At 39.1% G+C, this 280,017-nt stretch overlaps 3 protein-coding genes and 2 long non-coding RNA genes across 10 annotated transcripts; 2 read left to right on the forward strand and 3 right to left on the reverse strand.

Annotated features, from left to right (window-relative positions):
- Positions 1-22,747: 22,747 nt before the first annotated feature.
- POPDC1 (popeye domain cAMP effector 1) lies at positions 22,748-47,776 on the reverse strand. The gene is made up of 8 exons (XM_083356099.1): positions 47,672-47,776; positions 44,888-45,121; positions 44,315-44,439; positions 37,010-37,197; positions 34,868-34,976; positions 31,169-31,336; positions 29,154-29,295; positions 22,748-25,039 (listed from the first exon to the last, which is right to left on the reverse strand). Exons 2-8 carry the CDS (start codon positions 45,108-45,110, stop codon positions 24,927-24,929), a joined length of 1,068 nt encoding a protein of 355 aa, XP_083212225.1. The 5' UTR covers positions 45,111-45,121; positions 47,672-47,776; the 3' UTR covers positions 22,748-24,926.
- Positions 47,777-53,194: 5,418 nt separating this feature from the next.
- On the reverse strand, positions 53,195-71,866 carry POPDC3 (popeye domain cAMP effector 3). Of its 2 annotated transcripts, none has more exons than XM_083356111.1 (4): positions 69,829-69,896; positions 65,094-65,747; positions 62,552-62,660; positions 53,195-58,511 (listed from the first exon to the last, which is right to left on the reverse strand). In XM_083356111.1, exons 2-4 carry the CDS (start codon positions 65,582-65,584, stop codon positions 58,236-58,238), a joined length of 876 nt encoding a protein of 291 aa, XP_083212237.1. In that variant the 5' UTR covers positions 65,585-65,747; positions 69,829-69,896; the 3' UTR covers positions 53,195-58,235. The 2 variants fall into 2 exon arrangements, with proteins under 2 accessions (XP_083212237.1, XP_083212236.1); XM_083356110.1 differs by lacking the exon at positions 69,829-69,896 and adding an exon at positions 71,674-71,866 and having other exon boundaries at positions 53,397-58,511; positions 65,094-65,753.
- Positions 71,867-72,124: 258 nt separating this feature from the next.
- LOC310636396 lies at positions 72,125-79,537 on the forward strand. 4 transcript variants are annotated; one of them, XR_014491710.1, is made up of 4 exons: positions 72,125-72,289; positions 77,524-77,684; positions 78,291-78,566; positions 79,354-79,525. It is a non-coding gene; the product is annotated as an uncharacterized lncRNA (long non-coding RNA). The 4 variants fall into 4 exon arrangements; XR_014491711.1 differs by having other exon boundaries at positions 77,524-78,566; positions 79,354-79,523; XR_014491712.1 differs by lacking the exon at positions 77,524-77,684 and having other exon boundaries at positions 72,168-72,289; positions 79,354-79,514.
- Positions 79,538-87,208: 7,671 nt separating this feature from the next.
- Positions 87,209-98,435, forward strand: LOC310636388. 2 transcript variants are annotated; one of them, XR_014491709.1, is made up of 7 exons: positions 89,575-89,597; positions 91,213-91,263; positions 91,911-91,947; positions 92,332-92,526; positions 93,519-93,667; positions 98,047-98,204; positions 98,297-98,435. It is a non-coding gene; the product is annotated as an uncharacterized lncRNA (long non-coding RNA). The 2 variants fall into 2 exon arrangements; XR_014491708.1 differs by lacking the exons at positions 91,213-91,263; positions 91,911-91,947 and having other exon boundaries at positions 87,209-89,597; positions 92,269-92,526.
- PREP (prolyl endopeptidase) lies at positions 98,203-164,206 on the reverse strand. The gene is made up of 15 exons (XM_083356054.1): positions 164,023-164,206; positions 155,302-155,376; positions 152,179-152,312; positions 151,319-151,449; positions 150,775-150,984; positions 149,242-149,363; positions 142,735-142,840; positions 129,971-130,162; positions 127,394-127,591; positions 118,571-118,674; positions 107,690-107,826; positions 104,230-104,324; positions 100,817-100,948; positions 99,258-99,414; positions 98,203-98,573 (listed from the first exon to the last, which is right to left on the reverse strand). The coding sequence occupies exons 1-15, from the start codon at positions 164,065-164,067 to the stop codon at positions 98,279-98,281; spliced, it is 2,133 nt and encodes a 710-aa protein (XP_083212180.1). The 5' UTR covers positions 164,068-164,206; the 3' UTR covers positions 98,203-98,278.
- Positions 164,207-280,017: the final 115,811 nt, after the last annotated feature.

Consider the following 280,017-nt stretch of genomic DNA (forward strand, 5'->3'; position numbering starts at 1 on the left):
TTTGGGCATCAGGATCTCATATGATTTTTAAAATTTAGCCTAAATTATTCTTGGGCATGTGTTCTTTGCTTCTTCCCCCCTTTTCCAGAACAGCCCTATAGAGTTAAGGAAGACTATGCTTCCTTAGCTGCTTGAGTTCTCTCTGATTTATCTTAACCATGTCTTGTGTGGGAAAAAAAACCAGTTTCAAACCATGATTTATGATGGCTTTTTGAACAAACCACAGTTAAGACAATGCCCATGATAGTATTTGTTAATTCTAAACAGCAATTAATATGAAATGGAAGTCAGCATTTTTTTTTATTATTATTTCTTCACGGCCATCCAAGGGCTGGGAAGCAGCACATATCCCCACTCTGCACAGAAACTCATTCCTGTCACAATAAACCATCTGATATTTTGATGTACAGACTAGCCCATTGCCTGAATGTAAACATTAAATACTATGTTTCTTGAATTCATGGGAAAGTAACAGTTTTGAATGCTTTTTTTAACCCTTTTAACGTTGCTTTTTTTTAATTATAGGAGAGAAAGAAGGAGAGGGAGTGAATTGTAACCACACTTTCCCGATAATTCAAACAATGACCATGGTACTAAGTAGATCAATACATCCTTGTAGGATTCAGGGAAAGTACAATTCCTGTTGTGGAAAAAATGGAGGATGGAAGTTTTTAGTCCTTAGCTCGAAAGGGTAATGCCTTGGTTTAAAGATGCCTCAGAATTGCTCCAAACTTTTAAAGAAGTAAAGCTGCTTCCTCCTTTTTCTCTTCTCTCCCTATAGACAATGAATGTGTTATCTGAAATACTGTATCAACTCAGTATGACTTATATACAGGTTAGGTGATTGTATGGGATAATGTAGATGTCAAAATAATGGTTCAAAGTGATATTGAGATGCCATTTGGACTCCTTTTTTTGCAAAACTTGATTGGGCCCATCTTGTGCAAATCTTAAGGAAAGCGATGGTGGTGGTGGCAGCAGTAGCAACTTCCAATTCAGTGTCCATGTCACTGGATAGATTTCTATAGGTCCTTCCAAGACCTATAGAAGAACTTTTTAACTTCCCAAAGATCAGTATCTGTTTTACAGTGCAATCCTGTGTAAGATCTCCGTGGCCTCAAGCTCAAGCAAAATTAGTGTATAGGATTGCAGTCTTAAGCTTATTTAATTGCTATATTATGTATCCGTAATTTCAGTCTGTGTACATGCTGATTTTTTTTAAAGCCTACAGAGTTGACCAGGGGCTTGGAGTTTGAAATCTTAATTGAAGGGTTTGCCAGCCCCAAATAGTATTCCCCAGGATTCACCTCACACAGGATCCAGCACAAAAGTCAATGAGTCCAATTCTCAGTTGCTTGTCTGGTCGCTGCTCCAGCTTTCCTGGCTTCTCCTGCTCTTGTCCATCCCCTCCTGATTCAGAGTCCTCCTTCCAGATGTTCCTCAGAGTTCCACTCTGAAGTTCCTGAAACCAGCTCTTCCTCATCGTCTTCTGAGATATCCATTACACCAGGCATGTCAAACCTGCAATGTCATGTGACGTCGTGCGACGTCACGGAACTTTTCCCCATTGCCCAAAATGGGATGGGCGTGGTTTCTCTGTGACGCTCCGGCCCACGGGCCGGCAGTTTGACACCTCTGCATTACACTATTCCCCCCCTCACTCCTAGCATGGCCTGTCCTCCCCCCCCCATCCCCATTGACCAGTTTCCATGTGTACTGGAGTTGCAACTAGCAGATCAGACGGGGCATGCACAGCCTCACCATCTTCCCAGGACATGTCCTCAGGGCAATATCCTTTCCAGTTGATCAGGTACTGCAATCAGTTCTGATGCCATCTGGGGTCTACAATATGGGCCACCTCATACTCCAGCTGGCCCTTTCTGAAGTTCTTGAAACCGACTCTTGTTGTCCAAAGTGGCTTCTGGGGCATCCATTACAATATTATTTGATCAGGATCAAACTGTCACATTTTTTTCCACTCTCCCAAGAGCAAGCTAGAATCAATTTCTAACCCATTTCACCAATTTTGGGGAGGTAAGCATTATGCACAATTATTATGAGTCATCCTAATATATTGGAGTGGGATAAAACCTCTTGAGTTATGGTGCTTACAAACCCAGAATATTATTTAAGCATGGCTAAAACCACTATGTGCAGTTCCAGGACTATCAATCTCCTAAAGCAGACATGTCAAACACAAGGCCCGGGGGCCAGATCCGGCCCGCGAAGTGGTTTCATGTGGCCCGCAAAGCCATCCTGGAAACAGTGAGGGGACGGCCCCTGCTGCCTTGGCCCTGGCCCAGAGACCCTCCTCCTGCCAGAGACCCTCAGATCTGTCCCACTCCTGCCCAGGCCCCCATAGGCACCCTTGATGCGAACAATGTAGAGCTGGCCACGTCCACCCAGTAGGCCATACGCACTCTAGCCATGCCCACCCAGTAGGCCATGCCCACCCTGGCCATACCCGCCCGGCCCCCTGAGGGCAACTGCAATGCTGATGCGGCCCTCAATGAAATTGAGTTTGACACCCCTGTCCTAAATGAACAACAGCTGCTGTTGATAATCTTCAAAGACATATGAGCTGGATATTAATTAAGTCCTATGGACCATTGCTTCTTCCTTTTAAAATGACTCTTGAAGAAATACTTTTCCCCATTTACTTGGCAAACCAATATAAAAGCAAATATAAAGATGATCTGATTTTATAACATAGTTTGAACCAAATCTTCAGACTTTCTTTGATTAAGTCATGGGTGTCCAACATTTTGGCTTGCCTGGGCTGCACTGAGTGAAGAGAAATTGTTTTTGGCCCCATATAAATATATAGCTTAGTTAGTGTATATAAATCACATAATAATGTTAAAAGTTTACAATCTTATGGGGCCACATTATTAGCTGTCCAGGGCTGCTTGTGGCCTGTGGGCCATGAATTGTACACACCCAGGTTAAGTCATTGAGAACATCAAGCTTGTTTCTGGTAGACTCTGATCTATCTGAGAGGACTTTATTATCTGCAGAAAAAGCCCTCTCTGGATACTGTTGCTCGTACTGCTGTCACCGCTACCCCACCTTCCTTTAGGAAAATGCCTCAATAGCCTAAAGGTAGGCCCAACTCTGATGATGAAAATTTGCTTCAAATCCATGGCAGTGGTGGAGGGAAAGAAGAATCTTGGTGGTTTATACTGAAGTTTTTCAGTGAACTTTAATGCAAAGTGGGGTGTTTTGGTTTTTTGGGTTTTATTTTGTTTTTGTTTTGACGATACTGAATGTGATGTATGTATAGAGAACTACTTCCTTGCCTTATGCAAGGATTGTAAACTTATTTAAGTTATGTAGACAAATTGAAGTGGCGTGACCTAATCTTTCAGTTAGATACAATAACTGGGTTATAAAACAGCAACAATGTCAAGGGTAAGGTCACTTTGAAAATATAAAGCAAAATTTGTTGACCTTTATTTAGAGAGAAATATGGAAATGGTGGATTTGAAAACTGGCCATTCTCTGTTTAGCTACTTTAAAATTCCAGAATTACTTTTTTTTTTGAGTAAAATAAGTAATTCCAGCAACCACAGACTGAATTGCTAAGAGAGCCTAGCAGACCTATTAAAAGTTTACATTTTATTTTTGTATATTGGATGATGGTCACTATTGACAAAATATTCTTCTCAGGACAAAGAACCTTGCTCAGGGAAAATGGCATGCAATTATTATTTTTCTTTTCTTTTACAGATTGCTTGCTTGTTCAGAACAAACCAAAAATACTTTGATACTGCTGTGTACCGTGCTATTATATACATGTTATGTGCTAATGATTGTAACTACCTCTGTTTACTAATGAGTTTCTTATGACTCAAGATATCAACTTTTCGCATGATATTTCCCATGTATTGAAGTGAACACATATAACTTGACATCACAAGCATGGCTGATTTTCATGGTTGTGGGCAGGGCAATGTCTCCCCGTTCCTGAATTTCTATGCCACATTGTTAATATAGGGAAGAATATAGTTATTTCTGTTTACAGCAAACAACTACCTCATACTTACCACAGAAGCAATACCTGTGTGTTGCTCTGGCCTTAAATGTGGCTTTTGATTCTATGGTACATACCTCTACTTTTTTAAAAAAAATTGCTTGTGCAACATATTATTACAATGATATTTAGTGTTTTTTTTGTTTTTGTTTTTAAATCCCATTTATATCCCGCCCTTCTCCGAAGACTCAGGGTGGCTTACAATCTAAAGCACAAATCAATGTGCTTAGCAATAGCCTTCATTCTATGTATATGCCTGCTTATTAGGGCTTTCGCCCCCCCCCCCCCAAGCGGCATTATTACAAAGTCAGCTTATTGCCCCCAACAATCTGGGTCCTCATTTTACCTACCTCGGAAGGATGGAAGGCTGAGTCAACCTTGAGCCTGGTGGGACTCGAACCTGCACTAATTGCAGGCAGCTGGTGTTACTTAAGGAGGCATTAGCCCACTGCTCCACCAAGGCTGTTTTGAAAACAATGCAGCTGTTTGAAATGATGTGAGAGTCTTAAAATTTAACTTTGTCTACCTGGTTGACACAGAAAGAGGTGCTGTTGATATACCAGCAGGAATTTTCTTCCCCTCTAAGAAAGAACCAACATGTGGGAATTAACTAATTAACTCATTATTCCTGGATGGCACGAGAATTGTTAGTTTTTTTGTTGCTTTCTGCTGTAAGGTATAATTATCTGCCGAAAGTAAATAATAAGCAGTTATGTAATCAACTAGCAGACTCCTAGTGAGTCCTATTTATCCTATTGCAGTATGTTTGCCAGTTTTTAAGGGACATGGGAAAACTATATTGTTCCAAAATAATGCACTCATAGGTTTCATTGCTTTGATAATGGGCAGGCTCCAGCAAGAACTGGCTGCCCACCCCTAGGCTTTTGTCTGGCCTAAATAATCCCATGGCCCAAATCAAGCAACCTCAGAGCAGAAAGAGCTTTGGATTTCAGCATGCCTCCCTCACCTCTGTCTGCAGATCCAGATACAAGGAAAGATAAGTGTGATTGGTTAAATCATGCTTCCCATTGACATCTGAACCAGGTTTAAACATAGCTTGTAAAACAAGATCCCTTTCCAACGGGTGAACGGCAATTAGTCTGCTCTCTCATATGATGTCCAAGCAAGGAGACTGAGTTAATAAATCACCGTTGCCATTCCATTGACTGCAAGGGTGGACTGATGCCCCAACTGCAACCATTCGTGGCCTTCCCACCCTGTGAACAGGGAAGCATGATCTGCGCACAGAAGCCTCCCATCAAGGTAGAGATAGCTGGGCAATGAGAAATCTCCTCCCACCTCAGAGTCATGGTGACGGTTACAGCCAAACGCCAAAATCCCCAAGATGCTGGGAGTACAACCCTGCTTTCTCCCCTCAGGTGTAACTGCACACAGGGTATAACTTCAGTCAGTTTTACCAAGCTTTGGTTTAAGGACCTGCAAGCTTTTAAGGCATTTGTTTTGCTCTTTAACTTGTCCACCCTCAAAGCACACATGCAAAGCCTTAAGTATTTGGCTCCACCCACTGTGGGCATTACTAAACAAATGCTAATTGGATGTGTGCAAATCCAGTTGGCGCTTTTTTAGCCCCCAGTATAAAGACATAATAGCTGAGTAGACTAACACTTACCTCTGTAAAAGTTATAAGTGGCTAAGAAAAAAACAAAAAAACATGAGCACAATTCATGTTTGAATGATAGGTGCCAATACTTTTAAAGCTTTTTAAGATTTACAATTTTACTGCAAAAATAAAATATTTTATTTTAAATTGCCTTGTTTAGGAATCACTGCCGCTTTCAACAGCATCCTGAACTCTTGTTGACATTGAGTTTTCTGAAACCTTTTGAACTTTCTAATGTGACTAAGCCAAAACTTGAAACAGCAAGTTAGTCATATTAATTGCAATGGGACTCTCACTTGCACAAATGTTTTCTATGTCTCCTTGCCCTAGAATTGAGGCCCTTGTGCTTCACAACTGGTCTCATATAGTGAAATCAGTAGGAGCTGTGCACACTTGACTAGCAACTTTTAAAAAATGTCTCAGAGGGAAAAAGATAAGAGGACAATTACTTAGGTGCTATTTGATTGTACAATTAGCTCTATAAGGATGTGATTCTTTTGCTAAATGCAGGCTACTCAGTTAAAAAGATCTTAATTTGTTGTAGTACTACCCCAAAGTTACTTTCTTTATGTAATTTTGTGGATAGAGATCCATAAAAGTGTTATAGACCTGGTGACTTTTGTATGAAAAAGTATAAAGTGGAAAGATCTCATTAAGTCTTAAATTAATTTAAATTAATTTATCTGTGAGAAATGTTTATCAAAAAGAATATATGTGTGTTTTTCTTCCCCTTTAGTTATGTTGGAAATGAATGTCATTGGGGGAAATGTGTGCGGATGCGCAGGATTTAATTTTGCTAGATGTCTTTAATGAGATTTGATTACTTTGTCTTTGGTCACTTTTAAAGACTTGTTAAATGTATCTTGTTCTGTTTTAAATTACCAGCCTTTTGAAGATAGGCTAGTAGTGTTATTCTGCCATCATGACCAGTTGGCAACAAGATGCTGACAAAGGGAGCTTCAGCTATTTTTCATAATGCCCTGCATCAGACCAAAGATACTGAAAATAAGCAATGTGTGAATATAAATTCATTCCTCTGATGCAAATGGATCAAATTCCTGACTCTGCCACATCTAGACTGTGGTTGAACAAATTTGGGGCATGAGGGCCTGACAGACAGATGTTTTAAGGGTGTATTAATCTAAACTCCATTTTCAGCATCAATAGTTCCTGACTAAATATTTATATCTAGAGAAGTAAGTGTCAAGCTACTTTCCCTAGCACACAGCTTGCTCACATGAAGGTCAATATGACATCCAGCACAAGAAAATGAGAATGAAGTTGAATATTAGAAGAGTTAGGACATTTGCTCTAAACCAGACATGTCAAAATCGCGACGTCACATGATGTCGCGCAATGTATTGGAGCTTTTTCGCCATTGCCAGCAATGGGGTGGGCGTGGCTTCCCGATGATGTGTCCGGCCCCTGGGCTGGCAGTTTGACACCCCTGCTCTAAACTATTGCTAACCTACAGTGGCAAACTAAGAAGAACCATTACAATAGTGACTACCTCTCAGTTTCCTACTTCTTAACAATATGGCTGACAAGTATTATCAGATTGACTTGAATTTGTATATTACTGTAGTAAATGAATTAAATAACCAGAGACCAAAGTGAACACCGATACCTATGTGTTTTGAATATTGTCTTTTTATCTAGTGTTTTTAAACCTGTACCTCCATAGAATATAGATTACCTCATGGTCCATTTTTAATTCATGATGTTGTTTACATATAATAAAAACAAGTCACTTGAATTTTGGGGTCTTTTAAAAGAAAAGACAGTGACGAGGGGGTTGGGAAAGATCATGTTTACTCTCTCTGTCTTGTTGGGATGAAGCACTGATTGTCTTTCTATATATCCTGTATTTTATACCTTCATTTAATGCCTATTGCTGAATGTTTATTTCTATCATCCATTTGTGACTGAGGTTTAAAAGGATTATGTGATGAAAAATAAAACATAACATTGGCATTTACCAACAGTTTCTGAGAGTTTAAGTATATGCTGTGTGGGAAAAGATTGGGCACAGCCCTAAATCATTTCTGTCCCATTTATAAATCATCCATTGGCATGAATTCTTCATGTTGGAAATTGAGTATGATGCTCACCCTTTTTTCAATAAATTTACAACAGCCATAATTCTGTTTTATTCACCTTCTGTTGTAACATTTTTCTCGTCCTTGTACATTGCACAGGTAAATTTGTTAAACAAAAGGAGAAATCCAAGGAGATTATAGTCCCAATTGCCACCAAGGATTGGACCCAAGAAAAATTAGCTAGAGAGCCTTATTGCTTTGAAGATGCACATGTTGCTTAGATAAAACTTTTGTTGTTAGAATGCAACAAATTACAAGGTATATGGATTGTTTGTATTGTTTGTATCCAGTAAATCTGGACAGTTAATTATAAAAAGAGATTTATATAGAAACAATAGGAAAAAAGAGTAAACTATGCCATGTAAAATGTCTCACTCAACAAGGGTAAAAACACAAACTGGGCTCCATTAACATTTTTATTATAAACTGAGGGAAGAACCAGCTTTTTAAGAGTTCCAAAGGGCCAATAGGTTCAAGGCTATCCAACTTCATGTAGACTGTTCACCTTGAGAGAGAAAGCACGTCTTCTAAATCCCCCAAAAGGGACCTGGTTATAGGTGCAACCTGCCAAATGTTGTAAGATGGTTTGAAATCGTTGGAGAAGAGGCAGTCCCAAAAATACCCAGGCTCTGAGCATTTAGAGCTAATAATCTGAAAATCCAAAAATCTCCAGTATATAACCCATGACCAGTGACGTTATGTGTATGTTTCATGGTGTGCCTCAATCTGCCAGATGCCCAAGACCAAGTCCATATCGAAAGGACGGTGTTCTGCACTTTTCTCTAGAAAACAATTCTTGGGACCCTATTTCCTATTAAAATTAATTTTAACCTTTTTACAAGACCCCATTATCAAGATATTTTTCTTAATGTTCACTTGAAATCTTGATTTGAATATAAGATTTAACTCAGACATCCTAAAGCAGGAGAGAAACAGTGCCTTATCTCTGAGATGTATCCATTAGTTCATTAATTTTGTTAATAAAATAAGTAACTGTGAGTTTACTTGGCTTTTCTGTAAGAATATTGGTTTCTTAGGTAAAGGTAAGGGTTCGCCCGCACATGCGTGCTAGTCGTTTCCAACTCTAGGGGCTGGTGCTCATCTTCGTTTCAAAGCCGAAGAGCCAGCGCTTGTCCGAGGATGTCTCCGTGGTCATGTGGCTGGCATGACTAGATGCCAAAGGCACACGGAATGCTGTTACCTTTCCACCATAGTGGTCCCTATTTTTATACTTGCATTTTTACGTGCTTTCGAACTGCTAGGTTGGCAGAAGCTGGGACGAGTAACAGGCGCTCACTCTGTTACGCGGCACTCGGGATTCGGTCCGCCAAACTGCCAACCTTCTGATCGACAAGCTCAGTGTCCTAACCCACTGAGCCACCATGTCCCTGTTATTGGTTTCTTAGATGCAGTTAAAGTATTTATCAGCTTTTACTATTTACTATATTTTAGTACTGCTTTTCTGTCAAAGAAAGCCATAGAGCTAGAGTGCAGGTTTTTTTAAAACATTAGCACTGCTGTAAAATCACAAGAAAATAAAAGCAGCAAACATGCAAAAAAAAAAATTACAATCCACCAAAGGCTCAGTAAACAGCTCAGGTTTTATTTAACTTCTAGCAATCATATATACAGCTACCTTTATTTGCCATAAGACTGGGCAATTGCAATTGAAATCTGTTTCACTTGATCGTCAAAGTTTAAATATTTTTCATTTTATCTGCATCAAGATTTTCTGCCTTGTACTTTCTGGACATTATGGAAAGCAATTCCAAAAATTACTAGCCAGAATGTAGGAGTGTAACATCTAAAACTCAACGTAGTACTCCAGACAACATCCGCATATTGAGAATAAAATATAATTATTTTATTCATGCTTTCCAGATGCTTCCCCTGCTCCATGCTTACTCCCTAGCAGCAGGATTCATGGCACTTTACAATCACAAACTCATAAAATATAAGTGAAATATAGCAAATTGCATACATCACAGATACAGCATAAACTTCACATAAAAGAGCAGACACTTTGAAGAAATATGACTTCTTGAGACTTGGAAGCTGTTGGGTCTCATAATGCAGTTTATTTTTCCAATTTTACATTTTAAGTATTTAAAAAGCAACGTGGTGGCTGGGTTAATCAATAGTTCGATAACCTATAAAAATCTTTAGTACAAATCTCAAATTACAACATCAAAAATTTCCTCTCTTTTTCCCTTAACATCTACTGTCTCGTATTTAAGCTAATACAGTTCTTATTATATCAACTCAGTAAAAACATCATTATTACATTTATCAATAAAGTTTTAGCTTATACATATCTTACTTTTTACATTCAATCTTCATAAACAACCCATATCCTGTTATTAATTTTTTTCCAATTTTTAGTTTCCCAACAATATTCCAATTTAACCTTTGATATTTATAATTTTCAGGCTTTAGGTAACCAAAATTTCCCTTATATCAATTCATAATAGAATCTAATATTCAAAATACACACCCCCAATTTTCTTCAGCTTTATTCTGGCTTTCTTCCTTTGCCAACTAGCCTTCCATATCAGTGCTTTTAGATCATCAAATAGATCTCGCTCTATTATTATATATGTTATTTGAAATAAAGGAGCCCATTTAATTGCCATTTTTTTGGAAGGGCTAGTCCATTTATATTCATTAAGTTGTCTCCCTATTATTCCAATTCCCCATGATTGCCCTGATATGTTTATCTTCCATTCAATCTGTTCTTTCTCAATTTTTTTCTGATTTATATAGAAAGTCTTTTCCATTTTCAGTGTTGTCACTCCCTTTTCTGGATTTTCCATTAACTATATTTGTTGGTCAATTGAATCCTGTGTCTTAATATTTGATTGTTCCACTTCTGTTATCTTCTGCATTGTTAGTTCATTGATTGTAGTCAAAGCTTGGGTTTTGTATCTAAGCTGGCATCTTGTTCTTTTATGTTAGGTCTTATTTTATCACAAGCTGAAAGAATTGTTTCATATATTGCTTTCAGCATGGAAAGGATCTTTTCCTGGTCTTCATCCATATTTTTTTAATAATGTGTTAAGTTGAGAATTTTAAAATCAGACATTAAAATAATTTGATAACTAGGTATGGGACCTCTCTTTCACATGTTTATAGATAGTCTTTATAGTAGAAGTCGTTTATCAAGCAAGATTTTATAGTCCAAGGTATTTCATCATCTCATATAGTAACCAATGTTCCTCAAATAAAGAGATAGGAAGGCAATTCCCTACATATAACTCTGAAAGTCAGAAAAGGTTTGCATTCATAGTTCAAGTAGACCAGTTATGCCACCAAGCTGTTCTCTTTACAGCTGAGCTTCTCACAGGTGGTGCCAAGGTAAAAAAAAAGAGTCTTATCTAAATAAAGTCTGGGCTTCGAGCCAAGTCTCTTTTAAAGGTAAAGGTAAAGGTTCCCCCGCACATGCGTGCTAGTCGTTTCCGACTCTAGGGGCCGGTGCTCATCTCCGTTTCATAGCCGAAGAGCCAGCGCTTGTCCGAGGACGTCTCTGTGGTCATGTGGCCGGCATGACTAGACACCAAAGGCGCACGGAATGCTGTTACCTTCCCACCGTAGTGGTCCCTATTTTTCTACTTGCATTTTTCCGTGCTTTCGAACTGCTAGGTGGGCAGAAGCTGGGACGAGTAACAGGTGCTCACTCTGCTACGCGGCACTCGGGATTCGACCCGCCAAACTGCCGACCTTCCGATCGACAAGTTCAGCATCCTAACCCACTGAGCCACCGCGTCCCTAAGTCTCTTTTAGGAAATAAATTGTAATACCAAACTTTGCCACAAGATGTCACTGATGCCGTTTAAAGTTTTTTAAGTCCAAAATTTTTATAATCCTTTTTCCAATTTTATTTCTTTTTTGTAGATAAAAGCAAAAGTCTCCAATAAAAATAAGAAAAGTTTTGGTCCCCAAGTTTCAGGAACATATAATTCCAATTAGATTAAAGTTATTCTTTTAGTGCTTTGATTCCCATGGGTAATCAGTCGCTGCTATTTTTAGAAGGTGGGATAGAAATTCCCTACCCTCTCTCCTCACAGAGGGAAAGATACTTTGGGCAGTTTTTACAGGAAAAGAAAATACTTAGGATAAAGAGAAGATCAGATCTCACCAGTTTTATCCACGTTGCTTTCGAAGTGCTTGGTGGTGAGTTTGAATTCGGCTGTCTGCAGCCTAGTGACAAGCCATATTATTATGGCCGGTCTTTCCTCTGCCAGTTTGGAGGGCTGCCTTGGATTGAGTGGAAGGGCTGCCGGCCTCCTGTGATCAAGCGGGGATCCCCTCCTTGCTTGTCACCCCTACAGGGCTACTTTTGCCCCTTTCCTGGGTCCCCCAGCAGAGCGAAACCAAACATGGAAGATGGAGCTCGCCTTCCAGTGGCCATGGCGGCTGCGATGGCAAACCGGAAGTCAAAGTATATCTCTTAACTGATCTTACTAAGAAGGTAAAACACATGAAGTATGAGAAGGATTTTCAGAGTTTGAAGCAAGCTATATGCCTAGCATCAGTCCTCAAGAATTCACAGTGAATGTAGACATCTCAGAAGTAAACATAAGGCTGTGCTCAAGCGAGGCATGGGAGTAAAAGTGGCAGTGTATAGAAAGTTATTCTGCAGGCTTATTCTTTGTGAGAACAATTTTAAATGATGAATTATGCATTATCCCTATAATGTGACTTCTTAACTTCCAAGATGGACTTGATCATTCTCTGAGTCCAAACCCCCAATGGCAGGCTGCTGTGTTTGCCTAGCTTCTTGCAATTGATGAAGAGCTATAGACTGATTTATGGTTTATGAGCTGAATCTGAGTAAATGACTTGATTTGTGGCTGCTGAGTTCCACTCTCTGACAGAATCTCACTAGGCTGTGAAAAAATGCCAATGCAGTAACTTTAGCTTGGAACATTGACTGGCAACCTAATCTGTGGATTGTCAGATAGCACCTGTCTTTGATGACAGTCTTTTCTGGTGACAAAGGTAAAGGTTTCCCTGTCAATCGTGTCCAACTCTAGGGCAGGAGGCTCGTCTCCATTTCTTAGCCGAGAGTGCCAGCATTGTCCAAAGAAAATTTCAGTGGTCATGTGGCTAGCATGGCTATATGCTAAGGGCACATGGAATGCTGTTACTGAAGTGGTACCTATTAACTTACTTGCATTTGCATGCTTTTGAACGGCTAGGTGGCAGAAGGTAAAAATCATTAGATACCTAAAAAAAATTTGCCAAAACCCCACAAAAATGCATGCAAAGGCAAACAAACCCTTCTAATTATTGGCCTCGCTCATTCACAAGTGATTGGTTTTAACCATGCTTTTCCAACCAAGCCAAATTGGCAAAGTTGATTATTAACACTAAAAGATACCCACTTTTAATTATTGGGATCATGTATCTTGCTAAATCCAACCTGATCCAATCTAATCTTATTTGTTTTACGGTTAGGGCTAAGCAGCTGGTAGATTTTGTACACAAAAGATAATAGCAATATGAGCCAGACTGTGGTGCTGACCGTAGCTATGGAGTGCCACTTGAGGCAAAAGTATTAAAGGCAGAGGAAGACAAACAAAAAAAAGGAGGGGGGGAGCTTGTTTTTTTTAATTGTTCTCTTATTTGAAGCATTTGCATTTTTGGATCATAATGACAACCACCAAAAAAAGCAGCAAAAATGGAGGGGAGGATCACTACAGCAACACAGAGGGAAGAATTATGCCAGATTTGCATCAGAAAATGTTGGAGCCACTGGCCAGCAAGTGAGCTGTGTCACTTGATACTAAATGGTCACTTTTGAAAAAAGAATGGATGAAAGATGAAAGAGTAGATGAAAGAAGTTAAGAAGATGAAAAGTTCTGTAAAAGAAGTGTCTGGACATGTAAACCACATTCATGACGAAGTGGAACTTTTGAGAGTAAAGCAGAAGTTATAGATAGATAGTTGGAAAGAAAACTAGACAATCTGACTTTATTGAATTGAGAGAGAAGGATTTTTATTTTTATTTTTATTGAGATTTAAAGTAATCTCAAGATTCTGGTGAAGATATTAGAGGAAAAATTATTAAGGTTTTAGCCACTTTGCGGTTTAGAGTGAAATGGATACAGAGGCAAAATAATTAGTAATATATATAGAATAAATAATAGATTTGCAAGAATGAGAAATGTTTCAAAGGATGCTTTGGTGCAATGTAACAGAAAGAAGGCAAGGGATCAAGTTTTGCAGTAGCATTTTAATACAAGACTGAAGATTGATAATACAGATGTATAATTGTTCTTAAATTATTTTTTCACTGAGATATTTCAGTGAGGCAAATTGGAAGGTATGATTTTTACTTTTAAACAACACAGGTTTTGATTGAATTCTGTCTGGAAGGGGAAGAAATATCGAGAAAAATTTAAGGAAGAATTAGAAGGGATTCAAATGGAGGTGTCAGTGTAAACAAAAAATTACAACAGGAAATTGTGTTTTGCAGGTTGCTGTTTGGTTTGGATGCATGAGTGGGTGCTGTTGAGAACTAAAATGTTTTCAGTATTCATATCAGTTTTGAATGTCATGGATATTTGTGATATAGCAAAGTCAAAGTTAATATGACTACTAAAAATTATTATGTTAGGTGTTTTATATTGAGAATACGGAATAGATAAAATTGAGGTTGTATCTAAAAACACATTTGTGGTTTTCAGCACAAAAGGAATTTCATATCCGAGAAATAATAGGCAAGCACAGATAGTTAACTTTTTTTTTTTAATTTTAATTCCATTTATATCCCGCCCTTCTCCGAAGACTCAGGGCGGCTTACAAACTTAGCAGTAGCCTTCATTCTATGTATAAGCCTGCTTATTAGGGCTTTCACACACACACCCCCAAGTGGCATTATTACAAAGTCAGCTTAATTGCCCCCAACAATCTGGGTCCTCATTTTATCTACCTCGGAAGGATGGAAGGCTGAGTCAACCTTGAGCCTGGTGGGATGCTTATGCTTACTTATTGTAAGATGATAGAATTTTGTCAAGGAGAATGTAAAAATAAAAAAAAACTAGTGGATGCAGATGTCAGTGGTTCTCTTATATTATTTATTGAAGTTCTCTTCAAATTTATGTAAGAAATGTGAACAACAGGAAGGTACATTTTATCATGTTTAGTGGATGTGTAAAAAAAAAACTAAACAAATTTGGATTCAAATGCACATACCGATGAGGAGAATTTTAAAGCTGTTTTTCTTTTGGGATCGATGGACAAACAATTGAAAAAGCATTGTGGAATTCTGTTATTATATTTGGTAACTGCAGCAAGATTATTATATGCACGATAGAAAAATTCAGCATTATCCACAACGGAGGAATGGTTGGTGAAGATGATGGAGCTCACTGAGATGATCAAATTGACCTCTTTGATTAGAGAAAAGACAATATCTAAGTTTATTGTTGACTGGAAACCCTTTGTGGACATTTTGCACAACACAAAAAAATGAATTTATGATTTATGATTTAGATTATTATACAGGATAGATTATAGAAAGAAAAGAGGCATGATGTTACCATAGATTCAGAGGTAAATTTATAATAGTACTTATAACTGCTGTGAAGAAGATTGGAAACGACTTTCTTTTCTATTTTTCGTTCACCTTTTCCTCCCTTTCTTTCACTTCTAACTTTCTCTTTGATTTCTTTCTGTTTTTTTCTTTTTCTTACTTATATTAGTTTGTACTTTGAAAAAATTAAAAACAATTTTTTTCACGTTTGTGAACAATCCTGCAGGCCTGTAACACCTGAAGTAAGATCACAAACACAGTTGTAATGTCACTTAGTGACGGCTTCACTTAACAACTGAGTTGCCAGTCCCAATTGTGGCTACTAAATGAGAATTACCTTTTATTTTATTCAGACTTAAGGTTAACTGTACAACTGCATAGATCCATTTCTATATTATAGGCCAAAGGTTTTAGAAGGGCTTAAGAAAAAAAAAGGATATGGTTGTCCAATCTTTTCTTGAAAACCTGTGGAGATTTAGCTCTTCTGTTTTGGAGGTCTTCTGCTTCTGCTCTCAGTGGCCTGATTCACAAATAATTCTAAGCTGTACTGTGTTTTGGTTTGGGGTTAGTATGATGTGTGAACGTAGCCATTATGACTCAGATTTTTGCTTCATCAACAAACAGTGGTTAGAAAATCTTGATTTAGTCATATATGTAAATGAACTCAATATTTCTTAGATTATAAGGTTATGCTGAGGATAAAGTAGTAAGGTGAATACTTAATTCTGAATCGTGATTGAAACATGCAGCTCTATAAAACAGCCCATCTGGATAGCAATTAGATTTAGAAGATATTTTTTTGGATATATGTGTGCAGGGCTTTTTTTCTCATAGAACGCTCAGAATGGAGTTCCGGCACCTTTTTTGGATAGAACCTTGTAGGATAGGCAAGGCGGGTTGTATGACATGTGTGAGTTCCGGCACCTTTTTCTTTTACAAAAAAAGCACTGTATCTCTGTGTTATAAATATGCGCATTCTGTTCATGATCTTACAAACATAATGAAGATGCTGTGGCCCAGAACTATTTTGTCTGCTCCAAAGGGTCATTCAGTGGGCATTTCTGCAGCTCTAAAAGAAGCAAATGCACGTATTTCTTGTACATTTTTGTTGAATGGTTTGAAAGGGAAAGCTGGATGGACAGCCAACCCTGACACAGCTCTTTTGTGCCATAGGTGACTGGATTAATCTTAGTTTCTCTTAAGTCAATACATAGCTGAAATGCCCATTCAGCATCCGCTTTTATGAAAGAGGATGAAGGGGAATTCATATCACAAGAGTGCTTTGAACAGGAAACCAAGATGTAGCCTAAGTATATGATTAATCTCTAAGGGGGAAATGGAGGAGTAGTATTAGGAACTGAAGTGCAGTTAATTACTAGAACCGGATGACATTCAACTCAACATGATCACAAGCCCGGTGGGCTAGAAGGGCCTCTTAGACATCTGTGAAATCCTCCTGTCTCAAGTTGCGGACACAACTTGAGTTCTAGGACTATATGTGCCACTTTCAGTTCTTAGGGCATCTTCCAAAGCTTTAGTTATAAAAGCTAATGAAACAAAAAAAGAGTATGTTTTTAAAAAATGCCTATTAATTTAATTCATTTTTAACTGAAATGCTTTCTATCAAATGTTCTCTTTTTTTCAGAAGAAATCAAAGAAGCAAAACATCATACAAGATATACACTGTGTAAAAGTAGAGAAATAAACCCCACACTTAGGACCCTAAAAGGAGAGCTTGGAGGTCTAGCAAAACCTCATGTATAAGGACATTAAATAATGTAGCATCTATGGCTCTCTGCTGTGAGAGCTTAAGGAAACCTAGATGGTACCTACACCATTCTGTTAGCGTTTAGATATCCTTCCTGCAATTTGCAGGACCTGGATAGCTAATGCATTCTATATAATCATCTAAAGTGCAAAGGCCCACAAGTTCAATTCTTGATAGAAGGTTTGAACCCTATAAAACAATACTGAGCTATGTCTGACACATCACAAACAAGATAAAACTGTTCATCTAGTGCCTGCTTCCTGGTGGTCAGTGTAACTGAGTTCCCCATCAGCCTGACAGAAAAACAATATGGGTAGTCCTTGATTTTCAACCAAGGTTGAGCCCAAAATTTCCATTGCTAAGACAGTTAAGTGAGACATGCCCCATTTTATGACTTTTTCCACCATGGTTGTTAAGTGAATCACTATAGTTCTTAATGAATCATTAAGTCATTAAGCAAATCTGGCTCCCCCACACTGACTTTTCTTGTCAGAAGCTCCACAAGAAGGTTGGAAAGGGCAATCCCAGGATCCTGGGATGCTGCAACTATCATAAATGCATGCTGGTTGCCAAGCTATCTGTAATCTGGTAATTTTCACTTTGTCTGCTCATAGACGCAGGACAGGGTGGAGCTCAGATGCTGACCTTACATTACAGACTTCAGTAAAGAAAATAAAAGGATGGCCTTGGATGATCTGAGAACATGATCATGGATGATGATGATGATGATGACCATCCAATCAAAAAGATACAAAATTGTTAAAAATGAAAGATTTAATAAAGATGTATCTGAAGATACCCAGAGAGGTGAGGAAATGCACTAACTATATGTGCTCCAAAGGTAATTAATATTAATAAATTATGTATTTCAGGGCTTTGTGATAATCCAGAAAAAGGTTGTGGGGATTAAATTACCTAACATACCTTACAGCAGTTCATTTAGTGACCGAATGTCAGGACCCACCTCAATCCACATCTTAGGAAATAAGAACTCTTGGATGCAAGTTTAGTCCAAAAGGAAAATGTTTACTAGGATGGAATCGATTGTGGCAATACAAGACGGAATCTAACAAAGTTACATTTCAATCCTATATAAAGCATTCCCATTTCAGCCCCTCCCCTCATCCATTTGGTCAGGCTCTCATCATTTGCTTAGGTGTCAGGCCCTTCCATGGGAAAGGGAACTCTCCTTGGTTTTATGGTTATTGCTTTCCTTTTTCAGTTATAAATGAAGATGCAATCCAGATCTGTCTCTCCCCCTCCCTCCCCTAGTTCAAATGTTCCCTGTTGTTTGAAGATCACCTTAAGTCTATCCTCTCCCCCCCTTCGGAGAGATGGCAGAATCCCCAGAATAAGCACATTGTTCTACCTATACATTTATGAAATGTGATATAAATGGATTCTGACATTTGGCTCTCCTTTCAGAAAAAAGATGAGTCCATCTGTGGGGAAAGAAAACATATAAATGTTAGCCTGGTTTGTTCGGATATTCTGTATGAAACCTCTTAAGCAACTTAGGTGCTTTAACATGGAGTTTGTTAACCCACTCATTTTCTGAGGAGGGGAGGTGTTTCCATGCCACTAAATATTGTATCGTTCCATGGTGTTTTCTGGAATCTAAGATTTCTTTCACTTCAAAATGTTCTCCTTCCACCATGATGGGGGATGGTGGTGGTGGGATTTTTGCTCGTAGTGGTGATTGTTGTTCTCTCTTTAATAGACTGCAGTGGAAGGTTGGGTGTATTCATCTAAGATTTTTGGGTAGTTCTAATTCAACTGTTACTGGGTTTATGATTATTTTAATTGGAAAGGGTCCAATATATTTTGGTCCTAGCTTTTTACAGGGTTGGAGTGATTTCAGGTATTTTGTGGATAAATATACCATCTCTCCTACCCTAAATGGTGTGAGATCGGTTCTTTTTTTGTCTGCCTGTGTCTTGTATGCTTTTCTGGCATCTTCCAATGCTTTCCTAACAATTGGCCATGTATTTTGTAATTGAGCAATCCATTCCTTCAGATCAGGGATAACCGGTTCTTTTGGGGTTAGTTCTGGTATTGGGTTGAAACTCTGGCCTGTAGCTACTTGAAAAGGAGTGTAACCTGTGCTTGAGTGGACTGCATTATTATATGCTACTTCTGCAAAAGGCAGTAGGTCCGTCCAGTCGGACTGCTGAAAATTAATAAAGCATCTCAGATATTGTTCAAGTATATTATTAAGTCTTTCAGAAGCTCCGTCTGTCTGAGGGATGGTGACTAGATGACAGTCCTTGGGTGGTTCCTAAGAGGGATAAAAATTCTTTCCAAAATGCCGACGTAAATTGCACCCCTCTGTCAGATATGATGCGTTGTGGTACCCCGTGCAATCTGTAAATATGCTGTACAAAAAGTTTTGCTAATGCTTTTGCGGTCGGGATTTTTTGGCAAGGTATGAAATGTACTTGCTTAGAGAACAGATCTGTGACAGTCCAGACTACGGTGTTTCCATTACTTTCTGGCAGTTCTACGATAAAATCCATGGCTATTTCTTTCCATGGGGCTGAGGGGTTTGCCACTGGTTGTAACAGACCTGGCGGTTTCCCTTGCAGTCTTTTGGCCATCGTGCAAATTTGACAGCTACCCACATAGCTTTCTATGTCCTTTTTCATAGATGGCCGCCAAAATTGCCTTTTAGTTAAGTGTAAGGTTTTTACAAAGCCAAAGTGTCCTGCTGATTTTGTATCATGGCACAGTTGCATGAAATTGATTCTCTGTGTGGCAGGTATATTCCGTCTACTGTCAGGACCCACCTCAATCCACATCTTAGGAAATAAGAACTCTTGGATGCAAGTTTAGTCCAAAAGGAAAATGTTTACTAGGATGGAATCGATTGTGGCAATACAAGACGGAATCTAACAAAGTTACATTTCAATCCTATATAAAGCATTCCCATTTCAGCCCCTCCCCTCATCCATTTGGTCAGGCTCTCATCATTTACTTAGGTGTCAGGCCCTTCCATGGGAAAGGGAACTCTCCTTGGTTTTATGGTTATTGCTTTCCTTTTTCAGTTGTAAATGAAGATGCAATCCAGATCTGTCTCTCCCCCTCCCTCCCCCAGTTCAAATGTTCCCTGTTGTTTGAAGATCACCTTAAGTCTATCCTCTCCCCCCCCCTTCGGAGAGATGGCAGAATCCCCAGAATAAGCACATTGTTCTACCTATACATTTATGAAATGTGATATAAATGGATTCTGACACCGAAGTTATGACACTGAAAAAGGTGATTTATGATTGTTTTTCACATGACTGTACCTCTTAAAATCAGCCGATTTGCAGCTGGCACAGGCATTCAGTGTTCTTTTTTTAAAAGAAGCCAAAAATATACACAGCTCAAATGAAATTGTTGTCACCAAGAAATGCAGATACTTCAATTCCTTTTGGAATCTGTAACTGAACTAACGTTAAACTAGAAGACTGGTTTTACTATTTATGCTAAAGGGAAATGATTTGTGATTCTGTGGTTGTGTGACTCCAACCCAAGTGATTGGGCATCCTATGTGGATTAAGAAAACTTAAAATAACCATGGTTAAGTTACCCATGGTTATCTTCATTCATTCATTGGCTTCCTTCAGTCTCGAGGGACCATGGTATCGTGCTCTGGAAAGAGGTCCTAAAGCAGCATCTGGTGTGGCTAAAAAGGCCAATTCGAGAGTGGCAGTCCCTTCCACACTGAGAGCAGATACAATGGTTATATGTGTTGTTCAAAACTACACAGCCGTTGCTTACGAAAGAGAAACTTCATAGACTGTAAAGAGTATAAAGCTGGGAGAAGTTTCCTTGATTTATATAGGTATAGGGCAGATAACAAAATTCACTTTGGAAAAGAGCCTTGGTGGAGCAGTGGGCTAATGCCTCCTTAAGTAACACCAGCTGCCTGCAATTAGTGCAGGTTTGAGTCCCACCAGGCTCAAGGTTGACTCAGCCTTCCATCCTTCCGAGGTAGGTAAAATGAGGACCCAGATTGTTGGGGGCAATAAGCTGACTTTGTAAAAATGCCACTTGCCCCCCCCCCCGAAAGCCCTAATAAGCAGGCATATACATAGAATGAAGGCTATTGCTAAGCACATTGATTTGTGCTTTAGATTGTAAGCCGCCCTGAATCTTCGGAGAAGAGCGGGATATAAATGGGATTAAAAAAAACAATTGTTTGAAAACCCAGTTACCATTAGAAAGGACTTTCTAAGGGGCTGGCACAGGTTGTACCAGGAGAGAAACAACAATAATGCCAGCATGTATGGAGGAAAGATCTGAAAACATAGGAATTCAGTCTGAAGGAAACTTGAGGCATAGGGAAGCTGTTAGCAATGTTTCTTCTATGAGTGATTGGTTAGGACACAAGTGTCAAACTCAATTGTGTCACGTGACGTATCATGACTTTTTTTTTTTTGCCTTTGCAGAGCCGGGGTGGGCGTGGCTTGTGTGTGACACATCTGGCCTGCGGGCTGCCAGTTTGACACCCCTGGGTTAGGATGAAGCCTGAGAAAATGTGGTCTGAGAGAAAGCCATTTGGAATGCCTCTTATGGATTGTAACTAAGCCGGTACGATTAACAGATAACTGAAAGACAGAGGTTGCATTTGTGTTGTGTGATTAAACCCAAATTTAATGTATAAACCAGCTTTTATGGTTTAATATCTTCTATAAGCCCAAACCTTGGTTAAGCAAACAATGATTTCATATACTGTAAAAATATAACCATAGTTAAAACACAGACATTACTAAAAAGTAATGCCAGCCATCAACTTTAGAAAAGAGTTTACATTAATTTGGAAAGGGTAGCATCAGCAGTAACTACTAGAACTATTGCAAATTTATGTTTATAGACTTCTACTGATTGAACCTGATTGGAATAGAATCAGGGATAGACAAGCTTTTGACTTGCACTAAAAGGGCTCTTCCTAAATTCTAAACTTACCCTTAAACAAGTTTGGCCCATCTTTTGAAAAATGTCACTGCACTGAAAGGGCTCTTCCTAAATTCTAAACTTACCCTTAAACAAGTTTGGCCCATCTTTTGAAAAATGTCACCTTATGTCACAGAAATATTTCCCTGAAGGATGACCACAATTTTCATCATCTTATTCATTTGTATCTAACAGCAGTATCATTTCCATGACTATGTACTAGAATCCAGTTACAGTAAGACTGATTTTAAGATTCATGTTGATTGTGCTGTTACATCAGCCATAAAATATTATGCAGTGCATACTGTGCTGCCACCATGTGGTTGTTTTGGAAACTACAACATTTATGTTAATTTGTTCAGCCAACCCCTCCCATTTGTGATGTACTTCCTCCTTCTTCTTAACCCTGAATGTTCTATCACTTCCTGCCACCATCTCACATGCGGTGGTCTCTACATGCAATCTCTCATGGTAGGACCATTACTGTCTTTTGACCTTGAAATACCGTCCATTTCATCATCTACCACACCTTGTCTGCTGTAATCTTCTCTGCATGCCAATAAAAGTCCTTCTGGATGATTAAAAGGTAATTTCATGAGTTCTGCTATCTGGCAAAGGCTGTTAACAGTGATAGTATCCGCTTATACAGGCCAGGCACAGGGGTCTCAGCAAGGGTATAAATCATTAAACAACAGTCAGAGTCAGAATATTGATGGCAACATGAAAGTTTTACAATAATGAAGTACCAATATGAGGCTTAATGAAAAACTTTATTACTTTATTGTTGCAGGGAAATCCATAAATTTAGCCAGCAAAATTTAAAAAGGAAAGAGACAAAAGAGTTATGTTGGTACTTTATGACTAATAAATTATCTGTGGAGTTATTAAGATATAATTTGGTAATGTTAATGGCAAACCTGTCAATAACTGAATGTAACTTTTAATGTTGGAATGAATTAATTGGAAAAATCCATTACAGCCACAAAAGTTTATTTCGCTGAATGGTTAAAAATATAGCCATGGTACCATAAGAATCACACATACAGGCCATGAAAACTGTTGCTTGGCTGTTAAAAGAGAAGCTTATATAGAAAAATGCTTTCTTTTGAAACCACATGCTTTTCTTTTAACTGTTTTCTTGTACCAGAAAGTTAAATATTTTTTTCTCCTATGTCTAAGTTTGAAACAGTCAGTCCAGTTCAAGCTGATTAGAAATGAGGCAACATAACAATGACTTATAATGGCACCATAGTAAATTCAGTTTTTAAAAATTGCTTTGGTTTATACAGTCTAGTACTTACTAAATCTGAATTGTATAACTCTAAAGTTTTTCCATAATAATAATAATAATAATTCTATCAGCGATACAACTATGGCAGTCTCTTATCAAAAGAATTAAATACATAGAAAAATAAACTTGCTCCATGTCACAAACTCACCATTGAATTTTTAATATTAAACTTCAGTTTTCAAAAACTGTGCAATATACAAAGATCTTCAAAGATAGCTATCACATAAATAATTGCTGATTTTAGAGCCATCTGTCATGACAAATGTATTTTCTTTTACCTTAGAGCTTTTTCCTTAAGATACTTGTGTACAACATGACTGTTTCTATTATTTTCTGAATCAGCTATAATTACAATAAAATTAAACACTATTCTGTCACCAACTTCAGTGAAATAAATTAGGCATGACATTGTAAATTTTAAGAAAATGGGAATAGAAGTGTTTATCATTGATGACAGCACTTCTTTATTTATTTTATTTATTTGTATTTCATGCTTCTAGACGGCCCATTTCCTTCAAGGAGGGAGATTATTTTCCCAATATGTTTTAGATGAATTAAGATGGAGAGACCATCTCAATCTCTCTATTATTTTTATGCTACATAATTCAGTTTATCTTTGGTGCCAATAGTCCTACATTAATCTAAACTTCAAAATAACAGTAGGCCTGGATGGCTTCTGTTTTTAGGAAGCATGCTTACTTATTTATATATAAAATAGGTTTAGTTTATAATTCAGTGATGTTAGTGTCAAATTTTCACTAAATAAATATAATAAAAACAATCCCCAATAAATTCAATAAATAAATGACATTGAAAGGTGTCGACGGTTTTAAAGTTACTAATAACTTAAGTTTCTGCCTGGAATCAACCCTACTGACACCGTAAGAAAGTGAGGAAAGATGAGAACTGTTTACTTATACACATGCCAGAATGTGAATGGCACACTACACAATATCTAATTAGAACTTTTGTCTTTGACAGTAGTAATCATTTTCCAATTCAAGACAAGAAAAGATGCTAGAAACCACCTTCTCCCTTGCCAATTTAACAAGTTATTGCTGCCAGAATTTTGATATTCAGGAGATACATGTAAAATACTGTAGTAAACCTACATTTTCCATATTGTGCAAATGGGATACTGTACACTGATAAGTTTTTTAATGAATCATGTCCTACTGATTGTCTAAAAAGCTAAAATAAACATATCTTTTACTGGGACTACTTTCCATATAATCCATGTGGTTCATTACAATGTAACTGAATGTTAATGTCCTTATGTGCCTAGGCTAATACACATGTGGCACTCCAGATGCTGTGAAGGCTGTCATTTACTTTAGAACGGGGCAGATGTGTGCACAAATGCCCTATGTATATATAGTTCCTCCATTCCTCATATAGTTCCTCATATTCCATTCATTCAAGCATAAAGAGGGCCCAAACAGGTCTTATAGATGTATTGAAACAAACAAGATCTTTGGGGTGGAGGTTAGTACAGTTTGAGTGATTAGTAAAAGTTTGCTCATAGATACTGTAAAGTCAAAGGCGGATAAAATTAAAACACAAATAATAATGCCATCATTTTGAAAATCTCATCTACAGTTGCAAGTCTTCTGAACAAATGCATGAATGTCCTGTGAAGTCACTCATGACCTTTAAATGGTGTGGCAGATGGACCTTCAAAGACATCGTCTTCCACACTTTCTTCAATTGGTTTCATTTTGGGTGATGTTCTTAAATAAGGAGATGGTTGGCCTGCCAACATTTTCAAAAGGCAATCATTTAAAAACAATACAATACTTAAAACAGTGTAACAGTAATGAGATATTCCAAATATTCCAAATATTTTTAAAAATATCCTGCAGTAATTGAATGATTTGGGTCAGATGGTCTATCAAATGCCAGAAATAAAAAATTAAAGCATAAAATTTCACCTACAATTCATTCTGAACAGCTCTTCTTGAGTTCCAGAATAGACCACACTTCCACAATCTAATGTCAATCCAAAAGTAATGGAATTATAGCTCTTAACATTCCAACCCAACATGACATCAAGTTGAGAAAGGTTGAAAAACCAATGTTCTGAATTATTTTTATATTATAATATAAAATGTATATTATATTTAAAATATATGAAGTAAAAGATTTAATTTAAACAATGGAATTCTGCTCTGTGACACGGCTAGCTTGGAAACATTATGTGTTTACATTCATTTTTTATTTTATAAAATAAAAAAATAGCATAAAAAGGCAAATCTGCAACAAGTTTTCCATCTTGGTATTTCCCTTGGTATTTAAAAGAAAAATACTGTTTTCAACATTTTCTGCACAGATCAGCATCTGGTAATTATTACAAATACATATCAAGACTCAGTGAAATAGCATAAGAACTTGTCCTGAGTTAGTAAACAGAATGGTATACTGTACTTTCTGATCATTTTTTTCAGAAGCAAAGATTCAAGCAAAACAGATAGGAAATGTAGTAGTTAACTTTTATTTACATTTCAACTACTTGCACAATACATGCTCAGAATCAGTTAATCGTTATTAACTTTTTTTAAAAAAAAATGTTCATTACTGGAAACATTCAATATTAGTAGAAATGCAGGTTATAAAATCAAATGAATGAATGAATGAACGAACGAATGGCTATTTAATAAAATACTATCCCATCATAATCCTATGCCTATTTATTCAAAAGTAAATTCAACTGAGTTCAGCTCAGGTACTCTCAGGTAAATGCATATAGGATTGCAGTGTTAGACTTAGTGCATACAAATGCTTTCCACAGTGCTTGCAAAGAGCATGCAATGTCAGGGCATTTTTGACCCTGGAGCCATACAGGGTTGAGAAAGAACACATCTTCACAGTAATTACATAAAGTGCATCTGTTTGATGGAAGGAAAAGTTCAACCGTTCCCCTGTGGGGATAACTTCACATGCCGATAACTGCATAGCTGTGCATGAAGAAGGTCCGTACATGATACACTTCCTCTCTTCCTGCAAAAACTGGAGTCAGCCTCATTAAGATGTTTCCTGCTTTGCTAGTCAGATATAATAATCCTTTGCTAATACTTTCCTGAAGCACCAAGTCTGGAAAAGATTTTTCACCTTCCCCTCCTATGAGAAGGTCGTGAAGCGCACAATGAATACAGTACAATAAATAAACATTCCTATCTCCATATGCCTTATGGCATGGATACACTAAGTAACAAGAATGGTTTGGCAGATATGTCTATAAAGGCAGGAGTCTATGCCTCCATAAGACTCAAAATAAAATGCAGTATTCTATTTCTTTCTGGCATCAACTAGAGCAGAGCTGCCCAGCTTTAGGAGGACTGATCCAAGCTTTGCATGCTATGCAAACACTTCATTCAAAAAATCAGCTGGGCCAATTTTTCTTGTAATTTTTTAAAAAAGTTTTCTATTTTAAGATTTTTAAGCTTCATTTTCAAGAATTTGCATTAGCCTGACAACCTTCAGCATTGCAAGTCCTTCTATTAACATGTGCCCTGCATACCTCTGTATTCTTTTTAACAGAAGATGGAAGATTACAGAATAGTTTAAGTCAAGTATCAAAAAAGCAAAGAAAATTGGCTCAATTTTTTGAGAAGCTAGGTTGCCCTCCCCAAGGAATGTAATGTTAAGATGTGCTGCGGTTCAGGGTTATGCTGAAAGGTTGTTTTGGAGTGGGCGTGCACATCACACCTATGAGTGCTTCCTTAAAGAATCTGCCTATTTTTTTGGCCTAACATAAAGTATTTATCTGATCCCAGAAAAATATACATGCTTTTTGTTCAGGAAGCACCATAAAGATGTGGCAAGCTGCAGGAGGCACCAATCGTTGCAATGGGTATGCCCATAACCCGACTGAAGCATACTTTCAGCTTCTAAACTTCAGCATGTTTGTAGTGCAATAGGTGGGTCCCTGAAGCTTCATTCCTTCCCCCCCCCTTTGAAATCCTTCAAAATTCCAAAGCAGGAAAAAAGTTTCAAAAGCTTAAGAATCAATCACTCTGTGGCACACCAGATACCACCAAAGGGGTGCTAATGGGCTACATGCCAAACATGGGTTACAGTTCTGGACCTCTGCAGTACAACTTAAGCACCAGCAGCAGAAATAAACACCATCTATTTTAGGAGGTCTGATAAGGCATGGACAACATATTCTAGGATACTTCTCCAATATTTTCCTGTCTGTAAATTTTAGGAATTGCAGTCCCCAAGATGGGGAAAAGCTAGTGTTGGTTTTTTTTCAAGGAGTGTAATGTAGTTACAGTTAATATAAGTAGTTACATCATTCCTACAAATCTAAAATTAACATTGCAAAGAAGCATGATCTTGTGACCCTAAAACTATGTATGGGATCAGCATAAATTGTTCTATGAATTTCTACAGTTGAATACAAGTTTACATAGTACTTAGCAACAGCACTTATTTATATACCCCTTCACAGTGCTTTACAGCCCTCTCTAAGCGGTTTATAGAGTCAGTATATTGCCAACAACAATCTGGGTCCTTCTTTTACCAACCTCGGAAGGATGGATACAGCTTTTGTATGCTGATACAGTCTTTAATTCTGCAGAACCCAAACTATTATTTCACTCAAGTATTTCACTCACATTCAGTCCATTTCATACCATTTTTGAAAATGTTGATCAATTCCTCATGCTGTTGACCAAAAACATACTTTAAATTCAGTCCATAAGGATTCATTCCATAACTGAATCCTTGTTGGTTTATTTTTAAAAACACAAGAGTCAGATTTACATCAATAAATATTAAATACACACGTGCTTTTATTAATAGTAGTTTTAGTCCTATGTATTCTTAGTATGGTATTAGTTCCTTAGTGAAGAAAATAAAGAGATCAACTTCTGTTAGAATGCATAAGATCATATCGTACATAATAGCTCTTTATTTATTTTTTTATTTATTTATTTATTTTTGCAGTTTAAGACATCATGAAACACTGATTGGAAAGGGAAAGGGGGCCTAATTTCTATAAGGGAGGGGCCCAACTTTTTTCTGCTCACAGGCCATCCTAGCTTTTCAGGGATTTGCTGGGCACTGCACTCCGAAAAACCCCAGGTGGGTTCTCATTTTAATTCATCGGCTTTTATATTTAATTAAAATTGAATAGAGTTCCCCAATTACATCTTTACTCTCCCCTCTTCTCTCACATTAAAAATTAAAATTTGGTAACAAATTTGGAGCTTTCTATGAGCTACCTCCAAGGCTTTGCCAGAGAGTGGTAGTTAAAGGTGTTTCAATCTCACACTATCCCAAGGCCTAAGATTATGCGCCACTGATTTACAATGAGAATATTAGATGAGGTTTAATTTCCATAAGTCATACTTTCAAAGATGAATGCAGAGGGCAAATTCTTGCTTTGTAAGGAGGTCACAGTGTTTAACAGATATCCAAACTCTTAGACCTATAATAGTGCAAAATACACCTGCTGTAGTTTTTTTTTAATAAAAATGTCCAAATAACCTGATAGTATGTTCATGCTCTCTTACCATGAACAGGATGGTTTCCCTGAACTTTTCAGCAGAAAGGGGACACAACTACCCCACATTAAGAAATATCTATGAAGAAACATTCAAATGAAAAATTGGTCTGTCATGTTTGGTTTATGATAATTAGTCACACATGGAAAAGGAACTCTTTAATTGTCCCCACTGAGTGATAGGAATGCATATACTGGCCCTAATATAAGCAGAGCTGTGATGCATTCAGATGCACCTTGTTTCATGATTCCCTTTTCCCCTTCCCAACTCTTCTCGCCAAAAGCAACATGATTTTGGCCACTGACTACAATGTTTAGTGATGCCCGGAAATGTTGACTGACTAGTTAATGACTCACGAAGGGTGGATGCAGTAGAAGTTCCACGGAGAAAATTTTGTAATCCATCTTCACCATCACTTGAACTTGCCATGCTATTCCTCATTTGCATCACAGACAGCTGGGAACACAGACTGGGCTGGTGATCTATTTTTTGGGATGTCTGCACAGGAAAAAAAACAACACAATTCTCCATCAGTCCTAGATGCTAATAAATATTTATTTCTTATGTTTATATCCTGCTGTCATTTCTTCTAAGTTACACAGAGCGTGTTTTCTCAGCTACCATCACAACAACCCCACGAGAAGTAGAATAGGATGAAAGAATGTCTAATTATAACTTGGACACCTTAATTATGAGAAAAGAATAAGAACTATGTGGCAATTTACATATAACAGGGTAGAAACCTGGTGTGTGTGTGTGTGTCTCCCACTGAACTGGCAGCTTCCCTCACTATTGGTCATGCTGAGCAAAAACTAGAAAGATGTTGATGCTATATAATTCCCCAGAGCTAAGATATTACATTATTGGAAAAAGACTCAGTAGGACAGAAGATCCTCAATAGAAGAATTCTAGTTTTACTAATTTGGGGTGCAGGCAGTGGGAGCTAAATTACACTAATTTTTAACTATTAATACTAGGATTAAAAAAATCTCAAAAAGCAATCAGGCCATTTCTAGTCAAATAATTCCAGTTTTGCCACAGATTCATAGACGAGAGCAAGGGCATTTAGAGAGGGGAAGACCTGTAAGCTGGATGTGACAGAATAAGGACTCGTCCACATATCTCTTGATGTGCAGCACAGAAATAACCACTTTGTCATTCCCAGACCCCTAGATTGTTTACACACATAAGCAAGTGTTTGACCACGTCACTATTGGGAAGGAAAAAAAAGAGAGAAAAGAAACAGCTACTTAAATAATGTTCAAGGATAAATCAAGGGGCAGGATCATTCTGATGGATAGTATTTAAAAACAATAATATAGGAGGGAGGAGACTTTAAAATGCACATTTTAGGTTTAGCCAGTCTGTTTTTATGCTTTAGGTAATCTGCTGCTCTCTATTTCATGTTCTTCTTTTCACATATAAATCAGGAGTAGAAGATTAAAAACAGCAAGTAGACACTTACGCTAACAGTGTATGTTTAGAAAGAGACAAATTGCATGTGGAGAGCCATAGAGTTTGATTAACTGTGGCATTGTGTTACTTTGTATGGCCCAATCAAGTATAACAAATCTGTCCCAATGGAGCTATAAAAGTAAAGAACATATGACTTCATGGATGTGTCCATGTAGCTTTCTTCACAGCTATGCAGAAGTGGTTTCTTTATAACTTTCCTTTGAAGCATTGCTTAAAAATCCAGTTGACAAATTCTCTGATAGTGAAGAAAGCCTTTATTTTCAAAAGAGCATTCCTGCATTAGGATATCGAATCTGATATCCAAGTGGAAGCATGGTAAAACTTATTCCATTCAATTTATGCAAGGGAGTTCCAATGTCATGCAGAAATATGTTTTCCGTGTCTCTAAATATCCTATGATGGAAAGGGCCATATAGGTATTAATGAACACAGAACAAAGGTGAAATGTCAAAACAGTTTAAAATCCTCCAGAGCTTTGATGAGTTCTTGATAAAATCCCCAAAAATCAAATGGGGATTTGATTTCAAAAATATAACTGTTAAGTGTTGTTCTGTATCATGGGTCCCCAACCCCGTGTCCACAGACCTGCACCAGTTTGTGGCATGCCAGAAGCCGGTCTACCCAATCAAGTGAAATTCAGCATTCCAACTATTAGTAGTTGTTATTTAGTTCCCTCAGAAAACTTTTAATTGCCATCATCCAGTAGCCATATTTATCTTCTCTTGGATTTAAGATAAACTAATTGACAGAAACCACATTGAATAGAAAGTGATAAATCAATTGTGTTTTAAGAAGCTGTGTGGGAAAGGATGTTGTGCGTTTTAGAAGGCAGCACAACTTAACTCATTTATAAAACAGTTATATAATGCATAGAAGTCAAAAGGGAAACGCTTACCTTATCACTTAGGGTTGGATCATTTAATGAGTATAACTTGTTTGTAATATCCTTTCCAATAAGATATTTAAATATTTCAAAAAGAAATGGCTCTGATTCTAGAAAATACACAAGTCTCTCTCTCGACCAACATAAGAACTTGCAGTTATCATCAGCAGTAATTGACACCTATAAAGAAAGGGTAGTCAATAATTAATACAGCATTTTAATTGTCCCAATGACTACAGCATATTTAATTCAGATCTCAGCAAATGGTTAATAGCAATAGCACTTAGACATATATACCATTTTACAGTGCTTTAGAGCACTTTCTAAGTGGCTTACAAAGTCAGCATATTAAAAATACTTTATTCTATTTCAGCAAGGATGAAAACGGTATTCTGACTATACTGAGAGACTTGCTTTCTCTTCCACTTCATTTGGATTTTTAAAATCCTGTAAACAAAGATATTGGAAAGGACAAATTTAAAGAAACATGAGAGTCAGTGTCAAGAATTCAAGCTTTAATAACAGAATGTAATATTGCACAGCTGGTCCAACACTTCAGTGCTGAAAATCATATTTGCAGGTAAAGTTTACCTGACTGTAGTCAAAGTCAAAGAAAATGGAAAAATTGAATCAGAAGCAGAATAATAACCGTAACTGTCCTCTAATTATTCTAAGAATAATATAAGGCAAGGATGTTAAACAATTCCATTATGCCTTACTTTGGGGGGTATTACAAAATGTCCTATATCATTTCATAGTTCTGAAATATAGCTGTCAGATCTGCAGTGCCAAAATCCATATCACTACCAGCTGTCAGCAGAGTGTTAAGATGTGTGTATCTCTTTACTGCCCTTGTCTGGATTAATGCAGCCCATCTCTGATGGACCCGTTCTGAAATGGCCATATAACGATAGTCCTCAACTTACAATTTCTTTAGTGACCATACAAATTACAAAGGTACTAAAAAAAGGTGACTTATGACCATTTTTTACAGTTAGGGCCTTTGTAGCATTCCCAGCATTCCCATGATCAAAATTCAGATGCTTGGCAACTGGTTCATATACATGACCCTGGCTGTGTCCCCAAGGTCATGTGATCACCTTTTGTGACCTTCTGACAAGCAAAGTCAATGGGGAAGCCAGATTCACTTAACAACCAGGTTACTAACTTACCAACTGCAGTGATTCACTTACCAACTGTGGAAAGAAAGGTCGTAAAAATGGGGCAAAACTCACTTAACAAATGTCTCACTGAACAACAGAAATGTTGGGCTAAATTGTGGTTGTAAGCCGAGAACTAACTGTACTCTGATAGTATGCAACTCAGATCTTTTCTTCAAGAGGAATATTGCTCTTCCTCTGTCTCATCCAACATAAGCTCTAATTATCTAACTAGAAGAAACAATATCATGTGATCAGCAGACTACCTTCAGGTAAATGCTTCAAGGATTACAGCCTCGGAATAAAATTCAATCTAAGCACTGCTTATATATGCGAGCTGGCCATCAGTGATTGAGTTCAGGGCATCATCATAAATCCAAATCCACCAGATGGCACCAATGTATTAACAAGAACAAAAGGGAGCCAAATACTCTCACACAATGATCCGTAAACAAAAGAACAAAATTAAAGCAATATCTAAACATGTGGGGATGCCCATACACTATTGTTATGTAAATATTGCCCACATATCATTAAACGCATATTTACTTTTTTTAGAAATGTTTTAGAAATGTGAATTAAAAAATAACATTTTCCATTCATTAAAAAAAGCACACGTGGACTGAATAAATATTAAATAATTAGAATTCTAGTCAACTTGTGGATTTCAGCCCCTGTGGCAAATAAATTCAGTACTCAGTACTCTTTGTTTTGACTGAATTTAAACTAAATTGCAGAATAGGAAGGCTGAGATGTTTTCTTTCAGTGTCTGATAGAAATGGTATTTTCTCCAAGTCTGAATAAATCAGCATGCAAAACCCAAAGAAGATAATGTGATAGAAAGAGCACAAGTATCTAGTACTTGCCTTCCGATTACTATATTATGACAAGCTTTCTATGGCATTAAGCCCAGGTCTTGAGTGGAACATATTACGCTAAGTCACTGATTTTAGATTCCGTACCAGGATCAGTTTCACTTTTACTATCAAGTTAGCTAACAACTGCATAGTCATTCCTGGTCAGACATAGGAACCAAGCTTCCAGATAGAGATTGCCCTTTACCTTTACTGAAAGACACTGCAATGATTCCATCTTTTTCTCCCTCACATATTTTGAAAAAAACAAGAAAAGAAAAGAAAAATAAGCAGCTCTGGGCAACTGCATAAGAAAGACTTGGCTAATTGGTTCCAACTAATATCTGAAATATGTTTGCTGGAGCATCACTTTTGGAATCTAGGATGTCTCACCATTGTAGCCTGTTTTCTCTTTATTTCCTTGCTGGGTGATGTAGTAGAACTTATTTTTCCAAGTCTCTTTAAGCCATACTATGGACAAGCAATCATTTTCAACCATTTTTTTTGTTCTTTTTAAAAAGGACTTAAGAAATTTGGCTAATTGCAAATAGAGAGACCTGGAAGTCATCATTTCCTTTTGAATATACATATACCCATATTTCCTTGATTGCTTTTATCAATTGCCAAAAAGATCTGCCAGATTTTTGAAAGGACACTAAAACTGCCATCTGTCACCATCTTAGATTCTGGTATTTTCTGAACTCTTTCCCACAGCTCATTCCATCCCTTAGTCTATCTGCAGCACAGGAAGGCTGTATTATAACTAATGTATTCCTCTCATAATTATTCTTTAACCTGTAGTGAAAAAAGGGCTTCTTTCTCTTAGATTCCCTTGCATTGAACAAAAATATCTTTGAACAAAGTATCTATCAGCTTTTTCTGAACTGTTCACATTGTCCTGTTTTCAGGTTTGTTACAGAATAGCTTGAATTACTACAGGTAGTCCTTGACTTACAACAGTTCATTTAATGACTGTTCCAATTACAATGCCACTAAAAATGTGACTTATGACCATTTTTCACAGTTAATGACCTTTGTAGCATCCCCTCGGTCATGTGATTTACATTCGGATGCTTGATAACTGGTTCATATTTACAACAGTTGCAGTGTCGTGGGGTCATGTGATCATCTTTTGCAACCTTCTGACATGCAAAGTCAATAGGGAATGCCAAATTCACTTAACAACCATGTTACTAATTTAATAACTGCAGTGATTCGCTTAACAAATGTGGCAAGCAAAGTCGTGAAATGGGGCAAAACTCACTTAACAAATTTCTCACTTAGCAACATAAATTTTGGGCTCAATTGTGGTCATAAGTCAAGGACTACCTGTAATGGATCTTCTCCCAACAAGCAAACAAGACTAGTTGATCAGGTGAAAGTGATTGTTTTCAAATTATAGTTCCAATAGTACAATAATTATTGGATAAATGCAAATACAATTTGATTTTTCTCAATAAAGTATAAGAAAATGATTATTAATCTTCAACCACTTATCTGGTGAATGAAAAAAAATCATTTTAAATCTCCCCAATAACATAACCTCGGGAATTATTTTATGTTCCAACAACAGCAGTTTTAAAAGCTATATAATGCATCAGACCAAAGATTGTAAATTCATAGCTGCTCAATTTTTTTTCACTGGGGAATCTCCATGATAATTATACTTATTCCTAAAGAAACTGTTGATTCCATACCTGGAATTTCTCACCTCGATTCATCTGAGTTGATCGATATTCAGGAGAATCTATAAAGGCACATGGGTAAATATTATGCAGAAGATGTCCTCGGTAGGAGACCTTCATTCTGATGATGAAAATAAGTATCACAACGACTGATAATACAGGCAATATAGCAGCTTAATTTCTAATAGAGTACAATTATTTGCAAACAGATCAATTCACACAACTTCTGTTATCCTAGAAAAAAATGTAATTGACTTTTACTAGTTAAAATTCTGGAACCCCTGCAGTGAAGCCATTCTCCAAGAGGCAGGATACAAATGCAATCTGTGGTTGAATCATATCCTACACTTAGATCTCCTCCCATGTCCTTCCCTCTTACTTGCATTAACTCCCTCTTGGTGCATGGTACGTTTATATGTATAATGTTCACTATAATTCATTATGAATCAACACTAGCCAATATTAAGCTAAGCATGGTGAAAATATAATTTGCAACTCCCTGTTACAATTAATGACGCATTAACATCAATGCAGATGTAATGTAGCATTATGGATAGCTATATCGGAAGAAAGTGCAAATGAGGGAGAAAGTTATAAATTGGCAGATCAAGAGCAGAAGAAAGAAGGAATCTGTATTTTTTCTGCTTTGTTAACTTCAGTTTGGACTTTAAGGTCCTTGCCAAGCTTCTACTCAGTTTTTAATTTGAGGCAGGGTTTATTCCTTACTCCTGCTGAAAGAAAAGACTGTGGTGTTGGGGTTGGGAGAAGTAGTGATGTTCCCAACATTAGTTTCTCAGTCTTGATGTTACCAACAGTGATGAGATTAATTGAAACTGTTCTGTTATCTAATAACTAAGGCAATTTCTCTACATGAAGTAAGTGAATAAATAAGCTACCAAGAATTTAGGAAAGCATAAGATAGCCCTCTGGCTCACTGTAATAAGAGAAAATGAGTCATGAACCAAGTGACTTGAGCATTGTCACAAACATTTTTGAGGTTTAAAGAAATACATTTCTTAAACACACAATTCCTCAAAGCTTGGACATTTAGCTGAGCATTTATTAACAATCAACTCTTCTTAGAACCACACTGTTTGAAATAAGTAACAAATGTATAACTAAAAGATAAAAATAAAACTTTAAACAGAAGCTACAGAAGGTAGCAACTTGTAAGGGCTGATCTTCCAAAACACTAAGGAGGTTCAAATCTGTTAGTACTGCAGATTACCAGAAAATTCCAAGGACAAACTTGATAAAGTAAAAAAAAAAGTACAGGACTGGATCTAACTTTGCTTTGTTTCCCTAAAAAGGTAATGTCAAGGCAATGATTTAGAAGCTAACCAGCTGATGTAATGTATGATGTAATGATGGGAATGACTCAGCAGGGTCTATGTCCCTTTAAGAGCCAGCTGGATCTGTGTCTCTTTAATAGCCTTTGTATAAAAGGAAGGCTCTGCTGCTGTGTTCTTCCATTTCCTACTGTAACTGTGGTGTGTTGGAGCCTGCTGTATTAACATGTGTATGTATATTGTTCCTGGTGTATGATATTGTAGATAGTGTAAGATAAACTGCCATATAATATGGACCACTGTTTACTGTGTTTATTCCTGGGTTATCTCAGCACAATAAAACTGTGCATGCTCTGACAAAATAAACAATCCTTAGGCATGCCCTAAGCAGACTACTGTTCTATAAATATTTGCCAGAATAAATGAGAAAGGAAAGAATCATCACTAATTCTATTTATCTCCTTTAGCATCTAGTGCCAGGTTCATTATTCAGAGGATTCATCAAATTTTTGGATTAGATTTTGGATGAACCTAAATGAAAAGAGATTTAATGAGGCAACTTTTACAGCAGAATTCTTCTATTGGCTAGAAAGAGCTCTCCTGTACATGGGAGGCAGATTTTTTTTTTAAAAAAATCAGCTTATCTTTAGGTCTATCAGACCTGAGCTGCAAAATTCCAGATGAGCATAAATTGGCAGCAAAGCAATATTGAAAATTATTTGCTGCCATCTAGTGGTGGTCTGGATTTGTGCAGACCACATCTGGTAGCCTCACCTATGGTGTCTCTTTCAGATTGAGTGTGCATTTTTCATACAGTCCAAGTACATAAAGGGGAGATCCAGATCCAATTATTTCAGGTACATACTTTCCTTTTAGTAGAATACTTAATCGATCATCCACTGATGTTTTATTTTCCACAGCATATGCTTGTCCTGTTTTTAGAGTCTGAATATTGCAGAACTGTCCTGTCAATCTTTGGAATAGCTCTGGAGGAACATGGAGTGGTTCAAACATTCTCTTGTATAAGCTACTGAGCTCTTTATTTATTTTTATCTGGAAGACAATAGTGAAGAAATATTACAAAGATTAAAAACGCAGAAGTGATTTTAAGACATGATCATTTCAGTTAAAAAGACTCTCCAAAAATATCATTGCTGGCAAAAACAACAACAGTAAAAGTTTACAGTTGATTTGTTTATTTAATACTGCTTTTAATGTTATCAAAAGTTAAAACTTGTTTATGAGCAAAAATCAAAACTGCATGGTAAAATACAATATAAAAATAAACAATACTAGCTAATCATGACATTTTCATTCAGAGAAATCCCAGGGGAAGAATTAAGTCTTCAACAGGCAACTAAAGGACACATTAACAGGTGTCACAGATTGGAGGGGGGGGGAGAAAGAAAAGGAGCTTTCTAGAGCAAAGCTGCCAGTTGTTTCTGTAACTCCAAGATGACATTGTCAGTCACAATATATAGACTTTCTGGTGATCGTAGTGATTGTTCAGATTTGTAACAGGATATTAAATATCCTGGTGCTGATCTGTTTCGTGTCGGAAGCATGAACTTGGCTTGATAAATTGACACTCATTGTGTGTATGATGAGATATCCCACTCAGAATGTTGAAAGGATTCTACTTTACATTCTGCATTTTCTAGGCAAGCACAAAGACGCCCCACATAGAATGTTATCTAATCTAATGAAGCTATCAGTGTGTGTTCAATAATAGAGCATCTGTTATTATATCTAAGAGACTATGTAATTAGCATTCCAACTAATTTTGTTAATGAATGCTCCTGTGCACAAGATTACTTGGACCTCTGAAATCTATAATAACTAGAGGCTTCCCTAAAGTACTTTCCTGTTCTTTCTGAAGCATCATGATTCCATTCTGAACACAAAATTCATTCTGGAGTTGTTGTGATTCAGGGTCAGCTTGTGGGTTCGGCAGTTGGGTCGGACGATTCAGAGGAGAAGGAGGGGGGTGTTGGAGACCCTTCAGAGGACAGCCCTGAGGCTTTGCAGAGCCCTCAGCCAGGCCCCTCTCATCTGGTCACTATGCAGACCCAGCTGTGTGAGCCTGACAGCATGGATGAAGATGACCCACAGCTGGCCCTGTTCAAGGACGCCCGACACAGGAGGCAGTCAATCAGGAGTAAACAGAGGAAGGCAATGGGGCACCTCGGAAGGAGGCAGAAGCCACGCCCTGAACTGTATAAAAGGGGAATGCGTGGGAGGGCTGGTTTGCTGAAGGCAACCGTTTGAATAGCTCCTGTTTCATGGTTCGTGTTTTGGGTTTGCTCTGTTTTGTGTCAATAAATTTGGCAGGCTTAGTTCCAGCCTCTTGCCTTTTTGTAAAGGGGTTGTCCCTGCCTTTTCTGCAGGGCCGGTAGTAGGCTGGTACAGAACAGGAGTCCTTGCTGCTGTTTGAACTTGCTTGCTTGCTTGCAGATGTTTTGTTACCTGTCTAGGTGTTGATGATGTTACCTAGTTTGGTAATGAAGTATCTGCAAGTAAGCAACTGAAATTAGAGACACCAAAGGTCCCACAGTTGAACTCTGAATACATATATTCTCTTCTATTGAAATAAAGATCCTCAAATTCCTGTACTTAGGAATCACAGTTAGACTGCTGTCATTTCAGGATTCAGCACTGAATTATTAACTTTCATCTAACCCATAACAGCTTCCGTGTTGATTCAGAATATGAATAAGCTCTCCTGAGTAAAATATTATGGGCAAAAAAATTTATCCCAATACTCCCTTATGTTCATCCCTAGGGACTTCATATAGCTTTAAAGAACATTGGGACAAAAAAGTGCATTTTTAGAAGACACAACCAACTTCCAAGGTACATAATCCTGCTTCAGTTTGATTGGAACTATTGTAATGCAATGCCTCCAATTTTCAACTCACAGGAGCAGTCTAAGGGAAATATCATGGCCAATACTATCAAGAGTAGCTAAGAGTCAAAAAGTTGTCCTCCTTAATTTTCCCCTCACAAAATTTGTTATACCATCACTGCTACATGTCAGTGGCTCCCAAAGAACAATACAATTGCCACAAATCTTTCCTATTTTCATGGTAACATGTAACTCAGTTCTATAGAGGCTGCCCATTCTATATAGCCACCTAGCGTTGCCCTGTGGTAAGATGGGCAGTCAATAATTTAAATAAATAAATAAATAAATATTTTTTTAAAAACCCCAGAATATGGCAGTTGCACACTTTAATCTGACCATGTTAAGTTCAGGATTCATTCAAAGATCATTCTGATCTGTTCAGTTGTCTATAATTACCAACTGATAGCCTAGTTTTCATAAATTATTATATTTGCAAACAGCTTTGGGATGAAAATCCTTTTTTCACAATGGAGGATTATGTCATGCCTCATCCAACCAATATTATCCTTCTTTAACCTGCCCTTTAGCACATTAAGTTTTCATGATAAAAAAACAAAACCTATAGAAAAATAAGGAAATTTTAAAAAGACAAGAGACTACATTAGAAAATCGAATCTTGTTTAAAAATAATTTCTTTTTCCATATGTGTAGACTCTAAGCTGCATGGACTTTAATGACAAAGGGGAGAAATGCTAGTTCCCTTTTGTCAACCAATGTTGCTGCTGAAATTTGCAGTTCTGTTTTGGTTAATTGTGTGAAGTTATAGGTCAAAGATTACTCAAAACAATTATATTTTCAAAAATAAGTGTCCCAGTCTGATACTGCAGCCACAGCTGTAAGCATAAAATATTGATATAGTTAAGCAAATACAAATTTACATAAATTTCTTTTCTAATCGTATAGATTATCAATCTTCCTGGAAGTATGGATGACAAAGGACAGTATCAAAAAAAGTCTGAGCTATAAATCAGGAAATATTCAGTTCAAATCTTGCCTTTGCTATGAATTCAAACATGGCCTTAAACATTCTACATTACCTTATTAGCATCAGCACCTTCCCATCTGGGAATAAATCTCTGCCTCTCAAGTTGTTGTAAGACAATAGTGTGCATGAACACAAGTTAGTTCTATGTAGTATTGTATATTATTACTCCTTCTTTTTGTCCTTTATTTAAAGTAATTAAAATCCCTGAAAACAATTAAAGACCATACTGTTGTTTGGTCCAACATTTGGCTTTTACAATGATCAACCAAATGCTTCTGAGAGGTCTATGAGTAGGATCTGAGTATATTAGCATCTTCCCACTCATGTTCTCTAGTAATCGTGCTAAAACACACATTACCCTTGAAACACAATGCAACATATCACCACTATTACCAGCCACTGATAGCTCCATCATTCTTGAGTTTTGCATAGCAATACTATTTGTTTTTAATTCTCAATATATTGTTGATCTCTGCATCTTACATTCATTACATTCATTATTCACTTTCTGAAGTAGCGTTTCATGAATCATCCAGCCCCAAACTTTGCATGATCCCAATTTATAATTATCTGCTTTCTTGATCCAGGCATGATTTTTATACCTCTCTGTCATACATTTCCCTTTTACTCAGATTTCTTTTTTAAACCAATGAAAACATGGCCCTTGCAGACTGGATTCAGATAATATGCTTGATCTGGTTACTGGATGAATCCAATTCATTATTTCACCCAATGCATTAAAGTGTAAAATAACCCAATGGCTGGGCTTAAATTCCTGAAAGCCAAAACCAAGGCATGATTAAGATAAAAGAAGCTGCAGAGATTGTACAAATGCAGCTACTTGGGACGGGTGGGGTGAACATCTTTTCCAACTGCACATCCTTTGGGAAAGTCACTATACAACGTACCAGCACAGAAAAATTATTGCACTAATCGATTAGAAATGGGGATATCCATGGCAAACTCATTCTCAACCACTGAAGCTGTACTGTTGTTGGGGACAGTTATTCTCACTCAGTCTAACCTACCTCACAATGTTCTTGCTGTGGGAAAAAGTTGTGTGGAAAAGCTGGAGATGCAAGTGTCATGTATGTCATCCTAAGCTCCTAAAGGAAAGTGGGATAGAAATCTAAGGAAAAAAATTCCAAGTGGGATGTAGAGATTGGGGCTTATATTTTTATTGTGTTATTCCCTCATATATGCACTTCAGCAACCTGGGATATATCTGCATTGAATTACTTGGTTTTCTTTAATGCTGATAAATTTGTAGAAATCCTTTTCAGGCCCTGGTGCTCTGTCTTGGCCCATGCCAGCTTAAATCTACATAATTAAAATAATGTGCTTAAAAAGTCAGGTGGGTTAGCTAGACTGGTGAGCACCAAGGAGATCCCTGTGGGCACACTGAAGCTTCTCAGATTGCCTGCCCTACTTGGAGGCCCCGTTTGCCTCACTCAGCTGCACAACAACCTGTATCACAAAATGTTGTTGTGATGGAATGGAAAGGGTGTCCGATTTCACATAGTACATCAAAACAGTGAAGTGTGTGAGAGGAAAGCCAAACTGACAACACAGTCTTCTAATTCAACAGAGTCAATAGCCAGAACACTATGCCTTGTCTTATCTGAAAATATACCGTAGGTGGGCAGAGCGGAGATCAATTAATTTTTATGAGAGGCAGAAAATGGGCAGAAAAGAAAGCAAAGATAATATAGCATTGAGCCAGATAAATAATGATGGAAGCTCAAATGGAGGCACACGGAACCTCAAGTGGAGCAGGCAATCTTGGGCCTATTCTTAATTAATTTACTTCTATATCAACAAGAAATAATCTGAATTTAAGTAAGGAAACTGGGTAAAATAGAGACGTGTACTCCATAGGGGAAAATAGAGCTTTGTCCTTCGGATTAAAGAGTAATGTAAAGCTGGTTTTTTACCAATATAAGATCTTTCAAGCAGCCCATCCCTCCCCCGACAATAGGATTTGTCTGGGAGATTGAAATAAACCCTGTGGCAGATAACTGTGGTTTCTATTGTGAACTGGCATGGAGCCTCAGAGCAGCTGCGTTTATAAAGAAGTGATGTAAAAGGACAGCTCTGCTGACCGCAGAGGAAATCTTTTCAGTGATGAATGGGGCAAATATCAATGCATCTGTGGATATGATAAACCAGGCCTATGCCTCAATCAGCTGCAAAGGCATCTGCACCTTTTCCGATAGCAGCATTTCCTCTGCAGTACCTGATAAGCCAAGCTCTGGAGTTGACGAGGACAGGATTATTTCTTTAAACCATTGACCAGCCAGTCAAACCTCTCCCCCCTCCTCTCCATTTCTAAGATTATAATGATGCAGCTCGCAATATATGTCTAGGCAAATGGACAACTTCCCTTTCAACCCACTTTATTGCTCTTTTGAATAGCAGATTCACCTATGAGGAAGAGAAAAACTTAAGAGGATGTTGTAGGACAGCCCATTTAATTTTATTTCAATCAAGCTGTACTGAATTAAAACATAACATTGTAAAATTTCTAGTTGGATGTTTGGTACTGATAACAAAAAAACAAAAACCACACCTTACTGCAAAGGATGCTGGAATGCAGATGAACCATTAAGTCATACAAACACTTCTTGCACATATGGGTTCTTATAGGTAGAAAAAGGCTGAGAGCCAGAGAGGTTTGCAATAAGGTTCAAATGTCAAATGTCTAGTCAGGAGACAGACAATCCCACTCATTTTTACCTTTAGGATTTACCTGGCTATTTCAAGAAAAAGGGTAATTGGATTGCATAGTGGAAAACAGCCCTGACAAATTGTGAATGATCAGTGTCTTTCTGTTGATAGAATTATTTTTAAAGCAGTAAAAACTTTTGTCAGAGAACAGGGGTAGAAATAATGTTGGCATATATTTCCTCCTCACTTAACAATCTAATAGAGAGTGGTCAAAGAACCTAAATATCAATTTTGTAAAACTCCATGTTTCTTTCTATTTCACCAAGAGAAGCTTCCAATGACTCAATGAGCCTCCTTTTACTCACTGGATATGACCCAGTGTCTTCTGAAATTATATATCTAAATATTTTTATAATTATATCTCATCATTCTTATTTTATATACATATATACAATTTATCTATATACATGTTTGTCAAATAAAAGACAATTACGTATTTTAAAAATGTACTACTTCAGCACTATACACAATGAAAGATTTTAATATAAAAATAAAATAAAGATAAGTAAAGAATATCTTCCACATATAAATCAAGGTATATAAATCATTCTGGTAGACAGTGATGACTTTTTGTTGGCCAAATGTGAAGTATACTAGAGAAACTTGAAAAGATATTTCTCCTGAAAATAATTTATTTCTTATTTTTATTAAACTTTAATAGCATGACCTTCAATGGTCGTGAGCTTCACCCCTCCCACCTCAGTGGGAGGAAGAGGTACAAGTGTTATAAATAAATGCAAAGGAAACCTTCATTGCATTGGAGACACGATGAGGAAGAAGAAGACGAAGAAGAGAAGGGAGAAAAACAAATTGTACCCTACTGAGAATTATGAATAGTGCTGAAAATAGAACCAATGTATCACAATGCTCTTATTAAAATATTATTATTGGATATATGATAATAGTATTATTACTATTAGTAGTAGTATTTACTAAGAATGTTTATTGATGCACAGTTAAGACCAACACTATAATTACAAATTACATAAAATATTTACATAATTACCAAAAGAATAAGTTCAAAATATAACCACCAAGTTATGGACTTAGATCAAATAACATATAATAACTATAAAATGATATAGTATATCATACTATAGTATTATAATATAGTATTCCGCTGAAATCCTGATTGTTTATTCTTACTTACTTATTAGGATTTATATGCTGCTGAATTCCCAAAGAATTGTAAGTGGCTTAGGAGCCCTCAAGAAGATTAAAAGCAAACAAAACATGATATAATTAAATTACAAATGTAAAACTCTTGGCATTCAATATTTGCACACTTTATATTCATCTTACACTAGGACTACAGGCTATGTAAATAAAAACTTGAAGGGATAAGCACTAAATGTGCAGTTATTAATAAAGATTAATAACCTCTTACGCTCTTTTTTCGGCAGTGACAAAAAACAGAAAACAAAAATACCATGTGAGTATAGTAAGTATATACATCAATACATTAGCCAAACAAGCCCATTTAGAAGCAAGATCCAATTCTTTTAAATAATTTCTTTATGTATCTATCATTGACTAAGTGGCGATGAACGTACCGGCCTCCTCTTGTAAAGCAAGTACATAAAATGCAGAAGATTGACAACAAGGAATACCGCATTCCAGATTACCATATCCACAGCACAACGAAAAAGGGCTGCCCAGATGATAAAAAGTACACATCCTGTCAAAAGTAAAAGTGCAAAACTATTAGGCATACAACTCTGCCACTCATAGTCCAGAAAACTAAGTACAGCAGAATGTTGTGATCAAACGTATTTATCTTCCATAGAACAATCTACCAAGAAAAGACTAATGGTAGTAAGAACAATGAAGGCTATGCCAGGAAAAGAATACAAGTTATAGCATGACAGAAGAATACCACCCATATTTGTCATGAAGCACAGTCAGAAAATGAAGCTGTTCATTTGTTTTTTAAAAGTATTTATGGATTAATTTTCCATACATATTCCAAAGCGCGCGCGCACACACACACACACACACACACCCCAAATCAAACAAAATAAAGCAGCAGGAATAGAGAAATAAGTTTTACAACTATATTATAGTGGGTTATCATTACAATAGATTCTCAAGGGTGCGATGTTCGAGTCTAATAAAGCCTTTCTTACCCATTGCCAGCATAGCTCGTAGGACAATCATATGGAGATTAAAAGTAGTTGGAATAACCAACCCAACTGCAAAACAAATATTGGCCATGTGAAAAACCAAGTGATGGATCTCTCTCCAATTTTCACATACAGTTTCATTTAAAGGCACAGAAGTGGCATTTCTGAAGTCCAGGCTGAAGTTCAGTGGGGCTATGGTAATTAAGCTAGCTTCTTCGGCGTTCATCTTGAAGTAGCCTGTTAAAAAGAAACATATGGTAGATTGCACTTGCAGTGTGACTGAATAGATGTCTTTTTGCAAGAGGGTTGAATATCCTGAGAGCTTGAAAAGTTATACATGGAACATATTGAATGTTCACTTAATAATTTTTAAAAACAAAACCAGTCCTTGTACTTATCAAAATTAACTCAATCACCATGAACTGCATGCCCTGATCCATGTCATTCTGTGTACATAAAGTGTGTTCAACAAAGTAAAGGGTATACTGTAGCTTTGGCAGTCAAGTAACTGTTAGCAAAGAATACTTAAAATAAAGTTAGAGCTCTGCTTATCTCTCCCACACCTATCCAACTGCCATGTAGCTATGACATTAGGCAGCACTACTAAATATAGTACCTAATGCAATGCTGAATAGAAGATAAGAAGCAAAAGAGTACACAATATTTTAACAGCCAAGTTTTAAGGGCAACAAAAAAAATATTTAATTTTCAAACATAACATTACAGGCCATTCATTTGACTCTTCAAAAAACTGTCCACTTATGGATATCAGGAAAGGGATTCAATATCCACCTAGCCTTTGATATTTTTTCTATATGCAATAAATTTGATAGTGACTCTCTCAATAGTTCTTTAGTTTATGCATCCACACACATGTGTCTGTGACTTGTACTCAACATAAGCTGGATACTCTAGCAGAATGCAAAATACGTGTTGTCTGAATTTCATTTCATCCATGTTAATTTTTGATATAGCTAGCCTTTCTCTACATGTGCAGGGTGCTAATTCCAAACAGAAACGAGAGAGAGAGAGAGAGAGAGAGAGAGAGAGAGAGAGAGGGAGGGAGGGAGGGAGGGAGGGAGGGAGGGAGGGAGGGAGGGAGAGAGAGAGAGAGAGAGAGAGAGAGAGAGAGAGAGAGAAACAGTGAACTTCCATGCATCATGAAATATTGATCCCCAACTTCACAGATATACAGGCGGTTAGAAAAATCTCCACTGGACATCATAGCCTGGTTTATATCAATGTGGTCTTGGTTGTTTAAAGCAAATGTCCCTATGAAGAACTGAAGAATTCTATAATGAAAAGGTAGTCTGCATTTTACCCTTTTTTGTGGTATGATACATATGATACAACATTGTCCAAGATTTTCCTAAAATTATATATGTGGGCATTTGTATGTGGGCATTTAATGTGCATTTTAATGTATAGCTGGTTAAAAAAAGCGTATACAATATGTGTGTGTTGTGCATTTTCAAGTCAGTATGCAATTTTCTTGAGAACATTTTCAGTACATTTCCTTGTGGCCCAGGGTCACCCTCTTACTGTACATGCCTAAAGCAGGACTACAGGCTCACAGTCTCAGCCTGGTGCCCTAACCAGTATGCCAAACCAGCTCTCTCAAATATATTATTTTATATTATAATATTCATTCTAGACCCTAGGCGAAGGAATTACTTGAAATCTATACACTATTAAACATAGCATATTTACTTGCTATTAAATCTGGTATTTCAAACATATTTGTTTGAATATTTCATATTGTCCACATGAGCAAGGAAACAGGATAACAGGAAAAGATCAGGAATCTTGGAGGGGGGGTATAACTGGATGGGTTAGGGTCATATCTGACCATATCAGGACTGCCAATTTATTGCAAGTTTTCATCATACTGTACACACACAAACATACACTATATTCCAGCCTCTCCCAACATGGATGGAGATTGTATAAGGCTGTACTTTTTCTTCCTTTCAGAAAATTACTTCAGCTTCAAAGTACGGTAATAATGAGGGTGGTATGGCCTGTGCTGAACAATGAGGGCTAATTATTTACACATACTGACCCAGGTGTGGGCAAGGCTTTGATTAGCCTTGCCTTCTGTTTCAGGTACAAAGACTCATGCAAAGATGGTGGCACAGGGATGATCGAATACCTGGCCCATGCTCCCACCCCCCTTTAAGGTACGGAAGAGGACAGTATTATTACATTGCATTTTGCAATTAGACTTCAGCCCTCTGGATGACTACAAGGTAGGGCATTTCTAGTTTCAAAGCAGAGGAGAACCTAAGAAACCTCTGTAACGTGCTTTGGGGGGTCTTTTGAGTGAAGGAGCGGGTTTTCAGCTCCTGCAAACTGCAAACTGCACTTCACAACTCCAGGTATCCCGCGGCTTATTAGCGTTGAGTCCCTGCAGCTCTTTCTCAAGTCCCGACGTGAGAATCCAACCAAGACGGTCCAGAGGGCATGTACCAAGGGTAGGTAGGCTAAGGCGGGAGATAGGCAGGACCGAAGGCACCGGCGGGCGAGGCTGACAAAGTATCAGCTCTGGGAGGCAGCGCGCCCGCGTTAAAGGCTGTAACTGGCCCAAACTCATTCACACTGAGTAGATTTGCACGGGAACCTTCCTCTCCTCCTCCTCCTCCTCCCGCCCCCGCCTAAGGACGGTTCGTGAATAGACCGGGTTGCGGAAAATGTCGCCGAGCCCTGCGCGTCCTCCCTGCTGCATATTACAACTGATCAGCCGGAATCCTCTCCTACCTGCTTCGCTCCTCCTAGTCCCAGCCTTACCTGACGGCGTCGCCTCTGCCAGGCGCCTTCTCCAGAGTTTCTGTAGCCAAAGGTGGCTGCCAGCACCCGGCGGGCTCCTTACGGGAGCGCCCTGTGGCTCCGCTGCGCCTGCTAGAGGACCCTGCGGGAAGCGCTCGCCGTCGGCGGAGCGGAGCTTTTGACTAAAATAGGCAGCGAGCAGCCGCCACCGGGAACTTGCGGGCGGCGCTAGCTCCCTCCCCACGCTTGCAGCCCTCGGGACGGAATAGCGTGGGGGAGCGCGCAGGCGCTCTTTTTTTGGGGTGTGTGTGTGGGGGGGTGTACGCTTTGCTCTTCCAATCCCACCCGCGTAAAAGTTCGGCTGCCGGACGGTGGGACTTGACTGGCCGACGGGATGGGGGTGGGGGTGGGTGGGAGCGTGGTGATCGCCAGCCGCCCCTAAAACCAGTGCTTTTTTTTGTAAAAGAAAAAGGTGCCAGAACTCAGACATGTCATACAACCCGCCTTGCCTACCCTACAAGGTTCCATCCAGAAAAGGTGCCGGAACTCAGACATGTCATACAACCCGCCTTGCCTACCCTACGAGGTTCCATACAAAAAAGGTGCCGGAAGCGTTCTATGAGAAAAAAAGCCCTGCCTAAAACTATTCGGAATGTCTAGCGACGGTAGGATTAAGTGCCTAAGGAGGGGCTCTGGGAACTTTCTTCCAAATTATAGTACTTGGGGGGGGGGAAACAACATTTCTGGCTCATTGAAGTAGCTGCCTAGAATTTAAGGGCTTACAGTTTAGGGACTCACAGTCTGAAGGAGCTTCTCCAACTTTCAAGGTTTTTTTTTTTTTAAAAAAATTAGTATTTGTTACAGGTTGATTTGGATTTCAAACATGAGAGTCTCTTTAAGTTTGTCTGAAATGGTATACAGCAGTGCTTTTTTTGTAAAAGAAAAAGGTGCTGGAACTCACACATATCGTACAACCCGCCTTGCCTACCCTACAAGGTTCCATCCAAAAAAGGTGCCGGAACTCCGTTCTGAGCGTTCTATGAGAAAAAAAGCCCTATACAGTGAAGGGGAAAAAATATTTGATCCCCTGCTGATTGCGTACGTTTGCCCATTGACAAACGATCAGTTTATAATTTTAATGGTAGGTTTATTTTAACAGAGAGAGAGAGAGAGAGAGACAGTGAGAGGTGACACCAGTTGGTGTGATTATTCGCAAATGGAAGAAACACAAAATAACTGTCAATCTCCCTCGGTCTGGGGCTCCATCAAGATCTTGCCTCGTGGAGTTGCAGTGATCATGAGAATGGTGAGGACTCAGCCCAGAACTACATGGGAGGATCTTGTCAATGATCTCAAGGCAGCTGGGACCATAGTCACCAAGAAAACAATTGGTAACTCGCTACGCCATGAAGGACTGAAATCCTGCAGTACCCGCAAGGTCCCCCTGCTCAAGAAAGCACATGTACAGGCCTGTCTGAAGTACACCAATGAACATCTGAATGATTCAGAGGAGAACTGGGTGAAAGTGTTGTGGTCAGGTGAGACCAAAATTGAGCTCTTTGGCATCAACTCAATTCACCGTGTTTGAAGGAGAAGGAATGCTGCCTATGACCCCAAGAACACCATCCCCACCATCAAACATGGAGGTGGAAACATTATGCTTTGAGGATGTTTTTCTGCTAAGAGGACAAATTCACCACATCAAAGGGACAATGGATGGGGCCATGTAGCGTCAAATCATGGGTGAGAACCTCCTTCCCTCAGCCAGGGCATTGAAAATGGGGTCGTGGATGGGTATTCCAGCATGGCAATGACCCAAAACACATGGTCAAGGCAACAAAGAAGTGTCTCAGGAAGAAGCACATTAAGGTCCTGGAGTGGCCTAGCCAGTCTCCAGACCTTAATCCCATAGAAAATCTGTGGAGGGAGCTGAAGGTTCGACCTGCCAAATGTCAGCCTTGAAACCTTAATGACTTGGAGAGGATCTGCAAGGAGGAGTGGGACAAAATCCCTTCTGAGATGTGTGCAAACCTGGTACCCTGACCTCTGTTATTGCCAATAAAGGTTTTGCCGCCAAGTACTAAGATGTTTTGCCAAGGGGTCAAATATTTACTTCACTCATTAAAATGCAAATCAATTTATAACTTTTTTGAAATGCATTTTCTGGACATTTTTGTTATTCTGTCTCTCACTCTTAAAATAAATCTACCATTAAAATTATAGACTGGTCATTTCTTTGTCAGTGGGCAAATGTACAAAATCAGCAGGGGATCAAATATTTTTCCCCTTACTGTAGGGTTTCCTGCCTGAGCAGGGGGTTGGACTAGAAGACCTCCAAGGTCCCTTCTAACTTATTATTATAAAACTTTTATTCATAAAACATGAAACTCAGTCAACTGAACACTCAAATTAACTGGCACTAATGGTTGACACGGGTTGCTGCCAGCATCCTAGGTATCAACCAGGTATCTCCTTAAAATGTAAGATGTTCCGACTAGCGTAGTTTTTTGTAGCTTTGCTGGAGTTCTTGCAGGAAGCTGCAATTTCTTGATGTATTTTGCAAAGTTTTTGGACATACTGTAGTTCCCAGTTCCCCCATGACAATGGGTATCACTGTTACATGTTTCATCCATAATCATGCAGTTTCGATGGCCAGGTTGTGGTATTTCGTAATTTTTTCCAGTTCTTTTTCTTCGACTCTGGCATCTCCTGGTACAGCGATATCAATCAACTGTACGCTTCGGTTCTCTATGACTGTGATATCTGGTGTGTTGTGTTCCAAATGGCGAACTGTCTGTATTTGGAAGTCCCACAAGTTCTTCACCCTCTCATTCTCAACAACTTTTTCCACCCTATGTTCCCACGACTTTTCGGACACAGGCCGTTATTATTATTATTATTATTATTATTATTATTATTATTATTATTATTATCCCTCATATGACCTTCACTAATTTTACATGTAGGTTGTTTTTGTTTGCATTCACATCTTTTGTTCAAAAAGGTTTTTCTTAATCCGGTCATAGGTTTGTCATGCATCTCAGTGGCATTCTAATAGTCTGATGGTTTATGAACATTTTCCAAATAGAGCCTCCACAGATTCCCATGCCTTCCCATGTCTAAATCCAGCCCCGAAAGAGAAAAAATAAATAAATCTTGTAACTACTTTAAAGTGTCATTCATTTAAATGAATGGGACTTGGAAATCAGCTGCATCTTTAGGACAGGTTGGCTGAAAAAAGTTTAACAAAAGGGTGGCTGCTGCTTTTATGAGTAATAGTGTCTTCCTGTGCTCCTGCAGTTCTGAAACACTTCTTCTCAATTAAGTGCACAGTCCCAATACTGAGATCTTTCTTCTTACTATGCACAAGCATACACAGACAGACACATGCCTGGAATTGGACACCAGAGGGAATCCATTCCAGGCCTAAGGTACTCCACTTCAGATGAGTGAATAAAATTAACATGTGCACCAAGAACCAGGATACTGTATTGATCAAAAGATTAAAGATGCAGGAGGTAGACTTGATTAAGAAAAGGACTGATACTGTAGTAAAAGATAAAGAAGCAAATCTGACTCAAAATGGAACAAAAATACTATCCTTGAATTCATGTGTAGGAGTGCAAAGATCAGATGATTGCTAGTTTTCTGACTCTTTGCTGCCACCTAGCCATTATCCAAATATTTGCAGCCCAGATCTGGTAGCCCTCTCATACCCAAAGAGATTTAAAAAAAAACAGATTAAAATTATTGTTTTTTAATGACTCCAGAGCTGCTGGCTGAGAAAGCTGTTTACTCAATATTACTAATGCAACAAGAGTTGAAGTTCTCCTTAATTAATGGTCTCTAGAAGGTCCTTTTCACTGACTGGGTTCCTGCAGTATATCTCACTTAGCCATGGTTTGTTTAATGTAGTTCAGCTGTTTTGATGTGAATATGTGCCACATGTTACGTCATGCCAAAATATAATAGTTTGGTACAGACCACTACTAAGCCAGAAATCCAATCAATCAGACTTAACACAATTGATGGCCAAATTTCACATCTATTATAAATAGGGGATACATCTTCTAACCCTTTTTGTCCAGTTACCCGATATATAAAAATACAGGTATTGTAAAGCAAGGGGAAACATGAAGAAGTAACTGCATCATCTCTTGCATTTATCTTTTTAAAGCACAATATTTCATATAATTTCCTGCAGCCTCAGCCTCCAGAACTTTGAGAGTGTAGGCTTTTGTTCAATTTAGCCTACTTCAAAGAACTGTTGTTAAGTGAAAGTGGTAGAACCTATAGCCGTACATTTAAAAGAATGTGGAATGTTTAGAATCAAGTTCCAAAACTCGTTTATATGCATGTAGGCTTCCCAAAACAAATTTAAACTTGTTCATGTTTCAGTTTGGCCATATGGAGGGGACTGTCATGAAGATTTATGTGACAGAACCTGAAGGCCCCATGCTTTTAATGTACAAAATTCATTATTTCCCAAAAGCATAAGAATTTTTAACACGTCCCCCAAGCAATAAATATTAATTTGGTCTGTTGATTTACCTCTAACTTAAAGTCCTCTTTATCCACTTCACAGTTTAAACAAGAATGGTTACCACTTGTCACAGTCCTAGGAACAATGGGCACAATCCATGGGCTGTCATCACTGATGATGTGAGAAATGAGTTATTTTATTAAAATGGGATATTTTCTGCTCCAGACAAGCCACTGGTAAGGTTATTTATTAAATTCATTTATCATTTTCAATTCTTCCCCTTTAGTGAGAAAGCTAGCAAGGCTGTTTCATAATTATTCTGGAGGAATTACAAACCTTTCTTCAGATTCCTATTTTAAATTCATTTGCAGAAAGCACGTGCTCCCTTTCCAAATTCTCTTCCAACTTAAATGAACTATCCTGCTTTTTTCCATTGTATGGAACAAAAGTATGTGCACCATAGAGCACAAATCACACGTATATAGATTAGATTTTCCCAAAAGAAGGAAAGTTATACACCTAATTGACCATGTTTTATGAGGAGAGATGAATTCTCACCAATGTAAACCCAATGTAAACACACACACACACACACAAACACACACACACACACAAAATAAACCGCATCCAAACTATGTGGGCCATAAGAAAAAAACCTTTAAAAATTCCTTTAAAAATAGAGGAAATTTCTTTGTGGCGCCAACTAAATTTTTGTAATAATGCAGGTGTCTGAGTTTTCATTAGAACTTCAAATCAGAGAAGACTGCTCTAAGTTAGGAAAAAAGGAAGGTAAAATGTGGTTGATCTCTGAACTACAGTATGTCCACATCCTATTACAATATTGGAGCCTGCACAGTTTCCAGAAATGCAAGTTGAGTGTTATTGATATTGGGGGACCTTGATTTACACTTGGGGCTTTCTCAAAACTTATTGAGAAGAAACAAAAGATTCAAAGTCCTTCATTTTGGAAAATACAAGTTCAGGTTAATAGAATAAAATAATTTCCATATTTGGAAATACATAGATTTAATGTCAGTTGGACATGATTTAAGTCTTAAGTCTGATTAAAGGCTTAAGCAACTTTCTAGTCTAAGATACATTGGGATTCCCAGAGTATGTCGCAGGTACACTGTTTAAATTATATATAATCTTTTGCCACTTCTCTGAAGTCTTCAGTGACATACAAATATAAGTGTCTACAGATATCTTTTCTATGGCTGTACAAAGTTTTGATGAGAAGACAGAACTGAAAGGCGATTCAATCAATTTATTTATTTGCATAGATTTGATGTCTGTATCTAATCGAGCACATTTGAATCGGTTCAGTTATTTGAAGGTGACTTAGAGATTTGATAGATTTTTTGCAGTCTTAAGCACGATTGCAGCTTTTCTATATTTACATAGCTGAATGAAGATGTTGAATGGTGTGATCAGGTCTTATTGGCATTTGGTGAAATGATTTTCATCACTTCTGCAAACACTACTACAGCATTAAGAGAAAAAGGTTGTCTGCTGTTTGCACATCTCCTTTTAGCTAGGGTCAGATTACTTGCTTATTGCCTGAACAATTTTGCTGTAGTGTGCTTGCTCCTGAGTATTAGGCACACAACAGCAGTGATCCACTTCTTAAATTTTTGAAAAAACATTCTTCATTCCTTCTATCTCTGCCTTGAAAGATTACAGAATACTTCAAAAAAATTAGCGCATAGAAATTCCAGAATCTATCTAGTTGAAGCCAGTGGTGGGATTCAACTGGTTTGCACCACTTCAGCAGAACCGGTAGCTAATTTTTTGTTGCCCAAGCCCAGAATGGACTTCCCAAAGTGGCATCCACACAGAGAACCAGTTGTTCACATATTTGAATCCAATCACTGGTTGAAGCGTTATTTTTCTTTAAACTGGTCATCACTTTGCTGCTACATTAATCCTATCTGGCCTCAGAATGATCCAGCTGTAGACTTTCAGTGTTACCCTTTATAGATTATCTTTATTGAACTGAAACTCTAATAGATTCAAATCTGCTCCTTAGAAGTTGCAGGGCAAACTGCCGTATATAAACATGGTGCAAAACCCCACACTCATTTACATTGATGTTGTTATCTAGTTGGGTAATGAAACGTCTGCAAGCAAACAACAAAAGCTCAGAGAGCAGCAAAGACTCACAGTTCAATTCTGAATTACATATATTCTCTTCTAATAGATTCGAATCAAACTGAATCATGCTTTTCATATTTTGAATTCAGACCAGATATTAGCTGATGGACTCATTCCTGGTTATTATACATTTTTCCCATATCTCTCCATTTTGGTTATATAACAAAATCTAGATTTTCCATATTCTTCCTGTAGATGCCTATTACCATAGCTGCTGGTTTGTATTTTCCATCATGCCTTTTGCATTAAAATAACAAAGTTTAAAGATTTTATAAAAAATGTAGGATCTATCTATCTATCTATCTATCTATCTATCTATCTATCTATCTATTAGAATAAACATTAATAGTAATCTGTTATTTAGAGACATTTAGTAATTATTACTATTTTCCATTAATTATCAAAGCTTATAAAGATAATAGTAGGGAATTAACCTATTAAAATGGTAATCTACATCAGAGGGAATACAATATTCATTGCATATCACAAATAACAATTTGTCTACAGGAATGATCACTGTATTTCATTAATGCAAAGCCATGTAGCCATTAAATTGAAATGTTTACAGGGTGTTTTCTTTTGAGCATGCTATCTTTTTTGTGTTGTCCTTTAGTAAAACATGAAAATGTTAATTTACTTTATACAAAATACCAAATTTGTAATAACACTTAACTCCTTTGCCTCACTAATGTGTCTGAATGTCTCTCTCTCCCATCTGCCCTGTGTATTTACAGGCACAATTGCTACACTTGGGGGAAAACTAAACAAGCAACAGTCCCTTGTCTACATGGCTCCATATCTACATGCATGATAGATTTATAGACAGATGTATATACATGTGCTAGATGTCAGTACATTAGACGTTCTTCACAAATGATTAGTTTTATCTTGAAATTAAAACGCATACATTTTTGAATCTCATATACATATGTATTTATGCCTGGGCAACAGAGTGGATGCAGAATAGGTATTTATAGGGTTGCTGAACATATAAATGCTTTTATGTATAAATTTACTACTAAATATGCCTGCTGGTAGCAACATATTTAATGCATTTTCAAATTGCTAAAAACTATTTCTAAAACCCTCTGCCATTCCATAAAGTAAAACTATTCTAAAATGCTAAGAAAATACATATTTCTACTAAAATTTAAATATTTGTAAAGTACACATCTGTATAATATTGGACAAGTGCGTTTAGCATAGAAAATATAATTTGTTTCAATTCTTTTAATTTTTTTATATATAAATCATTATCATTTGCTAAGCTTCCCCTGAGTATAAGCAACAAAAATATAAGACAACAGTCTACTAATATTTCACTCCAAATACATTGTTTTGTTTATTATCAATATTGCAACTACTCCTAACTGAATCTAATATATTTAGTTTGGTTTGAATTAATTGTCCTAGAATTTCTGTTTCTAAAAAGAAACAATGTAGTGACAGACCAGAATAAATCCAAAATGGAATAGTACAGCTTTATTACTAATCTACTAAATAAAATGAATGGAAAACACAATGTGTGGTTAGCCAAGAATCAGATCGATCAAAATCTATTGCTCAAATATTTCTGACTTTTGAACATGATTTTAAAAATAATGGCATTTGTCCTAGTTGTTTCTTCCACAGAAACATTATAATATACTATAACCATTATAATATAGGTTATACTTTGAGGAGCAAAGAAGTATACATTTTCCTTACACTATTTCTAAAAATACAGAAGCTTTATATCACTTAGTGAATAGGAAAGAATGTATACTTTTCTTCCTTTAAAGAGATGTTAACCCCACTAGATTGTACAGTATATAGCTGATATTAAGAAAGGAGAATATTTGTAGCTCAGAGTTGAAATGAGGGGTCCTTGGTACTCTCTAAGCTTGGGTGTTTCGTTGCAGACATTTCATTACCCAAACTAGGTAACATCATCAGTACTAGAACTGATGATGTTACCTAGTTTGGGTAATGAAACATCTGCAAGAAAAAAAAAACAGGCTCAGAGACATTATTCACTCCTGAAAAATGGGTAAGATTAGGTCATCTTCTATATAATGGCGGTACGTTTGCAATTGTTACAGTATTATTTTTCTTATTGATTTTGCATGTAAAATGGCATAATAAACTAGTTTATCTAAAAAAAATAATCACCATTGGCCAAGTTATGAAGAATGACTTTTTAATTCTCTCCAAGCTTGGAATGAATCTAAAATCTCAGCTGGTATTTTTGGTCCCAGCTGAGGCAACATGATTGAGGTATACACAATTATGCATGGTGCAGATAAAATAGACAAGGAGAAGCTATTTTCCCTTCCCCCAAATTCTAGTCAGTCAATGAAACTGAGTCCCAGAAGAATCAGGACAGACCAAAATTTTTTTAAAAAAAATATAAAGCATAATTTGAAATTTGCTATGTGTTGGAAGTTCATGGGATTAATGGCTACTAGCTTTGGTAGCAGGATAGCTACTCAGACTATCTACAAGAAGACTATTGGACTTTCTTGTGCAGTGGGCTGACCACCATGAAAATAGACCGTTGGACTAGATGGGCCAATAGTTTAATCAAGCAGGGCAGTGCTTATGTTCTTATGTACACTTCAAGTTCTTATCTCTTACGCTTTTTCTTGTTGTACCAGTAGGTTTCAATAAATACAGAATTTTAAGTTATGAGGAGGAATATTTTAAAAGAGTTACTATAATCTTTCCATTCCAGTGCTTATCTGTCAATACCTGAGATTAGCAGCACCAGACCTTTCTAAAATAACAGGAATTTATTGTTATGTGATAACCTGTTGAAAAATACAGCTGTGTTGCCTAGATTCAAAATCTGAGATGAAAAATATGTTTATGATTCCCGCTATAAATCTCAGACTCTTCCTCAAAGTAGTTGCTGATACAAGTAATATTGTGATTTATGGGATTCCATGTTTTCCATGTTCCTGAGGTTAGTCTGATATATTGAAGCAAAGGAAAGGAGACTGATCGATTTGTTTGTATAAATGTGAGTTTTAGAGTTTTTATATACAGTATTTGGTGCATTTATTGTCCTTGTTTCAGTTCACTGGAGTGGCATTAGTTTAAGAGTGCTTGGAAACTCTTCATTTCTTTTTGACTAGGGGAAACAATCCCCGCCCTGCCCCAATATTCACCCTTTAAGAAATAATTCCTTTCCCATAACATTTCCACCGTTCGTAAAATATATAGTGTCCCATTCATCAAGGTACTGTAGCTGCCTTCTGTGCTATTTAAATAATGGAACCTTTTTGTGCTACATAAATAACAACATTTACAGTGATTGATGCACTTTCTGAATTCTAAATAGTAATATTTATGTCTTTTGTTGTACATCCCAAAGCATCATTTTATGATAAAAATGAAGAAAGTGCCAAGTCTTTTCAGCTTTACAGGTTGTTCAGTTCTTTGTCACATGGGTCATCTTCTGTAAATCTGTAGGCCAAGTTTATGCATTATAATTATGCACAAGTGAACCAAGGTTCTTTTGAAAAGATGGCGTGCTTGTTGTTGTTCTCTATGATAAAATAGCTTGCATAATTCATGATGACAAGGAGATCTTAATAAGCAGGAAAAAAGCTCTATGCAAATGATCCTTTTTAAAACACAATAAAGCAAGTACAATTACAAGATGTTGTATCAAACAATGATTCATATCTGCCCCTATTCTCCCAAAGTAATAAGATGAGCAGAACAAGTCAACAGAAGTGAATCATAATGCACAATCTATGTGTACAGTCTGCTGGTTCTAAACAGTGTGTGAAGAGTCCCACTACCGTAGGTTGTCTGCCAGGAAAGAAAATGATTTTTATTTTAAAAGTTGCCTTTTAAAGTCTTCACATGATACCACCATAGCACATTTCATCATTTAATGGTGGTAAGAAGGCAAAATTACATTATTTTGTAGTAGGAAGTACCGGTATATTGTCTTTCATTTTATTGTTGTCTTGAATTGTTCTGAAAATGGTCTGCTGATTTTTTTTGGGGTGTGTTAGGTGCTGACACATGATAGAAATTTGGTAACCGAATATCATATCGAAATCCTTTCCCTTGGCTCACTCTGTCGTTCAATGCATAGAGTTTATCAGCAATATCATTTCCAATCAGGATTGAAAACAGACGTGAGATGAATCGGTATTTTGCAAAGAGTAAATATAATTTTTTTCTCCTCCATGCCACATAATGACAATCTGTTTCAGCAGTAAGAGTTACCTGAAAGACATATTCCCGAGAATGGGAAGGGGAAAAAAGAGAAATTGGTATTTTATCATTATGCTTAAAAAAACCAAAACCAAAATTAAAAACAAAACAAAAGCAAGACTCTTTCTTTTCTTTTATTGTACTCTTAAGAATCAAAATTGCAAAATGGTTTTATTCCTGACTTTCATTCTAACTCCTCTCCATTTACTAGCATTCTCTGCTACAAATATATTTCTCTTCCTGGATAAGTTATCCAAGTGCAAAAGCTCTCTATCTTCATTGTATTTCTTTTGAAAGACAAGTTTATCCAGCGGAGGTATATCCTTAATTTGGGCATTCTATTAAAAGAACAGTGGTTTTGGTAAACACAGAATTCATGCTGCATTTTACAGAGCCCTTTTCCCCTCAAATGAGCCATTCAAATGAAGGCTTATTCTGTTTGTTCTACTTACAATGCTACCAGAGGACAAGCCTCTGACATAAAGAGCTAAAAATTCAAAAGGTAAAGGTAAAGGTAAAGGTTCTTCCGCACATGCGTGCTAGTCGTTTCCGACTCTAGGGGCCGGTGCTCATCTCCGTTTCAAAGCCGAAGAGCCAGCGCTTGTCCGAGGACGTCTCCGTGGTCATGTGGCCAGCATGACTAGACGCCAAAGGCGCACAGAACGCTGTTACCTTCCCACCGGAGTGGTCCCTATTTTTCTACTTGCATTTTTACGTGCTTTCGAACTGCTAGGTTGGCAGAAGCTGGGACGAGTAACTGGCGCCCACTCTGCTACGCAGCACTCGGGATTCGACCCGCCAAACTGCCGAATTCAATTTTTCCAGTTTCATGTACAGTACATCGTTTTAGTTACTTAATCAATCATTATAGAAATTCCATATGATCATATACAGAAAGTAATTGGCAAAATACTCTCTAGATTCTGAAAAAAAATGTTCATTGTTTAGATTTTTATTACTCTCTTTGTTTTTTCCATTGGTAAATTGTTTTAATTTTTCCTTGCCTCCCTTACTTTTCCCTCATGCCCAATAACAACTGCTGTCAGTGGACATTGCCCACCCTCAGCAAAATGGCATATAGAACTTAGGCCAGGTGCCAAAGTCTTCACAGTCCAAGTTGTTTTTGAGTCTGAATCTAAAGGAACATTCTCAGGAAGCTTTTCATTAAAGCATATGGTGCAACAATGGGCAGCTGGAGCCGTACTTAAGCAGCAAAAAGGAGTACTGGGTTCTCTCATGTGAAAGACTAATTTTTACATACCGGTATATATCTTTTTAGTTATATACTACTTTCTTTACTATGACAAGAAAAAATATACACAAAATGAAAATTAAACATTAAAAAAATCAGCAATTAATCTTATAAAAACATTCATTTTAATTCCCCTGAAGGACGTCTGTGTATATGTACTGTACGGTTATCTGTTTATGAAAGAATATATTCAAACTCACCCAGACAAAACCTAGGTGAATGGACTGAAGTTGAAAACATTATCACAGTTAGCATTTGAAGAAGAAAACTCTGAAGAGTAGGTGCCACCCAAGAAATTCCTGTATGACCATCAATAGGTCTGATACACCTGATAAGGTTTCCTCTTGTAGTCTTATCCTATTCCCAAATCAGTATTAGGAATGCCAGTTAACTTAATGGCCAACTTAGATGGCTTCATTATACCTGTTGACTGGTGCTGGAACAAAATGCTACTGTTGCATGACAGCACAACATAGGTGTTAGGGAAGAGAGGTATGATCACCAATTTTAAATTTCTGTAAACATTCCTACAAATAGGAAAGAAGTCATGACAAAACAATGACCCGATGCTCTAAACTCTTGGAAGCTGATTCACCATTTCATTTTTGAATTAGACACTGCTATTCAAATCAGAGACTGATAAAGTAGTCAATTCACCCAGCTGGACACTGTGAATTATATTCCTGTCTTAGGCCTGAAGCCAGCTGAGTGACCATAACCCAGTCACTCTCCCTCAGGCAAACTACTAAGGAAAATTATGGCACAAAAACTTGAGTACAGGGAGTTGACAGGAGTCAACAGTGACTTGCACAGTGACGCACACATGCACACACAAACAGAGAGAGAGAAAAAAAAAAACAAGAGAGAAAAAGACAGAAATTCAAATGAGGAACTATCAGACATGCATACATTTCACATCTTCTCCTGCAGTCCTATAAACTGAAATGTGACAGTCATCCCCATAATCTAAAGCACGCTGTGTATGGGCTAGTGATGAGGAGAATGTTATAGAGAGGCTGCAAATTATAGACCTGTTTCCATTTATATCAGATTAGGAAATAACATCAAAAGAATAAATAAGAAAAGTTTTGGAATCCAATATATTTACATGTAGGTATTTACGACCACAATTGGGACTGGAATTTCCACTGCTGAATACTGTGACAGCAAAGAACATCATAACATGACCATATCATTTAGCAACAGCAATCCCAGTGCCTTCAGTAAGCAAAATTGACTGGTTGTTATTCAAGGGCCTACCCCAATCCAAGGCATTTTAGGTTTGACCCCTACCAGCCTCAGTTCTTACAGGTAAGGGACTGCCTCCCTTTCAACTCTTCCCAACTACTTCCTCACCCTCATTTCTATCCTTTTGGCCACCCTGCACCTGTCTTTGGAGCAGCCAGAAGTCGCAAATCATGTGGCTTTGGGGCCAGTGGCCACAAGATAGCCAACAGGCTGCATGGTCAGGGCTACAAGAAGTTCCTGACCCACAGCATAAAACTTCAGCCACCCAGCTTGGTCCAGTAGCATTGCACAAAGCTACTGTGCCCTAAGAAGCTGCAACAGTATGGCTCAAAGCCTGGGTAGCAATTGTAGTTGCCCTCATCACCCTGACTCAAGCCCCCTGCTCCCTTAGCTGTTCCAGCTGACCTTCACCATCTTCATGCTCCTTCTGCTGCTGAGGTGTGCCCACCCTGGCCTTTTACAAGGAAACCATGTGAACTCATCTTCCTCAGGTCTTGTGAGGGCTCTAGGACAACTCACCGCAGCCAACTCACCATGGCCATCTTGCAGCAGCCAACTACCACGGCCATCTCACCACAGCCAACACAGTGCAGCAGCCATCTCTCTGCAACCATCTTGCCATGGGACAAGTCGCCATCAGACAATCCTTCAGGATAACTCAGTGCAATCAACGTTATCCACCAGTTTCTTTGACATTATTTCCACTGACAAAAATGGAAATAATGTAGAAGAAACAGTGGCGGATAACATTTATCATGTTGAGTTACCCTGTGTGGAATTGTGCCGTGGCAAGTTGGTCACAGCAAGTTGGCCCATTTTGCTTGTGAGGAAGCTGTCATAGGTAACATTGGGAAGAAAACCTTTGTGGCCAGCAGATGCCTGACAAAGGGTCAAACCAGGAATGCTTGGTCAGCAACAGAAGAAACAAGATGGCAAGCATCAGCTGGTGTGTAGTGCAGGGGCCAAAAGGGCATAGATGGTTGGGGGAGTAAATAAGTGGGGAGTTGAAGTATGGGTGGGCCAACAAGCACCAAATTTTGATCATGTGAATGCAGGGACATTCCAATAGCATAACTTTGGGCACTAGTCATAAGTCCATTCAGTGCTGTGGTAACTTCAAAAGGTTTCTAAATGAATGATCTAACTCGAAGCAGCCCTAATGCCAGAAAACTAGTTTTGCTGTTGTTGAAACCACTCTAGACTCTGGATATTCCATTAATTACAAAGCCATGAGTTCGATTGTCAGAATTAGCTATTAATTCAGGTAGCAAGTAGAAAAGAAAATGTGTGGTGCATGGAAAAGCCTATAGAAAGAATTTCTTTTTCAAAATCACTGAACTTTACTTAAACTTTCAAATACTTTACTCCAGCAGCATTGTCATTAATTATCCTAGTATTTGGATCCGTTTTCTTCAACAACAACAAAAAGTGCTGTCAATACAAATTCTTAGAGAGATAGCTCTTAATCCTAAATTGGATATTTCCTGGAGTATCTGTGGTACAGTTCTGGAAAAGGACTATTTTATCTGATAGATTCACAGAAGTTCCCTACCTGAAAAATGCCATCTTCTGTGGGTCTTAGTGAATCCCATTCAGGTGAATCCAGAAATTGAAGAGGGAAAATATAATGCAGAAATTCCCCATCCACCGTCACTCTAACTCTTAACAAAACAGATCAATTTGTGTTAATAACTGCCAGTGTAGGAAAAGGAAAAAAAATGCCTAGGTTTATGACCAGGGTGAAGAATGTTTAAATTTTAAGTAATTTATGCCATGTCAGTGGCATTAAATAATGTCTTAGGTTTCAGGATTATCATTTTAGGTCTAATATCTATATGCATTACTAATAAACTACATATATTTATTTACAGATTTTTTCAGCCCATATGAGCAAAAACAGTCAAATGGAGAAAAAAAATCCAAGTCTTAATATTCTTGAATCTCCTTGGCAATAGTCCAGTAAGTATTCAAGAAACGCATAAACTCAGAATGAAACAACAATAACAAAGGTATAAAACAGAGATCCTGCACACACAAAAAGAAAAGAAAAATAAGTAGGCAGTTTTCAAAGACATTCATTCTGCAAGATAAGCCTGGCTTGTAGCTGCAGTGCCAGAAAGACAAAAATACCATAGAGGAACAATGAAAATGGCTGGAAGCTGTCAAGGATTTTTTTTTATCTAAATGTGCTACATGGATTATAATGTATCCATTATCCGGAATTTGCAGAATTTCTGAGAATAGGAAACAGGAGATTACAATAATTCAAATTCACATAATCTTATTAAGGGTTTTAGATATTATCCTAAATAAAATTATTAATGTTTGGCAACCAAATACCTGTACATTGGAAATAAGTCAAGTTCCTTTTGTTATACTTGTGGAATTGCTAAACGTTTCTATCTGACCACTATGGAAACGGATGGCTGGACTATGGATCTTTCAGGAGTGCACCCTGGTCCTGTTTGTTCATGCATACAGGTCACTCTGTAAAATGAAACTGATAAGCTGTACATAGGATTGAGTTGTGCCCCATCAAACTTGAATCTATTTTAAAAATTAAGAACTTTAGCTTCTTCAGTCTTACATAAATCACTTCAGTTATAGGTTTCAAAGTTCCTTTAGCCTAGGCACGGGCAGAGTAAGCCTTCAGGATTTATGACATATAAACTGACCTGTGCTTAATATTACCAGGTTCACCAGTTGGATACAAAAAAATGTGAAGTTAGGAATATCAATTGCACTGAATATGTGAACTAATTAATACCTTTTGCCATCTCACTTTTTTCTTTTAATGATGTAATTTGGAAAGGTGAGGTTTTTTTAAAAAAAAATAACTGCCGTGATTCAGAAATTCAGAATAAAAAAAAACCTTGCAGATGTATTTCAGATCAACCAGCAGTCTATTGGTCTATCTTCTATACCAGGGGTTCCCAACTTGTGGGCCACAGCCCATTACCAGGCCGTAGCCTCCTGGCCACCGGTCTGCGGAACAGGCTGGCCATTAACGCTAACACTGCTGCCACTACAGAAATGGGGCACCGCTATGCAAACGGGGTGCCGCTGTGCAAATGGGGTGCTGCACGGCAAAAACAGGGCACTGGGTGGTGAAAATGGGGTGGTGCTAGTCACATGGGCACTAGCATCGCCGTTTGCATCATGTATGCTTGCGGACCCGTTTGTGTGTGTGCGTGGTTGCGCATGTCCGCTAACCTAGAAGGGTTGGAGACCTCTGTTCTATACTATTTTGTCTCTTTTATGAACAAATTAAAAACAAAAAAATACTAATCAATTATTTGAAAAGACTTCCATACTCAGTCCAAAGATGATCTGCACTCTGAGTTTGGTACAAAACAAGGGGGCATGGATATAGCTTTTATGTTCAACTGTAGTTTCTCCAATGTTCCAGAACACAGACAGAAGAAAGAAGGGAAACTGGGATAAATGAAATGTTGTAATAACTGATTTGACAATGTAGCACTATTTAATGAAAATTAGGACATTAAAATGAATATAGCCCTCACATGAAACATATTGAATATGTTCCAAGGATAAGTGCAGGTCTCAAAGTCCCAGGTATACTTTGAGAAGGCATTCTTTTTTTTTGTTTTTTGTTTTCAGAATTATGCAAATTAAACAAAAGTTGTAACACAACACAAAACATAGCAGAACTAGGGGCTGGGGGGCAGATACAGCACAACAATTTTTAAAGGGATTAGCCACAGAAAAATGAAAAATACTGAAAATACAATATTCTAAGTCCTAGGAAACCTATCCCAACTTTTTTCTTTCAGTTTTCTGTTTTTAGTATCCTTAAGCTTTTCCAATGCTAAAGGAAAATGTAGTTTTTCTCAAGAAGATAAATCTTGCCACAATTAATGCTTCCTCATACCTCCATGGCCTGATTTGTTTTAAACCACTACAGTAGCTTGTTGATCTAGGAATATTGTTTACGCTTAGCAATAAACTGTCAAAACATTAAACCCAGTCTGTTCATTTTAAACAGGTCCAAACAATGCCAAGGAAGCCAAAGATCTGGTATTCTTGGACCTTTTGTTTCTAAAGAAAGGAGGAGAGATAAGCATAATACAAACCTTCCTGACAAAAGCAAGGAGAGCTTGTCAATTGGAGTTTTGCCTTGCACTGCATAACAATGTTCCTTCTCTAATGTAATAACTTCTCCACCACAGCAGAGGACAATTTTTCTAAAAACAGGCAAGGAGATCCCCAAAGGCTGGAACAAAGCATTGTAAAGCTCCTGAAATTCTTTGTCAAAAACAACACTCCGTACTTGGTAGGTTACATAAATAAACTGTACGAAGCAGATCACAAACAGGATAAAATTCCATGAGAAAATGTCAGCTGCACAGACATCCAGCCATGACCACACAGATGAGCAGAGAAAGCCCAGCCCTAGCAGAAAGAAAATGTAGAGCAAGCCAAAGAAGCCACTTCCGCCCATAAAGCCAACCACAAACAAAATGCTAGCTAAATGATAGATCGATCCTTCGGCTTCCGACTTCCAGTTCATGCAGATTGGGTGTGAAAATATCAAGCTGTCCCAAAAGCTTGAGTTGTCTTCCATGGCTGCAATATCAGATTAATCGCTGTGTCTGTAGTTAGGGTATTGCATGTTCTGTCTTGAAGAGCTGCTATAGCAAACATTCAGGCACTAGGGTAGTTTGTCTCTTTAGAAATCCATACTCTTCCACATTGATTCTTGTTACTTTAACACCTTCTTTGTCTGCCTAGGCCTAGGGGAAAGAAAGAGGAGGGTGAGAGAAGTACAAGGCCATTAAGATGGGGGAGAGGAGGAGTTAATACCAACCATATATTTGCTTACTTAAAGGCATTTTCCTAGTATTTTCCCACAAGTGCAGGATCCACTTTTCAGACCAAATGAATGGGGATTCATTGGTGGTGACCGAAGTTGACCAACCAGTTTGTCACCTGGGCCTGAGATCATGGGCTGAGAGAGAGTGACTGGCTCAAAGCCACCTGGGTGGCTTTCATGCCTAAGGTAGAACTAGAACTCTCAGTCTCCTGGTTTGTGTCCTGATGCCTTAACCACTCTAGACCAAACTAGTTGTCAAATGCTTGCTTAAAGTGAAAGGCTTAAATCCAGGTTTTTAGTATTCACAGGAATTCTTCTGTGGAGTTTTCTACTCAAACAATGCTGATAATGGAAAAAGGGGTGAATACTATTTTTTCCCTAATCTTCACCTCCTCCTAGAGCTACACACCCTACACACCCACTGTCCCAACTATCTAAAAAATATTTTGAAGAGCATAAAATATTGCAAGGAAAAGAGGAACTGATAAGTACTGTGGCATCTGGCTTGAAAGAATCCTCCATTAGATCAGGACCTTGTATATACCAAAATATCATCTCTGTTCTAGGTAACAATTTGTAGATCTAACCTCCTATTTTCAAGGACTAAGCAAATTAGAGTTTTAATAGCAGTTTAATTTATATTTATATTATGGTTCATGCTTCTAATATTTTCACAGTTCTGCCCTAAATATGATTACCCATAAGTAAAGTATGTCAAGCTGAATCACTCTTTCAAATAAACATGGACGTGGATATAAATGCAAAATAGTACTATAGCTAAATGAATTATTCAGATTGCTGTTCTGTAGAACTGTATAGTTTTGGGCTTACATTCCTCTAATTGAATAGCAAAACATTTTTTGAAACTGAGTAGAATCTCAAGTACAATTTGTGATATTGCAGTTTAGCATTCAAAATAAGTACAACTGCTCAAATTATAAATAATCTACTGTGTATGTTATTTTTAAAAATAATCCTAAACTAGCTTCCCTGAATGTCAGCTTTATGTTATATCTGGTGATCCCTATATGTATTTTTTTAAAAAAAGATTAAATTTAGAATGAGCTATTCAAATTTGCCACTACATGTTATGTGGATCTCGATTAGGGGCAAGTTCAATATTAGATATCTTGAGTTCCTTCAAATTATTACAATAAGAAAATAGAATCTTGAACTATAGTGAAAACAGAGACCAGAAATGACAAAAGGGCAGAGCATTAGACCAGCCACTGAGGTCTTTCTGAATGTTACTTTTATTTCTAACCCATCAAAATCAATATTTTATACAAACAAGTGATCAGTTTCTAACTTGCAATGACAAGGACAATTAGAAAAATCTGCAGGATATGCAGCTAAAAGCTGGTGTGAGATAATTTGGCAAAGTGCCTCCTAAGACACTGAATCAATCAGTAACCATTCTGTTAGTAAACATTCTAGAATAATTTAAGTAGGGAGAATATGCAGAGTATGGCTTCTGGAATAGTCTGCACCTCCACAATAGGAGCACCACTCTGAGTCATGTGAACAGAAGGAAGTGTGTTTAGAATGGAGTGGGGAGCAACAATCTATATCTAAGCCATTCATAGCCCACTCTGTCTCCATCTGGGATAAATTGTTTTTTTTTTTAAATTTTAAAACTCATTTTTCATTTATTGGCTTCTCCTGTACCAAATTTGGTCTTGTTCTCCCAGGTTTTGGGGAAATTATCCTGCTGATAGATTCTTCCAAGTTATTTACATAATGTAAATAAAAAGAAGCTTTATGTTTTCCATCTTTCTGGATAGATGATTTATCTAGCCAAAGGCAGAATTATGCATTTGTCGAAACTCTGACAATCAGGTCCTCAATCAGATTGATGGCAGAGTAGAGAAACTTGGCTTGATTTTCACTGAGTGCTAATCATTCTTGCATTCTTATTATATATAACAGAACATTGTTATGTGATAATAAAATATAAAATAATAAAATACATCATACTGAAAAGGTTACAGTAATAAGATAAATTAACAGAAGCTTTTAAAACTTCTCTGTTATATAAATGAAATTAAATCAGCTGGGACAAATCTATCCAAGATCACTTTCAAGTCAAAACAATACTTGAGTATTATAGAGCTCTCCAAATGTACAATTCCCCTCCCCCACGTGAAATGTTTATCTAGGTCTTTCGGACTGTATTCCCAGAAATAATTGCTGAATGTCAGGTTTTATCCTTATGCAATGAAAAATGCAACAACCCACTAGCTTATCATTGTATCTCAATTCTGACAGTAAAAAAGGTGTATGCAAAATGACATAAGGCACACCAGGGAAGAAAATTTCCAATTTGCTCTTAGAACAATTACCATTTTAAATCCCTCAGAAAGAGAGCAGATCTGGATGTCTCTTATTTTTTTTGCATTTTTTTTAAAAAAACATCTAGCTAATGCATGTCATTGGTATCCCATGAGGCTTATTTTCTCACAGCCACTCATGCCAATATTGTTATCCAAATGCTGAGAGGTTTTAGCACTTCAGAGGTCTTATCGCCAGAGTTGATAGGAACAGAAATTCAAAGAACATGGAAAATGTCAAATTCACATTTCTCAGGTGATAGGTTCAAATTCTATTATTGGTTTCTCAAAGCAATAGTTAAAAGTGGGATTTGAGGAAGTGTTAGCATCCCAGTGCAGTATAAACCCCTATACAATAAAGAAGTTTAGTCCCGTCCAATTGTGCATATCAGTACAATTGACAAAATGTATTATCAGTATAGGTTTCTTTTTACTTTTATTCATATTATTCCTTGACAAAAGATCCTCATTATCAATAAAACCTTCCTCTTGGACATATTAAGAGCTGTTTTGTTTTTCTTTTAGTAATCAACGACACAGAAACAGGTAGAAATGCTGTACCAAATTAAAAAATAAGGTATTTAATAAAAAAACCCACACAAAATGAAATAATTTTAAAGGGAGAATATAAAAAGAAAATCTATTAACATTGTTTCAGTTACCCAATAGAATGTTATAAAATATACATAGCAAAAATGTGCCCAATCATCCCTTAGAAGAACAGACAGACAATCTGTAGCCCTCAAGTCCCTCTTTCGTAGTACTCAGAACTCTCTTGGAGCATAATTACTGAAAAATGAGGCCATGTTGTCCTGCCATTTTGAGGTAGACAATAAATATAAATAAAAACCCTAAAACAGACAGATCAGATTTAAAAACAAAGATGAATGAACCTCAATTTCCCCCCAAACTCCCAACCTAAGCCATATATGTCATATGGCCAACTCACAGTAAGGACCATAACTTCCCAAAAGTTATACTTACTTTGTTAAGTATATAGCCCTTGACTATGAAGAGGTTGCTACCTCTGCTTTAGAATAAGAATTACAACTGGAGTTACTACTGTAGCACCATTAAGAATGCCTCTTTCAGGGAGATGGGTAGTTCAGAAATGTGAAATATAAATAAATGAAAATATACAGAAAGACATAAACCAGAGCATTACACCACCATGTCACAGCCTTGTCATTTCATGGTCAAATGAGGAACCGTCATGGAGTGGATATCTATCTATCTATCTATCTATCTATCTATCTATCTATCTATCTATCTATCTATCCTAACCTATCCTATCCTATCCTATCCTATCCTATCCTATCCTATCCTAACCTAACCTAACCTAACCAAACCAAACCAAACCTAACCTACAGATAGCACCCAACACAACAGAAAAGGGAGATTATTTTGATGGAACAATATCCTACAAAACCCATGCAAAATCCTTCACATTTTAACCGGGAGGAAGGCATGGTTAAAATAGAGACTCTTAGAATTTCTGGAAGAAGGCTGTTCCAGAGGGCAGACACCAGAACCTGGGTATTATATAAGGGACTTGGACTCTATACTGCAGCATAGGCATAAATATCAGGAGAAAGATCACCCTCCGAAGAACGAGGCCCATGCTACCGATGTATCCTACACAGCAGAGGTGCTACATTGGCCTACCATGGTACACCCATGGTAGGAGTAACTGCTTATGATACTATATTCTGGATCAGGTGACACTTCCAAGGTGTCTTCAAAAGACTGTTCTTTGTAAAGCACATTGCTGTGGTCCAGATATGAAGTGCCCAAGCTATACATGAGAACTGTCCTGCTTGAGTCATTCCAGGACATCTGGTCAGCTACTGTAGGAAAGATTCAAGGGACCTGACTGGACTCTGGCCTGATGCGGTATAGCTTTTCTTTTGTACTTAAATTCATATTCTCAAATTCTTAATGTTCTTTTGCTTCATTCTTTCTTTAAACTGGGGTTTTTTCACACCGATACCTCTGAAATTTGTAAAGAGAAAAGTAAATAAAGTAGTAAAATACAGATTTTAGATCAAAAGATTACTAAATAGAAACTTTAAAGAAATTTTAAAGAGACGACGCAAAGTCCAAGCTGGATGCGATTTTTCCCCCAAACTTTTCATTTGAAAAGAAAAAGATTCTGTGTTAACTCAAACATTAATAACATGTTTAACATGAATTTGAATTGCTTTTCTTCTATAAGGTAATGATGTCTTCAGGTGAAGCTCCTCCACTGGTGACTGGTTTTCTTGAATACCTAAGAAGCTTGGCATTGCCTTTTTCTGGGATGGTGTTACAGTTTCTGGAAATTCTTGATGGTCTCCCATCCAAATACAAAAACAACACACACACACACACACACACACACACACACACATGTATGTGATAGATAGATAGATAGATAGATAGATAGATAGATAGATAGATAGATAGATAGATAGATAGACCACACATACATACATCCCACTCACCTCTCACTGAGTGACTTTTCAAGATTAGTCAAGGCCAGCTAACCCTATGTATATATAAACGCATCATTTAATAAACATATTAAAATTATGTTTATTAGCTACCACGTGGATTAAAAAAAATAGCCACTAAGATTCATTTGCTTTTTCTTTCATGCCACAGTTCCCCTTCTTTCCTTGTACTACCGGCCTCTTTTTTATCTCTCTCAACAGACGGGGGAAAAAAACGCGAGCCATTTCCTACTGCCCCACTTTCATTCCTGCGCCGTGGCAGAAGACCGGGGTAATTCGGGGCACAAGCTCTACGCCGAGCGGTCTCCCCAACTGGCGCGAAGAAAAAAAACAAAACAAAAACGAAGCGGCGGAACAGAAAAGATGCGGGCCACGTCGTCACCGGGAAGGCTCCAGAGCCCATCGACCCCCGCCTCGGACCAAGCCTGACACCCCGGGTTTCTCTCTCTCTCTCTCTCTCTCTCTCCCTCTCTCTCTCCCTCCCTCCCTCCCTCCCTCTCTCTCTCTCCCTCTCTCTCTCTCTCTCCCTCCCTATCTCTCTCTCTCTCTCTCCCTCCCTCCCTCCCTCTCTCTCTCCCTCCCTCCCCCCCTCTCCCTCCCTCTCTCTCTCTCTCCCTCCCTCCCTCCCTCCCTCTCTCTCTCTCCCTCCCTCCCTCCCTCTCTCTCTCTCTCCCTCCTTATCTCTCTCTCTCCCTCCCTCCCTCCCTCCCTCCCTCCCTCTCTCTCTCTCTCTCTCTGTCTCTCTCTCTCTCTTTCTCTCTTTCTCTCTCTCTCCTTTTTTCCCTCGCCGTGAAAGACATCGCGTCGAGCCGTCGGGCTTCTCTCACTGCAAAGTTTGGAAGGAGGGGGGGCTTCTGCAGAGTCTGGCGCCTCGCGAGCCCTGGGAAGCCCGAAGCTGAGCAGGGTCCCCAGAGAGAGAAAAGGGGACAACTCGGCAGCCACCGAAGTTCATTCTGCACCGCGGCCCCGAAAAGGAAAGAAGCGCCGTCCCCCCTTCGGCTTTTGCCGCTCCCCTTACCTTCGCCAGCTTTCCTTTGCGCGAAGTTTGCCGGCCGAATGCCCGGGGAGGCGCTCTAGTTTCCCCACCGCCGCTCGGCCGGAGACGCCGAAGCTTTTCCTAAAAATAGGGAGCGGGCGAACTGCGGGCGGCGTCAGCTGCGGGGTCAACGGCGCCGGCAGAGACCGGGTGGGAAAAGGGCGATTTCCCCCCAGCGCGCAGGCGCCCCCTAGCGACTCCGGCCGCCGCTGCCCTCAAGGTTGTTCGGTTGGGCGGCCCCGAGCCGGGTTCGAGCCCCGGCAAAGCGGCGGATGAGGAGCGGGTCCCGGGGGAAGAGCGAGCCCGCCGCTGAAACATTTGCCGCTTCCGTGCCCCAAAGCTTTTAAGCTCGGAATATTCGCGTTGGTGGCAAGGTGTGCGTCGAAAGCCGCGCGGCCCCCCTTTGGTGCCTGTGTCTTGCGCCTCACGAATTACATTTTTTTTCTTTCGCAGCTGCTCCTGCTCATTATTGTGGAAACGAAATGGCTGCAAACTCAAAGAGGGAGGAGGAGGAGGTTGCGGCCGCTGGGGTTATCTGAGCTTGGAAGGAAGGATCCGGGCTTCCCTGCGAGTCTTGCAACTCGAAGGCTATTTTCAGGTCCGGGTTCTGCTTTGGGATATCTGTGGGAAAATGTGGAGCGAGAACAACTTTAGGCATGTGCAGAATGCTGTTGTCTTTGCTGTTGCTGTGTTTTTAGTTCTTAACCTTCTTGCTGTGCGCATAGTCAGGCGTACGGTACTCGGAGCAGCATTTGAACTTAGCTTGAATTAAATAAATATGTTTATAGGAGTAGGCATAACCTTGACAAACACTTGGGAGTCACCGTTCTTTTTTCCCCGGAACTTAAAGAAAGCCAAATTCTTCTCTTTTCCTCTCTTTTCCCCTCAAGTTCCCACGCACTTAAGACACATCGTTCTCTTCCAGTAGGCATTTTTGTGTTTTGCTTTTGAAAAGCGTTTCTACTTTACAAATAAAGGAAAATCTCTCTGCTGTTTGAACACCACCCCCCACCACCCCCAATGGTTTGGGAAATGCGATTTTGGAGACAGAAAGCTGAATGTCAGCTTTCAGGTAGAATGAAAATATTTCATTAAGGCAACTGTGTTGAAGGTTGGCAGTTGCTTATTGGCGTCTACATCATCCTTTGTAATGTTACTTTTTATCCTTGGAAAATATATACAGAATAGCTCCCACCCCCCAGTTGGCGGGGGGATGCTTGGCTGTTAGGTTTCTGCAGATCTTTAACAAAAGACATTTTGGAAAGCTTTCAGTTTCTACTTTCAGCACTAAGGAAAGAAATTTTAAACCAGTTTGAAGTAATCACAAAAGGGGATTTCAGAGACAGAAGCATGTTAGCAACCTTTAAACAGAAGAAAAGGCTCTTCTGGATAAGATCAAAGAGAATATCTTGCCCAGCATCTTATTTCCCTTAAGCTGGGTTTTTGTTATATACCAATCCATAACTGGCCAAACACGCCTTCTGCACTGTAAGAACCCAACACATTCCTTAATTCACACTAACAAGCACATTCAGACAATTGAATTGAATAAAGCATTGTTCGTAAGCCTGTTGTGTGAATGAAGCACCCTGGCCAATCAGATGCCTTTGGAAAACCTGCAGGCAGCACATGAAGGCAATAGTCTTTTCTTTCCATTATTCACCAGCATCTGACACTCAGAGGGAAATTCATGTTATAGGAAAAGGAACATTTTTTTTTGTCTACCTAGATTTCTTTCAATTGGTTTCAAGGACAATACAGAATTCCAAAGTTCTAAGAGAGAAAGAGAAAAGATTCCCCCATCTATCGTTCCCAAAGTCAGTGCAATAATCTAAACTTTTCCCATGGATCATTTAAAAATGTTCCAGAAACTGGAAACCTCCTTCATCAACGATTTGGACAAAGGGATAAATGGGGAACTCATCAAATTTGCAGATGACACCAAGCTGGCAGGAATAGCCAGTACTCCAGAAGATAGGCTTAAGATACAGGAGGATCTGGACAGACTTGAACACTGGGCGCTATCTAACAAAATGAAATTCAATGATGAAAAAAGTAAGGTTCTACATTTAGGCAAGAAAAACCAAATGTACAGGTATAATGTAGGGGGTACCTTGCTCAATAGTAGTAACTGTGAGAGGGATCTCGGAGTCCTAGTGAACAATCACTTAAATATGAGCCAGCAGTGTGCTGCAGCTGCCAAAAAAGCCAACACAGTGCTAGGCTGCATTAACAGAGGAATAAAATCAAGATCATGTGAAGTATTAATACTTTACAATGCCTTGGTAAGGCCACATTTGGAATACTGCATCCAGTTTTGGTCACCACGATGTAAAAAAAGATGTTGAGATTCTAGAAAGACTACAGAGAAGAGCAACAAAGATGATTAGGGGACTGGAGACTAAAACATATAAAGAACGGCTGCTGGAATTGGGTATGTCTAGTTTAATGAAGAGAAGGATGAGGGGGGACATGATAGCAGTGTTCCAATATCTCAGGGGCTGCCACAAAGAGGAGGGACTCAAGCTGTTCTCCAAAGCACCCAAAGGCAGGACAAGAAGCAATGGGTGGAAACTAGTCAAGAAGAGAAGCAACCTAGAACTAAGGAGAAACTTCCTGACAGTTAGAACAATTAATCAGTGGAACAACCTGCCTCCAGAAGCTGTGAATGCTCCAATACTGGAAGTTTTTTTTCCTTTTTTTTCCAGTCTCTTCTTAAAAACAGCCATTTGTCCGAAATGGTATAGGGTTTCCTGCTTGAGCAGGGGGTTGGACTAGCTGGCAACTAGATCAGCTCTTCATAATTCCTTTCTGGATAAAGAGAGGGATTGAGCTTGCCCATAAGTGCTCCACAGAGTTGTTCCTTGCAAGGATGTTGCAAGAAAGCAGTCTAAGGAATGAAGGAATAATCAAATCATTTTCAAATAATAGAAAATACTTGTAGCTCAGGTTTTAGATTTTGGCTGTGGTTTGTTCTCCAAGGTTATTTTAATATAATTGTACCACCAACTGACCACACTGGCACTCAAGGCATTTATGAGCTAAGGAGAATAGGATAAAAAAAATCCTGCTGATGATGTTACCTAGTTTTGTAATGAAACGTTCAGAAATTATATTAAAACAAGCTTGGAGAACAAGCCACAGCCAGAAACCATCTTTTTGCTCCACCTGTCGTGAATACCTTCCAAAGGACACTGAGTTTGCATACAGTTAGTCCTTGAGTTAAAACTATAATTGGCCCTGTTAATTTATTTTTATTTATTTATTTTAATTCCATTTATATCCCGCCCTTCTCCGAAGACTCAGGGCGGCTTACAAGCTTAGCAGTAGCCTTCATTCTATGTATATGCCTGCTTATTAGAGCTTTCACACACACCCCCAAGCGGCATTATTACAAAGTCAGCTTAATTGCCCAGAACAATCTGGGTCCTCATTTTACCTACCTCGGAAGGATGGAAGGCTGAGTCAACCTTGAGCCTGGTGGGATGCGAACCTGCACTAATTGCAGGCAGCTGGTGTTACTTAAGGATGTCCTATATAAAGCGGGTCACCATGTGAACAGACTTGATTTGATGACCTTTTTATGGAGGATATTTAGTGAATGCAGTGGTCATTAAGCAAAGTCATTGTTCCCTATGGGCAGTTTTTTACGTAAACTAGAAATAAACATGGGTTTTGGGCAAAACCATCATAAATCACAGTTATGTGAACCATTGAGCATTGCCGGATTCAACTATTAGTTTATCAAAATATAAATACAGAAATACAAAGAAAAATGATAATGGGAAAATAAGGGAGGAAAAGGGGAAGAGAGAAAAGTGTAGGGTAAAGGAGAAAAATAAAAACATTGACTTTTGACTCCTTTAAGTGCAGAAGAATTAGGTAGTACCATAAAACCTCAACTTCTTATCTCTATATGACAATATATACTAGCTATTTCTATAACAAAGACCTATGTAATCAGCAAAACCCAAAATGAATGTTTCATTTTTTTCCACCTCACGCTCAACGTCCAAAAGCCGTTTCCAAGTAGAAACAAAACTAATTGTGTTCTTTTCTCTAATCAAAGCAGTCAATTTAGCCACCTCTGCAAACTCCATCAACTTTTACAGCCATTCGTCCTTTGTGGGAATCAAAGTATCTTTCCCTTTTTGTGCATAATCTTGCTGCTCTCAACATATATAACATCAAAACTCCATTCTCCCCCAAATTCTTTATCTATTAAACCTAGAAGAAAATTCTTTGGTTTTATCTTTATAATTACTTTAAGCATTTTTTTTATTAATATATAAATCCTACTCCAGTATTCCTTTGCTTTGTCACGTGTCCACCATAAATGATGAAAAGTTTCTTCTTTACGTTTACATTTCCAACATTCATCTGAAATGCATTTATACGTTCTTGACAATTTGTCCGGTGTTAGATACCAATGGTATATCATCTTATAAAAGTTTTCTTTTAAATTATAATTTAATGTGAATTTTAGACCTCTTGTCCACATATTCACCCAGTGTTCAAGAATTACATTATATCCAAAGTCCTTTGCTGACCATGGGGCATTGCCAACAGCTGTAAATGAGGACTAGTTGCTGACAGCCCAAAATGTGGCCATGTGATCGTAGTGGGAGGGAGGGCAACATCAGAATTGTGAAATTGGGTTATAAGTAAGTTTTGCGGGGGAGGGGTGTCTGTCGTAACTTCAATTGGTCACTAAGTAACTAGTGATAAATCAAGAACTGTATGTACTTCCTTTTCTAATCACTTTTGTAAATTGTTAAGTGCTTTTCAGCTATTAGAAGCATTTAGATTGACGGGTTTTACAGCACTGGGAGTAAAAATTTTAAATACAAGCTTAAGAACTTAAAAAATTATTTTGGAATAAAGAGCAAAAGGGTGGTTAGAGCTTTGATTCCCGGAAAGTTACAAATGGATTAAGTGTCCAATTAGATTTGAACTAAGGTTTTGGAATCAATTATAAGAATCTTTCCCATGGAAAATGCTTTTGTTTTGAATTCTTTAAAGAAAAACAGGATGAGACTTTGAAGGTCAGACACTAGAGTCACAAGGAATGAAAGATTACAATTAAAGAAGAACAACTTGCTAATACAGAATGAAGAAATATATTTTATCTTTAGTCATTTCCGAGGTAGGTAAAATGAGGACCCAGATTGTTGGGGGCAATAAGCTGACTTTGTAATAATGCCGCTTGGGGGGGGCGAAAGCCCTAATAAGCAGGCATATACATAGAATGAAGGCTACTGCTAAGCTTGTAAGCCGCCCTGAGTCTTCAGAGAAGGGCGGGATATAAATGGAATTAAAATAAAATAAATAAAATAAAACATAGAGCCAGTTTGGTATAGTGGATAAACTGCTGGCCTAGAAATCAGGCATATATGATTTCTAGGCCCAGCTTAAATGTGAAAGCTGACAGGGTGACTTTGGGCCAGTCACTCAGCTCAATTCACCTCACAGCGTTGTTGTGTGGAAAACAGGAGGAGGAAGAAGTTTATTCACCACCATGAGTTATTTTAGTTATCCCACCAGGCTCAAGGTTGACTCAGCCTTCCATCCTTCCGAGGTAGGTAAAATGAGGCCCCAGATTGTTGGGGGCAATTAAGCTGACTTTGTAATAATGCCGCTTGGGGTGTGTGTGTGTGTGAAAGCCCTAATAAGCAGGCATATACATAGAATGAAGGCTACTGCTAAGCTTGTAAGCCGCCCTGAGTCTTCGGAGAAGGGCAGGATATAAATGGAATTAAAAAAATTTTTTTAGAAAATTAATAAGGGCAGGATAAAAAAATAAGTTAATTTTAAGAGTGCCTTCCTCTGTAGATAAACTGTACCTAAAATAAGTTATGGAGAAGGAACACGTTCTGTTGGACAAGACAGACTGATCTGAAAGTGGATAAAAAGACAGGCTACATGAAAAAGATGTTATATTGGACATACAGATGAAACCAGCTCATGTCTTAATAATTAAAAGAAATATACAGGTAAATGAAAAGAGTGACCTGAATAACATTCCTATATTGGATATACAAAAGAGACTTGTTAAAGTTTGGAAGAATTTTGTGAGAAAAGACAAAAATGAAAAGAAATCAAGCTCTAGCATTTGATCAAGGTTAAAATAGATACGTTATTACCTCTAGCAACCCTTAATGGACTTTTGCTGAACCGAACCAAACAACGAGGCCTTATTTATAGCCAAAACTATATTTCTTTTCCTTTTCTTTACTATTTTATTATTTTTTTCTTTCTAATTTTCTTTTTAGTTTTTCTTTTCTATACTTTCTATTTTTTTATTTTTTTTAGTTTGCATTAGTGTTTTTTTAATTGTAATACTTGGTACAATTGCTATAAAATGAGCATTTCACTAAAATAATAGTTTTTTTAAAAAATGTTTCAGTTCCAATCTGCTTGATAATAGGACTTTAGAAGTTGTCTTTCAGTATTGATGTTAAATGCAGTTAATACGTAAGCACCCTCATTGGTGCCTTCTAGATGCCTTTGAGGGGCTGTGTTGATTGGTGATTCTAGAAAGCTGCTGTATTCTGTGTTATTTTTTATTCATGTGGAAGTTTTCGTCTTGTTGTTGTTAGTTGCAAAGTCGTGTCCGACCCATCGCGACCCTATGGACAACGTTCCTCCAGGCCTTCCTGTCCTCTACCATCTTCTGGAGTCCATCTAAGCTCACGCCTACTGCTTCAGTGACTCCATCCAGCCACCTCATTCTCTGTCGTCCTCTTCTTCTATTGCCCTCAATCTTTCCCGGCATGTTACTTTTTATTCATGTGGAAGTTTTCGTCTACATATCCTCAATTTCAGGCAATGGAATTATTAAAAGCCTTTCATCTGCATCCAGTTGCACAAAAGCAGTAAGTAGGCGAGTCAAAGATTCATTATTGACAACTGAAATTGTAGCATCTATTTATGTGCTTTCTTTTCAGTTTTCTATACCTGGCTGGAATGTAATGAATATGGCACCATTGCTGCAAATGTTGATGACATCCTCTGTTATTTCAATGTATTTGAAATACGTTTTCAACTGATGTCCCAAATTTGTTTGGAAACAAAACCATAGGTAGCATAGGCATTGCTACATTTAATTTAATGATGTGAAAATAGGAACACAACCCATTTAAAAGCTGACTAGGATTGTTATGTTGCTAATGAAAGATACAATTGATTAACGTCAAACAATGAATGGCTTTGAAGTTGCTTTCTAATGAATTGCTTTTAGACAAAGAGCCATTATGTTTCAGATTAATTTTCTGCTTTGCTTTCTTTCTGAGAGACAACAGGCAACCTCATTGAGTTAAGTTATAATGAAGTAGCCCAAGCTATACTGTTGGAAAATGTTGACAATATCTATGATTCACACATTCTGACTCTCTGAGATAAATACAAAGGTTGCCTTATAGTACAGTGGCCTAATAGCATTTGTCATAATATAACATTAATTTGATGCATAGCCCAAAATTGGGCAGAGGGGTGTATTCCAAGAGCTGAGCTATGTACAAATAGCATTTTTGATATCTTATATGCAGTATACTCCATTCTGCAAATTTAAGGGTTATTGTGCCAGTGGGTCCTATTATTCAATTGCATTCTAGGTAGAAGATATAAATAACAGTTGAAAAACAATTAATTTTATCTCAACAGAGTCTACAAAATCTTTACATATCGGGAATGATAAGAAAAAGAAAAGGCCATATGTTACTAGAGGACCACATTTTCTGAACGCAGAAATTCTCAGACGGAGTTTAAATGATTAGATGATATTCAGGTGCTAATAAAATTCTACAGAATCAAGAAAGCAAATTCACTTGTTCCATCCTATGCTAGGAAAAGAGATGAGATATTTGAGGAAAAATAAGTCTTTGCATTTAGATTATAAAAGCTTCCTAAGAATATGAGGAGTTGAATTGTATTAGATTTTGCTCTGTGGAAGAGATTCATTGCAACAGCATGAACTAGATAGCCAGATGTTGCTTCATTCATTGGTGTACACACACATTTAGAGCCCTTAAAACACAAATCAGGTTGGGAGTTTTCTAATAGTAATAATAATCTGAGTTTACTGCAAGATGTCTTATTATCATGTTTATTTAAACTCATATGCACAGTGATAGATGCAGGAACTCTTGTTAAAAATGTATACATGCACACAATCAATATATATCCACAGCACAGCCAATATATATTACAACAAAATCGGATTAGCCATTTTAAATCCAGAGAATAATGGGTTAAAATACATTGATGCTTATAGCTTGATATGGATTGCACAGGTGAAAACAGCTCAGTTGATATAGACCAGCTTCAACTCCCAGAATTATGGGAATTCCACACATTTTAAAGTTGCCAGGGTTGAAAAACATTGATGTTTCTAATTGACTTTGTATAAAATTTGAGAAATAGCATAATTAGGGCCAAATATTGCCAAATAAGAATAAGAAAAAAAAGTATTAGGAAGATGAGAGAAATAGAGATGATAATTATGATTACCTTGTTTCAGGGAAAAATGAAAATGGTGGCCCTCACACCCTGAATGGATTGTACATACTTAAAATAGTGTATAGTAACACCAAGACTTTCACTATGAATTTTATCTTTTTAATAAATATTTTATTAATTTTCTAATTTTACAATCATAAGTACTGAATAAACAATGTGTTGTCTGGGTCCACTGGTAATAATTCAGTGGTACATATTAACTTTCTCAATCTAGTTCCAATACTACACCATCTAGTGCTTCCTTGATCCTCTCTTCTTCTAGTGGTATGCATTTTTCCACACCGGGCAAATACAATTCTTGTTACATCTACAATTAAATATAGACATCTTCATCACATTTTTCTGGTATTATACATAATATCGATAGTGTGAGTTTATAATATCTTTTTTAGCCAGAACATATTTCAATTTCATTTGCACTTAAAATCCATTTGTTCAATCAACATACTGTTTTCCCCGCTTTTGTAATATTTTAATTTCCTATAAATGTTCAAAATATCTCTATCCCTTATAATTTTCTCATAATAAATTATATTTGGGTAACCAAAAGCTTTCCTTTTGGTTATATTTGGGTAACCAAAAGCTTTCCTTCAAACCCTTTTATAATTTTCATATTTCCCATCTCATAACAAAGTATAATATTCTAGTTACAAATCCTATCCTCCTAATTATAACACTTTTATTTCTAAAAGTTATCTATTTTCTTAACCATATTCAAACAACTGTTTAATAGTATAATATCCCATCTAATATGTCAAAACCTCTATTTTCCTCAGTCTTACTCTTTCTTCCTTTGCCAAATAATTTTCCAAGTCAGTGCATTTGAATCATCAAGTAATTCTTCCTCTTTTTTGTGTATATTGTTTGGAATGAGGAAGAGAATTTGATTGAAGTATTTTTGAAAGAATGCTCAACCCATTTATATTCATTAAACAGCCTACATCCTTCTCCTTCAGTTTTTCTTTTCATTTCTTGTTTGTCAATATTCAGTATTTCTCCTAACAGCTTTGTCATCTGTTCGATCAGCTCTTCTTCCTTATCCTCAAATGTGTTCTGAGATCTTGACAAGACATCTTTTCCATTTCTGGTGTTACCATTTCATCTTCTAATTTTTCATTTGTCTGTATCTGTCTGTTAATTCCTTCCTTTAGGTCCTCCATCTTTGGACCCGTCTCTTCTAATTTCCTTCTGCTTTCTGGGTTACTAGTTCCTTTTTGTAGTCATTGTCTGAATTTGTAAGTTTAGGTTAGAAAATTGTTTTTATCTCATTTGCGTTATTTTTAGTCTCATCACGAAATAAAACAATTGTCTCTTGGATTGATTTCAACATAGAAAGAATTTCTTTCTGAAATTCATTAATATTTTCTTGTTGGTATATCAGGCTGGGGGCTTTGGTTTTTTGTTTTTTGTTTTAACCATTTGAGGCTAAGTATGAAACACTCATTTTGTTTTTGTATGCAGACTTTATAGTCCAATAGGGTCCCCAATACAGATAAGCAGCCCAAGAGGTTTTTTTCCCCCTTTTCCCAGCTGCAGTCTGCAAAAGTGAGTTTCCTGGAACAACAAAGACTCTTATCTAAGTCCGGGTTCAAGCCAAGTTTCCTTTAAGTATAATAAATTGTAGTGCCGTGATTCACCATTCGATGTCATTGATACTGTCTTCCAGTTTTCCAAATCCAAGGCTATTTTACAGACTTTCAAATATCTTTTCTAAAAAAAAAGTCTCAAAGGTACTTTTACTCCCCAAATTTTAAAGCTATATATCTGTATTAATTCCAAATTAATCTTGTAGTTTTGTCTATTTTCCCCAAAGCAATTAATTTGCCGCTTTTCTTTTCCTGAGGGAGAGAGGCAAAAACTTCCCTTCCTTCTTTCATTGGGGAGGAATCTTTGCTTTAGGCATTCTTTTTTTTCCAGGAAAGTAGTATTAAGGTCATAAAACAGGATAAAATCTCATCCAGTTCCATCCACGTTGCTCAAAAATTGCTAGTTAGTGCTTATCTTTGGTGGTCAGCAGCTTTTGACTGGCCACACGAATGTAGTCAGTCTACATTCGTAGACTGACAGTTTGGAGGTCTTCCTCAGATCCAGCGGAAGGGCCACCGCCCCTCCACGATTGACGAGGGTCCCCTCCATCACCTCTCTGGGGCAACTTTTGTTCCTTTTTAGGGTCCCCAGAGGGGCGAAATCAAACGTGGAACACAGAGCCCTATCTTCCTATGCCTGTCATGCCGCAATGCCTAACCGGAAGTCCTCAAGCACCAAATTTTAAAAGAATAAAAATATCTTATATGAATCACATAAAGTGTCCAAGATAAATGATTTCAAAGTTCTTGTACTTAAACTAAAATCTAATAAAATCTTAGTCATAACTTGTGACCAAACCCTACTTAGTTTTGTTCTAAAACAATTTACTCAATTCTACTATGCCATTATATTATATACATAGTTTAATGCCAATCAGCACCACGGTACATTTTGTCAACTTTCACACTTCCTTTAATACATTTCTTTTACTTAATTCTCTAAAAATGAAATAGTTGTCAAAATTGCCAATCATAAGCAAAGCCAGACAGAAAAAATATTTCCACATCTACATATCCACATATCTACATCTCATAGAATGTTTTTTTTCTCAGAAGTATTGCCTGACATATCTGCTTAAGATAAACATTTAGATTATTAGAATATGGTCAAAGGGAAAGAACTCAAGGTGTAGGCCAACATGATAACAAGGATTTCTAATACGGCAACATAATACAACTTAAATTTGATCATTGCCACCAGCGGAGTGAAGAGGGTTATTTTTTATTGTTTTTATCTTGGGTTTTTATTGTTAAATGCAGTCTAGAGTCATTGAGAATGAGTTGGGTGGCCATATAAATTTTCTTAAACAAACAAACAAACAAACAAACAAACAAACAAACAAACAAACAAACAAACGGGTGGTGTTGCATTCTATGGGAAGATTCTACTGGAACATGAGAAGCAGAATATTTTCCATCTTGGAAAAGTTGGAGAGAAGAAATAAATTATGACCTGTTGTCCTTGCTTTTTTATCCACTGTTATTAATGATCCAAACTACATTTTCAAGGGACAAAGAGAACTGAAGAGGAAAAAAAAGTTTAACATCAGGAATGTAATCACAGCATCACAGTCGGAATACTGAAAAATTAGGACAATGTTCATACCCTAAATACTGCAACATCTTTACAAATTCAATTTGATAGAAAAATTACCCAGAGATAGTGAATGGAGAGTAATCCTAATAATTGTCAGGGATACGGTATATCCATTTACATCCTCCAACAATGTGAAATTCTTTGAATAAAGTCCAGATTTCAGAGTCCTTGTACTTAAAGATCATTATAGGTTTATAGTCGCTTTTTAATAATTGCTGGTTGATTTTTCCTTCTCCCAAATATGTAAGTGGATTGGGAAATGCAGGGCTTTAAGCAGACAGCAGAGGCTGAATCTGATTTCCAGAGAACATCCTGATGGGTTGTAGGTATTTGAAATAACAAGGTGCCTCCCCACTCTTCTGCCCAATATGCCCAAATGAGTTCACTGTCTAGCTTGCTAGGACCCTAATATCTCACAGTCAAATTAAATTTAATGTTGGAGATTCTGATGAGTTTGCTGTTTTGCTAAAAGTAATCAAGAGTGAGAGGAAAATGGCCCCCTCCCCCACAATTGCCCATGGCAAATGCCTGCAGTATTTAGTTTTGTTAGCTGTAGAGGCGTAAACCATTTGTTTCCTTTGACACACACACACAAGATTAAATAATATTTCCCCATATGATTGCAGTCCGACATGTCCTCTGGAATTGTTTAAAGGGAAGAAACAAAGTAATGTATGTTAATATAACATCCATTGTTGTAGTTAGTGTAGTTTGTTTCTATCCAGACTGCACAGGGTTGTTTTTTTTTAAACTATAGTGAATTACAAATTTGGGAATTATGTATTAACATTTTGGGGATTAAATCTGAAAGTATAATCAAGCATCATTTTAAGCAAAACTGGTAACAGACCCATTCATAAAAATCACAAGCAAGCTTGCACTATTATTGTTCAAAGTGATTTCCTATTCTCTATAAACTCCATTATTTGAGATTTAAAATGTCTATATATCTACCTATATCTATAATTACCATCTGCTCATCATCACACTGTTTTGCTAGATCTTTGCCAAGTCATTTTTTTATTTAAAAAAAATATATCAATGTAATTATGTTTTGCCAGAGAGTGTATCAAGCTGCATGATCATTATCTATGTGTGAGCATCTGGAGGTATAAGGATGTAGTTGAACAACAAACATTTAAATTTATATTCATGATAAGTCGGTGCTGTAAAATGTATAGAGCATAAATATATTGGCATGTTAATACTTGTAGGACAATGGTTATTAAAAAAAGGAATATAGGGAAATAGCTCTCAATGCCAACTATATATAGCCAATAAGGGATTTTGCTTGGAAATAACAAATTATCTTTATTTAATCTGTTCAAGACGTCAGTAAAAGCAACATGGAAAAACCTTAAAAGAACAACAATTTTTCATAGCTACCAACTCACCCATCAAGAAGTTGTCTTTTATTCTTTGAATTACCTAAAATTGCAAATGTATATGAATTTGCTAATAGGTTTCAAACAAAATACCTTGTAGGGATTTATATAAATGAGAGAATTTGTTTCAAAAAAAAATTATTTCGTTTCCAGCTGCTTCTAACGTTGTGGTAGTTTAAAAAAGGCTGTTATAAGTCATTATTTCTTCTTCCCCCCCAAAAAAAAAATAAAATAAAAATATCCCAGGTTCACTGGAAAAAAAAGTTAAAGGATCATGATGCTAAACACATACCAGACAGGAACTGGAACAGGAATGGCTTCTTTTTACCATTTGTGAGAAACTATGTAGTTAAGAACAGCTTCCTTCCCATCCATGCATTTTTCTCTCAATATTATGTGGGCAAATCTTTGTATATGAAAGCGAGACATGGTTTATTGAGGAGATTAGTCTGGCATCTTTAAGTCAGATCAGCATATAATACTGTAGAATGTGTGGGCTTTTAAAGAAACCTGCATTGGGAACATACTGCAAGTAATAGAGGACTACTGCAGAACAGAAACACACTTACAGGAGAAATTCCACAATACTTTCTTACAAAAGATTTTAGAGCAGTACATTTCGGACCGTACAAGTATATTTTACAGGCTCATCAGTCTGTCCCTATTCTGCACTAATACAGTATGTGACAATTCCCTGTGACAGAGAATGACAGTTTATAAATCAGGTAGAAACAGTTGAGCTGAGTTTTTCAACCGAACACAGGAGGGAATTTAAACTTCATTTTCCATGGACTTCTGCCTTTTCTAGGCTGACTTTTCAGTTCTCAGATCCCACCCCCACCCTTGTAAACAAGAAAATTGCTTTTACCTAGTAAGGATGAATCTTCTCTCGTCCATGATGTTTTCTTTTAATTCCTGGAGTATCAGGAAAGTCTAAGGCTCTTGAAGGGGTTTCCTTCATCATTTTTACTATCCAGGCAGTGTTAAGCAGGAAATTATTGCTAGATCATGATGAGCAGGCAGAAATGAAAATTAATTCAAAATAGAAGGAAATGTGTTTAATTTTGCTGGTTCTTGCTCTTGCAATCCCTGTTTCATTTTCTTATACAATTCCAGAGAGCCTTTCAAAGTTGCAGTATGTGGAAGTGATTTTTGAATGGGGGAAGGGGGGCAGAGAAAAAAAGAAAATGGCAAAAATGACCTTTTGCTAATTGCAGAATTACCTAGTTCCTGTTAGATTGTATCAGTTCTAGGATAATTCAAAACAGTCTCAGTTGCAACTTGGCAGCAAGTCACAAAGAAGCTGAGATTATAAGATTTTCAGGACACTAATTTGCTTAGCAATAAAAACCCCACATGGAAAACTGTTGAAGTATACACAATGTCATGACTGCAATCAGTTATTTGAAACCAACTATGTGATGACATTTTAAAATTAATTTTCAATATAACACGGTAGCAAGTTCTTAGAGAAACACATTGTTATAACTAAAAGTTGTTGATCTTTGCTTGATAGAATGTCAAGGATGTACATTTGGCCTCTATACCTGGATATAATTCACTTCCTCCTTCAATACCTGATGACAAGTACTCACAATGAGGAATGTTTCTGAGGTAATGTGTCATTTAATTGTGATGGTTCACCCACGTATGCAAGTTACCATGTGATGCATTTTTAAGAAAGTAAGAAAAAAGTAAATGAGGTAAGTGAGATGTATGCATGTGAACAGCCCATTTCTGGAAATCAGAAATTACATCTTCTGTTGTGCAAAATATAAATATTATAATATTTGTTTTCCTTGTTTAATGTTATTTGCACTCTTGCTCATGCATATTTATGCACATGTATTACATACAAAATGTGTTTCAAAATAGGAGCCTTGGTGGAGCAGTAGGCTAATGCCTCAAAATAGGAGTAGTAGTAGGCTAATGCCTCAAAATAGGAGCCTTGGTGGAGCAGTGGGCTAATGCCTCCTTAAGTAACACCAGCTGCCTGCAATTAGTGCAGGTTCGCATCCCACCAGGCTCAAGGTTGACTCAGCCTTCCATCCTTCCGAGGTAGGTAAAATGAGGACCCAGATTGTTGGGGGCAATAAGCTGACTTTGTAATAATGCCACTTGGGGGAGGGGGGCGAAAGCCCTAATAAGCAGGCATATACATAGAATGAAGGCTATTGCTAAGCACATTGGTTTGTGCTTAAATTGTAAGCCGCCCTGAGTCTTCGGAGAAGGGCGGGATATAAATGGGATTAAAATAAAAAAATAATAAAAAAATAATAATAGTCCTTGTAGGAAAACATTAGAGTTTTGTATGATTTTTGAATGAGCTGTAGAACAGCACGAAAGAGAATAACGTTAGTTAAGTTGTTGAAACTACATGATATAACTTGCTTTATGTTTTTATTTCATCGATACCCTGATCTATTTCCTGCTTTGGATGTTGTGTGGATATTAATTGCCCCATTTTCATCAGTGTCTACCATTGATATGAGACAAGGCTGGGATACAAAGAATGGTTCTTGCTAACACCATGCTCAGATAAATTGCCATCCCTGGAAGAGGAAGTCCTGATTCATCAAGAAATCTAGACTCAAGAAATTGGCCTAAACCAGTTAGCTTATTTGGGTCAATGTGGGGGTCACATGACTATTTCATTCTGGGAAGCCCAAGGTACAGGTAATTCAAGAATAACCCACCCCCAGAAAGAAAGGTAGGTACTATTATTTGTGCTAACTATCTGGAATACCTTTCTATATTGTAGATGGGGAATTCTGACGGGAGACAAATCAATGAAACCAAGAAGATTGCTTTAGGTTATGAGCTAAAGTCTTATCCATTGGAGAAGGATGTGGAATTTTTGCTATAATGGGGTTATTAAACTACCATATAAGAAATCTCAAGGAACATTGGCTCATAAAGTTTATAGCTTTTGTTTTCTATATACGTATTCTCAGAATATGGGTTATATGGCAACTCTTAATACAGAAAGCAATTATGGTAAAAAAAAAATAGTGTAACAGAGAGCTGGTGGGGTGATTCCTTTGATAGGAATATAACAGTGGAATGATACTTTTTTTAAAGCAACTTCTAGAAGCAATACAACTGGAAAAGGAAATACAGTGCATACTAAAAATATTTATTCTTGCTCAGAAATCCAATAATTTGGCAATATCATAGAGACCATCAGGATTAATCTTTTCACTATCTTCATTTCTCTCCCCCCCGCCCCCAAACAATCACAGAATGTACTGATCAGTCTGACAACAATACCTGGAAAGGCAATATATCATAAAGAAATTATTTGTAAATACCTTGACAATAGTTTGGTCTAGTGGTTAATGTGCCTGGCTAGAAGGTGGGAGACCTGAGTTCTAGTCCCTCCTTAGCCATGAAAGCTGGCTGGATGACCTTGGGTCAGTCATTCTCCTCAGCCCAATTCACCTCACAAGGTTGTTGTGGGAAAAGAGGAAGGTATGCTGGATATGTTTACTGCCTTGAGTTATTTGTAAAAAGAATAAAGGCAGGAAATAAGTAAGTAAGTGGTAACATAAGGCTTTGCCAGGCTAACCATTAGAAAAATGAGCTGAACCTGAAAAAAAGCAAAATTCTTCATTTTGGAAACAGAAGTCAAATGCACAGGTATAGGATAGTGAATATATGGTTTAAGTAACTATGAAATTGCTGCAAAAGAAAAAGAAAAAAGAAAAAAGGATAAGGTAATTTTAGACCATGTCAACAAAGTTCAAAATCATGAACTTCTATTGCATTCTGTTCTGGTGAGATTCACCAATGGCTCCTTCTTTTAGGCTTCATACTTTTCAGACTGACAGAAATTGGCCAGATAAGAGCAGAGAGGATACTCATGATTAGAAACAAAGTCCTACTAAGAGAGATTGGAAGAATTAGAAATGTTTATTTTTGAGAAGGCTGAGGTGGATAGGACTGCACTCTTAATAACTCTAAGAGGATATCAGAGAGAAGCAGCCCAAGACCAAATTCCGTTATTCAGAACTGCAGGACCCAAATTAATGCAACTAATTGCAAGAAGGCAGATTCTGGTTGAACGTTAGAAAAAAACAAACTCCTAAATTAAGATATCTGGTATCATTTAATTACTCAAAGGTGAACTCCCTTTTGCTACATGGATTAAGGGAAGATGAGACAGCCATCAGTTATAGGTGCTTTAATTTATATTCCTGCCAACTCAGGGGTACATGTACATCTTACATTTGAAAGCTTACAATGAACAAGGTGTTTGTGATGGGTGCTCTGAGCACTGTAAGGAACTTTTTTATAATTATTGGTGTTAGCATTGTTTTGCGAGCATAAATAGAAATATATATTTGCAGCAGTGACATAGTTTCGTTACCCTGTTATTCGTGATTCTGTTTCGAACTCCATACTTTGAATTTCTATTCTTCTCCTATGTCAGTAAAAGCCTACATCTAAATACACATCCTGATCCATGGAGAGTCAGGTATTCAGGGAGCAACAGCTAGAAGTCTCTCAGTAGTAGTACAGTATGGAGTATGGATCACACAATTAAGAAAGAAATTTGAGCATCAACCATTTTGAACGGATGCAAGCAGAATTAGCTGATACATTTACTCAGAGTTTATGATTTCATAAAGTTGAAGGTCCTGAATTTTTCAATTGTCCTTTGTTTCGAGGATTCATAAAAGTGATAGTTGAATTCAAGATAGCTGGATGGGAAAGTCTCCTATCTCCAAATCTGTCATCTTACTCTCCTTGTTAATGGACTTTCATTTATTATGGATGAAGTTTAGGAGAATGCCTTCCATCTTCAGTGAAAAAGTTCTGGTAAGAATCTTTTAAGTGGCATTGATTAAATATGTGGAACAATCATTCAGAACGTAAGATTAAATCACTTATCCTTACAAAACATTGTATGTACTGAGATCTCACACACACTCAAAAGTCCAAAATGCTCAAATTCTAAAGCTCATTGCAAAACATCTAGGTTAAAATGCTGTGTATCTATAGTTATCACAGCAGGAAAACTCTCTTCAGACATCATGAGGACATTGGCACCCACGACAAGCAAAGCTGGGCTAGATGGATGAAGTATGTATTATTGGTGAATCTTCTTATACATCTATTGTATTATTGCTGCAATTAATATTTCTTATGGTATAGGCAATCAGCGGCTCAGAGGCTGCCTGCCATCCCCACAGCAGTGTATTTACAACTCCCCAGCATTCCAAGTTGTATCACCAAAATTCAGTGGCAATGTGGCCAAATTTGGTGGTGGTGGGGAGAGTTGTTTTTTTTTTAAAGATGGGAAGTGAAGTAGCTTTCCTCCTATTCCCATTTTGACTGCCCCTCCCCAACACATTCATTATGGTGAGATCATAGCATTACTAGATAGTTTCAAGGTGCTCTCCTGAAAGTCAAGAATCAAAACTTCAGTGCAAACCCCATCCTCCAAAGTTGCCCACTCCTGGCATGGAACAATAGTTGGGAGGGGGGATGTGTGCTTTTAAGGTTAGACAAAACAATAAATTGTCCTGTGGGAACCAAGGTCACTGCTTCTTGGGTTTTGGTGGGCTGAGCCTTCCATTAGAAAGCCCGCCAAAGTAGTTTATTGGGGAATGTGATTAATGACATATTACTGGGGTGGGAAGTTCAACTTTGTAACTTTTGGGAGGGAACTTCAATCTTGGTTTCACTTTTGATCCTACCGATACTTTGTAGCCAATAAATATGTTCTTTAAGGAAACCTCTTACCTTGGAGTTCTGTATTTATTGGACTCATCTATTGGAACCATGACATTAGACTGATAGTAAGGCCTAATCCTGTAAATTTCAACAGTCTAAAATGGCTTCCTGTCAGTCAAGCCTTAAGCTGATTGGGGATTTAAAAGTTAATACCAGTCTAGAAATACAGTCTGAAAACGAGTGCTGATTTCACCACAGGAGGCTTATTATACTTGTCTTACACTGATCAGCAGGCTCGAAGCCGTATTTTGCAGCAGATGTAACATCTAGATCAGGGGTGTCAAACTGCCGGCCCACGGGCCGGACGTGTCACACAAAAGCCACGCCTACCCCATTGCCAGCAATGGCAAAACCGTCCCGATACATTGCGTGATGTCACATGACGTCGTGAGTTTGACATGTCTGAACTAGATGCTCTTCAAAGATAATGCCACATACAGTGCTTTGTAATAGTCAAGATGGTACATGATCGTAATATCGATAACCATCACCAACCTTGACTGGCTTAGGAATATGAACCAACTTAGGATCAAGAAGCACTTCTGAGGTTTTACATACGGCTCTTTCTCCTAAAGAATTTTTAACTGCATCTCTTTTGTACCCAAAATGCATGTCCAATACAGTATCTTTAGAGCAATACTGTATAGATTTGTATGAAATCTTTCTGATCCACTGCATCTTCCATAATTCCCATTAGAGGTTCCTCCCTCCAATGGCTTTGAAAAGAGATTCTGCCAATGATTCCAAGGTACTTTGCAACAAATAATGACCTCATTTACTCAAACAGCACGTAGTGTAGCTAGTTAGCCAATAAGCTTTTCAGTATCTCTCCCAACTGCATAGAATAAAAATAATACAAAGTATTATTGGCCTACCCGAGTGGGCTTTGTATTATCAAGCATCTGTATTAACATGGGTGAAAGAATGCATAATGCTTAGGAATAAAAGGTTGTTATATTTGGAGGGACATGACTTACAATTGGGGTGGCACGCTTTTTTGTGGTACGGGAAAAACAGAATTCATAAGTATTTTCAAAATCACTGTATTAGAAATGCTTTGATAACAGTATAGGAAAAAATTAAAACTAAAATATATGTAAAAATTCCAGGATGGTTATCAACAACAGAAGCTTTCTCACACCCAAATTTGTTAGATTTTGAAAAAACTTGGGCATATAGAGAAATTTTGAATACTGATGGGACATTAAAATTGAAACAAGAGCTGGAAAATCAGAGCATCAACATGTCATGGTGGGCATTGTTACAAATACAAAATAGATATGAAAAAGACGTGAAACTACGGATTTTATAAAGAACAAACTGTATTTGATAAGATATTGTTAACTTCTGATGAGAAATTAATTAAGAAAATGTATAATTTTTTGTTAATTTTAGAGATGGAAAGTGAACAAACTAAAGAGACAATGACAAGGTGGGCGAAAAACTTTGGTTATAATATAGAATTAGAAAAATGGCAAAAATTATGGGAGAGAAATTATAAATTGACAATGTCAACTGCGTATAAAGAAAATTTATATAAAATGTTTTATAGATGGCACTTGCCACCAGCAAGATTAGCAAAAATGTTTAAAAATGTGTCAGATAAATGTTGGAAATGTAAACATAATTCAGGTACGTACTATCATATCTGGTGGTCATGTGACAAAGTAAAAGCCTATTGGAAAAAAATACATGCTTGGTTAGAAAAAATATTAGGAGAACATGTAGTATTTAATCCTGAATTTTTTATTAGGTATAATACCAGAAGAGATTAATAAGCAAAATTTATATTTGGTTCTACATATTATAACGGCAGCAACAATAATCTATGCGCAATGTTGGAAGAATGAATGAATACCATCAGAGGAAGAAGTAATTAAAAAAATACTGGAATGCGCTGAGATGGACAGACTAACTATGAGGTTGAAAGGCAAAGAAGAAACAGAATATTACCAAAGCTGGAATTTATTCTACAAATGGTTAGAGGAGAGAACCAAAGAGTAGGACTTGAGTATGTATTAGCGTTTTATGAACCCAGCTCACACGCTGATTGAAAAATTAACATATGTAGAGAAAAAAACAACAAAAAGCTTACTGTAAAAAAATAATAATAATACAAAGTAAGGTAAATAATTTGCCTTACCACTTGTTGATAATCAAGATCATTGATGAGGGACCAGGTTATCTGAGGGACCATCACATCCACCCAACCCACTAGAGCGGGGAGGCAAGGAATGTTGTGGGTCACGTCCCCTAAGGTGGTATATCTGACGGGACCTAGAAGAAAGGCCTTCTCCATGGTGGTGGCTCCCTCTCTTTGGAATATCATCCTTCAGAAATCTAACTGGACCCCACTTTGATACTCTTTTGCAAGATTTGGTTTTGCCAGCAGGCATGAGGAACCCAGAGTAGGATGGAGCCGATCAAATGGCGTTTTTGACTTGGTATTGTTGCCGGGGGGGGAATGGTGATTGTTTTTTTACTTTTATTTTTTACTATACTGTGTTTTTATTGTTTGTAATCTACCTAAAGTTGCTGTGAGCAAATAGGTAGCTATATAAGTTCTCTAAATAAATAAATGAATAAATCTAGTTTCAGTAGCTACTTCTCTGCCTACTGATAGGGCAACCTCTGCATTAGTCCAGGATTGTGTTGCAACTGCTGTATTTGATCTTCCCACCTGTTCCCATCAGTTTGTAATCTAGCAGGGATCAAGACTGCTTTCAAAAGTACTGCCAGTTTTAGGGCCACTGATTCAGTAACCCTGTCATGTTGAAATGTTCATTTGGATGTGCTAAGTAGTCTTTAACAGCAGCTGTTGGCTAGCATTTGTTTCCTTTATGGTAAGTGTATATGTAACCATTTTTTCCTAGCAGTTACCTGGCAATACAGTATGACTTTTGGTTTAACTGACAAAACTTTATATAATGATCAAAACATTCACTTTTGGGGGATGGAGGAAAAGAACATGGACAAATCAGACCAATTGATTGTATTTCGCAGCTGCAAAGGAAGTGCTAATGAAGTCTAGAGAGAAAGATGTGCATAGCGGAGAAACGTGCAAGACTATAGAAGCTGCATACTTCTGAAAGAAAATCAAGATAAATTGGTTGTTATGAAGAAAAAAACCCAAAGCTCAAGTCATGGCACAGGTATTTTATCATTTTACTGTTTTCTTTGCTTTATGATTGTTCTTTTTTATTTATAGGTTTTATTGTTGTTTTCTGAGCTGCCCAGAGTTGATTGAAATGGGTGGCCATATAAATTTTTAAACAAACAAACAAACAAATCCTGATAGTTCAGTGGTGGTGTTAATAAAGTAGACCAAAATAATTACAGTGGCAAATTGAAAAAGTTAAAACAGTATCCAAACTAAATGAGCAAAAGAATAAAACAAGCCAGGAGGGGTTCAGTGAACTCATAAATATTAGATGATTGTATAGTCCAGCAAATTTTAATTAAGCATATCCAGAAAACATTTCTGAATCTTATGAAAAATATTAGCCAACAGTCATTTTCTTTAATCCATAGTTAATGAAATACCTGTTTATTTACTCTATATATTGGTCAGACTCTGTTCGAGATAAGGCTTTCCAAATTAAGTATTTTTACTGTAATGATGCTTTCAGACTCTTTTTTCCACATTGGGCTGAATCCAGAAGTGCTCTTAAAAAAAGTTCTGACAATGACATCATTTGCTGTGACCCCATACAAGAGATCATGTGTAAATTGTGCAAGTTTAATTTCTACAAGAGACTCTACAACACGTAAGACATGTGGAAGCCATATTTCCATTTTACTTTTTTTTGTCACACAAAAATCTTGCACTAACAAAATGGCCTTAGTGATAGTTAAGGGTCTTCTACTCACATAAAGGCACTTCTGAACATGGTCAGTCAGCATAATCTGTACTTAAAGTTATAGGAGAGACAAAAAGAACAAAATGGTTACCTGATAAATTGTGCCAAATCAAGTATGAGGCCTAAATCCTATGAACCCACCAGAGGAATATTACAGGTAAATACTGGATATGATCTTCCTCTTATAAAACTGTCATAAAAATGCACGGTTTATGATTAGATAGAAGAAAGGCTGATAAATAGATTATAAATTTGTGAAGGCAGCTAGTTTATCTCTGTAGGTATTAGGTATTCTAAAATTCTGAGTGCTAATGATCCAAATAATTTATGGTATGGACAAAATGAAAACAGCAAAAGAACTACTATAATGGGCAGAAAATTGGAATAGGTGATACGGTTAAAATGAATGAGAAAAAGAGGGCAATTTGTCAAGCTCAAAAATAGCATACAACAATGCACTTGTCAGTTGTTTTCCTACAGGTCACCGTGAGCAATCAGGAAAGGTTAATGAGAGAATGTGAGACACAACATTAAATAAAAACTGAGGTGCTGAAACAGTTAGAAAATATGCGAGACTATAATGTGGTTTTGAGTAGTCTCAGGAACATCAACTTAAAATCTGCTCTCCTGGGTCATTCATCAGGAAACAGATAAAGGATATGACAGTCTTAACAATTCTTTGCCATTTGCATTCTATACAGTAGTTAGGTTTTCTTTGAACAAAACCATCAGGCAGCTGGGTTGAAAAACATAATAGCAAATAATGCAATCAACAACAAATTAGTAAAACAATTTGATGTGTGGTGGGGAGAAAGTGATGATGAATCATCCATAGTTCTAAAACCATAGGTACACTCAGTGTCAGAGTATCTTTGTGTTCAGAGAAAAAAGAGTAACTCTATCCTATCTTAATCTCTGTAGCCCATAGATTCAGAGGTAAGGACTGCATTGCCGTTGCTTATATCAGATTTTTAAATTATATACACAGGTCAGAGTAATCTCCCATCATTCTGTTTACGAAATTGGCCATTAAGATACTTAGATGCAGAAAGCAAAAGCATCAATCTTCTCCTGTTTTCTACTTTTTAAGGAAGTAGTTTTTTTAAAAATGGGAAATTTGAATTAAAAGTTGGATAATACAAGGTAGTTCTTGCTTAAAGACCTGTTTAGCAACCTGTTAGGTTTTTTTCTTAATACATATGAATCAAATTTATAGAGCCATCATCTGGTACAGCATATGTATATAAAAGACCCTGTAGTTCCCCCCACAGCTGTTTTATTGTACACAATTTATATACCATCTATCTATATCTATTTGACTATTCCTCTTCTTATTGAATCCTATTTAATTTTTTTAACTACATAACAATAATTTAAAAGAAAGGAAATTTTATAGCATTGTTCTTAAGAGGTGTTATTTGTACTATTTGTATAATTAATCGTATGTCCGAATTCAGATGCCGCAGCCTTCCAGTCTCAGAACCCATCTGCAAGTAGATTTCACGACTGGACTTAGTAGCTGAATCTGTTTTGATTTTGTCAGGAGATTCCAAGCAGGTAGCAGAGGCCAACTATTAGAAAGCTTCTAAGATCTTGGGGAAGAACAATTTATTAGAAGGAGAACTTCCGTAGGAGGAATTGCATACAATAAAGGAAGATAATTATATCAAATTTGTTCCTGATTCAAAACTGCAACCCCAGCTCATTATGAAGTCATAAGGTAGCAGATTTCCTTAGGAACTACACAATTTAAGCAATTTAAGTTATTCGCATTGACTACAATTTCTGAAACAGAAGGCTACCACCCTTATCCTGCCAAAATAGCCATGATATTCATAAATACAATCCTATTGGGCTATTTCCTTTCAAAGTATGCAGCATTATGCATAATGTAAAAAAAATAGTAAGCAAAAGAAAGTTGTTACATTAAATAAAATATTGATAAAAATAAATGAATGGAATTTGAAGCTGAGGGAGATTGCTGACATGCAAGGGAAATCATCAGACTCAACTCTGTAGTCTGCACTTACTGATCCTATCGTATCTAGTGACCAAAAGGATATAGTATAAAAGCATGTGTGTGTGTAAGAAACAATATTCAGAACCATCGCAGTTTCTCAACTGAAAAATATAACCTTTGGACAAGATAGATAAGGAAGGGACATAATAAAGTATAAACACAGATTGTTTATACTCTATCAATGCTTCATCAATGCCCATACTATTTTTATGAGAAACATAATCCAAAACATCTGGTGACTATCAGTTTAATGAAAGATTCAGCTACTTCTGAATCTTCTTAATTGTTATTTTAACAACATTATTGTATATATAGTCCGTAAAGGAAAAGAAAATAAAGACAAGAGCTAGTCCTTTTTCTTTATGCTTAGTGTAAAATGTACATTAAAAGTAGACGTATCTTCAGCTTAAGTGTATTTTAACAAAGTCATACAGATCATAAATTTCAGCTGCTTCAAAGGCTCTGGAGTTGCTCACTTGTGGAATCAATGACAGAATTAAAACCTATAGCATCTCTATCAAAAGCTGAAGAATATTTTTAATATGGTAATTTCTGGAATATTTCAAACTTGGATTAAAGAACTGATATCTTTGATAGAGTCCTATCAATGTATGCAATATTGTTTAAAATGTTAAAACGGTAACAACAGAACTGAGATTAAAGTTGATTCATCAAAGGGTGAAATTTAGGGTATATTGGACATCCCAAAGAATACATTTAAAAGAATAAATATTGGATTTTATATGGTGGAGGTGTAAAGAATTTGAGGGTTCATGGACCCATATGATATGGTCATGTCATCACTGGTAACTTTTGGGGATGGTCTATTAATGTACGTAAGCAGATTTATGGTAGAATCTTTAATACTGAATATGTTAATATAAAATTAAATGATACAAAAATGTGGAATTTGACTTTCCACCAGGAATTATAATTGTGTAAAAAAATACAGGGTGGCTAAAAGAAGCAAACTGAGAAATTTAAAACTGGTATTATTCCAGTTGTCAAAGAGTAGTTGTCATACATTTGTGATCCCTTTGTTTTGGAAAAGACAACGTTGTCTCCTAATCAAAGGAAACAGCAATATATGTCACATGGCAAAAAAATGTGATATTTTACAATAATATTTTATTTATATGATCATTATTATACTAATTCATAAGTAAACCAGTAACTATTGGTAAGTATAAAATAAATGGTAGTTTTTTTTCATTTCTCTTTCAGTTTGTATTTTTAGTCTTTGGGGTCAGTTTCTATTTTTTTAAAAAAAGTTAACATTCATGATTTTGTGAATTAGGCATGCATAACATAAGTAAATAATTTGTAGTTAAAGAGTCAAGGAGTGTGTATGTGCATATATGGATGAGATAATATCTACAATATTTCTTTACTCTGTACTAATGAAAAGAGTACCCGCACAAAACCTAAAATTATTCAGTGTTTGTAGTACAGCTGTTTTAATAGAGGAACACTGGCAACAATCTCAACGTTTGGGAACTACTGGGGTTGCAAAGAAAATACAACTTGACAGCTTATACTGGAACAGTACTTACATTTAATTACAAAGTGAGCCAGATAGGTTGACAAGGAGAAAAATTACATTAAAACTGTTGTGTATGAATAATTATCACCAACATTTTGACTCTTTAAGAATCCACATAACAGCATCATCTGCAATCTGTCTATTTATCATAACATGCTATTTAAAATGTACGACTGAACCTAAAAGTGAGGCGGCAAAGTAAACACCCAACAGAAGCAGAATGGATATCAAGGTTCACGGGAAGCCAGGAGTGGCAGTCCTTAAATGTAAGTACTACACCGAGTGTAGTGTTTTAAAATGTTGTTAAAAGCCCTTGATTTCTAACTGGAACAGTAACAATCTATTCTATCCATTCAAGATTTAGGCACCTTGCTATAAAGGCATACATGTCGGATGCTTCCTCTATAACTTTGGCTGTTGGCTTGCCTGCACCGTGACCAGCCTTGGTGTCAACATGAATTAGTAACGGATTGATTTGTTTGGGGCTTCGACCTACAGTATACTGCAGAGAAGCAATAAACTTCAAGGAATGAAGAGGCACCACTCGGTCATCATGATCAGCTGTAAGAAGTAACACTGCAGGATACTGGACTCCATCACCTTCTGGTACTTTGATATTGTGAAGAGGAGAATATCTGCAGAAGAGATACATGGCATTTGTGCTTTATGGCCATCAATAGCCAGATAAATGGACAAACAATACTGCCTTCTACTTCAAAAGATCTAGGGAATGGGGGAGGAGCAGGATAATTGCAGCTGGAAAAACAACTGGATACAGCCATCCATAATATGCAATATACCCCAATCCATATCATGCAAAGAAGGCATCTGCTCCTGAAAAATTATTCCCACTGATCCCATCCTTTCTATACCCTGCATTATTTCAAATCTTCCAGCATGGATCTGAAGCCTGAACAGAGCTAGAAAACTTATTCATTGGCAGATAGCTTGGTATGATCAACAAAGGTTAAAAAATAGAAAATTCAGTGCTAGAGGTTATTAGGCTATGGATCAAAAATAAAGCCAGCTGCAGGCACTTTAACTGCTTTATACAGTTCTCTATAAGATTTTCTTTTTGTTGTGGAATACTACCTTGTTCTGGTCACCAAATCTTAAAAAGAAGAAAAAAATGTGGAATATAAAATATAAAAATGTGGAATATATCCACATTTAATTTATACTACTAAATCACATTAAAGTACTTTATATTACTCAGCTTTTGTGCAACAAAATAGAAAAATAAGCAGCATCTTTATTATTGTTATTCAGCAGTCTAGTGGAGTATACTGTATGTAAACAGAGAGATATTCTTTACTTACTTGATCAGCCAGTCAAACTGTTCTTTATAATCCGAGCAGCCAAAATCTGTAGTCCACGCATGACCAATGGTGAATTTATGGAACTTTAGCATGTCCATCACTCCTACCTGAGCAATCACACAGGCAAATAGATCTGGGCGCTGGTTGGCACAGGCAGCTGAAAAAGTTGGAAAGATGCTCACCTATTAGCATTGCTGAATACCTACTAGAGGATGGTTTCAAATACAGTGCATAAGAAGAGATAGTGTTTGAAAACTTGAGGTACCAAATGTTACTTCAGCATCAAAGCAGAGGAGAGAAGCAACCTAGAACTAAGAAGAAATTTCCTGACAGAACAATTAATCAGTGTAATGACTTGCCTGCAGAAGTCTTGGGTGCTCCAACACTGGAGGCTTTTAAGATTTTTGCCATTTGTCTGAAATGGTATAGGGTCTCCTGTTTGAGCAGGGGATTGGACTAGAAGAACTCCAAGGCCCTTCCAACTCTAGCTATTCTGTTAAGCAATAATTATCTTTAAAAATTAACAGCAGGTGATACTGGAACACTTCCACCGTGAGATTAAAACATTTTGTGTCTAATGTTTAATATAACTATAAAAAACAAAGCTCCATGTTTTGAACACAGGTAGGCAACTTGTACTCCCAAAGCCCTTTCTGATGAAATGCCTATCATTTTCTCCCTCTTTCGAGGCCTAGGCAAGACCAACTAGCTTCTCAAATTTTGAAAAAAGCACTCCACCCACTCAAAAGGAAAAGGGGGAACTCCCCCAAAATCCCGCTTTATGCATTATGCACCTACAATCCAATTTATGCCATTATCCCGCCTATTACAGATGCTTATTTTTCTAGAACACTGTAAGTGCAATTCCCAGCCTCCCAAAAATGTTGTTCTGGATGATCAATTAGCAGGTACACAAGAAGGGAACATGGAGCAAAAATAGTAACTGGCAATTAAAAATGGACATAAGTCAATGTTTACTAATCACTTTAGTTGGATACAAATTTGAATTGTGTCTTCCCAGTAGAATATTTTTTCAGCTCAGCTCAGATGTCCTGGGCTATAGATCTCATTATCCTTTAGGCCAGGGGTGTCAAACTCGCAACGTCACGTGACGTGTCATGACATATCACGACTTTTTTGCCATTGCCGGCAATGGGGTGGGCGCAGTTTCACTATGATGCATCCAGCCTGCAGGCCCCAGTTTGACACCCCTGCTTTAGGCACTTTCTGTCTAGAAATTGAAGATCTTATAGTTTAACATAGTTGGAGAAAACCAGGTTTGAAAACCATCTTTTTATGTACTGAATTCTTTGTGTAGCTAGTCCTAGCCAACACATTATGTATATAGGTTATATAGAAACAGATGTGCAAAAGGGTACTTTGCATCTCTATATGATGTCTAGATGTGGAGCAAATTTTGTGATTCTATTAAGTAGTACATTGGTGAATGTTAAAAAAAATGGCCTTTTAAGATCTCTCCTTTGCATACTCCCAAGTTGCTTTGCATTAAATCCTTCCAAGGTAATCCAATAACAGAGAAATATAGAGCCTGATCTTACCAACTAAGAGGCCTCCATTTGAACCTCCATTAATAGTCAGCTTTTTATGAGATGTATATCCCTCTTGGGCAAGATACTCAGCTGCATGTTGGAAGTCATCAAAGCAGTTTTGTTTATTGGCCAAGATTCCACCTAAGCACAGAGAAAAACAAACCGATTAACTCCTTCAGAACTCGTACCGACTTTGGATTCCAGCATAATGGTCTCAAGACAGGGAGGTGCACAAAGCACATTTTGGGATGACTTTTCAGTTCCATGAGTATTTTAAATAATTTATGCAGTTGGGAATACACAAGACAATAGAGATCTCTTTCAGCAAAAGAATCAGAAGATGGTTCTGCCAATAACTTTTAATGCTTTCAAAAGCTTTGAATAATGCATAAATATGCTGAAGACTGGAAAGTACAAAATAAAGCTCCACTACTATTTTAGGTAATGTTCCTAATAACGCATCCCATCTAAAAGGCTTACAATGGAGAAAAATGACTATGAGTAGCCCTGAAAAAAGTTTACCTAGACTTTTAATGGAAACAATAATCTTCCTTTTTTCATAGCATTTTAAAATGCATAAATGTATGAAAAACAGATGAGAATGTTTTTTAAACAAGCATGAAACTTGGTATCGAACACATGGATCTTCATTATGAGACCAGGTATTTTTATTTTTTTTATTTTTATCCTGCCTTTATTAACTAGTAAAGGAGAGAAGCTAAACTAATCAAGGAGAGAAGCAAGCTGGAAGTAAGGAGAAACTTCCTAATAGTGAGGACAATCAACCAGTGGAACAGCTTGCCTTCAGATGTTGTGGCTGCTTCATCACTGGAGGTTTTTAAGAAGAAACTGGACTTGTCTGAAATGGTATAGGTTCTCCTGCTTGAGCACGAGGTTGGACTAGAAGACCTCCAAGGTCCCTTCCAGCTCTATTGCGATTCTGATTCATTATTTTTACAAGGGGGCGAACATATCTAACATATCTTCCTCCTCCTATTTTCCCCACAACAACAACCCTGTGAGATTGGTTGGGCTGAGTGACTGGCTCCAAAGTTACCCGGCTGGCTTTCGTGGCTAAAGTGGGACTTGAATTCATGGTCTCCTGCTTTCTAGCATGGTGCCTTAACCACTAAGCCACCAGACTTTTATCTCAGTAATCAACTCAAAAGAATGAAATTGAAGAAAATACAATGGATTCAAGTACCAAGTAATTAAGTTGTGCAGTAAGGGGGCCAACGTTAACTTGTCTCTTAAGCCTCACCTTACAAATAGCGGCCCACATTTATTTATCTGTAATACTGTGATGAGCCGTGATGGCACAGTGATTAAAATGCAGTATTGCAGGCTAATTCTGCCGACTGCTGGGAGTTTGACTCTCACTGATTCTCAAGGTTGACTCAGCCTTCTGAGGTCGGTAAAATGAGGAGCCAGATTCTTGGGGGCAATAGGCTGACTCTGTAAACCACTTAGAAAGGGCTGTAAAGCACGGTGAAGCGGTATATAAGCCTAAGTGCAATTGCTGTTTATTTATTTATTTATTTATTAATGGGATTTATATCCCGCCCTATCTCCCGAGGGACTCAGGGCGGCTAACAACATCAAAACTTAAAGGTCTCTGTACAGTAAATTAAAAAATAAAATTTGAAATAAATTAAAATAAATTAAAGAATAAAGTTAGAATTGTAAATATAATTAAAATCCCTGTCAGTCTAGGTCAGCCAGGTGGAAAAGGAGTGTTTTGAGGCCGCGGCGAAAGGACTGGAGATCTTGGGCCATCCGAAGCTCAGGGGGGAGCTGGTTCCACAGGGCTGGCGCTCCCACAGAGAAGGCTCTTCCCCTGGGGGTCGCAAGCCGACATTTTCTAGCCGACGGTACCCTGAGGAGGCCTTCTCTATGTGAGTGTACTGGGCGATGGGAATTCGTTCCCGGCAGCAGATGGTCCTGCAAGTATCCTGGGCCTAAGCCATGTAGGGCTTTAAAGGTAAGAACCAGCACCTTAAATTGCTGTTGCTATTGCTACTTTGCTTCTGGTCACTTGCAGACTCCTGGATGACAATCTTCATTACGCCTCCCTTACTTTGGCATTGTGACTGCTGTGACACTTCAAACCCAGATGGGTACATTTCCAAGAGGGAAACTCTCTGCCATTTTCCCATTCGGATCAAAATGACATGCACTAGGTTTGCTCTCTCAACCAAGATTAAATCAGGGGTGAGGATAAATTTATTACTGGCAGACTGATTGAATATAAAGTGGAGGGGGGGATCAGATCCTTTTGTGAACGACAGGCATTCTGTTTGCACAAGAGTATTTGGGTTCAAGACCTTGGGCATAACATTTAGTGTTAAGTTGCATCACGTTTCTTTTTAAGGTGCTACTATTTTTGGTTTGCACAAAACTTACTGATCATATGAAATCTCAGTGGCCGTAGAAAAAGTGACCATTTCAAATTCTTTTAAAAATTCACTGTATCCTTTATACAATTTCAAAACTTTGGCGAATAAAAAAAATAACTCTAGAAGTGCCTGGTGATTCTCTTGCCATCATATAGTAATATATGAAACATTCAAAATAAAATAAAAACCAAGGTTGAAACAAACATATAATGCATATGGCTGTGAAAAAGCTATAGCAGAAATGATCTTAAGTGATCTAAAAAAAAAAAAAGTAAACCAACAGGATTGGACCTGGCTAATATTTGAATGGAAGTTCATCTAGGAATTCCACATTTGTATAGCCACCCATCTTATACCAAATGCCGGACACCTCTCAAGAATTAAAATATTGTAAAAATCATATAAAAACTATAAAACAAAAACAAACGTCACCTATCTTTCCATGCGATCTAAGACCCCTGCGTTAAAATTAACAAAAAGATCTCTAGTTACTACCAATATGCAGTCTGCAATGCCTATTATGGCAGGAAATGTGGAAATAAAGACCATTCAGGACAGTGTAACCATTATTAAAAACACACATTAAAGTTCTTCAGTTGATTTCCAGTTATTGAAAAATACTTTTGCCTGAATGAATGATTTATAGTTCCTGAAACCATTGTGTTCCTTTTCCAAATTATTGGTAAACTCATTAAATTAGGAAAACAGTAAATACTAAGTCATAAAATGCTAACGTGAAAAGCAAGAGGGAAACATGGATATTTTTTCAAGCATTCTTTGAAAGAGCTTTTGAAAAAAATGCAACTGAAAATAAGATTTTTTTTTGAAAGAATTAAGAAGTATGAGAGATTTTAATAAATTTGTGACTGTGATGCTTATAATGTAATGAATAGTAAGGCAAACAAATTAAAGCTGAAATCAAAAAGATAGCAGCAATCACTCAGCAGTCAGACCCATCATTTCATATTTATAATAAAATCAGCTTGTGCCACTGAACAACATGTATTTTGCAATATGAAATCTTACCTTTGTGCCAGGTCTCGCCATATTCACCACCTCCCCTGATATTAGCCACAGCTAGAATACCGCCTAGGTGCCTTATAAAAATAAGTCTTGATACACTGCAAAATAATAAAAGCAGTTTCAATTAAATATCTGTAAGTTATGGCCTTTTGAATCAGCTGGAGCTAAAATATAGCAGTAGCAAGAGTATGGATTTTCCTGAAGCATTACTATGAAGGAGAAAATGTTTTACTGATACCATACATATTGTAATGAAAAAAATCTTTCCATGGTTCATTCATTTGGAAACGACTAGCACGCAAGTGTGGGGTAACCTTTACCTTTACCTTTAAGGAATATTTAGACATGCTGACTTGGAATATATTTAGATATTCCAGCCTAGCAATTTGAATTCCATTTTTATATCTGTATAACCATTTTGAAGGCACACTTCCTGAGCACATGTGGACAAAAGCTGCCTAGGACAGTTTATTTTACAGCTTGGAATGCCACAAATTTTTTAAAAAGAAGCTCTGTCAGATTATAAAAATAAATTGGACATATCAAGTATTAAAGGAATACAGCTTTTAGGAAATGTGCAAAAAAGCATCTTGAAGTAAAAGTTAATGCCATCTTTCTATGAGAGAATTAATTAATCAGAATTTAAAATTCCTTTTCTTCTCCTTACCTCTTTGTCATCCTGCATGTTTATATTAGCTAGTTTTGACAGTAGCATGTTTTATTGGTTTTAATCTGTGAATGAAATCTATTAATGATTTTGAGAGCAATCTTAAATGGATTGAATAGAGAGCTGACTTGAACTGTGGATGACCTGCCACTTCCAAAGCTTTGCTGACTTGGCATAAGTGGTTATTTATTTTCAGATTATTCTCCATTTCAAAGAAAGGACTGCGTTTGCAGGTTTATAATTTGAAGCTTTCTAATGGGGTCTTGAGATATCTGCATAAGAAACCCCTGCAGCAAAACTGCTACCTCTGAAAGTGGAGGGAAAGCTCAACACTCTTTTAATGTTAGCGCATAAAACAAGAGTACTGCAACTAATTACAAAGATGTCAGAGTCATTAATCAAGCCTAAACACTATTAACCATGTTACAATTAGTGATCACAAAAGGAAAAAGGATAGGAAAAAAGCCTGCTGTCAAATGCTATTGAAAATTAATGGAATTTCAAATTGAAAGTAAAAATAACATACTAGAAAAATATGAATCATCCTGGAAAACATTCCATATTTTCCCCAAATAATGTTATCTACATATTACTTTATACAGAAAGCCAGCTGCCATAGATGGTTTTTGTTAAATTATGATACAGTACCTACTGTATCTACTTCCACCATGCCTACCTTAGACGTTTTATATGTGTGATGTATTTTCCTTGAGTATTCTTTTATTCTAATTAGTTCTCTGTTCAAGGCTCTCCTACAGAGCCAATACTCCTTTTATGCATGCCTGAAGTAGAACAGAGTGCTTAGAGAAAGAACCTCCAGACATCATAAGAGATATGTACACTGATGTGACATATTCTATATGCTTTATATAATAAATAATAAACTGACACAAAATATATTCTTATCCCCCTGCTGAGCTCAGAGTTTGAAGGCTTGAAAGATCTGGAGCTTGAAGATTATGAAAGTGTTTTGAAGTCCACCTAGAACAAAAAACTTGTTCCTTACTTCTGGGTGTATGACTCATTTATTTAGTGTTTACTGTCAGGCTCTATCTATATATTTCTGGTTGAGTGGTTGGTACTGTATAATAGACATAGAACAACAAGAAAAAAAATGAGGACAAACATCATGTAGAAAGAAAACACATGGAATGCTGGTGGAGTATAAGTATTTTCCAGGTCAACTGTTTTGGAATTGTGTGTATGGGGAACTTCCTTCCTTCCTTCCTTCCTTCCTTCCTTCCTTCCTTCCTTCCTTCCTTCCTTCCTTCCTTCCTTCCTTCCTTCCTTCCTTCCTCCCTCCCTCCCTCCCGGAGATACAAGAGCAACCATTGCAGCCTCATAGTAGTAGTGTTAAAAAGGTAAAGGTTCTCCCACACATGCGTGCTAGTTGTTTCCAACTCTAGGGGCCAGTGCTCATCTCTGTTTCAAAGCCGAAGAGCCAGCGCTTGTCCAAGGACGTCTCCGTGGTCATGTGGCCGGTATGACTAGATGCCAAAGGCGCACGGAACGCTGTTACCTTCCCACCGTAGTGGTCCCTATTTTTCTACTTGCATTTTTACGTGCTTTCGAACTGCTAGGTTGGCAGAAGTTGGGACGAGTAACAGGCGCTCACTCTGTTACGTGGCACTCGGGATTCGACCCGCCAAACTGTCGACCATCTGATCGACAAGCTCAGTGTCCTAACCCACTGAGCCACCGTGTCCCTGTAGTAGTGTTATATGTGCATAAATGAGATGGGTAGCTATACAAATTGAATAAATAAACAAACACCCTTTATAATCTGTGCCGCTGCATTACCTGCGCAACTGCATTTTGCACCAGCTGAAGCTTCTAAATACTCTTTCTGGGTAGCCCCATGTGTTGTAGCAATCTAAACTGGAGGTCACAAGGCCATAAGTGACAGTAAACAGAGCTTCCTTGTCCAGGAGTGGATGTATAATGTAAAAGTGTGCAAAGGTCTCTTTAGCCATGGTTACCAACTGCTTTTTCAGCAGGAGCCATGAGTCCAAGAAGATCCTCAGATTGCATACTGAGTACATCTCAGGCAATGCCATCTAAGATCACAGGTGGAAAAACCTTGACATTAGAAGGCCCAAGCCCAAGCATACAAAGTCACTCAGTCTTGCTTAGGTTGAACCAAAGCCCACTGCGCTCCATCAAGAGCCCTACAGCCTCCAGACTGAGGCCGCCCGCTGAGGGAAAATATCACTGTGGAGGGGGGGGGCAGGAGATATAGAGCGAGGTATAAACCCTAACCCTGACTCCAAACTTTTGGACTACCTCACAGAAAGGCCTTATGTAGTTGTTAAATAAGGGGTGAAAGGAGCTCTCTCTCCCCCCCCCCACATCAACACTGACTGGAACTGACCCTGGAAGAAAGAGGAAAGCCAGCTTAATACAGTGCTAACTCCCATAGCTGGTCCAGAACGATGCCATGATTAATGGCATCGAAAGCTGCTCAGAGATCAAAAAGATCAAGAATGAATGCACTACCTCCATTCACCTTCAGGCAGACATCATCCAAGAGTGTGATCAATGCCACCTAAAACTAAATTGTAGCAAGATATAATGATTGTTCATGTATCAGTGATGTTCTATATTCCCATGTTTTGTCTTGGGAGAAGACTGCACAGCCTCTGATTTGGGGTCATCCTAAACTCATGGCTCCTACTGGATCAGCAGGTGAAAGCCAGGGCTAAAGGACCTTTGCTCAGCTTCAGCTGGTGCAACAGTTGCATCCCTATTTTCAAGTTTCAATAGTTTTTTCACAAAAACTCCCGACTTCCCACTTACCTATAGCTTGGTGTGATAGATATGTTGAAGCCACCATAACCATAAAGGAAGGCAGGATGAGACCCGTCCAATTTGATTCCTTTTTTGTGGATAATAAACATTGGTATCTTGATGCCATCTTTGCTTGGATAAAAGACCTGAGACAAGAAGGAAAGGAAGAGTAGAACTATGAATGATGAGAATGCTTAGGAGTATTCTTGTAGTAGTATCGGTCCCAGATACTCTTTTACCTGAACAAAACAGAAGGGGGAATGAAGAAAATTTGGATTGCTAATTTAACTTAATAGTAAGAATTTCCTTCCTAGACCAGTCTATAGAACACACTTTTAAATGCCTATGGAAATTCTAGATCAGCACTGAAGAGAAGTTGCCAATTATCCTTACTTGAGATGAGCATCCCAGAAAAATGTTTTACATGCTGCTGATACATAATCCTAGAAGAGAAGTGGAGAACCAGTGGATTAAAAATACCAGTATATTTTAGTAATGGCCATGCATCCTAAGACCGCAGGGAATGGTAATTCAACAACATCTGAAAAGCCACAGCTATTCAGGCCTGGTCTACAATGAATTGTGTACACTACCCAGGCAATGACTTGTTCTTTATAATCACATATGGTGATTATAAATATGAAATGTGTTGCCATAAAATGTAACAGTGGACAAAGAATTGATAGCATCTTAACATGGAAATGAACAAATTCATGAAGAATCAGTTTATAAAGAGCTTGCTGACTTTATACTACCTCCTGACTCATTTAAATACTATTTGCTGGGAAGTGCAATGGAAAAAGTGATTTGGGGCCTTCTTGAAAATATCTGATTGGCATTTTACTAGTATTGAGTACTGAACTTGTCATCTCTTAGCTGATGCAGCAAGGCTTTTATAATATTTATAGATAATTTGGAAACAAAACAATGTTTACATCAAATGCATTCATGGAAGTGAAAAGGAAGATGCCCCAAGAAGATAGAAATCAATCACTATAGAGAGATTGTTACTGTTAAGATGTCTAGAACCTCTATGATGGAACTGCTGACTCACATAATATATGTTGAAAAACAGCACAAGGTTTTGATACTGATATTCATACAGACTTAATTAACAATGGATTTATAGAAAACGAATAAAACAGAACACAAAGGAAATTTATAACTGCAAGCATGAAGACAGTCAAAATGTTAAATGAGTTTATGTTTGATAATAATCACACTTTGGCTCTTTTTAAATCTTTTTGTAATCTTGCCAGCTGTTAAACCTCTACAGAGAACAGATTTATTTGCCATTTCTGATTTTGCTGCCATTTTGAATATTGGAACAGTCTAGTTTCAGATGGAATTTGTCTTTTCTTTCCAACCTTTTCATAGTCCCCTTTAAAAATAATTTTACATTGTAAGGCTTTTAGTGGAATTCCTGAATCTGGTCAATATAGTCAAAAAGATGTCTATAAAATTCAATAGAAGGAATGAATGAGTAGCATTTATTTCCAGTGTTAAGATTAGATTTCTTCCCCAAATGAGGTAATTTCCAGATGTGAGCTTCCAACTCCTAGAATTGTCATATGAATTCTGGTAATTGAAATTCATATATCATGAGTTTCAGATTGAGAAAAGCTGTCCTATATAGATCTTGGGCAAAAATTCTTGACTGCATTCTGAAATTAATCACTGTTTTTCACAAATAGCTCTCCCTAGGTACAATGTTCCTCTTTACCCAGTGAAGAACGTGCTCCGCATTTCTGAGGCATTACTTTATGAAGATTTAGTATCTAGGACCTAACCAGGAGATATCTAATGACATACAGATCCTACATATGGAGAACTTTCCCCAACTAGACAAGTCCCAGAAGTGTTGTGATTACCTCTTCTAGAATTCCCAGCCAGCATAATCAATGGCTAACCTGAGTGGGAATTCAAGGAGTTGTAGCCACTACAAGGAGTTGTAGTGAAAGATGATTTAAAGCTTTAAAAATCAGTAGAATGTTTTCCCTGGTTTTTTTAGTATGAAAAAAATATTTTTTAAAGCGGCGGGCCCCAATCTTTTGGGCACCAGGGATCTACTCCATGGAGAAAGGTTTTTCTGCGGACCGGATGGGGCATGTTTTTGTGTGGATGGGGCTTCGCTGGTTTGCAGGGACCGGTTCCTGGCATGCTGTAGACTGGTGCTGGCTCACAGTGGGGGTGGGGGTGGGGACCCGTACTTTATTCCTTATTTCCTGGAATAAAGCAATGAAATAAAGCAAGCTATTTTTTGAAACTAAATGTTAATTCCACTCATTCTGGCTAGGGCAGGGGTAGGCAACCTCGGCTCTTTTATGACTCATGGACTTCAACTCCCAGAATTCCTGAGTCAGCATAGTGACTCAGGAATTCTGGGAGTTGAAGTTCATGTGTCATAAAAGAGCCAAGGTTGCCTACCCCTGAGCTATAGAATTCTGTGAGTTGAAGTCTACAATGTCTTAAAGTTACCATGATTGAGAAACACTGCCATAGGACCTCATGTGTCTTGACTGTAGCCCAACAATTTTAAAATTATAACTTTTAGTGTTACAAAATGGGAGAATAAATTGTTTAAAGATTAAATAATGTTTTATATTGCTATATATATATACCCTTACTTCGTAATTACCTTTAAACACATATTAACTCTTTTAGCATTGGTCTTGAGCAGGGATAGGGAACCTTGGCTCTTTTATGACTTGTGGACTTCAATACCCAGAATTCCTGAATCAGCCATGCTGACTCAGGAATTCTGGGAATTGAAGTCCACAAGTCATAAAAGAACCAAGGTTCCCTACCCTTGGTCTTGACTGTAAACGCTACTTTCTGAAGCGTGGCCCCAGCATAGAAGCCAAAGGTTCTCAGCTGGGGAAAAGTTACCCCTGGATAATGGGATCCTATTTTTTAAGCAACCTGCTAATTAATCTTAAATATAATGGCACCGAACATTTTAGAAAGTCACAAATATCTAAGAGCAAATGAACATATCTCAAATTGTAAGAAGAGAATACTAACAAATCAAAATAACGAATTCTTCAAACAACATATACTGATTAATTTGACTGGATGAAGGGAATTTTTCTGAGGGAAAAATGGAGGTTCAGCATAAACCAATGCCTTTACATTACTCTGTGAGACTCAAGATTAGATTGGGGGCCAACTAATTGTTTTTCCTGAATCGCCATGGTGGTCCTAGGGCTGATTTGTTCAGTAAAAGACAGGCTATGCTAATGATGTCAGGCTTGTTGAACTTTCAGAGTAATATAATGATGGGTCCTATCATAGCTATGCCAAAAAAGGCTGTTATGAAAAATAGAAGACTCAGGATAAATAATCAAGGAAGCCCTTCAGAAAAGTTTATTTTTCTATTTCCCATTCATGAGATAAGAAGCAGTGTCATGCTGACTGAGGCCAAGTGCCAGAAGCCAGTCATTTAGAAAAATCCCTTGTTAGTGAATTTGGCAGCCTGGTAGCAAATAAGCTCACCAGGTGGCAGGAAGGGTGGGGGCGGGGGAGAGAGAAATGGAAGAGCAAAGACAATTTTCAAAAAAGTTCAAACAGAAATCCAGCAGTGAAGGCAAAGGATTAGTGAGCTTTTATTCTTATTCTTATTCTCCTTACTTGATCAGGTTGAACAAATAGTTTTATTCAACCTGAAAAAAAATACTAAATGTAAAAAAAAGTTTGATATAAAATAGATCACTCAAACAATTATGAAGTCATTTAATTCTACTTATATATGATAGGAAGTTGAAGGAGCATTTAATATAAAATAAAGCAGTATTCTCTCTCATTTAAGATATTGCTAAAGCAAAATTCTTTCATTAAGGTAGTTATTAAAGCCTGATTATTGCACCTAACAATTATTGAAATGACAGTTAATGGAGACTAGAGTTAGAAGGAAGAAATAAAACCAACATATGAGTCTTTGCAATATTAAAATAATGATAGAATTGGAACTGAAGCATGTGGTCCCAAGCCTTTTCTTCTACTTCAATGTTTGGTCTACTTCAACATTTTCTCATATTTGACATACAGAATAAGTCTTACAGAATAAGCCTCTTTTGCCATTGAATAGCAACAACTTGTTTATACTACAACCAAAGAAAGTTCATTTGTCCCAAGACTATCACAGTGACAGAAGTTTTTTTTCTGTGAACCATGCTTAGATTTTTTTATATACTTATGCACCACTCATGAGTTCCCATTGTCCACTCTAAATACAGACAGTTCTTAAACTTATGAGTTGATTCTTATACAGCTTCAAATCCTAGTTTGATTGCCAATCATATGAAATGGCAATAATGGACTGACTTCTGAACAGATGGAATTATTAACAATCTTGCATGGGGACTTCCGGGGGAGGCATGGTGAACTGAAGATGTCCCTGTAAAAGCAGAACCAAAGACTATAGGAAAGGTCAAATAACTGGTGAATAGGCTGGTTCTTTAAAACTCTTTGGATAAGGAGAGGACAGGAGATTGCCCATATGTGTTCCACAGGACAGATATCTTCTGTGGGTTAGAGGTCAGGAGGTGGAGGGATTAGCTATTTTGTTCACAATTGTTGTGGAGCCTTCTGAAGGCTACTAATTTTGCAAGTCACATTTTTGGAAATTGTGAATTATCTAACACATTTGAAAAGTTGCCAGGTTAGTTCAGCTTCAACTCTGAACAACAGAAAAATTCATTACAAGCTTAAGAACTTAAAGAGATTTGAAATAAACAGCAAAAAACTAAATAAGATTTTGATCTGAGAAAGTTAGAAATAGATTAAGGGTCCAGTTAAATTGGGAATATTGATTTTTTTCTGTAAGATTTTTGAATTAACTGTAAAAAATAGTTTTTCATAGGAACCAGAATTATTTTGGCTATCTTCATTTATAACAAAGATAACTGATTTTAGAAACTGGACACTAGAGGGGATTAAAGATTCTAAGAAATGGGATAAAATACAAACCAGATGTCAACGCTGCTAGCATTGGATGTTCCCACTTTGACAACTGATGAAAATGCAGCCAATTTCTCTATTCCTTTAACATGCTTTTTCTTACTTTAGAAATTAGGTGCAGCAGAGGGGGGGGGGGGCGGGGATTGGAATGTAAGGTCAGCTAGCCATAACATAACGCTGTGGTGGGAACCCAAGGACAAGCTGATAACATTTTGGCAGGCTGTGGAGCTAAGGGGAAAGCCCGTGCTTTAAGCTAATTAGTGAATGTGATTTATGAGAGTTTAATGGAGGTGGGAATTGCACTTTGTTACCTTCTATCGGGAAGGGAATTTAGTTTTTGGGTTTGGCAATACTTTGTTTCCCGAATAAAAAGATTCTTTAAGGTAAACAACGCCTAGAAGTTCTTTTGAAGGGTTTCATCTATCGGAACCATGACACCAGCTTTTGGTGGTCTGTTCATGGTTTCTCTCTATATTTTGAACCTAATTGTTCCAATGAAAAATTAAAACTGCGGTTAGGATTTGATTAATTTCTCTTTTCCCCTCATCTTAAAGATAGCAAAATAAATAAATAAATAAATAAATAAATAGAGGGAAGAGTTATATGCCAATATAAAATTAGCTAAACAAAATCAATTGGTCTGATTTGTATGAATGCCTGCTTAAAGCCGGGATGATCTATGCACGGTCACTCATGCGCTCGTGACCTCTCGACTAGACTACTGCAACGCTCTCTACATGGGGCTGCCCTTGAGGACCACCCGGAAGCTCCAACTGGCACAGAATGCAGCCGCGAGAGTTGTGTTGGGAGTTTCCCGATACTCCCATGTCACACCTCTGCTCCGTGAGCTGCATTGGTTGCCAGTTGTCTTCCGGGTGAGATTCAAGGTACTAGTAATGGTGTTTAAAGCCCTACATGGCAGGGGTCCGGAGTACCTTAGGGAACACCTTAGGGAATGCCGGCTGGTGGCCCCCAGGGGGAGGGCCTTCTCTGTGGGCGCCCCGGCCTTATGGAATCAACTGCCGGTGGAGCTCCGGATGGCACCGGATCTCCGCTCCTTCCGGCGCGGGTTAAAGACACACCTGTTTGAACAAGCTGGCCTGGCCTGATGGGGAGTTAATTTGGGTTTTTAAATATTTGTATATTTTACTGTTTTATCTTGGGCATTAATTTAATTCTATTTTAACTTTTGTAGTTTTGTACTTTTATCATTTGCCCTGTTCACCGCCCTGAGTCCCTAGGGAGAAGGGCGGTATAAAAATTTAATAAAACTAAACTAAAACTAACACCTGCTGCTGGCGTCAACTTCCCTCCGCCCTGTGCGTTCCCACAGAGAGGGACTCCTCAGGGTGCCACCGGTCAGAGAATGTAGATTGGTGGCCCCCAGGGGGAGATCTTTCTCTGTGGGCGCCCCGGAGCTATGGAACCAGTTACCGGTTGAGCTCCGGATGGCGCCCGATCTTCGCTCCTTTCGCCGCGATCTGAAAACATACCTGTTCGAACAAGCCGGCCTGGCCTGAGGGGGGATTGGTGGGGTTTTTTATTATTATTTTATTGGGGGTTTTTATTAATGTACCAACTGTTTTTCTGGGCATGTATTTAATTACTTTTTAATTTTTGTAACTCTGTGTTTTATTCTTGCCCTGTACACCGCCCTGAGTCCTTCGGGAGAAGGGCGGTATAGAAATGTTAATAAATTAAATTAAAATTAAATTAAATTAAAGTTTTTAGCAGGTTGCACTAGAAACAACCATTATCATTTGCCCACTGAGCTAGTTTTAAACGCATGAAACTCAAGTCAGAAATATTAGGTATCTGCAGATTTTTTTAAAAAAAACCCACAACAACCTAAATTTAAATATTTTGTTTTTGTTGAACCTCTGATTTTGTTGGATAATTGAAAAAAAATATTCGTGATATTTCCCAACACTTTCATAAATATACAAGCAATAAATATGTCAAGAACAGTTCACTTCTAATATGTTTACTTAAAAATGGAATCTAAACACATTTAAAGTATGGTCGATTCTTTCAATCAAATGAGGGGATTTGCTTTTTCTCCCCCCCCCCCCCCCATCCTCCCCTTTCCCTCATGAACTAATGTTTTTCTGGAAGGTCTTTAAATCATCTTGCCACTGGAGGTGAGATCTTCCCCCTGTCTTCTGGCCTTTATGAAAAGCCTTAAAACTTGGCTATGCTGGTTGCAAGGCGCCCTGAAGGAGAAGCTGTTGACTGGAGGTGGTTGGTGCTATAACATAGAAGGGACTACCAATTCTCAGCTCCAAATTCATGCTTTTTGGGGTTTGCTTTTATCTTTTGTAATTTCAATCTGTTTTTTTTATATTTATAACTGTTTTTATAAGTGTATACTTTATTATGCTGTAAGCCGCTCAGAGTCTCCTTGAACTGTGAGATGAGAGGCATATAAATTTAATAAATTAAAATCAATCTATTGCAACTTTGGTATGTGCACAGAATGTGGGTTTAAGAGAAAGAATGTATTGTATTCATAGATGCTGTTCCATCCATAAAATGATCCCACTGATTCATACTTTCTATTTAGAAGTCTCAACATACCGAAATAGAGTAAAATTCTATTGAAATGCATGCTCAGATTCCTAAAATCAACTTCTGAAAATATATTTGCAGCCCTTGGGTCACAACTGGTCCTCACTTTAATTTTAAAACTATATGTGAAATCAGATCAGACCTTGGGTAAGAGCTAACTGTCCCTTCCCTGAAGGTTGAGAAAGAATAAAGAATAAAGAATAAAGAATCTCAGGAAAAGCCCCCCCCAGCCCCCCCAACTTTTCTTTGTGCTTAGTGCAAGGCTTCCATAGCAATGCTTAACAGTTTCAGATCAGTGGTTAGATTTGTCACGCAATTTTAGAAACATTCTCTGATATGCACGTTGAAGCAATTAAGCTTTCCATAAATTTCTTTAAACCTGTCTTTCCTACTTTCAAAAACTAATGCGTGTTTGGTTGCTCTTCCCTGAGAAGTGGTTTCTTGTCAGTCTATTTAGCAGATTTTGAAGTATTTGCTGCCAACGAGAACAATGGAATACTGTTTTAGACAATGGAGACCATCCATGACTGGTGATCGTTCATTCTAGCAATGGAAAAATGTTACGTTGAGAACATTAAAGATTTATTACTTTTTTATGAACTTAAAAAGCAGTGAGTTTGAGAAATGTGATTTGTTCTGAATATTCACATCTCTCCCTCAAAGAACCCACCACATATGTGACTTTTACCACATCTGCAATAGTAGCACCCTAGTCCCTTAGGAATGCAAATAGCTCCTGTTTTTTGTCCCCCCCCCGAATCACTCTCTTGCTATACCAAAATCAGTGATGTGGTTGCTGAAAAAGTGCATTAAGCATTATAATTTCCTGCTTAAGAAACTTCCTCTCAACCCCAGTCCATGTGGAAATGGTATCTCCCAACATAAACCTTGACATAGGCGGCAGTTGTGTCGCTGCAGTAGTGACTGTAACAGGAAAGGAATCATCCCATTTCTAGAGTGCTTCTTTCAGCTGTGGAAGGTACATCCTCATCTCTCTGATCAATCTCTTTTTCCTCTATGGCCATTTTAGTTTGTCTTGAGGGAATGACATGATACCAGCCACATCAACGTTACTGGAGAAAGCAATAGAACAGGACCTCACTAAACACAGAGATCCTCATCTAACGTTCTCTGAAGCTAAGCCAGGATTACTACAGAAACATTTTGAGTCACTTTGGTCTACTGGTTAAGGCACCAAGCTAGAAAGCTGAAGACTTTCTGATATGTTGTGTGACTTCACGTGACGTCGTGAGTTTGACATGCCTGTTCTAAGATAAACCAGATCATTTGACTGAAAGACAATGCAGAATGTGTTTTTAAGAAGTAAACTAAACAATGTTTGCTTATTCTTAAGCATTTCTTATTCTTAAGCATTTTTTTTAATTTTCTCCAAAAATGAGCAAGAAGTAACCCTTTGAATGACATTAAGGAAGGTACAGTGAATGACAAAGCCAGCAATATTAAGCCCACTGAATTACGCTTGAGAAAATATGAGAAACAATAATATGACAAACAATACCATATTTTCCGGCATACAAGACGACTGGGCGTATAAGATGACCATCGACGTTTGAGAAGATTTTCAAGATTTTTCGTCTTATACGCCGGAAAATACTTACATGCCAGTTGCCAAGTGTCCAACACAAGCCCGATTCAGACCCGTCTGATGCAGATGGTGCAAAGCCCTGCCGGTTCCTGCCCGATGGCTCTGCCGGTGCCGCCTCGAGAGGGAAGGGCGTGAGGCACCTGCCACGGCTCCCCGAGCACTCCTTAGCAGCTGGGGAGCGCGTGTGTGCGCAGAACTGCCCTGCTGGCTCCTGCCCGACGCTGGATGGCTCCGCCGGTGCCGCCTCGACAGGGAAGGGCATGAGGTGCCTGCCACGGCTCCCCGAGCACTCCTTAGCAGCTGGGGAGCGCGTGTGTGCGCAGGACTGCCCTGCCGGCTCCCGCCTGACGCCGCATGGCTCCGCCGGTGCCGCCTCAACAGGGAAGGGCGTGAGGTGCCTGCTACGGCTCCTCGAGCACTCCTTAGCAGCCGGGGAGCGCGCGCGTGCGCAGGACTGCCCTGCCGGCTCCCGCCCGACGTTAGCCTGCCCTGCTTCCTCCACAGTGAGAGGGGAGGGTGTGCCTTCCCGGGCTCGTCAACTTGCAGCCACGCCGGAGCCGAAAGAGGCTTTTCCTTCCACCCACCCTTTGGAATAAACGCAAGAGCTCCCGGGGTCTGGCATTTGCAAGGGGGAGGGGAAGGGGTTTAGAGGCTCTTGGGGGTGGGAAGGGAGAGTCACGTTGGAGGGGGGACTGGACTAAGAAGGCTTGAAGTTGCTTTGCAAGAACGGGGGCACTCGATTGATTTATGTACTATTTTCCGGTGTATAAGACGACTGGGCGTATAAGACGACCCCCCAACTTTTGAGAAGATTTTCATGGGTTAAAAAGTCGTCTTATATGCTGGAAAATACGGTAATCTGTATTGGTCTCCCTTTTAACAATATCATCTGAATCACCTGCTTATTTCAGGTGATTAATACACCTGATCACTTTTTTTTACTTAAAAAAAATCCTTTGGTGTATTTGTTGCTCACAAAGAGTAACAATAGCAACATCAGTAATAGCATGGGAAGAGATTTTAAAATGATTTATTCTCTAAGTCTGTCAATTATATTAATTTCTGAGTCATTCTAACTTTAATTTACCAGCAGTTGTGCTAATACTTAATAATGGCTTTGAGTTTTCTTTCACTTCTGAAATGTACAGACATTCTGCTCTATTACAAACATGATAAGAAAGAATAAGATTGTGAAACAAAGCACATGACAATCTAAAATAAACAAGTGAAAATTAATAAGAGAATGTTGAAAGCAAATATTGGAATACTGTATTGGACACTGTTTCCATTCACATGATATTTATAGATTTTTCCTAACATGGCATCTAGATATTTTATATGTGTGTGTGTTTGTGTGTGTCTGTAGGTATGTATGTGTCTGTAGGTGTGTTTGTATGCATGTGTGTGGGTGTATATGTATATGTATATGCACATGTATATGATTACCTCTCTTTGATATTAGTTCAGTTGAGACATCTGAAAGTAGGATCTGACCATTATAGGACATGACGGATAGCAAAGGCCAGCTAGTAATTGTATATGCTTCTTTTCAAAAGATCTTAACATTTATAGGAATTGTTACTAAAGTTTAGAGCTAATCTATTTTTTTTAATAAATTACATTTAAAAATTGTAGTTTTTATGTTATTCAATTAAACAAGATACCAAAGTGAAATGATTTGAAATAGTATCATTTTGTTAACCTTTATACAAGAACATAAACATGTACTAAGCACAATTTCTTTTTCCTTTACTTACCTGCACAGTTTGATAAGCTGAAGGATCAAATCCTTTTACAGTAATTTCTCGGAAAACTCTTGGCTCTAATTCTTCTTTGGTCAGATCACAATGGTAAATAATCCCTAAACATATGATTCAAAGATGTTGATTAATTTAATATGTTTTATTGACAAAATCACACAAGTAAATATCTTTTATCCCAAAGAAACAGATTTTTTTAAAAAAAACCTCTTAACAAAAACTGCATATTCTCAAACCCTCATTCAATAGTGCTTATTAAGTTAAATATGTAGAAAGCTTAGAAAATACGAAATAACAAAATAGTAATTTATCAAGAATTTTAGTCAATGTAAAACCTCTTCACCATGATATACTTGAATTTTCAAGCTTGTTATAATTAATATGTTAAAGTAGTACACCGTCTTATTTTTTTTTCATTAAAACAAGACATAGACAATATTTATAGCCAGTTTTCCTTTAATAACAAGTAGAATCACAGCTGGACTTCATATATCTATTGTCTTATTTATATGCAATGTTTCATATGGAATGCCCTGCGCAAAAATGGAACCAAACATCCCAAATGAAATTACATGCCTTGACATGTTTACCATTAATGTATACTCCTTCCCCTTATGGATGACTTGTTTTTGCACTGTAGCAATACTTCCCTTAAAGACATAACGAGAAAACAATCCCTATTTCCATGTAATTCTCTTTTAGACCAGTTTATAGCTTCTTTCTCATTATTTATATCTGAATGTCTCCTTAGTCCCTCCAAATTATGGAGCTAATCTCCACTTCCTTTTGGATAGAACAAATAAAAAACCTAAATTTAATTATTATTATTGCACTGTTATTGCTGCATTTAAATCGAACAACTCAAGCCAATAACCCAAGGAAGCATTTGTACTGGAGGGCGGGGGAGAGGCATAGAGGGGATACAATGAATTTCAGAATGGATCTGCACTCATAAACTCACATTTTCTTAAAGAAATCCTATTGACTCAATGAAGTTAGATGGCACAATATTTTTCTCTTTATACTGTACAGAAATATTTGTTAATGTTATTTCATATTACAAGCAAAGCAGTTCCAACAGTATGTCGACAAACAAAAATATTACATAATTCATGTACAAATTAGCTTTGTTCCCTATGTTACCCGTCTGGTAAATTCGCAAGGTTTGTTTTTCTCGCCATGCACATATATACATAATCTCAACTAGACTGTGTTGTTTCTCTGTGTCATATAATATTTGTGGGTATATTAACAAGACTTTATTTATTTATTTGTGTCACATATATGTATATTGGAGGTGGTGACCCTTTGAGAGCTGTATGCAACGAAATTTCATTTTAATGTATGCCGATTAGTGTACATTCAAAGTGACAATAAAGTTACTTCTATTGTAGTATAAAACACACCAGCAATGGATTTTTTTTAAAAAAATGCACTAGTTATCAGTCAGAGGAAGCAAAGCAAACTGAAATAAGATGACCATTGAGCAGATAAGAAAAACAAGATATGGTATTGTTTATCCAAGGTCTTATTGATCAATCTGAGCAAGTGGTAAGTCAGTGAAAGAGAAGAAAGGTGCAGGCAGAACACAGATGTAAACTTCTATAGAAGTTGAACCTGCTAAATCTTATGGAATTCTTAAGTAGTGAATTACTGCTTCAAGGTTAAGTGTTTGGGAGAGTTTATTTTCGGTTACCAGTACTATTTTAAGTATGCATAACCCATGCCATCTTCAAATAGGTGTTTAATTTAATGTCAATGTGAAAAAATGAGCTCACATCCTGAGCTCAATGGTGATTTAACAGCACTAACATTTTATAAATTTTAATACATTTTTGCATTTTGCTTTAAGAAAAAACCAAAAAAACCCCCTACCAAATGATATGACTGTTTAGGAAATAAATGTCAGATTTTTGTTCTCTGTTGCTCCTATCATACTTAGATGAGTGATTCTATCATAAGAAGTTACATTTTCTTTAATTTTGCATTAAGAAAAACAGCAACAAAAAATATTTTCATTAATGTTAAATATCACTACATATGTAGCTAAATACAGCAGAAAGTATCCTCACCTCTCTTAGGACACATTTTGGGAGCAGTAGAATTCTTGTATGTGAACTCTGTCTACACAGTGGAAACAAATCCAGCTACCTTTCTTCTGAGTATAAATTTTTGGATGTAATTTTTTGCTAACTGCCTTTCTGCCATCTGCTCTATTTGCCTATTTTAAAACTACCCTTGGAATAAGATTGGAGATTGGTAGAAGACAGAATGGGACAACTTGCCACGGCCAACTTGCTATAGCCAACTTACCAAGGTGGCCGCGGCCGCCTTGCCATGTGAGACAAATTGCCTCGGGACAATTCAACAAATCAATTTAATTATTTCAAATAATTAAATTATTTTATTTTTGTTATCTGTATTTCATTTCCCCCCTCCATTTTCATCCTTTAATGATTTTATTCCACCATCTCTTCAATAATAGTGCAACTCTTGTCCCATGTTGAGTTGTCTGGCAGGAAGTTGGCTGTGGCGAATTGCTCTAGATCTGTGGGAGAAACATCTCTAGACTGGGAAAAATATTGATTATCTTGCCCTCTTAACTTAATTTCATCTTCTTTGCTGCTATGAGCTTGAAAAAACAAAAGGGGAAAATTTGATAATTATGTTTTATGGTTTCTCCTGTTCTGAAATTTTATTTCAGGCTTGCAGTTGGATACCTACCTAGCTGAGGACAGAAGGGAGGGTGCAAAATATAAGAAGATAGTGACTTGTTACATTGCTATAGTACAATAAAAAAAATCTACCTTAGGTTTCTTCTAGGGAGAAAGAAGAAACAGCATTATTCTAAGAGCACTTCCTTCCAGTTATTACTGAAATGCTGACATCAATTATATATAGTTTTATACAGTCCAAACAAAAGCAATTTTAATTCCAATTCAGAAATGTAGATATATGTTAATTTCTCCTCTGATAATCACAGAGACATAATAAGGCCTCAGATTGGTTAGCTTAATTGCCACAATTAATAAAAATTGGTATGTTGTTTTTCAGGATATAATACAAGTCAGACTAAAGAACAGCATGAAGCTTTTCAGGGTTCAGGGAAGCTTATTTTCTTTCTGTAGAAAGATAATTCAGTATAAAATAATTGACTCAGGATGAAGCACATTCATAATATATATATTTTCCCCCAAGAAGACATAAATTACTCTTTTTTCTAGTAATTTATAAAATAGTAGTTCTTTTATACATTGTTACAGAAAACAAAAAGATCCCCTCCAATCAATAATGTTACATGATGAAGGCCACAAAATGCAGAATTTTTAAAAAGGGCCTATGACATTTTAGAAGAATCTAAGGCTATAACTTAAGGAAAGTAGCTTTTGTTAATTATTGCCTCACATACATTTTTAACCATGAGGGCAAACAGCAGTGTAACAGAATAAACAAGAAGTAATGAGCAAGGAAAAAGGGGGACTGTGAATTATAAAAACAAGAACAATAACCATACCAGGTATTCTAAGAGGGGAGCCATGTTAGTTTACGGTAGCTCAGGAGCTAACCTCAGGAGGAGGCTAGTAACACCTTTTCCAACAGCTGTATAGAGTGTCTAGGCCTAGTCTAAGGTAGGATTTAAACTGGGAGGGAAGACAGATTAGTTGTGTGGCTTTTGATGAATATGGAGATTTCTATGAATGTGAGGAAACAATTTGCAGCTAACAAAAGCTTAGAGTCTTAATGAAATTGTTAATCTGCTAAGCTTGTAAGCCGCCCTGAGTCTTCGGAGAAGGGCGGGATATAAATGGAATTAAAATAAAAAAATAAAAATAAATAAATCAGAAAAGGTGCTACCAGCTTCTTTCTGATTTTTAACCTTACTGTAGGAGAATCCATTCTTATTGAGGATGTGTTCCTCATTACTGGACCATACAATGCAGATCACAACTTCATGCTTTGTTCCTTTGTTCGAGAGCCAGTCTGGTCTAATGGTTAAGGCACCAAGCTTAAAGGCAGGAAACTATGAGTTTAAGTCCCACCTTAGCCACGAAAGCCAGCTGGGTGATTGTCTGTCAGCTCAGTCCACCACACAAGATATAGGAGGAGGACGATGCGTTTGATATGTTCATTGCCTTGAGTTAATTGTAAAGCTGATATAGGCAGTAAATAGAGAGAGAAAAAATAAAGGGAGAGAGAGAGAGAGAGAGAGAGAGAGAGAGAGAGAGAGAGAGAGAGAGAGCACTTCATTTCTGAGCTTCAGGCTATTCCGAAGGAACACAATTATCTTGACCTGTTTCCAGATCTGTTTCTGGATCCATTATAAACGATTGGGTTGAGACTCTCTTGGTTAGCTTAATGGATTTTTTTTGTATGGGAATTAATAGAAAGAGTATGAGGTGATTAATTTTTCTTGGTCTCTCAGCAGTTTTAATACCATTGAGAAAAAAAAGATTAGGAATTACTTTATATTTACTTAGTATTGCTTAATAACTTGTAGCATTTGTATATTCATCCAACTCAAACAATGTAACTCTGGTTTTGTTTTTACTTCTGGTGACTACTATGGACTAATCCCTGCAGTTTTTCTTGGCTGACAGAATGGGACATGCCCATGGTCGTCCATCTGGCATTGTGTAGCAGCTTCCGCAGAACCTCAGTCATTTCCCTGGAAAATAATTACTGTTATCTTGTGATAAAAAGATCAGAATCATGGAAGCCACTGACACTACGGAAGAAAAAGTTGAACTTTAAAGAAGCTGGATTGGAAGAACATTGATGCTTTCAATCTTTGGTGTTGAAGAAAGCTGCTGAGAATATTGTAGACAGCCAAGAAAACAAACCATTGGATCACTGAACCAGTCAACCTAAAGTTCTCATTCAAGGCAGAAATGAACAGGCTCAAATTAACACGCTTTGGACACATTATGCAAAGATCCAGTTCTCTGGAAGAGACTAATGCTGGGAAAAGTAGAAGGAAAGAGAAGAAGAGGATGACCAGAAGTAAGGTAAATAAACTCAGTTACAGAAGAAATGGAGAACAGGTTAAGCACAGAGAATATCTGTGCCATTGCTAGGAGTCGAAAATGACTTGATGGCACATAATCAAGCAATCAATGAAATTAATAATCCTCCCTTTCCATCAAGAAAACCAGACTGTAAAAAAGGATCTCTCAGGTAAAACCCTTCATAAATATAATTCAGTTTTTAAAAATGCAGGAGTAGAAGCATAAACCTTAATTCTCTAACACAAAACATTCAGTAATAAGTTCTTCAAATGCTGAAATGAAACAGTGCAACACTTAGCTTTAGAGAAGGAGGAAAATTCTACATTAAAAATATTGCCTCCCCACCATATTCAGTTTTTTTGCCACCCCTTTCTGTCATTTATTTATTTATTTATTTATTTATTTAGTTACATTTATATACCGCCCTATTCCCTGAGGACTCAGGGCGGTTTACAGGGAATTAAAAAATCCACCATACAAAAGTTAAAAAACCAAATTAAAAAATATTAAATTGACCCTGTATACTTAAAACCCCAATTAAAAATTTCTCCTCAGCCTGGGCCTGAGAGCTCAAAGAGCCAGGTCTTCAGGCCCCGGCGGAATGATCGGAGGTCGGGGGCAGTCCTCAGCTCCACCGGCAGCTGGTTCCAGAGGGCAAGCGCTCCCACTGAGAAGGCCCTATCCCTGGGTGTCACCCGCCGGCAATCTCTCACCGGCGGCACCCTGAGCAGACCCTCCCTGTGGGAGCGCACTGGGCGAAGGGCGTTTGATGCCGGCAGCAGGTGTTCCCTCAAATAGCCCGGACCCAGGCCATGTAGGGCTTTATAGGTAATAACCAGCACCTTGAATTTCACTCGGAGGGCAACCGGAAGCCAATGCAGCTCACGGAGTAGAGGTGTTACATGGGAGTATCGGGAGACCCCCATTACAACTCGCGCGGCCGCATTCTGCACCAGTTGAAGCCTCCGAGTGGTCTTCAAGGGCAGTCCCATGTAGAGAGCGTTACAGTAGTCCAACGGGAGGTAACATGTGCATGAGTAACTGTGCGTAGGGCGTCTCGGTCCAGATAGGGACGCAACTGGCGCACCAGGCGAACCTGTGCAAAAGCCCCCCTGGTCACGGCTCCTATGTGGTCTTCAAAATTGAGCCGTGAGTCCAGGAGGACGCCCAGGTTGCGAGCCCTATCAACGGGGGGTAACACCTCACCCCCCATCGTTAGAGGTGGAATAACTTGCTTAACCCGAGATGCCGATATGCACAGCCACTCAGTCTTGGCGGGATTGAGACGAAGCCTGTTTCTCCCCATCCAGACCTGAACCGCCTCCAGGCACCGGGACATCACGGAGAGGGCATCGCTGGGTTGGTTCGGGGTGGAAAGAAAAAGTTGGGTATCATCAGCGTACTGGTGATACCCCACCCCGAAACCACGAATGATCTCGCCCAGCGGCTTCATATAGATGTTGAACAGGAGAGGCGAGAGGACCGACCCCTGAGGAACTCCACAAATGAGAGACCTCGGGGCGGATCTCTGCCCTCCTGTCAACACCGACTGCGAGCGGCCCTGGAGGTAGGAGGAGAACCACCGTAGAACGGTGCCTCCCACTCCCAACCCCCTGAGACGCCGCAGCAGGATACCATGGTCGATGGTATCGAAAGCCGCTGAGAGATCTAATAGGACCAGGACAGAGGAGCAACCCCTGTCCCTAGCCCTCCAGAGATCATTCACCAGCGCGACCAATGCCGTCTCCGTGCTGTGTCCGGGCCTGAAGCCCGATTGGTACGGGTCCAGATAATCAGTTTCCTCCAGGAACAGAGGGAGCTGATGCGCCACCACACTCTCAACAACCTTCGCCAGAAAGCGAAGGTTGGAGACTGGACGATAGTTGTTTAAAACAGCCGGGTCCAAAGCAGGCTTCTTGAGAAGGGGCCTCACCACCGCCTCCTTCAAGGCGGCAGGGAAGACACCCTCCTTCAAAGAAGCAGTTATTACTGCATGGAACCAGCCTCGTGTTCCCTCCCGAGCCGCATAAGCTAGCCAGGAGGGGCACGGATCCAACAAACAGGTGGTGGTGCTCAGTCTCCCCATGATCCTGTCCACATCATCAGGGGAAACAGGGTCGAACTCAGTCCAGATAATGTGCTCAAGACCGCCTGATTCCTCCACGTCAGACTCTGCCCAGTCAGAGTCCAGACCGGTCCGGATCCGAGCGATTTTGTCCGCCAGATGATGACTATACTCCTCGGCTCGTCCCTGCAAGGGATCCTCTCTCACCTCCTGGTTAAGGAGGGAGCGAGTCACCCTAAACAGGGCGGCCGGGCGATTATCTGCGGACGCGATAAGGGCGGCAAAGTAGTTAGACTTCGCCGTCCTTATCGCCGCAAGATAAGACCTTATAAAGGTTCTTAACTGCAATCGGTCGGATTCGGATCGGCTGGATCTCCAACCGCTCTCTAGACCTCGTCTCCGACGCTTCATCTCCCGGAGCTCCACAGAGAACCATGGGGCCCAGCGGGATCTGCGCCGGGTCAGAGGTCGCATGGGTACAACGCAGTCAAGTGCCCTGGTGGCAGCCGTTTCCCAGGCCTCCACCAGAGCATCGACTGGGCTGTGGGTAAGGGTGATAGGTATAGGCCCAAGCGCCCTCTGGAACCGATCCGGGTCCATTAGGTGCCTGGGGCGGAACCACCTGGATGGTTCCGCCGCCCAGCGGCGGGGGGTGGCATGACGGAAAACCAGCCTCAGGAGGTGGTGATCTGACCATGACAGAGGGGTGATGGACGGGGAACCCCCTCCCAGATCGTCCAACCACTGTCCAGACAGGAACACCAGGTCGAGAGTATGATCCCCCTCATGAGTCGGGCCCTCAATAACCTGGGTCAGGCCCATGGCTGTCATGGAAGCCATGAACTCCCGAGCTAACTCTGACGACCCTCCCAGTGACGGCAGGTTGAAGTCACCCAGGACTATAAGCCTGGGGAACTCCACTGCCAACCCTGAGAGGGCGTCGAGCAGCTCAGGCAGGGCTGTTGCCACACAGCTGGGCGCCAGGTATGTAAGCAACAAGCCCAACTGAACCCGAGGACCACATCTCAAGAGGAGGGATTCAGACAAGAAGGAAGGTAGAGTGGAAGACTATCAACAGGAAACAAATTTATTGTCCAACTGCTACACAAAAACAGGCAGGCATGTAATTTTCATGCTGTGAGGTTCATCATAACTCCTTCAACATAATAATTAATTTGCAAATTATAGTAAAAAGGAATAAAGTAAACTCACTAATCCTGCTGTAGATGTAGTTATTGGTAACTACTGGGCTTTGAAAGCCAAGACATAGTTTTGGTAATGACTAAGCACGTTGATTTGTGCTTCTTGGATTGTAAGCCGCCCTGAGTCTTTGGAGAAGGGCGGGATATAAGTGGGATTAAAAACAAAAAAAAACACACTATGTTATAAAAGCTAGATCCATAAAGTCACATCTTTCTGCTTATTACGTAGCTAAGAGTATGGTAATTGCTAGCCAATGCAAATTTACACTTGCTCCTCATGTAGAAGACAGTGGGGAAAGACTAATTCATTTATTTTTACAGCACATTTTGTGTAGCAGATCTGGGAAAGTGCTTCTCCATGACATGCTACTTATATATATGCAGAAAGACGTATTTTTTTAATTCTTTCCAAACAATGTACCGTTGCAAAATATGAAAACACTAATCACAATAGTTGATAGGTGTGCTAATACTTTATATTTTATATTACTTTATATTTATACCTGTGCAAAGAAAACATGCAATATGCAAAAGAAGCCACACATACCTGGTGATAAGAAGGAAGTAAACTGATAAAATATTTCACTATCCTTCTTTTGTCCACTATATCCAACAATGCTGCCAACATCTAATGGAAATGTCTTGAGATGGGCACCAGTTGCCAGGTCATGAAGTTGCAGGACATTCTTCACATCATGCAGGTAACACAAGACTAGGAAGTTGGATCTAACACATGCCACCCATTCTATAAATACGAAGGAAAAACAGCGACAGTATTTTCAGGATGTGATTGCAAGAAAATATATTATTTTCTAGAGAAACCTGTGCTTTAGAAAGAACTTAAAACTCCTCTGTGTGTCATTAGGGTCCTGAAAGATGATCAGATTTCGAAATATATTTTAGCTTTATGCCAGCAAGCACATTTAAGAATTTGCTTAGTGTTTGCTTTCAAACCAAAATATGAAACATTGGCCCTTTGCGTTGTTCTTAACAAAACTGTCCAATCAAGGCCTTCCGGCCCCAAAGCATCCTGGGCCTCCAACCTGCTTCCCGATGCTAACCACAGATGAATTCTTCCTAGCTCTTTCAATGGACGGAACTAAACAAAATAGCTGGGAAGGGAAATCAAAGAAGGAAATGCTGCTCTTCCTGCATTCTTATACTTCTTGCAACAAGTGAGCAGGTTAGTAGATACACCCTTCTTTCCCTCGGTATCAAAATCATCTCAAAATGACAGCTGCCAGGAGGGAAGCTCCATCCCTTGATTAAATCAGAGAAGGCATGGGAGTGATAATGTTCTGGTGACAACTGGAATTGGTAGTTGGGAATTCAAGTGAGAAGGAAAGTCTTATGTCAATTTTTCATATATATATATATATAGAATGGAATGGAATAAGAAATAACATAGGGAAGCAATAAAATTGCAAAGAACGGTTCCATCAGATATACCTTGACTTTTTTTTAAAAAAAAGTAAAAATCAACAACTTACAAGCAATCTTTAAAAGAAATGACATTCGGCTCTTGCTAACTGTTATTGTCTTGGAATTTTTGCCCTTCAGGTCTTTGGTTTACTGCTACTGAAACTCACAGAACTGAGTCCCAAACATATCTCAGCACTAAGTCTTTCTTGATTGCTGATATGATGCCTGTTGAGCAGCCAATAGTATACAAAGAAGGGAGGTGGACTTAACAGCAAATTAACTTTTATACAGGACTGATTCACAGAAGACATTTGGAAGGCACTTCCAAAACATCCCTACGTACCCAAGGATAGAGAATGAGATAGGGACTGTATCTCATAAAATCCAGGAAATCACAGATGCCAATAATAGAGAATGTATGTAACTCAGGGTTGAATTGTTGTCTATTTTTCTGTGTTCTAGGCTTGGTTGTCTTCCTGCAGACATTTTGTTGCCAGGCTAGGCAGCACCATTATTGTGTATAGCCTGGCAGCAACAATTTTGCAGGAATAAGAAAAACCCCGAACAAAACAAGTCCAGTAAACACCAAGAACACAATCACAGATATACCAATACCTGCAATGGAAAAGTGGCCACATGACCATAGCAAAATACAACTTCTATCAGTCTCAGACCCCTTTTTTTAAGGAAGAAAGTCCCATATTTAATACTTTGGACTTACAGTGAAGACCTCTTACCTATCCTGTTTTGGAATATTTTGGAGCAAGGTAGGATGTAATATAGGGGGTTTAGTACAATCCTTTATGGGCTAACCACTTCCAGAGTTTATGCTGGATTAAGAACAGTAATTGTGAATTTTAATATTATCAGGAATTTGAGCGTAAACCCATTTTTGTTACCAGAGCAATGAGTCACTTATGCTAAGTGATCATTTAACCTTTCTGTCTTATATCTTGATTTTGTATAAAGCATTTCATTACTATGTCATTGTTATATCAGGCAGAATCAAAAATTCACTTGACTGCAATACATTATTAACTGCTTTCAGCTATAATTATACCTTCTCAAATCAAATTTTGGAAATGACTAAATGGATTAAAGTATCGTGACACAATAGCAGGTTGGCCTTTTAATATCAAGATAATTTCTCAAATACGATCAAATGTTTATTATTATAATGATTAATTTTGAAGTTATATCATTTTGTTAATGATGCTAGTACATGCCGACAGTATATGTTTAATATATAATGTTTAAAAATATCTGAATGGACAATGTCCCATTGTATTTAGAAGAGTTAACTTCTAAGTTAAAAAAGATCAATATGTATCATGATAAACACCTATCACCATGTTTAGAATATATTTCTTCAGATAGATCTTCCTGAACATTGCAAGGATAAATTTTAAAACCATTACATCCCTCAGACTGCCTCAGATATTCTTGATAAAAACAATCAGGAGGGAGAATACTATCATTGTGTATTACTCATTTGTGAGTCATATAGCAATCACAGCTTCATAAAAATGTAAATGCACAATTATGATATTTGCCTCTCAAAAGTTTCTTAAGTTCAGAGGCTTTGCTTTAATTAATATGAATAATGTATAGCTCTCCACAGTTATCATAATAGTGCTATCTTCTTTTATCACAGATTATATTCTATTGTTGTTGCTGAAATATATAATTTAAATAATCTTACCTAGAACATCTTTTCCATGCTCAGGGATAAGCACTTTCCATTTGGATTCCTCAGGTTCAGTAAAATCAATGTTAATTAATCGATAGTTTGGAGCATGTCGGTTTGTCTTGAAGGTGAATATTGTTCCCTCATTGGTGACATACTCATATTCTGCATCAAAGTTGTCTATCAGCTTCACCCATTGCAAAAGACCTACATTAAGATAATAAAGAAATTTACTCTAAGAGAAATATGCAATGCTGGTAAATTATAAAATGTCTTTTACACTCTATATGAAGTTATTTACAAGTGCCATAACTACAAGTTACTCCTGAGAAAAGATAAAATTGAATTATGAAAATTTTACTGATTACAAAATCAGGATTCCATATGGCCATATTTTTTTATCAGAGTAGTTTAATATATTAATAACATGAGAGCATTTTAGAAGTTTTATTTCCATTATGGTCAAGAGAAGAACCTCTCATTGTTTCAAAAGACATGCCACTCTGGATAGGCAGGTTTTCTTTCAATTTTTTAAGAAGGTTACAGCAAATCTTCAAGTCATACACCTATATACAGATTTATATAGGGTAAGCCCCATTATGATCAATACTTCTTACTCCCAAAATGAATATCAAATCACAGTTTATAGAACTGTTTTGGGGTCTATCAGAGGCTTTAAATATTATTGAGAAATTTTATTTCTTCAATCCCACTTAAAACGTCTCTGATTCCTTGAACTGTAAAGTTGGGCAGTTAATCTGCCCTCTGGAACCAGCTGCCGGTGGAGCTGAGGACTGCCCCCGACCTCCGATCATTCCGCCGGGGCCTGAAGACCTGGCTCTTTCAGCTCTCGGGCCCAGACTGAGGAGGAATTTTTAATTTGGGGTTCTTTTTAACTGACTACAGGGTTAATTTAATACTTTTTAATTTGTTCTTAATTTTTGTATTTTGGATTTTTAATTCCCTGTAAACCGCCCTGAGTCCTCAGGGAATAGGGCGGTATATAAATATAACTAAATAAATAAATAAATAAATAATTAGCAGTTTAGCTAATATTTTGATATCTGTTGATATCCTGGACATCCTTAATAGCTAGTAGGATGAATAACTACAATTCTTTTCAGTTAATTATTTGAGCAGGACTCCCACGAGTACAAGTTAGCTTGCATTTCTGGAAAATAATTTTGTTGTGCCAGGAAAATCTTCTGCTCTTCTAACTTAGGTTGTTTAGGAAATCCCAGTTCATAATGGATATGCCTATTTCACTGTTCTTGAAGCACAACTATGTTTCTCTTTTCTCTACCAGCTAAAAATCAATGATATGCAATTCAATTATACCTCAAAATCTGCAGCAAAATTTAATATAATAAAAATTAATTTGGTGCACCATAGTATTATTGAACAGAATTTAATAGAATAACAGACAGAGATCTTTTAGACCAACTCCCTGCTCAAGCTGGAGGCCCTAAACCATTTCAGATAAGCGGCTGTCCAGTCTCTTCTTAAAAGTCTGCAATGACAGAGCACACACAACTTTTGAAGGCAAGCCATTCCACTAATTGTTCTCACTGTTAGGAAGTTTCTCTTTAGTTCTAGGTTGCTTCTCTCCTTGATTAATTTCCATCCATTGTTTTTTGTCTTGCCTTCTGTTGCTTTGGAAAACAGTTTGACCCCCTCGTCTTGTGGCAGCCCCTCAAATATTGGAACACTGCTGTCATGTCACTCCTAGTCCTTCTTTTCCCTAGACTAGACATTATGTTTATTTACCAGGTGCAGTATTATCTGTTTCTTATAAATGGGTTTAGGATCTCAACCTACACCACAACTTAAGATTTAATGATCAAAATTATACCAGCCGGAACCAGTGTTTGTTATGAATTTTAAAATGTTTTATCACTACAATGCAGAGTTTGTTCGTTTGGACAGTAAATATAAAAAGAGATATAGTTTGCATTGTGATAAAATATACATTTGTTTCTGAATTAAAAACTGGTTTTGTAAGAGATATGAATGTTTCTAAGAAAGGGTTTTCTTTCAGACTCACATTTTTCTATAATTAACTATAAATTTTATTGTAATGCTAACAAAAATATTACCTATCAGCATTTTAATCCTAAGAAACTACTGTCAAGATATATACATATTCTCCTATACAAGAGATAAGAATAAAGGTAAAGGTAAAGGTTCCCCCGCACATGCATGCTAGTCGTTTCCGACTCTAGGGGCCGGTGCTGATCTCCATTTCAAAGCCAAAGAGCCAGCGTTTGTCCGAGGACATCTCCATGGTCATGTGGCCGGCATGACTAGACGCCAAAGGTGCACGGAACGCTGTTACCTTCCCACCATAGTGGTCCCTATTTTTCTACTTGCATTTTTACGTGCTTTCGAACTGCTAGGTTGGCAGAAGCTGGGACGAGTAACAGGCGCTTACTCTGTTACGCGGCACTCGGGATTCAACCCGCCAAACTGCTGACCTTCAGATCGACAAGCTCAGTGTCCTAACCCACTGAGCCACCGCATCCCTCAAATATATGCAAGATTCAACATATATAATTTTATGACTGATATTAAGAGATTTCCTAATAAAATAGAAATTAAACAGCTCAAGCTAATTTTTTTAAAGGACTAAGGTTCTGCATTTCAATTTAAAATTCCTCATATTTGCCTAAAAAACTAGCTTCATATAACAGAATAAAATAGAATGTCAAAATATAATCATCAGTTAAAAAAGAAGCTAAATCAAGTAGCTAAAATAAAGCTAAAGTTAATCTTGGGAACCACAGGAGAACAATTGACTTGTGGTGTTTTTTTTGAGAGAGAGAGACAGGTATCAGAGGATTGATTTTAAAAAAATTCTAAAATATGCCCAACTGGCTCTAGTACTACTGATAAAAAACACTAAGTTGATGGAGAAACATAATAAATCAATTAAAATATCTGTTAAATGAATCAGTAAATGTAGCAAGGCAGTAATAAAAAAATGAGAACTCAAGAGAAAAATATAAAGAACTTTTCTTGGCATTAACATGGTAGAGATGTCCAGAGATACCCATGCAAATTTCTCCAAGGAAAGATTGCCCTCCAGCTGCCTTGTATTTACAGTAATCTGAAAAGGTACACATTTCAACCTCAAATTCTATTTTGCCCATTCCTTGCAATTCACAAAATGTATTTTTAATTCTCAAAGTTCTAGAAGCACAACTATAAACTATTCAGGGAATAAGACTGAGAGCATATAATACAGGTAACCTTCCAGTTATAGCCATTTGTTTAGTGATTGTTTGCAGTTACAATGGCATTGAAAAAAGTTACCGTATACTTATGACTGTTGCAGCATTAAAAATGGAAAAAGGTCCTGGGAACACAAGGTTCAAAAAACACTGATGTAGACATTTTTTTCTTCTGTACCCAAAACTATTGAAATCTATGAACGTTCTAGTTAACACAAATGCTCATACTGTAAAATACATTTACATTTGCTCAAATATCTACAAAATTACACTACATCATTCACTTGTGTGGCAAATATTACAATCAGCCAGATATACAGAAGCCTAAACAAGTATGAAAGATAGAAAAACTCAACCATCCATCACTTTCTAATACTCCACTGCAAATTAATAAATATGGCACATGTAAATCAGTACAAATACATGCAAATATGTCATAGTAACAATCCATTTAAAACTGTCAATCTGCCTTTTACAAAACTCATCAAGACATGCATGACAGCAAATTTCTTAACTGTTTCAAACTGCTTGGACGAGAAAGCCACTGTTTAAACTGCAGAATTATGATCGCACTCAGATAATCATCCAAATAATGATGTTGTGAAGCAGAAATGACTATATGCTTGTTTATTATTTCCTTCATTCTTCTACACTCAAGAATTATTATTTATGTACATTAGCAAACTCTTCCAGTGCAGCCCATAATACAATTCCAATTTACACCAAGGGAATATGCAGTAATTTGGCTGCAGATAGATTTCCAACATGTCTTATATCAGTACGTTTTATTTGCTTCTTTAGAATCGTACTAAAGTTTGCTAACTGAAATAATTCATTGTCTCAAGCAATGGCTTCGTATGTCACCATTTCTGTTGTCTCTTCCAATGTTAATTCCAACATAATTTAAAGTAGCTGAACAACGTAAGATTCAGAACATTTAAAGGTATTCCCTCACATAGCATACTGCTAAACTAGGGAAGTCAGTCGCACTAGATGCCATGACTATGACAATCTTGGACAGGCTTTACAGAGGACAAGTTCATGAAGAATACAGCAATATCACTGCAGGCCAATTGTTAAGGAAATTTTTTTATAGGATATCATCCCTCTCCTGTCCATATTTTCCACATCCTTTCTTTACGGAAAAGATTAACCTCTGTGTAAGTAAAATACTGGACTAGATGGGACAATCATCTGATCCAATGATCTTCCTTTTATATTGGCTTTTGACTAACTAGCCTCTTTAGAAACAAAATCCTAGCCTAGATAAATTACTAGACTGATGAAGTAGAATGTCCTTATGTAGACAGCCTGAAATATTTGAAGTGAAATACAGTACATTGTAATGATCAGGCCATTCAATTAAAGCAACAGCAATGTGAAAATAATGGATTGCACTATAATGGTAGAGCTATTTCAAAAGCATTCATACAGTGAAAATTCTTCGAAAAACTCCTAGAGGCCTAGTCCAATCCCAGTTTTGTTAAAATCTTGTGTTTCAATTTGAAAGTTATAATATGCCCTAAAACTGTTTGTACTTGGGAAGATTAAGAAATCTTCATATTCTTCTCCCTGTTTATCATACTGAACTCAGAAAGTTCTAACTTTGAACTGGTATGCTAAAAGATGCCAAGAGTGTTAGTGACCGATCAAGGAAGGAAGGAATATACTGAAACACTGTATAGTAGAGATGTCAACATCTAACATCTTAGAGCCTTACTTAGAAGAAGTTCGTACTTAGTTCTAGAACAGGGCTTTTCAACCAGTGGTACGTGTACCACCGGTGGTACACTGGCACCTGGCAGGTGGTACGTGGCTGTCCTAGAGAAGTGGTAGCGGGGGAGGGGAATGAGCTGAAGTGGCGGCAGCACCGTACAAGCCTGAGTGAGAGATGGCTGGAACTGCAGGGCTGACAGGGTTCAGCAGAAGCGCCAGGATCAGCGCCGGGCTCCAGCTGATCCTGGCAGTTCTGCTGATCCCCACAGAATCGCTGATCAGCTGGAGCCTGGCGCTGATCCTGGTGCTTACAACAGTCACTAAGCGAACTGTTGTAAGTTGTACCACTTTTAGGATATGGCAATATCCTAAAATATACGAGTACCAGCATTCGCCTAGCAAGGTGTCAAAAACTTGATGACTTCATACTTTATCACTTTTTTCCTTTTTTTTTCGTCATCAAGTTTTTGACACCTTGTTAGGTGACTGGTGGTACTCGGATATTGCCATATCCTAAAAGTGGTACAATGGGTGAAAAGGTTGCAAAGCCCTGTTCTAGAAGATGAAATTAGATGGAAAACCTACAGAAGTACTGGAAGCTATCAAAAAAAATCTTTAGTAAAAAGTCTAACTAAGCTATGCCAGCAAATCTGGAAAATAACACAGTAGCAAACAGATTGGAAGAGGTCAATCTACATTCCAATACAAAAAAAGGAGATTTAAGACAGAGTTATTGTACAATAATCTTAATTTCACATGCCAACAAAATAATGCTTAAGATCATCCAACACAGATGGGAGCCCTACATAGAAAAAAATATGCAAGATGTTCAAGTTGGCTTTAGAAAAACTGAGGAACAGGAGACGTTATTTCTGATGCACACTGCTAATTCAGAAAATCACAGAATATGAAAAAAGCTTCTCTGATTATGGAAAGGCTTGTGATTGTCATCACAATAAATTGTGGCATGTGCTTAAAAAAAGGGAAAACCCAGAACATCTAACTGTGCTCATGAGAAGCCTATATGCAAGCCAGGAAGCTATAGTATGGGCAGAAAATGGCGAAAGAGCCTGGTTCCAGGCTGGCAAAGCAGTAAGATAAAGTTGTAAAGGCTTCCCTTATTTATTCAACCTATATATTGAATATATATTGAGCAACTTGACGGCCTAGTGGTGAAACTTCCGCAAGTTAAAGGTAAAGGTAAAGGTTCCCCCGCACATGCGTGCTAGTCGTTTCCAACTCTAGGGGCCAGTGCTTATCTCAATTTCAAAGCCTAAGAGCCAGCGCTTGTCCGAGGACGTCTCTGTGGTCATGTGGCCGGCATGACTGGACGCCAAAGGCGCATAGAACGCTGTTACCTTCCCACCGTAGTGGTCCCTATTTTTCTACTTGCATTTTTATGTGCTTTCGAACTGCTAGGTTGGCAGAAGCTGGGACGAGTAACAGGCGCTCACTCTGTTATGCGGCACTCGGGATTCGACCCGCCAAACTGCCGACCTTCTGATCGACAAGCTCAGCGTCCTAACCCACTGAGCCACCGCGTCCCTTCCGCAAACTGGCCAGCAAATGAGATCCATAGGATTCCCATCTTTTCAACATTGCTTAATGAAATGGTACCTTTTCCATTGCTATCCTGCTAGCCATAGAATATAGAACACAGAATAACAAGTTAGAAGGGACCTCGGAAGTCTTCTAGTTCAACCCCCTAGCCATGGCAGGAGATCCTATACCATTTTGGACTTTCATTAGGCTTGATGGAATGGATACAGATGATCACAGAAAGAATAAAACAATTACAGAACAGAACAATAGAGTTGGAAGGAATCCAGAGGTCCTTCAATCCAACCTGCCACCCAGGCCAAGAGACCCAATAGCATTTCAGATGATTAGCTGACCAGTCTCTTCTTTAAAACTCCCACAATTTCTGGTGGCAAACTGTTCTGGTTAATTGTTCTCAGTGACAAGAAATTTCTCCTTAGTTCTAGGTTGCTTCTCTATTTGAGTTAAGTAGGTGGTCAAAAATGCTGGAACTTGTGTACTAGAATATATAGGCCTTACATAGTTTTGCTTCTGCTAAGCAAAAAGGAACACAATAGGGAATCTTGGAGAAAGAGAAGGACAATCTTTCACAGAATTAAGCATTATTAGACAGCAGAAATTGTTTCCCAGCTATCATTGAAATTTGCCAAAATACTTCTGTTTCAATGTAATGATAAAGAAACCCAAGACACTATCAGTGTGTCAGTAGAGACTGAACAGAAATCCAAGACACTGTCAGCAATCAAATGGAACGAGCATTCACTGGAAGGATAACAAGAGGGGAAACAGCTTGTATTGTATTACCCAACATACAACATGAACACAAAGGTGTAGAAATTGCCAATCTAGGAAGGCAAGTATTATTAAAAATATATCATAAAAAACAGTAATGATACAGCAATCAGATTTGTTCAGAGGAAGTAGAAAAGGGGCATTTACAGAATGCCTACAACAGTAACTGTGAGAGGATCTTGAAGTCCTAGTGGATGATCACTTGACAGCTAATACAATCCTGGCATAGAATCAAGATCACACAAAGTACTAGTACCACTTTGTAAAGCCCTAGTAAGACCACACCTGGAATACTGCAGCCAATTTTGGTTACCATATCACAAAAAAAGAGGTTGAGAGTTTGGAAAAAATTCAGAGAAAAGCAACTAAGATGATCAAAGGCCGGGAGGCTAAAACATAGGAAGAATGGCTGCAGGACTTGGGTTTGTCTAGTCCAGGGGTCGGCAACCTAAAAAAGAAAAAGAGCCACTGGGAACCGGTTCCATCACAAATTAAAAAAAGAGGGAGCCGCGTGCGTGTGTCCATGCACGCGCATGCGCAAAAAGGTTTTTTGCGCATGCGCGGACGCACGCGGCTGCCATTTTTAAAAAAATGAGATGGAACCGGTTCCCGGTTGCCCGATGGCGACGGCCCGTCTGCAAAGCTGCCGCTTTCGGCAGCTTTGCAGACGGGCCGTGGCAGCTTCCGCAAAGAGCGGCGCCCCTGCCCATTCCGAGAGGTGCGCGCGCACCTCTCCGAACGACCGGAGGTGCGCGCGTACCTCCGCGCGAATGGGCAGCGGTGCCGCTCTTTCAGGAAGCCCGCCGCGGCCCGTCTGTGAAGCTGCCGAAAGCGGCAGCTTAGCAAACGGGCCGCGGCAGCTTCCGCAAAGAGCGGCGCCCCTGCCCATTCCGAGAGGTGCGCGCGCACCTCTCCGAACGACCGGAGGTGCGCGCGTACCTCCGTGCGAAGGGGCAGCAGCGCCGCTCTTTCAGGAAGCTGCCGAAAGCGAAGGGGCAGCGGCGCCGCTCTTTCAGGAAGCTACCTCCGTGCGAAGGGGCAGCAGCGCCGCTCTTTCAGGAAGCTGCCGAAAGCGGCAGCTTCCTGAAAGAGCGGCACCGCTGCCCGTTCTCCGAACGACCGGAGTTGCGCGCGCACCTCCCCAAACCTTTGGGGAGGTGCGCGCGTACCTCCGTGCGAAGGGGCAGCAGCGCCGCTCTTTCAGGAAGCTGCCGAAAGCGAAGGGGCAGCGGCGCCGCTCTTTCAGGAAGCTGCCGAAAGCGGCAGCTTCCTGAAAGAGCGGCACCGCTGCCCGTTCGCGCGGAGGTACGCGCGCACCTCCCCAAAGGTTTGGGGAGGTGCGCGCGCACCTCCGGTCGTTCGGAGAGGTGCGCGCGCACCTCTCGGAATGGGCAGGGGCGCCGCTCTTTGCGGAAGCTGCCGCGGCCCGTCTGCTAAGCTGCCGCTTTCGGCAGCTTCACAGACGGGCCGAGGCGGGCTTCCTGAAAGAGCGGCACCGCTGCCCATTCGCGCGGAGGTACGCGCGCACCTCTCCAAAGGTTTGGGGAGGTGCGCGCGCACCTCCGCCCATTCGGGGAGGTGCGCGTGCACCTCTCCAAACGGGCGGTGCCACTCTCCATTTGGAGAGGTGCGCGCGCACCACTGCCCGTTGGAAGAGGTGCGCGCGCACCGGGCGGCTGGGAGCCGCAAGAGACGGCTCAAAGAGCCGCATGCGGCTCCGGAGCCGCAGGTTGCCGACCTGTGGTCTAGTCTAAAAGAAAAAAAAAAGAAACAGGGGAGACATGATAGCAGTGTTTCAGTATCTGAGGGGCTGCCACAAGGCAGAGGGGGCCAGGTTGTTCACCAGAGCACCAGAGGGAAGGACGAGAAACAATGGTTGGAAACTGATCAAGGAGGAAGCAACCTGAAATTAAGGAGAAACTTCCTGACAGTTAGGACAATCAACGAGTGGAACAGCTTACCCCCAGAAATTGTGGGTGCTCCATCACTGGAAATTTTTAAGAAGAGACTAGACCAGGGGTCAGCAACCTGAAACAGTGAAAGAGCCACTCGGAACCGGTTCCCTCACAAAAGGAAAAACTGGGAGCCACAAAAAAATGTGTGCGCATGCGCATACATGCGTGCATGCGCAGAACAGGGTTTGACTGAAGAGTGGAGCCAAGGCTAGATATGCACCTACCTTGCATATTTGAATTGATTGGTTGAACTTTTTTAGTCCCACTTTTTTCTTTTTTGGACTACACATAGCAGCGGACTGGGAGCCACAGGAGACGGCTGAAAGAGCCGCATGCGGCTCCGGAGCCACGGGTTGCAGACCTGTGGACTAGACAATCACCTGTCTGAGATGGTATAGGTTCTCCTGCTTCAGCAGGGGACTGGACTAGAAGACCTCCAAGGTCCCTTCCAGTTCTCTTCTCTTTTATTTGCGCAGCTATGTTATTCCACGCTCCCGCTGATACAGCCAACCCCTTCTCCTTGATATCCACTTTTTAAAAACTTGAGCAGATGCTGTTTGATATACTTTACAGGCAGCAATATGGGCACCAATATGCCCCCAAACACTCCCTGTATCACCTGTCAGGCTTTTTACTTCAACTGATATAATTTTTTTGAAATAATGTCCTAAGAAAATCTTCTTTAGTCCAAATGATAGGTTTTGAAAGACATTTATTGCCATGGAAGACTAAGATTAGTAACGTGCAATTACTTTGTAAAATATAAGTTATTAAGTTATATAAATATAAGTCATAAATTATATACTGTAAGATTAATTTTGCTTTAAGAGCTCTTCTGACAATTAATAGCTATCCTGGCCGTTCCGACAGCATTTATCTTCAGTGGCTGCTTAGAGATGAACAGATCATAGTCTTAGTGCACGTAACTAGATTCTGCACAGCAGCACTAAAGATTCGTTGGAACCTGATGAATAAACCATTATAGCTATTTTACTTCATTAATGCACCAAATATTTTGATATTATCCTTTGTTGCATTTTAGTATCTAATGATACTATAAACCTCCACAATTTAAGGACTAACATTATAATACAGCTTATTCTATGATTTTTTTTATTCAAATATTACAAAAAGATGACTAAGCTGTTCTACTCCTTCGCCACAGTCCACCAAGCCACATGACTTCCTATTAAGATTATACTATTTTTTTTATTGAAAAGTTTTAACATACAATTTATCTTTAACAATCCCCCCTCCCCCTCCCTTCTCCCTCCCCCCCTACCTCTCCCCCCTCCCCCCTCCCCCCCGACTTCCCAGAGCTAAATACAAGGTATATATAAAAAAAACAATCATAAACAACCATATACTAACAACCATAGACTCTAGAGTCCATCACTCTCTAGCTTATATAGGATAAGACAAACCTTAGTAATATTAAATATATATAGAAAAACTAAAATAGAAAAAGAAAAAAAGAAAGAAGACTTATTCAAATGCTACATGAAACTTCTTAACCCTATACTTGTTCTGGATAAACTCAATCCATTTTCTCCATTCCATAATATAACGTTCTTGCGAGTGATCTTTCAAATAAGCCGAAATCTTCGCCATCTCTGCCAGGTCGGAGACCTTTAAAGTCCACTCTTCTATGGTCGGCAGTTCCTCTTTCTTCCAATACTGACCTATCAAAAGTCTTGCTGCCGTAATTAAATTTAACATCAACTTAGTGTCCACAACCGTAGCATCCGTAATTATTCCCAACAAGAAGAGTTGCGGACAAAACTTTATCCTTTGCTTAAAAATCTTCTGCATATTCCACCAAATTTTTATCCAAAAAACCTTGTAAGATTATATTCTTTTAATTTGAAAAAAAAACCAGAAGAAAAAAAAGAGATACCCTACAAAGTTTGCATGCACAACAGGCAAGACTAAGATTTTCAGACTCTTGAGAATACAGCTTCACACCAGACGGAAAAGACTGTAAAGAGGACAAATAAATTAAAACTTGAGAGCCCATTTTCCTAGCAAGCAATCAAATGCATGACACGTAGAAATGAACCTTATGTTTAGCCTGAGTTTTAAAGCCCTATTTCAAAAACAGACAGCTTGAGAAGTGACAAGAATATTATGCTACATCCTCTTCCCACTTGTTTCCCTTGTGAAGTTTATTTGTTAAGGTTGGTACTATACTCGGAATGAAAGCAAATTAATCTTCCCAAACTGCTAGTATGTAATTAAGGCTCGATGGTCATATATCATACATTATACACCAACGGACTGTGTCTATCTTTTCAATATTAGTCTGCAAATTGCACTTTTCGCCATGTGGTTTTATCAGTTCGATAAAGAATGTAACTAAGTTCACAAGATGAAATGGCAGAGTACAGTGCAATAATAATTACGAAGCAATTCTTCCATTATCTCCAGCCAACATGCTGCCTGAAAAAGGAAGCTGCATTCCAACAGATATTTGAAGGTCATCGGGGAAAAGGCTTTTTCTATATGCTACCACCATGAATAGACAACAGGTAATTTCTATGATGAGAAAGTAAATATAGTATTTTTATCTTTTAAATCCAGATTAAAATTCAATTTTGGAATCACAACTCATTTGAAAGCATTATGATTGTAGATGTGTGGATTTTCCTACACAGTTGTAGTCAACTAAGAACATTTTTTTTCTTTCACAGTGCCGGGCATCACATCAGTCTTGATTTGGTGGGACATGTACAACAAAAGAAATTTCCCACTGCTATCCCATTTTCAAGAACATAGCTTATTACTGGTTAAAAAAGGAAAAGAAATGAGAGATAAACTGTTTCTTAAATTTTGACCATAGTCCTCAATTTACAACAATGCATTTAGTGACTGCTCAAAATTACAACGGCAGTGAAAAAAGTGACTTGTGGCCCATTTTCACACTTACGACCGTTGCAGCATCCCCATGGTCATGTGATTTACATCTGGATACTTGACAACTGACTCACATTTATGACAGTTGCAGTGCCCAGGAGGGGGTCACATGATCCCCGTTTGCAACTTTCTGATGAGCAAAGTCAGTGGGGAAGCCAGATTCACTTAACAACCATGTTGCTAATTTAAGAACTGCAGTGATTCACTTAACAAATGTGGCAAGAAAAGTCGTAAAATGGGGCAAAACTCACTTAACAAATTTCTCACTTAGCAACATAAATTTTGGGCTCAGTTGTGGTGCTAAGTTCAGGCCTACCTGTACAGGAAACCCAAATTAATAGCCTGATTGGAGGAAGAGGTTATATCTGATTGTCCATTCAATGCGAAAGGGATCTTTTGCATACAGTACATAACATTGGCATTATGGATGAGTGAAACAGCAAATGGACTTTGTCTATTACTTCTAATTCCTACTACATAAAGGACGAAGATATAATTATGTTATTAAGATGTTATTAATATGTCTTGAATGCTGATTTGCAATATAATAATTGGTTGCTATAGGTCAGTTACATTTATACCGATTCAAGCAATCAAGCAAAGGTTTGACGAATGTAAAAAGGAGTGATCTTACCTGTTATATTACTTGATTCCTTCAGTAGTTTACAGTACCACAATCGGTTCACTGGATCACATCCCTCCCGTATAGAAAGCAAAGCATATTGCCCGTCATCAGATACCTAAGCATCACCAAAATTAAAGCAATGTCAATAATAGAAAAAAATACCAGCAGCAAATAATAATAATAATAAACAAAAAGGTCTTGGAAGCACTAGCTAGTTTCAGACATAAGAACAAGTCAAAACACGATACCTGTCTTTGATAATGTTCTGTGTCAGAAGGTTGCAACATTTACTGGAGCCCTGGGACAAATACTTGACAACAAATGTCACTTGCAGAGGGAATGGATATTAGAACTGGCAACATCCAATTTAATTTGCAGAAGTCAATGCCACATGAGACTCTATCTCTCTGAATAAAATATGCCTCGAAGTAGCAAATAGACTCTAGTGAGAGCTAGAAGAAATACACTAAAACCATTATTTCAGCTAATCTAGCAAAATCGACTGGCTGAGTTCACATGACATTAAGCCAAAATGTGGTTTATCTGAATTTGTGTTGGTGTGCTGTGTGAACTCAGTTGCTATCTCTTCAATAAATTAATCATGTGTAATATGATTGGGAGTCAAGCTATTCTCCAAAGGACCTGAAAGCAGGACAAGAAGCAACGGATGGAAACTAGTCAAGGAGAGAAGCAACCTAGAACTAAGGAGAAACTTCCTGACAGTTAGAACAATTAACCAGTGGAACAACCTGCCTCCAGAAGATGTGAATGCTCCAACACTAGAAGTTTTTAAGAAGAGACTGGACAGCCATTTGTCTGATATGGTATAGGGTTTCCTGCCTGAGTAGTGGGTTGGACTAGATAACCTCCAAGGTCCCTTCCAACTTTATTATTATTATTAATAATATGCAGTATGTCATTCCTGTCCCTGTGTGGCCTTGGGCTCTCCAGAATTTCTAATCTGAACTTGGATCCTTCCGCAAGTATTTTTAAAAGCACCGAAAGCATCTAATATCCCCAATGTAAAGTTCATACTGAATATTTATTCTAAGCTCACAGTGCCTTCAGTTTATCAAAGCAAAATTGGTCTTTGAAACATTTCACTTTTGTTCAAGGGTCCCTGTAGCATATTCCTCATTGTTCCCTGCTAGACTGGGGAAGAGTTGATAACAGTTTGCTTAATGTGATTCCCAAAACCACCTCTTAATATAATTCTGCAATGTATAATACAGGTGGAGTGACAATTAAGTCTTTTTTTATCGCTACGACAACTTTTCATCAATTCATTTGAGAGTACTAAGGAATTTAAGAGCATCAAGAGAAAACGTTGTTGATTCTATGTGGAAAAACCCATCTGGAGATATTTTTCATGTGAGATAAAGAAAGAATGAGCATTATTGGCCCACATGCACACATGCTTTAGCACAGAGGTCCCCAACCTTTTGGTCACCAGGGACCAGTTACGTGGAGAGAGGCTTTTCTATGGACCAGAGGAGGTGTGGTTTTGTGTGTTGCCTGCATCCTGTGGATGGGGCTTTGCTCGTTTGTGTGGCCCGGTTGCTGGCATGCCATGGCCCGGTACTGGTCCATGGATCGGGGGTTGGGGACCCCTGCTTTAGCAGATACCCTCCTCCACTTCACTTATTTGAATAAGTGAAAAGCAACGGTATTTGTCCCACATTCTTGCATTTCCCCCCTCCCCCCTATGGGGTTTGGAAAACTTTCATTTATGGGATGCATTTTTGCAGTCCTCCCAAGAATGCATTGCCAAAAGTTTCCTGCACATTACAGGTAGTCCTTGACTTACCACCTTTCATTTAGTGACCGTTCGAAGTTACAATGGCACTGAAAAAAGTGGCTTACAACCATTTTTTACATATATGACCATTGCAGCGTGCCCTTGGTCACATGGGCCATTTGGACGCTTGGCAACTGGGGTCATATTTATGACGACCGCAGCATCCCGGGGTCATGTGATCACCACTTGTGACCTTCTGACAAGCAAGGTCAATGAGGAAGCCAGATTCACATTACAACCATGTTTCTAATTTTACTTAAGGATTGTGGCAAGACAGACTGTAAAATGGGGCAAAATTCATTCAACAACTATCCTGCTTAGCAATAGAAATTTGGGGCTCAGGTAGTCGAGGACTACCTGTATTAATTTCCAACTGCACAGGGTTTGTTTTTTATTATTATTTTTTAAAAAAGAGTTAAAACAAAAGTAGGCTGAAATATTCAGTCTTTCCCCACCAGTAATACCAGGGCATTATTTAACATCCTTCAGTCTTCAGAGCCAAATTTTAAATGGAAATAAAAGGTTCCCTATTTCTAACTTGCTACATATATTCTGCCAAAGTTATAAAATTCGTAACCCAGATACATTTTTAATGAAGTTCCTTTCTATTGTCATCAACACACGTCTAAGTGTTGCTTAAAAGTTTGTGAGCCCCTTTGTTTTAAACCATTTCCCCCAGCAAATAAATGAATATATGTAACATTTATGACTCATTTGTTTAATGGGTTTTATTTATTTATTATGTAATATTTGTAACTCATTTGGTTCTATTTATTTATTTAACATATCATATTTAGTAGTGGCCCATCTCCCTCACAGAATGACTCTGGTCAGTTTATCTAGTTTTAGATAAACTTCTCTTAGAGAAGAGATTGTGCTTTACATCATTTTTATACAGAATTATTTAAAATTAAAAAAGGGCTTACAAACTTTTAAGCACCACTGAATGCCAAGAGGAAGCAAAGAAACAGGGAATTAGCAAATAGGGTCCTTTTGCAAAATCTGTGATGATAAGGTATAGGCTCAAAAACGAACCTCAAGATATTCCATCATCCTGAATCAAGAGGGAGACAAATCAAGATTTAGGGATCAGAGATCTATGAACTCATCACAACATCAATGCCTTCTAAGTACAGCTCTCTATATATTCTGAAATGCAGGTAGAGAGGATAGCAGCTGAGTCAGTGGTGGGATTCAGATATGTGAACAACCGGTTCTCTGTGTGGATGCTGCTTCCGGAAGTCCATTCTGGGCCTGGGCAACAAAAAATTAGCTACCAGTTCTGCCGAAGTGGTGCGAACTGGTTGAATCCCACCACTGAGCTGAGTGTTCTGTACATAACAGGCACCAGGTTAGACAAAATTATTCTATTGATTTGCAGGGTTCTTTTCATTAAAATGCTCTTCCCCTTCTTCCAAGACAGATTCAAATTTCCAAACTAGGCCTATTCTAGAAAATAAGATTTTTTTAAAATTAAAAACACTGAGGGAAAATAGGACACTGGGATTTTTCTATTGATTTTCCATCAAAATACTAACTACAGCTAATCCTGCTTAGCATTGTTTTGAGATCAAACAAAGGAAGCTTAGTACTGTCCCATTTTCTTTGTTTAAGCCTATACCACAATTAAGGTGCCAAACAAACAGCCCTGTGTGCAGAGTCCTACTAAATATGATAGGGTTTATCCAATCATCTAAAGAGGGCTTGCTAAAAATTCCAGCCCTAAGTGTAGATCAGAAGTCAGGACTTTTTTGTCACAGCCATTGTTCTGTGAAACATCTTCCACGTAGAAATATACTTGGCACCTGGTCTTCTGGCATTTTGAAAGGGGCTTAAGACCATTGTTCTTTAGTGGAACGTAAGACCAGAACGAGGATTTTGATCTGCTATTTAGTTTTTTAAAAAAATGTAATATTAAGTTGGTTTTAATTATTCTCTACCCAGAGAGTGAAATAGAGTTAGCCTATAAATATTAATAATACATATTTCATATCTTGTTTTCCTCAAGTCTTAATTTTCCCAATACTTGGTTTCCTTCCAAGCATTTTGGTCCACTGATCCTGACTACCTCCTTTATCTGCTGCTATCCTGTCTAGTTTCCATGCCTTCTTTAGGGTGATTTCTCATTCATCCTGTTATCTTGACAGTGCTACAATTCAACTGGTCCAAGAACGCATGTGTGAGGTTTTACGTTCCAGCACAACTGTTCTATTTCCTCTTCTGGAAGACTGCCTGAGGAGATAACCAGTCTGTCTGTTTTTACTCTTCAGAATTCAAAACATTCATGAAAATCTAACGTATCGTTACTGTACAATGCCATCCTCGAGATTTCAACCACCACTGTTTGTAAGTGTTTTATAATTTCATTACATTAGCTCTGTCTTGGGCTACTGTATTTAAAAGAAAGATCCACCCAAGCTATTCCTTTGCGCTTTACAATAAGTGCTTCTAGATAAAGAAATAAGGGTTTTACAATAAAAACGTCTAAGAAAAACACACTCATTGAAAGTTGGATGCTTTTCTTGAGTTACTTGAAAAAGGACCAGGGTAGAGGAAGAAATATTTATAGACTAATCTAATTATTCCAATTTTATATATTATATTTGCCCAATAAGTTGATTTTCTCTATAACAATAGCATATATAAGACAAGTCCATTTAAAATCACCTTCACTTGATTCATATCATTTTCTAGCGCTACCTTCTGGGAAGTATCTCAAACTCATTCCTATTTCCAATCAAATACATTTGCTTCTAGCTAGAACTGCTATAAATGAGGAAAAGGTTGGTTAAAAATGTAAGTCAAGATCAGCTGGGCTGATCTTCATGAACACCTAATCATAGTTTTGTTGACTGCAGCATAAATAGTTTGACAAAGTCTTGTTCCAGGATGTTCTTTTCTATTTTCCAATCTAGTCAGATCGTTTGGAATTCCAATACTGTAGTCCTCCATTCAACTTCTGACTGCTTAACTTCTGAAGTTAAACATGATTGTTCTGGTGCTCCCAGCTGCTAAGCCAATAGCTGTTCAGGAATCTTTGCCCTTTTTTGTAAACTTTTTTAAAACAGAAAGGCATTACAAAAGGTAAGTGTTGGGTATTTTATTCTTTCCTATAAGGAAATCAAGACAATGAATGTGGCTCTTCCTAAACATAATCTCTTTCTATCCTATAAGAATCCTGGAAGTTAGGCTAACTAAGCTAAGGAATGATGGTTAGCATCATGGAGCATGTTAAGCCAAAATATGGCCTGGCTGATACATAAAGCAGTGACAGTCACAGGGTCATTCAATGAGGTTCACAACTAACTATGGCTTTAAAGCTTTCATTTTACATAAAAAAACATTACGTTTCATGGGAATCTAAAAGGCACAGACTGGAAAGAAGGAGAGATTACTGAAATGCAATGTTATTTTTCCCCCCTCTTCTTTTCAAATGAGCCTGATTCCAAGACTGCTTGGGCAAGTCCCTACATTTTTCTTGGCAGGGTTTTCCAGAAGTGGTTTGCCACTGCCCACTCACTAGGGCTAAGACAAAATGACTAGATCAAGATGGGACTAAAATGTATGGTTTCCAGGTTTCTAGCCTGATGCTTATTAAATTCATAATATTTATCCATAGTTCTGTTGGTTTTCCCTTTTACATCTAGTGTGTTATTTATTTATTTCAATTAATATGGGCATCCATTTCAATGTTTATTCTCATCTTATACACAATATGCAAAGGTTTTCAAACGTCTTAAGGGTGTGTTTAACATCACACATCTTATGTGGAATTAGCAATCATTTTTCCAATATTGGTAGTCAAAATTTGTCAGGAATAGAACAAATAATCAGGTCTGACAGAAGGCAAAGCAAGTGCCTTTAATTAACAGTTAAGGCTGCAAGCATAGGAACCACCTGCTGCAGATATACATAATCAAAAGTTATTAATTCATTCACATAAATATATACCTTGCTGGGCAAGCTCCTGTTATTACATCACATTTAATATATTTAGCAAAATAAGACATGGTGGAACTTGCGGTCCAACAATATCAAGGATTTATGAGGTTGTCTTCTCCTGGAAAGTCATTACAATCCAGTTGCTGCAATAAGATGCTTTTGTACAGCTTCATTAGAAAACACAATTTCGCTTTTTTAAAAAATGGACCTCTAGATTCTATAATTATACTAAAAGAATTATGCTAACTTGATAAAATAAAGTTTGTGATTATTCTCAATACTGAATGTGATTTTTGAAGGAATTGATGCAGACCTCTTAACCAAGTCATAAAGTCAGCTTCTTAAAGAGTTTTTTTGGCCAAGCCTTCACGTTAGTCTTCTGAAACTAACAGTTCATTTTACCTATAGTATTGCACTAAACATCTGAGGAGTCGGTTAAGGCCACCAGGAATTCTTGCATCAATAGGATGTAGCAAGAATAAAATGTTAACATGTACAATTTTGGGAGGGTTGACTATAGATAGTGCATTGCTGTTAAGAACTATCCAGATCCTGGTGCTTGGCAGTTGCAGGAAAAATATATAGAATCTATCAAAATGGTGTATATACTAATGACCTCCCATCCAGCTCTTATAACAAAGAATTATTCATATCATATTTGACTAATACAAGAGAAAGATGAAACAGACCCTCAATAGCTGGGTCTCTAAACACAGTTTATTTTACTTTATCATCTACCAATATTCTAAATAAATTGTTAAAAGACTACGTCATACCTCAACTCCACCCATCCATTTTGGTTCATGAGGAAATTCGGCACATAAAACATCTTTCGACTGGTCAGTTCCCAGGACGTGATAGTATAGTTTCTGGTGCAGATTGGTTGATGTTTCAGTCCCTGGGGGAAACAGCATATTTGATTACATGTATGCAGATTATCCTTCAAAAGCATCAGTGATAAGAATTTGCAACTCCTACAGAGTAAAAGCTGTTTAACCTGAAAGGTAACAAATGTATGTAATTCATAATAATTACCAGAAATACCAGCCCTACGTGCCAAAAGCTTTTCTGTGGTCTACAAGAATAATTACATCATTATATAATTATATCACTACCTAAGTATAATATCTTCACATTATTTGCTTGACTTAAAGGTGAGTTGCCATATTTCTTATACTTATGTATTTACTTGTTAGGGAAGTGAAACATCATTTTGGTTGTAACTTAAAACCTCAGTGGTTTCAGGAATGTGTTAGCAAATATTCAGTCAGAATGAAAAACCACAGGAGCCAAGGAATCTAAGGTGATTTATAGGTGATTACCTATAAAGCCCTAAATGGCATGGGTCCGGATTACTTACGGGAGCACCTGCTGCCGGCATCAACTTCCCTTCGTCCTGTGCGCTCCCACAGAGAGGGCCTCCTCAGGGTGCCGCCGGTCAGAGAGTGCCGGCTGGCGGCCCCCAGGGGGAGAGCATTCTCTGTGGGTGAGCCAGCCCTTTGGAATCAATTACCGGTTGAGCTCTGGATGGCTCCCGACCTTCGCTCTTTCCACCGTGATCTGAAAACCTATTTATTTGAACAGGCCGGCCTGGTCTAATGGGTTTGGGGTATTTTAATTAGTAATTTTTAATTATTTATTGTAATAGGCTAGTTTTATTTAATCTGATTTTTTAACTTTTGTATATTGTATTTTTATTGTATTTTTATTGCCCTGTACACCACCCTGAGTCCTTCGGGAGAAGGGCGGTATAGAAAATAAAGAAAGAAAGAAAGAAAGAAAGAAAGAAAGAAAGAAAGAAAGAAAGAAAGAAAGAAAGAAAGAAAGAAAGCAAGCACTGGAAGAGAAGACAGACCAGGGAAGAAGGGAGGCAGCAGGCTCTGCAGGTTACCCCTAAAGTTCAGAAACTTGTCTTGAACTAGATACAACAGAGGTCCCCAAAGGTTTTGGCACCAGGGACTGGTTTCATGGAAGACAATTTTTCCACAGACTGTGTGTACGTGTGTGTGTGTGTGTGTGCAACCTAGATCCCTTACATGTGCAATTTACAGAAGGATTCATGCTCCTATGAGAGTCTAATGTCTGATGATCTGAGATGGAGCTAAGGCTAGCACTGGGGAGTGGCTGCAAATACCTATGAAGCTTTGCTCACTCACCCGCCCCCCACCTCTAGCTGCACGGACCGGTTCCTACCAAGCCACGGACCGGTACCAGTCTGTGGCCCGGGGTTTGGGAACCCCTGAGATACAGGACACAGATGCTGAAGGTGAAGCTCAAATCCAATAAAAATTTTAATGCCTGCCACTCACCATCACTTTTGCCATCGCTTTTGGGGTAGGAATTGTAGAACATGCCTCTGCCATCGTGCGTCCAAGCCATACAACTGAATTTTACCATTTCCAAGATGTCTGGAAGTTCTTCAGCACTGTCCACCTTCATAAATTTAATCGTCACCCAGTCTGATCCACTGGAACTCAAGCCATATGCAAAATATTCACCATCTTCACTGAATGCAAAACCTGCAAGTTATTTACACATTGTATGAGTGATATTTTCTTTTAGATCATTGTTCTGTTTAAATTTTTCGAAGTTGGTGTCTCTCCAGATGTGTTGGTAATACAAGTCTCAGAATTCTTAACAATCATAGTTAAAACCTACACTATTTCATTAATACATAAGCAACAGATAAAAGTTCTCAAAGCTGGATGTTCTTCAGATGCACAGAAGTTACATTTTTGAGATTGTCCACAGACGTATGTGTTGTGATTTGTGACAACTTTATTCGTAACTCAAAGGAGATGAACTTTCACAAATGTCCCAACTGAAGCATTCCAGAAAACCTGTTATACCAACCTCGTAAAGCCACAGTGCCATCATCTGAAAGCTTATTAGGATCAAGAAACACTCTGCCATCAGTATCCAAAGAATCTTGCACATATAATACTCGTTGGTTCTGAAGTCCAGAATTATAAAAGTGAAAATACCTAGAAGACACATGTGATGCTGTTCTTAATTTTAAATACAGCCAAATCTAGATGACAACATTATCCCAGTAAATAATTTCAAAAGCAAGCACACCATAGATATAACTACTGTGTTTTCCCGTAAGTAAGACCTATCCCGAAAATAAGCTCTAGCTTGATTTTTGGGGGTGGGCCTAATATAAGCCCTACCTCCAAAACAACCTCTAGTTTTGGGGCAAGGCGCATGGCTAAAAATCAAGCTAGAGCGGGATTGGAGGGGTGGGGCTGCCCCACCCACCCCGCATCCACTTACCATTGCAGCCTGCCTCTGTTTGCCAGCCCAATTCTTCTGTGGCCTCCCCCAGCCTGCATTTCACAGTCAGAGGCCTTTTCGGAAGGCCTCTGCAGCCAACAACAGAGCTATGAATTGAATCCATAGCTCAGTTCTTAGCTGCAGAGGCCTTCTGAAAAGGCCTCTGACTGCGATATGCTGGCCGGGGAACGCCGCAGAAGAAGTGGGTCGGCTGAGCGGGGCTGTCGGTGAGTAGAAAAGACATCCCCCCCGAAACTAAGACTTGGCGCCACTTTTGGAGGAAAAAAAAAAGACCAGGTCTTATTTTTGGGGAACACGGTATTACTATATTGAGACTCAGTGAACATATGTCACTTCAACCACAATCCTCAGCATTACAGCAACAATTCTGACTATGAATCAAATCAATTGCTTGCTGACCTATAGTCTTGACATACCTTTTCCCTTTCTTGAAGTGACAACTATACTTGGGATAGTCATATAGTTCAGTCATTCGCTCTTTAAATAACCCTCGGACACTGCATTGTTCAAGGAAGGGCACCGTTATTTTATTTTGGGCTTCTACAAATGCCTAAGGAAAAAGTAACACAATATATCCAATTAGACAAGCATATACGTCAATTTGAATAGCGAAAGAAATTTTATGTGCCGATTGTGTATAATTTCACTTCAAAACTAGAATAGAATGCAACTCATCCATTATTTGAGGAAGACAGTATTTCAGGTTATCAAAAAGCAAACATTCTCCACTAGTCATAATAGTATCCTAATAGTATCCAAACTAAATACCCAAACTAAATTGGTCACCTAGTTTTTTGTACACAGGAACAACTTACCCAGTTTTCTCATTATCTATCATGCTTTTTTTCCAGCATAAAAATAAGGTGGCACTGTTTTTTGCTGTAAGATGAATAGACCATTGCAAAAACTATCCCATTATTTTTCACTGACAATTCTACATTTTGTTCCTTTTTCAAGTGCCACACCATACAACACCAAGGGGCTCAATGAAAGGACTCCAAGCATATTTTTATTTGAAAGAGGTTGTATTTTTACATTTATATATTTACTTTTATATTTTCTGGGTGTGCTGATCAACACACCCAGAGTGAGCAAATTAGTGTTAAGTGGTATTATTAACTTAATAGGTTGAAGCCAGCCCTGACTCAGAAAATGCTGACACCAAAGAGCCTGCTTTGGCAGTGCCAGACAGGTTTAGCCCAAGGAAGTTGTGAGCATGCAAGCACCTGAGTATGATATGACTAGCAGCCATCAGTAGCAGCTGCACCTGCACTCAGAGGATTGAGAACAGGAGCTGGGTATCCACCCAGGTGTGAACGTGCCATGTGCTGCAATGAGCAGAACAATGATGCAAGAGCATTCCTAGTCTTCAGTGGGTTGACTCCAGGGGTGGTCCTCGCTTAACAATCACTCATTCAGCAACCTTTCGAACTGACAAGGGTGCTGAACAAGTGATAGCTACTTGTACTCCTCATACTTACATCCGTTGCAATGTTCGCATGAGCGTCCGTGCTACAATTATAGCAATGCAGCATCCCACAGTCACATAATCACCAACTGTGGTCTTTGCAGGGTTCCAACAAACTAACTTTATGGGAAACCAGAAGGAGGTCACAAATGGTGTCTATGTGATATCTTCAACTAAGAATTTGTGATGATTCACTTAAGAAAAGCAACTGAAAGTCTGGAATTTCTGTTGCTGAGTAGGGTGGTCATGTGATGTCACACTTTATTTATTTATTAAATCTATATGCTGCCTTTCTCACTGTTGGAGATATACTGAATGCATCACTTAGCAGTAAAAAATTCCAGTCCCAATTACAATCATTAAGTGAGGACTATGTGTACGTAAGAGCCACCACAAGCCTCACCTACCTCTTGACTCTATACCAGGGGTAGGCAACCTTGGCTCTTTTATGAGTCATGGACTTCAACTCCCAAAATTCCTGAGCTGTGCTGGCTCAGGAATTCTGGGAGTTGAAGTCCACGACTCATAAAAGAGCCAAGGTTGCCTACCCCTGCTCTACACTTGAACCTAGAATTCTTTGATATCCTGAAACTCTGCAGTTCTGATCATGGGTCATCTGCCAATTTTCCTATGGCACTTAGACCTTAGGACTACAACCTGATTATACCTCCACCTGCTGCATTTGATTCTGGCCACTTGAAAGGAATTGCATGCAAACTCTCCATGTATTGGGGGCTTTTTCTGTATCATGTGTGCACTTGTACACACCCACTGCCTACCACTGCTTGTATTTGTTTAATCTTATGTAAAGCTTCTTGCAAACTACTTTTCTCTCTGCATACATTATGTCTAACCTGGAACAGGACATAATACAAATATGAGTTCAAATAGCTTTATTATACCTTTTTTATTGAACTTTAACAGCTGCAACATACTTGACCTATGTTAAGCATATTTGTGTAAGAAGAGAAATTTAATTCACTTTAATTGCAACGTAGAGTGCTTTTAATACAAAAATTAATTACTGGTTTTGTGAAGAGAGGTATACATATAAAGCTTCGTGCATCATCTCACCCAGGTGTTCTTTATAGAGGAAAAAATATAGAAGATGAAGACAGCAAAACCATGTACGGTATTAATTTTTGGACAGCCTAATTCATTTCAAAGTAAGTTTTGTTGCATCCAATGGAGTTTCCAAGCGGAGTCCTATGAATATTTACTGAGAAGACTCACTGAGTTTAAAAGGGTCTAGTAACAAATGAAGTTGTGCTGGATGCTAGTTTAAAGGTGAAACTAGACATGTATATGGGAAAAGAAACACTGCTTGGTGCTTCTTTAATGAAAAGCAGCCAACTGGGAAAGAAAAGGCAAGTGTAAAATTGAAATCTTCCTTCTTTTGTTATTTCAGCAAATACTAGAAAGGAAAAGAAAAGGAACCACATCCAGCAACTAGGCAATTTAGTGACTTCCGCATATTTTGGATTCTATTTCTGCCATTCTTTCCACTGATCATATTGACTGGGCTTTGTAAGAAACTCAAACAGTGTATTATTTAGCTTGTTCTTCCCATTTCTTTTATCAGTCTTCAAGTAGTGTGTACCTTCAATTCCTGACAGGGGAGGTCCTTCATACAATAAATTGGAGATTTAATCAAGGAGAGAAGCAACCTGGAATTAAGGAGAAACTTCCTGACTGTGAGAAAAATTAACCAGTGGAACAGCTTGCCTCCAGAAGTTGTGGGTGCTTTATCACTGGAGGTTTTTAAGAAGAGACTGGACAGCCATTTGTCTGAAATGGTATAGGACTAGAGTAGGCAACCTTGGCTCTTTTATGACTCGTGGACTTCAACTCCCAGAATTCCTGAGCCAGCCATGCTGACTCAGGAATTCTGGGAGTTAGAAGTCCACGAGTCATAAAAGGGCCAAGGCTGCCTACCCCTGGTATAGGGGTCTCCTGCTTGAGAAGGTGATTGGACTAGAATACCTTTTGAAATGGCTTTTGATATAGAAAACACACATTGCTTTGGTTTACGTAGAACTTCCAGATGTCCAAAGTTATTGTTCATGCTTACTTTTGTTTGTTCACTGTCAGGATCTTCAAGCCAATTATAAGGATCATGTATCTTGCAGCCATGATAGTCATCTACCTTTAAAAAAACAAACAGAGATAGGTTAAAAAAACACAGTTCTCTAATATTAGAATTTCTTATACAGAATTAAAAAAAAATATTTTTCTGGAAAGCAATTAATGCAGGTGGAGAAGGTAAATAATTTTATCTGATTGCAAAGCAATAGCTTCTTCCAAAGAATTGATTAAACAATTAATTATAACTTGAGGTCCAATATTAAGGATCACATATAGCCATTTGTAACCCTATCACAGAAATGTGTGGATATAATGCCATCTGTCTCAACTGCACAGTGATAGGAAGAAATGACATACAGGATGGATGTCCACCAAAAATATAGGTCATTATGTTTTATTACCAAAGATATAACTTTTGCAATTCCTGCATTCAATAAGATGGCTGGCTACATGCAGGGACTTCTTTCTCCACCTGCCTAACAGCGACTATGTTCTCCATATGAAATACTGACTTCGGATGTGCTGACATGCCTATTATCAAAAGATAGAATTATTTATTACTTTAATTGCATGATTCTATAGTTTAAGATTCTTAATCCTACTGATTTCAGTGGCCAGGAATATAACCAATTTTTCATAGGATCAACATCAGTTCACACACATAGAAACCAAAAGGCTAGCAATGTTCTAATAGTAAGTTGCCTAAATTGTAATAGGAATTCCATTTATATAACTTGTTCTGTGTAAAATTTCAATAAAGACTTTTCAATAAAAAGCTACAACATCATTGCAAGAAAGTACCTTGCAGACTCTGATACTAGTGTACAGTGGATATAATTTATTTTAGTAATTTATTACTACTAATAAATAACGCATAGATATGTACGGTATTTATTATAATGGATCAGTAGCATCACAAAATTGCACATTTCTAAAGAAATGGAGAGGAAATACATGTTTCTTATTCACACTCCCTTTTTAACCAAGGTAGGTAAGTGGGTTAGGACGCTGAGCTTGTCGATCAGAAGGTCGGCACTTTGGCAGGTCGAATCCCGAGTGCCGTGTAACAGAGTGAGCGCCTGTTACTCATCCCAACTTCTGCCAACCTAGCAGTTCGAGAGCACATAAAAATGCAAGTAGAAAAATTGGGACCACTACGGTGGGAAGGTAACAGCGCTCCGTGCGCCTTTGGCATCTAGTCATGCCGGCCACATGACCATGGAGACGTCCTCGGACAAGCGCTGGCTCTTCGGCTTTGAAACGGAGATGAGCACCGGCCCCTAGAGTTGGAAACAACTAGCACGCATGTGCGGGGGAACCTTTACCTTTACCTTTAGGTAAGAATGCTGAAGCTGGCAAGTCACTGAGACTAGATAGACCTCACGCATTCTATAACCAAGTTCAGAATTTAAATAAAATCCATCACCAAATAAGGAAGAAGTAAAGGTAGGATTTAAACCCATGCTTGGATATAAATACAACTTAATTCCTAGACCCTGCAATAGCTGATCTCTGTTGTTGTCTGCAATAAAAGCAGCTTATCTAAACCTTATTTTCACTGTTTGATGCTAGTTCCTGAGTGCAAGATCTGAATGCCTAGAGAAAAAATTATATCCATGCCTTGGGAACGGTATTTCAACAGCATGTTCACAAGTCTATTCAGAGATAGCACTGGTTCCATGTTTAATTGTACATACAGTATATGACATTTAGATTGTAGTCCTATCTATTCAACTAATCTAATTAAAACTGCATTGTATTTTGAGGTGGATATATCGTACTGAAAATGTATATTATTTTCAATAGTGTAAAAACAGGCAGGAAATTACAATTTCTCAAATGAAATGAGAAAACATGAATTGAAAAAAAAAAGCTTGGTGCAGGAAGTGAAAGAAGCTGTAGATGAGAATTTTTCCTCCAACACTGATTAAACGTATCATGTAAGATATATATATAGACAGAAATAACAAAAATGTAATCAAAGAGAGCAAGGAAAGGTTGACATTAAAATAGGAAAAGAAAATGAGGAACAATTTCTATAGAAATTAGGAGCTGTCTCGGAAGTGGATAAAGAGGGCTGGCTATGCAGGGAGACTCTAGCAGACAGAATTGAATTAACAATAAAACTGATGAAATGGTTTAGGATGAAACTTAAATGTGGGAAAACTGGGGGGGGGAGTATTTTAAAGATCTGTGTGAAAATAGTGGTGATATGTTGTGGAATTGAAATTACATTGAATTGAAACTGTTCTCAATGTAAGCATCCCAGAAAAAAATGAAAAGGAAGTCATAAATGCTATGAAAATGTTGAAATACGGCAGTTTTGCTCAACTATGGATATATTAAAATATAGATGGGGTTCATCTAGGAAATGATGGTGAGACTTGTTCAAAATATGTCTGAAGACTTCAACTGTGCCTTACTGTACAGGGAAATGATGACCGCATTCTTTCAAATGGAAAAGTAGCAAGAGAGAGTGCAAAAGCTACAAGGTGTTAGATATGTCTGAAAGATTATTGACAGAATTTTAACCAGAAGTGAATGAAAAATGACAATAAACAAAATTTGTGAAGTGCTGCTGCAGCTTTATGCCAGTCGGTGTGTATGGACCAGATTTTTGCTCTTCAGCTAGTCACTAAGACCCACACAAATGTAAAAAAAGTAATTTATTATACATTTGTTGATTTAGAAAAAGTGTATAATAAATTCAGTCATTTTGAACTATATATTTTATGCAAATCCCGAGTTGGTTGCTGAAAGTGGCAAGAACATTATATAATGAAAGCAAAGCATGCATGAGAAAAAAATAGATTCCTTCACTAATCATTCAATATTGAGCAGGGAGAAAATAAAGGATGTGTGATTTTTCCCCTTATTGTTGGTCTATTTATGGATAAATGAATAAGGAATGCTTCCAATGATGTTGGATGTATGTTGCTTGGAGATATGAATTTACTTTTATTTTATAGTATTGTGTTGGATGAAAACCCAAATCATTTGCACCAAGAGATAGATAGGCAGTATGATGCAACAAGGATTATGGACTGGGAACTAATACACTGAGGCAGATAGTTGTATTCCATAGGAAAAATGGCAAAAGACTAAAGCAAGATTTACCTGTATATTGGCTGGAGAATGGTCAGAGAAGTTTTAAATGGTGCCAATGCTAATATTGAGTTGCATGTAGTTTGCTACAAGGAATGTTTGTCAAAAAAAGTAAATCTGGGTGTGGAAAAATGCATGCTTGTTTCTTATATGGAAGTGAGAAGTGTTTGGCTGGGGAAAACAAAAATAAGTAAAATCTCTTGGAGTGGGCAGCCATAATAAAAATAAATGAATAAATAAAGACAAGCAGGTGACCAAGAACCTGATGGTCACTGTGACCGAGCTCCAGAGATCCTAGGTGGACATCGGGAAGAGTTCTAGAAGGACAACCATCACTGCAGCTTTCCACCGATCTGGGCTTTATGGCAGAGTGGCTAAACGGAAGCCTCTCCTCACAGCCAAACACATGAAAGCCCGCTTGGAATTTGCAAAAAAGCACCCGAAGGACACTCAGACTATGAGGAACAAGATTCTGTGGTTTGATGAAACCAAGATTGAACGGTTTGACCTCAATTCTAAACATTATGCCTGGAGGAAACTAGGCACCACTCATCACCTGGTGGTGGCAGCATCATGCTTTGGGGGTGTTTTTCAGCAGTAGGGACTGGGAGACTGGTCAGGGTTGATGGAAAGCTGAATGGAGCAAAGTACAGGAATATCCTCAATGAAAACCTGTTCTACAGCGCTCAGGATCTCAGACTGGGCCAAAGGTTCACTTTCTAACATGCCAACGATCCTAAGCAAAACAGCCAAGACAATACAGGAGTGGCTTAGGGACAACTCTGTGAATGTCCTAGAGTGGCCCAGCCAGAACCCTGACTTGAACTCTATTGAACATCTCTGGAGGGATTTGAAAATGGCTGTCCACCAACAGTCGCCATCCAACCTGACTGAGCTTGAGAGGATTTGCAAGGAAGAACGGCAGAAAATCTCCCGATCCAGGTGTGCAAAGCTTGTCGCACCATGCCCCAAAAGACTCAGGGCTGTAACTGCTGCCAAAGGTGCTTCAACAAAGTATTGAGTTGAAGGGTCTGAATATTTATGCCAATGTGATATTTCAGTTTTTTTCTTTTTAATAAATTTACACACATTTCTAAAATTCTGTTTTCACTTTCTCATTATGGGGTACTGAGTGTAGATTAATGAGAAAAAAATGAATTTCAACAACTGTAGAATCAGGCTGCAGCATAACAAAATTGACAAAAGTGAAAGAGGTCTGAATACTTTCCGAATGCACTGTATATTGAGGTCATATTCAGCGAATAAATACAAAATTGAGAAACAAATATATGAAGAAAGAGTGAATGGATGAAGAAGAAATTGGAGAAAATCATGCTTGATGAGATTCTGAAAAAGAGATTGGTGAGAAAGAATAATGTATGAAGCAGTGCATGAGCACATAGTAGGCAAGGATTGCTTGCAACCATCGAAATACCTCAAGTGATATCACGAAAGGAGATGATGTAGTTTTAGCTAGGCCTCTTTGTTTTTCTCTCTCCCCCTCCCCCCCGACTTTATTTTATATCTTTACTTTTTTGGGGAGAGATTACAGTTTTAACTCTTTTTCTGTTTCCCCATAACATTGTTTCCTTAAAAAAAAATGGTACAATGAATACATATGCACTCAATCAATAGATACTCTGAAATCCAGTTTATTATGGCAGAGAGCTGGCTGGCAGGTTCGCTGGCTTGCATTTAAAGTTAGACTACATAAGTCATTTACATCCTTCTGAAGGACTGAATATGCCATCCTTCACAGTAATCCCAAAAGAAGAAAAACAGGATTAGCACATATTCAGCAATGGAATTCAGGTCTCTTTATCAAGATGATCTCTCAGTGAAAGTAATTGTTTGACCAGAGAATAAACCTAATTACAAAGACTTGGAATTCATTTCCATGACATCAGTGGTTCTATCCTTTCTCTGCTTATCATCTCTTTATTGAAGATAACCTGCTGGTCTCCTGACAATGGGTACACCAGATTGCAGTCTTTCCTACTCAATTGAGAGCAATTTTATTCAGAAAGGAAGCCTATGTAGTTCAATGGAAAACACATTTACATTAGTCAGCACTGAATCGCAGACACTTAGTATATCTGCACACAGACACAAACTCACATATACATTCAGCAACTTATTTATTTATTTATTTATTTATTTTTGGGACTTATATGCCGCCCTATCTCCCGAAGGACTCAGGGCGGCTTACAACAATAAAAACAACAATACAAAAATTAAAAAAGAATTAAATAACAGCCCCAAAATAAATTAACTACAGTTAAAAATTAAAACATATTTAAAAACCCATCATCAATCCAGGTCAGCCTGATGGAAGAGAAAAGTTTTGAGGTCGCGGCGAAAGGACCGGAGGTCCGGGGCCATCCGAAGCTCAAGGGGAAGTTGGTTCCAAAGGGCTGGTGCTCCCACAGAGAAGGCCCTCCCCCTGGGGGTCGCCAGCCGACGGCACCCTGAGGAGGCCCTCTCTGTGTGAGCGCACTGGGCGATGGGAAGTCGTCCCTGGTAGCAGACGGTCCTGCAAGTATCCCGGGCCTAAGCCATGTAGGGCTTTAAAGGTAAGTACCAGCACCTTAAATCTCGCCTGGAAGACAACTGGTAACCAATGCAGCTCACGCAGGAGGGGTGTAATATGGGAGTATCAGGATGCTCCCATCACTACCCGCACGGCCGCATTCTGCACCAGCTGAAGCCTCCGGGTGGTCTTCAAGGGCAGCCCCATGTAGAGAGCATTGCAGTAATCTATCCGAGAGGTAACGAGTGTATGGGTGACCGTACGTAGGGCATCTCGGTCCAGATAGGGGCGCAACTGGCGCACCAGGCGAACCTGGGCGAATGCCCCCCTGGCCACGACTCCAATATGATCTTCCAAACTGAGTCGTGAGTCCAGGAGGACGCCTAAATTGCGTGCCCTATCAACGGGAGGCAACACCTCTCCTCCCATAACCAAAGATGGAACCTCTTGGACAAGTCGAGATGCCGGTACGTAAAGCCACTCAGTCTTGGCCGGGTTGAGCTGGAGCCTGTTCTTCCCCATCCAAATCCGTACCGCTTCCAGGCAACGGGACATCACGTCGAGGGCATCACTGGCTTGGTTCGGGGTGGAGATAAAGAGCTGGGTACCAGAGATCCAATGTTGTTTATTAATTGATTTGTGAGGTTAATACTAGCGTATTAACAAAAAAAGACAACCAAGATTTCTGTTCTCACCTTGAGAACCTATGATCACTATAGGTAGTCCTTGACTTATGATTGCAATTAAGCCCAGCATTACGGCTGTAAGTCATGCTGGTCATTAAGCAGATCATCACGTGACCAACCTCTTTTTACAACATTTTTTGCAGCAAACATTAAGTGAATCACCATGGTCACTAAGCATATCCGCAGTCATTAAACAAACCCATTGCCACAATGGGTGGGGAGGAGGGGTTGCCAGAAACTAGAAGTAAAGGCTAGGCCAACTTCTTGTTTAAACAGGCTTCTTCAAATTGTCATCCCATCCCATATTTAGCACAATCATCCCCCTCTTTAAAAATGCAACTGGCACCAAAGAAGCTATTAGAACTTTATCCCAGAAAATAAGCAAAGCAAATTAGATAACTTGGAAAAGGGAGGTCCTGATGAGGATAGATTCAAGAAACCAATGACTTTCCTTGTGGTGTCAAACTTGCATATCTCTAAAATTATTGGGGTATCAACAGCTATTTCAAATCATTTGTAAAGGCCTGGTTATAGGCCTGATATTACATAGATATGAATATTGTATGGCTTTGAATGAATGAATGAATGAATGAATGAATGAATGAATGAATGAATGGGTCAACACAGAATGAATGAATGAGAGGGTCAACTAAGACCAATAGCTGAAGTTTTGCCAATCATTAGTTAATAAAATGAAGATATAAAATTTATTTTTAAAGCATGAATAGATTTACTTCCATGTCAGATGGTATAAAAAGCATAAGAAGAAAAAAAGATAGTTTCACAACATACCAGAAAGAGGAAGCTCCAAAGCTATTTCAACCACTTTATCAGAATAGAGTTTATTTAATGCTTGGGATATGTTACTCATGCAGAATTTCTTTTGTCACATTACAAACGTTAGAGATCCGCTCAGGAACACAGAGGTTAATACATTAGTATTAACCTCACCTGCTCAGGTGCAAAAAGCTGTCCATTTCCCCCATTCTCAAATTTAATTTTTCAGCTTTCAATTAAGAATTCACCCATGAAACTTACACAGAGGTGCCAATAGGGATCAACCTTGAATACATCTGTTGTGAGGAGGAAACAAAAGATAGTGTAGATTTGTCTCTCTGCTGGAAAACAATGTCTGCCATCTTCACTTACACTTAGTATGTCATGATGTAGAGAGAACTAACACATTGCAGAAAAAGTACCTGAGGAACAGCCTCAAGCAAATCAACCCACTTGTTAGTAACAACCCCAAGGTTATAGTTGCCATCTAATTTGGCACACACGTTTCTCTACTTGAATAACAGGTTTTGTGTTAATTTTAAGCTTGGGTTTGGCGAAAATACACCAACACTAAACTTCCAAGTTCATGCACAGAATTCACCTCCCCCCCATATAAGCAGTCTCCAAATTACAATAAACAAGTAACCAGATCAAAGTAAGCACTAGTTGCTTTCAGTAATCAGTGTGGCCAGAGAATATAGAGACCCTACTATCTAAATATCCCTGTCCCCCAAAACTCAGAAACCTTTATAGGATTGCACAACTGGTCTAGGTGTTTGTTCAAGTGTACAATTGATCTAGGTGTCTATTGAAGTGCACAACTGGCCTGGGTGTTGGTCAAATGTAAATTGTTCTTTTAAGATCTCAAGTATCCAAATGCGGAGGGGGCAGACGGTTTTGAACTACAGATAGTCCCCAACTTACAACAGTTCACTTAGTGACCACTTGAAGTCACAACGGCACTGAAAATAGTGACTGATGAACCATTTTTCACACTCATGACCACTGCATTATCCCCTATGGCAGGGGTCTTCAAACTTGGCCCTTTTATGACTTGTGGACTTCAACTCCCAGAATTCCTCAGCCAGCGCCTCGGCGGTGGGGATGCCTGGCTGAGGAATTCTGGGACTTGAAGTCCACAAGTCATAAAAGGGCCAAGTTTGAAGACCCCTGCCCTATGGTCACGTGATTTACATTCGGATGCTTGACAACCGACTCACATTTGTGACACTTGCAGGGTCCCAGGACCATGTGATTCTGGGACAAGCAACCTTCTGACAAGCAGGGTCAATGGGGGGAAAAACAAGATTCATTTGACAACTGTGTTAGTAATTCAACAACTGCGCTGGTGGTTCACCTAACAAATATGAAGCAATTCACTGAATCGAAGTCGTAAAATGGGGCAAAGCTCTCTTCATAAATTTCTCACTTAGCAACATAAATTTGGGGCTCAATTGTGGTCTTAAATTGAGGAAGAGAGAGAGAGAGAGAGAGAGAGAGAGCGAGAGAGAGAGAGAGAGAGAGAGAGCCGAAGAGCAGGAAGCGGGGAGCGGGAGAGAGGCTCAGATGAGAGAAAACCGGGCAAAAGAAAGGAAGTGCCGGTACTCACGGAGGTCTCGTCGCGAAACACCTCGGGATACTGGAAAACCTGCATGCTGTTGAGGGAAAGCAGGAGAAGCCGACAAGCGCCTCGGCGGTGGGGATTGCAAAGGGGCGGGAAGAAGGAAGAGGTGGACCCAGGCGGATCAGGGCAGAGGAAAGCGCCGCGCTTCTTCAGCCGGAGACAAGGCGTGCAAGCTCTCCACAGCCGCTAGATCCCTCCCATCCCCAACGAGGAGTTTCCACCTCCGGCAAATGGCAAGAGAAGCGAGGCGAGGAGACTCAAGCCGCCGCATGGCTCCCCCTACAGCAAGCCACCAGCCAGGCTTAGCTCTCTCTCTCTCTCTCTCTCTCTTTCTCTCTGCCTCGGCCGGGGAAGGAATTTGCCCAGCCAAGGGCGAAGGAGAGCCCCGCAAACGGCCCAAAGGCGAAAGAAGCTGTTTGGACAGGTTGCACCGGGTTATGCTTTGCCGTGTGCGTGGGTTTGCATCGAGGCTGGGCTCGCGCCGTCCCTGATCCACCCAGTACTTTACTACATGTTAGCTGCGGGTGTTACTTACACAAACCAGCCCCTGTGGTTTAAGCTTTGGTGTGACTAGTGAAGCCGGAAAATTGGGTTAGCAAAATAAACTGTCATTAACTATGAAGTCGGGCTCGGTTTGCCCCCTTTCTACGCTTGCAGTGGAATGCTGCAGCAATCCCAGGTTTTTTTTGTTGTTGTTGTTTTTTGTGGTGGTGTTTTTCCACCACTTCGGCCACAAAGGCAGGCAAGGGCGCTCAATTTTCGGATGAGTGTTTGGATCAAGAATTGACCGACTGAGCTTCATGGACTAACATGAAGGACTGGGCCAAAGTTACCCAACTGGCTTTCATGCCCAAGGCAGAACTGAAATTCATAATCTCCTGGTTTCTAGTCAGGTGCCAAGAATAGACTAAAAGGCAGTTGTGCTCTGTCATCTGCAATATTCCTTTTTAAACAGGAGGTTGGCCTGGTTCAGGATTTCATAATTGTATAAAGTTTTTTTTTTTTTTTACTATGTAGTATGCCGTGGTGGGATTCAGTCAGTTCGCACCACTTCAGCAGAACCAGTAGCTAATTTTTTTGTTGCCCAGGCTCAGATTGGCTTCCAGAAATGGCATCCACACAGAGAACCGCTTGGTTCACATATTTGAATCCCACCACTGGTAGTATGATATACAATAGTGTATATTGATTTTATAGCTTTGGGGCAATTTTAACTCTGTTTTGTTTTTTATTGTTAAATTGTGGTCAGGTGGCATTTAGAGGGCACATTGTAAATAATTTTGGGGGGGGGGGTTGTTTGACTTTACTTTTCATAGGGGGAACATAGATGTTCCAGCACAATTCAGCATTCAGCTATGCTGCATAAAGTCTACTGTGATGCAAGGGCCTTTGGCCAGCAGCAATTAAATTATTGGTAGATTCCCACTTCAGTGATTTCCCTGCTTTCTGAATAGGTGATTCCTGTCAGAGAGAGAAGTGTCTAGGTAAACTTCCACTGTGAGGTGTCACAAGTTTCACTTCTTTTTTCCTTCCCATTTAACATCAAAGTAAAGATACAGCATTCTAGCTTTAATTCTGGACAGTTTCCTCAGGCAGAATCAGTTCATCAGCTAGGGGTTCTTCTAGAGCAGTGTTTCTCAACTTTAGCAGATTTAAGATTTCAACTCCCAGAATTGCCTAGCCAGCATAAAAGTTGAAGTCCACAAATCTTAAAAGTTGAGAAACACTGTTTTACCCCCTCCTTGCCGAGCCTTTGCAGGTATGGCTAAGGAGATCCCCTGCCCAGGTCTATCTTGTGTCAGAAACTACCTTTCCTGGATTTGGGAGGCCCTGCCCAATGCCACTCACACCTGGATTAGTGTGATGCTATCTCTCATTTGAATTAGGACTATGCCCTCTGCTCATGAAGAGCACTCATAAACATTGCCTAGCCCAGAACGCTGGGGTTTGGGCAGGTATGGCTACCAGTCAGCTTACGGTACCATGCAATACCACTGCTGAAAGAGTTGTGCTTGTTGACAGCTGGGTTCCAAGTTTAATTCTAGAGACTGGTTGTCTCTCAAAGTCTCTCGTGGCTTAGGAGGTAGGCATCTTTTGGTCTATCAGTTAAGATCAAGAAGAGAAGACTTGCAGTGTCCTTTCTTTTACGGTTCTGCAGGGCCCACTCCCCTCCCCTCTTCTCTGAAAATAGATTGCCCTTTACAAGTATGAAATTTTTTGTAACTTTATGGAAGAGCTGACTGACGCCTGGAGTATTTTGCATAGGGTGGTATATCTAATATGACTGCTGTTATCAATCCATGTGTGGTGTGCTGTGTACAGAATGATTGCAGCAGCCTATAAGCCCTACTAATAAATTAATTAAACCTCCAAAGGTTTACAACAGGGAATGTTGACATGGTGCCATCAGGATTTTTTTCCCCCCATCATCTTGAACAAATCACAGCATGGCAGTGGAAAATATGGAAGTAAAATCCAGAACATTATCAGATTACCTCCCTCTGCTCTATCTGGGCAAAGTGATGCGAATTTTTTCTTTGTAGAATTCTGGGTGTAACTGAGTCTACCAACAACTGCTTATGTAATTTATTTTTCTTTCGCCAACCTATTAATTTGATGATGCCCAAGAGAGCTTATGCCATAAATAAACTTACATTCATTATGCTACAGAAATATGTATAAGGGCTGTTTCTGCATGTATGAATCCATTTTATTTTGGCCTGCTGTAACATATTTTTCCTTTATAAATAAAGCTGACAATAAATATAACAATAGTGAAATGGCATTTTTGGTAGGGAAGTGGGGTGGATGGGTATACTTAATGGAAAACTTTGTGTACGCACAAAGCAGGGTCTGTTTTGTTATGTCTGTAACATATGAAAGAAGTGGTTTCATTTCCTTCAGTTATTATAGTTTTTTTTTACCTTTCCTAGGTGTACAATAGACCAAAATTAATCCGAGTTAAATGCAGATGTAAACAGCATGTGGAATAATACCCATATTGGATTTCTTCATAGCAGAAAAACAATAGTATTACTTGTGTTGGTAATAAAAGTAATTATAATGACAGTAGTTTCCTGGGAGGCATTGTTGAGCCTTGGGTCAAATTAAGCAAATTGTTATTTACTTCCTTTTCTGTACCCAGCAAAAGATTATACCAATCTTAAATTTAGAAGGAGGGGAAAGGAAACAACCACTTTTATCTTTTAACCACAGTTTAGTTATTTCAATTGGATCAGGGCCAGCCAGCTCAAGGTATTTGCTGCCTCAGATGAAGGATAAGATTGTCCTTTCCTGAAATCCCACCCACAAAAGCCAACCGAGATTGGCAGTTGAATCTAATTTTAACATTGGTCATGGGCTGCTATCTTCAACCTCATTGGAGAATTGTGGGTGAGCTGCCTAAGTTGATTGTTTCACCGTGCCTAATGGTAGGACCGGCTCTGGATTAGATAGCGTATGGTTGGTGTATAGTCAACTTCCGCCTAAGGCTGGTGCATTAGCATTGCTTTTCTTAATCTATCAGGCTTTCCCCTATCAAACTGGACTGGAACGTCTAAACAGGCACCCACTGGAATACAAATATTTTCTTTGTTGTAAAAAAAGTTGGGAAGCCATTACAAAAGAATGGGCTTCTTTTTCTTGCCCAGTCTATTTAGAAGTTTAGAAGTAACGCTCACTTTTTCTCTGTTACTTGTTTAGTAATGGCCAGATCTAGTAGTAGGCTGCTTTGTTTTTAACCATACTAGCCATTACAAAAGAATGGGCTTCTTTTTCTTGCCCAGTCTATTTAGAAGTTTAGAAGTAACGCTCACTTTTTCTCTGTTACTTGTTTAGTAATGGCCAGATCTAGTAGTAGGCTGCTTTGTTTTTAACCATACTAGCTCATATGTCATACTCTATTTTTTAAAAAGTAAACCTTGCAAAGATATTTTGCAGCAATATGGTTGTGCAGCCATCCAACTTTAAAGAAAAATGGTAATTTGAAGCATATAGATGTGCTCACACAAGGCTTTTTATTTAAAAAGTTATATCTTTTTCTAGGGCTTATACAGTTGCTGCTACAAGATACCAGGAAGAAGAAAGTTGGGTTGCATCTTAGAAGATGCCAAAAGGCATGATGTGCACATGCAATTCAAATGACTTTTTCCTCTTCATATTGAGGCACAATGCATAGTGATAGTAATTCTACTATTATACTTCTTGTAACTTTTTAAATTAAATATATATGGGGACTAGGAGGAAAAGGAGGAAAAATGTTTGTATCCTGTAAAAATATAATCACGGAATTAATGATACATGTTTCATTACAGTAGTTCTAAAAAAGAGCTGTCATTGTCATAGTAACCCAAAGTGGCAATCCATAATATTGTTTTGATTTTTAGCTTAGCATCTTGTGTAAATCTCAGAATTGTAAATGGTAACCATTACTTATGACTTATGCATGATCTCAGTCAACACAATTAATTGAACCAAGATAAAAGAAACCATGACTTAGCATGATGTATGAAGGTAATATTTCTTTAATCTGATTTTTGGGGAGGGGGGGATATGGCACCAGATAGAAATGTACTTTTAACCATTTTCTCATTTCTTCATTTTATGTTGCTTTATTAAGATTGAAACCTGTGCTTCTCAAATATATCACTAGGTGGCAGCAAAATCACATTCATGTTTCATTTCACCAAAGGCAAACAAAGCATTTTTATTGCATGGAGTTTTCTCATCTATTTTATTATTATTATTATTGTTTGTATTCTGACTTTAGGATCATATAGAACTGTCTGCATTACCTACTATAATTTAATTTTTATTAGAATTTAAAATGATCAGAGCACTTTTAATAAAGCACAATATTGCCTGTTTTTGGTACCCACTGTGCAAAGAGTTATCTTTTTGCTTTTTATAATCACAGGGTTATGAGCTCTACACTCAAAAGGGAAAGAAGAGTAGAACATCTACAGTTGCAAGAAAAAGTATGTGAACCCTTTGGGATTATGTGGAGTTTTGCATGAATTGGCCATAAAATGCACTCTAAATGTCATGTAAGTCACAACAATAGAAAAACACAGTCTGCTTAAAATAATACTACACAAACATTAGCTGTTGTCATGTTTTAATTGAACATAACATGTAAACATTCACAGTGCAGGGTGGAAGAAGTATGTGAACCCCTAGCCTAATGACTTCTCCAAGAGCTAATTGGAGCCAGGAGTGAGCCAACCTTGACTCCAATCAGTGTGATGATATTGGATGTGTTGCTGACAGCTGTCTTGCCCTTTGAAAACACACACCTGCTTTGGGTTTACTGGTCTCAAGAAGCACTGTCTGATGTGAACCATGCCTCGCAGAAAAGAGCTCTCAGAAGACCTACGATCAAGAATTGTTGACTTGCATGAAGCTGGAAAGGGTTACAAAAGTATCTCCAAAAGCCTTGATGTTCATGTGTCCACGGTAAGACAGACTGTCTACAAATGGAGAAAGTTTAGCACTGTTGCTACTCTCCCTAGGTGTGGTCGTCCTGTAAAAATGACTGCAAGAGCACAGCGCATAATGCTTAATGAGGTAAAGAAGAATCCTAGAGTGTCAGCTAAATACCTACAGAAATCTCTGGCACATGCTAACATTTTTGTTGACACATCTACAATAAGGAAAACATTAAACAAGAATGGAGTACATGGGAGGACACCACGGAGGAAGCCATTGCTGTCCAAAAAAAATATTGCAGCATGTTTGAAGTTTGCAAAAGAGCACCTGGATGTTCCACAGCACTACTGGCAAAATATCCTGTGGACAGATGAAACCAAAATTGAGTTGTTTGGGAAAAACACACAACACGTGTGGAGAAAAAAAGGCACAGCACACCAACATCAAAACCTCATCCCCACTGTAAAACATGGCGGAGGGAGCATCATGGTTTGGGGCTGCTTTGCTGCCTCGGCCTGGCCGGATTGTTGTCATTGATGGGAAAATGAATTCCAGAGTTTATCAGGACATTTTGCAGGAAAACGTACGACCATCTGTCCGCCAACTGAAGCTCCGCAGAGGATGGGTGATGCAACAGGACAATGACCCAAAGCATACAAGTAATTCAACAAAACAATGGCTTCAACAGAACAGAATACGCCTTCTGGAGTGGCCCAGTCAGAGTCCTGACCTCAACCCGATTGAAATGCTGTGGCATGACCTTAAGAGAGCGATTCACACCAGACATCTCAAGAACATTGCTACACTTTGTGAAGAGGAGTGGTCCAAAATTACTCCAGATCGTTGTGCAGGTCTGATCTGCAACTACAGGAAACGTTTGGTTGAGGTTATTGCTGCCAAAGGAGGGTCAACCAGTTATTAAGTCCAAAGGTTCACATACTTTTTCCACCCTGCACTGTGAATGTTTCCATCTTATGTTTAATTAAAACATGACAACAGCTAATGTTTGTGTAGTATTATTTTAAGCAGACTGTGTTTTTCTATTGTTGTGACTTACATGACGTTTAGAGCGCATTTTATGGCCAATTCATGCAAAACTCCACGTAATCCCAAAGGGTTCACAAACTTTTTCTTGCAACTGTATTTCCAGGAGTGAAGTCCTATTCAGGGAAACTCAAGGTTAGCCACAGACATCTTCTGACAGCAACTTGATCCAGTGGATAATTTATTGCTATTTCTGTCAGATGCATGTAATATAACTTCCACCAGCTTAACAGTGCTTCCATTGATTCCTATTATTTCTTAACTGATGAATGTGTTTATTTTTACATTGCATTTATATCCTGTCTTTTTCCTTTGGGAATTCAAAATGACATACCTGGGGTCCCTTACCTTCTTTTATTGCCCCACAAACATTCTTCTAAATATAGGGTGGCTTGTAAGGATTAGGTGGCCCAATGTCACCCAGTGAGTTCTGTAATTGCATAAGGACCTACTTACTTACTTGTTTTTTTTTAATTTATATCCTGCCTATCCCACTCTGTAAAGGAACTCTGGGCCGCTTACAATTAAAACCATAAACGTAAAAATATTAAAGACATTAAGTACAGAGATAGTGTAACATTTGGTTAGTGTATTATTATTAATAATAAATAATAAGTTGGAAGGGACCTTGGAGGTCATCTAGTCCAACCCCCTGCTCAGGTAAGAAACCCCATACCATTTCAGACAAATGGCTGTCCAGTCTCTTAAAAACTTCCAGTGTTGGAGCATTCACCGATTCTGGAGGCAGGTTGTTCCACTGATTAATTGTTCTAACAGTCAGGAAGCTTCTCCTTTTTTCCAGGTCGCTTCTCTCCTTGATTGTTACACTGGCTCTCTGATGTGTTTGTACTGGGGTGCAAGTAAGCCAATATATCTGACTGACGTCAGACTGAAAATGGGTGGATTAGGCTTTAAAGAATTCCTTTTCCCCCATTATTTCTTTGGTACTTTTAAAAAAAACAACAGAAAACTGAAATTGCCAAAAAGATCAGCAGTATAATGCATCCTGTTTCTCCATTCCTCTTTTCATTTCCTTATTTTGGCAATAAATATTAAGTATTCATACAAAGCTTGCTTTTTGATTGTGACTGTGATTCTCTCAAAAGTCAAGGGAACTTTAGTGCTTGTGTAAATGCTGGATTACAGGATTTTAGATCAAGATCAGAACATCTTGATTGCTTTGTTTATTAGTCTTATTTTGACCTGTTTTGTCTCTTGAAAAGTTTTCAAAACTTGATTTAAGCAGGCTAACAGTGAACTGTCAAAAACTCAAGTTTAGCTAATGATAAATTGCAATCTGATCTTGTCAGACCTAAGCTACATAAAGAAAGGAAATTTTGTATAAGCATGCAGCTTTGGGTGGTATTGTAGTAGATGCAAATACTATACTAGAGGACAAACAAGCACAAACATGTTTTCAACTACAGCCTAGTTTTCTGGTTATTACTCATTCTTAATATCACTGTTAACAATGAATTACACTGAGAAGTTCTATATAAATGGAAGCTATTCAAAAGTGATAATCCTTGCCCCCAACTCTGGTTGCAATATGTGTCATTAGCCAGTTTTAATTTGAATCACTTTACATTTTTGTGGACTGTGTGACATGACCGTTGTAGAGGCCATTTTGTTCATTTTAACTGATAAAGCTTTGCCACTTCAAAAAAAAAGTGTGGGATGCAAAGTCTGGACAACCACTAGACTGCAGCAAAGACTTGCAGGTGACTTCTATTTCTTTGTTGCCAGTCATTTATATTTGTGCAGCCCTAGCAAGAATACCTAGTGAGAGTATGTATCTTGAACTCATTTTAATTTAAAGTGGCCCTGGCTATTGCCATGAGATTTACTTCAAAGTAAACAAGAGTATTTTTATCTTTTACATTTGATAAACATCTCTTTAGTGTTTTTCCATTTCAGAAAAAAAAATCCCTTATGGACAATCTTCCTCTCCCTTAATTTTAGCAATCTGACATCCTGACAGGATTTTTTTTTACCACATTCAGGCTCCTTTTCTGCTTTCATAGAGCTATCTGGTTTATTCTTCTATGATAAACATGGCTAAAGTTACACATAATGCCAGTATGCATATTGTTTTTATCCTTAGATAGTTTAATAAGTCCTAATGTGTTGGTTCATATATTGATAAAACACAGCAAGCTAAGTCAAGGGAAGAGAATGGTCAGGTTGATTGAGCAGTGCTCTAACAAAGCAATAAGCAGAGGAATTTGGCATGGTGACTGAGTTATGACTGTAATGAACCTAATAGTTATGTCGGTCACCTTGTGGGAGGAGTGACTAAACGGAAGCCACAGAAGCTTCCTCCATTTTGATTGGTGGCTTCAGTTTTCTTTTGGTTCTGGTCCCAGCATGCATTGCTTCCTAATGAGGTGTCACTTGTATCTATCTCTGCCACCAGAGTTGATGTGTGATCAACAACCACCCTGAAAATGCAGCCAGGGATCAAGAAAAGTATATGTTGAATTCCTTTTTCCTTGATACCAGGAACCAAAAACAAAAACAAGTAATTTTTACTGTGTGCAGAGGTGAGCTGCTAGAAATCTGGCAGCTCTGGAAACAGGCAAGGAAAACTTAATTCTTTGGATCAGGCATTTGAAAAACCTTGAAACTCTCAAAGCAGCTGTGCAAGCCTGCAAAATGTGTAATGGTTTCCACTGCTCAGCACAGGCCTAATATTAGCAGCAGTGAGATCCACATGAGAAAAGGTCTGGCAGAAATCCAGAGATAAATGAAGAAGCAATTAGATTTTGAAATTTCTTCCTGCTGCTTCAGTCTTGAGTGCTTCATCTAGATCATTTTATACCTCCTTGCATGCCTTGAAAGATTTGGGAGAAAATGGGATATTTCTTTCCCCATCAAGAGTTCACAACCTGATATTACAAAAACTAAGGGAAAAAAATCTGTTGAAATCAAGAGCCTTTGACTCTGACCACAGACTCCTTATCTTTTAGCAAACAGTGGAAACATTCTAATTGACACTGCTTGTTCTCTTCTACCTTTAACCCACTAATTTACAAATCTTCTGCCACATAGTAACCATGCAGACATAATAGCAGACCATGTCCTATGTGGCTCTCCCCAGTTTTTTTGACATTTGTTCTATTATAGGTAGTCTTCGACTTAATTGACCACAACTGAGCCCAGAATTTTTGTTGCTAAGAGAAATTTGGTAAATGAGGTTTGCCCCATTTTACAACTTTTCTTGCCACATTGGTTAAGCAAATCACTGCAGTTGTTAAATTAGTAACTTGGTTGTTAAGTGAATCTCGTTTCCCCATTGACTTTGCTTGTAAGAAAATCACAAAAGGTGATCACATGACCCCGGGACACTGCAGTCATCATAAATATGAACCCAGTTGCCAAGCATCCGAATGGACTATGTGACCATGGGGATGCTGCAATCATCATATGTGTGAAAAATGGTCACAAGTCACTTTTTTCACTGCCGTTGTAATTTTCAATAGTCACTAAATGAAAGGTTGTAAGTTAAGGTCTACCTGTATTTATTGCTCATTGTTAATTCTGAGTCTGTTGAAGTCTCCACCACATTCAGTTTTTGCTTAAGAGATATTCACCTTAGTGATTAGTATACTTTTCTTCACGTTATCCAAGAAAGTTATCCAAGGAAATCTTCCATATCTTCAGCAGGGCTGGAGGAGAAATTTATTTTATCATAGATACTCATAAACCAGAGTGATGCCTTGTTTTTTGAAAAGGGGACGCAGTTATAAGTTATAAGTACTCAGAAATGTTCTTCTTAAAACAAAATGGCTGCCCACAGATCACAAGAAAGACTAAACAATTCACTTCATGTTCTTTCCTTTTGCATAGTAGATTGCTCTGTACTGCTCTGGTTCATCAGCCTCTTATTCTGGGCAAATAAACTAATAAAGCACTAGGCTGCAGTCACCCACTCTTTTCATTTTCTAATAAGGTCACCAAGTTGCATGTGGGCTCAGAAGCTTTCCAGTAAATAAAGAGGTCGCAGCTGAAGATGTCTCAGCTTCCCATTTGTATCTATTTCATCTTTAAAATAAATTAAAAAGTCAGGTGAGGCAGGCAGCCTGAAAGGCACCTGATCATCTATCTCTTAAACCTTCGTCCTTTATGATTGCAGAGGCTAAAAAAAGACACAACCCTTGATTTATATGACACAAATATCCACTAGGGAGCATGGTAGCAGCCAAACACGTGTGAAGTGCTGTTTCATAATGCTTGCAACAGATGGTAAGTTACAAGTCTATCTCCCAAGGATGTCAAAAATGCCAGCATGCAGCAGTGTGCCCACAGTCATAACAGAACAGAGTACCAAATAGGGTAAGATGCAACCTATGAGAGTTTTTAAAAAATTAAAGTTTAAAGGAATAAGATGTTTTTCCTTTTCCAGACTTCAGGAAACTTTTAAAGATGGATTGCTCATCACACTCACCCTGATTCCCATTAGATACTTGAATTATATTGCTGCTTCCAGCATCAGTCACAATCCTTATTTTTGACAATCAAAGCAGAATACACTGCAGCTATGGGGGTATTTTCCTTCTGGTTCAAAATGGGGCTGAAGGGAAAGTTACTACCATAGTTTATACCTCTTTCATCACATATTCACTAATTGCTTGAATTTAAATCTGGACCGTCTCCACCCAGCTCATGGCACTTGGGGGCCTTCCAATAATAACATCAAATTAAGATAGTATTAACATTCCAAACATTAAACCGGAAACCTCTACATGTTATTAAAATATAAAAATTCTATTTAAATAAAAATGTCATGTATTCTGCTAAAGAAGAGCATACATAATATAAAGCTGAAAGGAATGTTTTGTTTTGAAAATGCTTTAAAATGGCCTGATGAAGACATTTCATGAAGCAATCTACTTTCACCCTAAGTTTCCGATTGCTATAGTTCACATTGCATCTGAAGTTTTTTTGTCCCAGTATGTACATTAAATAGAAGAGATTTCTGCATCTGCTCAGAACTAGAAGAAGCCAGAGAAGCTTCAGAGAGACAAATCATGTCATCATTGTGTCTCCCTAGAGCAAAACGCCTCATCAAAGTGAAGCTGAAAAGCTTTGCACATGCTTACATAATAAAATAGAGATGAATACATCAGTTATGATTTTCTGCTCTTTATTTTCCAATATCCTCTATTAAATATTCAGTATGCATCAGTTTCATCACTTTTAAAAGTTCACCCAAACCCCTTCATACTGACATGAATGTTTTCCCCCAAAATATGTATTTTGTATACTGCCTTGACTAAGGGTGGTATACAATGTTTTTAATGTTTTTTTTTCCAGGCAGGTTTCACCTAATGTGATATCTTTGTGCGTGTTATGAGTGTGTGTGTGCCTGTGTGTATTTTTGCTCATATAAAGTAAAGGTTTCCTCCGTCCAGTTGTGTCCGACTCTAAGGGGCGATGCTCATCTCCGTTTCTCAGCCAAGGGAATCAGTGTTGTCTGAAGAGACTACTGTGGCCAGCATGAATATATGCCAAAGGTGCATGGACTGCTTTTAACTTCCCACCAAAGTGGTACCTATTTATCTATTTGCATTTGCATGTTTTCGAACTGCTAGGTGGGCAGGAGCTGGGCCAAGTAAATGGGAGCTCATTCTGTCACACAGCTCTCAGTTCTTGAACCCAGGCTGCCAGCTTTCCATTTGACAACCTTCAGCTGCCATGTTTTTATTGCATTTTTTGTTTGTTTGTGGAAGTTCAATAAACATCCAGAGAAGTACAGGTTTTGAAAGACAACTGTCATTTCAGTTTACATATTGGTTTAAAAGTACAGAATTAGGCCTTCAAACAATTCTCTCTCTCATTCAAAAAACATTTACAGTATACCAATAGTCCTAGACTTACACCCACATCTAAGTCCAAAATTTCCATTGCTAAGCAAGGCATTTGTTAAGTGAGTTGTCCCCCAATTTACAACCTTTTTTATCATGGTTGTTAAGTGAATTGCTACAGTTATTAAGTGAATCGTGCAGTCATTAAGCAATTCTGGCTTCTCCCGTTGACTTAGCTTGTCAGAAGCTCCCAGGACGCCAGGAATCTCCAGCCATTGTAAATACATGCTGATTGCCAAGCATTAAAAGTTTGATCATGGGGCTGTGGGATGCCGCAATGTTTATAAATGTAAGAACTGGTCATAACTCATAACTTTTTTCAGTGCTGTTGTAACTTTGAATGATCTTTAATAGACAGTTCTAAGTTAAGGGCTATCTGGATATACTTTATAATTCTTCAGCAGGAAATAATATGTTTTTAAAAATGCCGAGAATTTGAGGGGTGGAACAGATAGGGGGAGAATTACGACAACCAAATCCACCACTAATTGTGGCTTCCAACCACAAATGTATTAAGTAAAAAGACAATGCACATTTATCATATTACGATATATGTGTGGGTTTTTTGCCCATAAGTGATATTCATGGAGGAAAATTACCTTGTGTGATAGGGAACTGGAGACAACATTGGGTATAATTTGTTGACCAGAACATAACAAATTTGCCTTTCTTGTTAAATATGTGGTTAGGTTTCTCATAAATCAGTTTGCTGTAACTTATACATCAATTTAACTGTCTAAAACTTTTTTTATTGAATGGGATCACTGGATGGGCTGTGCAACAGCTTTTCTTCTAGAGCACGCAAAATATTTTCTCGTGTGTTTTTTTTCCTGGTTCTATTTTCACAATCTATGCATGTGTTTCAAAATACTCATGAGCACATTGGAAGGCACTTATCCTCCTTGCTTTCAAGAAGGCCGTGAAGAAGCAATGGATGGAAACTAATCAAGGAGAGAAGCAACCTAGAACTAAGGAGAAACTTCCTGACAGTTAGAACAATTAACCAGTGGAACAACTTGCCTCCAGAAGTGGTGAATGCTCCAACGCTGGAAGTTTTTAAGAAGAGACTGGACAGCCATTTGTTTGAAATGGTATAGGGCAAGGGTAGGCAAACTCGGCTGTTTTATGACTCATGGACTTCAACTCCCAGAATTCCTGAGTCAGCATAGCTGACTCAGGAATTCTGGGAGTTGAAGTCCATGAGTCATAAAAGAGCCGAGGTTGCCTACCCCTGGTATAGGGTTTCCTGCCTGAGCAGGGGGTTGAACTAGATGACCTCCAAGGTCCCTTCCAACATCATCATCATCATCATCATCATCATCATCATCATCACCATCATCATCATCATCATTATTATTATTATTATTATTATTATTATTATTATTATTATTATTATTATTATTATTATTATTATACCTGTCTTTTCCCCAAAGCACTGGGTCAGGCAAGAAAGTGAGCCCTGCAGTTGTAGTTTTGGGATTGGACTGTTATGACATTTGGTGGAATGGCAGAGTTTTTCATTTTTTTTTTGTATTTTGGTTTGTTTATATGTTGATACAGTAGCTGCCCAGAGTTGCTTTATGTTAATACAAGCAGCCATACTAATCTTACAAATAAAAAAGTAAGAAAATATTTATCACATAAAGCAACAGGATTGGGCAAACTGATAACCCCTAGATCAGGGGTCCCCAACCCCCCCCCCCGGGCTGTGGCCCATTTGGAACTGGGCTGCATGAGTGGCTGGCTGGCACATGCACAAGTGGAGAGCCAGCATGTGCATACAGTTTTCCTCTCTCTCTCTCTCTCCCCCCACCCCAGTTGAGCCACCAAGTTGTAAAGGTTGGGGACCGCTGCCCTAGATGTTTTGGTGCTCAGTTCTGATGAGTGCTCAAATAGCATAATACACACAAAGAGATGGTGAGAGTTGTTTTCTAAAATATCTGGAAGGTTTCCGATTACCTAATGGTGTAACAGGGAAGCCATTCAACAATCAAGAATTAGCCAGGGGGAGATTGCTCATGCAGCATATTTGCATTACAGATTCGCATTGTGTTTGCTCTGTTGAAATGATATTGGCAATTTTAGTTTGAAAGTATTGATAGCTCCTACTTGTCTTCTATACTTAGACAAGAGTATTTCTTGGGACTTATACTGTATAAGAAAAAAATGCAATGGAATGACAGGCATATCCTAAATAGTTTTAGTTACCTTTTTTCATATTTGGGATTAACTGAAGAAAAATCTTAATGTAATAGTAATATAGCACATCCATTCCAGTTTGGACTCCTTGACTAAATAAATCCTGTGAGGCAACAGAAAGGAACTTTTGCCTTTTTTTTCTTTTTCTTTTTCCCCCAAGAAGATCCTCTTGCCAAGAAATAGACTCCGAAGTTCTCTATTTTTTTAATTTATTTTTTTTAAAAAAAACCACTTCCTATTGTGCATCAGTGGAACAGTTTCATCCTATTGTGGAGCAAGGTGCCGATTCCCAATCTTTCATCCAAATGATCAGTTAGGAGAGAAGGAAGCTGTCTTTTCATTCCATGTAAACTATTTGTAAGGCTGCTCTGTCCTCTAAGTGCAGATGGTTTCTTATTGTGTCCTTTGTTGGATACCTTTGGGAACACTTAAAACAAACAATTCCCTTTCTTTTCCCATAGGACTGCACAAGGAATATTAATGGTTAGCTACCTGTGATAAGCCCTACAGTCTCATTTTACCTGACTTGAAAGGGTCATCAGTATCATCAGGCCCAATTAACCTGTCTTACTCTCACAAAAAGAGAGTTACTGGGAGTCTATACCTTATCACATAGCTCAGAAGACAGTTCCGACACAGGAGATTGATCAAAGTGGCCCCCAAAACAAACAGAAGGCACATCTGTATTTAACATATTGCGACTCCCTTCGTACGAAGGTCTATGCAAAAAATCAATTCATGGCAACAAGAAAATGGGGGGAGGGGGGAGAAATGATATTAAAGTTATAACTTCTTTTTTAAAAGGAAATTTGTCTGAATTATCTATTTCAATGCAGATAAATTAATATAAACAGTGACTCTGACTTTGCAATGTAATGAAATAGCTAATATTTTTAATGAATCAATGTGCTCCTTTTTCAGCAAGATAAGATTAACATGCAAGGGCCTTATGTTTATATTCACCATAAATACAGAGTTGCTGTATTCAACTCAGATTAAATTAACAACTTCCTGATCCAATGTATACAATTTTGTTTTCTTGCTTAAATCTTCATACATTACCTGAAGCAGGCTCTGCATGCAGGTTTAACAATACACTGAAACACTTTAAGATTCTTTAAAAAAAATCTTTCTGCAATACTTGCTTAACTGTACTTTCCTATACTTGCTGTGTCATAAAATGATTCGCATAAGTTGTCAAAGCGTAACTACTGGTGCCCAAAGCATAACTATCGTTGCTGATAGTTTTCCCACAAGCCACAGAAAGTCATGCTAAACTCCAACTATTTTTGAAATACGGGACCACAAAGCAGAGTTTTTATCTTTTCTGCTTAAGATCCAGGCAACAACTCTGCTGAAACTAGTAATTGCAGGTTAGGTAACTAGCAAAGCAACTCACCACAACAGACAATTCCAAGAGCCATCCATTTTTTAATGCCTTGTGACTGCATGTTCATATATAGCGGCTATTTTTGCAAAATAGTATCGTGCACAAGGGCAAAATACTGTTGTCAGAATGCTAACAATAAAATTGGTCAGATATATATTAGTGAAAACTATGCAGTCATGCCTGAAGAAATGAAGTGGAAACTGCATATATTTCTGCCTTGATGGGGCAGGGGGAACCCATAGCAAGCATAATAGAGGAACTGCAGTCAATGAGATCAAATATTTTAAAAGGCTTCTGAAAAGTTTACATTACCATAGTTCAGTTCCATGCAGAGAATTTTTAGCTTTACTGCCTAGAAAAGTTTCGCTGCCTTTTGAAAATGTTATCTAATGTACATAAAGTATGTTAATAAATCATTATCTTCCTACTTCATCATGTACTTTTTCTCATCCAGTGACAATTATATAGCTACCCACTTTCTCTCATTGGCTTTAATCCAGAAATTAGTTGAATTATAGTGCTTGGAATGAGGCCAGTGAAAATGAATCCAGCTCAGATCGTTCAGTAGCAGTCCTTAGTATTTTACACACACAGGGAGAGGGGGGTGGGGTTGAAGCAGACCACAGCTACAATCGTGTAAGGTAGTTTAATCTTAATATTTCCTTAATGCATCATCTTCCAGATAGCTTCAGAATAACATAACCAGTTATGTTAATTGGATACTGGAAGAAATTGTCTACCAGAATGTTACAGACCTCATAGGGCTTTAACCATAATTAACATCCAATTCTACTAAAGAATAGGTTAGAAATCATACTGGAAAAATGTCCCTATGTCAGGAATAACCAATGGTGCACTTCTAAATTTGCATCCCCAGCTAAGAGGAGTTACAGGAAAAACAAACTGCAAGAAAAAAATCTTGTTTTTGTAGGCTGCAGTTTAGGCCAATTCTTTAATGTATCTGAAGGAATGCAGGGCTCCTAGTTTGATGCAGCTCTCTGTAATTGACTGGCTGGGCAGTTGATTGACGGCAGGATTGATGTAAAGAGAAATCTGTCTTGGCATTAGGGGAAAGAATTTTCAGGAAAACTCTCCTAACTTGTTTTTCACTGTTGGGGCTTATCCAGCCTCATAGCAAGCAGAAATCTAGCACACAATGCTTTTTCAGGGATTATTCCTTGCTGGATTTCTTCTTACGATCAAAGTATTAAAGGCATAGAAGCACCCTTACTCCCCAAATTTCTACTTCTGCTAAAAGCAAAGCCCAACTTTTTAAACTGGTATCTTTCATAGTCCCCTCCCCCCGCACGTCCCCATCCAAAAAAATAATTCTGATAGTACATCTCCGGCTTGTGCCTACCAACGAGATACACCCCTTCACACTCCTGCATCTAGATCTTAATACGGATGAATTTCCACTTAGAAATATAACAACTTATTTTTATAATTTTAACAGTTGATAAATAGACAGTATATTGACCAGATATTCCCAGAATGTGATGTTGCCATTTAGGTTATTTTTTTCGTTCTTCTGAATTGCTGCATTTTATCTGACCTTACCAAGGCTCGGTGACCTCATGCTAGACATAGGAGGAGTTTTTGTAGGGTAGCGGTGATGGATGTGGCTGCAGGACAAATTTTCCATTTTCCTCCTAAAATGAAAAAAAAAGGAAAATACTTTACTTTTGTCCAACCAAGCTGGACAAAGTGAGAAAAATATAGGGGGCGATAATTCTTTGGCGGTTTCCACATATCTCTCTATTTTAGACTGGGGCTCCTGTAAGAAATTCTTTCCTCCATTTGACACTATTGGTGTCAGATATTGTCTTTGAAATGCAGAGAGCCACAAGACACCAATAAGGACAGAATGGTGTAAGCCTGTGGCATGGGAAACATTTTTCAATTCATTCTTCAGCTCCAAGTTTGATTGGTAATAACATGTCAAAGATGCATTTTGCAAATCTGTGTCTTGGTGGAGGAAGTTGTTTTGGATCGACAGTTCATGTAATATGAGTAAGGCTAAAGGTCAACCTTCTGGCCTTTTCTATGCCTATCAGACCCATCTCTTAAAATAACAGTCATTTCCAGGTTCCTTCATCTCTTTAGGCTGGTCTCCCCATTTTGTCTTGTGTTCCATTCTGTCTCTGGTGCATATCCTTCATCAACTTTCTTTCTCCTATTCTTTGCTTTTCCTGCCATCACCAGAAAGACTCCAGTATCTCTTTCCCCATCCGCTCTGGGGATATGGATAAAACGAATCACACTCAAAAGGCCAGCCCTATTTTCAGAGGAAATCTGTCAATGAAATGATTTTTGAAAAATCATGTTTCAGTAATTACCAGAGTAACCCCATCTATGTTTACCTGGAAGTACCTAGAGAAGTGTGTTCAGCTATGCTGGTACTAGTAATGATTTGATTTTATTTGATTTGAGTATGTTCAGGATAGAGAAGATGCTTATGTCACAGATCAATACAAAGCAACATCAATACAAAGCAATACAATAAAAACTTATCTTTTGAGTTTTACACCCCTCCAAATTATGTTCAACAATTACCCATCAAAAATATATATATAGAAAAATGCACACATTAGGGAAAATCAAAGGAAATTATTTGTAGAATGTATCTTCATTAGAGAAACTTGAATAGAACATGTGCATTAAGAGAAATGTATATAAAGCAAAACAAAACAGAAAGCCTGCAGACCAATTTAAAAATGAGGCAGAATGTGTTTGTGCTTACAAAAATTGAGAATAGTAGAAAACAAACAAGGAGATTGACTATTCATCCATCACAGAGACTGAATATTTCACAAAATCACAAATATCTGTCATAATCTGCTTTTAGTAAAGGTAAAGGTAAAGGTTCCCCCACACATGCGTGCTAGTCGTTTCCAACTCTAGGGGCCGGTGCTCATCTCCATTTCAAAGCCGAAGAGCCAGCGCTTGTCCGAGGACGTCTCCGTGGTCAAGTGGCCGGCATGACTAGACGCCAAAGGCGCACCGAACGCTGTTACCTTCCCACCGTAGTGGTCCCTATTTTTCTACTTGCATTTTTACGTGCTTTCGAACTGCTAGGTTAGTCTTCTACAAAATAATAAACATCATTATCCTATAAACCAACTGATTCCAATTCTCATACTCATTCCTCACTTCGTGAACTTCCTGAATAATCTATTTATGACCTACTTCCTTCTAATTTGGAAGCATATTGTGTAAGAAAGACTATTATACTTGCCTGCCAAGACAGATATTAAAATAGAATATTACTATGTTCAGTTTTGGTGCACTTCTGACCTTTCAAATATTTATGTTTCCAACTGCACGAACTGATTTTTTCATTATAATGTAAAAGCTTCTTCTTTGGCTGGATAAGATTTTTTTAATGAAATTGATGTGACATATAATTACTTTACCATTCTGATATAGTCCTCCATTGTGGCATCAAAATGCAATGAACACTTGATAATAGGGATAGGAAAGAAATTCATAAAAAGGCCACAGGAAAATTTACATATAAAAATATATTTTGACCTTCAAAAAGTTCAAGGCAATGAACAATATTCATCTTTTTCTCCCCCCCCCTTTCTCTTATCCTCACCATTATCCTATGTAATAACAGAATAACAGAGTTGGAAGGGACCTTGGAGGTCTTCTAGTCCAAGCCCCTGCTGAGGCAGGAAACCCTATACCATTTCAGACAAATGGGTGTCCAATCTCTTCTTAAAAACTTCCAGTGTTGGAGCATTCACAACTTTTGGAGGCAAGCTGTTCCACTGATTAATTGTTCTAACAGAAAATTTCTCCTTAGTTCTAGGTTGCTTCTCTCCTTGGTCAGTTTCCATCCATTGCTTCTTGTCCTGCCTTCAGGTGATTTGGAGAATAGCTTGACTCCCTCTTCTTTGTGGCAACTCATGAGATATTGAAACACTTCTTTTCATTAAATTAGTCATATTCCATTCCAGCATTCTTTCTATGTTTCAGCCTCCAGTCCCCTAATCAACTTTGTTGCTCTTCTCTGCACTCTTTCTAGAGTCTCAACATCTTTTTTATATTGTGGTGACCATAACTGGATGTTCTTACCAAGGCATTATAAAGTGGTATTAACACTTCACATGATCTTGATTCTAACCCTCTGTTAATGCAGCCTAGAACTGTGTTGGCTTTTTTGGCAACTGCAGCACACTGCTGGCTCATATTTAAGTGATTGTTCACTAGGACTCCAAGATCCCTCTCACAGTTACTACTATTGTGCAAGGTACTACCTATACTATACCTGTGCATTTGGTTGTTCTTGCCTAGATTTAGTAAGACAGAATCTCAAGGCCAAAGTCAGCCAGTGAGTTCATGGACAAATGAGGCACTGAAGTCTTTTCAAAAATACTGTTTATCCAATCATGATTTGTAATATCTCATGTAAGCCCATATTCTTCTAATCCTTCCAGTAAGAAAGCAATAATAGGATAGATGAGGATACTCAATTATATTGATCTGACACATCTTACAGAATCAGGAGAGAGAATATGAGAAATGTAGCCCTAAGTAACCAGGCCCTGAGCTATGCATGGCTTTTCAGCTGTCAACCAGCACCTTCAATTGCACATGCAAGCGGGAACAATGCAGTTTTTGAAGCAGAGACATCAAAATGGGAGTCTATATCTCTTTATGGTACTGCATCCTGGACCAGCTGGAGCAAGTGGTTTTCAAGGAGGTAATGGTAAAAGAGTCCCAGTGGATTTTACTCCACTGGATGTTGCTGACCATAGGAGAGTTTCAAGGAGAGCCCCATATAAAACTAGTCACCACAAGTCTGACATAATCTAACATAATCCAGACTAAAGGTGACTAGGGCATGAGTGATTAAGAGAAGACCCTCCTGATCCATGAAGGAGCATCATTGGTATGCCAGATGAATCTGTGCATGGACCTTTCTGCCCATTGCTGCCATTTGCTCCTTCAGCAAGAGCTATGAATCTAGAACTTCCAAATTACTCACTAGTCCTGCCTAGGAAGTACAGCCCAATTGAGAACTAAAGATGGTAAATCCAAGGAAACAGAATATCTTTGAATCTGCAGCCATTTAGTCCTACTAGGATTAAACCTAACCCAGGGGTAGGCAACCTTGGCTCTTTTATGATTCGTGGACTTCAACTCCCAGAATTCCTGAGCCAGCCACGAGTCATAAAAGAGCCAAGGTGGCCGACCCCTGACCTAACTCTATTCTTTCCCTATACATACTGTAATATCCTACAGGAACTGGGATGGAACCTCAACATCATCATGTGATTGACTGGGGGTCAAGATGTATCACTGGGGAATATCTGCATTTTAATGATATGCACCAACAAATATCTCGTCCTGCAGTTTCAAAGAGACATTAGGAGTGAGTGAAGAAAGTGTTGTACCTTAAGAAACCTTGTATAGCAGGAGCTTTGGACTCAATCTCTCCCTCACTACCAACACTAACTGGAATCTATCCCCCCCCCAAAAAAGAGGAGAATGATTGTAACACAGTGACCCAATTCTAATCCTTAAAACAGTCCAACAGGACATTATGATCTGTGGCACTGAATACTGCTGAGAGATCAAATTGGATTAGGAAAATCGCACTTTCCCATCCCAGTCTTACCAGATATGTGACCCAGGCTATCTCAGTACTCAGTTTACTAGAACAAAATTCCTTTCCCGCAAAACTTCTGTATTATTCTTGGTTTCTCTCACCTTCTCAAGCATAATTTTTCAGCTTTGTAATTTACAGGAGAACTTTAGTTGCTGGCATTGTTAGAATTAAAACTGTAACCCTTGACAAAACACCCAGATATCTACTAGCAGATCCAGATCTACGTTTTGATTTCTTCTACTTAGACTACTATAGATACATAAACCACTTTCACTGACTTCAGTGTGGCTTATGATGAAGAAAGGAAGTCTGGATAACACGCCTAGCAGATGCTTGCAAGATTTCTATCAAGCAAGGAGCATAAGAGGTCTGGCTTAGATGTTATATGCCTGATGTTGAGCGAAAACAGCTCCCTTCTGCATCTAAAGGCTGCATTGGAGAAAGGCTAGCTGACTCCACAGCCTAACCTTGCCAAACCAAATTTATGATTCTGTTTAAAGACACTCAGATTAATTCCAAATACTGCAGACAATTTGCACCAAGAAATTCCTAAACGTACATAGGATGGGTTGAGGTATGTGTGTTTTTAAGAAACAAGTACTGGAAAAGTCCTGTTTGGCTATTTTTAACAAAACATATGGTCAGGTCCAGCATTGAGTCCAGCATTGTTCTGGATCCAACACATTGGACTGCCTTGTAAATGATGGCAAGTCTAAATTAAAATGAAATGAAATGAAAATAGCTCAGTGTTTCTTTTTAACTATGAAAGATACAGATATGCAGTCTTCACACAGCAAGACTTGAATGAGAAAGTGCTTTCATTTCCAGTGATATGTGTAGTGATGACAGTCTTAGAGAAGGCCATAAGTGCATTTGAAGTGCATGCACTTTGTTTTCCCTAGTAATGCTGTCAGATACTTAACTTAATTCCTACAGAGTTGTTGCCAGTCTGACTTGCCCCAATTCAGCTTCCCATCTTTCTAATCAAATGTTAAACATCTTTCTGTCTTTAATGTCACAGGAATGCCATCTATAGTTAAACATATCTTTGGAAGCTATATGTAACAGACTGCTCTGGATTGTGCCTGGGAAGGATTTAGCACCACTACTATAATGAAAAACTTTGCTGTAATTATAACTTGCCATACTTGGACTATCAGGGTTGTTTATCCACCAGGACATTGTAAGCAATGGATTCAATATAAACATTTTAAGCTTTTCACAGCTCCATTAAGCCCCCAGTATCCCTGCGAACAATGGGAGTGATAGATTACTTATAGCTCAGCACCAGAGTTTGCTCACATTTGTATCTGTACAAGAGAAGAGATGGTCAGGAGAGCAACTGTTAGGCACCATTTACTGTTAAATTGCAGAGTTCTCCATGCCATTGTTTAGATTTCCTTCTGCTTTTAAGAAAGGGAGGACATAACTTATCAAGCTGTCCACTGTACTAAGTGCTACTGGGCCCAAAAGCAAATATGTGACAAGCCCTGTTAGACAATTATTTGCAGAGGTGAAGGGGGAAAAAAACTTGTTTGTTATTTTGATGATGCCAAAGTCAAGCAGTCGCATGTTTCACAAGTTGCATTGCTGCCATGTAATCTGATTAAGGTTCTTTATGCACCAGGCCCCAAGGAAGTGAAGCAGAAAGAATGCTGTGACATTTCTCAACAGGAAGCATTTATCTTTGCTTCATCTACACTTAATTGATTGCAAACTACTCAGGACACTATCAGTGCTAGATGAACAGCTCTTTAGCAAAGCATTACATTTGACGCAAAGTGTCTCTAAGGTACATTTCATTTTTGCTCGCTGCAGATGCTCTCAAAATAGCTCTTAGATCAGCACATACAGAATCCAGGAGATATAAACCCTTTAAGACTGATACTTCCGAAATGAGTAAGAATCAGTGCTTGGAACTCTCATTATTACATAGACAGGGACATAGAATTAAGCTTACCTTCATATATATCTGCTGCATATTCTATTATTTTAAACAGTCTTTCCTGAGAACAGAGTCCATATGCCTTTTTCTTCACCATGAAATTTGCATCACTACCACGGAAAATGGTAGCACGGTCAACATTTGCCTTAGACCATTTCTTTGTAAATAGGTATGATACAGTGGTTAAGGCACCAGGCTAGAAACCAGGACACTGTGAGTTCTAGTTCTGCCTTAGGCACGTAGCCAGCTGGGTGACCTTGAACCAGTCACTCTCCCTCAGTCCTGGGAAGGGGGAAAGGGCAAATTACTTCTGAAGATATTGCCAAGAAAGCTGCAGGGACTATTCCAGGCAGTTGCCAGGAGCCAATGCTGACTTGAAGGCACAATAAAATAAAATTAAAAAATTGTTGAAAGTATTTGATTAACATATCTGCCTATTTTTCCCCATTCTTTTTTTTCCCTCAGTGCCTCATTTTTTTTGGTATTTTTTTTGTTACAATTTACATTTTATAACTATACTTCCTGGTGTTAATTTATACAGGATAACAGTTGCTCAGCCATGGCACTTTGGGGTTTTTCAACTCTTTTCTCAGCATAATAAGAATAACATTATGACCACTCATTCAACAACCATTCAAACTCGTGGAGATGCTGAACGAGGGGGGTTTATGGTCAGTCCTTGAAATTCCAGCTATCACAAAGTTCCCATGGTCATTTGGTGCCCAACTCAAAATTATGATGTTGCAGTGAGCTGTGGTCATGTAATCACAATCTTTGACATTCGTTGCTGGTTTTTCACAAGCAAAGTCAATGGGGAAGCTGGCCGGAAGTCAGAAGTCCCAATCATGTTGGTCCTCGCTTAATAACTTGCACAATTCTTGCTTAATGACAGCAACCAGGACTGCCAGAATTGCCATTGATAAGCAATATAGTCACATGAATCACACTTTGTGACTGCATTGATTAGCGATGGCAATTTTGGTCCCAATTGCCATTGTAACTCAAGGACTACCTGTATCAAAATCATTGCTTACTTAGAGCTTTTTGGTCAGAGAAGCACAGATTGCGTATTATCTTTGAACTGCAAACTACTGGTTTTCAGTTACAAATTCAATAGGTGTTTCATAAAAGAGGCATACCATCACCCAGTGCTCCTAGTAAATTTTCTCTCCTGCTTATATGTCGTAAGATGTCAGGATTTGCAGTCATGTACAGCAGGGTTACATACAGAGAAAATTGTTGAAAATCACTGGCTTCCCTCAAGCAAGAACTTTGGTCTAGTGGTTAAAGCCACAGGCTGGAAACTGGGAGCCTGTGAGTTCTAGTCCCTTGAAAGGGATTGAAAGCTGGCTGAGTAACTATGGACTAGTTACTCTCTTTTAGCCCACCCAACTCACAGAGTTATTGTGGAGTAAATAGGAGGAGGAAGTAGTATTAGGTATGCTTACTTCCTTGATTTTTTTATATATATAAAAAATAAAGGCAGGAAATAAATAAAATGTCCATATGCAATACTTTTGTGTATGTGTGAGGGGTTATTGACAACAGAACAAGGTTTATCGGGCATGCTCACCTATTGTGAATATTCTTGATTTTTGAACTCTTGCCATCAGGATAATGATTACTGACTAGTAGGAAAGTAGTAACATAACATTTGAACTAATTATGAACACAATTTCTGTTTCCCTGCCTTGGGATAGTTATGACAAATGAATGATACTGTACAAAATATAAATAACAGAACATTAAAATGCTACTGATACCTTGCATAAATTTTTGATTAAATTACAAGATGACTTAACGTATCCTGCACAGAGTATCAGACCTAAGTCCAGAGATGAGACAGTGAGTGCCAGCCAAGTCCAATTCTTTATTTGCTTACACCTAATAGCAGTGGTGGAATTCAAATATGTGAACAGCCGGTTCTCTGTGTGGATGCCGCTTCCGGAAGTCCATTCTGGGCCTAGGCAGCAAAAAATTAGCTATCGGTCCTGCCGAAGTAGTGCGAACTGGCTGAATCCCACTATTGCCTAATAGACACAATCTTGCTAAAGCTTTCCAAGCTATGAGATATATCCTGAGAGATTCTTGGGTGTGACTACACTGAACCTCTTCCCCTCTCCCTTACCCAGCTTGGGATTGGGCAGTCTCTTGATCTGGGTTTCTTTCTGGGAAAACTCTGAGTTGGCCTAATCCTCTCCCTCTGCTGCTGCAGATGCACATGGCCTCACACAGAATAAACTAATCTTCCCAAAGTTGAAGGAGCCTGGAAGCCAGGATAATATCCAGGATGTTACAGAGTGGAGCTTTGGCTGAAAGGTGTGGCTTGCTTACTTTAAATACTTCCTTGTAATGTTGTTCTGCCCACTTGGGTAGATGAGAATTCAAGAATCAGATCCAGTTCCACGCCTTGCTTTATGGTATTGTAAAATAGTACAGTACAAATGAATTATTCAGCTAAGAATATATTCCCATAATATTGAAATTTGGTAATTCCCCCCCCATAAAATAAAGCCAAATGAAGAACGTATTTTCAGAGATCTACTGGAAAAAAAAGTGAATAAACTGCAGTACAGAGAAAGTTGAGGAGGTCAACTATACCATCAGATATTTTTAAATCTCTCTAAGGTTGTTGTTGTTCTTTTAATTATCACTGACAGAGTCAACAAAACTGCCTCACCAACAGGTATTTTTAAAAAAGTGGAATAGAAAGTGCCTTGCCTACCAGCATAAGGAAATGCTTAAACACTCGCTTAATTAAAACTCATCTTGATTTAGTTTAACTAGACACTGGTTTAATGAAAAGAAAGTCTTTCCAAAGCAACTGTTGTGCTCAGGTGTCAATACAGTATTCTCTGTGTAGTTATTAACATTCCATTGAAATGAATGTGAGGAACTTCCTACAATAGAATCTAAAGACAGAATTATGCCCATAGGTCAGTTCCATGTGTGAAAATGTTTTGTCCAAAATAATTAAAGCACATAGCTTGTTTGTTTATATTGTATAATGTTTATGTGCAAAAGTTCAAACCTCCATGCCATAAACAATATCCTTCTCATTAGTCAGAGCCTGAGGCAAATAAAGGTAGTCACAATTTGTGAATGTTCTGCATGCCACCTTCCCAAATGCACATATATGGCGACCAATGTTGGTGACTGTGTGATAGTACAGACAGCATTTATATTTGGTCCAGAAATGCAATCCACTGTAGAACTTTGTAGAGAAATGTTTTTGTGTCCCATATATGTGGCCTTCAAATGTTTTCAGACCGTTTTGTCCTTTCCCTAGCAGTGTTTAGTTTGAGGGATAGGTAAGAGAGAAAATGGATGCCAGACCAGTAAATGAAAGAGAAAAAGAAAAAGGGAGTACCGAAAGTGTTATGTATGCAGGCACCTGCATAGCAACAGCCACCAGGGGGCGTTGGCCGGAACGGTTTTTGGCGGGAAACCCAGTTTCGGCGGGAAACCTAGGGCCAACCCCATTGGCTGTCCGCTTACCTGGCTAGGTATTTAAGGAGGCCAGGTAACCCTCATTCCCCAGTGGGCCATCCCCTCCAATAAAGAGCTGAACTCACACTCTGGCTGGCATCTCTTCCTTGCGTCGGACCCACTACACAATAGAAAGTATCTCGTTGGGCCTGTGGTCTTATACTCCACTTGTACCTTTCAACAGATTACTATAAAGACTAAAAGCAGGGGGGGAAAGAAAGAAAAAGTTATAGTTTTGTCTTCTCTCTTAGATTGCTCTTTCCAAAGAAAAGTTATCCAATAGAAGCTACAAAATAAAATATAATAAATGGTTTATTGATTATGTGCCATCAAATATTTTTGCTCCATGTGACCACATATTTTTCATAAATAATAATATTTATTAGACTACTACTACTACTAATAATAATAATAATCCCCAGATGATACTGGAGAGGGAAGAGGGCAAGGCTGGTTTGTGGTTCCTCCAGAACTCTGAATTATTATGGTTGGTTGCAAAGTCATCCAGATTTTTAGACTGTATTTGTCATTTTTATTCCCCTATCAAGTCCTTTCCAAGGACTTGGGATAGGGAGATAGTGTTTGATGGCATTAAAGGTATTGTCATAAGATGTAAGCTATTCCAGATAAAGCTGCCTTTTACAATTGTCAAATATTTTTGTCAAGGCCGATGGTGTTCAAGTGGTGGTCCACTTGTTTTGGGATTGCACTCAAGGACACTATTACTATTGGTAATTTTTGCTTTTTTTAATTTTGCCACAGTCACTCTATTTCTCTTTGCAGGTATTTCTATTTTGTGATTTTCTCTTGTTCTTTCTGTTCTCTTCTGCTATCTCTAGGAATGGCAACATCCACTATCCAGACTACTTACTTTCTTTCTTTCTTTCTTTCTTTCTTTCTTTCTTTCTTTCTTTCTTTCTTTCTTTCTTTCTTTCTTTCTTCTCTCTCTCTCTCTCTCTCTCTCTCTCTCTCTCTCTCTCTCTCTCTCTCTCTCTCCTTCTCTTCCTCCGCTCCTCCTCCTCCTCCTCCTCCTCCTCATCATCATCATAATTTAGACTTCAATTCAATTCACATTCTGGGACTGGTAAAAGCTTTAACAGTTCAAGTCCTAACCAAGGACCTATGAGCTGTTAAGGTAACGTCTGAGCATATAGGCAGTAAGATTTTTTTTTTTAAAAGTCAGAAATTCTAAATTTCCCTGTATCTAGGCAGCCCTTTGGGTATTACTCCAAGGGCTTCTATTACTATTGGTACAACCATTGATTTCTTCCTCCAGAATTGCTCAACTTCAATTTACAGATCGTGGTATTTTGTTATTTTTTTCTAGTTGTTTCTCTTCAATTCGTGCATCACCTGGTATTGCAATATCAATGAACCAAACTTTTTTTCTTTTCCACAGTAGTAATGTCAGGCATATTGTGGGCCAGATGTCTGTCTGTTTGGATTCGAAACTCCCACAAGATCTTGACCTGTTCATTTTCAAGAACTTTGTTAATTTGGTGCTGCCAGTAGTTTTTGCTGCATTTGAATCCAAACTTCTGGCAAAGCTTCCAATGTATTACTTTGTTAGCTTGATCATTATATTCTATATAATCAGTTTGTGATATTGTTGTTTTGTTGTTATTGTTATTATTATTATTCACAGTCACCCAGATGTTCAGACTGGGTTTTGGATTTTGGTCTACCTATCGAGTCCTTACCAAGCACCTGGGATAGGCAGATGTGGATGTTTGATGGTATTACAGATATCATCGCAGAATGGAAACTCCCCTAACTTGTAAGGAAGAGGTCTCTAACCTTTCTCGGTTGGCGGACTGGAGGGAAAGGGAGGGGGAAGCATTTTATGCATGCGCACGCACACACACAAACAGGGCCACGAGCACACATGGCGCAAACAGGGCAGTGCTAGTGCCCACGTGACACTCGCTAGCACTGCTCCTCCATTTTTGCTGCCCCCGTTTTTGCTGCGCAGCGGCCTGTTTTTGCCACGCGGCGCCCCATTTTTGTAGCAGTGGTGTGAGTGGGGGTGCACTGGCCAGCCTATCCTGTGGCCCGGTGGCCAGGAGGCCACAGCCCTGTAGGTTGGGGGCCCCTGCTGTAAGATAAATCAGTTTCCCCCCCCTCCTCCTCTTCCTAGAATCAATTTACCTTTTCCACCACTTCGTCAGCACCCAAAACCATTCTGGAAACCTTGAAAGGGAATATGAAGTAACTGAGCAAGGGTGGAAAGAAGAGGCACTGAAGATCTGAAGAGTTCTCAGAGTCTTAGCTTTCCTTGATACTTTCATATACTAAAGGGAAATAAGGTAGTTTCGGAAAAGAATAGAAAGGTCCAAATGTGTCTCCATCCTCATGTAAATTTTGCTAGGCTGCGATCAGTGGTGGGATTCAAATATGTGAACAGCCGGTTCTCTGTGTGGATGCCGCTTCCAGAAGTCCATTCTGGGCCTGGGCAACAAAAAATTAGCTACCGAAGTGGCTGAATCCCACCACTGGCTGCAATGGGCAGGACAAGAAAAAATATGTCAGAGTATTCAGGTGTTGGAATTGTTTAGTCTGAACAAAGGATATTTTTTTCATCTCCTGTTTAAATTACCCTAGAAAGTTATTGATGGGATTTCTCTCCCTCTCTCTTAAATTGTCTTAAAATAAAATTCCCTTAAAGATATGTGCACAAAGACATTGAAGAATATTATAAATGATAGGATGTCCAGAAGTTAGAATCTAGGATTCGAGATTAAGTGTTAATTGTAGGGTTGCACACACCCACCCCCCACACGTCTCCTACATCTCTCTTCATCTTCCTGAATTTTCACCTCTCTTCTAAATAACTTGATGCAGGTTATACTTTGACTTCTGTTTAGAAACCCAGTTAAAGTTGAGCTTTGAAGAACCATCTCATCTCAATCCACTTCCTGACTCCACAGATCCAGTGAAAGCTGAACAGAGCCTATGTGATTCAGCTTTATCTATTTTGCAGTATCCATGGCGGGAGGAGGTCAAGGAAGGTAAATGATAAACAATACTGCACTATTATGACGCAAAGCCTACCCTGTTGTGGTGCAAACTCTGTCTCTTTTGTATGTGCACTGTGACATCCCATGCTGTTACAAAAGGACAGGGCTTGCACTGTGATGACACAATCTGCTTCTGTCATTTCGATGAAAGCTTTTAATCCTACAGATACATCTAGTAGCACTTACCTCAAAAAACTAAATGTATGTTAGTACTTCAGTAGGAAATTGCTGGGAAACTAGCAGGCCTAAGACTTAAACCAGGAAGCTAAAAAAAATTCTGAAAAAAAGACAGTAGTCAGCCACTTCTGTATTGTTGCCGAGAAAACTACCGTATATGTTTAGGGCCATGATGTCATTAAGAGCTGAGCTTGACTGAAAGTGGACTTTAATCTTTGCCTGTTTTGCACATGAAAAGCTACACTACTCATCTGGTATGCTTTGTTGCTCTGGTCAGAGGATCTAGTGCAGGGGTGTCAAACTCAATTTCATTGAGGGCCGCATCAGCATTGCGGTTGCCCTCAGGGGGCCAGGTGGGTGTGGCCTGGGTGGGCGTGGCCTACTGGGTGGGTGTGGCTAGAGTGCGTATGGCCTACTGGGTGGGTGTGGCCAGCTCTACATCGTTCGCATCAAGGGTGCCTATGGGACCCTGGGCAGGAGTGGGACAGATCTGAGGGTCTCTGGCAGAAGGAGGGTCTCTGGACCAGGGCCAAGGCGGTGGGGGCCATTCCCTCACTGTTTCCAGGATGGCTTCGCGGGCCACATGAAACCACTTCGCGGGCCTGATCTGGCCCCCGGGCCTTGTGTTTGACATGTCTGATCTAGTGAATATAAATGATCTAAGCTGGGGATTTCCAACTTTACACTGATGCACAATACGGTTCTTGTTTTACTTTAGTCCATCTTTGTCAATACCAAATCTAGTGGATGAATAAGACTGGTATATCCATTCATAAGAGAGAAGAGAAAGGTGCAATGGTACCTCTGATCTGATGATGCTGTTTAGTTGTACTGAACTGGAATGTGGATGTGTGTTTCATCACCTATCTATCCTCCCTTCCCCTTGTGACTTTTTCCCCTTTAACCACCTACCTAGATCAGGGGTAGGCAACCTTGGTTCTTTTATGACTTGTGGACTTCAACTCCCAGAATTCTTGAGCCAGCTATGCTGGATCAGGAATTCTGGGAGTTGAAGTCCACGAGTCATAAAAGAGCCAAGGTTGCCTACCCCTGACCTAGATTATGCCTCTCAGCAACCTGGCCCGGGTTTGGTAGTTTTTGTGTATTCTTCTGACCTGAAAAATCTCACTGAAGAAGAATGCAAACTCAAAAGCGTTACCAGATTTGAGTCAAACTTTCACATCTCTGCCATTTGAGTGGGTTTGAAATTAGGCCAGACCGTTAGACCCAAGTCTTGTCTTAATCCTCTGACAAATAGCTTCAGTTGCTTTTTTGGACTGATGTTACAGGAACCCACAATACTCTTTCGAAAGGGAAGAACTAGCTGGTAGCTCTGCATCAATATAACCACCAGCTATATAAAGGATGCTTAAATTGTATTTTATTATTTGTCAACCTGCACACTGAACATTAATCTTAGAAATTCTGTGTATCATAGAGTCCATAGTAACAACAGATAACAGTAGAGTAAACATCTCTGTTGGCTACTTCATACTTCATACATCATGCTTGAGTATGCAAGATTGGAACAAGTAATGATGCTTATTTCAAATAAGAACTCACTCAGAAGGTTTCAAGAGGTCTTGCAAAGTGATTTCGTATAAGCCTTTTGCAACCTAAAGCAGAATTATGCACTGCTTTTCTGAACCCAATTGGTGTTCTTTGTTAAATGTATGTTTGCAGTCAAAAACTGCATTTGTCAGCACTAGCTGGAACTATCCCAAACAGAAACAATTAGAATATCTGTGGGATTCAGAACTAATATTGTCAAGACATATAGATAATGTCAGTTTGAGAATCATTGTGCCACATTTAAAAAAAAAGGGGGAGGGATTGTACATCTGAGCTGCAGGTTGAGTATTTCTGACAGTGTTAAGCAATACAGCCATATTACTTATAATACCAAACTATCAGATTGGTAATACATCGCCACAGCCAGCTCACAGTAGCCAACTTGCCACAGGACAATTTGCCACAGCAAACTTGCTGAGGGACATGATATCGAAAAAAATGATGGAATAAAATGATTAAAGAAAGGATGCATAAGGAGGCACAAAATGAAAAGTGAATGACAAAAATTAAAAATATTGTTTTAATTATTTAAATAATTAAACCCAATTGTAGAATTGTCCCTCAGCGAGTTCTTCTGCAACAAGTTGGCTGTGGCGAGTTGTCCAGTGGTGAGTTGGCCACAGCAAGTTGGCCACGGCACATTGTCCCATTCTGACATCAATCAGAGGATATGAGATTCACACATGGCATAAAGTCAATGAAGGGAAGTTTTTCTCAGCAATGTTAAACCTGAAGTCATCAACTCAAGCTAAATACAGAAAGATTCCAGACCAAGAGAAGGACATACTTTCCCCATAGTTCATAATTAAACTGGAAAATTGCTCAAGGAAATTGGACAAATTCAGGGAAGATTAGACTATTAATGGCTACTAATATTGATAGCTATTTTACCACTTTCTGAATCATGACTAATTCACATACTGACTATTGAAAAGGAAGCGTAAAAAGAAGCCACTGGATTCCACTTCAAACATGTGAGCATTCCCACCAGGATGCTGGATTAAATGGGCATATAGGGAATAACAAGGGTGTTCTTATGTTCTTACATGTAGGACATGCCTGATCTAAAGTGAAGGAAAAGCAGTCTCCTGGCATTACACCTGAAGTTAAATCCTTGGGCCACCTTCCCTTTCCGAAGTCTGTACTGGAGCTATGCAAATATTTTGAAACAAGAACTTTAGAATGTATGGCAGCATGTATGAAACACCTTTCTTCAAACCATTAAGGCAGAAGTGTCTTTTTCCAGTCTTTCAAGACTGCTCTATGATCCACTCCAAGTGGTCTTCATATCTGTATGCACTAAAACCACTTACTTACGGTAGTTCTTTTTTTCCTTCAAACATGATTTTTGAAGGTGTTGCAAAACCCTAATCTGGGCACTGAACCCAATTATTCACAAGATAATCTTTGTGTATGAGTAGTTGCTTAGACTGTCAAGATGCCTCTGTGGAGCAGATAGCCTGATGGAGCAGGTAGCCTGATGGCCCCGAGCCTTAACTCATAAGAAACTGCTAACAAGTAGCATTTCTGATGTTCCAATATTTCTCATCCAATCATTATTGCTCCACTCAGGAATTCATCTGCATATGGGTTCCAAAAACATGGAAACTTCCTTTGATATTATCAATCATCATCATCAATTACCATCATCTTGACTTGTGTGGAAATAGTTGCTGAATCTGCAGAGGGACTAATTTCCCTCCCATTTAGTTCTGAATGGCTATCTAGGAAATTATGCTCCAAGAATGCATAGCAGTATTCACCTTGGCCAGTTCATCAAAAGAATCTTACTTTTCGTCATAGCTGCCTTTACAGAGACTCATATTTTTTCCTGCATTGTTTACAACTTTAATCGTGTAATTGTTTCCAGAAAAGGCATGTAAGACAAAATTCTATTTATGAACTCATGATGAATAAAGACATGTCTTTAAAATACTTTAAAACAGCATTTTTCAAATGCTGGGAATTCTTGGACATAGTGTTATAACTTTTTCAAATGCATGTTTCTGAAGTTTTACTTTTTTAAAAACAAAAACCTCATATTGTGTTTATTGTTCCATTTTTACCATGTTAATTGCGGTTGTTCAGCTCTCCTTTTAAGCCTCCATGCAATCACTATTCTGTGTTAAGCAATGTAGTGTTGAATATGATTTTGTTCTGCCTTCAGCAGAATACAGCTGGAATACAGCTGGAAAAATAATGAATTCATCTGAAAGGAAAACAATTTTATCCCCAAATAATGCTGGAAATAAGGAACAAAAAAGAAAAAGAAAGAAAGAAAGAAAGAAAGAAAGAAAGAAAGAAAGAAAGAAAGAAAGAAAGAAAGAAAGAAAGAAAGAAAGAAAGAAAAGAAATCAGGGATAAAGGAAGGAAGGAAGGGAGGAGAAGGGGAGAGGGAGGGGAGAGGGAGGGAGGGAGGAAGGAAGAAAGGGAGGGAGGGAGGGAGGAAGGGAGGGACAAACAAACACTGCAGTGGATGGTGTCACTCAGAATTTTTGACCACAATTGCAACTCATGTAAGACCTCTGCACTATCTCAAAAACATAAATGATGGCCCTGCAGAACTACCACTTCAAGGGTCTTTAGATGCCCTTAGCTCAGGGGTAGGAACCTTGGCTCTTTTATGACTTGTGGACTTCAACTCCCAGAATTTCTAAGTCAGCCTGGCTGGTTCAGGAATTCTGGGTATTGAAGTCCACAAGTCATAAAAAAGCCAAGGTTCCCTAACCCTGCCTTAGCTGGTGGCCTTCAACATAACTGTTAGCTCTTCTTCAATACATGCCTGCAAGAAGGCAGTTGTTAAGGGAGTGGAGTCAAGGAAGAGTGGCCCACATACCCAAAGCGATTTGGCAGTCTCAAAAAGAACACTTGGTATTCTTGCTACATGGCCACAGTTCCTCCCCTACCCCTTATATTAGACCCTCAGAACCATTAGAATCAATTCAGATGTGGTTATCAGCTGCCCCAGGAGAAAGAGAAGCAGCAGCACATAAGGAAGAATTTGCCTTCTTGCCAATCTTCTATCACTAGATTTTCCCCCCTCCTGGCTTTGAGTGGGAGGCAATGTCACATGGAATTCCCCTTTACCCCCTACTCATAGCTGGCCTTTGAGAAGCCTAAGAAATAAATGGGATCTGAGTTTCCTTAGCTTCCTAATTCTTTTTCTTGTACGTTGTTAGTATTGTTTATGAAACGTACAATATAGGGCACCTGATCCCAATGACTCTATGCAGTTGTGTTGCAACTTTAGACTGTACACTTGAGGACAAGGATAACTCCATAACCCTAACCCTTTCAGTCAACATTTCAATTAATCAATTAACAAACCAACTGTGTTTTGCCACAATATAACTTGGTGTGGAATCAGTTGAAGGATTTCTCAGAATCAGAGAGAATCCTAAGAATCTAAGCTTTGGAGCCTGGCTCTGATAAGATTCTCTTTACAAACATTTAAGGCTCCTTTGAGTTTAACGTAGGTTTCCATTTCAGCCTGAGTTCTTAGTGATGGAAAAATGAAGAGACACTTTCTTTGATGTTCTTGCTCTTCTCAATCCAGATGGCAGATATTAAATACCCCTTGGCATACTAATCCACCATTGCCACTGAAATTGTAAAATAATTGGCTTATTATATTATATGATATTTGCCTAATTCCTGATTTAGAAAACAAACATTTAGAACAGGTGTGTCAAACTGTCATCTAGAAGCCGCGCTCACCCCATTGCCAGCAATGGCAAAACCGTCCCGATACATTGCGTGACATCACATGACGTCGTGAGTTTGACATGTCTGATTTAGAGGATTTCCCGGGGACTCCCATAATACCCACTGTAGTAATACAGATATTAGTAATATCTCCATGAAAAGTCTGAATTCCTCCTAAAACACCTGATAGCTTCCTGTCAAAATTTCAAATAGTGATTTTTCACAATCTTTGGAGATGGAAAACAAACCCAAATAAAATAATTCTTTATGCTTTTGAATGGGCTTAAAACAATAAATATATTTAAATTGATAAGAAAGCAAAGAAAATTCCAATCCTTTCCACCTATGTGGAAGTTCCACCATACATCATTTGATTTTGGTCTCTTCATTGACCTGCCCACTGCAGTGCCCAATCCAAACTCAAACAAAACAACATTGTAGCCCTGATGTGAGAAATGGAGCTATATGCACCCTTCCTTGGCAATCAATCAATAGAGCTACTTTGGAGTAGTGATTAACATGTTGGACTAGAAACTAGAAGACTCTGAGTTGTAGACCTCCTTTAGGCATAGAAGCTGGCTGGGTGATCTTGGATTCTGTGTCAGCCCAAATGAGCACACAGAATTTTTTTGTTTGCACCAAAAAAAGGAGGCAAAAGCATTATGTATACTATCTTGAGTATGTACAAAATAAGGACAAGATATAAATCAACATGGCATGGGTCCGGATTACCTATGGCAACACCTGCGGCCGGCATCAACTTCTCTCCGTCCAGTGCGCTCCCACAGAGAGGGCCTCCTCAGGGTGCCTCCGATCAAAGAATGTCGATTGGTGGCCCCCAGGGGGAGGGCGTTCTCTGTGGGCGCGCCAGACCTATGGAACCGCTTGCCGGTTGAGCTCCAGACGGCCCCCGACCTTCGCTCCTTCCGGCGCGATCTAAAAATGTATTTATTTGAGCAGTCTGACCTGGTCTGATGGGTTAGGGTTGGGGTTTTAAATACGTCTTAATTATTGTTTTAACCTTGGGCATTTATTTAATCGCTTTTAACTTTTGTATCTTGTTTTGTATTTATTGCCCTGTACACCGCCCTGAGTCCTTCGAGAGAAGGGCGGTATAAAAATATAATAAATAAATAAATAAATAAATAAATAAATAAATAAATAAATAAACAAATAAACAAATGAACAAACAAACAAACAAACAAATAATGCCACTGAATTCCACTGCTGTACAAGGAATCTTTCTCTTAAGATATTGCTTGGAAAGATGACAAATGAACATATTGAATTATTACTGTTATTTATAAATATTTGTATCAAACTGAGGGAAGAGTTGGCAAAAGGTGCAAAGGAGTTAATAAAGTTTAATATTGGTCCCTGGATAGTTGCAGAATTGTGCCATAATTCAGATAAAAGAACTAGATAGAAAATGCTAGAAAGGTGGTGTATGCACTAAGCTATATCTACAGTCTGTTATTTGTACTTATAAATACTTCAAGCCTGTCCTGAAAGATTTAACCACATCTGTCAACCTACCCATCTGGGTATTGCATTTTTTTTCACAGAAACCTTGAATTGTATCATGGTGAGGTGTTGAAAGGGTTTTGGCCTACCTCCAATTTTGCATTTTCTTTAAAAAATAGTCCTCAGATAGGAATAAATAAAATAATAAAATCTGTATCCTTCAAAAATGCACATTCATACACACGTCTAATATAATTTTTCATTGTGGGAGGGAAACCAGAATTTTACTAGAATGCTAACTTTTCACCAAGTTTTCACACATTTTTTTCATCATTATTCAATAGACCAAAACTTTTGTAACATTTTCTGTCTAGTTTTTTTGTCTGGATCCAGGCACAAATCTCTAACTATCCTGGGACAACAATCTCAGTAATTGAAGAAGAAAAACTTGGAAGCATTCACTAGAATATTGCTGATGCGTTTTCAATTCCAGATGTAGTTCATATCTGCCTCTATTTATTAGTTCTTGCATAATTTTGTTCCCACTAAGGTCAATAATTCAGTTAAGACAGTCTAAATCTGCTCTTAAATGTTCACATCTCCTTATTGACTCCTCATGAACAGATCAAATATTGTTGACCTCTGATGAAAAACTGATTAAGAAACTATATAATTTTCTGTTAAATTTGAAAATGGAGGATGAACAAGTGAAAGATACAATGATACAATGGGCAAAAAACTTTGGATATAATATAGAATTAGAGAAATGGCAAAATCTTTGGGAAAGAAATTGTAAATTGACAATGGCAACTTCTTATAAAGAAAACATATACAAACTGTTTTATAGATGGCACTTACCATCTGCTAGATTAGCAAAAATGTTGAAAAATATGGCTAGTAAATGTTGGAAATGTAACCAAAAATCTGGCACATATTACCATTTGTGGTAAAGCAAAAAAGTTTGGACAAAAAGTTTGGACACTTGGTTAGAAAAGATGTTAGGAAAACATGTAGATTTTAAACCTGAACTTTTCTTATTAGGTATAATACCAGAAAAATCTGATAAGCAAAGTGTATATTTAACATTGCATGTACTAACAGCAGCAAGGATTGTATTTGCTCAGTACTGGAAGAATGAAGAAACACACTAGATGAAGAGATAATCAAGAAGATATTGGACTGTGCTGAAATGAACAGACTTATATTGAGGATCAAAGAGAAAGAAGATACAGAATATTTTCCAACATGGAATTTATTTTATCAATGATCGGAAAAAAGGGGTAGAGATTAAGAATGTAACTTGTATTATTAAGCAAACAAATTAACCCAGACAACATGATATTTATTAAACATTAATCAAATGTAATCATAGAAAATTAATAAAAAAAATTGGAAAAGAAAAGAAAAGAAATGCAGGACATTGGTTTTCCATGGGTTTGAGTGCTGGGAGGTAAAGGGATTAGCCATCTTGCTTGCAACTGTGGTGTAGCCTTTAAAGGATACTAAGTTTGCAAATATCATTTCCTAATCAGTTTTGAGAATTGTCTGGTAACCATCGTAAAGCTATTAGAAACCTTCAAAATGACAAGTTCAAAAAGTTTTGGAATATTGATTTTTACTATAAGATTTTACTATAAGATGGAATTAACTATAAACAATAAGTAGCTTCTTGTGGGAAACAGACTTATTTTGCTTATCCTGCCTATTGTAAGTCATAACTAACATAAGTCACCTTATGTTTTTAGAAACTGGACACCAAAGATTCTGAGTGGACAAAAACTGCAAGCCTGTATTGATACTGAAACTGATAAAATGACAACATTATAACATCAGAAACATTAAAGGACATCTTTGAAGAATGGAGCCAGAAATGAGTAACTACAGTGCTTTTTTTGTAAAAGAAAAAGGTGCCGGAACTCACACATGTCATACAACCCACCTTGTCTATCCTACAAGGTTCCATCCAGAAAAGGTGCCGGAACTCCGTTCTGAGCGTTCTATGACAAAAAAAGCCCTGAGTAACTACAATATCAAAACTATCAATAATGCCTTTATGGATAGACTGTCCAAAAGATGTTAATGAAGGAATGATAGATATGGAATAAAATTTATCTGACAAGACAAAGAAAGTAATAAAAATAGAACAGGCCAAGAAAATGATTTGAAAAATGACGGTTTACTGGATATCCAAAAGAAACTGGTGGAAGTTTTAAAAATGAAAAGGGAGATACAAATGATAAACCAGAAGATTACCTGGAAAATGTTTCTTATTGGATCTACATAAGAGGCTAGTTAAAGCCTTCAAGTAATCTGTGTGATGGAATAAAAAGCAAAAAATATATAAAATCCCATAACAAATATTTGATTCAATTAAAGATAAAGTAAAAGGAATATAAAGTCAGTTTATTTGGTCAAGATTAAAATAATTTTTTCTGCAAAGTTCGGGCAACCTTTTATGGAATTTCTTCTGATAACCAGGATTGGTATCAGAAGCTGATATTTTACGTATTTTCTTAGACAAGGGATGGATATGAGAAGAACAGATACTTGTTTGTAACTTTATGGAGGGTGAAGCATTGCTAAATTAAATTACATTTAAACATGCTTGGGATAGACGAAAAATAAAAATAAATAAAATTAATGAAGTATAAAAATAATAATTAAAAATAATAAACAAACAAACAAAAAAGAAAAAAAATACAAACTAACAGAGCAGAGTATATGGACCACTAGGTCTTTTTCTGTTATCAGTTTTCTAAGTTTCTAAATGTGGTATTCAAAAGGCATTGGACTTTCTTTCTTTTTGTCCTTTAAAACATTTCGCTTCGCATCCAAGAACTGAAGAAGCTTTTTGGATGAGGAATGAAACATTTTCAAGGAAATAAATCAATAAAGTCCAGTTGCCTTTTGAAAAGCACCTTTGGGACAACCATGACCTGGATGACTGAGAATTTCCATAGATACTCTTGAGTTTCTAAATTTGTTTATACTTGTGATGAAGATTGGAAGTCTCTTCTTTATATAGTTCATTTCTTTTCCTTTATTATATTCATTTTTTATTTTTTCTACACTTTTTCCTTTGTTCTATTCTCTTCCCTTTCTCTAAGTCTAGTTTGTACTAGTTTTTATTATTGTAATCAAATTCTGAATAAAAAATAGAATTTAAAAAACAATTACTTCTACTACTTCTTGTTCATCTTAATTCCTGAACAATATGATATACTGCCTTAGTAGAATTTTTTGCTTTCTGTTTTCAACCATTTTCTACTCTACAGCCGTGGTTCCCAACCTTTTCTATACCCTGCACCCCTAGTACGCTTCTGATATATTCTCGCACCCCTTGCAAAAGTTCAGAATAACGGCAATGAATTATGGATATATACATTATAATTTTGAAAACCCAATTTTTCGCATCCCCTGGAATAGCGTCTCACACCCCTGGTTGGGAAGCCCTGCTCTACAGTCTAATACTGCATCTGCCTCTGGATTGAGGTCCCAGTGGGATCTGCCCAGCTACCAGAAAGCCTCAAAGTTCTAGAATATTTTTTTTGTATTTGTTTTGGTTAACGTATTCTGTGCTTTTTATATTATTTTATTGTTGTAAGCTGCCCAGAGTCAGTTGGAATCAGACTGTATCCAAATTGAATAAAATAAACAAAATAATTATAGCCTCTGTTTTTTTCTTTAATGACTTTGCTTGATCCCCTTGTCACATAGCTATCTTATTCATCAATCAGTTCCCATGCTCTGTCAAGTACCCAACATTTTTTTTCTGTGTTCCTCCCCTTCATCCAACAGTTTCTTCTGTACATGCAGACACTGCTCGACCTACATTTGCTGTTCTTCAAACTGAATTTCATGGGTGTAATTGCTGAAGCTGCTTTTTAAATTTAAGTTTGCAGTGTTCAAGAAACGCAAGATTTCTTAGCTTCTCAACATGTTGCAGGTCGTTTTCACTTCCTGTTTAGTTATAGCCTGGGTGATGTCAGGGATAAAACTGCTTTGCAATATAGCCTGGCATCTAGAAAGCTTGTTTGCCATTTTTTGCTAATGCAGAAGTAGTCAATTTTGTTATTAGTGACTCCAGCAGGTGACCCTCATTCTTTGTGTGTGGATATTTATGTGTGCAAAATAGGTGCTTCCAACATACTAGAAAATAGCAACAAGTGCTTTCCATGTTCACTCATTTTTGCTGCTGATTTGTCTAGGCAAATCATGTGTTCCCATCTCTCTCTGTTGTTACCTATCATACTTTCATATCACTAATAATAATAATATCATGATTTTTCCAGCATTGATTTCCACAGTATTGATGTTATCGATACTGTGTTCTAATTGCTGTAGAACTTGTCTTTTCAGCTTCTCTTACAACCTCACTTGAGGCATAGGCTTGGTGTGATAATATATTTCTTCATTATATCTGATCAAAATTCTTATTGTTTTCTTGCTTATCATCAGACCAATACCATTTGATTGATTATGTGCCATCAAGTTGTTCTTTTACTTCTAACAAACATGTAAACAGATTTTCTGCAAGGCAATCTATTCCTAACCTGTTCCTTTTATTTCCCTCAAGAGTACACTCATTGCTTCTATAACTGAGTCCATCCACTTTGCTGTTGATCATCCTGATCTTCTCTTTGCTTTTTATTTTTCCCAGCATTAGAGACTTTTCCAGAGAGATGGTTGCATTATGTGGGTCTGAAGTAGGATAATTTGAGCCTGGTCAATTATGCCTTAAATATGAATTCTGGATTGATTTGCTTAATGAACTATCAGTTTGTGTTCTTGGCTGTCCACAATATTCTCAGGAATCTTCTCCAAAGTTCAAAGGCATCAATATTCTTCCTAACCTGTTTTACTTTCATAGAAGGTCACAGGGAGTATCATGGCTTGCACAATTCTGAACTTATGGTACAGACACATCACAGCATTTGAACATCTTTTCCAAGGCCTCCCATTTCTGTTTATGGCACAGAAATCTATTTTTCAAGTCCTTATTTCAGGGTTTTCTTCTCCACTTCCACAAGATTCAGTTTTAAACCATCTTAATGAGATTTGCACTCTTTGGTCAAATACATTTTTTTAAAATTCCATTTATATCCCGCCCTTCTCCGAAGACTCAGGGCGGCTTACAAGCTTAGCAGTAGCCTTCATTCTATGTATATGCCTGCTTATTAGGGCTTTCACACACACACACCCAAGCGGCATTATTACAAAGTCAGCTTAATTGCCCCCAACAATCTGGGTCCTCATTTTACCTACCTCGGAAGGATGGAAGGCTGAGTCAACCTTGAGCCTGGTGGGACTCGAACCTGCACTAATTGCAGGCAGCTGTTGTTTTTATCAATTGTCACGAGATACCACCCATTCTGTGCCAGAAATCCATCATCCAGACAATTCAGACCATGGATCCAGATGCCAACTCTTCCCCACCGAGTGAATGGGGATATCCTGACCAGATTATGAAATTTCACTCCTTTTTTATATACAGTACATTGCTTGTGTATTAGGCATGTAAAAAGGAATGGGATTTCAATTGTGATTGTAGTTATGAGCTTGAATTTTTTAAAAAATCTCCCCTGCAAATACCCTCTTTCCCATTAGTATCATTTATTTTGTTCCTTTAAATAAGCAGTAACTGCAGTTGTGCAATGATTTGGCTAAGATCCAGATTGCAAAGTGCAGTGGATAAGGTATTAATTTATTTGGCCTTGTGGTCTGAGAGAACTTGTTTCTCTAACAAACTCCAGTTTTCCATGTGCTGTTTTGCAGGTGGCCATTTATAGGCTCAGGCTGAGCAGTTAGTGGCTCAATTTTCTGCAAGCAGATTCTCCATAAATCCTGACGCTGTCATGTCTCTTGTTCTTCACATTCATAACAATCGGCAGGGAAGAGTTCATCACAGTGAAAGAAAGGTTGTTGTGTTTTGTGCTTTTTTTTTTACATCTTACATAATTCTTTCCATACTAGCTAGGAAATCCGAGAGCTATAATCCCAAAATTCTGCAGTGAGTGCAGATTGCTAAAGATTGCTCTGAGACTAAATTCCAGGCCGCAACTGATGTAGTTTCATCACATTGACACTAGTAGGCACTCTATCCAAACTTTACTAAGAAACTCTGAATATTGGCACAATTTGGTTTAATTTTCTAAAAGTATTTTGGGTGCACCTTTTGTGTTTCTAAGCTATGGACCTTTAATGTCAGAAGGTTGTACAGATACTAACCTATGTGGCTTAGGAAAAAAATATTACAACATTTGCTTTCAATTTAGCAAATTGAGTCAAAATTAACTACGTGTAAAATAAGCCTCAGCATACTTTTGAGTTGAGTTGAATTCCTGATGACTTACATTCTTCATGTCTGAATATTTTTCATAGTAGTGTTTTGCAACTTCTTAGGTGTAGCTTTCTCCTAGAATAGTGCTGTAATGTTCTAATGTAAAAAAGATCAGGGCTCAGAAATGTTTCCCACAGCAATTCCTTTCTATGAAATGGTAACTAAAATCCACCTACGCATAAATAAGTTTATTGCAAGCAAGAAATGAAGATAAATAGGAAAATATCAAATGTTCTAATAAAGTATAATTTGAACTGAGCTAACATAGCTATGCCTACAATAAGCTCTATGTAGGACAATCTGCTGGTACTAAAACTATTTTTCAAGGCTTTAGTTGATCTCAGAAGCAGAGTGGGCTGGCCTTGGTTAGTATTTGTTAAGGATCAGTTTCAGAGTTCCAAGGCTGATAGAAAGATATGAAATGAAACTGCACAGGTGAAAACCATGGGGAATCAAATGTGACTCACGAGTGTCTTTTTAAGGGACTGGCATTTTTGTAAGCTGTCAAACACAGGCTCTGTTTGCACAACAGCCTAAGTTATATATGTGGTTAGCAACTTCAAATTGCTATATTCACAGAGTGCCAAAACAAATTAACCACATTATGGCTTAATATAATGGCCTATCTTGAACAACTTTCGAAGGCATAATGCGGTTTCTTTGGTTTTGGCTTAGCTGCAATGTTTTGTAAAACATGGCTTATGGATTACTGTGTTGTGTCAATGCAGCCGTAGATTCTCTTTTGATGAAAGCTTGGTTTTGTTTCTGATTATTCCCTATATCAGGGGTCTTCAAACTTGGCCCCTTTTATGACTTGTGGACTTCAACTCCCAGAATTCCTCAGCCAGCGTGCCTGCCTGAGGAATTCTGGGAGTTGAAGTCTACAAGTCATAAAAGGGCCAAGTTTGAAGACCCCTGTCCTATATCCTTGAATGTCTCTGGTAAATCAGTTACATAAAATATTCCTTTAATTGTTATTATTACTGCTTTGGACAGACATTCTAATAAATAAATTCTAATGAAGCACATTGGGATGCATTTGGAAAAGGCAGATGTTTGAAGCATTGTACTCATCTAAACCACATATTAAAAAGGTTTGTCCACCTGCTTCCTTTTCTTTTTTTTAGCTCTGGAGAATGTAGCTCAGTTACAAGGATACACAGGGCTGAGTAAAAGAGATATCTGCAATCCAGGTTTTGTATACCATACCAAACAGCTTGTTCACACAAAAGGATTATTTCTGATTGAGGTAGGCATCTAGTTTCCCATATATCGATAGCATGCCTTACAGAGCTGGCCACTGATACAATCCATATTGTGTCCTGATTAAATATTACATTTTTCAATACATTCCTGAGTAGTTCCAGGAGGCCATGATCTCAAGATACCATGTAACAATTCTCTAGACTTTGACTTGAAAAGTAAATAGAGATGGAATCAGCATTTGACTGGGAAGTCAAACTAAGGAAACATCTGTATTATTTCCAAGAAAAATATAACAATAATGATGATGATGATGATGTTGGAAGGGACCTTGGAGGTTATCTAGTCCAACCCCCTGCTCAGGCAGGAAACCCTACACCATTTCAGACAAATTTTATTTTATTTTTTATTTTAATTCCATTTATATCCCGCCCTTCTCCGAAGACTCAGGGCGGCTTACAAGCAAATGGTTGTCCAGTCTCTTCTTAAAGACTTCCAGTGTTGGAACATTCACCGCTTCTGGAGGCGGGTTGTTCCACTGGTTAAATGTTCTCTCAGGAGGTTTCTCCTTAGTTCTAGGTTGCTTTTCTCCTTGATTAGTTTCCATACATTGCTTCTTGTCCTGCCTTCAGGCGCTTTGTAGAGTAGCTTGACTCCTTTGTGGCAGCCCCTGAGATATAGGAATACTGCTATCATGTCACCCCTCCTCCTTCTCTTCATTAAACTAGACATACCCAATCCCAGCAACCATTCCTTATATGTTTTAGTCTCCAGTCCCCTAATCATCTTTGTTGCTCTTTTCTGTACTCTTTCTAGAGTCTCAACATCTATTTTACATTGTGGTGACCAAAACTGGATGCAGTATTGTGGCCTTACCAAGGAATTGTAAAGTGATATTAATACTTCACGTGATCTTGATTCTATCCCTCTGTTAATGCAGCCTAGCACTGTGTTAGTTTTTTTGGCAGCTGCAGCACACTGCTGGCTCAAATTGAAGTGATTGTCTATGAGGACTCCAAGATCCCTCACACAGTTACTACTATTGAACAAAATACTACCTATACTATACCTGTGCATTTGGTTTTTCTTGCCTAAATGTAGAACCTTACTTTTTTCACCATTGAATTTCATTTTGTTAGATAGTGCTCAATGTTCAAGTCTTTCCAGATCCTCCTGTATCTTAAGCCTATCTTCTGGAGTGTTGGCTATTCATTCCAGCTTGATGTTGTCTGCAAATTTGATGAGTTCCCCAACTATCCCCTTGTCCAAATTGTTGATAAAGATGTTGAAGAGCACTGGGGCACCCCACTACACACTTCCCTCCATGTAGATGCAGTTCCATTGAGGACCATATGCTAAGTACACGCCGGTCAGCCAGCTACAAATCCATCTGGTGGTGATGCTGTCTAACCAACATTTTTCTATCTTATCAAGTAGTAGGTTGTGATCTACTTTATCAAATGCCTTACTGAAGTCCAAGTAAATTATACCCACAGCATTCCTTTGGTCCGCTAATTTTGTCACTTGGTCAAAGAATGCAATAAGTTTTGTCTGGCATGATCTATTTTTTACAAACCCATGTTGGCTTTTAATAATTACTTTGTTTGTCTCTTGGTGTTCGCTGATTCGTTGTTTGATTATCTTTTCCAGAATCTTCCCAGGTATTGAGGTCTGTAGTTTCCTTGATCTATTTTTTCCCCTTTTTTGAAGATGGGAACTACATCAGCTCTTTTCTAGTCCTCTGGTAGTTCCCCAGTGCTCCAGGATCTTTGAAAAATATAGTTCAGTGGTTCTAAGATCACATCTGCCAGCTCCTTGAGAACCTTGGGGTGTAATCCATCTGGTCCTGGTGATTTAAACTTGTCTAGGCTGGACAGCTGCTCACTTACCACTTTCTTTCCTATCTTAACTTGTGTTTGTAATCTGTTTTTTTTGTACTGTTTTTGATAGGTTGGACTGTTTTTTTTCCCTTTGTGTAAAGACAGATGCAAAAAATGAGTTAAATTGTTCTGCTTTCTCCCTGTTGCTTGTCACCTTCTTGCCACTATCCCCCACTAATGGACCAATCATTTTCTTAACTTTTTTTCTTGTTTTGTATATGTTGAAAGAAGCTTTTTTTGTTGTTATTTTTGACTTTGGTTGCAAGCCTTAGTTCATTTTGAGCCTTAGCTTTCCTCATTTCATCTTTGCAGGCTCGGGCTATTTGCTGATATTTTGCCTTAGTTATGTGCCCCTCTTTCCACTTTTTATACTTGTCCTTTTTATCTTTTGAGAGCTGTTATTTTTCTTCTTTGTTGGTATTATGCTAGACTGGGCTTTTATTATCTCACTTTTCAAAATTTCCCAAGCTTCTTAAGTTGTTTTCCCCTTAAAGATTATCCTTAAAGTCACCAGGAGCTGAGGCCATTATGAAATAGATTTCACTGTTAAGGAATATGCCCTAAGTAAACTGTGTTCTGTAAGATTCTTTGCACCAGATAGACCACTAAACTGTAGAATCAAGGTATCAGGAAGAGTTTTGATTAAGATCAGAATGAATGAAGGTGAATATACATGTCCCAGGATAATGTTGCGGGATCCAGTCAAGATCAGAATGGCCAATATGTACACTTCAGATATTATCTGAATATTTATCATTGGACATGTTATTGGGGCTATTGGGAATTACTCTTCAAGAGCTTCTGGGAGTCACATATTGCCCATTTCTACTTTAGGCAAACCAATAACACAGAAACCTACTGAATATTATATTTTGTCTGTCAGTTTCTTTTACCCAGCAGTATTGAGCTTAGCCTTCCAGGTAGAAATAAAGCCTGCTGAAGAAATTGTTTTGTTTTCAATCTGTACTTTAGCTTCTGCACACTATAGTAACCACTAACAGTGGTTACCAATAGTATCACATATTGGAGATATAGAAAGAACCCATTGAAAGCTTGAGCCCTACGTCGCAAAGCCTGTGGGCATGGTCTCCTCACGCCCAGGCATCTTGAAATAATGGCCGCTCCATATAGGAGAGACAGGTGTTGCCCAAGTTGAATTATAGCAAAGAAGAGAAGTCATAAAGCCAAGCCCATGTCAGCACAAGTCGGAAAGCATCACTTTTGAGGTACAGCAGGAAAAACAATTGCAGGCTGGTTTCACACTGAGAATAAGTGAGAGTATTGTATCTATAAGTGAAAGAGTATCTATTCAAGCCCAGTGTCCACTCATAATTAGGTGTGCAGAAGAACCCAAAAATTCAAAACATTTTAATATAATTCACTTATGCCAGGGGTCTTCAAACTTGGCCCTTTTATGACTTGTGGACTTCAACTCCCAAAATTCCTCAGCCAGCGTGCCTGGGAAGTCCACAAGACATAAAAGGGCCAAGTTTGAAGACCCCTGACCTATACTATCAGAACCAAATGATCACTTAAGGAAACTAGCTATGCTTTTTTCAGCATGTAAAAGGAAGTGATGTATGTAAATGGTTTATCATTCTTCAAAACAAATACTGATCAACGTGCTGTGATATTGGCCTAGGGTTAGATCCCACCCCCTTAGAGTCTAATACAGTAGTTCAATCTAGGACGGAAGACTCCAGAGCCATGACCTGAGCTGAATGTGTAATAGTGATAACTCTTGCAATGTTTGCTCTTACTCCCAAAAGAAAATCTTAAAACATATAGTATATAATAGTTTGCCCAGTGAATACAGCTAGCCTTTTAATTCTGTCAGACTCCAAGAAAGCTATATACCTATTTCTTTTATTTAACCTTCTTTCCCCACTAGCTGGAAGGCTTAATTGTGACCAGAGAGAGGTGAGCTAGGCATTGAGGCTGGGATATTAGTTACAAGAATTCTAGTCTGGGTATATGTAATTAATGTTTTTGTGTCTCTATTGAGCCTTGATGTGATTTTGTTTGGTTTTTCATGGTTTAATGGAATAATTTGGTTTTATTTTGTTTGATGCCCAGTTTATTGGAAAGATGGACGGCCATGTAATTTAGAAGGGTGAATGGTTAAGTAAATAAGTAAATATTGGTATTTCTAAAGGAATTTGATCACAGGTGAGTTCACATGTTCATACCGCTTGATATCAATTAATACACTCATCAGTCACTAGTTATGAGTAGCATGTAACCACTAAAGATCTAACATGCTGAGCAGACGTTTTATATTATTTCACTACTCTATTAAACTTAATTCATGCATTCCAGGCCCTCAGATAACGTGTGGAGGGGCTGTGTAAAGGATATGGCAACCCTACTAGTAAGAGCAGAAAAGGAAGCCCGGCTGAGACTTAAACATTCAAGTCTGTTTACTGTTGATTTATTGCTTTGATGGGGGTTTAAAACTCTCATTGTCTAATTAAGCTAATTGGGACAGAGTGGGGCTGGAGAAGATTAAAATGAATGATAAACAATGCATATTTTATTTGATATTATTTGAACTGGTTTCACTTATCTGGAGAGATCTTTCTCTTGTTTTTATGCTCCTTAATTTGTCCATGAAGTTCTGTATATAATCATTAGTTGAGCAACCAATAATCTTCCTCCATCCCCTCCTCCTCCTTTTACGACCAACTTTAATCTTTAGACTCAGTGAAAAACATGCTTCCCCTATCATAACTAGTTTAACAAAAAAAAATCCCTTTCAAGTTTAGATGGCTCAGATACAATGGCTTTCCTGCAACTTCATGCTGGAGAAAGGAATTTATGTTACAGGAAAAAGAAGGAGAGAAAGAAAGAGATTTATGATAGCATTGTATTTCCATTTGAATATGGAGAGTTAATAAGATGCATATGTTTTTTTATTATTATTTTAAGGTTTAAGCTATGCCATCGGCAAAAGGAAACCTGGAAATGGCGGGACTGGCAAGACTCAATGAATAGCTTAATCTGGATTTCATTCATAAACAGCAGCTCACACACAGGGAAGGAGCTGGCGTGTTTCACCAAATCGGAACTGGAATAAGTGCCAGGATTTCCTGATTTGTTTACATTGCTCAAAACCTTTTCTTTCCCCTGGAGTAGGACAAAATTAGACTTCCTTTTCCACTTTTGGCCCTATCAAAACTATTCTTGCTTGACATTCAGCTCTTTTCCCTTTATTCTCTTTTGTTTCATTCTCAGCTGGCTTCTTCTGTCCTGGGAAAAATGAGAGAGAGAGAGAGAGAGAGAGAGAGAGAGAGAGAGAGAGAGAGAGAGAGAGAGAGAGAGAGAGAGAGAGAGAGAGAGAGAGAGAGAGAGAGAGAGAGAGAGAGAGAATGAAAGATGCTAATCTGTGACAATAATTACAAGGTGACTGACTTTGCTGATTCTTTTTTTAATGAGACTAACCCAGTGCCCAAGGCTTTTTCCAGAAACCTTTGGATGCACCCTTTCAAGATAACATGACTGATAGCACATCTCATACAAATATGTTGCAGAATGAAACACGGGGAGAACCCTCGCATATGTGGTGGAGGTGTGTGTGTGTGGGAGGGGGGGGTTGCCAATTCATTTACATCATGCTGATGAAGCCAGACACAGAATTAACAGAAAAATCAGACGGGAGAGTTAGTAGGACAAAAGCACTTTCCCTGAAACTTGGAGCTTTTGAGGCATCGGAAGGTTTCCCATTTTGTCTTGTCGTTTTGATCTCTTGTTTTCTGGCCTTGACTGTAACCACAGCATGTTGTCAAGAAACATATTTTCTAATCAGCAGTGTTTATTTGCATGGAATAGCCTTTTGACCAATTCTTTCTAAAGGCAACCACCATGACCTGAATTGAGGCCCCTCCTTCTGTAATAGTTAAAGAAAGAAAAATACAGTCTATGGCTACCGTTTGTATCCAAAAGTAGCTGAGGAATGTTTCACTGAAACACTGCCTTTTGATCGTGGCATGCAGAAAAACCACAGCAGTATTTCCTTATTTATCCCATGCTAGGTGTTGTCTTACCACATCCACACCTAAGGCTTGCTTAAGGATCAAGCCCATGTATGCACACATACGATAAGGGATCATCACCAAGGTACATAGCACTCAAGGCTAGTCAAATAATCCGAGCATCAGATGCTGGACTTCATACAAATTCCTCCATTTCCCCAGGAGTTGAAAAAAAAATGAACTCAGCAAGAAATGGAACTGTGATTCCTCCCAAATTGCTAAAATCAGCTGCTTGAAGCAGTTACTTAATTCCAGCCATGTCTGCTGTCCATTCATCAGGCGTTCAATGTTTAGGCCTCATTTCAGCCAATGTTCCCTTAAATCATGTCTGGGTGACCTGTGGTCCTGAGGTCACATGTTATCCCAGCAATCCTTCTGACAATTATTGGCTGCTTGATTTCCTGCCCTTGTAGGGTAGGAATCACATGAAAACTGTAGGACAAATTATTTTAAAAAAGTACTTCATTGTAGGTTGAAATCATGGGGGAGGTGTAAATGAGGAACCATGGGCTCATCTACTTAAATATGATCACAACCCCAATTCTCTACCCACTCCTCTTCCTCAGCCTCTCCCAGTTTTTATGTTTTGCCCATAGTCATCCAAAACAGCCTGCCAAACTATAGAGTTTGCTGCATTCCGGTTAAAACAAATCAGTGTAGTTATTTATTTCAAATGCTTGTATGTCATTTCAGTGATTTCTGTTCTGTACCAGCCTACTACCGGCCCTGCAGAAAAGGCAGGGACAACCCCTTTACAAGAAGGCAAGAGGCTGGAACTAAGCCTGCCAAATTTATGGACACAAAAGCAAACAGAGGAAAACAAAACATGAACCATGAAACAGGAGCTATTCAAACAGTTGCCTTCAGCAAACCAGCCCTCCCACACATTCCCCTTTTAAACAGTTCAGGGCTTGGCTTCTCTCTGCCTCCTTCCGAGGTGCCCCATTGCCTTCCTCTGTTTACTGCTGCATGACTGCCTCCTGCGTCAGGCGTCCTTGAACAGGGCCAGCTGTGGGTCATCTTCATCCACGCTGTCAGGCTCACACAGCTGGGTCTGCGTCGTAACCAGATGAGAGGGGCCTGGATGAGGGCTCTGCGGAGCCTCAATACTATCCTCAGCAAGCTCTCCAACACCCCCTCCTCCTCCTCTGAATCATCCGACCCAACTGCCGAACCCACAGGCTGACCCTGAATCACAACAATTTCCTCCCCCCCACCCCGACCTAAGCATTTACAAAAGTGATATACAACAATCATATTAATAAGCATCATGATAACATGGCCATAACAACAACGTTAGTATCACTTGACTATATCCTAGGTACATACTTTATATTCTCCATAGACATTCCCAAACACCTGCAGAAACAGTAAAGTGCTCTAAACAGTAACAATGAGAATGACAAACTTATTTCTGGGGAGAGTGGATTCTGGCGAAGGGGAGCTCCAGCAGAAGACACTCACTTCCTTCTACCCTGCTACCACCTCTTGTGAAGGGTTGGGAATCTTCACATAGTTTTATCTACCAGGATACCTGGGATTGGCAAATTCTTCCTGGAGTCAACGGTCTTGCAGATATCAGGCTTTATAAGCTACTCTTCATAACTTGAATTGAAATGAACCTTTATTGTCAAAGTACAACTATGTGTACACTGAGATTAGCTGAGCCTCCCTTTGTGCTCCCACCCCCAACACACAGAGACAACAAACCCTCCATCTTACTACACCATGTGAACCAACTACACCACACACCGGCCTCCCAAGTCAATTCTGCATAAAATTCACAAAAGTTATTTCTCATTCAAAAGCCTAACAGCCCACAGATAAAAGCTGTTTTTCAGCCTGTTGGTGTGGCTGGCTATACTCCTATATCTCCTACCCAATGGTAGGAGAGTAAAGAGATATTGTCCCGGGTGTGAGTCATCCCTGAGAATCTTCCTCACTCTTCCAAGGCAACGAGCCCTGGCGATGTCATCCAGTGGTGTCAGGGGACAGCCCACAATGTCTTGTGCTGTACTCACCACCCTCTGTAATACTTTCCTATCTGCAGCTGTCAGACCAGCATACCAAACCACAATACCATACAAGAGGATGCTCTCTATAGTAGACCGGTAAAAGAGGGTCATTAGCCGTTGTTTTACCCTGTTCTTCCACAAGACCCTGAGAATGTGAAGCCTCTGTTGGGCCTTTCTAGCCACCTGGGTTGTATTAACTTTCCAGGTCAGATCTTCGCAAAGGTAGACTCCCAGGAATTTAAAGGAGGAAACTCTCTCCACACAGTCCTCCCCGATGTAAAGTGGGGCAGGTTCCTCCTTTTTTCTCCAGAAGTCCAGCACCATCTCTTTCATCTTGCCGATGTTCAGGTGCAAGTTGTTGTTACTACACCATATGGATAGTTTTTGTACCTCCGCCCTGTATGCTGTCTCATCCCCACCTGTAATGAGACCCACCACAGTTGTATTATTGTACATGGAAACAGACTGGTAGCCAGTGCAGATCAAGGAATTCTGGCTATAATATAAAAATGTTGGGAATTCCTATTAGTACTGAACAGTTGCAGTCTGCATTAACTGAACTAGACCTTTTAGAAACAGTCCATATAGATCATGTTACAACAGTCCATCGGAAAAGTGACACTGGCATAAGTGAACGGTTGCCAGTATGCTTGTTCCAGGAAAGTCATAACTGGTACAAAGCTGAAGATGGGCAGAGACAAACAACCCCAAAATGAAAGAAGAAGAGTCTGATGAAAATTTAAAGCCACTGTATTCCAGAATCCTCTTTTGCGTCTTCCAGAAATCTCTGGATTACACTCTTGAAATTCCTTAGAAAAGAGTCAAAATCCCACAGAGCAGATTTCTACCAATTTCTAGAGCAAAGGAGAAGTGAGATGCATCAAGCTTTCAGACAAGTACCTTCTCCAATGTAGACACATTTGCACATAACACAGATGTACTGGAAAATTATTTCAGATGTGAAATAATCAGGTTTCTGATCACCAAAAAATAACACGGAAATAAAATTGTAGCCCCTATTTTCAAAAAGCACCCCAGATAATAAAAGTGATTTTTCAAGAGTATTGTCCCATGTGAATAAACTGAATTCCTCATCTGGAGACTGTTTCCTGATCCTGGATTAGCACACTAATGCAAGTCTTGTGGGGTGTTCAGAACATCATCAGCTTCCCAGGTAGCAGGTGAAAATGAAAGTGCTGCTTTATCCAAAGTTGAACACCTTTATTGGAGATCTGTGAATAGAAGGAGCATGCAGTGGTCAGCAGATGTTTAGAAATCTTAGGCCAGGATCAAAGGAAAAACAGCTCACAAGACAGAAATCAGGACTGATACGTAGTGTAGACAAAATGTGGTCAATTCAAGTATTAGGAGCAAGAATTTACTATTGCTGAATTCCAGCAATGCTGGTGTATCTATCAGAAGTATTTATAATACCCTATATGTTTTTTTCCTGCTCCTCCTCTAGGCTACTTTGTTCTAACTGAAATAATTTCAGAAAGTTCAGTTTGTCTACCTAATTTATCTAAGTTGCATCAAATTTTTTTACTTCTGACTGTCAGCTCTCTAGATCTTTGCTCTTGTGGACTCAAGAGACATTCTAGTTCTGGATCAGACTGAGGCCAGCTCAGCTGTTCCTAGATCAGATAATGAAAACTTTTCTGGTTCTTTTGCTTGGGATTCATCACTATTCTGTAAGTGCTGGAAGCTTCCTGTTAATCTCCTGCTCTTCTTGGAAAGAACAATGTTTCAGGATACAATTCTAAGAGACACCATTAGTCAATATCCAAAAGGCTGAATTTAAGTTCCCCATTGTCACTTTCCAACATTGATCTCCAAGGAAGGGCTGAACTCATCTTACAGATTCATTCAGTGGTGGAATTCAGCCAGTTCACACTAGTTCAGCAGAACTCATAGCTAATTTTTTGTTGCCCAGGCGGCATCCACACAGTGAACCGGTTGTTCATATATTTGAATCCCACCACTGGATTCATTCATGAATCAATTTGGCACAACACTGGAAAAGGGAAATCTTGCTGATAATACAAGGTTGGGAGACTAAAACAGGAGGATAAAGAAGCAATGGAAAAAATTGACTGTATATATTCACAGCAAAAGCCTAACTGAATTTAAGCAGGAATTGTTCCCATGTACACAACGTATTATATGCAGTAAGACAAGCTAAGATAGCTAGAATATGATTTTTAAAAATTAAAAAAGAAAGTTAAAAATAATTAGACAATGATTCAACTAGAAATGAGATATAATTGCAGATGTCTAAAGCATAGTGTAAAAAATATTTAAGCGGGGTTGGATAAAAGGGAAGAAGGGCCACTATAATGTTCTTGTTCTTTCTCTCTCTCTATTTAGCCCTATTTTGTTTATAATTATCATATTCTTCAACTTCTGCTTTAGTGTAGAGTATATTTTTTGTATGTATATGCATATGTATTTCTTTCCTTTTCTTTGTTCTTGCTTTTTTTGCTTGTTTGTTTTTACCTAATTAATAACAAGAACAAATTCATTCTTTCCAAAGAGACCAACAGGATCAGTAATCCTGCTGGGAGATCCAGCAGAACTAACAAGCATGTCCTTCCTCTGACTTAGACATTTCTGATGTCTAATGGATGATGCAAGTCAGCTAAGAGAGTCTTCCAAAGTTAGGAGCCCCGAGGCCAGATTGAAAGGGTCTACTCATCCACTTTTCATCAGAGCCCTTGGGGCTGGCATGCCAACTCAATTCTATCATCCACTTGCTTCATTAATTTTAAAAATTCAGCTAAAGGTCCAAATGTAAAACATATTTGCCAGTAATTTTGGAAAACATTTCTATCAATCGATTTTAACCTTCACACAGTGGGAAAAAAAATCCCCATGCTGAAATAAATACTTGTTCCTGTCCAAAAATGGAGAGTTAGAAAGTACCATGATTATAGCAGATCACATATATTAACCATCTCTGCCTTAAATTGCTGTTCTCTCTGAATTGCCTTGCTGGGGTGCCTGTTTAAAGTACCCACCTACTGGAATGATTGGCAGAAATAGGCATCCCGCATGGTGAAATAGCTTGCCTCTGAATGCAGAAGTTGCACTTTCTGTTATGGCTTTGCAAACTATTGCTAAGGCTTCATTTTTCCAGAAGACTGTTGGAGATGGGACGTTAGTGTAAGATACCATGGTTTGTTATCATGAATGCAGGATTAATTTTATCAAACTATTGTTGGAAGAAAAGCCTTCATCATGGTTCATGTGGGTACTGGGTTTTTATACCCCCCCCGGACTCTATTGTTTGAAGTTATTTCTGGTTCCTGTTTGAGGCTTCCTGTGTCACATATTCTGTCCTGAGTCCAGGTGTGCCCTTCTAGGAATCTTGCTGGTTGTGGGTATGTCCCAGCCCCTGCTTCCCTAGGGCTGGGGTATGTCTTTGTCTTTCATAAGTGTCTAGCTCCAACCTTCTTGATGGCTCACATTTGCATGTCTATAGAACTGGTTACCTGCTTAGGGGGAAGGAGATCTGAGACTTAAGAAAACTGAGCATGCTTTCCTGGTTCTTCAATTTCTTTTTAGGAAATATATTTTTCTGCCCTCTTAATATTTCCTTCTCTGGGGAGCTGACTTCCCACACTATGCATTGTGATTAATGTAGGATTCTGATATGTGGTCACTTGTTATAGTTTATTTTTATATGTTAAATTATAGACCATATATGTGTAAACTGAGCAATGTGGTGGCCTAGTGGTAAACATGCTTGCCTCTCACTCAGATGGTTGAAAGTTCAAACCTAGGTATCAGCAGATGTTTTTCTCCTAGGATGCAAAGAAAAAAAAATCTGCTGCGCTCTCTGCATGGTGTCAGGAAGGGCATCTGGCAAGTAAATGCTCAGCTCCATCCCATTACCCCAACTCTACTCTGAATTAAGGGATTACAGGGTTGTAAAAAGGAAGCTTATTTTCTTTGTGTAAACCCTTTAGAATCAGCTGTAAAATGTTTACTTTAATAAATACATACATTTCATATATCTGTACTGATTTTATGGACAGTTCATAAAACAACATTAACAATAATAGTAAGAGCAGCTCCAAAATCCATAAAACAACAGTGAATTATATATTGTTTGCTGAATTGTCCTGTGCAGTTAAAGAGAAGTATTAGGAACTTTAGTTGTGACAAAGACAGTTACAAAAATGTCTTTTTCTGACACACAACTTTTTAATTTTTGAAATGTTTTAAGGTGTTGCTGATAGTTAAATGATCTACTGAAATCAGTTTGGTAACTTAGGATGTAAACTCAAAAGAAGAGTTACTCTCCCTACTTCTCTATTTTTGCCTTAAAAAATTGGCATTTCTGGTGATAAGGCTTTGATTCTTCTAAAGCTGCACACACAAACAAAAAAACCAGATGTGTCTAGTAGTAACTGAGAGGAAGATGCACAGATCTGGAAAAAAAGAGCTAAAAATCATGTAAAGATCTTGTTTTAATAAAGCTCCTTGTTTGGCTTGAGAATAATAGCTCTTTATGGAATTCTGACCTATTGTTATCTGATTGGACGCAGAGCTGCTGGAAACGTTTTCAGATGAGATATAAAAAAACTACTTTCTAAGCAGTTGAGGGGATGCAAGCTCTCAGGGCACCTTTGAAAGAGTGGGGCTGATAATATTTGTGTGAGTTTGGCTCGCCCCAGAGCTGATAATCACATTCTTGCTTGCTTGCTTCACCCTTGTCTCTTAAGGTTTTCAGCTAATTTAGGGCTTTACAGGAAATAACTTGCATCCTTAAATCACACCTGGAAAAAGAGCTGGCAGCTAGACAATGGATGCAGGGAGTGGCTCAAATTTGCCCCTGGTGGGAGAGTCCACAGAAAGAGGTTCAAGGAGATTCTGCTTCATTTGCTACTAATAGCAATTTTAAGTAGTAAATAATAAATAGCTGTTAGTAAATAGCAGCTCTGGGGAAAAACAGTTCTCTTCCTCAGAACAATGCCATAGGGAGAAAGGAAGTCCTTTTCCTTCCTGCTTTGGTCACAATCCCCCATAGTTACTATTTAGCAACAACAATAACAACAAAGACTTGAAGCATAATCATATATTGTTTGCATTGTTCATTGGCACAAAGTTAAGGGTTACCTTTAAGCCTACCCAAAATCGGTTCAACTGTAAGGGTGCCATGATTAGAAACATTCTGCCTCATGACAAAGGGATGTAGATAATCTGCCGATGGTTGAAAAAGGAAGAAAATGCTGTAAAATGAAAATAAAAATAATAGGTTTTGGGACAGTCAGAAGCACCTGCATGTCTGTGAAGGGAAAGAGCTGGTTGGAAAAAGAAAAATTTATCGTTTTCCATATGTGTGTGTGTGTGTGTGTGTGTGTGTGTGTGTATAAGATTAAAAATGTGAATCCCAGGCATATTAAAATTAATAAACTAAGCGAACACTAGGATAGAATAAGAAAAACTAAAAGAGTTTTTATTGTTAAAAGATCAAGCTTTCGTTGTCTAACTGCCAACGTCGTCAGATGGAAACGCTGGGGTGGGGAGATCGCGTTTATACTGTTGGTGTCTCTGCATTCCACTCATGGAGCACTATTAGAAGACAAGAACAACATTCACAGGTGTGGGCACACATGGCCACACATAACCACGTCTTTAATCTAACAGGGACTGAGGCAATTGCCAGTGATAACAAGTAAAGGCGGCCGCTTGTTTAAGGAAGCTTGGTTTTCAAACCACTCCTCTATCAACTGGCGCACAGACCTCCCCCCTGCATACCAGGCACTAAGGAATTGGGAAGAGGAACAACGTGTGCGATATGGAGGCAAACAGCGCAAGCACTTACAGAGCGCCTCATTGTATCAAAATCAAGATCGCACAAACATACAACCACCCTGTATTGTAGAACACAGGGAAGAAGAGAAACAACTATTTAGAACCTCTGGTATAAGAACACGGGCAATGACTAGAACTATGGCTATAACACACGGAACTGTCAACAATCCAGTTTTGACAACAGACACCCAGAGACAACTACATCCCCCAAAAACGGATGCGTGACAACTCAAAGGAATACAGCTGGCCTCAACAAACAGACTGGTGACGTGCTCCATGAGCGGAGTGCAGACACCAACAGTATAAATGCGATCTCCCCACCCCAGCGTTTCCATCCTGACGACATTGACAGTTAGCCAACGAAAGCTTGATTTTTTAACAATAAAAACTGTTTTAGTTTTTCTTATTCCATCCCAGTGTTCGCATATAGAGGCACTTTGGTGTGAGATGGGTGGCTATACAAATATGACAAATTAATTAATAAATTAATAAGACATATAGCAGCAAAACTATTGATTTCTATTAGGACAAAATAAAGCCATCAGAATTTCTGTTCCAGCCACAATTTTTGATGCTTTGGTTGTTGTTTTTTTGTAAATGAGTGCCACATATATTTTTAGCAGCAATGAACAGATGTTGACAATGGCAGTAGGGCTATTTAAACTGTTTAAGTAAAGTTAGATTGTAGGTACAGTTAAGCTTTTATAATTATAGAGTGTAATTTTCATGGTGAATTTGATGCAGTGGTTAAGGCTTCAGGTTAGAAACTGGGAGACCATGAGTTCTAATCCTGCATCAGGTACAAAGCCAAATGACTGATCTCGGACCAGTCACTCTCACTCAGCCCTAGGAACAAGAAGGGCAAATCACTTCTGAAAATCTTGTCAAGAAAAAATGTTGGGAGCTAAGAGTCAACACTAAAAGGCACAAAAATGATAAAAAAAGTAAAGATATGCATTGATTTTTAATTTTTGAGTGTAATTTTAAACTGCACTTTAGTTTGTACTGTGATTGGACCATGCTCTGGTGGGGAATGAAGCATTCATAAAATAATGCTTTTGCATATTTCTAGTTAAGTTATCCCCTCCCCTAAGAACCTATGGAACAATATTTTGAAGAATCAAGTTTAAATTGAATCAGATCTAAAATATGCCTCTGGACTTATCTGGAAAGGAACTATTGATTCTGGGCAAGTGCCTAAATCAAGGTTGACCATTTTTTTCCGTGAAGGCCATCATCACAACATCACTCCACACCTCTTCTGCCTTGACTAATTTAACAATCCAGAGAAAACATGAAGAGAGGAGAGCAGAATGCACGGAGAAGGAGGCAAAAGAATAGACATAGGTTAGGATTCTCTGCCCTCATTCTGGACATGGACAAAGCAGATGGAGATGTAAACCAATGATATGCCTCCGCCCCACAATGTTTGCAAGGTCAAACTAGGCATTTGTATACAAATGAAGTGTTCTGGAAATATGTCTGTGCTTTACAGAAGGGAGACAGGCTGCTTTTTGTTTTTGCTGCTCTGATAAATATTTACAAGCAGCCACATTAGAGTATATAGTAATACTTGATCTTTTATTTTTTTTTCAGTTGCACATTTGGTAAACTTCTTTTACTTTCTCCATTTAGATTATAAAACAGCAAGAATTCATTTGAAAGCCTGCTGTAAGAATCACTGGAAGAATTTGGAGAAACTCAGAGGGAAGGAATCCAACGCTTTCAAGAGACTTGTTTGATTCTAGTGCATTTAGAACGTTAAATCATTGCTCTAGCTTTGATGTTACATGCCATCTAGAGAGACAGGGATGCATCTTTATCATCAAATGCACAGTTCAATACGAGCCTTTCCTGGCTTTGATGTTTTTATTGGGTTTGTATCATTCTTACTCCTCTTGCTTTTTGTCTTCAGATGGCTTTTTACTTGCTTAGTGATACAATTAGTTGAAAGTGACCCTGTCTCCTCTTAACTGACTTCATGCCTGTTTATATTGATGGGGAGACAGCCATGGCAAAACAAGACAACAAAAAGAGGAAGAGCACTTCCATATTTGGTGCTCCAGCTGTTATTTACAGCACAGTATCCAGGGTCATTCCTCTGCTTGGCTGGCAGCCGCCCAAGCCCATTGTCAGCTTGGTGCACATGTGTCCTGTCACGTGTCGCCTCTGCGCCCCTTAGAAGTAAACATGCAGGAATGCAAACTTTAAAATTTAAAAAAAAAGAAAGAAAAAAGCAAGAAGACAGTCACTTCCGTGGAAGACAAAAGAAACTAGGTGGGCCGATAAGCGAAAGCTGCTTAAATTACAGGATATACAGTCAGCTCTATTACATGGCACTTATACTGTAAATGTCAACAAAAATACATCCTGTGTTCTGACTAGAGCTTCTGAAACTTTCTCATTCTGTTGCGGTCTTTGTCTTCAGCCGCCAAAGGAACCGTGATTCCCTTGTCTTTGAAGAACGATAGGGGTCATGATTTTCTGATGGGGGACGCTGCCTCTAGATCAAGCCAGCCAGCACCCGGCATGCGATTTGAATGTTACCTCCCAGACTCAGCATAGCCATGGCAAGGAGCTGTGAGAATTGTAGTTTGGCACTTCTGTAAGTTACCAGATTGTCCACTCCTGCTTTAAGTGTTCTTAGCCCTTTCTACAGTTACAATTCTCATGATTTCTATACTGAGACTTATCCAGGTCAACTCAGTTCTATATTCTTCAGAAACGCAGGTGATCACACAACACTGCAACAAAGCGGGAACATTGCCTATGTCCTGTTGCTGCCATCTTGTGAACATCTAGATTTTGCAGGCCAAAGATGATAGTATAGACCAGGGGTAGGCAACCTCGGCTCTTTTATGACTCATGGACTTCAACTCCCAGAATTCCTGAGCCAGCTATGCTGGGTCAGGAATTCTGGGAGTTGAAGTCCATGAGTCATAAAAGAGCTGAGGTTGCCTACCCCTGGTATAGACTTATGGAGTCTACTAGAATAGAATAAGAGAGTTGGAAGGGATCTTGTAGGTCATCTAGTCCAACCCTGTCCCAAGCAGGAGTCCCTACACCATTTCTGATAGATGGCAGTCCAGTCTCTTCTTGAAAGCCTTCAGTGATGAAGCACCAACAACATCTGAAGGCAGTCTGTTCCATTGGTTGTTTGTTCTCACTGCCTTCAGGTGCTTTGGAAAATAGGTTGATCCCCTCCTCTCTGTGACAGCCCCTCAAATATTGGAACACTGCTATCGTGTCTCCTGTGGTCCTTCTCTTCACTAGACTAGTCATGCCCAGTTCCTGTAACCTTTCTTCATATGTTTAATCTCCAGTCCCCTAATCATTCTTGCTGCTCTTCTCTGCACCCTGTCAGAGCCTCGACATTTTTTTTTTATAGTGTGGAGACCAAAATGGATGGCAGTATTCTAGGTGTGGTTTTACTAAGACTTTATAGAGTGGTATTAGTACCTCACGGGCTCTTGACTGAATCCCTCTGTTAATGCACCTTAGGATTAAATTGGCTTTTTTGGCTGCCGCTGCACATTGTTGGCTCATATTTAATTAACTGTCCACTAAGACTCCAAATCCCTCTCACAGTTGCTGCTATTAATCCTGGTTTCACCCAATCTATATGTGTACTTTTGGTTTTTCTTGCCTAAGATTTTGAATTTCATTTTGTTAGATAGGGCCCAGTGTTCAAGTCTGTCGGGATCCCTCTGGATCTTGAGCCTATCATGTAGCGTGTTGGCTATTCCTGCCAGTTTAGTGTCATCTGCAAATTTGATAAGTTCCCCTTTTACTCCCTCATCAAGGTCATTTATGAAGATGTTGAAGAATACTGGGCCTAGGACAGAACCGTGTGGTACCCCACTGCTTACTTCCATCCATGTAGACATAGTACCATTAAGGACTACTCTTTGAGCGCAGTTTGTTAGCTAGTTAAAAATCCATCTGATGGTGATTCTGTCTATCCCATTTTTTTAAAGCTTTCCAAGAAGTAGGTTGTGGTCTACTTTGTTGAATGTCTTGCTGAAGTCCAAGTATACCATGTCCACAGCACTTCACTGGTCTTCCAATTTAGTCACCTGATCAAAGAATGAAATAAGATTGATCTGTTTTTAATAAATCTGTGCTGGCTTCTAGTTATAACTTTGTTTCTAGATCTGTTTTTTGATTATCTTTTCCAGTATCTTCCCAGGTATTGATGTTAGGCTGATTGGTCTGTAGTTTCCTGGGTCTGTTTTTTCCCCCTTTTTTGAAGATGGGAACCACATCAGCTCTTTTCCAAACCTCTGGTAGTTCTCCAGTGCTCCAGGATTTTTGAAAGATAATGGCTCTGAGATGACATCTGCCAGCTCCTACCATCTGAAGAGACATGGGTAGAGAGATGATTAGAAAATCTTTTTTTCACAAAGGGAAGATTAGTGAGAGAAGCTTCAAAGTACCACATCTAAAAGCAAGAAAAAATGGCATTTGCTTTCCAGCAGTTAAATATGTATAATCAGTTCCTCAGAAAAATAATCAAGAAATGTTTATGTTGGAAAATATAGAAGACAAGGGCATGAATGCCAAGGATTGATGGAAGAATTGGGGTGTTGTTACAACTGCAGCATCACAACATTGGCGTTTGTGTAATTTTTTCCTACGAAAAAGGTAACCTTGACAGATGCATCTTGCATATCAATACAGAAACAGTGAAACCAGTGGTGGGAATCAGCCAGTTCACACCACTTCGGCAGAACCAGTAGCTATTTTTTTTGTTGTCCAGGTCCAGAATGGACTTCCGGAAGCAGCATCCACACAGAGAAATGGTTGTTCACATATTTGATCCCACCACTGCATGAAACAGCTATGAATCTTTGTGCTCCAAAATGGCACTATCCACAAGTAAGAGGGTTACTTCAAGGAAACTTCAAGGTTTTCCGAAGCACAATTTGAACAAGTGTTTAGGAGAAACTCTTAGAAAGCACCTTTTTAGGCTCCATAGTTAAAAATGATAACTGAATGAAATGAAATTTCAAAAAGAGAGTATGAAGTATAGAGTAAGGAGCGAAATAGAAAAACAGAGAGATGGGGGATGGAGGCAGTGGTGGGATTCAGCTGGTTCGCACCAGTTCGGCAGAACCGGTAGCTAATTTTTTGTTGCCCAGGCCCAGAATGGACTTCCGGAAGTGGCATCCATACAGAGAACCAGTTGTTCACATATTTGAATCCTACCACTGGATGGAGTGGAGTATCTTGGAACACAGCATGGCTGGTTGCTGGAGCTCTGAGGACTCCCAACAACTAAGCCACACATACAGATGTACTATATTTTTATTTTTTTTAATTTTAATTCCATTTATATCCCGCCCTTCTCCGAAGACTCAGGGCGGCTTACAAGCTTAGCAGTAGCCTTCATTCTATGTATATGCCTGCTTATTAGGGCTTTCATACACCCCCCAAGCGGCATTATTACAAAGTCAGCTTAATTGCCCCCAACAATCTGGGTCCTCATTTTACCTACCTCAGAAGGATGGAAGGCTGAGTCAACCTTGAGCCTGGTGGGATGCGAACCTGCACTAATTGCAGGCAGCTGGTGTTACTTAAGGAGGCATTAGCCCACTGCTCCACCAAGGCTCTATATAAACTTGTCTAAAAATTAAGGATATGTTTGATTGCTGCAGAGTTTAAAAAATTACTATAGCAGTTTGGGTAGGATTATTTGTGTATGCTGCCACTACTGAAACAATGATGCAAAGAGAACTCCAGGGTTTTGTTAGCTACTGAGCCCTGTCACATTAATCCTGGTTGGATTGACAAGTCATTGCAAGATATTATCAATAGGAGGTGAATCTAAAAGCCTGAGTTCCAGAAACTCCTGGGAGGCTGTAAGTGTGATAGGTACTTAAAGGTAAGCTGGGTTTCCAACAGAAGACACCAGTGATTACTGATATCCAGCCTGATGCAATGCATTTGATTGTGGGGAGAGGGAATACAAGGTGGTCCTTGACTTACAACAATTTGCTTAGTGACTGTTCAAAGTTACAGCGGCACTGAAAAAAGTGACTTGTGACCATTTTTTTTCACACTTATGACCGTTGCAGCATGCCCATGATCAGGTGATTTAGATTTGGATGCTTGACAACTGACTCAGATTTATGATGGTTGCAGTATCCCGAGGGATCGTGTGATCCCCTTTTGCAACCTTCTGACATGCAAAGGTCAAAGGGGAAGCCAGATTCACTTAACAACCGTGTTACTAATTTAACGACTGCAGTGATTCACTTAACAAATGTGGTAAGAAAAGTTGTAAAATGGAGCAAAACAAATTTCTCACTTAGCAACATACATTTTGGGCTCAATTGTGGTCGTAAGTTAAGGGCTACCTGTATAAGGAAGCTGACTTTGTAGAAGAGCCAGGACCCAAATTTTATCACTCTCTGCCCATGAATTGCTGTTGTTTTGTAGTCAATCAGGCAATTGCTTGCTACTGAAAAATAATCAGTAAAAAGCATCCAGAAGCAATAGAGTCTTTTATTCTTTTTATTTATTTTACCCCTGCTACTGGCATAGAAATAGAAAAGAGGATTTTGTAAGTCTTCGGGCTGAGACTAGTAATTTAACATTGCCAACCACCCTTTGAGAAAGGCTGTTTGGTGGCATAAAATATTTAAAATAAAACAGGAAAGACAGTGCCATTTTGTGCCCCTTCATTTCTTTTCCAGGGGATTATTTTGAAATGAATAATTAGCTTTAGGACTGGATTAAAAGAAGCCGGGGGTGTGAGAAAACCAATACATTGTGGTCAAATGCACAATGGCTCTGAGGAAGCTGCAGCTGTTTCCTATGAGTAAGTATCAACTTTCCACCTAAACTCCTTTTGGAGTTAATATGGGAACCCATCATGAGTCTTGTAAAAATTTCACATACACTTCTATAATGCGGTGGCAATACATCCTGTAAATATGTTTCATGCCTTGGGCAAAGTGTTTTCAGGCACACACTTTTAGCTTTGAAGAAACATGAACCAATTTTTAATTTGGAGAACAGTCGCGCTGGCTTTAAAGCGCTGAGCTGTAGTGAATCATTTGTTACTTTTAGGGGGATTAAGGATGGTATTGCAGGCAGGAGCGATTGCGTAATTTTTCTGTGAGAGGATGAAAGGAAGGAGTGACCAAAACAGGGAAGAGGAGTTTTTTAAACACACAGAATTGCCCTGCCTTAAAAAAATAATGAACTTGAGAAATAATTGAAAGTTGTTCAAAATCAAGGAAAAATAGCTAGAGGACATTCTATTCTAATCCACCAAGGAACACCCCTATCTTAGTACAGCACTCTGAAATTAGCCCACTCAGAAGATTGCTGAAACTTAGATCTGTTTTCACTCATGCACTATTCCAAAAGTTCTGGAATGACTGCACCAGGAGCATGATCTTGGTCAGCTGCCCTAGATTTGGCTGTTAATACTTTCAGCTGAACAAAACATATTTGAAAAATCTCATTGAAACTTTCTTCTGTGACCACAAGGTGTAGATGTGTTCAGATGATTCTTAAGATGAATGCCTCACGCCATATGGCACTCCAGAATCTATCACAGGTTATTTATTTATTTATTTATTTATTAAAATGTTACCCCACCTTTATTACTGAATAAGTAACTCAAGGTGGCAAACATACCTAATACTCCTTTCTCCTGTTTTCCCTAGGACAACAACCCTATGTGGTAGGTTGGGTTGAGAGACACTTACTGGCCCAAAGTCATCCTGCTAGTTTTCATCTCTATGGTGAGACTAGAACTCATGTTCTCCTGGTTTGTAGCTTGGTGCCTTAACCCGTAGACCAAACTGTCTCTGTCAGTGCTTTTTTTGTAAAAGAAAAAGGTGCCGGAACTCACACATGTCATACAACCCACCTTGCCTACCCTACAAGGTTCCATCCAAAAAAGGTGCCGGAACTCCGTTCTGAGCGTTCTATGAGGAAAAAAGCCCTGCTCTCAGTTATTGGTAGTTACCACAGTGTTCAGTATCTCTCAATACTGGGTCTTTTGGGAATAGCTGTTCAGCAACATCTGAGGTTCATGAGTCTCACTATCATGATCTATACCCGTGATTCCTATTTTTCGTTTCATTACCCAAGTCCTTTTTACCCAAAGTAAGTAAAATACTTGAAGTCAGTTTATATGTCCTATTGTAATTGGATAATGGGTTCATGCATCATTACCAAAGAAAACCATTTTTACCTAATTTTGGGTAATTTACCCAGGTTTAGGAAGCACTGATCTATACAGAGATACACCATTTCTTGTCATTCATCTAATGCAGCTACTAAAGTCTGATGTTTTGAATCTTTGTATCTATTACAAGAGCTAGCAAGCTCTTTTTCCCCTTAGAGGGATTTTTCTTTAATTAAAAGCACTAATTAAAAAATAGAGACAGACTTTGTTTTATTTGCTAGATAGATTTACATTTCACCTTGTATCTCCAGAACCACAAGGTAATACACACAGGAATACTTCCTCCATTTTTCCCCCCGCACAAGAGCCACCTTGTGAGAAAAGTTGAGCTGAGAAAGAAATTGAGCAACATTATCCAAAGAAGTTGAACTGGGGTTTCTTCAATCCTAGTCCAGCTTTCACAACTTCACTATGCTATTCAGAGTTAATGTTCTCAACATGCGTGTACCAGCATATGCAAAGCTATTCTATGCTCTTGGATAGGTCTGGTTCACCTTGTATTTCAGAGACTGTCCAAGCAAGAATTGTTCTATGGGGCATATCTCCCATTCTGCTTCTATTAATTGCATCTGAAATTTGCTGTCTCTCAAGGGCTACTGTTTCATTTTACTCATAACGCTATGCCTCTTGCTAATACCTGTAAAAGCAAATTTGTCTTCTTTATTCTCCATAGATACCAATAAAATGTTTGACCATTGTATTCTGCAGAGATTTTACTAGCTACTGGTGCTCGTTTGGTTGTCAACTCAAGCTCACTGTGGTTTTTTATAATTTTTCTTTTGTTCTTAGTCTTCACTTTTAAATGTGTCAGTAATGATGATGGTGGTAACCAACAGGACAGGAATCAAGGACGGTATGTTACTAATGTTTCTATAATAGGATAAAGGGTAGACAAATGAGACTGTTAGATAAGTTCTCACATTTCCCCACCCCTGCACACATATACATTTCTAAACATTGTGGGTGAATTCATGTCTGTTTGTTATTAGAAGTTAGTTTCTTCCCTCCATATATGGCTGTTCCTTACATTCTCTGGATGCCCCCACAGCTCTGATTTCTTTGTCTGAAATGTGGTTAAGCTATTGCAGGTCTGTCTGAGTTGATTTACTGGACTGGCTCCTACAGTACTTTCTTTTGACTCATAAAATCCATAAACTGCTCTTTTAGGAACATAGTGTTTCCCATATCTATAGAAAGGGGAAATGAAACTCATGTTTACACTCAGAAATCCCTCTTAATCTTCCTAGACATCTTACTTGCTCATGCATATTGAAATCCAAGCTCTTTTTTATGATTAGGAAAGTAACCAGACATCATTCTGCTTTATTTATTAGAAAAGAAAAAGAGCATAGAAAATCTCAACAGGGAAAACAATGAATATTTGTTAAGAGGAAATTGGTCCCCTACATCAGCCAGAGTGAGACAACCAAGATCATTTTAGCAAGCAGCTGCCGGGCAATAGCGAGGGCAGTTCCTGGGCAATTCCTCCTAAACGGTCTCTTCTTTGGAGGACAATTGCCTGTCTAATCTAGATGACTGAGGAATTGAAGAGTCCGTTCAGTCCATTTCTGTATTTGGAATAAGCATCTATGTAGGTATTTCCCTCTCAGAAAATTTGAGCCACTTCTGGTTTTTGAGGACTTAATGAAGACTTTAACTAAACATCAAATAATAAAACAGGAAGGGGAGGGATATGGATATTTACAATAAATAATTAGCAATTATATAAGATTAGAATCCCCTCACTGAGGCTCCAAACAAACAGACCTCCTGACCGCCACCTAGCAGTATCTCCATCTTACCAGTGGTGGGATTCAAATATGTGAACAACCGGTTCTCTGCGTGCATGCCACTTCCGGAAGTCCATTCAGGGCCTGGGCAACAAAAAATTAGCTACCGGTTCTGCCAAAGTGGTGCAAACTGGTTGAATCCTACCACTGCATCTTACTCAGCCTTTGCCCAGGTAGGAAAAAAACAACCTTGGGCTGGCCCTAAATGCATGATTCAATGAGATGGGGAATTTTGAAGAATATCCTTGTAGTGGTATAATTCTGTGCTGTCTTTAAGAAACAAAACAAAAACAGTTGTAGAATGTAGAAGGGAAGGGAAGAGAAGGGAAATAAATCTTCTCTGTGTGAGCTGCTGATGTGTTTCCGGGTTCAATTCAACCCTGATGAATTGAACCCTGGGGGTTACCTTTAGAGCCCTACATGGCTTGGGAACAGGATACCCAAGGGATCACCTTTTTCTAAGAATTTCTACCTGCCCAGCCAGATCAAGAAAAATAGGCATGCTGCATATCCCATCAGCCAAAGACTGTTGGCTGGTGGGAACCAGAAGAGGAGCCTTTTCTGCAATGGCCCCTGCTCCATGGCACATCCTCCCTTTGGAGATTAGACTGGCCCAAACTCTGTTAGCCTTTTGTAAGATTCTAAAAACCTGGCTATGTTTCCAAGCCTGAAGGCACAGAATGTGTCAAGGACCCTATTTCCTGGCTAGAGTGTTAATTGACCAATTATCTTGGCCCTATGTATGTTTAATTTGGATATTTTTAGTGTTTTTATTTGTTTTTCTGTTTCTTTTGCTTTTAAATGTTTTTACTATTTTAATTGTATTTTTTTAATTGTAAGCAGGGTCATTGACTGAGACGGGCAGCTATAGAAAATAAATAGATAGATAGATAGATAGATAGATAGATAAAGAAAGAAAGAAAGAAAGAAAGAAAGAAAGAAAGAAAGAAAGAAAGAAAGAAAGAAAGAAAGAAAGAAAGAAAGAAAGAAAGAAAGAAAGGAAGGCATGACAGCAATTCTATCCCATCCATCCAATAGCAAATCTGGGAAAATATTTAAAGGTATAAATGTGATTGTTATGGAGTGGATATGGCATTTTTCAAGTTCTTCTTCATGGTTGTAATTTTAAATCCATTTTTTGGGGGGAGAGGGAGAAATACATATGTTCTGAAGTTGAGATCTGAAGAAATCCACTATGCCAGGGCTTTTCAACCAGTGGTACAGGTACCACCTGTGGTACATTGGCACCTGGCAGGTGGTAGGCGACCATCCTAGAAAAGTGGTAGCAGGGGAGGGGAATGAACTGAACTGGTGGCAGTAGCACACAAGCCTGAGTGAGAGATGGCTGGAGCTGCAGGGTTTTCAGGGCTCAATGGAAGCACCAGGATCAGCGTCAGGTTCCAGCTGGAGCTCAGCACTGATCCTGGCACTTCTGCTGAGCCCAGAAGAAGCGCCGATCAGCTGGAATGTTGCAGTATCTCCAGGATCTTGTGATTTACATTCAGATGCTTGGCAACTGATTCATATTTATGATGGTCACAGTGTCCCAGGGTCATGTGAAGTGACCAAAACCTGCTGCAACCACCCAGCAGACAGGGGGAATAAAAAAGCAAACACCCCCCACCCCACCCCCACTGCCAATCCTCAACAAAAATGTTCACAACTATGAAAACCTTGGACAAGAGGAAGAGCACCGCCGGGTGGGTGGGCAGGTGTCTTGCTCGGCTGTGGGTTGGGGGGCACTTTTTTCAGTGCCATTGTAACTTCGAACAATCACTAAGCAAACTGTTGTAACTCGAGGACAACCTGTACTTCATCACTTTTTTCCTTTTTTTTTTTGCATCATCAAGTTTTTAACACCTTGCTAGGCGACTGGTGGTACTTGGATGTTGCCATATCCTAAAAGTGGTACAATGGGTGAAAAGGTTGAAAAGCCCTGCACTATGCCAGTGGAATATTTCATCAGCTCATCTGCTCTTTGTGTCTCTCTGGAATCTTGCACAAAAAGATTATATGATACTTTGAAGGCAGCCTCAGATCTTTGTGATTCTATGGTATCAATGTGTTTGGGGCTGAACTGATTTAATTCTGTTCAGTTGCCATGTAATTTGAAACCTCGAGGAGCTAGCTCTTTGCTGTTTTTTTTAAAGATGTAAGGCTTTATTTTTACACTGAAGGGAGTTTTTGACTCAACTCTCCTTTTTGATTTTTCATGACTCTCAGGTCCTGAAAAGGAAATGCTGACTTGATGACTTTGCAACTCTTAGTAGCTAAGCCAAAACTGATAAGAGTTACTCTCTTCTCTTCAGCAGACTGTTGGGACTTTTCATTTTGTTGTGGGGAGTGTTTCTCTGTGTGTTGTTGCTATAAATCAAGCAAATATTTTTATTCTAAGTATGCGATTCTGTAAAAATAAAGATAACCAGGAGGTGATTCTGACCAAAATGAAAGTCAGAACCACCTTCAGATGGCTTCTGAGGGTTTCAGGAATGAAAATGGTGGCAGTGTGGAAGTATGTTTAATCTATTGTGAATATCTAAAAGGAGAGGAAAAGAGAGGAGTAAAAGCTCCAAATGAACATTGGAAATGTCTGGGCTCTAAGTGTCTCCCTCACTCTCTTTTCAATTTTTTTAGATATGTACATATGAATTATACCTGGAGTTAAAAATATTCATATGTAGTTCTTTTTGCATTCACAAAAATTAAAGCATCAGTTTCCCATTTTCAAAACTTCCTTCTAACTAGTGGCATCCTTAGCAAATTGTGAGACACCACAATCATGCAGGATCGACTGCAACATGCTTTGCCTTTAAAGGTGCCTTTAAAGACTACCCAGAAGCATCAAAATAGTGGCTCAGCTGCTTACAGAAATTGAGTGTTGGGAACATATTACAGATTTATGGGCCACACATAAGCTTTATATTAACTTCTGAGTGTAATTTCAAGTACTGGTATTAGCCTATAAAGCCCATTCATAAGACCACATCTCACATCTCACCACTAGTGTCTTCCTGAAGAAGCAATTGGTTGTCCTTCGTTTTCATTTAGTTGGGGAGAGGGGTGGAGCCTGGGCATGGTGTATTTTGATGATGGGACCATCACTCTGGAATGACCTCCTGTTAGAGATCTGATTGTCTCTGACATTTTCTATCATCCAAAAGAAGCTGAAGACAGAGCCTTTCCACAGGGTTTTTGGAGCCAGATGCCACATATTTTCTTTGGATTCTATCTTATTTTTTATATTTGTTGTATTTTTATAGCCGTCAAGAGACTTGAGATTGTGGTGGCATACACATTTATAATAAACTCTTTAAGGCGTGACATCTACATGATGACAGCATCACGCAAGTGCTTGGGTTGAAACTTTGACCACCATGGCTGTATTAACAATGCTATGATGTGGTGTCTACCAAATCATAAAATTCAGTTGATAATTATTCCTAACCTGATGAAAGGAATGCCGGTCACATATTATGCTCTTAAGGTTTTTGAAGGAAAAGTAGAGTATAAATGTGTAAACAGCCAAGTAGATTCCAGAGCCTTATTGTTTCCTGAGATTGTCTGATGTTGGCAGATATTTTTTGTAAGAAACCTGTAAAATATTAACATAAAGCAATAGTTTCATGGAAAAAACCCAGCATTCGTGGCAATATAATTCCACAAGACATGTCATAAATTCTTGTTTAAAAACAAATGGCCTTGTAATAATGCATATACTAGCTTTTCTTAAAGACAAACTTAGACACTGATAGCTCAAAGCTAGATAACCCACAGAGGGGTCATTTTTTCTCTTTACACAGCATTTTGTTTGTTATACAACAGTGTAACAGTGTTCTCTGGGGTAGTAGGGGAGAGAGGAAGTTGATGAACCTTATACATTAGATGTGAAAAATTTGCTCCATTCTCTAACAGGGAAGTATTATGACATTTTATGTAAGTATAACGAATTTTGCAGAAATTGAATTCATTGTGACAGAATAATTGTTATTATCTAAATATGCATCAGTCTCCGTGGCTAAAAAGACCAAAGTTGTAGAGTGCTGCCTAGAGCAGGGCTCTAGAATATGTTACCCCCATTTGACCAAGCCAAATACTCATACAGCAGTTGCCAGGTTTTTTTTTTCATACAGACAGCAAACCCAGGAAGCTTTTGCCTGGGGCTACCAGATGTGGCTGCAAAATCCAGATGGTCACTGAAGGCAGCAAAGAGAATATCGAAAGCCCTAACTTTTTGCTGCCAGCCAGTCATCATCTTAATATTGATGGACAAGTCTAGAAGCTCTACAGCGGTCTCTGTCAACTTTGGCAACTTCAAGATGTGTGGACTTCAACTTCCAGAATGCTAAGCCAGCATCTGAATTGAAGTCCACACATCTTAATGTAAACACTGCTCCAGAGCCTCTGTAGAGCAGAGGAACAACAGCCCTTGTAGAGGTCTTCAGGAAAGGTTATCTTACAATACAGCTTTGACTATTCTTCCCATTACCAATACTGAAGCTTGCAGCAAGAAATAAAAATAAATGCCACAGTAACCAAATTAAAGGGGTAAGAAAATTGAAAATGGCAATTCCTTGTTCACTTGAGGCAACTTCTTAGATGTTCATCCAAATAGGGCTCCTGGGCATAAAATGGGACTTCATCTTCCATTAGAATCTGCTGCAGGAAGAATAGATGAGTCTGGAGAGACACCCTTGGAGAAACTGGGCCACAGGTGAAGTTAGCTCTGCAAATAAAATATAATGGGTCATGGTTGCTAAAAGAGTAAATAGCACTTTACTTATATGACTGAATGTTTATGGACTCTGCTGGTGATCGCCAAACAAGCCTTCTTGTTCGAAGCTGACTTTATGCACTTCAACATGGTCGTCTCAGGGCAGAAATAATTAGTACTTAAATACAGAAATACTTCTTAGCACCAGCTACACTTGGTAAATGTATCCTAAGGGTATTCTTGCTACTCAAATATTTCCCCAAAACTGGATAGATCAGCCCATTTTCCTTCCTTGATGTCAATTTCACAGATGCTTGTTCATAAATCCATTTCATTTTTCTTCCCCATATAACAAGGACTATTTCAGTGTACAATAGCAAATATATTCCTATACAATGCATGTCCTTTCTTCTCAAAATGTGCATATTTTAAGGGCTTGCTTGTTATGTGCAAGTTGGTTGGCATGCTTTATGAACTCCCCCCACCAAAATCAAAGAATGACAAGTCCTGTGGCATTAGGTTCCACCCTCATTAATCCTGGGGGTGCAGCCCATTGCTAGTCATGCAGGTAAAATGACCCACCGTATACATTCCTAGACTACAAACAATTAGGCAGCTTGGGGTAATATGTGAAATGAAACCACAATCCAGATGCAGGATCTGGTCTACTTAAAGAGAAGAGGCACAGGGGAAATGTATCCCTATGGGCATTTACAGTACATTCCTCAATTACTGGATACAACATTTAAGAGATGGATTAGTCAGCTTCTATGGACAATGTTTTAGGAAAGTACTCATGAGGCTTTCTCTCCTTATGATAAGCAAAGGTTGCCTGGAATCCTCTGGGAAATGACACTGTTTGTTTGCAAATGAGGATCCATGCCTTCTCAAGGAGATGGCCCCTACTGCTAGACGGCATCAGGATGAGTCAAGTTATGGTGGCTGAGATGGCTGGTGCTATTCGCAGGCAGGCAGGCAGGCAGGCAGGCAGGCAGGCAGGCAGGCAGACAGGCAGACAGGCAGACACTCAATAAAACCACAGCGCACAGGTTGAGTTGCCTTTTCCTTCTTCATCAAGCTCAAGCTATGCCAGGGGGTGCGTGGGCTATACCCACAAAACAAATAAACCAATTGAAATACCTGAGAGCTGTTTGCTTTAGCAGATGCCTCCCAGGAGCCTCTTCCAGAAGGCAAGGAGGGGGTGAGTGAAAACAGATGAAAAGGAAGGGAATCCTGTGGCAATCAGGCCTCGGGAGGGAGAGGTCAGGGCATTCTGATCTTACAGTAAGTGATGTAATTCTTTTACTGTAACTTTCCAAAACTACTCCAGCCCATTCTTGCAGTTATCTCTGACGTACACACTAAAGTCATCACCAAACAACAGGATTGTTTCGGTATGTTTCAGAACATCTCAGGAAGTCAGGATGTGCATGCAAAGGGAAAGGGCAGACTGGCAGGGTAAATGGTGAATTGTCGAACCCAGGAAAGGGTCTCCAAGGCTTCTCCGATGCTTGTCACTCCCAACAGTCTCAGCCATCCTGGCTCAGTAACAGATGCCAAGGGTTGCACTTCAACAATGCCTTCCTTGGATATGGCTACCTTACATTAGTAATTGTAATGTATCATTTTCTTTTTCATGTGTGTAAGCAGAAATTAAAAAAACAAAAACAAAACAGGTTATCCTAAAGGTGGTGGCTGCTGGATCACAACCTGCTGTGAATTTGACCTAGTTTTCTGAGAGGTGGTTTTGCCATTGTTTTCCACACTAATTACAATAACCGTAAACACTTGGAAATCTTGCTAATATGTTTTAGGATCCCTTATGTTTTAAGAATTGGTGGCAGACTTGTATTTTATAAATGTAGCCCGGTTGGAATAAGAATTTACACTTATTCTGTAAAGTCATCTTTTAAGAGCTAAGATCAAGCAGTTTTTAAATTAAATAAAAATAAACCTATTACCGGATCTCAGTGCCATAGTAAATAAAAGATAGAGCTTTCTTTAAAGGGATGAGTAGTGTGTTATTGTTGGTGGTATTACTCATGATATATTTTTTAAAAACCAATGGGTTCAAAATATGGGTTTGTTTTGACATTTGAAGGGGAAAAATTTCAGAAAATACTCAGTTCAACTAGAGTGTTGGTACATTGTATATATTTTACAGCAAAAGCTTTTCAGAAGTCTGGCACTTCAGGGGAATAGCATGGAAACAAATATTTTACAATGACTTTTAGGCCAGACATGCATGCGAAGTAACATTGTACCCTTATCATTCTTTTTGTGTCATTTATGTTCTACTATACACAACCACTCCTCCTGCTTAAAGATTCGTGTTTGACATGAAATTATCTGGGTAGTTGTCTGAAAACTTAAAGGATCTACAATATATATGACAAAGCTTCACAAGCCCTGTGGTTCCAAGTGGGCAGTAGAATACTACACGTGTCTCCATGTTGTTGAATCTCTTCAACATCTGATCATTGGACCACCATTCAATTAAGTCAATCACCGGTTTCTTTCCTTCCTCTTTCCTTTACATAACAGTTCACAGAATACTGTGCATATCAGCAATTCAGATGCATCCTGTAGTTGTTGAAAGCTGAGGAAAAATTAAAAAAAATCAATCAGCTACATATCAACACCCGTATGGTGTCAATGTTGGGCAAGAGAATCTTAGGAAAATGGACTGAAGCAACTCAAGTTGAGAAGCTTGTTCTAAAGTTATGGCACCATCACTGGTAATGGAATGGAACTGACCATGGGCAACTCACTGTGGGCAACTTGCCATGGCCAGCTTGCTGCGGGACAATTCAACAATTCAATTTAATTATTTAAAATAACTTTTGAAATATTTTAATTTTTATCATTCACATTTCATTTTGTCTCTCCTTTGTCATCCTTTCTTTAATGATTCTATTCCACCATTTCTTTGATATTAGTGTAACTCTTGTCCTGCGTTGACTTATCCAGCAACGAGTTGGCCATGGCAAGTTGGGCTTGGTGAGTTGGCTGCCCCAAGGTGGCCACAGTGAGTTCTCCTGGAAAGGGCCTGATTTGTATGCTTCTTTACAGAAAACTGCATGAATATTGAACATCAGCGAGATCTCAGTTTATTTATTTAAAACATTTATATAGCCACCCATCTTACAACAAACTCTGGGCAGCTCTCAATCAAAAGTTAAAATAACATATAGAACCATATTAAACTATAAGACTAAACTGTTTAAACATTAAAAACAACAAGGACCTGTTGCCAAGTCAGATTTCTAATATGCAATTATCAAATTTTATTACAGTGTTTGGGGGAGAAAGCCAGGTCTTCAAAGCTTTACGGAAGGCTGGGAGGGTAGAGGCCGTTGAACTTCAGGGGGCTGAATATTCCATAGGACAGAGGCTCCCATGGAAAAGGCCTGCTTCCTAGCTCCCATTAGATGGCAATATTTAAGGAAAAGGACTAGGAACATGCCCATTTAGTTGAATTAAGGGTGAACCAATTTAATTATGTTAGCCTTGGATTTTAACAGATTTAATCCTTTTTAGGTGGGTATATGTGTTACCTTGGTGTTCGTTATTTCAAAATGTGAAGCAGCAATCCTGCTGCTCCTTCCATTGAATTGGCTAGTTTGTATGGAAATTACAGTTTCTGTCATGCTCATTTCCTTCTGGAAAAAACATGATTGCATGACTAGGACATTGTTCTCCTATAAAATAACTAGTTGTTTATAAGTTGAATTTATTTGAACTGTTAACAATATGCAGAGATAATTTCATAAAAATAATTTCTGCAGTAACTTTGAAAAAAATCTCAAAACCATAACTGAAATAATTTGAAATATCTTTGAGATAATTGTGACAGAGCTGACCTTTGAAAACATTCCCTTACCATAATACCACCTACTGAGATATTCTCAGGTTTTAACATTCCAGTAATGCTTTATAAAAAATTTATTTTTTTCCTTTCGATAACCAGTATCTTCAAAGAGCTATGAAATGTGATTTGTGTTCTTTCTATTCCTTGTTTGCTACTGAAGTCCTCTTCTGGGGCTTGAATTAAGCTACATACTTAGTTATGCCTCAGTTTGCTTTAACATTGATTATGGAAAGTGTTAGGTACTGGGCTTTTGAGGGAATACCACGTGGGTTGCTGGAGCAGCTAACGGCTCTCCAGCAACCCAGACTACAAGTCTCCTGTGCTACAATTGGCTAGCTCCAGGCGGCAATGGTTGGTTCAAACCTATTGGCTGATGCCTAGGGACTAGACTATATATTGCGGCTAGTTGCAGCCATTTCCCTGGTACAGTCACAGTACGAATAAAATGATGAGTTACTCTGTACTCCGTTCCGCATCTTCATTCCTGTGCCAAAGAACCTGCTATTTAACAGTGGCGACGAGGGTGGGATCCTGCTTTACCGAGTAAAGAGCTGAAGTCTATGAGGGAAAGGCAGCACACGCCAGAGGGAAGAGGCATTTTCCCCCCCCTCAAGGTCGGCTAGCAAGCTATGCTAGCGACCTCATGCTCAGTGGACTCATTCCTTGAGCCTGGAAGCAGGATCCGGAAGAACACAGGAACCAGCAAGAAGAATGCTGAAAGTCGGAAAACTGCGAGAAGTCTCCTGTGCTGCAATTGGCTAGCTCCAGGCGGCAATGGTTGGTTCAAACCTATTGGCTGCTGCCTAGGGGCTAGACTATATATTGCGGCTAGTTGCAGCTATTTCCCTGATACAGTCACAGCACGAATAAAACGATGAGTTACCCTGTACTCCATTCTGCGTCTTCATTCCTGCACCAAAGAACCCGCTATTTAACAGAAAGTATGTTATGTTCCACTTTCAGTATTATCAGCTTATGAAATAGAACAGGACAGAATAAAACAGAAAAGTTTCTAAGCAGATATGAGAGTTATATAGCTGCTGCCATTTTCAGGAGTCAGAGCATATCCCTCTAATAAAGAAAGAAATGGAATAGGAGAATGAAAAGTACTTTTCTTAACTATAAGCAAGAACGGAATCCCTATAACTATTTTAAATATTTCTTATCAGAAAGTCAGACTGAACTATGTCTGGATTTTTAACTGCATTTATCTTCTTTGGTGTTGTCAGATTGAGGAGCTTATGCAGATTAACTTTCTCAGAATTTCAGCAGAGATGTACAAGAGCCCAGATAGAAGCAAAATATTAACAACAACAAGGAATGTTTGCTCTGAAATGTTCATACTAATAAAACCTAGTGACTCAGAAATATAAATGGATTTGAAATGACTCAGAAATATATAATGATGTGAACAACTAAACACTAATCAGTAACCATCCAGTATCATAACAGCATAAGTCTTAAAGGCAGGTGGCGCCTAAATCTGATGAAAATAAATAAACATTAGATGCCATGACTTTCCTATGTTAGGAATTGTAATACAGAAGTGACCTGCAACAATATTGTCTTTAATTCCCATGAAATGGATCTCAGACAAACTTAAATAGCAATTCAATGTATGAATTAAGGCAAATATATGCGTCCCAGGATAATATTGCAAGATCCAATCTGGGTCAGACACCAGGACCAGAGGTTTACCTGTAAACCAATAAACCTCTGGTCTTAGTGACCAATCCAGATTGGATCTTGCAATTCAATGTATGTTCAGAAAGTCATCGTCATCCTTCTGTTCTTTTGGAAATTCAGGGCAGCATCCATGTTGGAGGGGGCCTGATTACACCATCTCTCTGACATGGAAAACCAGATCTTGAGGTGTCTGTATAGAAGGCTCTCCAGATTTTGCTGAAAATCCAAGCAAAGGAGGACTTATCACTCTGCTGGGTAATGAACTCAATTGTTAACTATTATTGCCAACCAGAAATTTATCCTGATATTCAAACCTTTCTCATTTAGTTTAAGCCCTTTAGATCTAATCTTATTATTTATGCCTTTGAGTCAGCATTATGTACTGGCAGCTGCTTGGACAAACGTCTGCAGTTTTCTTGGCAAAACTTTGGAAGTCGTTTGCCATTGCCTGCTTCCTATGGCCGAGAGGGAGTGACCCACTAGCTTTGTGCCTAAGGCAGGACTAGACCTCATGGGACTCTGGTTTCTAGTCTGATTTCTACAACAAACTGATTTCAAACCTATCATTTGTCCCTCAGTTTTATTCTATGTTAAACTTATCCTCCCCACAAGACTTGTTTTATATGGTGGTGACCATTTTTCATGTCTTCTTCTAAAAACATTCCTAGTTTGAAGTTGATAGAAAAAAATGTGCTATCATTTTGGCCAGTACTTTGAGCAGAATCCAGTCAAAACCACATGTTAAATTGCCCGTGATTCCAATGAATATATTAAGAAATGACAATAAAAGTTGTCTCCAGCAGTGGTTTAAAATGCTTTAACGTCAATAGGTTGTACCAATACTTTCTATAATGCATGTGTGTTATCAAATGAGATGTTGGATCTATGCTGTACGAAACCATACTATACCATACCACACTACACTACACATATAACATATACCATATACCATAATACACACACACACACACACACACACACACACACACACACACACACACACAGTTCATGTTTGTTTTGTATTACCATAAAGATGGCACATGACATAAATCGAACAGGAATGCAACTTGTAGAACTTCTTTGTGGAAAATAAATTCTCTGGGGGAAAAAGAGTCACATTAAACTGTCTGGACTTTCTTAGAGGGAAAATGAAGAAGGATATTTCCCATTTTACCTTACTGAAGATCTTAGGAAAAGTTTATCTGGGGCCATGTGACTCATTGTCATCCCTGTGTGTGCTTGTCTCGTGTTCAGAATATGGTGCCTGACTCATACATTAGGTGTCTGAAAGCGAAACATACTTTCTTACTAGACGGGCATTTCTTTTTCTAGCCTTTTATGGCTATATTTATGTTTATCATCAAACTTGCTTTGATGGTACTTTGCTGACTTTTCTCAGGAGTATTATTTTTCTTTGTAAAAGAAAAGAATCTGTTCTTGGAAAGAACCCTCCAATCCTAGCTTCCAAGCAAATCATGTGTTAGTCCAGTATTGTCAACACTGGCATCTTTTTCTGATTTCAGATCAGAAGGTGGCCATCCAGATACTACTGGGAACTGAGAGATCAGAAGACGTGACATTGATTTGGCTTCTACTACCCTTTGGAGGTCTGGATCTATCCCCCAAACAAAGCAGGATGCTGGCTTTCATCTTTAAAGTCTTTGAAGTTTAGGGATAGGTAATAAAGAATAACCTTCAATTCATACAGACTTCCAGGATGCTAAAATCAGCTTTTTTGCTGTATGTCTGCCAGTAAGCATGGTGGTCAGCATCAGACCAGCATTTCTAAAGCACCTTTCAAACTCACGCTGACTGAAGATAACTAGCCCCAAACCAGGAGTAGGCAACCTTGGTTCTTTTATAACTCATGGACTTCAACTCCCAGAATGGCTGGCTCAGGAATTCTGGGAGTTGAAGTCCATGAGTCATAAAAGAGCCAAGGTTGCCTACCCCTGTCCCAAACCATCTAGAGCAGGGGTAGGCAACCTTGGCTCTTTTATAACTTATGGACCTCAACTCTCAGAATGGCTGGCTCAGGAATTCAAATGCCATATACAATTAGAACTGCTCTAGAAGTATCAGATCAGGTCATTAATTCCTACCTTGCTCAAGTTATCTCAGTCTGATCTGGAATGGTCATATGAAGCCTTTGTCACCATTAGAAATGTGATGGGTGGCAAAGAGAAAGATCCTTACTATCTTGTAACTTCCAAGCAAAAATAGTTTTTCAACTCTTGCTATATAGAATAGCATTGTCTGAATCTCTTAAAAAGACTGTGTGGCTTTTTAAGTTTGCTCTATTGATTTTCTCTTCTTTATTTGTTACTTTATGTTGGTTCTTGCTTTTTAATATGCTAGTTTGTTCATTAATTGCTATTCTAGCCATCTTGGCAACATCATCTTAAAAGTGTGGAGCAAAAATATTTCTATTAGCCTGTCAAAAAATTCCAGAGTCCCAGAAGACGTATTTTTATACAATTTTGAAGTGGTAGACATGTACTAAATAACTGTCAGGCCTGCCTCAGCTTGACCTTCTAAGTAAGAAGGATCCTTAACTCCATTTATCTAGAAAGGTATTATCATCATCATTTTAGCCATTGTCTATCCACTGCAGGATGAAGACCTCTTCCACATGTTTCCAACCAATATGGTCCTGAGCTTTCTTTTGCCAATTGGGCCCGCAATCCTTGCTGATGTCATCAAGCCATCTTGTTTTAGGTCTCTTTTGTGGATGCTTTTTATCAAGTGGCATCCTTTCTATGACTGCCTTGGTCCAATTGCCATCAGTTCTTCTTGCTATGTGACCAGCCCATTTCCAAAAGGTATACCGTATTTTCCGGCGTATAAGACGACTTTTTAACCCATGAAAATCTTCTCAAAAGTCAGGGGTCATCTTATATGCCGGGTGCTGAAACTTTAGGGACAGGGCTGGCTGGAAAACCTGGAGCGGATCTCCCATTTAGTCTGTGCAGGGAAAGCGGGACCAATTGGAGAAGAAGCTGCAGTCTGTGATTTTTTTACAGGCTGGGGTCTGGGCGTCTTTCCTTCTAAAGTTGAAGAGCAGCTGTAGTCTATCCCAACTTGAAAGGCAGGTGGAGAATGCAGCATTCAGAGCAGCTGCTTAGCTCTAAGGACACATTTGACTCAGGAACTGGGTGGGCTGGCTGGAAAACCTGGAGCGGATCTCCCATTTGGTCTTTTTTTTTTAATCCCATTTATATCCTGTCCACAAAGAAGAGAGAGTCAAGCTATTTTCCAAAGCACCTGAAAGCAGGACAAGAAGCAATGGATGGAAACTAGTGAAGGAGAGAAGCAACCTAGAACTAAGGAGAAACTTCCTGACAGTTAGAACAATTAATCAGTGGAACAACCTGCCTCCAGAAGTGGTGAATGCTCCAACACTGGAAGTTTTTAAGAAGAGACTGGACAGCCATTTGTCTGAAATGGTGTAGGGTTTCCTGCCTTAGCAGGGGGTTGGACAAGATGACCTCCAAGTTCCCTTCCAACTTCTTCTTCTTCTTCTTCTTCTTCTTCTTCTTCTTCTTCTTCTTCTTCTTCTTCTTCTTCTTCTTCTTCTTCTTCTTCTTCTTCTTCTTATTATTATTATTATTATTATTATTATTATTATTATTATTATGTTTAATCCACTTGCACTGTTTTATGTTTACATGTTTGATGACAAACAGCCTTATGTTTATAAGTGACAGTTTTCCTACTAAGTACCTGCATGTCATAAACATTTGAATTAAAATTACCATATTAAAATCAAATCTGATGTTTTTTTAATTTTTATTTGGTGTGCGTTGGAAGAGGGGTAGTCTTATACCGCGAGTATAGTCCAAACCCTATAATTTAACAGGAAATGTAGGGGGTCGTCTTATATGCTCAGTCGTCTTATACGCCGGAAAATACGGTAGTTTACTAGAGGTGAAGTGAATTACAGCAATGCATAGCCAGAACTGAAAATCGCATGCCAAAATTCCCAAGTCTAACTTTTACCTCCCTTAGTTGCCTCCCATCACTGGGCCCTCATGTTCAATCAAATTCAAACAAGATGTTTTTAGAATGGTCACTTCAGGCATACATTTGGTTTGCAGCTGAGTTCTGTTCCCAACCGGTTGTCCTTGAAGCCCATCTCTGAGAGATACAATTAAGTTTTATTTTCCCTCGAAGCACCCCCCCTCCCATCCAGCCTCCCCTAGAGTTAATGGGAGCTGATACTGAATGGTGGTGAAGTGCAAGCATGACATGGCAGCTGACAATAACCCTTAGTAGGTGCTAGTTAAAAAGAATCATATCCAAGTCAGACATTTATTTGGAGGATGATTGCTTTATCACTCTTCTCTCGTACAAGACAAAAGTCCTAGTAGCCATCAGCCAAAGAGCTTCTAAGGCAAAGCTAATCTCACAGATTTGATTACTACAAGGTTCCTCTCCTTTTCTGAAGAGAAAATATGCAAATCAAAATCTATACAGCCTTCCCAATGAGTCACAAGCCCTTTTCACTTACAACATTGTGCTTGGGGTGAAAGTAAGGGTTGCAAGTGCACTCCATAACTTGAGAAAAGTGCACTCCATAACTTGAGAAAAGTGACAGCTGCTTCCTTAGGAGTGTGAACCAGAGTTGGGAAATTTAGTGGTTACCAGTTCCTCTTGAGTAGATCTGAGATACTTATTAGCAGGGTCAGAGTGGAAGGAAGAGGCAAATGAAGATTCCAAATATGGCTGAAGAATATTGCATTCGTGACAAAAAAAAAGGTCACATGAATAACAGACTTCTATTATTTATTGACTTCAGTGAGGATGAAAGGATGACTCACTTATGTATAACTGAGGGGGGTAAAGCCTACACGCGAAGAGACTTTGCCACTCCTTTTTCATATGAGATCCCTGCTTAAAAAATCACCAGAGTTACCACATCAGAGAAAAGTCCTTCAAAATGAGGGTTGTCTGTGAGAATGTTTACAGCTTCTTCCTGTGCAGCTAGTTTTAGACAGCTGGCTCTTTGTAGGGATGAAGTTGCTCTTGTGTCATCACAATGTCGCCAACTCGGTTCTTCACTTTTGGTGCTTCCAGGGGAAGATGACTTTAGTCTTCCATGAAGCAATTTGGCAAGCTTGACAAAGCATGGATATTCCTCCCAGTGACACCCCATTTCTTTTTATTGATTCAAGTGTTTCCAATTGAAGGGAGAGAGAGAGGATTCAGCTGTGATTCAGTTAAGGCCTGGCTGCTGCTGTACATGTGAGAATATAAACAACATTCTAAACCATTTCAACTCCAACTAGCCAAACTTGGAAAAGCAAAGGGAATAACAATCTGTTGTTGTTGTGGTTAGTTGCGAAGTCATGTCCGACCCATCGCAACCCCATGGACAACGTTCCTCCAGACCTTCCTGTCCTCTACCATCTTCTGGAGCCCATTTAGGCTCATGCCTACTGCTTCAGTGACTCCTATGTTAGCTTATTTGTTTAAGGATGGAACTCATAATAGGATCTATGGGTGGCTGGTAGAAGTCTCTCTCATGAAACTTTAGAGGCTGTAGGCAGCTAGCACTAAAGCATCAGGCTAGACTCTAGAGACACAATGTTCAGCCTCAATGTAAAGTACTTTTCTATGTTTCAGAAAGTGTGGAAGATGACCAGGCTGAGCCTGACAGAGGGGTCAAGCATGTTATTAGTCTCAAGTCCCTTAGCACCCACAAGAGATCTAAGTCCTGCCCAACTTGAATTCCATTGACTCTTATTTACCACCAATTTGCTTTGACTGTTAGTAGTTCAAATTCTCATAGAGAGTATTATCCTACAATAAACCTATACTGATTTGAAGTACCTGGACTCCTGGTTTTCTGAACTTGACACGGAGGGGAACTGATTTGTTTCTGCACTAGGTCTGCAGGACTGAATGATATGAAGAGAGGCAGGGTTTTAAAGGAAAGTAGCTAAACCACATAGAGATGGCTTTCAGGGGGAAAAGGTATGTGTGGTCAGGGCTTCTTATTTGCCTGTCCCTACATAACACAATAAGATGTGAAGCTACCCTCTATGTCAAAGTCACACATGGAACACATTTTCCCACAGCTCTCTACCTTTTCCTGCATGGAGTTTGTTCTGGCTTTGCTTACTATTCACATTCCCAAGCTGAAAAGGGTATGGGAAACCCAAAACAGAACCTGGTTACTCCAGATGGGGGCAACTACAAATGTAGTCAACCTTCTCACAGAAGATGGTAATAACTGGCCTTTCTTGTTCTAGAATGTAGAATATGAACAGATTGTTTTAGACTACAGGAAGGTGGATTCTGATTCAGTGTTAGGTGGAAGAAACTTCCTAACAGCAAAAAGAGTTCAGCAATGGAATCAATTATTCAGATAAATAGTAGATTCCCCTTTGTGGGATGTGTTCAGTTGGAGGCTAGACAGCCATCTGTCTGGGATATTCTATTCTGGATTTCCCATTGAACCGAAGGTTGTACTCAATGACCTCTGCATTTTCTTTCAGCTTTGGGATTCTATGATTGTGTGGGTCAAAGGAAGGGAAAGAGATTTGCCTTACTTAATTTTGGATGTGCCCATGCATATAGCTCAAGTTAGTGGAAATGTCCACAAGGACTGAAAGCAGAAATCCACACTTGGTCACACAAGGTCTGTATTGTTGTTGCTATCATAATCTTTATGTCTTTCTTTTCTTTAGCTGGAACGAAACTACAACCCAAACATCTCTCAGACACTTAACTCTGTATATTTGTCTGTTGTCAACAATATAGAATGTTGGCTACAAGTGGTTTCCTGCCTTTATCCACCTCTAATATCGTGGATGATTCAGGGATTAAATCTTGAATTTGTAGACCACACCTATAGCCCCTATGACTGGAGAAGGCAACAGGTTGCATAAAGCTCTGTTCTTTTGTGGTTCTTTTGGGGTATTCTTTTATTTTTACATGGAGTTCTATACTAAATAGAAGCAAAAATTGCAGACAAGTAAAGAAAACACACACACAATTAATGGACTTCAGTTACTAAAAAAACCTGGATTCATATGAAAGATTACAGAAACTGATGTTTTATAGACCTACTAGAACTCTGTTGATCCCACTGTGTCTTCTACTGTTTGTTGAGTAATTGTATTTTTTTTTAAAAAAGCACCTTAATCCCAGAAACATTCCTGGAATCTCAAATCACTTTGCAATCTGGCAGTGGCACACTAAACTGAAAAAAAAAAAAATACACAACACACCTCCAAAGATCCCCATCAAAATGAGGAGTTAGGGTCCTCAAACTTCTATTTTAAGAAACATAGACATTTCACCCAGTTCTCCTGCTCTTTGTCTCCACTATGCCCCCTCTTTCCCAGCCTGCAGAAGCGTAAGTGATATGGAGACAACGGTGGCCATATTTATTCTCCACTGACACAACTTGTGAACCCAGAAAGTTAAATTATGGCAGGATTCATTAGCTCATTTTATTAGACAAAGCCCTTGATATGAAATGCTTGCTATGAATATTTTAAATCTTCAATGTACTAACTTTAGTGGATTTATTTTCTTATTTCTTTCTGCTTTGGCACAAAGGCAGATACCAACTGCTATTTTATTTGTCTCCTTTGTTTCCTGATCTGTATATGTCCTCCCCCAAGAATTATGTTTTCTGAAGGAGGTGCAAGGAGTTAATCAGGCTATTTATAAATATTGATAATCACTCTAAATGTGCTTTCATTTAAATATAATTAAATAAAATATACTAAAGGGATTTCAGTATTAGTCTAATTAGCAGTGCAGAACTATTGCTTCAACGGTTGTGGTGAGATGCATTTTTATTATTGGCTTGGCGATCTCTTAGGTGGCCCAAGTGGGAAGTGAAAGCTAAGTATGTGAACAGATAATTCCTATAGTAGCAGTACAGTAGAAGCAAAATGTTGGAAGAATCCAGTGTTTCAAGCTCAGAGAGAAAATTAGAAAATGAACATGCTGACATCACTACACAAAAAACACTTGCACCCATTTCTTCACAAAATTTGAAAAGCCTGGTTCAAGAACATTGATATTTCCACAACGTCCAGTATGATGTATTACAGACTTACAGGGTCATGCCAGCAGTTGCCCTCCTAAGAACTTAAGAAGACCCCCGATTGAAAATACACAGTAATTACCAAAAGTCATATAGATTAACCAGATGTTTTAACCAGACTAATGTTACCTCATTTTATAATGGTTTTAGGTTGCAGCCATAGAAACAAGTTCCCAAATCATGTGATTCCTCTATTTCATTTTGCTTTCATCAAAAAATACCTTGAAGACTGCGTCCACTTCAGGGGACCACATTTTAAGAAGGAGCTAGAGAAATTGGAACAGGTTAAGAGAAGAAAACAAGAATGAATGGGAATGTCTAGAAGACAGACTGAAGGAAACTTGTATGCTTAGTCTTGAGACAAGATGACTGTGAGGGATATGATAGTGCTATTCAGGTATCTGAAGAGATACCACAGAGAAGATCAATATCTTTTCTTTCTCATTCCAGACTGCAGGATGTGGATTTAAGCGGTAGGAAGACAGATTCTAATTGAATGTTAGAAAACAGTAAGAGCAGACAAACAATGGGAACAATTATTTAGAGAAGTGGCAGGTTTCCTCTTACTAGATGTGTTCAGTTGGAGACTGTTATGGGTACTTTAATCTAAAACCTGGCACTGAGCCTGTGATTTGATTTGATAGCCTGAATGGCCCATTCTAGCTCTATGATTTAAGACAAAGTGAAAGCAAGAAAAAACTGGATATCTGATTTGCGTTTTCAGTAGTGGCTGCCTCTTTTTGACTTCATAATACTTATTCCAACTTCGCACAATTTTAATGAAAATCAGTTTGGATTAACTTAACATAACCCAGAGTTGCTGGGAATTGGACAGCATATAAATTCAATGTATCATGGTTATTATCATTATTATCTCAAAATATATTTGTGCATTGAGAATCTAAAATGAAAATACACACATCAGAACTCCTGTTGCATTCCTTGAATTTCAAAATAGTGCTACCAACTTATTTCTTTTTGCTTTTTACATTAATAACACACACAGAAACACACACAAAGAGCAAAACACAAAACACATTGGACAAAATTCATGCTACCAGCTTATCAGTGCTGGATTTCAATGTGCACAATTAATTTCATTTCTAATGTAAGCAATATTCCATTATCTAAGGTCTGAATTTTGATTTCAGAATGGAACTACTGGAAAAAATAGATATGCAATTTCGTATTTCCAATGTATTCACTAAAGCAGGCTTACATTTTAAATATTAGTTAAGCTTTAATAAAATATTGTTAACCATCATCAATCATAGCAACTATATATACTGAAGGTTACTTTCTCATTGCTAAATGTCTATTTCTCATTGATAGAGCTGCAGTGCAAGACTCAATGGACATTCCTGAACTATAGTATTGAAACATTTTTTATTATAAACTAGCCTCTGTTTCTGGAATAAAAATGTTCATGGTTTTTAGTTTAATCCTAATTATAGAGTTACTGTTATTGTTACTGTTATTATTATAAAAAATCAAGTTGTATTTCCATGACTCTTGTAAGAGAACTCCAGTGTCCATGGTCCTGAGGCCCCTTTCTAATCCTAGAAATAAGGACTCATTTCCAGATGAGTTGTTTTTATCATTCCCAGACTGATCTCATGTCCCCATGCCATCATCTATTTTTGACAGCTTAGGTTATTTATTAAATTGTGCAATGCTCCTTTGACAGTTGCCATGATTGGCTCTTTCCAAAGATAGAATCCTAATTGCAGCATAATCCAAAAGAGGTGGACAAGATATTATTCAGGTGCCTTCTTGCATGACTCAAGTAACAGTGCAGTTCCAGACATGCTTACTCAAATAAGTTAAACTTACAAAACTCAATGTTTCTTATACCTACAGATGATCTGTAGCAAGGATATACTTTTGGATATTTTTGATGACAACTCCTAAAATCCTTTCCATGGAGGCTGAGTCTAATAGCAGTGCTGGAAGTTGAAAATTTCTAGAGGGCCCAACCTTACCTAGACTTGGGTTGTAGTATTGGAAGTTTAATATTTCCGTTTGAAGTTACATAAAAACTCTCATCAAACTGAGAGTTAACTTAATGAATCCTGCCCATGGGCTACTAAAATGAGTGGAACATATATAAATTGTTGATTTTAATGTATCCTAAAAAAGTGTTCAGAACGATGAATGCACATTCATATTTTCCCACATATATAAATCTACTATTGTGACCTCATAGGATCAGAGACAGTTCTATCTATGCAAGAGATCATTACGTGCATATTTAATTCTTTGTTGGTAAATTTAAATTTAACATTACGTGCATATGTTGCTTAGCTGCCTCTTGTTTGAGAATAAGCATCAAATAAGCTTTTCTAAGATGGCGGACGTGCGGGCGGCCGTGTGAGGTTGAGCTCTGCAGGTCCGAGAAGATAGGCGTCTTAGGAGCCCCTCAGGGCTTTTTTCTTTATGCCCTGGGCTGGGGGAAGGGTGGCAGCGATGAATTTTGCAACTGTCTAGGTCTTTTTACCAGCTTGACCGGCGTTTCGCTGGGCTGCCGGTTTGCTTTCTGCTCAGCTGCTCAGCTGGTCGTCGGGAGTTTCCGGCTATGTCGGGCGGTCTTGGCTTCTTCGGCGGCGTTTGGAGTTCCCGGCGGCTGGCGGCGGCGGTGCTGCGGCGGCGGCGACGGAGCTGTTTGCGATCTGCGTGGCCTGCCTTTTCTACCGTTTTCCTTTCGACCGGCCTGCCTCTGCTTTCTGCCTGCTTTCTGCCTGCATCAGCCTAATGGCGACGACGACGGCGGCGGCGGCGGCGTTGTTCCCGGGCCGTTTTCGGGCCACTTTACCATCGACTATTGTGGTCTGGCCTGCTTTTACCGAACCGTTTGTCCCTCTGCCTCCTGGACCTTTTTGGCCCGTTTCTCATCGGCGGTGGCGGTGGCTCTCCCCGGATTGTTTGCGGCCTTGGCGGCGTTCTGATGGCTACGGTGGCTACGGTGATGGCGGCGGCTGTGTCCATAGTGGCTCAGCGGCAGCGGCTTCGATGACTCAGCGATGGTGTTATGCCCGGTTTGCCGGCCCCCCGGTTGGTTTTGCATATCCCAGATGGGTTGGCACCCCCACTGCTTCTGATGGCCCTGAAGGTTCCTGGGCTAGCCGGTTGATCCCGGTGGAGCCCAGTGGGGCCTTGTGGACTTGGGCCATTTTGAAGGACTTTGGAAGATCGGCGGGGAATTTAATGGACCTGGGGGAGCCAATCTTTGTTGACCACAGTCTGGAAGGCCCCAATAATTATCGAACTAAGGGCCTATGGACTGGTGGTCAGTTACAACCTCTGGGAATGACAAGACAACGGGGGACTTGGCTGTTATCAGAATTGACTATGATGGCTTGTTTTTGCTTTTACAATCGACTGCGCATTGCCCCTTATACCCCAAAGGACAGAGAATTCTGGGTATGGGCCATTGTGAGAGGATGGCCGAATTTACATCTCCTGCCCCTAGAGGTGAGAGCTCTATGGGGCAGGCCATACCCAGTGGGGTTGCTCCAGACTTCCATCCCTCCCCCCGAGAATTGGCTCTGTAGCCGTAGTGAGAGGACGGTGGTAGGCCTGCCCGGGGGGCTTATCCAGCTGAGTGGCAGCGGCTGGACGGAGGCCTGGGACTCCCTCTCCGAATAGATCCTCCTCATGGACTATCATCTATGGACTGCCTGCGATTCGGACTGCTATTTATGCCTTCCTTTAAATATTCGTCCACGGACTTGTGCGCCCTCAGGGGTGCTCCCCCCTCCTGGGTGCGACCCGCCTTGCCAGCCGATTATAACCTCGAGGAAGGGCCCATTTATTGGGACCCTGAGAGTTGGCTGGGCACGGGTAGGGGCCTTCGACGTAGACCTAATAAGAGGCCCCTGATTATTTTTCTTTCAAAATTTTTTAGGGGGTTAGGGAGGCGGGAGGGTTCTTTTGGTTGTTTGGATAAGGGGGGCTATCCAACTACCGCTGTTCTGGCTAGGGCCGATGGAGATCGCTGGGGGGAGGAGCGGGGGTCGGTCACCTCCGGGGCTCCAGGGCTGGTCGTGGGGCTACCTATTCCCACGACATCAGGGAATGGCAGCAGATGGAGGAGCAGAGGGCCGTATCGATCTCAGGGAAGGCCTCTCCGCTACTTACAAGCGGTGAGGCACTCCGACCCTCTGGCTCTACCCCAAGGTCCCGGGAGTGAGGGTGTGCAGCCCCCTGAGCTCCGGCTGGTGTATTTGAACGCCAGGTCCGTCGCTAATAAGGCTCCTCTCGTTCGTGATCTGGTCGAGGGTGAGCAGGCGGACCTGGCTTGCATCACGGAGACTTGGTTGGGCCCAGAGGGCGGGATTCCTCTGGTTGATCTTTGCCCACCAGGTTTCCGGGTGCTGCACCGGCCTCGGGCTCAGGGTAGGGGTGGGGGTGTGGCTGTTGTTATAAGGGAGACCTTGTGTCCGCGGGAGGCCACTGTTCCTCAGATAGTCGGGTGTGAGTCTCTCTTTTTGAGATGCGGCCCTGGTGCGCAGTTGGGCTTGCTGCTGGTGTACCTTTCGCCTAGTCATGCAGCAGCAGCCCTGCCTGAGCTGCTCGATGTCCTCTCTGCGCTGGTGGTTGAGTTCCCGAAACTTATAGTTTTGGGGGATTTCAACCTACCATCGCTGGGAGGATCATCTGAGTTGGCCCGGGAGTTCATGGCTTCCATGACGGCCATGGACCTGACGCAGGTAATTTCGGGACCGACTCATGAGGGAGGCCACACCCTTGACCTAGTTTTCTTATCTGGACGGTGGTTAGATGATCTTGGTGGGGGCTCTCCAATTATTATGCCCCTGTCATGGACCGATCATCATCTCCTGCGGCTGGTCTTCCGTTTTGCCACCCCCTGCCGTGGGTGTTTGGAACCAATTAAATGGTACCGCCCCAGACGCTTAATGGATCCCCAGAGGTTCCAGACAGCTCTGGGGTCCCCACCTGCCTCCCTTGCTCACAGCTCGGCAGATGCCTTAGTGGAAGCCTGGGAAAGGACGGCCACTGAGGCTCTTGACCGAGTTGTACCCCTGCGGCCCCTGACCCGGTGCAGATCCCGTCGAGCTCCATGGTTCTCTGCGGAGCTTCGGGAGATGAAGCGTCGGAGACGGGGCCTAGAGAGCGGTTGGAGGTCCAGCCGATCCGAATCCGACCGATTGCGACTAAGAGCCTACATTAGGTCTTATCTCGCTGCGATAAGGGAGGCGAGGTCTAACCACTTCGCCACCCTTATCGCGTCCGCAGATAATCGCCCGGCCGCCCTGTTTAGGGTGACTCGCTCCCTCCTAAATCAGGAGGTGAGGGAGGATCCCTTGCAGGGCCGTGCCGAGGAGTTTAACCAACATCTGTCGGACAAAATCGCTCGGATTCGGACCGGTCTGGACTCTGACTGGGCAGAGTCTGACGATCAGGACACGGGTGGTCTTGTCGATATCATCTGGGAGGAGTTTGATTCTGTGACTCCGGAGGAAGTGGACAGGATCATGGGGAGGCTGAGCACCACCACATGTTTATTGGACCCGTGCCCTTCCTGGCTGGTTTATGCAGCCCGGGAGAGGACACGCAGCTGGTTCCAGGCAGTTATATCGGCTTCTTTGAGTGAGGGTATCTTCCCCGCCGTCTTGAAGGAGGCGGTGGTGAGGCCTCTCCTCAAGAAGCCTGCCCTGGACCCGGCTGTATTGAATAACTTTCGTCCTGTCTCCAACCTTCGCTTTCTTGCGAAGGTTGTTGAGAGTGTGGTGGCGCATCAGCTCCCTCTGGTCCTGGATGAAGCGGATTATCTAGACCCGTACCAATCGGGTTTCAGGCCCGGGCACAGCACGGAGACGGCATTGGTCGCGCTGGTGAATGATCTCTGGAGGGCTCGGGACAGGGGGCATTCCTCTGTCCTAGTCCTATTAGACCTCTCGGCGGCTTTCGATACCATCGACCATGGTATCTTGCTGCGGCGTCTCAGGGGATTGGGAGTGGGAGGCACAGTTTTACGGTGGTTCTCCTCCTATCTCTTGGGACGTTCGCAGTCGGTGTTGGCAGGGGGGCAGAGGTCGACCGCGAGGTCTCTCATTTGTGGAGTTCCTCAGGGGTCGGTCCTCTCGCCTCTCCTGTTCAACATCTACATGAAGCCGCTGGGTGAGATCATTCGTGGCTTTGGAGTTGGGTATCATCAGTACGCTGATGATACCCAACTTTTCTTTTCGACCCCAAACCACCCCAGTGATGCCCTCGACGTGATGTCCCGTTGCCTGGAGGCGGTTCGGGTCTGGATGGGGAGGAACAGACTCCAGCTCAACCCCGACAAGACTGAGTGGCTTTGCATATCTTCATCCCGGGTTTATTCGGACATTCCACCTCTAACTATGGGGGGTGAATTATTACCCCCCGTAGATAGGGCTCGCAACTTGGGGGTCCTCCTAGATTCACGGCTCACCTTGGAAGATCATATAGGAGCCGTGACTAGGGGGGCCTTTGCACAGGTTCGCCTGGTGCGTCAGTTGCGGCCCTATCTTAGCCGGGATGATCTGTGCACGGTCACTCATGCGCTCGTGTCCTCTCGTCTGGACTACTGCAACGCTCTCTACATGGGGCTGCCCTTGAGGACCACTCGGAAGCTCCAACTGGTACAGAATGCAGCCGCGAGAGTGGTGTTGGGAGTCTCCCGATACTCCCACGTTACACCTCTGCTCCGTGAGCTGCATTGGTTGCCAGTTGTCTTCCGGGTGAGATTCAAGGTACTGGTAACGGTATTCAAAGCACTCCATGGCATGGGGCCGGAGTACCTCAGGGAACATCTGCTGCCGGCATCAAGCTCCCTGCGCCCTGTGCGTTCCCACAGAGAGGGCCTCCTCAGGGTGCCACCGATCAGAGAATGTCGATTGGTGGCCCCCAGGGGGAGATCCTTCTCTGTGGGCGCTCCGGAGCTGTGGAATCAGCTACCGGTTGAGCTCCGGATGGCGCCCGATCTTCGCTCCTTTCGCCGCGATCTCAAGACATTTTTGTTTGTACAAGCCGGCCTAGCCTGAGGGGGAGTGTTGGGGTTGTTTTATCTTTTGTTTTTTAATTTTTCTGGGGGTTTTTAGCGTTGTATTTATATTGTTTTTAACTAGGGCAATTGTTTAATCTGTTTTTAATGTTTGTATTGGTTTTTTTATTCTGCCCTGTGAACCGCCCTGAGTCCTCAGGGAGAAGGGCGGTATATAAATGTTATTAAATTAAATTAAATTAAATCATTTGCAGAAGATTACTAAGTAGTTTTTGCCATGAGGAAAAATTCTTTGTGAGGCTGTAAACTGGGGGAAGAGTATAATAGCCTTAAATCAGAATTAAAGTGTCAAATAAATGCAGAACACCCTTTAACTTTGGACTTGCTTATTCCCTCAATATATTTTACAATGACAGCCAGCTAGATATAGTGGTTAAAGGCAACAGGTCAGAAACTGTGAGTTCTGTCTTAGGCCCAAAGCCATTTAAGTGACCATGGGCTGGTCATTCTCCTTCAATTCTATGAAGGCAAAGACAAGTCACTTCCAAAAAATCTTGCCAAGAAAATTGCAAAGACTTGTCCAGGAACTTGCCAGGAGTTCACACTGACTTAAAGGCTACTTATTTATTTATCTATCTGTTTGTCTGCTTATTGAAACAGGACTTTCTTTTGCTCTTCTCTGTTCTAACTCTGCTTCTGCATCCTTTCTAGAAACTTCCCTGTACTATTACTGGTAATAGAATCAAAGGAAGAAAGTGTGCAATTTTATTAATGTACATACCTGATAGAAAAATATTTTCCCATGTGAATGCACTACCCATCTTCAGAGCCTCCAAACTAACAGAGCCCTACTTCTCCCCCCTACTTCCCCCCTTTCCTTGGGAGTGATATTTAACTTTCCCTATTTAACTTTACACTGCTCAAGTCCTGTGCATAAAATGGATAGAAATGAAGCTGGTTTAAGAAGTCAGTTTGGAGTTTATCCTTCCTGCACTTTGGCCAGAACCTCTGTTTGGACTGTAGTTAAGTCAGCCCCCAATTGGTGATTTCTTCTGCTTCCTTTCCCTCCCATTTCTTCAAGGAAAGCAAGTTCTGACAGTATTCTTTTACCTAGTGGATGTTTGCAGCCATGTCGATTCTACTGAAAGACCATTTGTATCTATTCCCTTCTGCTGACTGTCTCTGGTAATTTTCCATCCAGTGTGCCCTCGAGTAGATGGGTACAAAAAAAGAGTAAACCCTGCTCAGTGGGTTAGGACGCTGAGCTTGTTGATCAGATGGTCGGCAGTTTGGCGGGTCGAATCCCAAGTGCCGTGTAACAGAGTGAGCGCCTGTTACTCGTCCCAGCTTCTGCCAACCTAGCAGTTTGAAAGCACGTAAAAATGCAAGTAGAAAAATAGGGACCACTACGGTGGGAAGGTAACAGCATTCCGTGCGCCTTTGGCATCTAGTCATGCTGGCCACATGACCACGGAGACGTCCTCAGACAAGTGCTGGCTCTTCGGCTTTGAAACAGAGATGAGCACCGGCCCCTAGAGTTGGAAACAACTAGCACGCATGTGTGGGGGAAACTTTACTTTTACCTTTTAATGTTATGTACTGATATTAACAGTCAATATGTTTGATTTAAATGTGTCTCCAACTGTTTTGGAGGGAAACTGAAGTTTGTATTTGAGTGGGAAAACCAGCCTTGAATTTGACTGGTTGCCGCCTAGTGGCGGGATGTACAAATATCTGTCAGTCTGTCAGTTGAGTTCAGTTCTGTTATTCTGCAAAATAAACCTGTTGCATTAGATCGGTCTGGTCAATGTCTCCAAGAACCCACTACACAATAGTGGCGATGAAGGTGAGATCTTGCTGAAGGAGAAATGTCTTTTAGAGTTGAAGTCACAGGGTTTTAGCCCAGGGAAGCTGCCATTCCCTAATTGCTCAGACCCACAGAAACTGTAAGAGGGGGACCAGAGTCACCACAGAAAAATATACTGAGTTTGCCAGCAAGTGACACGAGCGAGCACAGTGGTAGAGGTCTACTCGGTATGGACGTACTTAGCAGCACAGGTCTAACCAGTGCGGACAGACATAGCGGCATGGGTCTACTGGGTACAGCCACCAGCAAGTTGATCGGGAGCCCCAAAAAGCCTTGCGGCGCTCCAAAAGAAATCATAATCCACCAGCATATTTAAATGACTGTGCAAAAAATGTACTGGGAATGTCCAGGGGGAAGGGGTGTTATGTACTGATATTAACAGTCAATGTGTTTGATTTAAATTTGTCTCCAACTGTTTTGGAGGGAAACTGAAGTTTGTATTTGAGCGGGAAAACCAGCTTTAAATTTGATTGGTTGCCGCCTAGTGGCAGGACGTATAAATATATGTCAGTGTGTCCGTTGAGTTCAGTTCTGTTATTCTGCAAAATAAACCTGTTGCATTAGATCGGTCTGGTCAATGTCTCCAAGAGCCCACTACACAATACGTAAGTTAATCTCAGAAGGGAAAAGGAAGAATTCTTGTCAATTCTGACAAGAAGGTAGAATTCTTGTCACTTGCATGTGGTTAACAAATGGCAAAAAATGGCAGAAAAGCCTACAATTTCATCTTGTATCACAGTACTGAACTCCTAACTTCTAACCCTCTAAGATCCAGCCATTTAGCAGTCCACAGTGAACTTTTTTAAAAGATAAAAGGCCAGGGTTTCATTGGTCCAGCAGCCCAGCTGACTCTTTCTCAGGCTTTGACTCTTTTCTACCCAGTCTTGTGGGTACGCTCCCACAGAGAGGGCCTCCTCAGGGTGCCACCAGTCAAACAATGCTGACTGGTGGCCCCCAGGGGGAGGGCGTTCTCTGTGGGCACGCCGGATTTATGGAACCATCTTCCGGTTGAGCTCCGGACGGCGCCCGACCTCCGCTTCTTCCGGCGCAATCTAAAGACTCACCTCTTCGAACAAGCTGGCCTGGCCTGATGGGATGGGGTTGGGTTTTATTAATGTGTTTTAACCTATTTTAATGTGTTTTAACTAATTGTAAGAGTTGTGGGCATTCTGTTTAATTCTCTTTTAATTTTTGTATTTTTGTATTTTGTATTTTGTTTTTTAACAAGTACTGCCCTGTTCACCGCCCTGAGTCCTTCGGGAGAAGGGCGGTATACAAATAAAATTAATAATAATAATTAATAATTAATCATTAGGGATGTACACATACTATGAGCAGAAAAGTGTGTAGACCAGGAGCAGGCACAGAAAATAGCTGAAATGTTCATCTTTTCACTGGTTCAACACACACACACACACACACACACACACACACAAATACACATTAGTGGTTGCCATTTTCTCTCCAGCCTACTCTGAAACAACGGGGGTGGTGGTGGTGGTGGTGTCATTGTAAGAAAAGAATAGAAATTATGTGGAATCTTCTGTTATTTCAAGTGAAAGTTATCTCCCCCAGATAAGTATCCGAAAGTGAACAGGTTAATTAAAAACAAACAAACTGAATCAATTGTTTGAAGTTAAACTTACAAAGTTCCCTTTCACCTCATTTTTTTTATTTGTTGTTAAAATATGTACACAGATTTAGAAAGACTGTGTAATGGGAAACTGGGCATCTTTTTCATATTCCTATGTATCTCTTCAATTAAGTGAAGGGTGTGCAATTAATTAATGAAAGTAAACTCACTCATTGAACTGAACAGAAGGAAAAGGCCAGGTGGGGATTAGATCCCTAACTCTTCATTGTGGTCTCTTGTTCTTTATTGTAGTCTCTTGTTCTTCCTAGGAGCTTCCTGTCTTGAAGCTAAGAAAGCATTCTACCCATCAGATAAAATGGAGTCTAGTTCATTAAACCTTGTAACAAGTAAGCCTGTTTCTCTTTACGGTGCCATAAGAATCTTTGCTCCTTGTGTCCCACTGACTAATACAGCTACCTCTCTGGAATTCTTTCCCAACTTTCTATGACCAATCTTTCAGGTTAGGTATTTTGGCCTTCACTCAAACCCCCAAAGCTTTTGCCAGATATCTGAAGTCAACTGAACTGGGAAAGTACAAAGCACATGGCTGTTTCCCATTTATGGGGCCTCAGCGTCAGTGCATACTTTGACAGTCTGACTGGTTTCCTGAGAGCCTTTTGGTTTAAAGTTGAAACTTCAAGGCATGGCACAAAGGGAAAGCACTTATCTAAAGTTGTTGGAACTGAATGAGCATTTCTTTAATTAGACCATCCAAGGCCTAGTTTAATGGGCTTATTCTTATCTTACTAATACTTTTTCTGAGCTTGCTAGGGTAGCTCTTCTTCTTTTCCATGTGGCAGAGTTTCCTGACTTTGTTAATCTACAAAACTGATCAAGAGACGAGGATGTCTCTTCTCAAAAGAGAAAGCACATTCCCTGGGAGCATACATAACTCTCTGAAATGTATATACACATAGAAATGGGACGAGAAGAGAGGGTATGTTGATATTTGGCATGGGTTATTCCTGCCCCTAGGAAGTAAAGATATATATCTTACCTCAGAGAGTACAATATTTTCTACAATATTATAGATAAAATGGAATGTATACTTTCATACATGCATTTTAAATAGAAGTATACAAATTTTCAACATATGTGTATAGCACTTTGATTCTTGCTTGCACATCAGTTATAATAAAGAAAAAAAGGTAACATACTACAATTGTCTATAAATGTACAGGGCAACTGTGACAAAGCGTAGATTGCTTGAATTTTAAATAGAAGTACGGTAAATACTAAAATGGATACTTCTAAATATGGAAAATAGGGCAGAAAGTTAAGAAAATTTGGAAGAGAGGTATGACAATAGAGGGCATTAACAAAGTAAAGAAGGAAAAAACAGAAAGAGACGAAGAGTATACCTGTTACCTCTGTTTTGATTCTTTTTCCTTTTGAGGCACTTTGATTCTAGCTGTGATACTCATGATAGACAGCGATGTCTGAATGCCAGTCACTCCTTCTATGTAACAAGCACAGTTGATCTCCAGAACAGATCCCAGCAGCGTATAATGTATTGATCTTGAGATCTTCACAAGAAGATGCATGCCAAGATTCTCTCCTTTGGAATATCGGCAGAATGAGTTAGTCATTTGAATTAACTGGCTGGTAACCTCCAAACATTGGAAGGAATCGGCCTGTGTTAGTGGCATGGAATGGTTAGAATATGTCATTAAGAAGCCCAGTTGTTTGATAGACCCACATAAAAGAGACTGGACCCACATAGAAGAGGCTGACAACCACTTGTCTGCAATAATATAGGGACTCCTGCTTGAGCAGGGGGCTGGACCAGAAGATTTCTAAGTACCCTTCCAACTCGATTCTGATTATTATTAAATGGAAGAGGAGAAAAGGAGGGGAGAGGAGAGGAGAGGAGAGGAGAGGAGAGGAGAGGAGAGGAGAGGAGAGAAGAGAAGAGAAGAGAAGAGAAGAGAAGAGAAGAGAAGAGAAGAGAAGAGAAGAGAAGAGAAGAGAAGAGAAGAGAAGAGAAGAGAAGAGATTGGTGGTCTGAAATAGTAAATCATAATTTAGAAAACTCATTTATAAACAAATTTTAGTGATGTGCCTTTAAACTGAAATGAAAACATATCCTATACTAATATAAGGTTGTATAATATTAGTGTTAAATAATGTCTTAAGTATTTCTCATGAATCAGTCCTCTGATAGAGAGAATATGCCTGCCCCACATCCCCCAAACATCTAAGATACTTTCCTACTAACAGGATTTCCAGTAAGAGATAACTTCAGTTTAAAAACTCTTTTACGATTATAATTTTAAACTGGAGGCTGCAAGATTTTAAATTATATTTATCCCTGAAATAAACTTAGAAGAAATTATGCTATTTCTAACTAAATGAACCTAGATTTGTCACAGTAACAATGATTGCCACATAATGCGTGTAAATGCCACCGCGCACTGAACTGCACCAAGTACGATATTACATAGGGAGTCTCCTTTGTTTTCCCATTCCTTTCACTGTTGTGTGGACCAACCAATTCATCCTCAGAGGCCTCCACAACCTTCCAGAAGAGATTGTGACGAAGTTGTACAAAGTGGGAATGGAATGAATTCCATGGATGATTGGATGTGGTTTGCTCCCAGCTCAGCACTGACAAAATAGCAATTCCAGAAACAAAGAGTTTCTTTAAGGTGATAATCACAAATATTGATTATATTTTTTCTTTGGGATAGGATCTAGTCTTGCTTGCTTTCCCTCAATAGAAAAGTAGCTTTTAGAAACTTTCTTCCTAGCAGTTGTTCTTTATACTGCTGACGGCCTTTACTGAGTTCCTCTGAAGCTCTTCCAACTTCTGTCCATTCCAGATTTGGGTGGTTTTCTGCTTATTTTGGATGGGCCTAAAAACTGTTGTATTATTTTTGAAGTTGGAGGGAAGTATTTGACACTCCTTCTTTTTCTTAATTTTTTATTTTTTAAGGGGAATATATTCCTGAAGTGGTTATAGACAGCATTCCTAAAGGAGAAATCATTTCTGTGTCACTTTACTATAATTCAGCATGTGTGTTTTACCCAGGTCCAATGGATTTCCCCATCCCCTCAGCATTTTAGGCTTCCCTCCCCCCCTCAAATGGATTATTTTTTTATTTGCAGACCCTACTGAGAAGGAAAATTACCTAATTTTTTTACACAAAGATAAAAAGGAAATTAAAACATACACTAATCATCAAGGGATTTTTTCCCCTTTCGCTCTCTTGCCATATGGTTTTCTACAGCAAAACGGCAAGAACTAATTTTCAGATTGGCTTAAAAGTAAAATATGCAAGCTAGAGAGAATTAGAACTGCCAGTTTTTTAATTATCTTCAAAACCATAAAGTGAGAAATTCTATAGAAATAATATGAAAATAATTTACATATGTTGGACTTATAAGCGCACATATATAGTAACAACCAACTTCTGAAGTTCACATTTACTAGGAAGCTCAAGCAGCAATGATAGCCGGTTGAACTTCTGGGGAACTGGAGAAATCAAAAATAGAGAATGACAGACTCGGTCCTTGTGTGGAGAATTTGTAAAAAAACAAAAAAACAAAAAAACCAGGGCTAGGGAGACATGGAAGGGAATGGTGCAGAATCACCCTTGGTTCTTGGCATTCTACTAGATGCTGCCATGATGTAAGAAGGTGGGATTCAGTGTGGCATACTGCTTCTGTGCTGTACAGCAGCCCCAGGGAAGTGTTTGTAGTTGTGAATTATTATAATTAGGTAGTAACATGTGGCATATAATTTTGATCTATGATTACAAGGGAAATAGTGTAATGTCAGAACTACTGTACAGAAGTATACAAGTTCTTCAGTGTAATTGCCTTTGTTTTCCCCTTGTAGCATCTGCTTCTTAAACTATCTCCAGAAGGCAAAGTGGCTAGACATGCTTTATTTTACAGGACATACCTTACTTCAAAGAAGCATCATTTATGGAAGGGCTTTGCTGCATTTTTCTTTAAATGTGCAACAAATATGGTAAAGGAGAGAATTTCTCCCAAATAATACCTCTTCGCTGGGACATATATAAAACAAACAAAGCTCAACCAAACAAGTAAACAAAAACATCTGGATTTTCTCTTGCCTTCTCTTTTCAAAAGGTTATTCAGTCAACCATTTCTAAAGAATTAGCCCTCCCTATCCTGCCTAATTTACACCAGGTAAGCCTCATCCTTTCTGAGCTACTCCTGCCCAGCAGACTTACTACATTTCCCCATTAGCAACCTAGACAATCTTCTAGACTAGAGTTAGAAAGTTTCCTTAGTGCCAAAATAATAGCAATGAGGACAGGCTTTCTATCATTTCATCAGTGCCTGGATAATATAGTGGGCACACTGTAAATCACTAGTGGAGAAACCGCCTATGAAGATGCCATAATATCCATCAGTTTGTGCCCATCACCTATTCGTATTGTATGTCCAACTGAGCTTTCATACAGTATCATGCCACTCCAACCCAAATACTTTTCTATGCATTTAGTTCATAATTTTGAAGACCATCAGATTTCAGTTGTTTATTTACATATATTTATATACTCCTTGGCTCTGCTCCAGAGACTCTGAATTGTTTATAAAAATAGGCAATACAGAGAAAGTCATGATCAGAGATCAAATGGTGTACATGGACTCGCAGTCATTTATAAATTAAAGGTAGAGTGATCAAGCTTGAGAATTTATGATGACTTCAGCCAGATATGGAACTATGGCTACTAAGGGAGGCTGACTATTTCCCAGTCCTGGTTGTATTTTATATTAATTTCAGTAAGAGATTGCAGTGGTAATATTTTCCATTAAGTCAATTTTCGATTAACTTTTGTGTACTTTGTGCTGCTAAATTAGTCTCTGCTGTGTCTTCAGACTCTGTTAAGATTACTCAATATGCATAAAAAGTATTAGTCATTGCTTTCATCCATGCCTCCATTATCTGTGTTTTATTCCCCATTTTATAGAATTAACTGGCAGTTATGTTTGTTTGAAGAATGCTGACTAAACTGTTCCTCACTAGCCAACAAATAATTATTCCAAGGTTATCCTTATACATAAAAAAGTTTTGTCCATCTTTTATTTCCAAAATTGCTGAATGTTTTCCTCTTTGATATCAGGAATTATACTTTCATTCATACAAGATAAATGTTTCATGTCCTAATATAATGTTTGTCATAGAGGGCATTGTCAAATGTTTCTGAGTAGTAAATAATTCTCCTCTTCCTCTTTTCTTAATGATCATATTTTATAATCATGTGAATTATAGATTTCCATAGTAGTTTATTATATATAAAGCCATTAAGAAAGGAAATTAAAACATATAGAAATAGCTATATTTTGTGATTTCATACATAAAACCAGAAGTGGATCTTCCTTTGTACACAGTGACAAAAAAGACTGTTAATTAAGAGTTCACATTTATGAATGCTTTTCTTCATTCAGAAGAAAAAACAGCCCAGAAAGAAACAACTGTGCTACAGTTTTTCTCTTTATATGTTAGAGTCAGTTTAGAAGAACAAGTTAATTGTACTTAAAACCTGCTAAAATCACTGTGAAAAGTAAGTCGTGAGGCTATAAATGGAACTTAAACTCATCTAAGTAAGCCCAATAAGTTTAGGTATTTTTTTTGTAAGTAGGGAAGCAGAGATATTCCTATCTCATCCACTTGAAGAGGTTAAGTCTTTCCTATAACTATATTATATTCAATAAAAACTAATTTTGTTTGCAAGGATAGGAGCTGCCTTAAACAGGAACAGACTTGGTCCATTCAGGCTAGTATTGTCTGTCTTTAAATCCCAACTTGAACTAAAGTCTTGCCCTTTGAATAGAAAAAGATATCAGAGAGTAAATTGACTGTGATCTGTGTGCTTTATAGTCCAAGCTCTATTGGAACATCAAATTTCTGGTAATTGTCACCTGCCTCCGGAAATAGAAGTGGAGAAAGAAATAGATCAATCTGTTCAAGCCTTGAATTGTTAAATCTGGAGGCATGAAATTCTTCTCATTTTAAGGGAGGATACTGCCTAATCAGTCATAATTGTTTTCCAGAAAACTGTCCAGGTGTTTACAATATTCCACAAAATACAGATACCCAAAATGGAATCAATGGGATTTGAGAAAAAAAAAGACTAGGTTGATGTACTATAACACGGGTGTCAAACTCACCATGTCACATGACGTGTTGTGATGTATTGCAACTTTTTTTGCATTGCTGGAGCTAGTATGGACGCGGCCTCCGCATCATGCAACCGACTCGCGGGCCAACAGTTTGACACCCCTGTACTATAAGATCAATAAAGGTAAACATTTAATTTGGTGCCCTCAGGATAGCTTGAACTCAAACTCCCTTCATCCCTGACCATCTTTATACTAGCAAAGACTGGCAGGAGTTGTAGCACAAACTTTCAGGAAAGGAGAAAACATGAAAATGCTTGATTATGAGCTCTTTTTTTTGCAAGTAGAAGCCCAAAGAGATCTAGGGTAGTCTATAATATTTACATTTATCTGGAAATAGGAGGCTACATCCTACTTTGTATCATCTGCAAATCAAGTTAAGTATTCTTTCCATTTATTAATTAAAACATGGGACAGAACAGAGCCAGGACAGAATCTTGTGGCATTCAAGTTGATATCACATTCTTTTGATGAGGAATCATTGCTGGGCAGTCTACTATTTCCAAGCCACTTAATTGTAATGCTTTTTGCTAATTGGAAGGTAATTACATCTACTGTACATCACTCACTATAATATTACTTGAGTTTATAGAAAAGAAAGTATTATCAAATAGTTCTGTTTGTGTTAATAGCTGTTGGTCAAAGTATGCAATCATTTCCAAAATTTCATTTAAGACTGTTCTTGAATAATTTTCCTCATTCTTCTTACTTAACGGTGCAAGTTGCATTGATATTGCACCTTCTTAATCACCCTGTTTTTTTGGGGGGGGAAATAAACTGGCTGGAAGGACTTGAAAAACATTTATAAAATGTAAGCTCGGGAAAACTGAATCAGAGTTTATGAATGATAATCAACTTTAATTGAAGACCACAGCTTTTGTTTCCAATTAGAACTGACTCACTTTGTTTATTTGTTCCTGTTCATCAAGGAAGTGACTTTGTTCCTCAGGAAAGAAACTCTGTGGCTGCTCAATCATGAACCATGACTGAGAAATCTTCTGAAAATTCTCACTCACGTAAATGTAAAATGGTGGGCGTAAGTTGTGTATACTTTTTTTATTGCTTATGGCCTAACATGAGAATAACCAAGTAAACAGTAGGAGAAATCTTAAATATAGCTTTAACAGGAAGAAAATGGCTTCTCCAGTTTAGCTTAATGATTTTGGAAAATAAGTATTTTTTTCTGTTGATACACAGCATCACAAGTAATTGTTATAGCATGTGATCAAATGACTTAGGATGATACAAGAATATTACAATGGCTGACAAGTGATTCCCCCCCCCATTTTTCTTCACTCTTCACCAACCCTCATAATACTAACCCCACTTATTCCACCACCACCCCAAAAAAATTGATATGCAGCTTGGAGATGTCCATAAATTCCATATCTTTGTGGAAAAAATAGAATAAAACACAGACTTGTGAAAGGAACCGTCCTGAACTGATGCATTTGTTGGGTCATGCACTGAACACTTTCTCAACTATGTTTAGTCTAGTTGATGGTCCTTTTTATCTCAGATTGTAGGACAATTCCTTCATGAAAATACAATAGAAAAATAGAACAATCTATACAAGTCTGCATTTTATTTGTGAACATGCCCATAAGGTAATGATGAATGTAAATGGAAATAATTTTCTCTTGGAAATACCCAGAAATTACCCATTTTCCCAAAATTTGCTGCTTCCTTAAAATCAAAAAGGAAAGAAAAGAAAACGAAAAAGCATTCATTGAAACAATTCTATAACTCAACTCCTTGAGCAGAAGGAGCTTATTCCTAGTAGAAATTGACACCAAAAACTGCGTCCAGAACACATAAAAAAGTCTCAGTGAATGGATTATTCATTCATTCTTATTTATACTTTTCTACTCCTAGGTGCCTACAATACAAATGAACCATTTTTTAAAGATACATCAGAACAGTAGAATTAAATTTTTTTAAAAATATAAAAATTGTGAAGGAAATTTAATTGGGCTGAATGTGACCATAAGCAATTGCGCCAGATATAAATCACTCACACACTCATACCTAGTTCTCCATAGATATATGATTATCCCAAGACACATGTCTTTATTCTCTAAGACTCTCTAGGTTTAACTGTTTCCTCTCCCTTTTTCTTTCTTTCTTTGCATAGCTCATTTATAAGAACTGGTAGGAGGCAGGTGGGTGGGAAGGGGATGGCTTTAAAGCAGCTGAAAAACATGAGGCAAATAAAAGGTTACCCTTTCAGTACATGCAGAGAATACATTACCACACATCCATTTTTATCCTTTTCAGGGGAGGGTTACAGTTGCTTCACTGTTTATAGCAAAACTTTTGATTATCCCAGAATTTAGAATATGTTATGATTTATGGGTGTGCAAGAACATCTAATGATTGGAAATGTTCATAGGAAACAGGAAGCTATTGTAGGAACTAAGTTTGGAAAAACAGGGCTTGGCCTGTTGTTCTCAATCATGCCTCAAGCATGACTAGTAGCCATTTTGATTAAATCATGCCCTCATGGTTGCTTTCTTCTACTCCATAGCCTACAACTGAGACAATTTAAAATAGTTTTTAACTGTTTGAGTTTTAAAATAGTGGTTTCCAACTACTTTTCCTAACACAAAATTTTCTGTGGACATAATTGGCTACATTCCATCAATTATGTGACGGGTTAGGACCTAGATTTCCCCAGCACCCATTGTCCATTTTAGGCTGCTGTAATCACTAGCCACTATCTTTCATGGCTATAATTAGGGGACTGTCTCTTCCTGGTTATATCTGCCCACTCCATTAAATCTATCAGAGAAGATATGCTTTGGGTACCATCAGCTAGGCATCTACATTTGGTGTGTCACAGGACTCAAACCTTCTCTGCATGGCACCCTCCTTATAGAATACCTCTTAGATTAGCTTCCTCCCTTTTGATTTCTCAAGATCTGGTTATGTTATTAAGCTTGGAGCTCCCAGGAAATCAGAACATGCTTTGATGGCTCCATTGCTGAAGTGGGCATTTTTATCCTCTCTGCCTAGGATTTGTGTGTTTGTTTTTATAACTTTAAGGGACGCGGTGGCTCAGTGGGTTAGGACGCTGAGCTTGTCGATCAGAAGGTCGGCAGTTTGGCGGGTCGAATCCCGAGTGCTGCGTAACAGAGTGAGCGCCTGTTACTCGTCCCAGCTTCTGCCAACCTAGCAGTTCGAAAGCAAATAAAAATGCAAGTAGAAAAATAGGGACCGCTCCGGTGGGAAGGTAACAGCGTTCCGTGCGCCTTTGGTGTCTAGTCATGCCGGCCACATGACCACGGAGACGTCCTCGGACAAGCGCTGGCTCTTCGGCTTTCAAACGGAGATGAGCACCGGCCCCTAGAGTCGGAAACGACTAGCACCCATGTGCGGGGGAACCTTTACCTTTACCTTACCTTTTATAACTTTTATCTTTTAATGTGAATTTTTTGTCTTTAAATTGTATTTGATGTTTTATTCACTTGCTGTAAACTGCTCAGAGTCAGTTTTTATGAGATGGATGACTATAAAGATTGATTGATTGAATGAATGAATTTTTCACTGCTTCTGCCATAAGAACAAATGGATACAAAGACAGAATTGAAAAGGCAGCAACAGACAGCACATGGCACCTCTGCAAAGAAGTTGAAGAAACAGTGGACTACATAGCTAAGTTTTGCAAGAAGATTGTACAGACTGACTACAAACAATGGCATGACAAAGTAGCAAAATGGTGCAGTGGAATATTTGCAAGAAATGCCACTACCTGCAATAGTAGAGATCACAAAATAAAATAATAGGAAATGAAGGAACTAAAATGCTTTGGAATAATTGCTGATAAGAAAAAAAAATCTCAATAGTTGATGTGGCAATACCTGAAGACAGCAGAAGAAAAATGAAAGAATTGAAGAAAAATCACAAAATATAAAGACCTGTGATTAGAAATAGATTGACTGTGGCAAAAGAAAGCAAAGAGAGAACCAGTAGCAATAGGTGCCTCAGATCCGGTCCCCAAAAATCTAGAGCACCACTTGAACACTGTGAGCACTGACTGAATCACCATAGTCAATTGCAAAAGACAGCTTTTATTAAATGCCATCCAACAACATTCGTGCAATCCCAGGTCCTTGGGAATGACTTGATAGGGGATAAAAAATCTAAACATTTGACTGACTTTGTGACCAACCGTAATAAATTGACTGATGATTTTGTCAATGCCAGAGCATCACTTGAACACCACCAGCACTGACAAAATCACCATCAGTGAATTGGAAAAGGCGGTTTTACTTCACTGCTTAACAGTGTATATCCTTCAATGATATGTATCTTGAACACTATCAAGCAATATCTACCTGTCCCAGAACCCCAGGACTGTCTAAACATGTGGCTGGCTGTGTGACCACCACCACCACCACCAACAGGTTGCTAGGCTATTTTTGGATATGTGCTTACCACTTTTTAGAGTAGCTCTAAACCTGTGTTCCAGACTAGCCCGATAGGTCACAGCTTGGAGATCCTCTATACTTTGACCTGTTTGTTGTATGATTTTCAGGATGTGGAACCTGCTGCTCACCTACATTTTTTCATCTCTGTCTTCTACCCCACTACTCATGAAGGAGAGCAATTTATGTTTATTCTTCCCATCACTAAGTAATTTTGGTGGGAGGGGGAAGTAGAGTCAAGGGACTCTACCAACCATTTTCCTTAACATGTCCTGTACCAAAACTGCAGGTAGTACCAGGGCTTTTTTTTTTGTCATAGAACGCCCAGAATGGAGTTCCGGCACCTTTTTTGGATAGAACCCTGTAGGGTAGGCAAGGCGGGTTGTATGACGTGTTAGTTCCACCAAGGTTTTTTTTTTTACATGTATTACCAAAACATAAGAGGGCTCAGCCATTTGGGGACCAAACGTTATACTTGTATATTTTTCTGCTGGTATTATTACCTTTCATTGTGGCCATCTGGTTGCCTCCATAGAATAGTTCAGGACAGGAAAAAAGAAGGATGTGTATACGGGCAAATTGAAATGTGCAGAGGATACGAGTTCATTAGCCCAAAGTAAAGAAAACTGAGAAGAGCTCATTTACTTTTTGAAAAGTAACAAATGGAAAGCAAAACAAAATCTGGTTTTTTGGTTAATATTAAGAAAATAAAGATAACATCAGCCTGCACGCCTGATGACCTTCCAGGTGATGGTGTGGAAGCGATATGCTGAGAGATAGTCTTATTTTCTTGGGTCAAAATAAGGATCAAAGTCCATTGGAGAAACAGTGGAGAGTAATCCAAGAAAAAGGGGACGTGATGGTCGTAATGGTTTTCCTTGGCATATGTTCACCTGGTGCGCCAGTTGCGGTCCTATCTAGACCGGGATGCCCTGCGTATGGTCACTCATTTATTTATTTATTTATTTATTTGTTTGTTTGTTTGTTTTTATATACCACCCTTCTCTCGAGGGACTCGGGGCGGTGTACAGAGCAAGGTAGGTATACAGTTAAACAATAGTAAAAAACAAATGAAACCCCAAGAGCTATCAGGCCAGGCCGGACTGCTGGAACAGGTAGGTTTTTAAGTCGCGCCAGAAGGTGCGAAGGTCGGGGGCCATCTGGATTTCGGTAGGCAAGCAGTTCCAGAGGGTTGGCGCACCCACTGAGAATGCTCTCCCCCTGGGGGCCACCAGCCGGCATTCTCTGACCGGTGGCACCCTGAGGAGGCCTTCTCTGTGGGAGCGCACAGGACGGAGGGGTGTTGACGCTGGCAGTAGGTGCTCCCGTAGGTAATCCGGACCCATGCCATGTATGGCTTTGTATGTCATCACTAGCACCTTAAATTTCACTCGGAAGGCAACTGGAAGCCAGTGCAGCTCACGGAGGAGAGGTGTGATATGGGAGTATCGGGAAGCCCCCAAAAGTGTTCGTGCAGCTGCACTTTGCACCAGCTGAAGCTTCCGAGTGGCTCTCAAGGGCAGCCCCATGTAGAGAGCACTCATGCACTCGTGACATCTTGTTTAGACTACTGCAATGCTCTCTGCATGGGGCTGCCCTTGAGGACCACTCGGAGGCTCCAACTGGTACAGAATGCAGCCGCGAGAGTTGTGTTGGGAGTCTCCCGATACTCCCATGTTACACCTCTGCTCCGTGAGCTGCATTGGCTCCCAGCTGTCTTCCGGGTGAGATTCAAGGTTCTGGTAATGGTTTTCAAAGCCCTACATGGCATGGGTCCGGAGTACCTTAGGGATCACCTGCGGCTGGCATCAACTTCCCTCCGCCCTGTGCGCTCCCACAGAGAGGGCCTCCTCAGGGTGCCACCGGTCAAAGAATGTCGTCTGGTGGCCCCCAGGGGGAGGTCCTTCTCTGTGGGTGCCCCGGATTTATGGAATCATTTGCCGGTTGAGCTCCGGATGGCGCCCGACCTTCACTCCTTCCGTCGCGATCTGAAGACTTATTTGTTTGAACAAGCCGGCCTGGCCTGATGGGGGATGGGTTTAGGTTTTATTGCTATTTTAAATGTATTTTAATCTACTGTTTTAACTTGGGCATCTTGTTTAATTCTTTTTTAGTTTTTGTATTCCTGTACTTTTATATGTTTGCCCTGTTCACCGCCCTGAGTCCTTCGGGAGAAGGGCGGTATACAAATAAAATTATTATTATTATTATTATTATTATTATTATTATTATTATTATTATTATTATTATTATTATTATTATTATTATGTTAATGTACATTCCTTGTGGAGTCAGCAGAAAAGTCTCCTGGCATAATTTGTAGAGGGCTGTTGGCTGAGCTGTAATAGGTCTCAGTAATTAAGTTTTAAAATTAGTCCTAAGATTAGAACTTTTGTTTTTGTCCCCCTAGCTTTGTGTTCCCTCACAATCAGGACCACCATCTGGTGGGAAGAACAATTCACAATTGTTGTCCTTAAAGCATTGTGGAGCAGACTTGGACAAATATGAAGGATGCTTACTGTGGAGGCCTGAACCACTTTTCAGTTGCCCCAATGGAAGTGCTGTTTGCTAAAAAAAAATTCTCACCCACATTCTTTCTGAATACTTCTGAAAACTGACTGATAGAAGGGAGAAAAATTGTCGGGTAAAATAGGAGGAGCTCACATAGTCCATTGAGATAATTCTTTTCCACTTCATCTCAGGCACACTTCTCACTAAATTGTCACCTGGATTATTTTTGGAAATAGATTTACTGGCTTTCCATCACCTACCAGTTTCACCCCAACTCCCAAATATCCCTAATCAGTAAGTGCTACAAGATTACATTGTATTCATTTTGGTCAGAGCTGAGTGTAAAATACTGCAAGGGAAAGGCAGTCATACAAACAAGGTCATGGTTGAACATCCAGGATTATTCCACGGAAGTATGATGCAAGCAAAATGGTGTATCTCCTCATCCCCAGCTTAATAAAGACAATGTGTTTATTTTATAAACAAATATTTAATTGTTTAATTAGTTACACCAAATTTTCTGTTGCAACAACAACTAAAACAAAACCCAAACCCACAGGCTTTGGTGTCATAGATAGATATGGGATAGGATACGGTATATGGGATAGGATAGTGACAAATCTTTCTCAGTTTAAATTGATTGGAAGTCATTTTTTTCAGACAAGTGAAGGACATATTTTTTTTAAAAAAAGGCGCATTAGCCTTCCAGAAGACTGATATACCAACGTTCGGAAGAAGAAAAAATAATCATTGGACTTTGAAAAGTAGGGTAAGCTATGAAGTATGATGATCATGAAGTATAAGGATTTTATAACAATAATGACCAGAGTACTTAAAACAATGCTCTTTTTAGTAGTTTTGTATAGTGAAAATTGAACACAGAGAAAGATAGGCATCTTGGATTTATGGATCTAGTGATGGTTACTGAAAGCACAAAGACTGCCAAATAAAGACTGCTCAGTTGAAGCAAGGATCAGCAAATTACAATTATGATTTCAGTATGTGATATAAAAATTGGATTGGAAAAAATAATTATGCTTTGGCATTTTTGAGGGAAGTACAATGGGAGACAATGGATACGATGAATAGATGGATGGATGGATGGATGTGATCAAAGAAAGTATATGACTGTTCTTGGAAGAGTTACAAATTACTGCTAAGGACAGCTCATGATGTGAATATTTGTCCTGGAGCTGAGCCTGACTGAATAGTACTTCACAAGATAACTAACTAAAATAAGACATCCAGTATGACCCAATTTTTTTATTGATTACAGAAGATTTGTCTATCTCCTGTACACATTTACTGAAAAGATTTTCTGTTAACGTTTCAATAAGATTATTTATATATATACATACATACATACATACATACATACATACATACATATATATATATAAGGTAAAGGTAAAGGTTCCCCCACACATGCGTGCTAGTCGTTCCGACTCTAGGGGGCGGTGCTCATCTCCGTTTCAAAGCCGAAGAGCCAGCGCTTGTCCGAGGACGTCTCCGTGGTCATGTGGCCGGCATGACTAGACGCCAAAGGCGCACGGAACGCTGTTACCTTCCCACCGTAGTGGTCCCTATTTTTCTACTTGCATTTTTACGTGCTTTTGAACTGCTAGGTTGGCAGAAGCTGGGACGAGTAACAGGCGCTTACTCTGCTACGCGGCACGCGGGATTCGACCCGCCAAACTGCCGACCTTCCGATCGACAAGTTCAGCGTCCTAACCCACTGAGCCACCGCGTCCCTTCTCTCTCTCTCTCTCTCTCTCTCTCTCTCTCTCTCTCTATATATATATATATATATATATATATATATATATATATATATATATATATATATATATATATATATATATATATATTTGTGTGTGTGTGTATTAAAATGTTGACTTTGAGTCTGAAAAGGCTCTAGTCAAAAAAAGCTGGAAGCCAAAAGTGGTCAAACATCTGTCAGCCTCAGTGTAATGTTTTAAAATATAGAATTGTGGTCTTAGGGTCTCTCTCTCTCTCTCTCTCTCTCTCTCTCTCTCTCTCTCTCTATATATATATATATATATATATATATATATATATATATATATATATATATATATATATATATGAATTGTCTTTACAAAGACAGACGCGAGACCGTAGACAAGGTTGATAAGTTTATTCGGTTCAGCTCCTGGCAGCTGACTGTCAAAACAATCCGGGTTTTTATAGAGAACTGTCAAACAACATAACCAATCAGGTAACAGTATTTTTCCCGCCGCTCGGAGAACGGCCAATCGACGAGCGGCACTTTGACAGCTCGGCGGCTGTCAGGGAATTCCTCTCAGCTGAGCGCTTAGCTCAGTTCGGAGGACCAAATTGTGAACTGCGGATTTGACAGTTCTGGGAACTGTCAAATCTGGCGCGTGCGCGTTGGGCCCCGGCAGCCTTTTGACAGCTGTCATCGGGAATGGCGGCCGGCGGGGCGGTGCGCATGCGTTGTTGCTTCGGGCAGCCATTTGACAGCTGTCAACTGTCAAATGCCTGCCGGCCCGTCTTTTTGCTTGCGGCTTGGAAACCTTCAGTTTCCCGATATGATTCACCCCCTTTCCCCCCCCTGAACAGGTATGTTATTCATAACAACAATTGAACGTTTTAAACAAGTATGGTTAACAGGAGTTTTGGCAGTTGGCGGGTTTCCTTTCCATTCAAAGTCCGCTAGGTATGCGGGGGGCCTTCTGGCTCGGCTAGATCGTCAGAGGCAGGGGGTGTTTCCTTCGGGTTGCGGAGCCGGAGGAGTTATTTCTGGGAGAAATTCGGCAGGCGGTTGTGGGTCCTGGGGGGGAAAAGATTCATCGGGTCCGGGGGTGTCTGCTGGCGCAGGCTCACCGAGAATCGGTTGCAGAGGGGGGTTGGGAGGTGACCTGGGTCGGAGTTGATCTGTGTGTCTGCGTTGCGTAAGTCCGGTCCCAGTGTCCACTGTATATGATAATGGTCCCGTTTGGTCCCGGATAACCCCCTGAACCCACTTATCCCTTCCCCCATAATCTCGAGACCAAACATTTTGACCTTTATAGAACGTTTTGGGCTGGGCGTTTGGTGTCAATTCGGCTGCCGGTCTGTCGGGGTGGAGTCTGTCGAGCCTTGTCACTAGGCGGCAACCCCATCGAAGTTCGGCTGGACTTTTGCCGGTGGAGGTGCAAGGCGTAACGTGGTGGGCTAAGAGAAATTGTGCCAAGCGACGGTGCCAGTTCCCCGTGATGATTCTTTTGAGGGCGTCTTTGGTGGTCCTCACCATAACCTCCGCAAGGCCATTGGACGATGGGTGGAAGGGAGCCGATGTTGCGTGCCTAATACAATTGCTCCTCGTGAAGATCTGAAAGTCATGAGAAGCAAATTGAGGGCCATTGTCTGATATAATAACGTCGGGGAGACCGTGAGTTGCGAAGATTCCCCTGAGGGCTTGGATGGTTGCGGCAGACGTTGTGCTGTGAACCGGGAGAACCTCCAGCCACTTGGAATAACTGTCTACAACTATAAGGAAAACCTGCCCTTGGAAAGGTCCGGCATAATCAATGTGGATGCGGGACCAGGGGTTTTTTGTGAGTTCCCATTTGTGAATTGGAGCTCTGGGTTGGAGTGGGCGGGATTCTTGGCACAAATAGCAACCAGCGACGTGTTTTTCTATGTCTTGGTCTATTCCCGGCCACCAGACGTAGCTACGGGCCAGGGCTTTTGTTTTTACGATGCCAGGGTGGCCCTCATGTAAGGTGTGCAGTACCTTTGGTCTGTGTTTAAGTGGTACGATTACCCTGCACCCCCAGAGTAAACATCCCAAGTGTGACGTTAATTCATTTTGCCTGGAGAAGTATGGCTGAAATTCTGTGCCTGGACAGGAGGTTTGCCAGCCAGTGTGTACCCAAGCTAACACTCTGCTAAGTGTTTTGTCTTGGGAAGTTGCGGCAGCGATATCATTCGCTGTCAGTGGGCACTCTTGAAGTTCTTGAATAGCTAAGATATTGCTTGCTGGGGCTGGGTCTGGTTCTGTGTGGGGCAGGGGCAATCTGCTGAGGCCGTCAGCGTGACACATTTGGTGTCCTGGCTTGTATATTAGTTGGTAGGAATATGCTGCGAGGAATGTTGTCCAGCGCAACATCCTGGGGGATAAGATTTGGGGGGTTTGATGGTCCCAGGTGAATAGTCTTAACAATGGCTTGTGATCTGTGTAAATCAAAAAGGTGCGGCCGTAAAGGTAATCGTGAAATTTTTTTATTCCCGCCACAATTGCCAGGGCTTCCTTATCTATCTGGGCGTAGTTTCTTTCCGTTTTGGAAAGAGTTCTGGAATAATATGCCACTGGGGCTTGGGTGCCGTTGCTGTCTAAATGGCTTAGAACTGCTCCGATCCCATATGGGGATGCGTCGCAGGCTATGCAGAGAGGTTTGTCTTCTTTGTAATGGGAAATAGTTGCGTTGCTGGAAAGCATTTGTTTGAGTGATTTGAAACTGTTTTCATGGGCTGTTGTCCACTGCCAGGCTGCCCCTTTATCGAGCAGCCTGTGGAGGGGTTCTGCGATAGTTGCCTTCCCTGGCAGGAAGGCATGATAAAAATTTAAAAGTCCAAGGAAAGCTTGGAGCTCGGTTTTATTTTTTGGGGTAGGGACGGCTTTGATAGCAAGGATTTTTGAGTTTGTGGGGTGGATTCCTTGCGAGTCAATTTTGTAGCCTAAGAAATCTGCAGATGGGACGCCTATGGAACATTTTTCACGTTTGAGTTTTAGCCCCGCTTTCCTAAATCTCAATAATACTTCTTGTAGCCTGTCTGCTAAGTTGTTTTCTGATTCCCCTGCGATGAGTATGTCATCGAAATAGGGGCAGACACCTGGGATTCCTTTTAAGGTTTTTTCCATGACTTCCTGGAAGATACCAGGAGCCACTGAGATGCCGAATTGGAGGCGGTTTACTTTGAAAGCGCCGCGGTGTGTGACAATGGTTTGGGCTTCAGCTGTTTCCTGGGTGACAGGTAGCTGAAGGAAGGCATGCGCTAGGTTGAGCTTGGCGAATATTGAGCCGGACCCTATCTCTGACAGCACGTCCCTGACTGCAGGCACTGGGTATGCATGGGGATTTAATGCGCGGTTTAGAGTTGCTTTATAATCCGCGCATATTCTCACGTCCCCATTTGGTTTGACTGGTGTCACTATGGGAGTTTCCCAGGTTCCCCCGTCTGTTGGTTCTAGGACCCCAAGGCTGACTAAACGGTCTAATTCGGCCTCAATTTTTTGTTTCAGCGCAAAGGGGACCCTTCTTGCCTTGATGCGGATGGGACCTACCTCAGGTTTTAATTTGAGGTCTATGGGGGGACCTGTATATTTGCCAAGCGTTCCGTCGAAAACGTCCGCGAACGCCTGGCAGACCTGTTCTAATGTTCGGGATTGTATGCGGTTGGTGCCCTCCAAGTGGATGCCCAGAGCCTTGAACCAGTCTAACCCGATGAGGGTGGTCCTGGGTGCTTCAGTGATCTGGATCGTTAAGTGCCCAAAGAATTTTTTGTATTCTACTTTTACTTGTGCCTGCCCCTTTAACTGGATAGCAGCCACTTGGAAATCTGCGAGGAGTATTTTGGAGGGCTGCAGGGGAATACGGCGTCTATTTTTAAACCCAATTTTTTTGAGAGTGTCCCAAGACATTATTGAAACAGAGGAACCAGAGTCGACCTCCATTTCGCAGGGCACCCCTTGAATTTTAACCCAAATCTTAATTTTGGGTTGTAAATGATGGAGGGGCGAGATTTTTTGTTTGGCTCGAATGGACAACACTGAGGGCTGGTGAATTTCTTTGGCGGGGGAAGGGACCTTGGTCCTACCTGCCGGAATTTCCTCA

This window comes from Vipera ursinii, assembly GCF_947247035.1.
Source record: "Vipera ursinii genome assembly, chromosome: 1".
NCBI classification, from domain to species: Eukaryota; Metazoa; Chordata; class Lepidosauria; order Squamata; family Viperidae; genus Vipera; species Vipera ursinii.

Bases quoted from the DNA above. Each gene is read 5' to 3' on its own strand.
- PREP (XM_083356054.1), bottom strand. From the start codon at position 164,067: ATGCAGGTTTTCCAGTATCCCGAGGTGTTTCGCGACGAGACCTCC. The intron at 130,163-142,734 runs GTAAGATCACTC...ATCTTAATGTAG, and splicing joins GGAATCAAGTAATATAACAG to GTCTTTTGCAATGGGTGAAG. The intron at 100,949-104,229 runs GTAAGATTTCAT...CTCTGTGCTTAG, and splicing joins TGGCGAGACCTGGCACAAAG to GTGGAATCTTGGCCAATAAA.
- POPDC3 (XM_083356111.1), bottom strand. From the start codon at position 65,584: ATGGAAGACAACTCAAGCTTTTGGGACAGCTTGATATTTTCACACCCA. The intron at 62,661-65,093 runs GTTTGTATTATG...TGTTTTGTTAAG, and splicing joins TCCTTGCTTTTGTCAGGAAG to AGTTAGAGTGACGGTGGATG. The intron at 58,512-62,551 runs GTAGGGAACTTC...TATGTCTTTCAG, and splicing joins CAGAAGATGGCATTTTTCAG to GTAACTCTTACTGCTGAAAC.
- POPDC1 (XM_083356099.1), bottom strand. From the start codon at position 45,110: ATGAACGCCGAAGAAGCTAGCTTAATTACCATAGCCCCACTGAACTTC. The intron at 31,337-34,867 runs GTATGGAATCAA...CTTTCTTTATAG, and splicing joins ATCGAGGTGAGAAATTCCAG to GTGTCAATTACTGCTGATGA. The intron at 29,296-31,168 runs GTAAGCGTTTCC...TTTCCTGTGCAG, and splicing joins ATCCAACCCTAAGTGATAAG to ACATCCCAAAAAATAGATCA.